This window comes from Strix uralensis, chromosome 6 (genome assembly GCF_047716275.1).
Source record: "Strix uralensis isolate ZFMK-TIS-50842 chromosome 6, bStrUra1, whole genome shotgun sequence".
NCBI classification, from domain to species: Eukaryota; Metazoa; Chordata; class Aves; order Strigiformes; family Strigidae; genus Strix; species Strix uralensis.
The window spans coordinates 14,610,882-14,822,365 of NC_133977.1; the positions used below are offsets into that span (position 1 = coordinate 14,610,882).

A 211,484-nucleotide genomic window follows, 5' to 3' on the forward strand; every position below is an offset into this window, starting at 1 on the left:
TCAATGAATTTTGAATTCTGAAGTGAAACTTAGATTCCATAACTTAGAACCATTTTACAACATATCTTTCACATGTTTCTGATGCTTTTTCATGGCTTAATTTTGGAGTAATCATACCATGCTACATGAAAAGTGTCTGAGTTACCAGACAATAGAGTAATGTTAGGAAATCAAGTTCCTCCATTAATGCTAGTTAAGCACTCAAGATCACTCCCTGAGCTTTAAAAATCTTGGTCTACAAATTTGTCATGAAAGCCTCATTTTTTTGTGGTTTGTTCCACAGTGGCTATCCGAGTTTCCAGTGCAAAATATCTGAGTAATGACTACACTTAAACACAATGGACTTCAGGAAAAATACTTGTATCAGATCTGACAAATCAGTAGCAAACTGGAAGCCAAAACCAGGTTAGAAAACATGTCTCTTATTTTGGCCTAATTATTTCAAATGACCTGACAGGAAAAAAAAGGAGTTAGTATCTGTGGTGCAGAAACAGTACTAAAGCAGGTAAGATCAACCATTGTGGAACAGTAAGGAATTAGAGTGCACTGGATGAGGTACATCATCACACTGGATCAGCATGTGTAGGATCAATGAATTCTGATGGGGTGCACTAACTTTACTGGATTGATATATGTTGGCAGGTTTTGCTATGTGGCTGTGACAAGGACTAGTTCTACTTGATATTTATTTGGTCTGCTGAATGTTTGCTAAGAAGCAGTTCAAAAGAAGGAATGTGTTTAACAAAAACAGACATAAAAAGTAAACCAACATTCACAAGCAAAAGATACTAAAGCCATCTACAGTATCAATACTAAAAAGCATGAAAGAGTCAGGTATTCAAAGAGAAAAGTCAGCAGAAATCCCCAGCAGTGCTGCATATTGTACCTAAAATTGTAGTCCTACTGGAATTGGTGGCAAAATCATCTGCAAATTCAGTGAGTCTAAAGTTTACCATACACATGAAGACAGAGCAATGTTTAACAGTATTTCAAAAGAAAATGCAATTTGGGTCATTGTATCCTTGCTAATACTGCATCCAGTTTGTCTGATTCACTGTAATCCCTCTCTAGTTTAGAGTACTACTCAACACAGGATTATTTATAACAATTTTTTTCTTCATCAATACATTCCGTAACACCCCCTGCAATAGCTAAATGACATCAACACAGCATAGATTCTCCAAAACAAAGCCATATTCTTACATGTACTTCTAGGTAAATAAGATTTTGGAAAGAATTTCAGGTCATACAAGGCCTACTTCCACAGCTATTTATACAGGATTTGAAGCTTAATTTTTAGACAGCAACTTGAATTTGCTGTGCAGCAGAGAAATCGGCACTGCTACATAAACTGTAAATAAAGAAGGGTCAAAAACATTTTCAAAAAGCATGGATTTAATGCACTAACTGACAATCTTACATCCTGCAAAGTAAATCATCAAATGAGCATATTTGATGTAGGCGTAACATAAAAAGTCTTGCTTTAGATAGCCAGAAGAAATTATACATTTCTTACAAATCTGTTATATGAACTCTTCCTGGCCACTGACCCCAATTCCAAGACATGAAACCAATTAATGTTAGTTAAGGCATTCTATTCACAGCAGAAATAACAAAAATCTCCTTTTAATATACATACACTTTCATTTTGTTAACTTATGGTGGTGTCCATTTCCTTCTGAAGTATAAGTATCAATAAGAAATGTCAAAGTTTTCTTTCAGATTTACTTGCCTCCCTATTTATCTCCTTCACTTCCCTTCTCTTCCTCTCATCTAAAAAAACCCAAACCAGAAAATCTTTTAGAGGTAAGTTACTTACAGGAAGAAAGCTCATTGTAGGAAAAATATATACACAATATTTCAGTTCTGTTGACTGCCTCAGTCACTGGTGAGAGCATCATTCAGTACACTGATCTGGAAAAAATGAGGTAAAAAGAGGGACTGGGAGTCAGGAAACTTAAATGCTCTTGACTACTGACACAGTTTGCTAATATATCTTGAGCAGGCCAGTTAACTTCACTGTGCTTATTTCTAAAAGGATACATTAATTTTATCCACCTTTGAATAATATTTTCATCTCATGCCTTCAAAGCCATTCCAAAGAGGACTATGCTCTTATTTGTTACTAAAGTCAAAAGATCATCAGATAGGGGCAGATAAATCCCGATATTCTGTGGCAATATGTGACACCATTCCCTAATTAAACCATTGGAACAAAGCACAGTCGTTAACATGGAATGATTCCAGGTTCACACTGTTCATTTGTGCTTCCCCAAGCAAGTTAGGATTATTTAAGTTCATGTACTTCATCAATTCAATACAGCAAATTTTTTCAATGCCGAGATTTAAAATACGTTGTTTAAGATATATGATTATACAGATATACATCTTATAAAATAATATGGAAATTGCTTCCCCTCTTCCAAAATTATTCAATTATTCATTAATGCACACAATGCACACTGCTTACAGTCCTCTGGAGTGATTCCAACTAGTGCCATCCCAGCAGTCTTCTTTCCATGGTCATGGGCCAATTCTTTAAAGCATGCCTCTGCTGATTGCGGACAGACATACAAGAAGTATTCTCAAGAACGTAGCATTAAATATATTCAGTCTTCATGCAAAGTCAGTGTACTGTCATCTTATCTCTAAAGCTTTCCACACCACAAGTTAGTACAATTTTCACATTGCAAGGAAAGGCGATCATCCACAGATCCTTCAAACCACTTGTACTGCTGCCTTGGATAGCACTCACTATTTCTCCTTGTGTAGCCAAGTCTTGAGTGTTCATAGTGACACTGCACCCCATTACATATGAGCTGTCTCCAATACCTATAATAATTAGAAAAACAGGTTTATCAGAATAAAAATCCTTGCTTCTTCTACATGTTCTTTCATATTTATAAAAAAAATTAAGATCGGGTTCTAGCTTTTCCGAATGTATCCTGCTGGCATTCCATCTGACTCAGGTTCCTGGACTGATAATGCCTCCATTTGTCCTATTAGTATTTATTTTAAGTACAGTTTATCTTCATTTCTCATTGTCTCCAAGTGACTTCTTCATCATAAATATCCAATATGTAAACATTCAATTTCCTTAGATATTTTCTTAGATATTTCTTCTGTTCCTTTATTTCAGTGTGCTAAAAATAAAGGTCTTTTGTATGTGCAGAGAAAGGCATTTATTGAAAACAGGCAAGATGTATTTCATTCGTCCCCTTTTATCCACCCATATCAGCTTCATTGTCCATACAAGTGACACCTAAATAATAACTTTCCAAAGACGGGCCTCTTGGTCTTCCTGTTGAGTGTTCTGCATGAAAGAGCAAGAAAAAAAAAAGAGCTGATTTCATAAATACTAAACTTTCCACTATTCAAAAATAGAGCATAAGATATATCTATCCAAATTCCTTTCAGAGGTGAGTAATAACTGGTAGATACTTTTCTCCAGTCAAGATCAACAATAAATTGATGTATCATTGTGTTTTAGAAAGAATCTTGAACATGGATTCTGTTTTGATCAATGCCCAAAACTTTAAAACACAATTAATGAGCACTTATCTCTCCAAGTCACCAATGTTTGTTGCTCAAGAAAGATCTTAAGGTTCAGTCTGCTGGACTCAACTTCACATTGCAGAAAAAAGCAACTATTTCTATGGCTTTGGCACAATAGCACATGTAACAAAACTTTCCTAGCTGCAAACAAAGTGAAAACATCTTGCTTGTAACAGTACTTTTAGCCAACATTTTAATGTTTCTACATTATAATCAAACTTGTAACTGAAATAATAAATGCTAACTCCCATTTAATAGATGAAAAGGGGGACAAGTCAACCAAATCTCAGTCTTCTGGTGTTCTCTGCCAGCTATATCAGATTCATATTCTCAGTTAAATATATTACAAAATAATTAAAAATAATTTCAACTGTTTACAATACCAATCTAGAACAAAATGCTAGTATGTTACAAGACCAGATTTTAAAATGAGAAACAAGTGTAAGTATATTTATATATACCCAAAAATAGCATGCTGAAGTTTTACTCTGTTCAGCGGTACAATTTGCAAATACTTGGAATCTCAGTTAACAACATTCCTGGTTTACTTGCCACAATTCTATCGATAAAGGCTTGGGGTTCTGCATGGCACACAAATGTTATTAGGTTTAGCTGCTATTTCTTTTATTCTGAGCAGTGATTTGATCAGAATCCTTGCTGGATGTTCTCTGAGCACTCCCTGGCAACTTAATTCATAATAGGCCCAATTCTATTCTTGTTTCTACAAATGAGATGTGACCAAGGTCTACAAGTAATAGAATTTTCTTTATGACTTTTCTTATCTTCTTTAACATATAAAGAACTTTTGTTTATACTTCTTTGCAAAGAATGTCTTTACATGAGTTTATTCAGGCTGAAGTTCACACCTCCCATACCTTACAAAATGGAAGAAGGAATACTTATGATGTGATTCTAGTGATCCCTCAGAGAATGATGAATCACAACAATAGCTCTCAACAACTGGTAAGCAATCCAAAGCCTGAACGACCTATATACGTTTTTCAAGTTTTAAAGCTTATCACTAGAAATGTGCCTAAAAATGCCAAGTGGACTGACACTCAATCCATGCTCCAAGGAGCTGACAAACAACTCATCATTTGTCTGTTCAGGACCAGGAACACAAAGAGACATTATAGTGCAGGTCACAGTAATGAAGACAGGACTCCATAATTCTGATCTCTGTTTTAATGCTCAGCCTGCTCAATCATACTGAATCCCATAAAGAAATCCAAAAAAACTATTTGCAAACAGTCTGCAAATAGACTGACTAATTTTAGTTAAGCATTCAATACAAAAGTCTCTCCTAGCATTTTTCTTACAGATAAAGGAATCATACAAAGCTTCAAGTTTCCCTGGCAATTCTGCCATTTAAAAACAAGCAAAAAATGGGACAAAACCCCCACCAATGCAAACCATACAGCTGTTGATCCTGATAAAGACCTACAGTTAATTGATAGTGATGTAAACTCCTTATGCCAGATTGCTTAAACACAGAAGAAAGTACAAATGCACGTAATTAAGATCTGATGTTTGCTTTTTCCTCCGAACACAAATGCAGTATTTGTGTTTGAGCACTGGCAGTAACAACTGTGAACTATGCTATTAATGTCTGATTTAAAAATGCTTGTGGCAGGATCCTGTCTGGAGGAACAAAAATAAAAATGTATTCAGACAAAACAACAATGAAAAGTGCATTAAGAAAATTAAAAGCAGTGATTACAGAAGAAAGCCATGTATTCTTCTCTCAATGTTATTCAATTAGAACTTTTCTTAAAATGGATCCAAACACTGCCATTCTCAATAAAATCTAAGTTTCTGAGAGGGTATTTTTACAGTATATGCAAATCCTTGTTTTATTTAAAGGGAGAAAGATAGCTCAGTTCCATTTCTGCTTATTTTTCAGGTTAAATAAATTGGTAGTAAATGGGCTGAGAAGTCCAGCTGCATTAATGGCTTCATTTATAACTTGGGTTTAAGAACTCATATCTTTAGAAATAGATCATGGAATTGGGGCTTCTCAATTTCAGTAAGGGATGCAACGAAAATTGTTGGCAGTTTAGAGAAGCTGTTCACACCAAACTGATACAACGCATCCATTTGCTAGTCAGTCTCCTAAATTGATATCTGGCTCTAAATCAACCTCTGGAGGTTCATCCTTTCACTGACTATCCACAGAATTTACCTGCCTATTATAAGTTGCTGGAGTAGGACAGTATGAATTTGTTTCCTTGCCTGTTCCTATTGAGATATTCTGTAGTGTTTGCTAATGCTATGTAAAACCAGTCCTACCAATTGGTCTTTTTTTGTGAGATACACACAGAGAAACATTCTGGTGATTATTGCTCCACATTTTTAAGGACATACAAGACTGAATACAGCCAAACCAGAGGCTTTGGGAAAGCCATGATCCAGGTAGGCAGAAAATATCCATCCTGTCATCATCTTGCTGTGTGGGGGTTTCTGGCAGCCACTTCTGGCAAACCATCCTGACAAAATCTGTCTATTCATATTGCTATCAGTCACATTGCTTCCACTGTTAGATTTAACAAAAACAAAACTTCACAAGATGGCACCAAATTCCTCTTGAAAAGCAACTGCTCTGTTGGATCTGTAATCAATTAAGTTGTTGGGTTTTGGGGCTATTTTTGGAAAAACACAAATGAGTATACCAGCTAGACACACTTGTGAATGTCACCAGCTATTCTGAAGATGGACTTTCATTCCAGATGCATCTAAGTCTGGATATGGAACTCCTAACAGAACAAAACAGCATCCTGAATGTCATTACAAGTCCTTAGATCAATGAGTAAGAGGATCAGGAAAGTTTTGTATCACAAGTAGATTTAGCTTTGGGTCAATGTGGCCTGCCATGTTTCTTGTCTCAGGTTTCACATGTGTTTGCTTGAGATGAATTAGAGAATCACAGAATGGCTAAGGTTGGAAGAGGCCTCTGGAGACGTCTCAACCAACCCACTTGCTCAAAGCAGGGTCAGCTTGGGCAGGTTGCTCAGGACTGTGTCTAGTTGGACTTCTGAATATCTCCAAATATAGAGACTCCACAACCTCTCTAGGCAATCTGTTTCAGTGTTCCATCACCCTCATGGGAAAAAAGATTTTCCTTATATTTAAACATAGCTTCCTGTACTTCAGTGTATGTCCACTGCCTCTTGGCTGTCACTGGACACCACTGAGGAGAGTCTGGCTTCGTTGTCTTTACTCACCTTATCAGGTGTTTATACACAGCGATAACACCCCCCCTGAGCTTTCTCTTCTCCAGGCTAAACAATCCCAGCTCTCTCAACCTCTCCTTGTATGACAGATGTTCCTGTCTCTTAATCATGTTGCCAGCTTTTCACTGGACTTGCTCCAGTATGTCCATGGAGCATGTCCTGTGTGGTGGAAAGTGCAGAACTGGACACAGCACAGCAGATGGGGCATCACCAGTGCTGCGTAGAGGAGAAAGGACCATCTCCCTCAACCTGCTGTCAACACTTTCCCTAGCATGGCTGAAAGTGTCACTGGCCTTTGCCATGATGGTGCACTGCTGGCTCGTGGTCAGCTTGGTGTTCACCAGGATCCACACTGGTTTTTTTGCAAAGCATTTTTCCAGCTGGCCAGCCTCTTCCACAGGTGCAAAACTTTGCATATTTCCTGAAGTAAAATAAACCACAGTGGTTTCAAGTGAGTTGCATGTGGAGAATTTTCTTTCTTCCCTGCCCCTTTCCCCTCAACTCTTCTCTCTCCCCTAACATGTATTTGTTTTCAAAACCCTAAAATTAAAAGCAAAGCTTGGGACACAAACAAAAGCCACTAGGTTTTACAGAATTTTAGCTTTCAGACCTAGAACAGAATGACTGTCACAGGTGTTTTCAACCTCCCTGCAGGTGCACAGACCTAAAACAGAATTAGCCTATGGAATCCACTGCAGTATTAAACGTTACTGACAGAACATCACTCAGTGAAGCTGTAACTCAAATTTATAACAGGAACTTATAAAAGGACCATTCGGTCATCTTTACTCATCATTTACTTTCATTTATAACATTTTGGAATCCTAAACATGAAACCTATTTTATGAACTTTCATCCTCTGATAAAGTGATACAGCCTGACTTCTTATTGTCCTTCTGTGAGTACAGCCTGTACGAATTGGCTTGTAATTTCCTTAGTTATTAAACTTCATGAAAAGTTTACTTGTGTTTGTTTTCAAATGAAAGGAAATTATCTTCCTTCAGATTCCTTTGCAAACATAAGACCTGAGGTATTAAAACACATCAGTTTAACAGACATTAATTGGGCACTTCAAATCTGGAAATAAGGAACACTACTGATTTTATTTGTTTTCCCTTTATCTAAAGTTCTAATGACAGTTAATTAAATCTGTTCCAGCCAAAAGTTTGCTTATTGTTACATTTTAATATAAAAAAGAACCTTCCATATGATTTCTAAGTGGTGTGCCTTGTAGCACAGATTTTTACTCTATTTGGAAGAAAGCATATCTGTATTTTCCATAAAGCATTCAGGATGAAATTATGAATTATCAGATTTGCATAGAAATTTAAAAAAAAAACCCAAAACCAACAGTGATGGTTTAGCCAAAATTCTCTGCATATTTGTACATGACCATTGGGAAAATAACTTAAATGCTTAGAAAAGCTTCTCTCCCAATGTTTTCTTCTCAGGAGCTGCTGGCTGAGAAAATAATGATAAATGCCAGTCTTGAACAAGGATTTTCAATTTTAAGCAGACTTACTTGCAAAGTAGGGAATGATGCCTGCCTGCTCTCATATGAAACATATGGAAGATTCTGTTCCTTTTCCATAATGGCTCAACAGCTATTAAATAAGCTATATCTCATAACTCAGACCATGTACTCACCTCACCTTCCTCCTAGAAACCAAGACTTAAAGTCTCTCTCCTGTACTTTTAACAGCTGCCAAGCATAATCCATTTAGATTTCACAACAAAGTCAAACTCTAAATTGTTTTATTTAATTATGAAGACCAATGGACTTCATCACTTGCTCTCATTGTCTAAATAACGATCTTACAGAAGGAATTAGAAGTCTTTCAGCAAGCACGCTCAAAAGCCTCACTGAACTCAGTGGGAATTACTTCACAGACTAATTGACTTCATATTAGGCTGAGAATGAACATCGCTGACTACAGTGAATTTGTATACTTTTTCATGGCAGTTCCTACCTCTTGGACCTTACCATTGAGAAGACAGAACTGCTGCATCAGGTTAAAGTGACAGTAAATTGAAATCCTTCTTTAAAAAACAACTTTCTTTGAATGAGATTTCATTTGCCAGCCTGCCCAAGAAACACACTAGTTCCTAAGACAAAGTCAGATGCTCAACTGCATCAGAAGAAAAAGGGGAAAAGGAAAACCAAAGAAAAAGGGGTCAAAGAAAAGGGAAGGAAGAAAAAGGATAAAAGGCATAATTGAATTTCTTTATTTTACAGAAAAGAACTTTTAGATTTAACTGTATAAACAAAATATATCAGACCAGTAAAATGTCAGAATCTCAATGCCAAAATGGTACATCATTCCACTGATGTTTCAATGCTGTTTCAGTAACCAACTCTAAGTTTTAGCAGACACCAGAGTGCCTTACCTCATAGTTTTCTTGACTGAGGACTAAAGACTCTCCCCAAAAAGATGCTAGAAATAATATCTGACTTTTCCTAAAGTGATCTGAACTCATTTGAAACTACTTCTTTGCAAAATGGCGCTCTTAGCTTTGGATATTTGGGTAATGAGTTTCGTGAGTTTGTTTGAAGGAAAGGTCTAGTTGCTCCACAAAAAAGGAATTATAATTCCAACAGAGTGAGATAATGTAGAGTTTGTGAAGTACTACGAAAGGGGAAAGAAGCATTTTAAGTCAAGGCAATGAATTCAACATGTATCCACATTTGGAAAACATACCAATAACTTAATTTTTTTCCTCCAACCTGATCTCAGATAAGAGGTTTTAAAGATATTTACAAGGTCTTGCAACTCTTAGAAAGGTGTTTATTTTAAGAAAGCCTGTAATATACTAAAAAATGTATTCAAAAAATTTTGGAGGGAAATAAAACCTTTTCAGAACACAATTAACATTTTATGCTGCTGGTTTTGGTATTGAACAAAACTCAGTAACAGTTTATTTTATTCAGGCATTGAATGTTAGAATGTTAATATTCGATGATTCTTGACATGCACATACTGCTTTATTATCAATATCCCATGTCTGTGCATGTCAAATATCAGACCAATGTCTTTTAAAGGAAAAAAGGCAAGTCTTATTTGTCTATCAAACAGAAGAATTTAAAGAGCAGCTTTGAGTTGGTATGACAAGAAACCACTTACTTGAGCTGCAAATCTCAAGTACTTCAACAAGAAGTAATGAATAGTAAGGGCAAAAGTTTTATACTGCCTCCATAATAAAAGCATTCTCCATGAGGAGAAACCTTAATTCCACTGACTGCCTTTGTGTCATTTTAATATTTGACCCGACTAATTAAAAAATCATATGCACCTGAGAACAGTTATGTCACTGTCCTGCATGTGTCTATTTTAGTGTAAAAAAAAGTTCCAGCTCTTTTTGAATAGAAGAGCTGTTTTGATGTTGACACTGTAAAGACTGTAGTAAAATATCAGTCTATTGAACATTTAAATATATAATGCCTATATAACATTAAAACTTTTTTTTTTAAATTTCTACTTTTATGAAGTACCACTCTCAGACAATCCCAGTAAGATGCAAGCACTCTTATACTTCCAGTTATTTCCATTATCTAAGTAAAATTCTTGGCAGATTAATATCACCTGATATACCAGTGTCTGTCTGTAGATGACAGTCTTTTCACCTCACTGGTACTAGGCAAACCCTACATATGAATTAGATAGTTACCTTCTGCTGCTAAATGTGCAAATCTCATCATTCATGCAAACATCTTCCATCAAAGGTTTAATGTTAGCATTAAGTAGTATCCACTTTGATTAAAAACCATGTGTTTAACACTTCTTACAAAATTAGTCAAGGAAGGACTCCTAACTCCTGATTTATTCAGTAAATCTCTATCCAGGTCTGCAAATCTATGGACAATGCCAAAGGTGTTCAAGAAAGATAAGAAAAAAGTAAACCTATCATCATTAAGTTTGAATTCACTACAGAATGGTTGGTACTTGCAATAGCAAAGCTCTGCAATTGGAAAAAGTGAAAACCAGTGGCAGATACATCAGACATGTGGGAAATAAGCCCCATCTTTCTTCTAGTCAGACAGAAGTTTCTTTTGGGACAAGGGTTAAAAGGGGTTTAGGAACAAAAAAAATAAGAGATCTTCTTACCTAACCTACCAACAGGAGTTGCTTTGATTAAAACAGACTGTTATAGGCATAATCTGGAAATGCATTTAGCATTACCACTTGACTACATTTCTGCACTAGGGGAAGATAAAAATTCAAGATTTCAAGTATGCAGCAAAAACCTCAATTCTCCATATCACACAAGTGTCTATATAACTTTCTGTGTGCACTTACTTAAAGACAAGTCCTTTAATAAAGCTGAACAGGAGCATATGCTTAAATACTTTGAATGATAATGATTTATTAGAGATACCTTTATTTACAGTATCTATATTACATGTCCTGAAATCTTCCAAGTCTGTTTGTAAATAAAAGGGATGTTCCTCATCCACGTTATGCACTGGCTGCAACAGGATTATTTGCCTTAAGAGGAATCAAGAAAGGAATGAAGAATTGCCTTTAGAGGCCTGATGCTGTAAATTCACAAATGTTGACTGTTGCATACTTCCCATTGTCATTAACTCTTGGAGAATATTAATGGAAGCTGAAGAATCTGTATCCACTGGAAGTCACACAGCTGAATCTGTCCCTCATTTCATATAACCATATTCCACTTGAATCAGCATCCCATAAAAAAGAGTCTTGATCTTTTGCAGTGCTTCACCCAAGAAAATATTGTTCTCTGACAAATAACTAATTTCAAGTTGAGGACCTATTTCCTTCCTATTTGTGTAATGTACCATGCAAGCAGTGCCTCAAAACACTTCTGGAAAGAAAAACTGGAGCAGAGGATGTGGTATAAATTCCAGAAACCCATGGTGCAAAGATACTGTCTGAGGCCAAATTCTGACCTCATTTTTGTGCATGCAGCAATCAAAGTTAATAAATGGGATGGCAGAAGTTAGTCTCACATTGAATACTTGCAGTACCCATCCACAAAGTCAGAATATTCTAAGGAGAAGAATGAGAGAGAAGAGAAATTGAGATAGAAGCACGCAGAAGCCAAAATTTCGTAATTCACTGCGAGACAAACCTCAGACTACAGAAATGGTTAGGGGGCTGAACTTTGGTCCATTTTTTTAAGCAAGAAAATCCCCTTCTATTCCACTTCCTGGGCCACGGTGTTTTCTTTTAAATCCCAAATAGATTTCCCAATTTATTTGACTTATACCAGACAGCATAGAGATTCCTTAAGCCACAAGTTTTTCTGGTTTACTTAGACAAACTGCAAAGCACAGAAACTTTGCTTGTCTTTTAACTATCTGTTCCATGAACAGCAGAACGACCAAAGCTTTTATGGACTCCTGTCCTTTGTTCTTTACTTTTCTACTAAAGTAATTCCAGCCCTTCCTACCCACCATGTCCTCTGTGAACCCGACCAGGTCAGAGACAGCCCATGCTGGCTCCAGTATGCAGAGCCAACACATACTGAATTTTCAGCCTATTGCTTTCAAATATGCTGTACAAAGCCTGAATTCTCTCCAGCCTTCCTTCAGTAGGGGCATTTGTTTGAGCCATCCTGATCTATTCATCCAGCAGTTTTCCCATTACTCCCAGATCATTTGCTCTGCAACTCCTACCCTTCTCTTAAAGAGGCCAATAGGGACATTGGAAAGGACTGACAGGTAGACAGAGTGCATGATTAAACAAAACCAATTTCCACAGAAAAACAGTACAAGAGAAAAAGGTATTTTAAACAGTAGCAGTAGTTCTGAATTCTTTATACACTCTAACTTTTTCAGCAATGAAAAAAAACAGAAATGAGATCACATATCCTGTTATTTTAGTAGCTTCTCCACACAGCTGAAAGAAAAAGAACATGGATTTATTTTTCATGCTGAAAAGCTTTCATTCTCACTTTCATACAACTCAGTAAATTGCCGAGAGAGTAATTTATTCTCCCCTATGCTCTCCTGAATATCCATACACACACAAAAGATGGATGCTGGCAGGCAGAGCTGTCAGTAGGAATTTCAGCAGAAGTAAATTGTTAGTACTTATAATGGTGCATAATAGCTGTAATTTCATTTGAACTGTTGCCACTAATAAGCTAATAAAACTACAAGTCAAGACCTAGCCATTTGTCACTGCGTAGCCGCTGGGAATTTCTCTGTGCACACTTCACCACAGAGACAGGTAACTCAGTCCTTTAAGTGTTACTATTCCTGAAAGAATGACGAGCCAGGCCTGGCACTTTCTCTCAATAGTGAAAGACACAGCTGCATATCAACTGCAAAGGAGTTTCCTATCAGTATTTAACAGGTGTTTTCACAGCTATTCCAATTCTCTGCCAAAATGCAAACTAGCAATTTGAATGCATATGCAGCTGAAAAATGTTTAAAAGGAAATTCAAACATAAAATATAATACACAGATATGCAAATACGTAAATATGCACACTGCACATTAGTTGGGCAGGAAGCATGTTTTTCTGAACATCACTGAAGTACCATGAAATATTACAGTTGCTACATATGAACAGAGAGAAATTCATATATATTAGATACTTGGCCAAAGATACCATTGTCACATCACCAGACAGTTGTTCTTCACCTAGAATTTTGGTGAAGCATCTTTAATTTAAATAGTATGATTAAAACCACAAGATATTATATTCTTGCTGTTTGTGTATACTCTGAATGAAAGTACAGGATTAGTATACGAGCTATAAAGGCAACAAAACATAGCCGATTCCAGAAGAAGTGCTTTGATTGCAATAAAGATTACTTTTGCTGTGGTACCTCTTCTAATTAGAAACTGCGGATATAGTTGCCTCTGATAGATGGAACTAATTAACCACTCTGCAGGCAGTCACAAAAGTCTGTATGGGAACCCAGAGACACTGAAGTGGTGAATAAGGCATTAGTTCTCTCCAGAGGAATTAATTTTGATATGCATGTCTTTTATCACTGCTAATCAACCATGATACACATTCTTTCTGCCAGACTCCCTGAGATCTATGGGCAGACTTCTGCAGAGTCATGAAAAAACACTATGCGCTTTACCTCCTTCTCCAAGTAGGCAGCAAAAGTGAGCAGTGAACTGCACCGCACCGGCCTGCAGGACAGGCTAGCAACTCAGTGGTTGGCTCATGACTGATTCAGTACAGGAGAACAGTGAGGACTGTTGCAGGGAAAGAAGAGCAGATGCGGGAAGAAGAGAATGTAAAAAGAAAAGATGTTTCCTTTTACAACAATAGAGAGCATAGCAAGCAAAAACTTGTAAAGAATAAGAAAATAGAAGAATGGAGGAATGAGGCATCAGAGAACAGGACAAATGTGAAGGCTGACAAAGGCCCCTCAAAATATAGTATTTCATGCCTACATTGGGTGATATTTGTAAGGATTGATTCACTCAAGTTTACTGAATCTGCTTGCACAGTGCAATAGCCACGTGACAAAGATTAGAAGCAAACTCAGAGCAATCACTCTACTACCAAAATGTATAGTATGCCATAGAAGATTTCTTGTATCTTCTTGAAAGTAAGAATAGGTTGGTGCTTTCTATTTTAAGTGAGAAAAACAGCTAATGTATACCATTATTTCCTATAACCAAAAGAGAGCCCACTTCATTATTTTGGTAGTTGTGTGTACCTGAATTCTGGCTAAGATGTGGACTAATTTTCATGCTCTCCCATAAGGCTCATGTAGCATTTGGGATGAAGGTGAAAGCCTGTATACGACCTTATATATTAGCTTTTATTATCTGGTAACAATTGCATCATGAACACACTGTACAAATATTTCTGGGTAGAAGTACCAGCATCACCTCTGGTTACCATAAATAACTGTCACTACAATGTTAATAATGTCTGTAAAGCCTTCTGAACAACCTAATCTCTCATCTGGAAAAAACACAGGAGGGAATATAGGCAACAAGAAGCACAGATTTTTTTCACACTACTGATAGTAATTATTCACATTTCTCAGAAATAATTGCTAAAATGAAAACTTTCATTCTCCTAACCACTTCTCTTAGATAGATCCTTACTACTTCATCAGCTATCATTAATCATAACAGAGCTCTGCCTGTACAAGCAAACCTTAGCAATCAAGGTTCAAGTAACTAGATTTACAGACCACAGGCACTATACTGTTTGATACTTTTGAGGGCAATTTAAAAAAAAAAAGTTTCATATGAGAGAAGCAGACCACTTGTATTTTTTCTTATGCTTATATATTTAGCAGGTCTTACCTAGTATTTCTTTTGCACAGTACCTAATAGGGAACAGAAGTGACAAGGTTTCATTTGCCCTTCTAATTAAAAATTTTAGTGTCAGCATGGACCAAACTGCTCAAAATTGGATTAAGAAAATCTGCCTGCATGAACTGAAATAAACAGTTGTATGAGGGAGCTGGAGATTTTTTCCTTAATCATTTTGCTTCATTAGCAGAGGCATTGTGAAAGTTTCCACTAAGATTATAGCCTTAGGGCATGCTCACAGAGAAAAATCTAGAAAACATTCTACAACTATACCCGAAAAACTCAAACCAGAAGGAGAATGAGGATTTGCTTGGGGAAATTCCAAAGCGAACACCTGAATATTTCTAGCTGGCCCCAGGCACAATAAGTTGCACTCCCAACAATGCAGGTGCCTCACAAGATTTTTAGGAGATTTGACTGTAAATTTTTGCTAAATGAATCTTCCTTTCATAGAGAGCCTAACTAACTCCAGTGCAGCCCCACCTATCTGCAGACAATGCTGCTCCACAGTCTGTGCAAAGCAAGGGTGAAATAGGGTCCCACATTTGCAAACATTTACTTGATGTCATTATTATCTACCTTTACTACTGCTCCTCCAGATAGTCAAGCTAAGTACCCTTCTGAGTATGTGACAGATAGATTTGGACCTTCATAGTTTGATTTCTAATACATATCGGTAGCATGTTAAATAACTCAAAATTTTTTCAGAAAATCTAACTATTGGTTTATGTGCCTCACTTTAGGAGCCAATTCAGGCATCCATTTTTGCCTTTTTTCATCAAACAGTCTGAAATTTCATCAGAAAGCGTTGTAAGTTCTTATTCCCAACTCATTCTGTGGCTCTTCTAAGTGGGTGTTTGGAGTCTGTTATTCTGGTGGCTGTGAGAACAGATTAAACGTTGAGATTTCCTAGATAATGTATGCTATAGGGAAGTGATAAATATGCAATGTAAATGATAAATATACAAGGCACAACATGTAATGTGCCCTTGTGGCAAAAAAGGCCAACATCATCCTGCTGTGCTAAAAAAAGCTTCACCAGCAGGTCAAGGGAAATGGTGCTTCCCCTCTACTCAGATGTGGTGTCACCAGTGCTGCCGTGCTGTGTCCAGTTCTGCGCTTTCCACCACACGGGACATGGACTTACTGGAGCAAGTCCAAAGAAAAGCTGGCAACATGATTAAGAGACAGGAACATCTGTCATACAAAGAGGGGTTGAGAGAGCTAGGACTGTTTAGCCTACAGAAGAGAAAGTTCAGGGGGGTGTATAAACACCTGATGAGGTGAGTAAAGACAACGAAGCCAGACTCTCCTCAGTGGTGTCCAGTGACAGGACAAGAAGCAGTGGACACACGCTGAAATACGGAACAGTGTTTAACCATCAACAAATCACCTTTCTTCCTGTGGGGGTGACTGAACACTGAAACAGGATATTCAAAAGCCCAGCTAGAGATGGTCCTGAGCAATCTGCTCTAGTAGACCCTGCTTTGAGCAGGTGGGTTGGTCTAGACCATCTCCAGAGACATCTTCCAGCCTCAGTCACTCCACGGTTCTAAACTGCTCAAAGTTTTAAACTCCTGGGACCACATGCAGAAATTACCAGAGGAATTCCAGTTCCAAAGATAGACTTTGGAACTGACCACCAGCTCTACTGTAAAGGTATTAGAAATACTGCCTATATTAATCAGCTGATAAACAAAAGAAAGCATTGCTGAAATGCACCTCTAATATCAGGCTCCCAAGACATGAAAGCAATTATAATCAGATGGCTGTTCTGATACAGATTTTTCAAACCACACTGCATAGCACCATCTTCTGGCGACCAAAAGTTGAATTTTCATTTTTCTTTCAGGCTTTGAGAAAAAAAGCACTAACCATATCAAAGATAATTTTCATACAAGAAATAGTAATGCTGAGTTTTAAAATAAGCAATTTAAAATAAACATCTATAAAACACAGAAGTCATGAAAATTTTTTTTAACCTGTTATCCCTAGAAACACACAAAGTGAAAAAATAGCCTTTAAAATGTCTTACCCTCTTCATCAACAGCACCAGGCATCAACCTTGTTCTGATTTCTGCAAGTGACAAAAAATACATATTGCTGATGTAATAAGCAATGAAATCTCAAAATATATATCTCAAAAAGAAATGTTCTTCTGAGCTTGTATGAGGACCCTCAATGATAAGGTGCAGTTCTGCTTTCGGGAAGAGCCTTTGGACGAGCTTTAGAATATGGAAAGTAAGAACTGTTGGAACTTGCTCTGGCACAAGCCCAAAGACATACCCCTGCAAAATACAAGTGTGCCGAGCAGACCAGGAACATGTCATCGTTCAAAGTGAATCTCCATGAGTAGGCTGCACAAAAACATGCAGACTAGAATTTATACTTAGAAAATAAGCCACTCTAAAGCACTCCATTTGTTTACTAGCTTGCTACACTGACAAATTTCCTTTTCATTTGCTGAATATTCCAACAAGAAGAAACCAGTCAATAGTTTGATGCAATCACTGTTCAATTAACTATGCTTTCTTGCACAGCTGACTCAAGTAGTCAGAGACTTGGTATCTGGTGGTTTCCCAGGTTTTCATACAAGCATTTTTAACTACACTATGAAAACAGAACAAAGGAACGAATACATGAAATAGGAAAATTCTAGGCAAATTCTAGACAACCAGAAATTCTTGGGAATAAAGGAAAGGCTCTGATTCTTTGCTTGCTTTGCCATGTAAAATGTAGAGTATCTCACAATGTACATGTGAAAGCTTTTCTTCCAATGTAGTAACAGTAGTATAACCAAAGTAAAATAAGTATATCTAAGCTGCCTTTTTTTTTTTTAAATACAACCAACAGCTTTAGGAAATAAATGAGTCCACATACCTCTGTTTTGAAATTAACTGCTCTATGTGGAGTGTAAGATAACCCACAGTGTTGTAACTGTGCTACAGCAACATGCTCTAGGGTTTTACTGCATTGCAGGAGGCCTTCTGCTGTCACTATCAAATTCTGAGGCACCTACTGGCCTGGCCTTCCTCAGGATTTACCAGCCCAGCACTATTTTCAAGGCAAGGCAGCACAGACAGAACACGCGCTCGGTACCGCCGCCTCAACTTTGTTGCGGAAGGGCAGGGCGAGCCAGAGGGGCCGGCAGCTGCGCAGGGTGCCCTGAGGGGCCACACAGCCAGAGGACGGAGGAGCCTGCGGACGCCCCGGAGACCACCAGCAGCTGGCCCCGGCTCACGGAGCGCTGGCGCCCAACACCACGGCAAGAGGAGGCTTCGAGGGGCGCCCTGAGGGGGGGGGGCGGCGGCGGCGGCGGCCGCCGGGGCCGGGGCCGCCACCACCACCCCACAGCGCCTCACGGCTCGGCGCTTCCCGCCGCCCTCCTTTTAAAGGCTCCGGTGACGTCACGGCGGAGCGGGCGGCCGTTGGGCGCGCGGCGCCCCCTGCTGGGTCCCCCGAGGGGGCGGTGGGCGGGGCGGGGGCGGTGCGCAGGCGCGGTGCGGGGCGGCGGGCAGAGGGGGCCGGGCCGGGCCGGGCCGCACCGGGCGGGAGGCGGCCGCTGGGGCGCGGGGCCGGCGTTCCCATGAGCAGGCGCTGTCCGCCGGTCGCCGCCTCGCTGCTGCGGGGCCTCGTGGGCCCCGCTGCCCTCTGCCTGGGCAGGAGCATGAGCCTTTGCGGGGCGCCGACCGTCTGCGCCGCGGGGCCTGCGGGCGGCGGCGGCGCGGGCTTCTCCTCAGCGCGGCTGAGCCCGCCGTGGCTGCGGCTGCCTGAGGTGCCGGGCGCGGAGCCGCACCGGGCCAACGAGCTGCTGCTGCTGCTGCCGCCACCGGCCCCGCGCGGCCCGGCCCCACCGCAGCATCACGTTGTCTACTTCCCGGGGGACGTGCAGGTACGGCGGGGTGGGCTGCGGGCGATAAGCAATGGCGGGCGGGAGCGGGCCGGGAGGGCGGGAGCGGGGAAGCGGCGCTGCAGGCAACCGCGGACCGCACCGGCTCTCCAGGCGGTGAGGAGGCGGTGGCGAGGATCCCGGCGCGGCGAGTCGGAGCTCCGCCCTGGGGGAAGCATCTCTTGGCCACTCTCTGCCCGTTACCTCCCGGTAAACGTGGCGGGAATGGGCCGTTCTTGAAACCTGAACTGGAGCAGCAGTGGAGGGGGAGTCTTCTCTATAGTACCGCCCGAGATTGATATTTCTGGTGGTGAAGTGGTATCAGAGAGTGGCCGTGCAGAGGAGACGATTGACATCCTAAAATGGCCAGTCGTCCCCGTCAGGTTTAGCACCACGTCTCCGTGTAGGCCTACAGACATCCCAGACACCGTCCTGCGGGTCTTTCCCAGGCGCTGACGCTTTCTCAGCGTGTCCTGAAGAAGGCACGTGTTGTGTCTGAGGTGACAAGAAACTGAACAGAGACTCTGAAGTGCTGTCTCGAAGCATGTGATCGACCTCTGTGACATTACCTGCTCTGGGTAGTCAGCTAATCTCAAAAGCAGAGGTAGTGCCTTTTTGTTCCAGGGAAAAGGCTTTCCTTTCCTCTAAGGTAAAGATGCAACACTTTGCGAATTTTCATTTTAAGGATTGGGGTGGCCTAAGAAAACCTTTTTGATTACCATTCCTGGGTGTGGTTTTATTATTCCTTAAGAAAATAAACTGATTAGTATTCTCTGCAATTATGAATTCAGAGGTGAGGATCATTCATGACTTGGGGGTTAATCTTTTTCCATCTGTGCCCTGTATGGATGTGAACAAGGGGAATAAAGACTCCCTACAGCTGAATGAGAGGGATTGTTTTTTCTCTATAGAAGATAGAAAACTTATTACAAAGTTTTAAGTCTATTGGTGCTTTTTAATAAGATAATCAGTATTTCCACAGATGGAGATAATACAGTAAAATTATATATTCTGTGTCATACTAAGTTGAGAAATATTTTAATCTTCTCTTGGAGTGAAGTCAATAAAAATTATGAATACTTCCATGTGCTTACTTCTATTGTATTAATTTTGGGGGTATTAAAAATGTGTGGTATAAATATTAAAGAATAAGTACATCTAAATATGCCAGTTTCTTTAATGTGTTTCTTGTCCTGGAAGCCTAGCAAGCACGGGCCTCTTTAATGCATGTTTCTCTGTTAGTTACAGTCCTTTCTAATGAATAAGTTTGCTAGACAGAGCTGAAGTCTTTTCACAATGTAGTAATGCGTCTTTTCTATTCTTCTTAATTTTTCAGAACTATCACGACATCATGTCTTGCCACCCAGAAAACTTTCAGTGGGAGCACTGGAGTTTTGAAAATGTTGCTACCATACTTGCTCGCCGGTTCCCTAATAGCTTTATTTGGGTTGTAAAGTGTTCTCGAATGCACCTGCACAAATTCAGTTGTTATGACAACTTTGTGGCAAGCAACATGTTTGGAGCACCAGAGCACAGCACTGACTTTGGAGCTTTCAAGCATCTCCATGCATTGCTAGTTAACGCATTCAGACTCTCTCAGAATATTCTGCTGTCCCAGAAAAGTGTGCACAGTGTCAGCAAGGATGCAAAAATAGCTGCTGGTAAATCACAGCCGCAGTCTGTTCCTACGACAAATGGCTGCTCATCCACAGAAAAAGAGAGAGATTGTGAATGCTCTAATAATTCTGCTATGAACTTCATTATACCGTCTGCTGTAGGTGCGGTGTCGTTTACTTTGATTGGCTTCAGTAAAGGTTGTGTGGTTTTGAACCAGCTGCTTTATGAGCTGAAGGAAGCCAAAAAAGACAAGAATACAGATGCCTTCTTAAAAAACATAAAAGCAATTTACTGGTTGGATGGTGGTCACTCGGGAGGAAGCAATACTTGGGTTACTTACCCTGAAGTGCTGAAAGAACTTGCAGAAACAGGAATTGAAGTTCATGCTCATGTTACACCATACCAAGTGTTTGACACAATGAGGTCATGGATTGGGAGAGAGCATGAGAAATTTGTACAGATACTTGAAGAATTTGGTGTGGAAATAAATGATCAGCTGCATTTTGCTGATGACGTTCCCTCCTTAGATAACCATTTCAGAGTTCATGAAGTATTTTGAGACTGTATGTATCTGAAGTATATTAATTATAAAAGCACTTTTAACACTGTAAATGTCATTTAAATTTACAACTTTGAGCAGATACTTTCTGAAGAGAATACTAAATCAGTCCTGCATTGCTAATAGATACTATATATAAATTTCAGTAGCTTAAAAAGGAGGATTGGGACCGCATACCTACAACAGATGTTGTCATTTGATTCCTGGAAAAAAGTGTTATGAAGAACTATCCTATTGATGCTTTTTGTTAAATGTGGACATTTATTCTCAAACTATTGACAAAATGTCTAATGTCATATACTGCCTTTAATGGGTGTTTAAAAGTACTCAAGACTTTCAAATGCCTGGATACTTCAATTTAGTAGCTTCACAGGGCTAAAAGCTTTGACCTTTGTCAGTAGCAGACATAAGGATGTTTTTTTGACTTAAGGAAAATGATGATTGTTAGAACAATCTTAGTTATATATTTTGGTGAAAACTGGTTTAGTTAATTTAATCTTTCAGTTGTGTAACATTTCTCCTAATTGAAACAAAGTCACAAATATTTACCTTTGGAATAATAGTGCCAATCCATTTTTCTTCCTAGTGCACCTTGGCTTTTCTGTTGCTATAAAGTTTCATTAATTCATTGTGTAGTATCTGCTAGTGAATAGCCATTTCACCTGGGGGGTTGAAAATTTTGTCGTACCTATGTTAGGTGACCAAGAATATTGAGGATGGTGTAGCTTATTGCTGTTTCAGCATAGCTTGCTATTGCTTTGACTAACTTCTATAAGGACCAGCAGTAATATCTGTATTTTCAAGTCAAGAGATGTCTTTATCGCTACCTTGGACTGGTGAGGTCAAAATGCTTCAGTTTTTAAAACTATTATCATCTTTAAATGTATCACAGTAGTTGCTTTTACAGCCACTCAAAAAATCTATTTTCAGAGCCTAATTTTTCATACAGAACCCCTCCCCCATTAAATACAAATCTGGACAAATCAGATGATACAAAAGATGTAGTCTAGTTCAGGCCCCAACCCTGAACATTCTTCAGAAAGAATTACTGAAAGACAGACAAATGAGGGTATTAGTGGAACTTTTCTACTGTTGTAGGTAACTTTCCATTTATCTACAAATAAATCTTAGAATCACTCTTAAAGACAACTGCAGCTATTAACAGTGAACCCGTAGCTTAAAATGGTTTTGGATTTCCTGAAAGTATTGGAATACAAAAGGAAGTTAGCAAAACACTGTGAAGATTACACAAACAGATGTGGCTCAGCTCTGAAAAAAAGGCATTTTATTCATATGTTTGACGGCTTAGCAACATCTTTCCTGTGCTTGCTTTCCGTGACTCTTACACCATGGAAGGAAAGTCCAGGGTCATCTTTCTTCTGCTGGCATCATTAAAACTTACAAGGTTCACTGGAGACAGCATTTTCACAACTCTTGCAAAGCTGGCGCACATGTTAGTGATCGCTGAAGAATGAGAGAAGTGTTTTGAACTCTTCAGAAAATTTTCTGAATACTCAAAATATTAAGGGTAGTAGAAAGGATTATGCATACAGTGTGCACCTTATAACGTGAAAGTGAACTCTGTCCCTAATAATAGACTAATGTACCTAGTTGATCAAAAGGGGAAATAATCTATTTTAGTTGATGGAGGAAAAGTGCAACACACAAACCAACTCTTAACGTTTTATAAAAAATCTGAATTCTAGTTCCATCTACTCTTTTTGAAAGCACTTTCTTGAAGACTTTGTTCAACCCTATTTATCAATTACCTTCTTAATGGACTTATAACAACATGTTTATGTGTGCCAAGGAAGGCTATTTCCCTTTTTTGTCCTTTTGATAACACTTGCAGGACATGCAAGGACTTTTTTCTGTAAAGGAAATGTGGGTCACGTAACAAAGTGATTTTAATAGAAAGCCTACAAATTGCTTGAAATATCTTTAACTATCCACTTAGAAAATAACATTTTAAAAAATAACAAAAAACCCAAAACACACCACTGATCTTACTTTCTCTCAGCCTCAGGCTTAGCCAGGCTAACTTGTGAATGCTAAAACTTGCCCTGTCCAATAACAGTGCAGATCACAGACCAATTTCTAAACAATTCTATGCCAGCCAAAACAGCAGGAGTAGGTTGTTGCAAGCTTTTGGAAACAGCTATTAAAATATTGACATTGTCTTCAGAAGTTTCTGGATGGCTGTCCTGTGAAAATATTAACCTGTTTGATGGAGGCTGCTTACAATAACTGTTAAATAAAATAGGCTTGAGTGTTGCTTTGTTAATTTGAAGAATAAGCACTTTGTTGTAAAGCTAATCTTGTTGTGAGACCTCATGTTGTGGAGGGAAAACTGACTGGTTGTTTTTCATTCTCTAAACAGTTGTAGTACTCCGTTGGAATGTGCCTCTGTCATTCACTACAATGCATGCTAAAAATAAATTTTGCAAACAATGTAGAAAATAAACTATTTCCAATGGGTGAAACCACTTTGATGTCAATATAAAACCATTAAACAAGGGATGTGCAGTTAAGTTTTGTGGATTAAGCTTTATCAGGTTTAAAAAAAACAGATTTATTTGATAGCTTTTCTTGAAGGAGGCTTTGTATTTGTGTAGTCAGCAACTGCAGTTGTAAAACAGCTTACTAGCATCTCGCATACATGGGAAAGCTGGCATGAAGTACCCAAGGGTGCAAACATTTCTATGTTAGGATGAAATGGGTCATAGTTTATATATGCCTGTTTTTCAATGTTAACTGTAAAGGCAACTTTTAATGAGCTTAGATGCAAATTCCTAAAGTTAAGTGATTCTCATGCTTATAGTGGTTTAGTTCAGGACAGTTCCATTTTTGAATGGAGTGAGCAACATTACACAGTCCTTAGTACAACCTAGTATGTAATAGCTGATATTCTTTATATTACATGCTTGTGTCTTGTATAATAGACAAGACATTCTTCAGATTTTGAGAAATGCTAAAACGTTTTAATCTCTGCCTGTTAAATTCCTTTAAAACAAGGCTCAGTTCTGTGAAGTTGTCCAGATTCTGTATGACTTAAATGATTTTATTTTATGTGCATCTTAAATACTAGAAACTTTGGTAACCTTCTTCCTATGTGGGACTAATTTAATCACATCTCTGTAAATGCTGCTGCATAAATCAGTATTGGCCCCTAATTTTGAAAGGTGATTAAGGGTCCAGGTCTTAACATGTTGCTGAAAGGAGCAATCTTTTCTGTCCTCCCATTGACAACATCCTACTTCCTCCCTATGTTAGCACAAGGACTTTATGGTGAGCTGTTCTGTCTTACTCAATTAACATTATTGCTGATAGAGATAACTGACAGGAGTGCTATGTATTTAAATAGTCATAGAAATTATTTTGAATAAAACTGCTAAGTCAGTTCAGGAGTTCGGATGTTACAACTGTGGATATTCATAGATAAAAGTGATTGTGCATGATCATGCGCTCAAGTTTTCCCAGCAGATTCTTTTTGAGCTGTTTGCAGAAAGAAAACATCACCTGTTTTTTCTTCCCTCTTACAGTGCTTACAGTGCTGTCTTTCCTAAGCTAACAGTTACTTTGTCTCTGCAGATGAACCCTATTTGTTGTCTTGTACAGACTGAAAGTTGAAGCACTGAGGGTAAAGTATACCCATCCATTTACCTTGAATGCTTATTTAAAATTACATGGGGTCTTATCAGTTAATATAAGAGAGAAGTTAAAGAACAGAAAAAATTTTGGAATGTGTGTGCTCTGCTGCGAGCCACATTTTTAGGTACATCACTGCCTAGTGGAATCCACAAACATGAATTGTGTGTCCGGTGTCCCTGTACAACACAAAAGCAAAGGCAGGTGTCTCAGACTGCAATCCACAACAGACAGCCTCTTCAAATCACCTTTGGAGTTACTTCTTCACAATCTTTTTAATCTTATATTGGAATCTCATTTCATTTTTGTAAGGATGGTAGATTAAAGAATAAAAAACCTATTTCTGATGCTCATAACCTGATGAAAATTTAGATACATTTAAATAGTGCTGATGGAGACCCTGGCTGGCTTTGTGTTGGTCTTACTGATCTCTTAACTCTGTTCAGATGCAAGGTGACTGTTTTTAACTCAAATATAATAACATGAAGTCATTAAGCCAGTAATGCAAGATCATGTAACACCTATGTGGCAGATGGGCACTGCTTCTCCCAGTGCCAGACACACTGTTCCTGACTAAATTCATTCCATCAGTATTAACAGCATAATTCACTTCTCCTGCTGACGAAAACCACTTGCACGGGATTAGCTGTTCCACATCACTGTGGAAGCCATGGAAAACTGATTCAGGCAGTCATTTTGCATATAGTGTAGTGTGGGTTATGAAGTAGTGATGGCTTTGTCCTCATTTCCTGTCATTAGGGCTTCATTACATGTTTCCAAGTGACCCAAAATTCCACTTAAGCAAATGACCAGAAAAGCATCTGGCAGAACAAAAGGGAAAAATGAATTCTTACCTGTTTTTTCTTCCTGTATATAAACATCTCATGTACTTGAAAATGAGCAGAATGCCATTACTTCAAGGTTCAGAATAAATTTTCCTTCTTTTAGTAAGCTTTCAGAGAGCACTTTCAGTCACGATTGTTAGTTTCCTTTGTTAAACTTGGCACTTCAGAGCTGAGTTGTTTCTAAAGAAAGCACTGCTACAAGACACAGAAAACAAGGGACATACCAGTGCTGAAGTGCAAAACAAGGCTCTTCACATTTCCCGCACCAGTTTACCCTCTGAACAATACTCCTAAGCCTGGGTGTCAGATAAAGCTATTGCATCCCTTACAGGCTATCTGCATAGCTCTTCTTTCCCATGCCCCATCATGAGAAATACATTGATTTTGTGTGATGGAAGTTTTAAGCAATTCATATACTGCTTGACAGCTGAAGTATAAATGTTTTCACGGCAAAAATTGTCCGTTACTGCGATCTGTTTTATTATTGCAAGCGATAGCTTCTGAGCATTTTTGTATGAACAGAGCATCGCACATGGAGCTGTGCATTTTACATGGTTGAGCAGTTCTTTTAATGTTTTCAATCTGCTCTTAAAAATGTTGACTAGGAACAGATCTGAACAATTGGAAAGGAATTAATCTGCTCCTGTTGCTCTCAGGAATTACTACATACAGAGCTCAGAGTCTATCCCCACTGCTAGAGTCAGACCCAAACCAAAATAGGAGATTTTAACATGGTACTTTACCACAAACTTTGATAACTGTCCCCAAAAAAATCTGAATTTCATCTATCCTTCTAGTAACACCAGAATCTTTGGTTACTGAGTGATACTAACTTATAGAGAATCCCTTGTAAAAGTTACTGTCCCTTGTAAAAGTTACTGTTTCAGAACATGTATGTATCTTCAACACCTGTGTTGTCTGCATGGAAACATCTAAATGTCTCAGGTTTAGGAAGATACATTTTGGCTAGAGGAGAAAGAAGTACAGGATTTTTGAAGCTGTGAAGTAATGCATATTGGGATCACACCATATGTAATATAACCTCTACTGTGGAAAAATCATCCTCACATTAGTCAAGTTAGTAGTCCTGTTGTGAGAGTAACAGTGTGTATGAGACAAATAGTTTAATCCTGCATATTTAAAAAGGATTGCAAATATATTTCTGATCCTTCATGATCAAGTCAAACCCTTTCACATTAGGCATTTAACTTGATACTCATATTAAGAACCTAGACCCTGTGTAGCTCCTGGAGAGAAACATGTTCTTAAGTTAGGTACATCAAATCTTCAGCACATACATGATAGGCAGATTTTTAATGACATGTTTAAAGACAGTATTTTGACATCAGTTTTTTAAATTGATTCTTTCCACAGCAACAACATTAAGAAAGATGTATAAAACATTTATTTTCTGAAATTAGTCATCCTTTATATTTCATATGACGAACAATAAGTAATTCTTTCCAGGTGTTGATTTGCAATGAACTTACATTTTAAAAGCCTCAGTCACCAAATTTTGAGAGTAATTGAAAGTTTGGGGTAGGCCACGTTTAAACTGCTGTCTATATTTAAGTATCATAATTCATCTTTCAGTCCTGGGCAGCCTGCATCACCTAACTCTTCTGTTGAATACACTGTTTGAAGTGGCTGTTTTGAATGCTTAAGATGGTCAGTGTTTATTTTTCTGATACCTGTTACCACAACTTCATCTGTTTTGTTGTGGCATGATCCCATTTTGCTCTAGGTCTCTAAAGGACAAACTTCCACAAAAAGTCAGTGACTCTAATTCATTGTGTTATTTCAGTAGTGTTTTTAAATTGTGGCTACATGTATTCTCTCACTGTGTTAGCTGGAAATTATTCCTTTAAGGCATTCATTCATCACTTTATTGCCAGTTTCACACCATGTAGCACAGTGGTTAGAAAACAGCAAGTAAATTTTTTTTTTTTTTTTAACACAGTACCTTCAAGATTTTTATCACTAGTTACATCATGCTCAAATTAAGAAAATACATTTTTAAACTACTTGGTTTCTTTTATAACATTTCAGAACAAATGATTTATAGAAGTTACTAAATAAGAAATTGAAGAAACTGGTTCAAAATGAAAAAAGGGTAGCACTGGCAGAACAATTACTGTGCTGGTCTACATAGAATAGTTTTTATTGATCTTTCCTGAATATGCACTTACATCACATCTGATGGGGTTTACTGACAGTCTTAGAGAAATGAAAACCAAAGGGGTCATGGGAAGGGAAAGAAACACCCCACTATCATTGCAGAGATTTCTCACAGAATGCTGGAAGAGAAGCAGGAGCAGGGCTGGGTTATCCACCAGCTGATCAGGGTGAGATAACCTCATTTGCTGACATATAAAAATAAAGGTTTCATTTTAAAGTTGGTAGTGCGAAGAAATAGCTGCGCTTGGTATAGTACTTGACTCACATTTAATTCAGCATGACCCTCTTTTCCCAGCCAGATACACACTTTCCAATCCAAACTTCACACTAGCCTAAACAAGTGACTTACTGTAGCTTTCCTGCTGGGCTGCCTCAGCACTAATAACTGCAACTGAGGGATGCAAGGGTTTCATTTGGCTTAGGTGTTTAGATGAATAGTTTAATTGCCTCCCTTACAAAATACAGGGAGATTTAAAAATACTCAAAATGGCATTCTGAATACTTGTGGCTTGACAGATCTTATTTATGTTTTTTAGATACGTACTATCAAACAAGTATTATTGAAAATCTTAATTTCACCATTAGATGGCACAGCAGTGTGAATGCATTTGACCCACAGGATTTTACTCCTTTTACTTTCTCCTCTCCCCAAGAGCCCCAAATGGCTCCTATCCTCCCTCCGGAGCACTGCAGGCTCTTCTCACAAGCTGAGACAGAAGCAGATCGCTCATACACCGATTGCTGCTCCATGCTTTCCTTATTTATACTTGAGTGTTGAGGGGGCCTGAGAACACCAAGCTAGCACCTCTCTTTTGGGAATGAAGAATCAAGAAATGGCAGAATGAGGGATCAGCACAGTACTTCTCTGGACTAGCATATTGAGAAACTGCTGGTGGTTAAAGTGAGAGCTGTGCAGGCACAGTGCTGGAAAACAGCTTTGTCTAGCCCTGCAGGCTCTCTGAGCCTCTCCATTTAGTCCCAACACAAAGAATATGCTCTGTACACCTCTGCAATTCGAATGGGGCCCTCGACATTATCAGTCCAACAAAGTCAAAAGGCTTCCCCAGCCTAACAGACACAGAGATTCTGTCTCAGCACTATGCACAAGCAATCCTTGTTCATTTTCAAACAAAAATTTTGGGAGACCTATTTGTGATCCCAAATTTAAATTCTACCCTCAGAACGTACAATGATGCCCATCAGGAGCGCTTGGCTGGTTCCATTCATGCCTATTCATTAAGATGGCCGGGTGCCCATTCACATGGTAGCAGACTTTTTTCACTGTATTGAACTGCCAAGAAGAACAGGTTTAAAAGAATAATCTGCACAGTGTTGCAATCTCCTGCTCTTCTGGAGAAAGTTTTTTCCAGCACTTTATTAACACTACATATCTATGTAGTCTAAGAGCTTTTGACAAGTTACAGTCCTCAAAAAACACTGCTAGAAGTAACAGACTGACCTAAGTCAGATAAATGGTGCATTCCTCAAACAGCACAAATAATAACATCAGAGGAATGTCAAAGGGACAATGACAACCTATCTTCTCGGTGAGATGCCCATCTTTATTTCACAAGGCCTCCGTAAGCACCACAATTGGCTGGAAAGTAACCACCTACAATGCCTGTACAACAGGCTCCATCCTAAAAGGTATGATGCCACCCCCTTTCATATAGTAACACAATGCATCTCAAATACTGCTCTCAATAGATTCTACATCTACTCCAGAACTATGAATTTCATTTCAAATTCTAGAACTGTAGCTGAATGGATTTGTGGGCACATTAGCTGCAAATGTTTCACAGCTGCAGAAACAGCAATGCTGCTCAACTGCACCGAGGCAGTGGCAAACGAGGTTTCCTGCACAATACATTATTCAGCTGGCAAAGGGGTAAACCATTTGCTGTCATGCTGCTGCACTATTCTAAGGTTAACCTTGCATGATTAGCTTTTGCTTTTTTCCCATGCCCACTCTCCATTTCACCACAAGGGGGAGCAGAAACTCCCCACACTTACTACCATGCTATTGCTCAAAAAGAAACCATGACTGTTACAACCACCACCAATGGCTTACTCGGACGTCTTCAGAAACCACTATGGCTTTCCTAAACTTTAATAAACGAGGTAGCATTAAGGAAAATGTGCAGTTACGTCTAAGCATGCATGCTGTCAGCTCAGCCCAGATACCAAAACTTTTGTTCAGAAAAATTTTAGAACAAAAGAGTTCTAAGTGCAGGCACTGCAAATGTATGCCTTATTGTAGAAAAGAGACCATCTCCACATCACACTGCATATAAAGAAAAACAAGAAAAAAATCTACAAAATAAACTTTTGTTACAGAAGAATGTTTATCAACATAGTTTTTATTTGTTACAGAAAGTGTATGTATGTACACATGGACAGTTTCCATATTAACACACAATTTTCTACTTTCATAGGAGCTTGCTGAATTAACAATGTGTTATTTTAACTATAATCATCCCTATAGGCTTTTTCTTGGATGCGTAACACCATTCTCCGAGCATAAAAATCCCTATATTCCTCAGGTAGTTCTTCAAGTGTTTTCAAGGCCCTGTCCAAGATCTGTATAGCTCTAGAGGCTGCCGTGGGATCTTTATTTCCGTAAGTGTCACTCTTATCATAGCACTCAGCAGGAAGGTGCTTCCAAAAGACATTCAGTGCCACTCCAAATTCCTCAGAAATTACATTGTGGAACCACAAAGCTGTAGAGAGAGGAATGTCTAAAATGAAAATTACTATCTGAAACTTCCACTTGACTCATAACAAGTGTCAGAATTGCCCAAACTAAATCTAGTTGAGGAAGAGCCTCAACAACTGTATTTTTTATCTATTTATAAACATTCATCCCTGAATACATCACATTGTACCAAATTTAAGAAGTTCTTAAAGACGTTTATGTTGATCCATAACTTCACACAAAAGTAACAATTGGTGAAGTATAAAGAAATACTCAAATGTAAGCAAATGTGTAGGATGAATATAAGACACCTTCCCTGGTCACCTCACTCATCTCTGCTCTGAATGGAGATACCTGTTTCCATAGATTTAGTCCCTAACCTTGCACAGATTGTCCAAGCATTAATGTAAACCACCAGCATCAGCCAGGTCACCCATGCAAGTTGCTAATCTTTTCAGAGTAGAGTCATAAGGCTTCGCAATTGAATTATCATGGCTGTGGTAAGGAAGCAAAGACATTTTTGCCTTATGTAGTACATTTTAAAAGTAAGTTTAATATATTTACCCTACTTAAATTTTAAGCGAAAAGACTGAATGCTGTGCTTATTGCAGCTTAGTTGCATGTATGTGCAGAAGACATAGAAAAGCTTATTCTGAGAAATGAACAAGAAGTTTCTTTCAGGTTAGGAAGAGGGGCTGCTTCTACCTTCTCCATAATGACCACACGCATTTCTCAAAGAACATCTCCTTTGTTTCAATGATATGCATTACAGAATGCTGACAAAGCTAGCATCATTCTCTAGACTCAAAAATCCCTGTACTCCCCAATCATTCTTAAGAGTGCTGAGTGTCTGAAGTTGGGACCAGCACACCTACTGGCAAAGACAAACTAGTATCTGTACTACATAGAACGGAATGGAAATTATGTATGCTGACATTAGCAACAGCATGACATACCTTTCACTAACTATAACCAAAAGTTTCTTTAGAAAGAAACAAAAATTTTAAGTTCAAGATTAAATGAGTCGAAGGCTAAAAATCTATTTTAAAGCTTCCTAAAAACCTACTGCCTTCTTGTTTATATTGCCCAGATAATACGAAAAGAGAATAAGTATCTACCATAAGCTCATGATGAGTTAAAATAAAAAATTAGTAACAAGTAGGAGTAGCTCAACAGGAGTAATTCAAATGCCTTTCCCCGATCACCAGAATTTTGTCATCTCAGCCCAGGAAGCAGCTTTATATTTTCTGCTTGTGCAGAAAAATGATTAGGATTTGTCTTTCCATCCCCCAAAGGTGATTATACATTTCTAGAAGGTCCAATAACTCTACTATCTGTAATTCCCATCAAATCACATACCTCGCAGTTCTTAAGTGACAGAGCTACAGAAGAACAGAAATAGTACTTCACTCAAATTCCATCATTAGAAAACTCAGGTCACTGAAAGTAATTTCAGATTTCATAAATTGATTTTATAGTGCTAATCTATTAAGACACAAATTCAGAAGCATACAGTGCAATCCTGAGGGAAGGTAAGATTTGTAGGTAGATATAATACCTCTTATTAGACTAATTAGTACAGTTGGAAGAAGTGGACAAGTTTTGCCAATGTCTGTTCAAAAACACAACATGGTCAGGAACTATTTGTTACTAACCTGGAATAAATAATACATCTCCTGCTTCCAGAAAACATTGATAGCGCTTGGCTTTCACAAAAAGAGGATATTTCTCTAAGTCTGGGTTATCCACATCCAGCACCTCTGACTTAGTACCTAGGAAAGTGTTCAGAAGTAATGAATAAAGGTTCCTACTCTTCCAACAGTAACAAAGCATTATCACATTGCTGGAAATGGTAGTTCCTGAATCAAATTTAATACTGGTTCGGTAACTATTCTAAAAAACAGGGAAACCTGAAGGCACTCCTCATTTACTGAAGAGACATTTTCTCCTGTAACTGCAATCTTATTAACAGTAAAAGACACTTTCCCTGACATATAAAACACTATTTTGAATCTAGACAGGACACTGTACTCCTCTAATAGTGCTGAAAACAGAACCAGGCAAAGCTGCTATGCTCCTTTGCAAATTTCCTAACCTGCTCCACTAAAATGATTATCTTTGACTAAAGCAAACAGGGTCAGGGTAAGGGACCAAATGACTTCTTTTACATCAAGCCGCCTGTTAGTGATTTTCTTCTACATTGCAACATTTGTGAGCAGGAAAGGCAACTACGATCATCAAACTCTTAACTAGATATATATGACATGCATACCTGATAAATACAAATACGGTGCATCTCGAGGACTATACAAAAACACTCGTTTTTTCCCTGTTACTTGAATTAAGAAGTTATCCATTACCTGGAATAAGCATAGTAAGAGAGATGTCAGCCAAGAGTTAAGAATGAATACATAGCCTGCAACTAATCTAAAATATCATCAGCTTAAAAGAGGGAATTATTAAAACCTTCACATGTTAAGAATTAGCTAAAAGACCTTCCACATATAGTTAATCTAAAAAACTCAAGAATGTGAGTTACTTGACCCCTTAGCTGCACATTCTTGACAAATAGTGTATCTGGAAACACAATATTGCTTTCCAACAACTTTGTGTTTTTCCTTAAATAGGAATCAAGTTCTTCCATCTTAAAACACAGACATACCATAATTCAGACATATAAACCATCAAAATATAATACAAAATATATTTGGGATTCCTTTTCTTTTCCAGTGTTACCCCTACCTCATTTTGCCAACTTTCTATTGATAAAGGATTATTTTTCCTAATTATAATGCAAAAAAATATTTTTCTTATAAAGAAACATATTCAGAATTACACTGCACAATGTTAGAAGACAATCTTATTTGGAATCCACCACACTGCAGCAACAGACCACCACAATCATTGTACAATTACCAACAATCTGGCCATTAGATTAACAAAATGAAGGTAATCTTGAAGGTGAAAATATTGAAAGTTACTGTGTTTCAGATTTTTAACTGAAAAAAAAAGGGGGGGCACAAAATCAAGCATCATCATTTAATCTTACAAGTATGGAATTAGACATAAAACCAGTAAGATACTATGCCCACACAATACATCTATTTAAAATTCACTGTACCACTGAATGTGATTCATTTCACTATTTCAAAATACATGAAGTTTGCCATTAACTGATCTTTGTCAGAGATTTGCACCTTATTATCTCAACTCCGTAATGCCATGTGCAACATTTTATGCTAAATGCATTACCTACATCATAATGTGTCCATAACTGTAATCCAGCTGAGCTGATGCGGAAGACGCTAGAGAAAAACTGTTCCTTCTCAAAATACTCTGGAATCTGAACATCTTCTGCCAAAATAGGAAATTGCTTTCTGATATCTGCAATATCCTGAAGGAAAAAGGACATAACTCTTAGAGAACCATATATGCACATTAAAATAAGGGAGCACTTCTTCACTATCATTTCCCATCATATGAAACATGGGGCTAGGACTTCAGCATTGGTGAACAGCTGAAAATCATGATGCTTTTTTAGTGGTCACCCTTTCAGCATCGACTTGGTCAATGAAGAACAGCCAGAGAGTTGCTTTGAACCATGGCTGCTAGAAATCACAGTAAAGCAGCAAGAGATCATCCAAAATCCTTTCATATTAGTTTACCACAAAAGCTAAAGAATAGGAGGTGAGGAATGTTCTCTTTGGTGATCAGCTAAGCTCTTGTATAACAGCAACTATTTTAGACACTTAGATTTAAATATTCTGACCTAAATGCAGTCAGATTCACAGGCCAAGTGACCATAAACAAGGTGTATGCCTGTACTACGCAGCCAGAGGATGACAACAGGCTTTTAAAAATATTCCTAAACTGTGACTTTACAATATTAGAACTGTAATCTCAAATAACTCACCTTCCTAGCATCTTCACCCACTGATCGCAAATAGTACTTTTCATCCTGAAGAGACCACAAAAAGACAATTGTTTTGGTTTTTTAATAAGAATTACAAGCACACTTAAACAAAGAGCCTGTATTTTCTCATTAATCTAATGCAGGGCTCATTAAAATATGCTACAAATAAATGGCATTTACAAATTCAGCTACTTCATTATACTGCCTTTACTCTACTGCTCCCTGCTGTTCACCTCAAGAAATAGGAAAAATATGTTAACTGACAGAAGAGTAAAGTGGGGGGAGACTTGTCAACTGCTTCAGCATTGCTGTCACTGGATGGATTCAAAGCAAACACAGATTATAATTCAGAACACTGATGCAGGAAGCTATTTCAACTGGCTTCAAAACTTAGAGCACAAAAGGTGAAAAGCATGTCTGCATTCAAAACTGTTTGCTTCCTAATCACAGGTATCTGAAAAACCCTTAGTTTGAACACTGATACGTAAAGATAGCCACACATTTGCTGCTCACAAATTATGTTACAATAAATGTTTTTGTATTTTGATAGCAGATGTAATCAAACTCTAAAATACCTTCATGACATTTTCTTGCAAAACACGTAAATGATACAGCTCCTATTCTAAAGGAAGGTTTGATTTCTAATTTTTATGCTGGAATTTTTGCTCATGTAAGCAGTTTTTGTTAACAGAAACAGGATGACTGAAGTTAACCACACTGTACACATGCAAAACAACTTCCGAGAAAAATTACTTCTCCCCACATTTTTTCCCTTGGCTCCAAGCCACACAAAACAGTTAAATCTAAGATCAAGTGCTTTACTGGAGTAAGACTTTAAATTACAATTCATCGTTTTCCCCCCATATACTGGCAAGATAACTGACAGAAGAAACTGTGACACTAAGGAAATTACCTCAGAAAGAAAGTACTCCTTGTGTTTGACTTCAGCTGCTCTTTGTACAAATACATCAAAAGGCAGAGTTCTGAAATATAAATATTTAAATTTATACAATGAATCAATGTAACAACACATGGTCTAAATGCCAGGTTTAAACTCATAAGCTCCCTTAACATATCTAGTATAACTGAAAATGCAATATGTTGCTCTTTTTTTTTTAATTTAACATGGTGACTAATCAGTGTTTGCAGTGGATGTCTGAAGAGTTCTACCAAGATAGAAATCTTAAACATCTCTGCTTTAGTAAATTGTTCCAATGTATATCCAAACAGAATCATGTAATTGCTGAGGCTGCAAGGCACCTCTGGAGATCCTCCAGTCTAACCCCCTTGCCAAGAGCAGGGTCAACTACAGCAGATTGCCCAGGACAGCATCCAGTTGGGTTTTGCATATCTCCAAGGATGGAGATTCCATAACCTCTCTGGGCAACATGTTCCATTGTTCGATCACCCTCACTGTGAAAGGGTTGTTTTTTTAAAATAGTTTAACAGAATTTCCTGTATTTCAACTTGTGTCCATTGCCTCTTGTCCTGTCACCATGAATGATGAGAAGAATCCAGCTCCATCTTTACTCCCTCCACCAGCTATTTATATACACTTCACTAAGATCCCCTCTTGAGCTTAAGAGGTCTGAATAGTTTGAGTCACCATGCAAAAAATTTCTTCACACTCAAATTAGACTCAAACTGTGGCCAACACCTGACAATACTTGCATAGACTATTTCTCTACAGTGTGTCATTTTTAGGCTTGTTTATTGTACATTTTTAGAAATTTGCAGAAAAGCTCAGCATCAAGAAAACTACTGCAGTCATATACGTATGTTTATATCTGTGCATTTTCTGCTATGAATTTGTGCATGAACACAGATACCAATCTTTATTTGTAGATCTATAAAATTTATTTCAGTTATCTGTTGTCTTTTTTTAAATATGTGCCACCTCAGCTGAGCAGAACACATGAATCTTAGTATTTTCAAGTGGTTTTTTACAGTTTTCCTTGAATTTATTACACAAACTTCAGAAGATTCAAAAAGAATCACTGGGCATTAGAGCCTGTCCCTCTGAAGTCAATAAGTCTGTTACATGTTTATTTAAATAATGGGAGCTTTTCATAAGGATTACATATTTTGGCATCAGTTGATAGCTGAATGGCAAACCAAGAACAAATAGTAATAGGACATGTATTCATTGTTATGAATATTATGTTAGGAATTCAATGTTATGTTCATTCAACTCACCATCTCACATTGTCACTGGATTATGAATATGTTGCACGTAAACATCAGAGCAACCACCAAGTACCCAGGGTTATCCTCAAACAAAAATTTTCAGGATCGTGTTATCCCTTCTACCAGAATGTGACCTGTATCTGATAGTACTTAGACCACTTCTCTAAACATTTTAGGCTTGTTTTTAATAGTCAAATACAACAACCACTGAAGTCAATGGAAAAACAAACAAAACCCAACTGACTTGAGTTGAACTGTTCTATGACGCCCATTTACATTCGCTACTGAAGAAAGTGAGAGAGCAGCTCCATGACAGCTTAAACTGATGAATGCTGGTGCTGCTACAGCTCTGCCCTTCCAGTCTACCCTAATCACCCCATCTCCTCCCTTACACTAGCACTGGCACTCATTTGACCTCATGGTGAACCTGCTTGCAAAGCCCAAACAGCAGGAAAACATTCAGATTTCTGCAACACATCACAATGTGGCTGAATGAGTTCTAGAACCAACACAAAGGCAGGGGTAGGAGCGTGCAACTTACAATAGGACTGCAATACTGGTCACATGCATCAGTTTAAACTCATGGAACAGCAGGTTAAGTCCTCAGTGTTTTTATAAGATCTACTTATTCTCCCTTCAGATTAGAATGGGGGACTTGCTGTGGAAAGGGTCAAAGTTTCCTGAATTTCAGGTGAAGTGGGTGAAAGTCCTAACACCTGTTATAATGAAGCATCATCAGAGCACCTCCATCTGGCTGGCTACAAACCTTGTAAAACTAGCATGCCAGATCAACTGTATGTCAATTCACAGTAACAGATATTCTAGTAAGAAACAAGATAGAGCAAGGAAAAGGAAATATGGAGATAAGGCAAAGTCATTCAAGTACAACCTAATTTCAAAGATTTAAAAATTCATTATGCAGTGAGCAGAATATAGCATGATTATAAGGTGTTTTTTCTTCTGAACAACAGGCTCCACTCAGAGACTTGTAGCTTGTTTACACTTATAGCGTATGCTTCAACCTTCTTAAAGTTCACCAGACTGAACACATCTTGTTCCCACTTAGGGAAAACAAATGACAGCTAAAATAAAGGCATTCACCCTTGAAGAACACAGTGTCTTGAGATTAGATGAACTCTGAAGAAATATTCTGGCAACTACATGAGAGGAGATCAAGAGTCTATGTGACCCACATCAAGATTAAAGAGATGGTGAAATGTGTGATATCCAGTAGTTTGAACATTCTGAGAACTGCACTTGCTCACTTTGAAAGGAGATTGGTTTTAATTAGTAACATCCTTCTAGAGTGGAATAGCATGCCTGCCACATGCCAGCATTCAAAGAGGTTCAGAGACATGGTGAGTCAGAAACTAGCACTATTCAGTAACACTGAAAACACACCATATAATTAAAACAAAATAGCATATCACCTAATATCAAGGGGTTTTGGTTTGTTTTTTTTATCAATGCCAGCAAATGCCAGGCTTGAATTTCCTACAAGGGTGTTCTGTCAAAATATCTTTAAAACACTTCTTTATGCAATCACTTTTAAGGCGGTGTTTGGTCCCTCCTTTCACCCCTGTAGTATTCATTCAGGGTGCTGAGATATTTGTGGAATGAAAAGAGGAGGGGGAAATCAAGGACAGCACTTTGATATGTAATTTAAAGTTTTCACAAAGTATCTTCATATTCTCACCCTCAGCTTCAAACAGATGCACTGTATGTCTCAAAGTTACAAGCACATGCCCTTAAAATACAACAGACCTTGGAATTAAGTACCTATACACAAAGTTCTTACTGAGGAAATCCATCTGTGGCACTGCAGAAACATGAATCTTTACTTCTTTAGATCCTTCGGCTTGGCTCAAGTAATCTACTGTCCATTTGGTTGTGCAAGTGCCCAGTTCCATTCCTTTCAGCACTACCGGCTTTCTCTAAGGAACAAAAAAACCAAACAAACAAAAAAATCAATGGTGAAATGATCATAGCATCTCATGGAAAAAAATCGGAATTAGTTTTTCAAACTAAGTACACGCAAACAAGTCAGTTGAATACTGGGACCCACTACACAAAGTCACAACTAATCTGTTCACAAACAATGTGAATCAGAATGCTGAATGTTGAAACAAAATACAGTAAATCAAGGGCCTGTTTCTCTATTTACTATATCCTCTTTCCTAGTGGGGTAAGAAGACTACGGAGAGGCAAAAACAATTTTAACACTCACTTTGTGCTGGGGCCACTGAGGAATCTAGCCAGACTAAGGACTAGCTTTAGTCATTCTAGCCAGAGCTTGGCAGAAAACAGCCAAAAGACCATACAGTTAAGGTGTAGCCTGTGAGCTATGGTGCTGCTGTAGGTTCTCATGAAGGCAGCTCTTTCCACCTGTAGTAAGGCCCCTCGATGCTGATCACCACAAACAGGTTTGATCCAGCGCACACAAAAATCAGTAGAAAGACACTTTTGCTTTGAATTGGGATCTTGGAGAAAAAGGAAGCAGCGATGACAAAGCAACAAAACCATCACTGTCAAAGAAAATGAACTCGCAGAGAAATCAGCTGTCAGAGCTTTTCAGCAGCTCAGAAGGGATCTGCCTGTGGGAGCTCCTTGCTCCCAAACTCACATTCAACTTAATGGATCACGGCGTCTCTTAGGAAACACGTAAAACCTAAACCTGGGGTTTGTCCGCGCTACCTCTGCCAGGTGAGGAGGCGCCGCGGAAAATCCGCTGTCCTCCCCCGTCCCCCCGTCAGCCCCAGCCCCAGCCCGGGCCAGGCCGGGCCCGCGGCGGCTGGAGCTCCCCCTCTCTGGAGCGGCCGCGGGCGGCTCGGACGCGCCCAGGCGCGAGTAGCAGAGCCGCACCCGGGGGTAGATGTCGCGCAGGAACTGCTCCCGCGTGACCCCAGCCACCCGCGCCACCGGCACCACCGGCTGCTCCCGCCGCTCCATGGCCGTCGCCGCGCCGGCGGCCCGCGTCCGTCTCCCACCGCTCCCCCCGGAAAGAAGCGCTCGCGCACAAGCGTTCCGCGCCTCCTCCCGCTGGGCGAGGGCCGGGAACCAGCAGATTCCTCCCGTCTCTGGGCGGCGATTCCCGCGGTGACCGCTCACTCCTCGGAGCCGCCGGCCACCCGGACCTTCACCGCCTCCGGAGGACGCCCCGCCGCGAGGGAACCGCCGGGGGCGGCGGCTGTTTCCCGCGGAGCGGGAATTGCGGCCGGAGGGGGCGGGGGACAGCGGCCATCATGGCGCTGCGCGGGGCTCCCGCCCGCTGCCGCTGGCTCGCCCGGGCGCTGGCGGCGCCGGGGGCGGCCCGGGTCCCGCCGCCGCCACTGCTGCCCGCCGCCGCCTCGGCCCTGCCGCTGGCCGGGCTGCGCCCGCTGCGGCCCGCCGCGCGGTTCGCCAGCACCGCCGGGCAGGGTCCGGAGGCCGAGGGCCCGCAGCGGCGGGTGGTGGTGGTGAGGATCACCAGCCCCTTCGCCTGGCTCCGCACCCGCTTCTATTACCTCCTCATCCGCCTCTACTTCGACCCGGAGTTCCGCATCGAGGAGTTCACGCGGGGCGCCAAGCAGGTGAGCGCACGAGGGGCGCCGGGGCTCGCCCGGCCCGGGGCCTCAGGGGGACGGGCCCGGCCCCAGCCTGAGGGAAAGGGTGTCCGGGCCGTGCTGGCTGCGGCCCAGCCCGTCGGCAGCTCCCGGGGCGGCCCCGCTGAGCCTCCCGAGGGCGCTGCTGGTGCCCCGGTGTCGTTTCACCCGCGGGCGCTGGAGCGCCCGTCCGCTCTCGTGTGTGAGATAGATGGAGTGTCCCACGTTTGGCGCCAAGTACCTCACTGCTGGGGGAGCAAGGACAGCCCGAGGTGTGCTTCTCTCTAGGCTTGTCTTGTTTTGTCTTCCCAGATTCCAGAATTAAAATGAGCTGAGTTAGCCATCCCCCGAAGTACCATGAAGGAAGGTGCTTCCAGATGTTTTAGAAAGTTTAAGGGGAAATGTATCTCCTCTTAGCTGGTTTTCCTAAAATGACAATGCTTAGGCATGGAGCTGGTGCATATATTTGTTTCTCTAAATTTATAAACCCCATAAGCTTTGTCAACAAAATGTGTCAGAGGTAGTGATCTCAAAGCTAATCATGTAAAAATTACAGAGTTACCTGCTGTGAAACTTCAGTTATCGTATTTAATTTTAAAAAACAGACAAAAAAACAGCTCAAAACACACCAGGTGATAGGGGACATGTAGGAGTCTGGGCCGCGCTGGGAGAAAGTTAGTGCAGACAGAAGAATGCAAGGACGAAGACAAGGCCCGCAAAATAAGGCTGGCAAAAATACACAAGATAGCAGATAAGTGAGAAACACCTGTGGTCAGCAAAAGCACACAAGTCTGAGCAAAACAGGGTATGAGATAAGGGAGTTTTGGCTTTACGTGCTAATTGCAATTAACCAATGCAAATGCTTGTAGAGGCGCGTGAACAGCGCGTGTAGATGACCTGTAGCCTATTAGAAGATAGATGAGTGCGTGTGCGGAACTTAGTAGAGTATAAATGTAACCAGAAAAGGAATAGTAGATATCAATAATAAAAAAGATGGACGACCTGATCATCACATTGGTGTTGCGTCGTTTCTGTTCCCGCACGGAGAAATAAGGACCCCGGCTAATGGTGACCCCGACAGGGACAGAATGTTACAATGCTTAAGATCAACTCAAGACCAAAAACCATACACTGAATTAGTTGCCATGCGTGCAGAACCACCTATTTTACCTTGCTCTGTTTTTTTTGGTTTCACGTGCTGTAGAGTCCTAAACACTGTGCATTTCACCAGTACACTATTTGAATATGTAGAGGCATTAATGTATGTATATATACCTAAAAAATGAGAGGAAAAGGGGAGTTGAGTTTCCTGAAGTTTAGAGACCAAACTAAATTTATAAAGAAATTTTATAAACTGAAGCTTCTGTTTTGACTGAAACCAGGAGATGAGCTGGGAAAAGGGGCAGGGGAACAAAATATTTAGAGGGAAAGACATAGACTGTTTGAATTATCAAAAAGAGAGTAAAACCAACTTATATAGATTACTGTAATGCTTATTTTTTTTTAGTAAGCTGTGCATTCATTTGCCTGTTATCAAAAGGTTTGATACTTTAAATGAGAGACTGAAAAGAAACCTTATATTTTTACCCATTCATGGAATTGCTTTTTTAATGCTGGAGGGCTTCCATTTGGATGGTGATACACAGCAACCACTGAAGTCTTAAATCAAGGAACATTTGGGTAGCTTGTCACATAATGATGGATTTGTCTGAAAAATAAGCCAACCTAGTGTTATTTGTTCATGTATTTCTCTTTTTTTTTGGTAGGCCTTTTCTGTTGTTTCAAAGCTGCTGTCTCAGCGAAAACTTGACCTCCTGCATGAACTTGTATCAGCAGAGGTAAATGCTTTCCATCTCTTACTCTAGCAATTGATTTTGCCATTATGAAGCAACATGCATTCAGCCTGACAGTATCTACAAATACTGCCAGTATGGTTTAATTTGGGAAAAACAGCATAATGCGGTACAGGGTAATTGTTTGTCCTGCTTATGCTTTTTTTATGTTTAATTTCAAGGCATGAAACTTGAAGTTACTGTATTTTAAAAATATATTTATTCTTGCCCTTGAGCATAAGGACCAATTGCTAAAAAGATTGCTGGTGTACCAGAAAGGATTGAAAGGCGGTGGGTTCTGGATGGCAGGCGGAACTGTATACCTCCGTTGGTGTAGGCAGATAGCTGACACTTTCGGTCTGTGCACCAGAATTCAGATGAAGAAAGGAACTGGTTTGTGCTCATCCCTGCTGCACTAATACATTTCCACCCCCGAGCAGGTCATAGAGCCTATTGCTGGTTTGGCTGCAAGACCTCAGGCTTGTGTCATGGTCTCAGGGATATGGCTGCCCTGGCTAGTAAACGGTGTGTTCTGTGTTTTTATGAATTTTTAATTGCTGAAGTTATCTTGGCCTTCCCAGGGGACGGAGGTAGCAGATGCATCAGAGTCAAGTGGAGGAGATACTTCAGGTCTATGTCTGCCTTGTTGTTACTGGATGTCAGCTTGGCCTGCCCTATTGCCACCCATGCCTTTGCAGCAAAAATTTTGGTGCTGTTCTAGCGCATCCCCACAGGACAATCTTGCCTCCTCTCTCTGAGCAGAGATAGCAATAAAATGTGAGTTTGTTTCTTATAGTTGTTTTGAAAGAGCATCTCCACTTCCTCTGCTCATCTTAAATTCTTCAGGTGACCAGGTCAAACACTGATCCAGAGACCTCATGTAACCTGAGCATGCAGTGGATGAGGCTGTGATACCACACTACTTTGTTGTTGCTTTGGCCAGTGAATTTTATACCTGCAAAATGTACTAGAAACCGACGTCTTCTAGTGAAGATCACCTCTTGCTTCCATGCCACTTCTGGATTTCTTATTCAAAAATGGCAACTCAAGTTAGGCTAAAAACTTAGTATGAGTTAAAAATAAGTGCTGCACAGATTCATCCTTTCTTCTGACATGTCTTTCTCATGTGGTGTTTGAGGTGATGCCTCTGTTCAGTTTGTGCACTACACCTTTCTTCTACTTAACACAGCTGTTTAGGTCTTAGGGCACTCAAATACTATGGATGAGAATGCGGTATGGAACTTAAGTCCCAGAGCAATGATTTTTTCAGTCTTTTCTGATTTGCAAGTGTGTAAACTTTTTCTAATGGGAATGTGGATCACCAAATGGCAAAGATAAACTTAGTGGTAATGGAACTGATTTTCAAAGAAATTTGTGAAAGATGACTAAGAAATAATTGAATCAAAAGCTAAGGAGTATACACATAGCAAGAAATCAGCAGTGAGAAGGCAGAGTGTAAGTATGATTGTGGAAGCAAGCTTAACTGGTGTTTTCAGGGCTTACGTGCCTTGCTGTGCAACTTCTGTTTTGACAGTACCTCTTCTAAACATTTTTTAAAATACTTGGCTTTCATTGATTTGAGCAGTAGTAAACGGATCTTCTTTAATATCACTGAATTAGGGTTTGGCAGTGCCCAAACTTCCCAGTGCTTTTTCAGTTCCGCTGTTGTATATGTTGTACAAATGTTTTAGTGATATAGCTAATTTTATTAACTGCAGTAGAAAAGATTGTTACTTCAATTTCCTAATGAAAAACTAAGTGACATTTTTTCTGAATTTAGGTACTTCAGGTGCTGAAGGAAAAGATTTCTTTGCTCCCTGACAACCACAGGGATGCTTTAGCAGCTGACATGGATGCAATCATGTACTCAACAGAAGGAGATGTTCGCATTTACTATGATGATGATGGTATGTTTAGAATTCTAAAACATTTCAGCAGTAGACAGTCTTATTTCCTGGTTTTGCTATTAAGCAGGCGTTCTCCGTACAGATGTGTGTTTGAGTACTGTTTCTCATTCCTTGTTTTTCTGTTTACAGTTCATCTTTATATAATTCCCTGATTTCCTTTTAGACTGGAGAGATTAGTGTTGATAAATCAGTTTTGACTTCTCTTTAGATTTGGCTCATTCCTCTTCTTTTGTAATTTCAGATTTTTACATTATTAGTCCTTAGCAATCTCAAAAACAATTATTCTACTATATGCAGAAAGCTGTTTGCCTCAGCAATGACAATACATCTTCCAAGAAGAATAGTGAAGGCTGGATAATGATATAAATTTTGCTGTCTTCACTTTTATTCTGTTTTCATGGAATATACATTGTTCTGGAAGTTCTTGATTACTTATTTTTTTAAACTAGTGATGAGCTCAAGCAAGTTTTTCTTTTGGTTGAATACCAGCATTATGTGCTCAGTTCACTATCAGACACAGTTGAGATGGTTTATAATCTAACCATGGGTATTCCAAAGAGCATTCCAAATTTTCAGACCCAGTGAGCTTTTTTCCTGTTTTGAAAGATAGGGATTTTTTTTTTTCCTCTTCGATTGCTCCTGAGTTTCAGCTACTCTACATACTTCCATAGTATCAGTAGTTGGCTTTGGACCTTGTGAATCTTTTTTTTCCATACAGTTTGATTATGTACAATGTCATGCAACACTCATGATAAAATACATACCTTTCTACAGAGTGTACTTTAATTGTTGCTAAACAGCATGACTATGGCTTTAAATAGCTTTATTGTTCATTATTCTATCATTCATTCTTTATGACTGAAGTGAGCTGCCCTTCCAGGGTCTCAGTAGAATATATGCTAGGTAGGAAATAGGAGTATTTGGCCAATGAGAAACATGAGATCTATCTTATGCTTTATTTCCACAGGAAGAAAGTTTGTTAGCATCCTGATGCGTTTCTGGTATCTGAATGGTGCTAACCTACCTGATGAAGTACCAGGTGAAACCAAAGTTTTCCAGATTGTGTTTGGTGATGAAAGCACAAAAGAAAAAAGACATCTTTTAACAGCAAACTATGAGTAAGTTTACTTGTCCTTTTTTTTTTCCTCCATGTACATGGGCTAGCTGTGTGGAAAGCAGTTTGGGAACTGAAAGCAGTCACACTGTGCCAATGCAGAACATGGTATGTTTTAATTTACCTTGATTCTAATCTAAATTAGTTCTCATCCAGCTTTCCAGTTTTGAGTCTAGGGCCAAATTTTTTAAATACCACTTAGAGTCATTATGTTATTACCTTGCTTCTGAGATGACATTAATGGGAACTCTTTCTCTGTCAGGAAGAGCACTGGCTGGAGCATTGAATGAGATTTCTGATCCTTTTCTATACTGCTCCTGCAGCTTTCAGGAAACAGGCCAATATAGTTCTTGTTTCCCATTTCTTGTAGCACAACTAACAGCAATGCAGTCAAGCCAAGCAGTCAAGTGTGGTGCTGTTGCCTTGTCACTTACCACACAGAAGTCAGAACTGCAGTTAGCTGAAAAAGTAGCTCACGAAAGAGGAAATTATTTAACCAAATGCTTTCTGCAGAAAGGCAGAACAAAGCAAGCATCACCTGGTGTTCAGATAATTCATGCCACTCTGATCCAAGCCCTCAAAGCATACATTAGGTAGATGGATTTTCATAGGAATGCTTGTAAATAATGTCTGTGTTAGTGTACTGATGTCAGAGTAGTGCAGAAATATCTGCACAGTTGGCAAAATGTAGTGAAAATAACATCCTCCAAAGTTGGGAAAAGAGAGTTTTTGTGTGAGAAATGTAATATAATCAATGACTTCTACACTCACGTTTGAAATGGAGAGACTACGTGGTCTGGTTGATGAGGAGCTCTGAAACAAAGGAAACACTCTGAGGACACCAGTGGTTTTTGCCTGGATGGATTTTTGTGGATCCATCCCTTAAGTGAATTCAGCATCTTCCTTAGTGTTGGAGGCTTCTGAGGCTCCATTAACGTCAAGAGCCTCCCTTTAAAGCCCTAAATATCTTCCTAATCCCCAGCAGAGAGGTCTTTGCAATTATGTGTTTCTTCTGCTATCTACAGTGCTAACCTAAACTCAAATGGGCGAAAAGACTGCAGGCCTTGGAAGCCTAATATTAAGTATTTGGGTGTCTGGAGAAGACAGTTTCCAGGAATGGATTTACATGTAATTGCAGAGCAGTGAGGTTCTACTGCTCTTGTCCACAACGTGCAGGTTACTTGGGAGTGTGAATATTCAGCTTGAAGCTCAGACTTATCTTTAGATGACAAGCAGTCAAAACTGACATGCTCAGGGAGGAAGGCTTTAATGACTACAAAAGGAAGAGGAAGACTGTTTTGAAAATAGGGGGGGATGTTTGCATTTTCCTATCAAAAACTGCAGAATTTTATGTCAGGGAGATTCAGTACTACTGCTAGCTTGATCTTGGATGTATTTCTGAAAATATATTACTTCTTAAAGTATAGTTCAGTAAAAATGAAAATTTTCAGGTAGAATGTATAGCACGTGATTTCCCTTTACAATGCAGTTACCATTGCATTAAATGAAACCCTTTATTTAGAGATGAAGATTTGCCACAAAGCTATATTCATAGTTACTGCTATGAAAACTGAGTGCTTTCTTGATATCAGGGTCTTTACTGTTGCTGCTTGATCCTGTCTGTGGGATCTGAACCAAAACACTGCAGTCAATGCACTTTGTTTCTTACTATAGAATTAATTTTGATGTTTCATTTTGGGACATAAGCATCAGAATCTAAGGAGCTTTTACAGGGATAACTTTGAAGTAAAATATTTCTTCATGATTTCTTGTTGGTATTAGTAGTTCTTTAAGGATCAAGTAAATTTTAACAACTCTTCACTTACTGTCTTTCCTTTTCCAGGTTCCAAAGGGAGTTTACAGAAGGAGCAAAACCAGACTGGACAATTACACGGATTGAACATCCAAGGCTATTAGAATAAATGCCTTCTACAGTCTTTTTATGTACCATTGTACATGTTCTGATGTAACAAATATCAGGCTCTTTTTGGTCTCTTTTTTTTTTTTTTTTCTTCCTTCTCCTCCAAAAGAGGAATGAATTTTGTATGTTTGATTTTCCAGAATTGTTTCTGAAATTTACACTGTGCTGCAGCATTGCAATAAAGCCTTTTCCCTGGAACAGGCTAGTACAAGTTTAATTGGTACTAATGCTCATCCAAGGCATTTACACAACGCAGTTTCATGCAGGCTGGTATTACGGGTATGTCGACTTCTTATGTTCTGAGAAGAAATGGTACCACTTGAAGATAACGCTTTCATGGCTGGCGGCCCTTCTGAGTTATTTTCCTATGTTTCTTTTTTTCCTAGGGACTGTACAATATATAGCTGAATAGTACGCAAGACGAAATAGAGGTAGATGAACTTCTTAGATTGTCTAGCCTCAGCAGTTCATTTTGAGGTAATCTTGTTTTTGAATATATTTAGGATTAAGAAGGTTAGAGCCAATATCAGTATTTGGTATAGGATTGGAGTAAGAAAAAACTTTTAGCATTGCACTGGGAAAATGGATCAAAGACATATTTACATATATTTTGAAAAATGAAAACAACATTCCCTTCAATTCACTAACATACAGACAATTGCAAGTTTAGAAGTTTATGAAAGAAAAATCAGTCAAAACAATGAATTTAAAAGAGGACCTAACAGTGAAGCTAAATGACGTCCTCTGTTTGAAATGCTTGTTGAAGAAATGAGCAAATCATTAAAATTAGATATTGCAACTGAAAAATTTCCCAATTCTCAGATTATCTCTGTTTCGGGAACATGAGAGTCCTGGTGTAAGTAGCTTGAGGTTTTTATATGCAGATCAACAGGAGATCATTATAACAGGGTTTTTTATCCCCTAGCTCAACTTTACAGTTAACTTTCTACCTGGGCATGTTGTAGAGATTCGTGCAGTGTTTTGGAAGTGTAAAGTATAATTACTGTGATTCACAGTAGTTGTGATTGAAAGGTATAAATTACGTTTTCTGTAGTTCAGCTCTTCTGATGCAGTGATTTAATGAGAAGAATGTTTAAAGCTTATCAACATGTTTTTTATGTCAAATCTTGGCAAAATAATTAAGGTATTTTGTTCTGCCTTAGCAGCAGCAGCCTGGCCTTATAATGGAGAATTTGTGATTTGTCCTCTGGACAAAGTTCAGTGATGACAGAGAGCCTTGTCTTCCGGGAAGATTTTAAAATTATATATAGCCATTTTGTATGCAGTCAATCTGGAAAAGTTGGAGGCAAAGTGAAAAATGTTTATTATTCTGTGGGCCATGTGCTGGAATGATGCTAAATGGTAGTATGTCCAGTTTGAATGATGCGCTGCAAGAAGCTGCAATCAGATGTAGGACATAATAACAGGAGAAACAAGCAGAACACTAGTGAGGTGTGCAGATGCACTTCTAAAAAAAGTCATTATTATGGAGCAAAAGAAGACAAAAGCCAGTGAAGCCATCTATATTCAGGAGTGTTTGCTTTCACATTTATGTAACAGAGGTCTATCTAGAAATGCTGGCGTATCTTCATTTTTAATTTGGGTTACGTTATTAGTATATTTTTTGTTTGGTTAGATATATCAAAATGGGAGTCTCTGTCATGACTGAGGGATTACCCTTTTACTAGTGAGTACTCCATTTTTGGAAGCAAAGGCAGAGTTAGACCCTTCTGTATGACTAATAATGAAAAATTTTTTTTGTTTTATTCGCAATAAAATTGTGACTTGATATGAACATACTCAAAATTGATGATAACACGGTTTTTCTGAAAAAAAAAAAAGATGTCATTGGAAATTTACATGCACTATTTTATTCTTTCAGAGTTGTGTTTGTCTTGGGGGTTGGGGGGGGGAAGCAGCAGTTGGATGTTTAGGTTTTTTTCCTCTCTAATCTTCATTTTAAAAATTATGCTGGAGACTACAAATCTCCATCAGATGCAGAACTACCCATGGACTTATTGCACCATAAATAAATCAGAAAGGCACATAAATTACTAAGCTTACTGTACTGAAAAGTAGTTTACTTTCACAGTGAATAAAACCAGTGTAATTAAACTGGATTTACAGTCTAATATTGGCTTCAGAAAAAAAACGCCACAACCCCCACACTCCACCCCAACCCCCCAAAACAACCCGAAACCTAACTTGGAAGGAATGGACAAATGTACATCTTAAAGAAGTTTACAGGAAGCTTTGACTCCTTTTTACTTGCCATCCATAAATTTTCTGTCATAAATCTGATCATCATAGCAATTAATCAGACTGAAGTGAATGTCGGTGAAGGGCATTTGTCATCTTATGGCATCCACGTTTTCTCTTGTGGAAATACTTTTCTTCCATGTCACTTGTTCAGGCAAAACAGGAACTTCTGGTTTCTACCTTTCCAGCCAAAAGTATCTACCCAAACCTCCCATTATTTAAGATAAGAAATGTATTTAATGTCTTCAAGTTAGCTCCTAGTGATTACATTTCTCTATACTATCAAGGTTGTCCCAAATTCTCGTGGCAAAAAGAATGAGTAAAGGGTTATGTTTGCTTCATCTTGATCTAAGACAAAGACAGAAGAGAATATTGTCTTGTCATTTGGGGATTTCTAGTGCTGCCATTCAAACACCTTACTCTAAAAATCATAATACCAACTTAAGCATTACAGAATTTTAAAAGAGCTAAAGCGTTTTATTACAAACATCTTCATGATTTGGGAACAGTAGAACAATGTGGGGATCTCTGTGTTACAGCATGCTAGTGCTCCCAGATTCTCTTGCTGATTTGTCTCAGACGTCACCTTAGAAATCAGTGTGTAAAGACTGGGGTGTGCTTTATTTCCCATCTCCTTGCCTGACTTCCATTGCTGCTGTTTTAAGTTGAGGGACAAGTACAATTGTAATTACAGTGTACAGCCTGTAAATCCCCATACATACCCATCTAAAATATTTGCAGTTTTAGCCTGCAAACTTCTTCATTCAGACCCCAGTAATTCTTGAGAACAACGTTACCAGGTTTGGTAGTCATTTTCAGGGTAAAATTCATATCTCTATTAGCAACGCTGACATTTCTGATTCATTTTACACAGAACAATGAGGTCACAAGGTGGGACTACACTTGAACTGGAGATGAAGATTCAAAGTACCACATTCTTCTCCCTTGGGCGAAGTCACATTTCTTTAAGTTCATGTGGAGTTTGGGAAGCCTTTATTTATTTATTTGTTCATCTGAAACTCTGGTCATGTTTACTAATTACTGACAGCTGCTTGGCACAATTTCAATGCATGTGTCTTAAGTCTCGACAAGCACTAATTAAATCTGGTCAACAAAAACCCCATTAATTTGCACACCCCACTCACCAGTAGATGGCCTTGGTCACAAAGCTATTGTGGCTGGGAAGTGGCTGGCATTAATGAGAGTGTAAGAGGGATAGAATCAAATGGTAGAGGCATTGATGCTCATTTAAGTGCTATTTAAATCATTTAGACTTCTCTTATTAAAAAGTCTTTATATTCTTACTGGCTTTTATCCTGAGTCAACAGTAGTGTCTTGTGTTCTCTCTGTGGTGCCTACCCATTTTAAAGTGGTAATTAACAACATTCATAATATGGGAAAGATGAGTTGTACAGTAAATTCACACAGGCATCTTAGTGTCTGACAGTAGTAAACCTTAGTTTTATATTCACACTTTAAAGTATATTTATTGTGTTGATTGTGGCTCCTTTCTCTCATGTCCCAGCATTGTGTGATTAATTCGGGGGCCACATTCAACTTTCTCCAGTTTTTGAGGCATGTTCAAGCGTGAGCTTACCTTCACTTCAGGTTATGTTTAGTTAATTATTTTCAGGTCTTGTGGCTGGAAAGCTGTTTAGTAGTAAAAGTCATGTTGTTTGTCACAATAGTGATCCTACTCCTTCAAAATTTCACAAGTCTTGTGCTTCTCTTTTTAGTTGTGTGGTTGAACTTGTTTTCTGCCCCATGTGCCTCATTGCCTGCAGGTGGGGGCCTTTGTGGTTCCTCGCAGGCTGTAGTCAAATAATAGCTCCCAGCTTATATGAGATGGGATACACGTGTGAGTAGTGGGAAGTGTTTCTAGTTTCATTCCTCTCATATGTGGATGTGATAGTTGATCTCAAAGCATTGGACCATGTGTGGGCACAGGAAGAGGTACTTAGCTGTTAAAAAAGCAAGCACTGCCTACACAGCTGTGCCTTTGTTCTTCTAAGAGAAAGGCAGCTGAGTCAAATGGAGTTGCACAGTGAATACTGACCACAGTAAGTCATAGGGGTTTCCCTCTTCATCTTTTACTTTTTTTTCCCATTGCTGATGTGTTATTCTTTTGGGTTTTTGCAGGCCTGCCAAATAGGATGGAGGTTGAGTAAGTCACTACGTACATCTACAGCACTGTTGAAAACACCCTCTTTGTCTCAACTCTCTTACACATATTTTGTCTGAATTCAGTGATGTATGCTTTTCCTAATAGAAGGTTCTCCTACTGAAGCTGATGGGGAAACTGTCATGCATTTTAATGGGAGTAGACTGCAACTTTTTTGCTGCTCTTGAAGTTATTCTGTCAGAAATAGAGGCAAGCTAAAAATAGACATGCTGTAGTTTCTCTTGTGTGCCATTTCCTCCCTCCTCTGCTGTCACAGAACAAGATGGTGAGCTTGGTACTGTAGTGCTCAGGATCTCTGAGGGAAAGGAGCAGGACAAGCAAAGCAAATTGCATGTGTAAACAAGGTCAGATCACAGTAGTGTCAGGTTGTCAGGACAAGAGTGTCCATGTGGACAAATCTGCCCTTTCTGGCATTGAAAATCTTCTGTCCCCGATTTGCTACAGGGACCTGGCAGAGGAGATGGCATTTCACCAAGGGTGCAGCCCTTTGCCTGAGGGATACGGGAGATTTGGTGGGTATAGGGAAACAAGCGATGACTTGAATGTTCCCCTAAGTTATGTTTTGTGGCTGACAGTAACCTTTTACATAACAAGCTATACTTCTACTCTGATTTGTGTATGAGGGAAGGATCTGAGTTTCCATGATTAGAGCTGAAGTCCAACCTTAAGTTTACAGAGATTTCACAGCCTGACTGGGGAAGCATGGGAGAGGCTGCCCAGGTAAAGCTGTGGTAAATCAGAGCAGCTACAGGCTGTCTCTGCCTTACACTAATTAGCAGCTGGCACATCCCTAGAAGTCAGGAATGAAAAAGGGGAGGAGGGGAAATGCCTTGATAATCCCTCTCTTTTGAACTTTCTGGAACCACTTGGCAAGTGCAGCATCCATACTTAAATACCAGCTGCCAAATCTGGAAACTAAAGTTTCAGTGGTGCAATTGGATTAAGTGGTAGCCTTGTTAAAGCCTGTGGGTCTGTGAGAATGTCAGGTTTTGTGCTTGCTGGTTGTGTTATGCTGTTTGAAGACCTTCAGGTTTCTTATCTGCAGTACAGCCAAACAAGGTCATTACTAGCACTTGTGATGTTATATTTTTGTAGTGTGTTTATTGTCTTATAAACTGAGAACTGATGAATATAAATAATGGTTTGGGGGATTTTTTTAATATACTTTCAGAGGAAACAGGATTGAGTGCAATATAAAGTGAAGAGCAAGCTAATGAGAATGAATTTATGTAATCTATAACTCATGTCATGCAAGGCATTGACCATTAAACAAGTGAACATCTAATCACTGCTGGCTTGATTGGGGTGGAAATTAAGCCATGAAATCTACCTTGGATTGGCAGCTGCCTGGAATCTCTCATTTCTTGTATGTTCAAAGTACCTATATTATTAAAATCTGTAATGAGCTTAGTCAGGCACTTTGTCCTTTTTAATTACTAGTGGGGTGACTGTCCCTTAGTCTACCTCAGGCTCAAACCCCTATAGTAAAACTCTCTGAGCTGTCAGCCTGTTTCTTACGTTTTTGTCATTATTGCCATTAAGTCACCTTTCTTCTCTGTGATAAAAGGTATTTTTCATAAGGTAGAACAATAGAGAAATCACCAATCCTCTGGGTGCAGTGTACCCTGTTTTCTGGTATAGGTTAGGATTTCTATTATTAATACACAGAATTCTGTATGGACTTCTGCTGCGAAATGCTTTCAGAAGGCATTGTTCCTGCTGTTATAGTTCAGTCTGTCCCTATGAAAGCACGGTGCAACCCAGTGGTGAGATTTCACTCTTGCCGTAAGGTTCCAGCCCTCTGTCCAAGAGGATAGGAAAACATTTGTACAAGTACCTGTAAAGATGGCAGATTCATCATGGCTTGGATTATAGACTATTAGATTGTGTATTTAAAAGTTTCAGAAACAAATCAATATCATATTTTGAGTCTGAATTTACATCAGCCTTCAGCTGCATTAGAACAGTAATTATAGTAAAATCTTAGGTAGCATGATTTCTACTGTGAGTAAGGGAGGGCTTGTTCCATTATCATTCACATTATTCTGTGATGTTTTTTGTTTGTATTTTGTTTTTTATTCTCTCCTAAATACCAGCAATACGTCAGGGCTGAAGAAAGTGTTCCATTGCTGAGAGATAGTATCAACATCTAAGGGAAAGTGGATTCTTTATCTGGTCAGTCATTCTTACATGTTTCATATTCTACTCTCAGATTCTGGGTTGGAAAGAGGGTTTTTTTGAATGCTAGGTTGGTAAAGTTCACTAACTTTCTCTGCAGTGGACGCTGTCATTTTCTGATAGAATCGTCTGTGTGTATTTTGCCCCGTTTTCTGCCAGTACAGTGTCCCTGGGTACAGCTGGTGCTGCAGGGTCTCCTGCAGTGTACAGTTTAATCTCTTGCTTTTATTTCACTGAAGTATGTGGTTTTGTCAGGGGTAGCTGGGTGAAGGTTAGTGCCTGCATTACACTGGAGATCTGCTTAAGTGATCTAATAGCTCCTTCTGGCAAAATCTTTGAACTTATAATAGCAGAAGTAGAGAGAGGAAGGGGATCAAAGGTGGATGGTAGTGCAAGATTCATATAAAGAGGAAGCTGCATGTATTCTTACTAGAGCAGAAGCTATAACAGCCCTGAATGGAAGTAAGTTTAGATAAACTCAGCAAAATAAAAACATTGTGAGAAGGTCAGTGTTCTGACTGGATGTTGTTCTCTAGCTGCTCATCTCTGCTAAAAGGTAGGTGAGTATTAATTTTTCTCAGAAATTTCAGTGGTGTTCTTGTCAGCACACCACCTCAGAATCCTACAAGAAATCCTCCTTTCCACTGGCATATTTGCAACCTAAATAGGCAATAGAATTTGTCTTGATTGTGTAATAAAAATAGGATAATATCTGTATTATCAGGAAGAAACTAAGTCTAGAGGATTTACAGTGACTTGCCTCAGTTGCTTTTCTACTTACTTTCACACAACCCTCTTCCTTCCTAACCTTTTTGCAGATCAAGCATTTGTGCAGTGGCTAGTTCAGGAGGTTAACTGGTGACACTCGTTTGCAGATGCATTAATCTCATTTGAGTCTCAGACTCATTTGATAGTCTTTTCTCAAACATCTCAGTGTTTCTAATAGCCTAACCAGAGCTGAGCACACCGCTGCAGATGAGCCTGCTGTATTTATCTGGTGTTGGAATAATTTCCTTTAATTTCATACTTCTGTTTACATATTCTTAAGCTTGGTTTGCAGGATCTCATTTCTCCTGTTAAGCATAATAGTAATAGCAAAGAGTACTTGAGATTTTTCCCTAGCATTATTTCTGACCCTGGTGTGACCAGTAAGGATTTCTTTCCTTGTTTCCTTGGGCTTTTTTTGTCCAGTGACACATTACTACCATAGTCTCTTTTCACTTTGTTTTTAACACTGTGTGTTGCTAGTCTTTCCACTATATTCAGTATGTTCTTCCCTTCTTTCTTGTTCCTTCTGCTTTCTTTATGGTGCATTAAGTGATGATTTCTTTCATCCTGTGCCCAGAAAAAAAAATTATAAAAATCTGTGTTTCAAAGATTATGCCCAAAGCTACTTTAAAAAAAAAAAAAAAATTTTTGCTGATTCAGACATTGCTAGAGGAAGGCCAACATTAGTTTCCTGTTCTCAGTTTTTCATGAACTCTTGCTGCTTGTCTGCATGTCTCTGCTGGGACAGGCATAGCTGTGTCACTTGAAGTCAAGGCCTGTCTGGATGCAAGTGATTCTGAAAACTGACCAGAGTACCATGTCACAAGACATGTTCCTGCACAGGTCTCTAATCATATTCTTCTTATGTAAATTGATATCCTAACTTTCAATACGGTTTATTTGATATGCAAAATTTCTGTGTCCATTCAAGTACTAATCCAGCCAATTTTTTGAGCACAAAAGACCTAATTGTTTGCTTTAGCTTCTGTGCTGCTTTACTAAGACAATGCCCCTGTAACTTGAGTTTACATGATCTTCCCTTACTGCTAAATTTTTTCTCGAACTTTCATTAGACATCTACTTAAAGAACCCTCCCTGTACTGTTTGGATGTAGAATCAGCTACAAAGCAAAGAAGATTTTTAAAGTATTCAATTAGATATATAGTATTGGTTGCTTGCTTCTTAGCTGACTTGCTGGAGTTTGTAAGAGCTGTCACAGGGGAGTTCTGAATCTCTTTCTCATCTCTTTTAATTTCTTGCTTGCATTCACAACAGGCTGCCTGTTTTAGTAGTCTTCTGTATTTCTCCCTAATGGACTATATTTCCTGTTTTCTTTGTGAACAGCACCATATGTAATTGTTTTACCATTCTTGCTTTCTTCCTGAATGATTTGGGAACTATTTCTGAGCTTTTATCCAGATATACATCCCTTTCCCAAGTGTGTTGCTCTCCATGTTCCCAGGCTAGTCCTGAACAAGATTGGTTTGAAATCCACATGTGTACTTTAACATATTTCTATTTTCCTTACCACATTTCTCTTGCATTTCTTTGTGAAGTCTTGACAGCACTACTGCAGTGTTCTTTTACTGACTCCACAGCAATCTGGAACACACAGGCATCTGAGGGAAGTGGCTTGATGCTGTCACTTCAGGTGTTCTTAAACTGGTAGTCATGGTTATTGATGAAGACCACATCTAGATATGTGGTCTTTGTGGGCCTTGTTTGGGTTATTGTTTTCTTGGGTTTTGTTTTTGTTTTTTTTCCAAATACTGCATCCAACATAATGTTTCATAAAGTAAATCACTGAATAAATTTGTAGCTTCTGTCATCAGAGCCCTAAATGCCTGAGGTGCTTCCTGCTTCATATTCACAGGGCTGAAGTTGCACATAATTAAAATCCTGTCATTTCAGCATGAATTATTTTATTGAGTCATATTTTATTCACATGCCTTTTCTCATTCAAGGTTCTCTGGTATGCATCAAACGCTTGCACGTTAGTCCTACAGTCTGCTGTAGCAGCTGAACTTAGATTAATTTCTTATGCTCCTTAGTTTGTGAAACAGCTCTGGTTTTGAGTTTTGGCTTCTGTGCTTTCTACACTTTCTCCCCTTCTGCTTTTTTTTCTTCCCCCTAGAAATTGTCCAGAAAGATTGTATTTTCAGTGGATATTTGAATGTCTGTCCCTAAATCAAAGATCCTACATAGGAAACACTGTATGTGTTCAGGGGATTTAAATGTAGCATGGTTATTATCGCTTGTTTAAATAGCTTTTTGTAATTTCCACCCCGTTATTCTCAATGCCTTATTCCATCCTAGTATTCTTAATGGTGATTTCCACCAATGCAGACAGGAGCAATACCAAGTAAATGTGGAAGAAAAGTCACTTTGGGAATACAGGAATATTGTCCCTGGGAAGAGAGTGCTGAGGAGAGATGGATTTGTAATTCTTCCCATTTTGGTTTGTCTTCCCAGGTAAGCAGTCTGCATGGAATTTCTTCACAGTGTGCAAGCTGCTGCATGATTAATGTACTGGGATGGGTCTGCCAAAATTCTTATACTGTGCACTGCAGAGCCCTGTGTGGGCATCCTTAGGCAGCTTTTTGAATAAAAGGCACTAAAGGAAGTCCTCATGTGGCATAAGGCATAAACATTTCAGCAGGGTCAGAAGGCATGTGTAAATATATGACATGCTGGCAAAATAATCCTGATGTTTAAAGTATTGTTTCCTTTTTGCTCACCTTCCTCATGCTTAGTTCTCAGGAGCAATGAAATTCCTAAAGAACAACTATCCTTTATGCTTGCTACACTGCTTCAGATTTTCCTGGGTATATGGTGGTTTAACCAGTGGTTTAACAGTGCATATCTTATACTAACCCATCGGTGTATTTGTAATGAGGATAAGGTACAGAAACTTGCGGTATATGTAACTCCTAAGAAGGTGTTGTATATGCAGAGAAATGTTAATGTATGTGTGCCCTTGTAACCAGTCTTTCTAAATCACTGAGAAATGAAAAACCTTTTTTGCATGCAGCTTTCAGAGCATTTTATTTAATATGTTCATTTACAGAGGGAAATGGAAGGGTGGGCAGAAGACATCTTGACTATCCAGGTTCGCTTGCTGAGCTGACAATTAGCATGTGCTTTTAAAGCATATATTTTGCTTGTTTGAGGCCTGATGGCTCTATTTTTCCAAAGGCCTGTGTACATAGGGTTTTTCAGTGACTCAGTAAATGCTATTAGGCAGTTGCACTGCTGAAGTCAGCTCATGTAAGACATGACTCAAAACCTCTTCAGTCTTATACATGACTCCCTTTGATTTCAGTGTGCTTCAGAATAGGCTGTGATTCACTGAGGAGCATGGGCACTCAACAATAAACAATATAAAGTGCTGCTGAGTTACTAGCTCCAGTTCTACCAAATATTCCATGAAAGTACTGTGGATTGCATAGTTTTACTCTCACTACTTAAGTTTTGTGGATTTCTAGAAATTTTGGTTTGTTGGTTGTTTGGGGTTTTTTGTTTGTTTTCAGAATTATGACCAGAGTACCTGTCACATTGCAGACTTGATCATTCCAGTTTTAGATTCCTTTTATAAATCTGAGCCTCAGTTTCCTAGTTTGATAAATTTTCTTAAGAACTACTCAGAACATGTTCTTGAGTCTTACTCTGTGTGTTGCTTTGTCACAGAGCAGGAGCTGTGACTTTCCTTTCTTCACTGAGTGCAGTCCAAAGCCCAGCTTTGCATGAAACCAGACCTGTTCTACCCTAGCATGGTCTTGGAACAGTAAAATAGCCTCTATGGTGCTACATGGGGGACAGCCTGGCTGCCCAGAGCAGCTGTATGCTGCTTGCCTCAGAGCAGCAGGCTCTCTCTCTGGGCCAGCCCTCTCCATGAATCAAATTGCCCAGTGTTTGTGCTTCAAATACTTCCCTGACCTATATACCAGACTAAAGCTTCCTGTTCTAATATTGATTTAAGACTTAAGTATCAGTGGCTTATTTTTCTACATTATAATTCCCTTTCCTATTTAACAGTCCTCTGGGATATGTGGAGGGCCAAAGTCAGACCTTCCTGGCAGTCAAGAGGAGCAGGGAAGGCATGTGCAGGACGTTGATGAAAAGAGACAGAGCTTGAATTACAGTGCAACACATAGAATATTTTGGTTCAGCAAATGGTGGCCTGTACTACTTGCCAAAATAGAAGAAACACAGCTCTCATTCTCTTGCAAGCTCTCTCCTGTATTTGTTAGCTTACCTTAAAGCTTCATCTTATTTATAAGCTCTGACCCAGACTTCTCATTAACTGTTCTCGAAATGCTAGAAAAGGAGAGGAGAAGGTAATTCCTGCTTCATGTAGCTCTCTGATTAACAGCTGTGCCTCTTGGAGAAAAGAGAAAATGGCCAGTGGTGATAAAAACTCACCCTGCTCGCTCTCATGAGTAGAGTACTGCTGCAGCTTGTGCTGCTTCTCCCTCAGGATCCTCATGTGGCAGCACAATGCTCTTAAATGCTCCATACTGTAAACAGTGTAATTGTGGGCAAAGAAAGGTTTACTCTTCTCCTTTCCCCCCCTTGGCTACCTATTCCGTCTGTTACTTCTTTGATGTTTTTAATTTTTAAAATCTGTCCTACACTGGGGTCCCAAAGGAGTACCAACTGCTCAGAAGTCATTGGGTTCTTTGCTCAAATATCAACGTGGTCCAGCAGTTATAAGCCTTGTGGAAGTGTGAGAAATCATTTATATTCTGTCTCTGTATGTGATCAGCCCTGCAATACTGGATTGCAGGGTTATGCCTTCTTTCAGCAGTAGTTCTCCCTTGTGGAGCCTAGTCTCTGCAGTTGAACCAGTGCTTAGGCAGCCCACTGTCCCCATATGAATTTTCTTGTGTCAGACCATCATCTGCATAGTTGTTGGTGTCCTGGTATTACATACTAATCTCCACCCTTAGTTTTTTGTTGTTGTTCTGATCCAATACTGCTGACCACAAGCAGTCAAAAATGACAGTAGTGGCTTAATATTTGTAAAACAAACTAAACTCTGAGATCTGACTGCTTTTGGTTTGTTTTACACTAGCTTTCTGAGCTTGTACGCTCATTATAGGCATTTTTATGGAAGCTTTTCTCTGTGATGTTGAAGACCAGGAGTGTGTATCTTCCAGCGCCACCGAGACTGTCCCCAGCTCGCATGCTTGTAGGAAATGGGAGTTTAGGATCCATGCAAGGCATAACAGTCACAGGAGTCAATAACAGCACTTACGTTCGCAGGAGATGATACACAAGCATGAGCTAGTTGACCAGCCCTGACCCTGAAAACACAAAAAGGGCTTTAGATCTCTTCATCTGTGTGTAGGTATTAGAGATTCTCTTTTCCTTTTCATAAGTGTCATGTATCTTCAAGGAGATTGTGGCATTCTTGTCCACACTGTACTTTGTAAGTCAAAGCCATCTCAATGCAATTCTACTAGCTGCTATCTCCTGAGGCTTAAACTTTTCCACCTTTTCTGGTTAAGTGACATTTTAAAGTACTATAATGAGTCTACACTGTGTGCTTTCATCAGTCCTATTTAGGAAGGGAAAGCGTTTCTAATCATCCCAGCCCAGGAGAATTTGAATGCACTGGGAACACTTGACAGTCTCTCAGTACTCTCCTTCAATATATATTTTATATATATGTAACTATTAACAAAACTTCCCACCACTTACTAAACCTACATCTTCCATAAGGGCAGAATTTATAATAGCCCCTTGTGTATAAGCAAGATCAGCACCCAACCATTACTTTTCCTGGTAGGAAGCTTGGAGTGCAGGAGAATGTTCTTGTGTGGTGAACTGTTCTTCAAAATGTTTGATATATGTGCAAAGGAAAAAGGATGCCTTTGTATTTAAATTACCCAGTTTGTATTCCCCTATCTTGAATATTACAGACAATTTTTGTAATCATTAGAGAATTTACTTCTCACTAGACATAAAAGTAGGCTACACAATGAAACTAGATCACTTTTTTTCAATGAACAGAAAATCATCTTGACCAGTTTAGTTCCTGTCCTAGAATAAAATCTGTACGATTCACCTCTACTAATGTGTGTATATACTTACATATATCTGTGGAAGGTTGGAGGAATCAATAAGGATTCTGAAGTAATATAGTGAATTTTTAAGAATAAATACCTAACCCTTGGCCTGCCTGTTACCTGGAATTTGTTACTACTTCTAGAGATTTGACTGAAAGAGGCAGGCCCCAAACTGAAAAATGGTTTATTTAGGACAGCTTGAGATAACTGGGATCGAATTGTTAAGAATGTTGTTATTGGTTAATATGACTGTTAGAAGATCTGGAAGGGTGTTATCTTGATGACTGTAAAGCTGTGCTCCTGGCTGCCTGAGTAAGTAAACATCCCTATGTGGAGGTCCATGTGTCACTGTACTAGTTACAATTGAACTTCCAGTTGGTAAATCTGTGGTGTGTCTCTCTTCAAAAGCCATCTTACTGTCTTATGTTTATTCCTTAAAAAAAAATAAAAACTCCTTTTTTGTACAAGACAGCCACAGTTTTTTCTGGACGCTAATTTTAGCATTATCCATTTAAGATGCTTAGGGTAAGGATGTTGCAGAGAAACAGTGGATGCAAGTGTGGTTTGAAGCTATCAGTCAGCTGCAGTCATAGGTTTTGAGATGCAAAGTTTCAAGCTGTGCAAGACCCAGACTGTCTTCTGACCTCTACGAGCCAGGCCACCAGCTCGTCTAGCTTGTAATAAAGGGGGGTCAGAAAAGATGTGGGGTGTCTCTCCTCCCTGAAGTGATTGTATTCACATAGTGAGGCAGCAGAGGCAAGGGGTGGAGCAACAGCATTTCAGTCAAACTGGCTTGGGTTGGGGGCACCTTTCCTGGAGAAATAAATGAAGCGCAGGATGTAATGAGCATAACTCATTGAAAAGGCAACTGCTTCAAAATGCTGCAAGGAACAATGCAGCATCAGCCAAGACATTTTTGTATGATTCTCCCAAATGACTCCCTGTGATTAGACTGCATTGGCTCAGGCTGAAGAAGAAAGAATCATGAAAGACAGTTTTGGAAAGTTTTTATTGTTTCTGTATGGAAAGCATATGTTTTTCCTTAGCATCACAGTTACATTCTGTGAGTCTGCATGCACTAACTTGAATTGGCAGTTTATGAAGAATATGAAATGCTCCCTGGTGGTAGCGTTCATCCACTCTCTGTTTTCTTCCAGGGAAATGAATTGCATTTCTAGTAAACATTGTTCCTGGAGCTGGAAGTATCAGGGAAAAGGAGTTTGTGGGTGGGCTCTTTGATATTCCCTGAATCTGCAAAATAACTTTGTGCCACATGTCTAAGAGATTCTACATGCATCCTTGCTCAGAAGGGAAAGGGAAGTTTTATTGAGGGGCAAAGAAGAGCTCTCACAAGGATGAGGAAAATATTACAATGTAAAATACTCCTAAAGTGACAAGACCTGGCAGTGAGACACTGGGGTGTTTGCCCTTCATAATGTCATGATTAATTGCACAGGGTTATGATGTAAAGCTGCAGTCTATCCTTCTGCCAAGGTTTTTTCTAAACTAATGCTTTTGATGTTCCCAGTACAAGCTATTGCTATGAATGCTGTACAGTCACCCATCACTTAAAAGACTGAGGAGCGTGATTGTCTCTAGTTATACATGTGAACAACGATGTTGTCCAATGCTAAGTTGTTTTGTTCATTTGCTTGCTTACTTACATTAGGAGCTCAGTGAAGTTAACTTCCTTAAAACATTTATTTGAATCAGGCAGAAGGCACCAATACTATCTTTGACTTGAAATTTCAAAAATACTGAACTCTGGATGAATGGATGTACACATGACTTTTTCATTATTTTGCATTCAAATTCAGGTGGTTTTAATTTAGACCAAAATAATCTTTGCTTTACCTTAGAGATAACTTTGGCCTTGTATATTTATGGAATTAGCTTGTAGTTAATTCATGCTGATGCTAGGAAAAAGTATGCAAGCACTGAAGTAGTTTAACTAAAGCTAGGTAACATAGTTTGCTGTTTTGCTAACCACCATCTTTTTACATCACAGTGAAGAATCATCTTATGAACCTCTGATCTTTGATCACGGTGCCAAAAGCCTTGTGTGGTAAGTAAAGCAGATGACAACTTTTTTTTATAGTTTTTTCTCACTTAACAGCATATGCTTATATCAAGGAAAAATGTAACTTAGATAATATTTTAAAGTTGAACTCTTTGTATGCATATCTCTGCCTGTCAGTGTGTGAAAATTAAGAACCTGGTTTATGGTTAAAGGAAGGTAAGTTGTTTCATTGTTCCCTTCCCACACCAGCCACTTTGAAGTCCTTTATGTTGCTTCCATTATGCAAAGTTGTAGATACCCAGAAAACAAAACCACTATCATCTGCTTTATCAAGTAACTTGTCACAGATGATGGATAACTGTTAGTCATTTTGGTACCATGAACAAATGGTTTTGTACATGAACAATGTTGATAATATATTTATAGAAAATATATTTAACTTGGAGAGAATTCATAAGAAAAAAAAACACCTTCTGCATGTTTTTTTGTTTTGTTCTAAGTGATTTTTCATAGCTGTAGACATTTACAAAAGTGTTTATAAATGGTTACAAACTAATACTTCTTTTCTTAGAAAATTTGATAAGGAATATCTTATTTTGATCTTGGAAATTTTTGTAATCGCTGAAGTTGATCGGCATTATTTCACCCTTCTGTGAATAATACTGGAAACAGTTTCATAAAGCAATGCAACTGTTTAGAAAATGAAATGCTGTGTAATCATAGAAATTGTAGGCAAAATTTAAGTTGGCAGACAGCTCTCAATGCAATTTGAAATGTTGCAAGGTCACTATGTCCTTCCTGCCTATTATTTGCTGAAAGAAAAATTCCTGGAATCCTAGGTTATGGTCAGAAACATGAACTTCTTATCTGAAAGCCAACATGTGTCAGTATGATGCCTGTAACATTATGTTTTAGGATTAGATCTTGATGAAAAGTGAGAAATACCTTAAGATTCATCTTAATAAAAAGGTTTTGTGCATTTTCTTTTCCCTGATATTTGGTCAAATACATTTCAAAATGGTTCTTTAACTAAAACTCATGTTTCCTTGTAATAATGTATTATAAATAAATTTTAAAAACTCAAACACTAGGGAGGAGAGTAGTCTTGAACACTGACCAAGTGTCTTTTTCCTTTTTCTGAGTTTATGTGGAAGAAATAGATATATTCCTCTGGATCCATAAACCTGACAACAGTGTATAAATGTTTTCTAGGAACCCTCTTCAGAATTGCATGTTACACACCAGTCTTGCCATATTCTCAAAACCTCACAAGCATAGGAAATAAAACTTACTTCCACCACTCTCTGAATGTTGGTGAGGATTATGGTAGACTAGTATGTTTCTATCACATGCCAGGGAGCAGTTCCAGAGACAGGCTTTGAGAGGAGGCTCAATGTGTTGCCAGCAAGTTTGGAGCTCATGGTGCCTCTTTAAAATCCCTTCTCAGAGAAGAACAATACTTAAAATAGACTCCTTTTCTGTAACGCCGTATGTAAGCTATTATCAATCAAAACTTTTCCAAACTCATTGTTCAGCATTCTATAAAAGGAACTTTCTCAAGCAGCAGGGAGCACCCACCTCATGAAATGCAGAGGAAATATGCTCAAAACAAGGAAGGAGTCCTCCATTTTAAAACCCAGAGAAGGGTTTAGAGGTACAAGCAAACAAGTTTCTTATGATTGTGTTTATGTATTTTATACCTCTATCAATGTGCCTCTTCAGTCTAAAAATATAAAATCATGTGATGTCATTCTGAAGAAGAGTGCTCTCTTGTTCTGGTTATTTTTTTTTCTGTGTTTTATAATAAGCTAGACAGTGGCTTATTATTGAAGGCACAGTTAACCCTAGCAATTTGACATAAAAATTTTCCTCTTTCTTTAAGTGCAAAGCAAGCTCTTCCTTTGCCTGTTCAATATGAAAGCATACAGTTATGAAGCTCTAATTCCCTTGTTTTACACTGCTTATCTGCATAATGTCAGCAGCACAGAGAGGCTAGGCTGGCTGTTGGCAGTACCTTATGGCCACCCCCGTTCAGTCTGAAGAGCAGTTCTGGCTTAGCAAGCAGTTCTGGGCATGGGGCAGAGCTGGTAATGGCAGCTGTGCTGTGACGAGTTTGGGACCTTCAAAGGGATCTTCAAGCCACTGTAACTATTGCTGCTGCACTTTTTCTTTATGGTTGTGATAACAGTGTTTATTTTCTGTCTTGGAGGCTGGCTGCAGAGGAAGCAATTCTAAAGACATCAGGTAGACTAGAACAGTCTCTCTCACTGTATTGCATAACCATCACTTACCTCTTGATAAAACTTGCAGTGCAAATGTAGTATTACCCTCCTCAGTGAAATGGTAGCTGAGTTGCTAGACTTTGGAAAGCTGAGGTCTAGACTTTGGAGAAAAAAAAAAAAAAGTGTTTTGGACCAGCATTCCTTCTTTCTGCTTTCAATCCTGGATTTTTTGGAGATACCTAAATCCTTGATACATTAAATTAGTGTCCTTTAAAGCTGTGTTGCTACAAACATGTAGCAGCACATCCTTATGTGATCTGCTGTCCCAGAACTGGGCAGAGCTGGCACAAGGTAAACCTTTTTTTTACCAGGAGCAGGCTGTTTGGCAAGACCGTTTCCTGAAGGAGTGCTCTGATCACATCATCTAGGTTTCTAGGACTACATTTCTAGGGTAAATACTAGGGTTGCATTTAATTTTGTGCATGAATGACGTTTTTTCGCTAGGGCACTAGGGCTTTTAGGAACCTTCTCTCAACAGCGTGGGTTGCCTGGCACGTATTTATTCTTCTTCGTATTGATCTCTGTCCATGTTTCATACTCTGAAAATCAATAAAGAACAACAGACAGGGTTTCTTTGCACCAAATAGTATGTGCTCAGACCCTCAGACTCTACAGGGCTGGGCTGTGCTGGAAAATCCAGTATGGCTGTCTGCCACCTTCTTGGGAGAGGAACGTGTATAAATACTCAGTTGAGCTCTTAGATGTGAGACCTGAAATTAGACCTTACACAGTACTTGGTCACTGAATGAAGCTGATACTTGCTTAGCAAATTTTTCATATGCGTTCAAACAGCATAGGTACCTAAAATCCAATTTTTTTCACCTAACTTTAAGTACCAAACCTGGCTAGTTGCTCTTGGGAATCTCAGTAGGTATCTAAACAGCTCTGTATGTCTGAGCCCCTGATCTTTGGATAGAGGCAGTAGGGACTTGTGTTTCTGTATTCAAGTATCCTGGGCTTGGTCTTGAAATGATGTCATCCGGGACTTCATTGTGTAGTTTCTGTGAAGCAGCTAATAGCTTAAGACCTTTTCTCTTTTCATGTAAAAAGTTGATACATGGAGAATTGATATGCCAGTTTTTGGCACTTTGATACAGTGTTTGGTTGATACACTGAGAGAAGGCGTTAGTTTCCGTAGTTCAGTTTTGTAAATACTGCATTAGCTTTAAAGTGCCACATGTAACTCTTCAGAATTTATTTTCTGTAACTGCAACGCCTTCAAGACTGGCCTGATTTATGAAGTGATCTATGTGTATCAACTAGTTTAATTCTTTCGGTTCTTGATAGATGGTGATGGAGATTAGTTATATGTGCCTAATGATCATCCAGGAAATATGCCTAATCCAAGAAGAGAGGGAGAGAGGTGTGAGAGGCACTGTCTGAAATAGCGTACTAAAAAGCTTCTGGCTGAATTCTGCCATACTTCCTGTGCAATGTCCTATAATACACTAAAAACTGAATCCACTGCAACTGGGAACAGCATTTTAAAAATAAAATCCTTTTTCAGGTTCACATCAATGATTGATTGATTTAATCATGACTGCATAATATTGAACTGAGAACTGAACAAAGTTCCACTCTCTGCTTGCAGAATTTGATCAGTTGCAAATGAAGAAGTAAATTCACTGTTGTGAAGAATCATGCTTTAAAGCTGCCACTCTACCCGTTAAACGAGTAACACTTCATTACTTTTGGAAATGGTGAATAACCGAAATAACAAATTTGGTCAGTGGAGAGAGTCTGCTTCCAGAAAGCTAAAATGGGAAAATAATTTCAATCAAGAAAGTTCTTTAATACATTACTTTGGACAGCAGCCCAGTTAAAAAACAACTGGGTCAGATTCACAAATTAGAATGTTGCATTTTTCCACTGAGCTGGATCCCAAGCAGTGACAGCTTGGGAGAACCTGTTTTCTCTCAAACCTTGCTAGTCTTTTGAAAATACCAGGGCATGCTTTATTTTATTTCAGACTTTTTTGAGTCCCTGCAGGACTTCACTAAATTAGTAATCCTCCCTACAGGGAGTTTTTCCTCTCTGATCTCTTTTACAAGCAGTTACTGGGAGCTCCAGACTGGTGGTGGAGCACATTATGGAAGTGGGCTAGAAAGGGGAAAGTACAGGTGTTCTGGATATAGTTCTGACCATCCTCTTTGTAGGGCCTGTACTCTAAACACTGGTACAAGTTGGTCAGGCTGGCTGGCATGGTTGTGGCAGCTGCAGGAAGCCTGGTTGGCTCCAGTCATGCTGTGAAACACTCAACAGTGCTGTGCGGGCATATCCCAATATTGGGGCCAAAACTTTGTGCAAAGAGCAGCTATGGCACAACCTGTGCCGAGTGATTTGGCAAATGTGCTTCCAGAACTAATCATCTTGGTCCCAGAGACATTCAGGACACTGAGGGGATGGATTAGAATATTGAGCTGGAGCTGCAAGTTGTCCTCTGAATAATCACATGTAGTCCCTGATGCTGCCTAAAGCTGCAGCTCCTAACCTTATAGGACTCTCTTATTAAATTAGTTGTGGTTTTTTTCTATAATACTAACCAGTAGCTTGTTCCAGATCTTTAGCAGGCACCTAACTTGAGCATAAACGTTGTTTTGCTGATACTTCCCTGACATCACCTTCTTTTCACCGCTTACTGCACTTTGACAATAATACAAGAGTGAATCTGTCTTCTTGAGATATATTTGTGCACCTTCATGTAGGGACAGATGTTTGTGGGTCATGGTGTGAATATGTTGGGTATAATTGGGACACTCGTTTAATGTGCACTAAAGACTAGTTCCAAAAATCAAGCTCCTGTCTTTTTTTGTCTTCCAATCCTGTCCTTGTTGGAGTTGCCAGACAAAAGTATGTACTTAGCTGAATCTCGATAGACTGCACAACACACAAAAGCAGACAAAGATGGGTAGCTATAGTAGTAGAAGTCATAGACTAACTAGCCAATTTTGGACAAAGCCAATATCCTGACTTTAGAATGTCAACACCAGCGACACACACACACCACCACCTCACCCCACCCCCAAGGTGTAATTATCTATACAAAATGATAATTTTGTCTATGGGTTATATATCTATCTGGAAGCTTTTTGAATGCTTATCATTAGTCTGTAAATTTTGGAGCCCAGAAATACACTTTTAAAAGCAAGAAATAACTTGCTTGTCAAGCTTTTTTTCAGCTGAAGCCTGTATTTTGCTGCAATACTCTCTATACCAGGCATAGCTGATAATGGTGAGCAGTTTTTGCCATTTCAGTCTCTGTACCTTTTTCCTCTTTCTCAGCCAAGGCATTTAGGATTCCTACAAAACCTGCAATTACAAGGAAGAGGAATGAACGGAGTAAGAAGTATTTCTATAGAGGTGCTGACTATTATCAGAAGTCCCACAAAAATAAAACAGTTACAGGTTATTTTTGAATGTGTTTATCAATGTTCACTAACATATAGGGTTAAGTTTCCCCAGCAGTGGGGGGGGGAGCTCTAGCCGGGTTATTCAGATACCATGCGGATGTCACATCCTGGCAGGTCACATTTTTCTTGGCGCGGGAGCGCGGTGCACTCGTGGTCTTGTACATCGTGCTTCCCACTGCTGTATTTGGTAGCTATTTTGCTCTATTAATTGCCATCACTATTACTGTTATTGTTATTGTTGTTGTTGGTTGTGTTGCTATTGCACTGTTGTATTAAACCTTTCCTTATTTCAGTCTTGGGGCTTTGTATTTCACTCCCTTTGTGGGGGAGGGGCAGCGGCCGCGTGGTCTCAGACCCGGGCAGGGGCTAAACCATCACAAACATGTAAACCTTTTGATTGTTCAGTTCATTGAGTATCTCTAGGTTTATGATTGATTTATTCATCCAGTATTCAATCACATGCCTCATGTCCTAAACTTTGTTGTTTTGCAGAATAAGTGGTTTGACAGTACTGCTCCAACATTGTGTGGGCTTGTCTGCCCACATGTACCTACAAGTATGTACAAATCCAGCTTTGTGTCACATGTCATGTTTTAAGGACTGTGTCCTACTGACATGCCACTTCCACTCATGGCCACATGAGTGGATCCAGATGGATCGTAGCTCCTCCCAGTGGTATTCTCAACTGGTATTTATGTAGAAGAATAATTAAGTGTTTGAAGTGGCTTTAGCTGTCTCTAGTACAGCAAGCAATTTGTCCTACTTGAAGAAAGTCCACATTTCCCTTCCGGGTAACTTGTACTTTTTTGTACTCCTGTTTACACCTGTAAAAATCACAAGTAACACCATGGGAAGTCATACAAGAATAAGCTAGGAAACATGAGAGTAAGGTCAGTACTGTGATGTGTCCTCCTCTTGCTGAAACAACCTGTATGGGCATTGATTTCTCCCTGTGCCTTTCACTCTCATCCTATGAAGAGCTTTTGCTGCACTGGTAGTAAATAAAATTATTTCAATGTGAATTTAGGTTGTGCAAAGCCCCTGCGTATCAGAAATATAAAATAAACTGGTGTGTGCCTAGTCTATCACAAATGTGAAGTAAAATGGCTTAGGTTAATCCACCATGAAGGCACTTGAGCAGAAGGTGATAGTGCCCAATTTATGAGCTGTAATTATTTTACCATCATGGAAGCATACTTTTAGTTTGCACAGAAACTGTGAATACTTCAGTCTTCAAAATACAAAGCATGGAAATGACATGGCTTGAGCTACATAGTTGATGTTTGGTGTTTGTTATTGATCAGTTTTTTAATATGCAGAACAATGAGAAAGACATTAACTCAGATCACATACCCATCTTCTCTATTGCTGTCGATTTTTTTGCTCTTTTTTTCTTTCAGATGTTCTTTTTCCCAGCAGCATTTCAGTAAACTGTGCCCAGATAGATTTAGATCTCCTCTAAGGAGTGAGAAAAATGTCCAAAGCCAGATGTACATTCACACTCTGTGTGGCATTCAATTTATAGCAAATTATGGCCATTAATGAGATGAGAGAGCAGACAAAACAGAAAGGATGCCTTCTCTTTTCCAATCATTTGATAAAAGCAGGAAGGCAGTACAACCCATCCATCATGGTTGTCCTGGAACTTTATACCCAGGTCTCCAGGCTGTAATTGCTGAAAATTTTGTGGCAAGAAGTCAGTTATTTTTGCTCGTGTCTTCCTCAAGCCAGTCAGGATTTTTAACTAGCTTTCCCTCATCCCTACTACTTCCACTGTAAATTAGAGCAGGTCTGAGGCTGGTTTGAAGATACATTTGCTGCCTATCTATGGGCTGCATGTCTGGCTACAGTTGACTGGAACATTTCTTCTCTGGACTTGATGGGAAATGCTTTGAGCTGAAGAGAGTAGACTGTGTAAATCCAGATATAAAAATATGTTGATAACTTTTGACTAAGTAGAAACTGTACAGAGATCACCTGACTCTTTTGACAAGAGGTGTCACCAGTGAGGAGTCAGCTTATGGTCCCTGTTGATATGGAAGTTAGAAATACCAATATAACTTATAGTCTGTCAACTTAAAATTTTTCCTTCTAAGTATATGCATTTTTCTGTGTTTCAAAGGGGGCTGTTATGGCTTTTTATATGCACTGAATATTTAGAGCAATTTTTCTGCTCATAAAAAAAAGGCTGACAGTAGTAGCCAAGAAGTGCATAATGCAGACTGCTTGTCCAAACACATTCCTCCTAACTTACACCATGTCCTTTTAGTCCCTTTCTAGAGCTTGTATGAATGCATAAAACAAGTTAGAGGTCACCAGCATCCTAAGCTTTTTCCAAAAGACCTTAAACTGCAATTCTACCATAGGGACAATTCATTGGAGTTGACCACACTGAGGGTGTGAATGCAGATCCAGCTTTGGACATTTTTCTCGCTCCTTAGAGGAGTTCCAAAGTAAGAGTGAGAGATTCCTAACTTCAAAGCAAAACAGACAGAAGGGACTCCCTTGGGTAAGTCTAATAATACCTACTCTGAAGTGATTGATTTGGGATTTCTAGTAAGGCTAATTCTTGTGATTAAAATCAACATCTGAGAAGAGCAATCCTGTCCAGTATGTGAGAGGGAATAAGCCCTTGGCTCAGGCTTGAGTCAGAAGTTTGGTTGTGAGTAGACAAGATCTGTGTTGGGATGAATCTCTAGCCAAGATGAGCTTTCCCATGGGGAGTTATGAAGACAGTGATGGCAGCTGTGTGATTAGCAAGCTCATTTCCACTTCCCATCTGTCTGAATGTCCTTCCATGGGCAGGCAGCTATGCCTATACAATAAAAATGAAATGTATCACCAGTAAGCACATAGCAGGAGTAATTTTCCTTAGGATAAGGAGAGCAATAAATAAGTTCTGCTGAAGTGCTTAGAAGAATGTTTTAGACTTCTTCCTCTTCACTCCCTTCCCACCCTTCCCCAAATTCAGTCTAAGCAATTCCATTATGGTTTCCTTCATAGTCTTACTCCTTTTTGAATGCTTTCTCTTCATTCATTTTCAGACATAATGCCCAGATTGTCAGACCTGTATGTATTTATCATTGTGGTATTTGAAAGTATGTAAATGACTTGCAGATGCTCTACCAGACTGTAACCAAACTTGGCTGTGTCAATTTTAACATACACATGACAAAACCACATTGGCTCTGAACAGGACTTAGTATAATAAGCTCTCTAGGCTCTCCTTCTACATAAACACTTTTATGTTCTTTCTAATTAGAAACAGGAGCCTGTTTCTTTCAAAGTTCATGTGATAGCGATCAGGCCAAAGAGTGAGGCACATGCAATATCTGAATGGTTTTATGATAATACTGCCAGGGATCTGATGTTTATTTTGGGGGAAATACATGTGTGGGAGTGAGTGTGTATGTGTGTACATGTATATGTGTGTGTATGTGTATATATATACACACATATATATAAAAGTTAAACAAGCATAACCAGTAAAGCTTCCTGGAATATTTAATGTGGTACATTTACAGTCCATGCATTTCAGTATGTATTTCACATGGCTTATCGTTGACCTTAAACTTAAGTGAGTATTTTCTTGCCCTTATGTCTTAATGTCTTTCAGCATGAACAGATCTTGAAGTTGCTTTATGAATTGGCAACAGCACTGTGGTTTACCGAAATAAAAATACAAGAACAATCTGTTGTTAATTATATAAATCTCCACACAAAAAGTCCTTCAGGTTGGCCGTATGTTAGGATTATATATCAGTAACTTTTACCTTATAGCACTACTTGAGAATATGGCAGTATTTGAACATGAAGTACTTAAAATAGCTATGGCCAATTTAACTCTGGACAGATGGGGAATAACAATTATTGATCATTTATTGACAGACAAACTGGCACAAGTAAGTGAGGACATGGTTTGACTACAACAATCCAATTACTTAAGAATTTCTTGACAAAAACTACTCATCTGCTGTGCATATCAACAAACAAATAATTTTCAAAATTTCCTTTGATTATAAATCACCAGAAACTAATTTTCATGCACTAATATCACATGAGTTGCAGATTGGTAGGTGGTACAGAAGCCAGGAAAGAGGATGGAGAGAAGGCAGATGGTAATGAAGAGAGCCCTCTCTTGCATGAAAGGGTGTGTTTACAATTTGCAGCGACAATGGGGGTAATGAACAAGCAGAGATTTCATCTCCTTAGTAGACCCATCTCTTGGGGCTGTAATGTTACTGGAGAATAGTGGGAAATTCAGAGAAACATTAACAAAAGTTCCCTAAGATGATTGAAGAACCCAGAAATATTGATGAATTGTGTACTAGTTGATGTGGACTGCTTTGTGAAGATAAAGATGTGGCCTGGCTTAGTACATGTAGTAAAATCTGGTTCCCTTCAATAACTCATCAGCATCTGTTTCAGTCCCGATTGCTTTCCATCTCCAGTTTATACCACTTTAAACTCCCCCAAAAGACCAGAATAATATTTTCTTGTTTAAGTTTCCCTTTCCACCGGAATCCCACTCCAGTGGAAACAAATCCTGCTGCTTTTGTCCTGCTTTGTGTGAAAGAGGCAGTAACATTTATCCCAGGTGAACTTTTCCATTTAAATTTTTTGATGACTTTGTACCCGAAAGGATTATGTGATTTTTCTCAAAGTCCTTAAAATTCAAGCTCTTTTGTTTTTCAGAAATTTTATTCCTTTGTACTGTGTAATTCACCTCTGTGCTTCTTCAGGAAGATGTAAAAATAGCTGTTTCAAGTAGTTGCTTCAGCACACCCATGGGAGCTTCTGTCAGAATCTTGGTTTACTGCACCATGCCCACCACTGATGTGAAAGGGATGATGCTGTCAGTTACCTGCCTTTCTCTTGACTATAATCATATCCATGAAAAAGCTATGTATAAAGACAGCAGGTTCTTACCATGTTGTTGTTATTTGCAGGTTGTCTTCCCCATCTTTTAATCTCTCTTTAGAGAGCAAGTATTTCAAGTGTATTCTGGAAACTGTATCTTTCCCTCCCTTTTTTGACTCTGTAATTAGGAAATGCTAGCTGTGTTATCACAACTCAATTTAAGGTTTTCTTAGTCTGGATTGTGGCACATATGTAATATAAAGGCTTGAAAGTGAGCTAGTTGTGAAGTTGCAACCCTGGATCAGAAGATTCTGAGTTCAGTTTCTGCTTCTTCACCTGAAATTTTACATGATCTTGGATAAAATGGTTTCATTTTTGTGTCACTCCTCCCTACAGACAGTAAGGACTAACTGTTCTGCTTTTCATCCAATACTTTATGTGTATGAGACCTCATTGCCCTCTACAACTACCTGAAGGGAGGTTGCAGAGAGATGGGGATGAGTCTCTTTAACCAAGTAACAAGCCATAGGACAAGAGGGAATGGCCTCAAATTGCACCAGACTAGATATTAGGAAGCATTTCTTTACAGAACGGGTTGTTAGGCGTTGGAATGGGCTGCCCAGGGAGGTGGTGGAGTCCCCATCCCTGGAGGTGTTTAAGAGTCGGGTTGACATAGCGCTGAGGGCTATGGTGTAGCTGGGAACTGTTAATGTTGGATTAATTGTTGGACTACATGATCTTCAAGGTCTTTTCCAACCTAGATGATTCTGTGATTCTGTATGTGAGTGCACATGTGCTTAGTTCCAAGCAACGGAGCATTTAAATGTGAACATGGTTCGTTGATACTGAAGTGGTAAGATAACTATGTGTTTGTACAGCACCTAGCAGATGAAAGAGCATCACTGGGGACATCTAAACACTATGGTGATACAAATAGTGATGGTACAGTTTACTATATAACAGAGGGAGCATGTGTACTCTGGCAGTGAAGTCTGTTTTACATAATTATCTGCATAGCAGATTGGGAAGAATTTCAATTAGCTACAACCCATAAATGAAAAAGCATGACACTTTGACAATGAAACATTAATTTAGGAGATGAATCTGCAGGATGGATGTTGATTGTCATTTCTGAAGGAAGCAAAAAGGTCAATACTTACATTAGAGTTTGTATGGTGTTACGATAATTAGGTTGAGGTATCTTTTCATTTTTAAAAAGTCTTAATAGAAAGATAATGTTAGTTCTACAAAAACTGTCTTACACTGAGGCAAAAATATAATCAGTGATATCAGTTCAAAAACTCATGCGGGATAGAAATAATTGAACAGAAAGGTTTATATATTGTACTGGTGTTAAGACATTGAGCTATAACTGCTCTAGAATTTGTAATTTTTTTCATCTTTAAAAATATTAAACTTTCTTTCCCAGTCAGCTTCTAACTGTCACTCCACTGTTATTTAAATAAACATCCATTCTGTGCAATCTACAAGAAGATTAAGCATTTCTTGAAGTCTCAGGTTAAAGGAGAATAATGGCTGTACTTTTTTCTTGGATTGGTTTTGTTTGCTGTTTGTTTCTGGCTCTAATGGAGAACTGGAGAGAGGGGCTCACATGTCTAGTTCTAGTCAGCAAGCTAAAGCCTGTGTGTCATGAGGGATATTTTTTTTATTCTACCTTCACAGATGAAGCCAAAGAAATTGTATTGTGCAAATAGAACCTAGAAGAGCATGTATCCTTTTTTATACTGTACTGTTTTTTCTAAATTAAAATATTCACTTTTTTTGTTAGTGTCTGTCTCTTGAGCAATGGAAAATGAACCTAGATTTTCTGAAATTAAACAAAGTGTTGTTTACCACTTCCTTGGCATTTACAGTGGAAGTAGTCATTCATTGCCTCAGGGTTGAAGCTGCAATACAGTTAAGGCTCAGACACACAACTGAGTCACTCTGTACCAGCTTAGCCATGGCAAATGAAACTGGGCACAGACACCAGGTAAAAAGCATGGGCCTAAAAATCAGTAAAATCAGTTTTAAATGTTGTTTTTCTTTGTGCTTGTGGATCTGCCCGTGACTCATACTGCCCTTCAGCATATGCCTGGTCATACCAGCTGTGGCAGTAACAGGGTTGCCCTTGGGTACTTCCCTGTAGTTGTCCAGGGCAAGTGTTTCTCTGTGATGCTGACACTTGGTACGCCAGAAGAAAAGTTCTGCTACAGAGTGCCCTAATGCAGAATTGATAGGTTGCTTGCTCTTGACCTAGCAGTGCACTTTGCTAGTGTTAGATGCTCATGATATATTGTCCTTCTTTTGAACTCTCACTGAAGAGAGGGCTCTCATGTGTGGGCTTCAGTCGTGGTTTGACTGCTATTTGCTGTAAGGCTTTCAAGGATCCATTTTCCCTTTCTCTCCTCCACTTCTTTTTGTCTAGTCAGACTGAAAGTCCTCACTCAGATAGGCTCTGTCTCTCATTTGTGCAGTGGCAGTTGAGTTAACAGTGCAACTACATGGTACTGTGGTGACACTGCTGTTTCTGGTCTGATTGGTGTATTCAGAAGCATGAGCATCTTTGAACAGACTTACCAAATGGTACTCGTGGACATCCACCTAACCTTGTGAACTCTTCTCCCTAGGTGACTGTAGTTTGGATTCTGTGGAGGTGGTTTCTGCTGACTTGGCCCTCAAACGTGCTTCTCTTCCCTGATACTAGACGCCAGTCAGGTAAGGTGATATAAAGGTCTTTCAGTGCAGGGTAGCCTTTTACATCATTTGGCGTTAATTTCAGTACCCACAGCAAAAATCCCTGTAGCCTGATTCACTTTGCAATTCTGTGTCCTTTTCATCCCAATAACCAAGTGCTTTGCATATGTTTATGTTAGTGCAAAATAGAATATTTAACCTGAAAGCCAGCATTTATTCAGTCCTGTGCTAAGGTGCTAGTAATGGAAGGAGTTCCCAGAGCCATGGATGTCTGGATTTACAGGTGAGGTTTTCCATTCAAGTTTGATCAGACCCATTTTGCTTATATGGCTGCATGTGTAACATAGCATGGTCTAGCCGTAGGTCAAGTAGCAGAGAAGGTTACCGTATGATCATTTATTTTTATAAGGGTGGGTAATTTCAAAGGAAAACAGACCTGATTCCCTGTGCTTCCTTCTACAGATTATAAAAATACTCTTATGTAATAATTAAATACCTCAGCTCAGTTTTCAGATAATCAATAAAAATGTCAAAAAATCCTATTGTTTTTTGAAATTTACTTTCCATGTTAACAGTGCAGACAGGCATAAGGAAATTAATATTTTGTGAAACAGCAGAGGACCTTAAATATTTTTAAAGTCTCATCTGAGCCAGTGAATGAACAACTACCTATCTGTGCTCAGTCCTTTCTCCATCTGCATCAAAGCACAGTCTTTTTTGACAAAGCATCTGATTCATGAGACAACCTTACAGTTTAATTAGCAAAGGAGTGTGCAACATGTGGCCATGTTGAATTCATCAGGTGTTTGGAAAAGGAAAGCTAACAGATATTTGATTGAGGTCTGTCCAGTGGAAACATATCACAGCTCACATCCTTTCTCAGGCTGGGATAAACCTGGGTGAAAAAAGCCTTTTTGGTTTTTTTAGTGACCTGCATTACTGTGTGTCCAGTTTCATTTATTACAGAACATAGATTCTGCAGAGGCAATGTCTTTGCACTCAGTCAGGACCCACCAAAGCAGGCACCCTTTCCTCACAGGAAATTCTCCAGGGTGACTTTGCAGGCTTGGGGTTGTGACTGGCATCTTCTGACTTAGAGGAGAATGGAGATGTATGAGTACCAGGAGAAAGCATAATATTTTTGCTTTTCAGCTCCTCTATAAGCTTTACTCCTGACACTAGAAGAATTGCACTGAAGTGTGCATCAGATCCATAAGTTCTAGTTTGAGACCTGAAAGCCTTTCTCCAAGGTCTTTTTATAACCCTGAAATTAGATGAAAAATATTATATAAATAAGACTGTAGAATGACAACCTCCCTCTTGTGCTTCAAGGGACAGACTGCTTGTTCCACCATAACACCCTGAGCACCTAAGTCAGGCAGAAGGCCAGCAGGGCTCTGACATGTTTTCAACCAAGCTTGAGGTATGTAATTCCAGTCTGAAGGGCACAGCACTGAAAATGCACATTATTAGGTGAAGGTTGGCAAAATAACCTTTGCCCAGCCCTTCATGAAACACTCCTGTTTTCCTCTTGCTTGTAGAACTTTATTATTTCTATAAAACACACAGTCCTCTGTTATAATTAGATGATCCCAGGGTCACACATTTATGGAGCATGATTCTAGTTATACCAACAGTGATATCAACTGTTGTGCTGGCAGCAAGCTCTTCTGTTAGTGACACACACCCACGTCTCAGAGCAACCAAAGCCAACATGCTTCATTACTACAGACAGCAAAGAAAACACTTTCTCCTTTATTAATTCAGTGAAATTCTGTAAAGGTGAAGGGCAAGGTTAAAGTGAAAACTGAGTTAAAACAAGAATTCAAAGGTAAAATGAAGCTGGTGTGCAGAGTGCTTAAATAACCTTTATCTGCCCCAGTGTTTGTACCAAAGTAACCTCTCAGCTTCTTAAGCAAAAGGCTTTATTTGTTGTTTACCATTCAATGGCTTAGTCAGGGAAGCATTTAGTCCCACATTTTACATGTGCTGTGGTAGAGTAATAGGATTTGTGTACAACTGATAAATCAATGTGGGAATAGTATCCCATAAAGAAAAGCTTTGTACTTCTCTCTTCCTTCAGGACAGAATGAGCAACTGAAGTAACAAATCTGGTTTCTATAGATTTCCGCCTCATGATTTATGCAAACTCTGACTTTTTTACAGTTGCAAAATTTATAAGAGTAGCTTTCCAACTATGTTCTCTGTCTTAACAAAAGCCATTCCCTCAGCCAGATGCTGAAGATAGTGTCCTCTGTCTAGCTGCCTATTTTCTCATAATTATTCCTGAATTGCCCATTCCTGCCAACTTTGTTTGAAATCTGCTAATAAATTTATATATTTATAAGTTCTCAGGACATGAGCCTACATGCACAAAAAATTGCTCCTACATTGTGACTGTTACAGTCCCATTTCCTTAGGGAGCCAGCTGATTAACCCAAAACACAGAGAAGTTAAGCTGTCAGAACGTGCTTTTTACCCCCAAGGGCTAAACTTTGTCACACAGCTTGGCAAATTAGTGTGCATCCATACCAATTCAGTGACTGAGTCAGGTCAATCTTTTTGTTTGTCTGAAGGCTGGTTTGTGAAATATGCGTGGTGGTGTATAGAAAAAAGACCCGTATGTGTTGTGGAAATAGGTCCATATCCTGTAACACAGACTCATTGGAAAACAGGGCTCCAAGAAAACTTTGGAGTCTGACAGGCCATCCCTCCCTCTTCACGGTAGGCTGATACATGCTTATATCATGGTTTGTAGTCATTTGTCTTTCTTATTCTCAAATAACTCCATTATCTCCACAGGCAAGATATTTTCAGAACTTTCCTTCTGTTACCAGAAGATTTTGCTAATAATTAACAGACTTTTGAAAGTTGCAGGCTTTACTGTCAGTTATATCCAAGTGAGAGTCTGTTGGTCTCAGCGTCCTAGAGGAAGATGTGTTTAATCCACTAATATACACCATCCTAGCAGGGCACATACAGACTTCTTCCCTATAGGCCTGTGAAGTATCATTCCGTAACCCAACTGCTACCTCGTTCTGTGCCTCTGGAGAGGAACAGAGTCTGATGGACACAGGCTTTTCTGCCTGCTTCTCCCTCGAGGTGAAGCCTCTTTTCCCTCTTGTGTATCCCATTATGTCCTCATCCCCTTCTCTTTCTCCTGGCCATACCAACACTTTAATTCCTAGAGCTCTGTTGCTGTAACAAAACAAGTGGGCTAATGATTGAGATATAACTGCACACTGTTTTAAAGATACGTGCAGTGAGCACAGATATAATGCAATTAAATAATACTTCTAGTGCCTGAAGTCCGTAAGTGTTTAATGGTACTCCTTCAGTGACAAATCTATAGTGGTCACAGAAAAGCAAAATTAACTTCAGTTAAGAGACTAGCCAGAAGTATCATTGTCTGCTCATCAGTCCATCATTCTTGCCTACGTAGCTGCAAATGATACAAAGCATTCTTACCACCACTGTATCCTTCAGGGTGAGTAAACACATGCCTTGAAATAATAGTTTTGGCCACTTGTAATTGGAGGCCAGATCACTGTAAGGTCACTTATTAATAAGAGGGTTCTGGTACAGGTCTGTCCTACCTTGACACCTCAGAAAATGGGACAAGTGAGTTGGGTGCCTTCTGGGCCAAATCTAGGACTGCTAGAAATGAGTGCAATTCTGTTGAGACAAGTGGAGTCATAGTTACTTGTTAACATTTTTAATTAAACAGGCAGAGTTCATTGTTACAGTGCTGTAGGGAGAAATCTAGAAATTAAATAGGTTTATAGTTATTAACAGGTTCATGGCTTTTTAAAATAAAATTGCTATGTCATTAATTCGTATGTTACCTCAAGGTTATCATGTTTTGATGCAGGTGTACTTCAGAGCAAGAGTTTTGTCCTATGCAATAACCTAGTTATGTCATTTAGCACTGAAAAATAAGACAACAGTGGTATCTGATGTATGAACAATATGCTAGTGAGCAAGTGTGTAGAAAGCAGATACAAAGTGTGAAAATGTAAATCAGGTGCCTGCCAAGCCAGGACATGTGTGAAACAAATGTTATCACAGTGGTGCTGACAGGTGTTAGCAGCAGCCAGCATGTGGGTTTTCTGCTAGTGCTCTTCATTTACATCTTTCTATTAAGTGAATCCCAGCTCTCATTTTTTCATGTGGAAAGCTTCTGTCCTTTTATTTTTTGTATAACAAGAGATATTTAATGTGGTGACGTGACTGGTTCTGGACTAGTCCAGGCCCTGTAGCCCCTGGAAAGGGATGGAGGGTCCTGCTTTCCTGCCTGCCTCCAGGTCCCTGTGTAAACCTTGAGAGTTCATCTGTCCTCACTAGCACAGATAAAAAGAGTTGAAGGTAACTGAATGCTGAAATGAAGTATGAGTTTTGTTAGATATGCAGATCTTGGGTTGACCCTCTTGAGATGCACAGCTTCTATATCAAGGAGAAAAAAGCCGTGTAGTGAGGCAGGGGGGAATGAGTTCTCTGAATTTTGGGGAGGAGGTGGAAAAAGGGAAGTAATTGAGACATTTAAAACCCCAGCCCAGCACATACATTTAGAGCAATGCAGAAGGAACCCTAGAAGCTGGACTGGGAGCAGGACATAGGGACAAGTTGTTGGAGCAATCTGAAGGTAGCCTGCTGGTTTCCATGGAGGTGAAGTGCCAGATTTCTGCTTTTTGTGCATGAGCAGGAATGTGTTCCCAAAGGACACCTGTGTACAAACATGAGACTTAATGTTTATTGTCTCTGAGCCCATTGCATCTGATTCAGTATGAAATAACTGATTTGTTTCTGGAAGATGGCAGGTGCTTTGGCATTGTTCATAATCGTGGCCTGGTGAAATCTGAGGTAAAGGCAGTTAGATACAGTGGTACCAGGGAGCCTTGGGCCCTCCATATCTTAACTTGAGGAAAAAAACACCTGTGACAGTTTATTCAGCACTCCCAGAGGGGTGGCTCTGGAGAGCCTTCAGGAAGAGCTGGGGCTGAAATGCTCTTTTCCAGTGCTGAGGTGGAACATCTGTGTTGTCCATGTTTTTTCTACCAGCTGATGCATGATAAGGGATTTCTGACATCAAGATGCTGAGACCTGAAGACATACAAGGATCTTCACTGCCTGAGTGTCTGCTCAGAGCTTACTGAACCTGCCCAGTGCTGGTACAGCGCACACAGAGCAGGATATGCCTGGTGTGAAGATGGGCTCTTTGGGCACCTGGTTAGGAAAAAAATTCCAGGTAGGAAAGAGGAGGAGAGGATCTTTGATGCTGTGCAGTCTCTAGGGATGATATAATTGCAAATGAATCTCCTAATTTACATTTCTTTCTGTGACTTTCACCTTGTCATCAGCAACTTGGTAGCCCATGGGAGTACACTTGTAGGTGTGATGGGAGTGTTGCGGGTGATACCAGATATCTGTGGTGTAAATGATGGAGCAGCTGCCTGAAACCTGTACATTTAAAATAAAAGTTAAGGTGAAAGTCTGTCCGACTGGTTGAGCAAATAAGGAGCTGATTAGCACCAGCCCCTGACAAGTACCTTCACAGAGACCACAGGAGGTTGGATTGGATAACCTCAGCACAAAGGTAATAAACCCTGCTCTTGCACTTTGTTCCTTTGTGTTGGCAACAGGATTTTGTGACCACTTTAATTGTATCTATACAAAACCAAGGTGGTCTACACCTTTGCTGCAAGATTGACAGAGTTTTCCTGTGTAGTAAGCAGCTATATGTTCCACTCACAATGGCTTGACAAAAAAGGGCTAGTTGTGGTTTGTAGTCTTCTGAACACTGTACTTGAGCTTTTCAGTTATCGTTTGTAAGCATTGCAATGAAGGACTTGGAAGCCATTCTTCTGTCTCAAAACTTATCTGTTGTAGTCAAAGGTGACAATAGGAAGCTTTTGAAAAATACTTCTCTAGAATATTTTTTTCAGTTAAGTTTTCTTGCATTTGGCAAGGATCAAGATGGTACTGGACAGGTGTTATCCTGTCCTGTAGGGTTTACTTGGGGAGGAGGAGATCATACAGTGAAATGCAGGGTCTGTATGTTGGTAGAAATTCCCAGATAGACCACTGTATGAAGTAACACTGGAAGGGACTGAGGGGCCATCTAAATGAGCAATTGCACATGCATTCCCAGTAAGATTCTGCAGCTCAGTGAAGTATAGTGATTGTTGTACATGTAAGCAAGGAACATCATGTGGTTGTAGGGAGGAGACATTAAAGTTATAAACAGCATTAGCAAAATCATTCCACGAATAACTTGTTTGGGTCTTTGGTGTCCATGCATTTAAAAGTCTGCTGGGCATTTGGAATACATGTAGAAAGAAAAATTATTTCAGAACTAGGAAGGACTTTTCAGTGAGGGATTTAAGACTCACTTCGTTTCAGTCTTGGTTTAGAGAGGACTTGCTTTCTACTAATATATAATTGGGGAAAATACTTCTGATAGCTTTCAGTTTAGCAGAGGATGATAAGTAGGATCTAATATTTGGAAGCTAAAGCTAGACAATTTCAGGTGAGGACTGTATCACAGGATTTTAGCTGTGAAAGACCAATTTAATTTGCATGTGATGGTCTTCAGGTGGGAAGTATCTGGAATCCCAGACTAGATTTCCCAAATACCTACTCTAGCTCACATGAAAGTTAGGTACGTAGATGGAGAAAAGGAAGTAGAATGTACAGGAAAAAAGATGAAAAAAACAAGCAGGAGATTCCAGTTGATGCTTTCTCATCATGAGAAGAACAGAGTATTTATCCCATGTGTCATGTAGACTGTTCTCCTATGTATGTATCCTCAATGGGTGCGTCTCATTGCCTGATCCATGCAGGCCTGAGGTACCTAACCCAGCGTCTGGTTGAGGAGAGATAATCCTTTAGGGTGTTCCCCAGGAGCATTTGCTGACAACTTAAGTCTCTGTCTTTCCAATAGGACCTTTCAGTAGGTTCAGCATGATTTTCAGCTGTTAGGATCTTGCTCTATGAAATGCAGGTTGTACAGCTGTGTCACTCACAGCCAGTGGCTGAGCTATGCTTTTTTGGTATTTATTGGGTTGTTACTTATTAGGCTGCTGTCTGCCTTTCTGCTTGTTGCCTTCCAGTTCCCCTACTCAACTGAGCAAAAACATTCCCACATATCAGTAGGTGGATATAGCTCTAATAGACAGGTCATGCATTCATAACCAGAGTGCTGCCCCTTCACTCATTTTAATTATTTCCTGTAGCAGGCTGCAACCTTGTCATATTCCCCTACATTGCCAAAAACAAAATCAAAGCTGATTGACTCTTTTGGTAGCCTTGTAACTCATCTTAAATGGCAGTAATGTTACCTAAAGAGAGAGTCGACAGCATAAAGGAACACCTTATGAGATCTTCTAATAAAGAGCTGCATCAATTTTTGCCATGTGAGAATCTAACCCATTGTATGGGAATCAGTTATATATATATATATCAGATTATATAAAATATAATAGATAGATATAAAATATATATTTTTCTAGATGTACCGTAAGTCCTGGGTCCTGCGAACACGTACACGTGCATAATTTTACTTGCTGGTCGGTGCCATTGCTCTGTGACTGTCTGTCCCCTAATTCAAACAGAATAACATTACAAAAGGTATTGCTAAATAAAGAGCTGTAAAAGTCTGTGTTGGAAGTGGTATCCAAGATCTATTTCCCCCCAAAATATAGAACCCATTCAAGTCATCTAGAAATGCCTGTGGTCATTGTTAAGTCTGTTGTGTAATCTGATGGCTAAACACACACACAGAGCTATGTATTCCATGTTTTTAAATATTCTCAGTTTAGTACAGCTTTTGTCCATGGGCAGCAAACATTGGTGTCTCAAGAGGCAGTTTACATTTGGAGTAATTAAAAAAAGGTTACTGCTAGTGTTGAAATAGAGTTTGATTATGTTGTAGCATAAACCAGATTTTTCTTCCTGTGGCAAGACCCTTCCAGCTTCAGATTTAAAAACCTTAGGCCCTGATCCAGTCTTTCCAATGCTTTTGCTGACAGCTGGAATAGGCCTTCAGTGCTCACACTGGCCCGCTACCTGCTAAGTCCTTGGCTCCTCCATTTTCTGGCATCTTCTGCAATAGATGAGATGATACAAAAAAAATGCCTTGGCTTCTAGTTGAAATTTCACATATGGTAAAATGAGCTCAGCACTTAGCTATGGGTTGGGGGTTTTTTTCCTCAATCCTCCCTCCTGGTGACAATTCCAAGAGCATATTTGGAAAATGGAAGCAGAAAATAGGAAAAACTTAAGCAAGTAGGGGAGATCTGAAAGTATGGCGGTTTTGATACAAGCATAATGTGTCAAGCAGAAAAACCTCTTCAAACCATCTCTGCAAACTCACAGAAGAAAATATGATGCATGGTGTTTGTGCAAAAGATGAAGAATCTGGAATGTTCATGCTTTGAGCTAATTTAGAGGTATCTGTGCTGGCTGATACAGGGGCAATAGCATGAATGAGGGTTAGAACCTATTAGTTAGTCAACACTTGCTGGAAGCAGAAATAGAATGAAGCACTAACAGACCCAATAGGACAGGAAACATCTGTCATACTGACACAGTCAGCATTGTAACTGAAAAGGACCTTACCTTGCAGTCTTTGCTTGGGCAGGCTGAAGAATTTTAAGTTGAACTATATAGTTAACATTTTAGAGAGCACATCCCAACTTTTTGCATCAATGACAACTATGTGTTATTTTAAGCTAATCTTTGATGAACTTTGTTCCTGAATATTTGGTGGGATTTTTTAAGCTGTCCTCTTGATAGACCACTACTAAATGTCTTCCTCACTCATATACACATTTGCAGTTCAGTCACTGAATTAAAAAAAATAAATTCATGTAGTCATGGCCATTAAGTCTAAATGTTTATCTTTTTTTAAATGCTGTATTCCTAAAGTCACTAAGTACGGGTCTTTTTAAGTGACAAAAAAAGCAAAATTGCTGCTGAAAATCGGGCACTGAATTTATAGAGATAACCAAAGTACAGAAAACACAGTGAGTCCAAGTCCATCATCAGTTCCACTCTGTGGGGTAGTAATAGAAAGGAACTTGCTTGTTAAGACCATGTGCAGGTGGGATCACCAGATCACTTTACACAGGCTTACCGAGTGATAATCTCAGCTCAATATGTAATTACCACTCAAGTCTCAGCATCTGTCAGGACATGCATGTTTTTGACAAAGCTTGTAACAGACATATATCTGCTTTTGAGCCCACTGTTAATTTCCTTTTCTTTTATAACTACTGCTGCTTTATACTACAAGATCATACTGCTTGAGCTGAATGTAACAAAATTAGCATCAGTATACGATTTGGAAGAATGAAAGAACTTTTCAGATGACAAACATTAAAGAGCTGATAAATGCTCCCTGACAAACATCGCTGCTATGAAGCTTTGTTTACATGCTTTATTTAATGGGCAAATGATTAACCAGTGGTCTGTATCAAAAACCTCTTTTAATCTGGCTTGATCCTACTGGTTATCTAGTAATTTAGGAGAGTGCTCCTAGCCATTCTGCAAGTCTGGGGGAAGAACAGACCCATGAGATTTCAGAGATATAAGCAAGTTCCTGGTAGCTGCAAATAAGAAATATATTATAATGTCTTCACATTAGGTTGTATTTAGCGTTCCAAATATATCCCTCTGTGGGAGATGTGCTCTTGCTGTGCATCTCCCCAGGGACGCCAGGCTCTTCCAAGGTCACGCCGTGCTTCCAGTTTTGCTCTGCAGTGTGCTTTCCTCACTGACGTGCGGTGTCAGCACTCTGCCCGCAGCAGGGCTTTGCATGCACCCGAGGGAGAGGCCGAATGGAGTTGAATGCTTTAATGCGCCCTGGCACATTGGCATACTTCAGACTTTTCTCTGAAACCATTATGGTTGATGCCTCACTCTTGAATGCAAAGATCAAACAGCCACGAATACCATCTGGGCAATTCTTCTGAAGAGGAGGGTGCTGGGTCCCTGATGAGACTTGAGACAGACGAATCTGTTGATCGTGGATACACACAAACACTGTCTTTGGGGATGAAAGGAACCGGTTATCTGTGTAGTTGGGGCAGGGCCACTACCACAGTGGTCTATCCAGCAGACAGCTTCCCCAGTATAATTCACTGTTGATGTGGATGCAGTCACAAAAGAGCTGTGTATTGTCACGGTAGCACGTCCACCAAATGTCCTAGGAGTATGTACCCCATGTGACGGGAGCTGAGAGGGAAGGGACAGCCTTCTCAAATCTTCTATAGTAAGTCTGTCCCTGATATGGGACTCTGGCTAGATACCGTGGCTGCAGTGGATTTGTGCTTGGGTTGAAATTACCTTTAACCTTTACAGAAGAATTGACTAAAGGAAGCAAAAGCTTTTTGATCCATAAACTCACTTACTCTGAAATCAATACCTACATTTCCTGGAATTCCTTGGCAATGAGGACTGGGGATTTCTTGAAATTGAATCTCATCAGCCACAACATTTACTTTTGCTGGAATAGTATTACATAGGTCCATCCTGGGACCATGTTATCTTACTAATGCAAAAATTAAATCAGACTGATGTGTTTTAAACCAACATTTTTATCTGAATGTTCCCAGTTCTTAGTACAGCATTGGTATATGCAGTGAGATTTTTATTAATTTTCATGAGAAGGATGGGCTGAAGTCCAGTGATTTGTTAGACTTTAGCATGACTTTTGCATATAAATGTCCTAAAATACAGGAATTGTTGTTCTTCAGGCGTATGATAGCTGGAACTGCCTGAGATCACCTTAATACTAAGTTTGTGTCCCGCTTCTGCAGCAGCACAATGAACTATGTTGTCTCTGTTTCCTCGTAAATGTTGGTTGTTTAAACAGGTGACACTAGCATCTAAGAATTATTAAAGTTTTAGTAATTATTTTAGATCAGATGGAAAAGCAAAATTTTGCCCTTGCAAATTGTTCTTTGAAATGTATGATATAATGACTAATTGCTGGGACTTAATCGAATAGTTAAAGGAACTGCTGGTACTGATAACACTAGAGTTGAAATATTTTTATTATGGCCAACATGATTCAGTTTTAAGTGCTATTTATTTTGCTTTTGTGAGAACTCTTGGTATATTTGATGTATCTGACACCCTACTGAAACCAGTAGGGAATTGTTAGGGTATAGGATGTGTTTAACAGGTCATCCGATAAGTTGCTGTTTCCCACAAGGACTTGATGACAGGAGAAAATTTTTTGTTGCATGGGCTTACACAAGGTATCTGAATTTTTGCAGTGTACTGTGGTACAACTTTGTGAAATGAGCCGCTAGCAAAATGAGTTCTGAGAATCTGTATAATTAAACTGCTGAGAGCTGTAAAACCACTATGTTAAAGTACGACATGTACTTATTGTAAAGGAGGATCTGTAAAGTTTCTGGAATAGAATCTAGTTACAAATTGCCCATAGTTTTTTGAACTCTTATGCAAAGTGGTTTCATATTTAGAAATTGTCAGTTTGGGGTTGATAGTAGCTTTTTAAAAAAAATTATGCGTCCGTCCTCTCTTGATACAACCTCTTCATTCACATCTATCCAGTGGAAGTTAAAACTATTAAGCGAGATAGGGATCTGAGATTCCTCTTCTTGCTTCTAATGTACAGTAAGTTTTTGGTACAACTAAACAATGATGTGACAGTTTATAATGTGATACATTACAAAGTATTTAAAGCTTTGTTGTTAATTGCTTTATATATGGACTGTGACTGATCTTCCATGATGCAGGTCTCTGACATGGAAAAGAGGTGTGAGGGAATGACGTAGATCTTTCTTGGCCTATGAGTGTGGATTTGTAGGGGAAGACTGTGGAGATTACTGGAACCATGAGCACTCAGTTGCTTAGCAAGTAGGCAAGAGGAGGCTTCCTCATTCCAATACCCTAGTATAAACTCATACAAAGGTTATTCAGGTTTTTACACAGGGAAAAGAAACTGAATCATCATTACCCATACAGCAACATTTGATTGCCTTTAGGAAATGGATTTTGCCACCTGCCACCAAACAGAGTAATAAATCCCAGGTTTCCAGTAAGTCAACTCATGTACTAGGACACAATCTAAGATGTGTGTGTTATTCTGATTCTGGCCACTAAATGTTTGACAGAGGTTTTAGATAAAAGGTAACATATATGTAGTGAGGCTGCCTTGTTTTTCTTGAGTCACAGAACTGGAATAACAGGACGCCTTTGTCACCATTCACTGAGCTGCTCATTTGCATGTGGAATTCATTTGCATGCCATTAGCATTTGGGGGGGAGCGCTGGGAAGCGTCTGGGAGGATCTGCACTCCATGCAGAACGTATCTCTGGCTGCAGTTGGGAACAAAATTAGCTTGGCCTGTGGGAAAAATTGACAAATTAAACTTGGCTTCACAAAAATGTCTCTCAACTGTACATTTTTGTTTGGAAAAATGCAGCAGTGCCATGTAGGTAAGGCGTAGATGTTAGGTATTGGTAGGAAGGAGAATTTCATTGCAAATTGCCTTCTGCATTGCATAGCTACCTTTCATATATGGGAAGTTCTTTGGGATTCACTTCTTCTGTCTTAGAAACACTTTTCTCGTTTATTGAAAGGCTCTGTAGAGTCCAAAGTTTTGTTCCTTATTATGCTAACCTGGTTTGTGATCTTGTATGAAAGAGACTTTTTCAAAAATGGCCTGTGAATGCTTTCTGGGCTTCTGAAATATACACCAGCTACACACTTGTCAGCAAAACGTTCCTTCGGTTTAATAAGTACAGGAGTCAGGAAAACTTGTCTGGTGTTTACCAGGACCAAACAGTCTGGTGGAACAAGCATCCAAAGTAGTGAACCGTGGCTAGAGTGACGTAAATGTTTGTGGACAGTCTCAAAGCTGCTCTCTTGGGGTGAATGTTAGTGACACTTCCATGTCTCATGATGGATTCATTCAAACTTTAAGTCACTGGAAAAAATACTCTCCAAAAAATATGCACACAGTCCTACTGACTCAAAATCTTGTAATAGCAGCATGCATATAAAAAGAAAAAAAAAAAAGTTGTAGTTATTTTGTGATCTTAAAAATCAAATGTTGACAGAAAATATCATGGATTCTGACTGAACACATGGTCATTTCAGCTTGTCCAGGACACTTAGCTTCCCTGTGGCTCAGTTAAAGACTAGGATCTGGGATGTCTGTGAGTGAAGGAGGTGGCCCCTGTTGCATATAACCAAAAAGGATTTGGAGCAATTGGTGATGTTAGACTGTAGAAAGGATATTTGTGTTAAATTACTGTATTTGGTAAATCATTCTTTTAAAAAATATATATTTCAAAGATGATAAAAGGGTGGTGGTGGTGATTTATTTACTTATTTCTATAACTGCTTTAATTTCTAGACTGGCACTGAAACTATCTAATCTTAATTAGTAAAAGACTACTGTCTGAGCAAACAGAGCAGCGCCTTTTAGGACTGCACCTGAGGTTAATATATTAGGGCATTTTCAACACAGTCAGGCAGTAAAAGTAATTGTTCAGCTTGTGCAGTTGTGATGTGAGTGTTCTTGGCAAGGAATAGCCAGTTCTGGATTTGATGAGCCTTACGATGTGATTTTGGTCAACTTTTACTTGATCTTTCTGTGCCTCAGAGACATCTGTTCAAGAAGCTGATCATTTTCCTAGATTTGTTCGTTTGGTTGTTTTGTAAGTATCATATACTCTTTCAGGCAAAGCTGTCTCCTTCCTACTCATTATTTGTATATCAACTGCCACAGTATGTCCTCATAGGTGCTGTTGTAATACAGAGCTCACTGCTATTAATAGTTATAAAGAATTCCCATTCGTATGAGCGGGAGGAACTGAGCCTCAGTAAAACCAGGGAAAAGGCTTGATTGGGTGAGGTGGAGGGTATGCTGGCTTCATGCTAGTGTCATCCAGAGAAACATTTAACAGTCTGCAGCAGGAAGCAGGGCTGGGCATTGTGTAAACCTCCAGGGTGTTTTTTCATGTGAGAGAATTTCAGATTCAGGATGAGCTTTAAATTCTACATTTCGTTCAGGCACCTGGAATGTTTTATTTATGTTGCATGTAGTATCTACAATGAGGGTTTAAGGGAGTTCAGTTTAGGGCGGGAGTGGGAGAGGAAGAAATACATCTGTTGAAAAATTCCTCTCCATTTCTTCAAAGATGCTGGCCACATGACCAGTGGCAGGCATCTCCTATATAGGGAATACTTGCATACATGCTTACAGATAAGCAACCCCCCCCTACTGAGATGCTCTCTGCTAAGAAATGCATAGCAATATGCTTAAGCAAGGAACTGATAAATCCATCACAAAATAGTGGCTTGCCATTTTCTCCTTGCAAGTTTTTTTTAAACATGTATGCATGTTCTTTGTATGCAGGAATACATAACCTCACATGCTATTTTAAGCATGTGGACAATACACACCAGCTTACAAATCAGTAAAACCCTAAGTGCTTAGGTAGTATCAAGCTTGAAGATTAATTTGCAGCAGAAGCTGCTGCTAGCTGGACACTGAAATGAACATTAGTTTCCGCTTTCTCCTTCAGTGGGTACTAAGAGGAATATGGATGCCTCAAGCTTGACATTACATGAAATTGTTATTAGGATGTGGATTCCAAATTTTGTGCCTTTTGGGTTCTATTCTTTTAGATTTAAGCCTATAAAGCCAGACCTTGGAAAGGTCTGATTGTTGCTGATTTACATCAGCTACAGATCTGGTTCAGGGGACACACTGGCATACTAACTTGTACAAATCCCACTATGAAGCGGTTATCGTCAGTTCCTGTATTCCTGTGGTGACTAACTTCAATTTTCACGGTGTGCTGTAAAATGTAGTTAACACAGTTAACCTAAAGTCACTTCTGAAAAACTGTTTTCACAAGGGAGGTTACTTAAGTTTGAAAGATATACAGGCACTTAGCAATGGCAGGTAAATCCCTCACTGGATTTGAAAATCCTATTTGGTGCTTACTCCTTGTTGGCTTCCATGGGAATTGAGCTTGTTTGTGTTTTTGAAAAATCCCGTGGGTACTTATATGCATCTTTATCTACTTAAAATTCTGGCTGTTGACAGTTTTGAAAGTATCATTTGCTAACTAGCAAACTGGAGAGTTGATTTGTGTTCCTGTCCTGGATTTCAGTGATTGCTAACATGGTCCTGTCTACAGGGTGTAATTTATTCTTTTGTTCAGCATGAAGATTACCTTCTGGCAAATGCCAGTTGATTGATTTGTTATTTATTTTGCATATATGATATTTCTTCTGCTGCATTTTAAGGTGTGTGTCAGCTGCATGGGACAGAAAGGATTTCTGTGCCTGGAAGTTAAAGGCATACAACAGGAAACAATGTTTACATATGTGGTTCCTATTGCATTGAGCAAATTTTCACAAAACCAGAGTCTGACCTTTAGAGTTGACAGCACTGTATTTAATGTGCTTGTAGTTTATTTGAAGGCTTCACTGATTTTTATTTTAGCTTTTAATATCTGACACATTTCCATTACTAAGGGATTCTGCCAAAAGCAATCCAAATCACAATTGAAAAGGAAAAGATGCAGAGTCAAACGCATCACCCCCTGTTCACTGTTCATGGAAAATCTGTATGAATGGGGATATCAGATATCTGCCTAGGCTGAGAGGTGAGTGATTTTTAGAAAGAGTATCAGCCAGCTTGCACATGTGAAAAGTGTCTCTCTTCTAAAGGTCAAGTAAGTAACTAGAAGTGCAGGGTGAGGTTTACTTTAGGAAGTGTTGGTTGTGAAGAAACTGACAGATCATGAAAGTCATCCAGCAAAACAAGTTGGATTTGAGTAATTTATGAAAGTTACAGAGTAATTTATTCATTGAGAGCTGGCAAGAAGCAGTAGCCACGGTTGTTGGTCTTGCTGCAATGATACTCTGCAGGGATAGGCAGCCAAGACAGGACAGACAACTGAAGCTGGCACTGGCTGCTTGGCAAAAGAGCTCAGATGGGTTTTAGCCCTCTGGATAAAGTTTGCTTACTGCAGTTCCAGACCCAGAACTGCTTTGAGACAGCAAAGCTTCATTAGGAAACAAAGTCACAAAAACTGCAAATAGAGAGGAAGACATCACCTGATCTCCTGCTAGCCTTTCTAACGGGGAAGGTCCAAGACCTTGGAGCAAAACAGAAGAATTTTTGTGTCTGTACTGGGTCTTACCAAATGTCCATCCAGCCTATTATTCTTCTTGGCCTTTTGGCTAAGACTGTCATGTCTGTTCTTGTCTGTTTAGTATCTGATAGGTCTTTGCTGTGAGGACTTGCTATTAAATAGCTCTGTGGAGCTGGGCTGTGGCCTGTAGGCTTGCTTTGTCTTTCCCCTGCACCAAAACCCCTCAGTGACCCATCACAGTAGAGTACAGCAGGAGAATAAGGTGAACAAGGCAGGGAAAACATTGCTTCCCTGTATATTCTCCCATCCTCCAGCTGTTTGCAGCTCAGCGATTTCCTAAACCAATGGCATTATCCTTGTGGTAAGCACTTGATGGAATCCAACAGTCCTCTCAACAGACTCTTCATCTCTTTGAGAAGCTAGGGATGCATGTGGTAATTAAGAACAATATCTTTTGCTGGCTTTCTCCCTGGACCTCAGTGGATTGCTGAGCTGCAGTGTGCAGGTATGGCGGGATTTTAGAGGCTGACGGGAGCAAGCTTGAATGTGAATTGTACGAAGTGTCTGTCAGAGACTGCCAAGGACCAGAACCATCTGTGGGGCCTGCCTCTAAAACAAAGGCTGACCTGCCAGGTGGTGCTGCGAAGACTGTGGTCACAAGGACTGTGTACAGTAGAGCTGCTAGTTTATAAACCTGCACATGACACCAGGCGAGAAGTGAGCTGGTGGTATGTGAAACAGGAGGAGCCTGTGGGGACTTGCACTGCCAGAAACCCAGAAGGCAGAAAATGGAGGCTGGAGTGCCTGTTACCTGGATAGAGAACTTAAAAATGTTGCAGAGCCAATGGGCCCCACATCATGCAGCATTGCTGACTGAAATGAGGGAGTTATTTGGCTTCAGAGATGAGTAAGACTGTACAAATACAGAAAAATAGTGCTGGAAATGGAATTTCTGCCAAATTCAAAATTAGCAACTGTGAGTGACAATTGTTAGCAGATGTCAGGTTTCTATTTATTTACTTGTTTTCTGGAATGTTTATAGGTTTCATTTTCATCCTTTTTTTGTATGTTAGTCTTTCAAATTTTCTCATGTAAGGTGCAGAGAATTTGTGTACCAGATCTTTAAATGGCAACATTGAGGCATCTGGGTGAGATTGTATATGACAAGGAAGTTTCTGTGTATGTTTATTGCTGCTGAATATCTTGTTTGTTTACAGAGTGAAATGTTAGTAAACAACTCAAGTGATAGGCAGAATAACCAGTCTACCCTCTCTGGGCTAGTGTCAACCATTATCACCCACCTAATTTCTTTGGAGAGCCTGCTGATAAAATTAACACTCCTCCAAAAACTAAGTAGCTGTTAGACAAGAAGTCTGGGCCCTAGCAAGGCAATGGCAAAACCATTCCACTCCCCTGGAAGAGAAGAGCAAGGACTTGCAACTTCAGCATGCTGCTGAGCCGCAGCAGCTCAGTGCCCTGGAGCCGTCCAGTGAGCTGGTGTCTGCAGTGCAATTGCCAGAACTGTGGATGTCCACTGATTCTCCACATTTTCAAGAAAGCATGAAGGGGAAAGGAAGAGCTGTATCATTTTGCTTCCAAGATAGTCCTTTCACATGGCTGTTGTGACACTGTTCTTGGTCCAATGAACACTGCAGAAATCTATGTTAGCAGCTGTTTTCCCTATCAAAGCATTTTCCATGGATGAGAGTGTCAGTTGGCTGAAAACTCTCTCCAACCACTTGACTTTCCATGATGGGGGTGTTACTTTCATCACCAATAAAATATGAAAACCTTTGGATGTGGTATTACCTGGCTTACTCACACATCCTGGTAAAATTTCCAACAGCTTTTTTTGTGACTGTCAGCTTAATTTAAATCTCCTAATTTTTCTGTGCAGGGAAATAAGCAATACAAGCTGAAGGGTGGATTTTCAATGTGCTTATTCCCCAACAGGGCATATACTTTGTGTGCTGAGTTGGGGGGAGATGAAATAGGATGGCACAGGAATGGACACAAGCTTGCTTCTCTGTAGTTTCAAAGGAAATTTAAAAATTTGTTCTCAATTTATGTGCAACTTCCTTGTGTAGGCAGCTGGACCCTTGGCAAGGACTGTGTCCTTCTTCACTTCAGACGTCTTGAGAGAATTTTACTTGTGACTCTTTGTTTTCATTCAATTTTAGAAATATATGGAAGAGGGGGGCGGGGAGTAAGTTCAGCAGCCTACTTCAAGAAAACAGAAAGGTGGACTGGAGAGGACACTATTCTGGGAGGCCAGAGACATAGGTCCTATCCCCATATCTGTCATTTGATGCCTAACTGAAGGCAAATCACTTTAGGTCTCTCTTTCTTTTATGTTTTCTTCTCATGCTTTTTTTTCCTTGCCTATTGAGCATTTGAAAGCACAGTACCTCGTGCAATAGAAACTAGAGGTCTGGGTGGGGCTGCCGGTACTGATAATCATGATGACAGTGTCTCTACAGTGTTTCAGCTGTATAACATCTGCCATTCCTTGCCCATTCCTATTTGGCAGCAGCAGCAGCTTGGTTTTCTTACATATATTGTCAAAAAAGTAAATTTTGGTGATCTGGGAAGTTCTACAATAGTGAATACTTTGACCAGCATCCTGAATTCAGATAACTCTGTTTAGCATTCCCATGCTAGTTAAACTGTCCTCAGGCTTAACCTGTCATTCAGGTGCTTTTTGACATCTTAATTCTCTCCTGGATAAAAGGTGTTACAAAGATATCCTAGATACAAAGGTGTTACTGAATGCATGCCCAGATAACCTCTCTATTGCAAGTACTATCATGTGTTTGACACTGCTGTGGAGTATATGGAGAACAAGTGCTATACTAGAAGACATGTAATCTTCCTGAAGCCTTTTTATGAAATAATAATTAGGTACTTCATAATGTTCCTTTCTTTTGGTGGGCATTGAGACAAAATTGTGGAATTAACACTTGATAAATATCTTTTTTATCTTGATGGGTGAAATTGTAACTCCAGGCAAGACAGCAAGAAGATCTGTCAAAGACTCAAATGGAGACAAGAGCTCACCTTCTTATTTAAATCTTGTTGCAAAAAAGAGATTTGAATTTGAGGCTGCAAGCCACTGTCTGCAGCTATTGTTTATTCTGCTTATTTGGTGCTCTATTATCTTGCAGAGACTGGAAGATAGTTACATAGTTTTCAATACACAGATACTCAAAAGCCTGTCTTCATTTCAATGCTGGCATTCTCTCAGCCATAGGCAGGGGTGCCATTGCCTGGCACTGTCTGCATCTGCCCGTGGAATGGCATCTGCTGCCTGTGCTGTCAGACTGCTCTGCTTAGTTGGCTCCGACTGTTTCGGGGGACTCCAGTGAGTTACATCAGAGATGGACTTTGTCCAGGGATTCAGTCTTAATTTGAATTTACCACCTCCACTCCCAGAAGGTAGGCTCTGAGATTATTTTAGGAGTGTATATGTATGTGTGATAATTCTAGTGTGTTTGCCTCAGCACGGTCTGATAGACTGCTGTGCTCTTTTCTTTATTTTCCATCTGTGACATAATGAACTGTAGCCACAATTGCATAAAGCCATCTACTAACTAATTTCTTCCAATGGTGACTTTTTTTTTTTTTTTTCCAAAAGGTCATGGACTACACTGCTGCTGACTGTTTACTTAAACAAAAAGAATGTAGTCACACATGTTCACGTATATAAACCATAAATGGTCTGATGCTGTACCATGTATGATGATTTTTTTTTAAATAACTGAAAACAGACCAGCACATGTAGCCTCAAAAGCTGAGTGTACAAGGGAAAAGGAGGAAAAATGCTAAGTTTTTTTGTTTAAAATCTTTTACCAAGTATTGCAGATAATGTAAGCAAATAAATGGGTAACTTGTTTGAAGTTTCTGCCCAGTCAAGACATGGCTAACTGATAAAACTGGAACCCTGTTGTAAACATTTGGAAAGACAGTTATAATGACATGAGATCCCCTGGTACAGTGTAACTGAAGCATAGCTAGCACAAGTGTTTCTGAACAGGGAAGGAATGGCTTTGTAAAATCCTGCTTAGTTGGTGATTTTTGAAGAAAATAGGTCAGAGACTCTTGATGGTCTTCTTGTTAAGAAGTCTTTAGTGCCTTAAGATAACTTCAGTATTTAGCTGAATGGGCTTTGTATCTTCCTGCCAAAGGAGGCATGGCTTTCAAATTAGAGTGGATCACACTGGTAAGTGGTTTCTGAGGTCCAGTTATGACAGCTCTGTTCCAAAGGCTGAGGAGCACATGACATTTCCAGCTCTCACTCCAGGACTGTCAAGTAATTTGTGTCTGTCAAGGAACAGTGTGGTTCCAGGGACCTGGCAAAAGCTTCTTTTCTGTAAAAAATTCACTAGAGTGATCACTGCAGCTTTTAGTTTAAATTGAGGGACTGTGCATGAAAATATCAGGTTATGGATAAGACACTGAACAGAGATGTGGAGGAAAATAAGCCACAAAACATTGTAAAGGAGTAACTTGGATGTAACATGGGAAGAAAATAGCCCGTCATGATCTTTGCCTACATTCAGCAAAAATATGGTGTTGATTTATCAGAGCCTGACCTGCATCCCAACCATGGTTTACTCCATGCACGCTCAGGGGACATAAACCCTGCAGCCCTAGGATCCACATGGTTCCTGTGAAAGCTTCTGAAATGTCTGCTTTCTCTCCTGGTAATTCACAAATGGTCTGCATGTGCAGACCTTGCTGCTTACGTCATAGTGTTGTCATGTGAACTCTTCTTGTTTTGCTATCAAAAGTACATGATTTAATCTTTAGGAATTAGGAATGAGGGTTACAGGAGAAAACAGGAGACCTAGTACAGGTCAGTAATTAATTTTCTATTTCTGTTTTTCCAAGTCTTATAAAAGATATATGTGTGTTGAGATATGCTAAGTACATGGATGTTGTTGCAAGTGTATACAACATATAAAAGACCATTGAGTATGCAAAAAATTAGGCATGCACAGTTGAGAATGCACTTCACTAGGACCATGTACCCTGGCAGTAATGTACATTTCCTGCTAAATGTTTATCTTACCGTATCTGTATTTACTTAGATGACCTAATGTGTGCTTTGAAGCTATGGGGCCGCATTTGTGATTGTTTCCCTGACCAAGTATTATGTGGTAGACAGGTCAACTAGCTCATTAATGAAATGCACTAAAGAGAAATTAACACATTGATGTCATCTGAGTACTCATCTTCCTCTGAATTGAAGGGTTGTGCTGTTGATAGTGAAATGACGCATAAGGACAGAGGATGATCGGTTAAAATCCAGTAGGAGTAACTGATAAGGCTTAAGAATGCTGGCTTTGATTGACAATGTCATTTAATGATAGCACAGAGGAGTCCATTGTTGGACTGGAAACTATGCAAAGAAGATTGCTAGGTGATGTGCACTATTTTTCCTCTGTGGGGTAGCTGTGAACAGACTGAACTAAGACTATCTTTGCTTCTTCTGAAGACCTGAGAACAGGATGTGTAACTAGCATAGGATTCTTAAAGAGAGCAGAGAAGAATGTGTCCTTCATATAACCCTCAAAACTTGCTGAAGGACAAAGGGCCCTTTTACATACCAAGGCCCAAAGTGTTGAATTTCAAGGAGAATAGTCTCTACCATAGCTGCTACTGCAGGTTTGTGCTGTAGGACTCTGTAAGATACTTGGTTATTTTGTTCTTCTTCTGATTTATGCACTGTGCTTTCCTCTGGTGTGTTTATTTTAAGTTGTCCATCACACAGAATTCCTTGTGACTAAGTAAAATAGGTTGAAGCTCTTTCAGAGCTCCTGACTATCTCTCTGGCCATAAAGGAATTCATTGAAAAATTAGGCCCATCAAGCCTGAACCATTCTTTCTCTGACCCCAAGACTTTTCTTCTTCTCTGGATGCTGTGCTTGGGAGAAGTGTTCCTCTGCTGTTTTTTAAGGGATTTCAAGGAGGATTTCAAACCAAATACTTTTTTTAAAAAAAAACAACCACACACATGCAAAACACTTTCCTCACTCTGCTGTGAATATTATGACAGTGAGCGTAGCAAGAAAAATATGTGTCCATTTAGGGAAGTAAAAAAGGAAGGCATTTATCAGGAATCCATTTGAGCTTATAAGAATATAGAAGGAATTTCTGCTTTGAAACAGGAGTAATTGTACTGACAGAGGGAGGCTTACTTATTATACCTAACTAGTTATCATGCGATTGCATTACTCTGTAAAATCTCCTTCACAACTGTATGCAATATGATGCTGCAAAATCAATCCTTTAGTTTCTGTATGCAATGTACTTAATGACATTAAAAAATGCAAAAGATTTTGTGTGGAATAGAGAATAACTCTAAGTCAGTAGAAAACTAAACAAAGCTTATGGTGTCATCCAAAGTCCACTGAATTCAATAGCATGATTTGTATCAGACCCAAAGTAACTAACTTAAATTTATAGATGATCAACATGTTAATTTTCTTACTGACTTTCTAATGGAGTAGTAGATTTTTCCAATAAAGCTGAAAACTGATTTAATTGTTTTACTCATGAGGGGGAAGGAAGAACCTCAGGTAACACGTTGATTTCTGTATGCATAATGCTGCATAGTCATTTGAAATTATTAAACATTTTCCATAGGAAAAGTGCTACTCACATGCTTAGAAAGTAAAGCAATTTTAAAGATAACTCATATGCTGTCAAATTTAAGGAAGAAATCCACAAATAAATATTATTAGTGAAAAAGCATAAATAGTGTATGAAGAACACTTCAGAAGTGTAACAATCCTATTCCACATCATGAACTATAGTTGGAAAAGGCTGTTAAAACAAATGCGATTTCTGTAAATGCAAACCAGCCATCTCATGACACATTTTTCAACTGCAGTTTGTAATCTAATCTTAAAAGACTGATTTAGTAGTAATGTAACCAAGGTTACACCATATGTGTGTACATAGTCACTAGATTCATAGTAATCTGTGCTACATAACACAATGTGGACTACTGTGAGTTTAGCAACTATGAGGAATCTAACTTAAAACAGAAGAGCGAGCATTGTTTGATACTGTTTTGGATATGTGTATCTGTGACCTTTGCGACAGTTTTGCTGGAGGACAGTCAGTTGTTCAGCTGCTGTAAATCTACTGCATTCCAAAACCATCAGTGCATCTGTGTTCTTTTGCATAAGCTGATGCTCTCTCAGAGGATATTGTATTTTCTTATCCTAATACTAATAGCAAAAGCATGTAAATCAATTTATTAAGGGGAGTAGAATCATGAAAAACTGTTGGATCACATCCTGTAAAATTAACTTCAGCTTAAATGGAAAAAAAATAGATCATTGTTTTCTAAAATGGATACTTAGCAATAGATTATGATATTCATATTTGGGCAGCTCTGTGAAAGAAGGTGCTAAGAATTGAATTCTTCTACTTGTATTAGTGGGATTTCTACATACTCAGCATACTAATCTGCCAGACCATGCAGAAAAATGAGTGCTTAATTTTCAAGAAGACAAGAGCTGGGCCTTCTTAGTCAGTATAACTCCTTAAATTCAGTTTAGTTCACTCTCCTTACATCATAGGACAACTGCTTAACATTTCTGCTTGCTCAGTCTTGAGGCTTGTAGAAAAGAGATGATGGGAATAAAGAATCTACACAGGATTCAGTTCATGGAAATGGATTATCCAGAACATGCATAATGCTGGGACTGATGGTGTTTATCAGCAGTCCATCCCTGCACTGGCCTCCATTTGTAAGCTGTAGGTTGGTGGTACATTTCCTGGCATCTCCCTTGACTGGGTAGGGATCCTGCACTACTCGTGCATTTACACTATAGAGAGTTCATACGCTTTCCTACATGCTTTTCCATACTAACGAAATCCATCGATGCAGCACAGGATTTGGCCAGTGGCATCAGAGCTACAGTTTGGTGATGTTTTACATAGCCATTTGGACTCTGGTGTGACACAAACTTTTACTCATTTCAAGAATAATAAGAAAATACATTTTGGTATTTGAAGAGACCCTGCTTTTTCCTTGTGTTCTGCAGTCACCCCCTCCCTCTCAGCAGTTTTAGAGCCCTGGCATTACACTGTGAATAGCTTCAATCTGTGCAGTGGGAACCATGGAGTAGCAAGTCATTCAGGTATTGTGTATACTTGTTCTACCAGCATTAGTCACAGTGTAAAGTCATTTCACATTCATGTGAAATAACATGTAATTCTATAAGAAATACCAAGTGTTTTACGTTACTATAAATTGCAGTCTGTGAACCTGAGTCTGGTATCTGAAGCAAGAATGGAGTGGGAATTTGAGAAACAGTGAGCAATGGATAGTTTCTTCAGCAGTCAAAAAGTACTCCTGGTTCTGTCATCAAAGGAAGAAGCTTTGTCTGTGTAAGCAGCCCTGAATCCTTTTGAATGGGATTCTGCACTCTTCAGTGTAGTGGAGTGGCAGCAATGCTGAGCCTTCCAACTGTAGACCTCAGCCAGGTGAAGACTCCTATGAGTTCTTCCAAAGCTTCTTCCTTCCTTGCAATTGTTCACAGAGAAATTTCACTGGGGTTTAGTCTCTTGCCCAAGGAATATTTTGAACTACTAATTTTTGTTTTATCACTTAAAAGTAATCTAAAGCGACTTCGTGGTGTTGGGCTGAAAGTAAGTTGGTGCTCTTTTTTCACCTGCATATTACATGCTGTGTTTGCAGCAGAACCAATATCCCACAAATGTAAATTGAAGTACTGCAATACAGTAAAAACCTTACTGAAAAGGCACTAAAAACATTTGCTATGACTGTGTTTTCTGTTCCAAAATCTCATTACCCAATAGGATTTGCAGAAAATATCGCACGGAGATATGGTTAGCCCACCCATTGTGCCCTGGCCTGAGAGTCCAGTAAGCAGAACAGTCAGCTATGTAATGCAAAATTTTCTGGTTTGAGTTTGATCTGTGTTGATATGCAGCATGTGCATGCCGTAAAGTGACCCACTTGTAAGCAGTTCCACCAAATGTTTGCCAAGATGTGGTGTTCTCCCATCAGCCAGGTATGTAGTGAGTCCATCACTAGGAGCAGGAGCATGCAGGAGGAGGGAAGGACCCTTTGTGACACAAAGTTGCTGTACCAGGAAATAGAAAGATATTGAAAGTTATGGAATTATGCAAGTTGCTTGGATATGAGATTAGCATAATCATTCATATAGTGTCATATTTTCCATCTATAATGGATTGCAATTATGAAATACTCTCATTTTGAATTATATATATTTTTATATATAAAATTAATTTGGTTCATATCGTAAGTACCTCTCCAAGCTTATCTGCATATTCCATTATAATTCATAGTTTTCTACCAAGATAGCCCCAAACTAATTAGTGCTTTACAAGCTAATCAGCTCATACTGTTACGAGTGGCATAATGCAAGTAATTATGCTTGAATTCAGCTTCTACATAAGGAGGAGAAAAAATCAGATTGAACAAAAAGAGGCTTATCGTGAACTCATGAATTGATAATCACGATTAATGGAGGATCTCTGGGAGAAGATGTGGTTAAATCTCTTGCCTGTGACCCTTTCATTGGGCATGGTGGAAAAACTAAGCACACATACTCCTGTGGTATGTTGACCCAGCCAGCAGCCAAGAACCTGTTATCTCCAGCATCCTCTCTTAATCAAATCTGTTATCACTTCCATGTATTAAGAAAAAAATCTTTTCTCTCTTAGACAATCTCACTATTAAATATATATGTCCTGGTTTTCTATATATCACATCTGCATTTGAGTGAAAGGACAGACTGTTTCTCTAAAAATGCATAATTATGACTGAGTGAGGATTCCCAGGTCCTGTTCTTCACTGTGTTCTTGAATCGTAGTAAACATACGGACAGTAGCTGTCTCTGTCTAATATTTATATAGAGATGTGCAAGGAAAGATGATATAAGCACAAAATAGTTTTGCTAGAGAAGCTAACTTCTAGTAGGGCTTTGTTTTAGAAAAATGTTTCTGTAGTTTGTCTGATAATTCAACAGGACCGAAAGAGAAAACCTCTATAACCTTGCCAGACAAGCCAGGTGAGAGGGGAACCTTTGAAAGTAAAGGGAAGTAGTAAAAGTTCACCATTGTGTCAAAAATCACAAACCAAATAAACCTTGTTTCCCTGGAAAATAAATCAGTATCAAGCCAGAAGCTTCATTTTATTTAGCACAGGTATGAATTCTTTCTAACTTGCACCCATTAGGCTACTTAGAAGACAGTCACTAATTCAGTTAGAACTTCTGTTGAATTAAAATGGGTGGTTGAGGAATGGACGGATCTTCACTTGTATATTTGCCTTTGCCATTCTGCAGAAATAATGAATGGCTTAGAAAGGGTAAGTCAGGATAAGACCCAGGCACACACAGTCTGTCAGCTCTGCAGTTTAACTTTCTTGGAAATGAAATTGAGATCCAGTGTGCCAGAAGAGAGCATGGGGTTGCACATGCAAACACTTCCCTATTTCTTTGGACAGAGTCTAAGACTCAGGATTTTTTCCTGTGCCAAGAAATTCTGCATAATATTGGATTTTAAAATCTCGGTATTTTTAGAATTTACCTATTCTCTAAACTAAAAGAACAGAATTATATTTATCTGATGAAACTGAAATACAGCTATTTTAAACCAGTTAAAATAAATATGCTTATGTGTAATATATGGTGTCCTTTGGCAATGAGTTCCATCAGTTTAATTCCCAGGGATTAACAGGATTTAAAAATCATTAAAATGTAGATGGCGAAATCAACTGTTACATAAACTTTTTAAGATTAGGTTATATACTCAAGAACCCTCCAGCTGGAGGATATGAGAAGAAATCTCACTTTTATCAGGTCTTCAGTGAAACCAACTGCTTAGCTAACCAGACCAGAAATGGGAGAACTTGGTTTGTTCTTTGGGAGTTGGCAATGTACAATCTGAATGTGAAATGGGCTCTCTAATGCGCTGCAGAACTGAAACCAGCCTCCATTTGCTGCATTCACAGGCTGCTGGAGGCTGGCCCAGGGTGCCAAATGTATGTGACCTGTGTTTAGTGACTTGAAGGCATTTGCTGAAATGAAATCTAAGATGTTGCATCTTTTCACTTGTATTTCTTTTAAAGTATTACATACAGAAAAATGGTGAAACAGATGCATTACTTCTCAGTCTCCTACCATTTAAAGGGTTTATTAGTTTGTGATACTTTTTACCCCCCTTCTTTAGATCTTCCACTCTGGCTTGCTTGCTTTCCCGTTTTGTTGCCAAATATTTATCTGTTTAAAGAATAAACACTGTATTTCTTCCTTCTCAGCACTAAATAAAGTGCCCCTGATGGCTCTGGACCATGTCATGCTATAAATGTTATTCCTCCAATTGGGTCATAGTAAAGAACTTTATTGCTGGCATTTCAAGGACATGAGCTTAGTTGATGAGATATTTTATTAATCTTTCTGTATCTGTAATTTCCTTCTATATGGGTGATATGTTTATTGCTTTTCTGGAGAATGGAATAACTGGATAATAATTTGTTTTATTCATTTAGGTCTTAGGGTTTTATAATAGGTATATATGTAGGTAAAGTGCTCCTAAAACTGTGCAGTATTGGATATTGAAGGATTCTTGAACTGGCTGAAGAAAATCCAGGCAGGTTCTGTTCTGCCTATAGTAGTAGTCGCAAGTCTGGGTAGTTAGAGTAAATGCAAACACTGCAGTTAGAATTTTTTAATTTTTTTTTTAATGTCAGGTAAGCTCTGTTAAAGGACAGTACTAAATAAAGTGCTTCATCTTCTAACTAGCACCTGACCCCAGCCAGCAGCCAAGTACCCACACAGCTGCTTGCTCACTCCCCTCTCCAGCTCCTCACACTGGGAAGAAAATAGGAAGAACAAAATCAAGCAAACTCTTGGGTTTTGATAAAAAACACTTTAATAGGCAAAGAAAAGAGAAGGGAGATATCGAGGTGCTGGAGCGAGTGCAGAGGAGGGCAACGAAGCTGGTGAAGGGCCTGGAGAATAAATCCTATGAGGAGCGATTGAAGGAGCTGGGACTGTTCAGTTTGAGGAGGAGAAGGGTGAGGGGAGACCTCATCACTCTCTACAACTACCTGAAAGGACATTGTAGAGAGGTTGGTGCTGGTCTCTTCTCACAGGTGATTAGTGACAGAACAAGAAGGAATGGCTTTAAACTGCAACAGAGGAGGTTTAGACTGGACATTAGGAAAAAAATTTTCACAGAAAGAGTGGTCAGACAGTGGAATAGGCTGCCCAGGGAGGTGGTGGAGTCACCATCCCTGGATGTGTTTAAGGGCCATTTGGATGAGATGCTGGGGGATATGGTGCAGGGGAGAACTTGTAGAGTAGGGCTGATGGTTGGACGTGATGATCCCAAGGGTCTTTTCCAACCTGAATGATTCTGTGATTCTGTGACACCACCTCCCACAGACAGACCAATGCCCAGCCAGTCTCCAAACAACAGCCACCTTGGAAGCAAAAAACCCCATTTTTTTCTTCTTCTGCCCCAGTTTTTATTGCTGAGCATGAAGATACGTGGTATGGAGTATCCCTCTGACCAGTGTGGGTCAGCTGTCCCAGCTGTGTCCCCTCCCAGCCGCTTGCCCACCTGCAGCCTACTGGCTGTGGGGGTGTAGTGGGAAGCAGAGAAGGCCTTGACACTGTGCAAGCTCAGCTCAGCAGTAACCAAAACTGGTGTGTTATCAGCACTGTTGTAGCCACAGATCCAAAAACAGGACATCATATGGGCTGCTATGAAGAAAGTTAACTCCATCCCAGCCAGACCCAGCACAATCCCAAATCATACTATTTTTTTTTAAGTTTATCTTTGTATATCCTCGTTTACAAATTCCCATTTCCCATTTTCTTTGGGATCATCTTCTCACTGTAGAGACATTGAATACTTTGTTTTCCTCAGGTGATTACCACATTTCATTACTGCTGCAACTCCTTGGCCCATTCAGTTATCATGTTATTATTTCTGTGTGTTTTCCACTAGCATACTGGGGCCCATATTTTCTCATGTTACTAGCAAAAACTGTTTGTTTAGCCTGACTTTCTCCTTGGTACATGTGTAGCTCTTCAAAACTTCAAAACTATTCATTTAGGGCCAGCAGAAAAAGTTACTAACCCCCTTTGTTTTATTCAGTCCCCAAACATCTTTTAAATCTCTCTTTTATGATTGCTAATCTATCCAATATCTCAAAATTATCTCTGTTAAGACAGACATCGGCCCCTGTCTTGGCAGATCATGGGCTTGTAGGCACAGAGAACATGCTCACTCTCTGCCAGTTGTCAAAATCATTATTATGAGATTCTGGGGCAATGCTGCATCCCCATTACAGTTTACTACCAGACAAGGTGTGTCTGGTTTTTAATCAAATTGTCGTGTATAATGTCTAGCTCTAGACTTTGTGTCACTACATGTTTGCATATACTCTGTATATTTCTTGGGGCATTTGTGAGCAACTTTTGCCTTTACTGTCATATTTCCCCATGACTGAAACCCACTTAATTCCTTCAGTTTCTCAATGTCTTTATTAAAATCGACAGCCCACATCCATCGTCATCTTTGCACAGCAATTACTTCAGGTTACTGGTTTGAGCAGCTGGATTCCAATTTCACTCCCTAATTCACAGTGCTAAGGAGCCTTTGTAACCCTTACTTGGTTGTGGGAACAGCCCCAACATTACACTGACCTATTCATACCTACTACTCTGCCAAGGTCTCCTTGCTCAGCTTCAGATGTTCTTCATGGCCCTGGAATAGATGGCTGATTCCTTTATCTCAGGTCAGTTATAATCTCCCCTATAGCTTTTCTGTCTTTCTTTTCATATCTTTAGGTTAAAAACATTTATTATGTTCTGTTTTCACATAGAGTGAAATTAGTCATACAGTTTGCCCCCTTCACCTGCATTAGCTGAAAGATATTCCAAATACTTGTTGGATCTGCAGAAAGGAAATCTTTTGATTTCTTCTCCTTTCCTTGACCTCAGGACTTTTGAGCTACTGCCTAGACTTCTCTCTAAGAGGAAAACATTTACATTTGTTCCAAATTTCATCACCTTTGTGATGATTTTGTGAGAAAATGAAACATTCCAGTAACTTTAAAATACTTAAAATTCAAAACTGCTAGTGATATTATCATGGGCTTTGTATATTGTCTTAACTATGGAAGCTGTATTACAGAATAGGCATCAGTAAAGTTCCTATGCCAAATGTAATTGGAGAAAATACTGCAGGACAAGACAAAGATCATTGTAGAGGGATCGTGAATCTTTTGGCAGTGATGAGACTGTTGACTGACAAGTTAATATAAATATATTAAACTGTAACATTCTTTTTTGAATGATTTAGTGTTGTGGTGCTGTTTATACATGTACTTTTTTGGGTATATATAAAGTAGGTCACCAGTTTTTGTGAGAACTGTACAAAGAACCTGAGCCTGGGGAAGCTGGGATAATAATGAAAGCTAAAAAAATGCAGATTGTGAGATAAAGTGAGGGACAGGGGCTTTTTAGTCTAAAAAAGAAAAAGCTAAGTGAAGATAAACATAAAAATATAAAAATTGTTCTAAGAAAATCAGTGATAAGTTGCCCTTCCACTGGACATGGGGAAATTAGTTTAATATACAGCAAGGAAAACAGAAGTTTGATATGAGGAAAGGTTTTCTGACTATACAGGCTTTGAAGTGCTGGCATATTCAAAGAGGCTGAGGAATTTCCCTTGGCAGTGTTGAACAGACACCTGCCAGAATAGACTAGGTCTGTTCTGGGAGTCCCTTCTGCCTCCCACCTCTTTTTTCATACTAACATGACTTTTAATGCTACAGTATAGGCAAGATTATTCCCATTTTTGCTCTCACAAAAAACTGATTCTTACTATTGTTAATGTTTGAGTAATAACAACAGTATAAAACTTCTGGTTTTCTAATTTTCTTTTTTTTTTCTATTTTTTTTGATGTTTAGCTTAGGAATGCTTACACACACACACACACCCCCCATTTAGTTGTAGTCCTGAAATGAGTGTTACTGTTCACTCTCATAGTTTTATTTTGATTTTTGCAATATATTATATTTTTCTCCAAGTTCCAGCTCCTTGGCAGCATATGATCAGGTGAAATGTTGCTTCTCATTTTTCTAAACTAGTAAAAAAGTGTATTCATCGTGGGAGTGTTTGTATCATAGCAAAGACTCAAAAAACGTAAAAGGTAAACAAATTATTTTTGGAAGATATTTCGGTTCAAAGACAATCTCATGCTTCTTGGGTATGCCTGGATCACAATTTTTGAGGTAGACAGTGCTGAGCCTGTCTAGACTGTGCTAAGTTATTTTAATGTATTTTCCCAGTGTTTCAGATAGGAGGACTGACTGGCACTTACATGATTTCCTGCTTCAGTTCCTACGCAGCAAACGGGAAATGTCTCTACTCTGTGCAAATGGCTAAAGTGACAGCTTTTGTTAAAGGAAAAGAAAAGATTGTCAGGACAAGGATTTTATAAAGGGAGAGAACTTTATATTGATATAAGTTGCTTTCACTGAAATTTCTGAGTAACAGTGAGCTTGCTGAGAGCAGCTCTGTATTTGATTTACATAATTTGGCTTTTAAAGTTGATATTTTTTTGTATGTATTGCAAATTATTGTAAAATATTTCTGCCCTACACATGAGGAAAAGCCAAATCTGGTACATTTGGCTCTTTCCCTGGAATTTGAGTATGTAATAGTCATAATTTCTTTTTTCCTTTAATTCTGTGTGTACATATTTTAGGTTAATATAGAAAAGTATTTCTCTCCTTCATTTATCGCACACTCAGAACAACATTTTTCTGATTCATTTTACTGATGGTTTTAAAAACATGTATTTTCTTGTTTGCAGGAAGCTCTGAATACCAGACTTCTTTTGGTCTCTCAAACCTGTATTCCAAGGAACAATGCAAGAGATAATTATTCAATAATTATAATATATTTAGTGTGTTCAGGAGTTGGGGATAAAATTCTCCCTTACTAAAGTCAGTTCCCTTCAAAGGGGTTAGATTCAGTCTAAGAAGCTGGGTTATTTCCTTTCCTAGGATTGAACAGAAAGTAAGTTTTCCTTGTGAGCTTCATTTACCTTAGGCTGAAATATTATAATGCTTGCATAAAATCTTGTTAAAGTTCTTTTGAAGTTTGCAGAAGTAGAATGAATAAGATGTCCACAGAGTCTGGCCCACTGTTTCTCCAGAACATACCTTTGAGTGAAGATGGCTTTTGTAAACACTGAGAACATAACGCAGTTTAGGCTTGCCTTCTTTCAAACTTTGGCAACCTCAGAGCAAAATCAGCCAAGGCTAAGAAAATCTCCTCCTCCTCCCAGTGTCTCTCAAACTTTTAATGTTTCACTTCTTCAAGGGACTTAGGAGCCTGGCCTTGATCGAGGCAACTATTTGGACTTTGGGAGTTGTCACCCATATAATGTGACACACTGAAGTGCTGTTCAGCATTTCCCTTGTTCAAACCCTGAAAGATTAAGATCTTGATCCTGATAATTTCTACCATGCCAGAAGGTGCCCAAGCTGCACATTCCTGGAAACTGGGACAGTTTAGTGGAGAAACTGCACGGTACACTTTTTCTCTTGTCATACTCTTTCTTAAGCATCAGTTACTGAATGTGACTCTGAGAGACGAGACACTGAGGTCAGACCTGTGTTCTGACCCTGTACCACTGATGTTAAGAGGTTCAAGTGCTCTTTTCTGGCTGAAATGTCACTTCCTCTGCTGACAGGAGGTGAGTCTTCTCATCTTTAAACTCTAGAAATGAGCATGCTTTACTTTATGAAGTAAATAATATGTGAAAACAATAAGACTGAAATATGCCTTTAGTCCTGGTGTTGCAAACTGCAGGTTGCCAGGGCACAGGAGGTGAAATCCTGGTAGCAGTAATGGCAGTGAGCCCATTAGTGTTTCTGTATTATTTTCATGGGACCAAGTGTTTTAGATGATAGGTTCTCAAAATTTTACTGTCCTGCTTATCTCTTAGTTCATCTATTCCAAGTAACAAGTGGGAAACAAATACTTTAATAAAACATATTTTGTAGGAGATGTGAAATACTAAGAGAACTACTCATCAGTATGAAGAAATATCCCACTGCTTGCAAGTATATTTAATGTTAATACCATATGTCTGACATGATGGGAGAAGATCTTGATGTCTTAAAGTTGCTGGTTTATACACAGTTAACATCCTTAGGATATATGTTTTTCCCAGACCTCATTTCTGAAGTGATCATTCTAATTATTGTTAAATATAGTCAGAAACTGGCAATAAATATAACTGTAATGAAAGATTGTTTCAAGAACCCTCATAGAAACTTCTTGGTTCGTGCAACTATCAGATGAGTAGGTTGAATAGCAACAAATCGCACTTCTTAAGTGACAGTTGAATATCTTTTATTTGGAATGATATTTAATCAGGCAAGAGCAAAAGATGTCAGAGAACATTACATTTAATTGATACATCAAATGATTAATAATGGGTGAAATTTGGAGGTCCGTGCTGGGTTTTTGATTCAGTGCTCTACTTTAATGGAAGTTTGCCTGAATAAACATTAAGGAACAACTGATTCTGAACCTCAAAATGTGACCCAGTAATACTTACCACTTATGTTGTGCTCTAAACTTTCAGAGCTCTTCTGAGGGTCAAATCTTGAACACAAAGGGGCTATTGAAGTGAGCATGATTTGGTCAATTAACCTGTTAAATCTTTGCATGCAAGGCAGTCAGAGGCCCACTGTGGTTTTGGAGAAGGGTTACTCAGATCCAGCAATTTACAATATGTTGAGAATCCCATAGAGGTTTTATCCAAGTAGGGGCCTTGTCGGACCCCTGCTCCTCATGGAATAATAAATCACATGGTACTTTTTCAATTGGAAAAACATATTAACACGTCTGCTGCTCCAGCTGGAGAGAATAAAATCATAATGGTTTATGATAAATTGCATGTATTTTTTGTATCCGTACCGTTTGTGAAATATTTTTTCCACTTAACTTGAAACCACAATGACACGTAGAAAGGGTTCTTTATAATGCACCATCCATGCAAACTGGAGGAATATGAAGGACTAATTAAAAGCATAAGTCACCAAAGTTGATTAGAATGCAAGCTAGGCCTATTTTCATGCAGGATCCATTAAAGGCAGCCAAGGTTGTAGTAGAGAGACAAAAAGGCTGAAGAGCTCCTATATTTAGATGAAAAAAAAATGTACACTAAAGCCAAGAATCCCACAGATGGAAGATAAAGGACGAAAGTGACAAAGGCAATAGGAAGCAGAAACCAAAGAGAAGGAATACTGTTGCTGGATTTCAATCACATTGAAGGCTTCTCTGAGGTGACTTACCCCAGAGCAAGCTAAGCAGGGTTTGGTCAGAGTCTTGCTGAATGTCAGATTGGTCCTGCTTCCATGGAGGCAAAAGTGCCAGATAGCTTTTGTACAGACAGTCCACATAGTTCTCTCACACCCTGTCCAGTAAGCAAGATGGAGCCAAAGTGCTAGCAGTAGTCCCAAGCAAAATCAATTTTTCATGACAGTGGTATTCTTATTGCCCACCTGCGAAGGCCATTTCCAGTTAGTTTGAATTGTCCAGCACGCCAGTTCTCCCAACGCTCTGAACACAGCCCATGACTGGAGCTGCTGGAGCTGGTTCCTGTGAAAGCACTAGGGGTAGGGCAGCGATGGGGAAATTGCTCATATTGCTCAGTATGGACCTGGACTGATGTTGACTGAGAAGAGAACTGAGATTTCTGCCCATACCAGTTGAAGAGGTGTGTGGACATAACTTTTGTTTAAATTGTGAGTAGCAGGCCTAAATATTTTTCCTTCAAAAATCAGCATGACATGATTTGGTTTGTTTTTAATAACCCTTCTGATATCATTCCTGTGTTGTGGTTATTAGCAATTACCACGCTGCTTTTGCCTTTATCCAGAGCTTTCTACATGCTGATAGCAGCTTCACAAATTAATTCCTAGCACCATCCCTGCAGCCAGCTCTGTCATCACAATTGCTCAGCCATTTGACATTCTGTGGTTATTGGTTTGATGGATTACAATCAGGATTTTGATCTTGAAGCAGCTTTGCAATTGCAGTGAATGCTGAGCATGACAAATGATATCTTCCTGAACCCACATTTGACTAACTGCCAGCATTTCATTGTACTTGACCACTGTGTAGCTTTCTATCTTGTTAATCACAACACTTCGATAAGGGGATTGTAGCCAATTGTTGGTATCCCTGGAACAAGTACCAAAACTGTATTTTACTGTACCTTTAAGTCCTAGTGCAGATTTTATTCTAAATCTGGCATTTTTTTTCCCTTCATAGAGCCATTTTAGAAGAAATATATATAAGCTTGTGTTTTCTTCATTGCCTTTTGTTGTTTGGGGCTTTGCTCTTGGAAATGCAGCTGTTCCTTTACATAATTTAGTTAAAATTAACAACTGCTCCCTAGCCTGTTTCATTACAGCTCAATACTTCTGAGACTTAAGGTTTGATATCTCACACAGTCAAGTTTGCAATCCTTAACTTACAGCTGTCACTTACAGAAACACAAATACACAGCAGGCATTTAGTGAGGTCTTCTCCGTCATCCACTGATGTATACAGTAGATACAGACCTTTTATTTCTCATGGCAAAGATAAAACTTTGGGAATTCTGACACAGATTTAAGTGCTATCAAATCTACAAAGTCCCGGAGATCTCATAGGTGGCAAGGGTGAACCCTTTAAATACTGAAGCAAGCTCTATACAGTAGAAAATAACAGTGACGTTCCCCCATTGTTCTCTGTGGACATTAGCCATCATTTTGAGAGCTCCATTAGGCTTGCCTCCTCTTCTTCAACTTTCTGTTTTTAACAAAAGAATGGATTATGTGGATTTGATTGGCAAAGTTGCCAGACTTCCTCAGGTAAGTGCAAACTTACTCTCCATTTAGAAAGTTATTTGCACTTCTGCTTGATATTTATAGTCTAATTTCATGAGGAGACAGAAGAAAGGAAAGTGCTCTGAAACCCAGCTCAGCAGCTGCAGCATTTATTTGTTCACATGGTATATTCTCTTCTGTGGCTCTTGAAGATCTTTTTGACAAGTGAAGCTCACAGAGACGGTACATTATTTTTTTCTGTAGTTAATTCAGAGTTTGCAATTGTGGAGCTATACCATTCAGATTGTGGTTTGTAGGGATCAAGGTAAAGTTTCTGAACTGCGCCTGCAAAACAGTGGCAGCTGTTACTGTAACACTTGTTACTGCTGCAGCTAGTGAGTGTTGGATGCGGCATGGGAGCTGTGGGAATGGTGGGGGACTGCACATGAATTTTCCGCTGTTTTTTTCAACACTGAATATCCAGTTTGGGGTTCAAGTGGAGTCACTTTTGCAGCCATAAACAATGATGCATACTGAAAAGCAGCTCTTTTTTTTTTTTTTTTTTTTAACATAAAAAAACCTGTTCTACTTCAAAGGGTTTATTTAAAGCTGGGAATCAAATGGCGTAACTGTTGCAGCCTGCAGCTTTGCTCTATGCTCTATCTCCTTTCTCTGTCTTTCTCTGCCTGCCTCTGTTCTGTGGGGTAACTAACTCTTTGCTGTAGACAAAACACAGCTTATATAGTGTTTGTGACATAATGGGGGGAACAGCTAAATACTTTGTTATTTTGTGGTCAGCTCAGCAGGGTAAACTCAGATGACATGACAAGTTTTACAAGAGGGAACAAATTATTCAGGTAACTGTGTCCTCCAAGATTTACACGAACAAACTACGCTGTTGGGTGGAGAAGACCATCTGGATCTTTCATGATGTTCATGCACACACTGAACCTCTTCTCCAGGAGAGTAAGATCTGCTGTGTTCTGCTTCCCCTGCGTCCCACTGTCTTCTCATCCTTCCCTTCCAGTTGTTTTCCAGCCTGTTTGTGCCAGAGTTCCATTTCACTGAGCTTTGTTCTCCTGACTGCTGTACCTCTTCCTAATTGTTTCTACCCAGGAATGGTGGGAGAACTTGTATGAGTGGTTTTACTCGTACAGCTTTAGTGAATGGGATTGGTGGAGGAATTTTTTAATGTGCGAGGAACTCCTTAATTATTTGACTTGTGTAGAGCCAGATAAAGAGCCTGAACCAGCTAGGAAGTGGTCATACTCCTTATGTTGTCTGTAGCATTCTCTCCCTCGGCTCTTTATTCTCTAGGCATGAACTGGGTGCAGAGAAAAAAAAATCAGAAAATGCAATTCTGATGCCCTAGCAGCCTCCTCCTGCACCAGTTGTCATGTTAACATTTATAACCTATTGGATATGTGGATCAGAAGTATAATGATGGCTGGCATGTTACATGTTCTTGACTGCTTCTTTGCTGCACTCCACTTACTGTTTCACATACTTTCCTGATGAACCTATTGTCATTTCACTGTATTATGCTCTTTCTTGTCAGCCATACATATCCTTGCACTCGTCCGTGAGCAACAAAATAAGATTCAGGTAGTTTTTTGGCACATTTTACCCCAGCAAATGCTTGTTCTGAGTTTTGTTTGATTCTTTGTATGCGTGTTGTATGGCAAACAGCATAATCAGCCTTTTAATGTTCATTTAGCCTTATGAAAGGACAGCCTTTTGTTCCACCTTTCCTTTTCATTACATTTCATATTAGATTGAGCTCTTAGGACACAGTGCAAAATCTGACCTCAAACAGTTTCTGTTAAGATTCTGAATTTGGAAGTCAACGGGCAGTTCTGCTGAGGGAGGACTGGGACAGAACAAAATGGTCTTTGCCTTGCTGTCATGGTAATGGCAGTGAAGTGCTGATAAGTAACAATATGCATCTGTGTGAGTTAACTCCTTACATATCCTTCAGGGAGAAGTGCTCTGGCATAGAATAATGATATCTTTCTCGTAAAATTTTGAAGCCATCCTAAGGATTTGAATTAATAAGGAATTATATTCTTGTATAATAAAATGGGTTGCATGTGGGACATGTTCATTACATTCTAGAAGATTTGGGGAGTATGACTACAGAACTATTGTCTGAATTCTATTACACGCAGTAGAGCACTTGTACAAAGGATGACCCCAAAGTTGGGGTTTTTTTAAGGTGTGTGTATATGTATCTATATATCTATGTGTCCCTTTTTCAGTTTTGTCTTCTGTTCTTTTAATGTCAGTTCTGTCTTCTCTTAGCCCGTGAGCTGTCCTTTCTGGTCTTCGGAAGTAGCAAGCTGTGTTTGTGCATTAAATCAAGTAATTGCACCTAGACAGATTTTGTTCCTGGTTTAGCCAGAGTGCTGTTTAAAGCAGATTTAATTTTAGGGTAACTTTCAACAGCTACTATAAGGTAGGGTCCCACTGGAGGGCTGCATTCAGTCCTCGGTTCTGACACAGCCTTCCTGTGCAGCCGTGGGTGAGGCACTTTCTGAGCTGGGACTTTCTCCCTGTTAGTGGTGCCTTTAAGGGATTTGAATTGTACCATGATGAGTTTCACTTGAGTCTTTGCAGAGACAAACCAAATCTCTGCTTGGCATCATTCTGAATTAAACCTTAAATTACCTTGGTAATTTCTGAATCACACTGCTGGCATATTTTCTGTTATTATCATTGTACTTCTAAAGCACACTGCTGATTGATCAAACCTTGTTACCCCTCGGTTTTTGATACCTTTTAGTTTTTTCTGTCATTGTTATCTATTTTTTACTACTTTCCTTTAATTCCCTGAGTGCTATGTAACCACACTAAAACTGTAATCCTTGCATTTATTGTTTTTTTCCAACTTGATTATATGTTTCTGCCTATTGGCCAACCCTTCTTTTGAATACTGGCAGACATGTCACTGTATCAACAATAACCTCAAGTGCCAAACTCCTGACTTCAGTAGTTAAATCATAATTTAAATGTGCCACTTCTACTATTTACATTACTTGCCCGATAAGTTTCATGGTGAATTCCAGATTTTGAAACCACACTCCAAAGCGTGAATATTTTTGCTCTTCTCTTTTTCCTTCTGGCTAGGATTGTCCTGTGCAGATGACTTTTTTTGATGTGAAGGAGACCAGAGTAATGTCTGTATGCAAAGCCAGCCCTTGAGTGTAGTGGCTAGTTTGCATCGTGCCTTGTTACACACATTCATTCATTACACCAATACATCAGTTAAACTCCCACACATCTCCAAATGGCAGTGGAATACTTTGCTATCAGATTCAGTGTTTAAGGGAAATTGTTTTGATTTGTGCGATTAGTAAGTGATATAGTGCTTTTTACCTCAAGACTATTGTTCGAATTGAGCCTGGCTTACTAGTAGCAGAAAGTAAATTGCCATTGATGAATTCACCCAGCCCCTGTGGAAAAAAATTCAAGCTCTTGTAAATTATTCTTGTTAGCAGAAAGCAGAAAGAGGGCAAGGGCTGAAGTAACCATTTTGTACACCACCTAGGACAGAACTGTAGAAATTGGAATCGTCACACTTCTTGTGGAACTTTTTTTTTTTTTGTCCAGTGGTGTGGGAGAAAGGATTGTAAATAGTTTCTACTATAGATCATCTTGAGCTGCAAAACTTGGAAGCAGATCTACATCTTTTAGATGTCAAGTTTTTTCATCTGCATCTGCCCTTACCTCCCACATGAGATTAATCAGGCACTAGGACTGAATCCCCTTTAGAGAAGTGGGACAAGATTTAATAAATAAATAAAGGAATTAATTAAAAAGTCATGGTGCACAAATTAAAGATTCTCACAGAGTTGCAGCATTTGTATACCATATCTTCAAAGCTGGAGTAATTTGCTCACTGGACTAAGACACAGTACTGAGTTTGCATGCTTTAGAGCTGCAGTAATGTGAAAGAGAAGGGCTTTTTCACTAAATTTTGTTCAGTCAGTGTGTTTGCTGTACCATCAACACTCTGAGTCAGCTGTAGATCTTGTAAAGTTGAAAGGGGAGAAGAGACCCCTGTGTCAAAGGAGCCAGCTCTCACAGCACCTCACTTATTTGTGCCTGGAAAGACTGGACTGTTGGTTATAAAATGGAGACTGTAACATTCAAAAGTTCTCATTTAGCTTATGAACCCTCAGATTTTCTTCCTACAGCATCGAGTCCAGACAGAGGACAGCCATCTACCAGTGCTACCAGCTAATGGATGTTCCCTGTTCCTTTGTTGCTGGAGTTTTGGGGGTGGACCAAGCCTTTTTGGAATGTAAAGCCATAAGCTGCTGGAGTCAGACAGTGGCAGAGTGTCTCTGGGTTACTGAGTGTAGTTTTCCTTACAGGCAAGTGCTACAGGAAAGTAATGCAAGTAACACTGTGACTGTTTAGGTCATCCCTGCACCGGGGCTTTTCACAGTCTAACTTCAGGCACCTAACTCTGGTGATTATGGGGCTGACGGCTCCTGTAGAGTCAGTGGGACACCTGTAGCTTCCCTGACAGCATAGGCACCGAGGCTGCTGGCTTAGGCACCCGAGTTGGACTAGCCTCTTCAGCCCAGGGTCTACTCCAACCACAGAGGAAAAGTCTACCGCTGTTGCTAACTAAAGGAAGTTCTTCAGCTGTTTCTTTAGTGCTGAGCACATACCAGCACCCTGAATGCATGGCGGAAGTCATCAAAAGATGAGCATTCAACATCCTGGAACTGCAAGCCATGATCAGAATCTCTTCCAGTGACACCAGCCAACCACAGCCTTTTTTATGGTTGGCTGATGTCACTGAGAGCTGTCTCTGTATCTTTCCTCTCCTTTTTGGATGCCCCCACAGGAGCAGATAGGCTGTGGTCTCAAACAATCCCATGTATAAGTACAGAATATTTTTTCTTCCTATGCATTTCTACCTATTGATGAATTAAGAACTTGTGCAAAAAGAAACACCTAAGATGGGAGGACCAAAGATATCAAGCCTCATCTGTTTACACACTCTGCTACAGCCCAGAATCTGCTGATGTGCAGAGTGCCTCTCCCTGGAGTCCTGGGAACCACAGTGAGGAAGAGGATGAGTTTGCTCACCCTGTACGTTGCTCAAGCAAGAATAGGTGCCAAAGTCAGAGTCAGAATCCCAGGACCTGATATATCATGGTGTATTGTTAGCTGTGTTTGTTTTGGGGGCTTTTGGTAATTTTTCTTCTAGGTTTTTGTCTCTCTATTTAATTATCCTTTTCACTACTTATTTCCTGACTTAATCTGAATGTGCATAAATCTCCACCATAGATTTATCATCTCTATAGAAAGAGCTTTCAGAGTGGTTGTGCAGCTTCCCAGAAAAGGGACACTGTTGGAAAGTGAAGCTTTCAGAGTCAACAATAAGCCTACTATTATGCTGATTTTTGCCAAGCTTTCCCTCACTTCTTTCCCATTTACTACAAGAGTGAGCTCAAGGCTTCTTTTTGTTTGTTTTCGAACTTCAGTCATTCTTAAGTGTTTACCACCCTGCTCAAGTCCACTCATTCTGAAACAGACATCACAGGATAGTGCTGCATTGCTTCTGGAATCAGAAAATGCTCAGGTTCTTTTTTCAACTGCATGTTTCTGTGAAGGTTTTAACTAGCCTCTTGCAAATCTTAAAAAAATTAAAAATAAAAATCTTTCTTAGAATATTGTACTTTTGACTGTCACAGCCATTTGAGGGCATTGTATTTTTAGCTAAATGTGAGATCTCAGAGCAGCAGTTGAAATTATCTTTGATATAAATAATCTCATTGCAAAACAGATTTTTGTTTATATAGGATAGAGCCTGCATGCTCATAACCATTTAATCAAATTCAGGCCTTGTCTGAGCAAACATAATGGACATTAACTTATGTGCGGGTTGGGAATTATCCTTTCTGAATTTGACCTGTTGCTTTGAGAACCAAAAAAAGCTGTCTTCCTTGATTTTTTTTGCTTGGGATCACACATGCAAATGCAGGGGCTTTTCTATTTCTAAAAATTTTCTGAATGTTTAATACAACTTTCTGCTGATAACGTGTAGAAACCCAGCCTCTCTAGCTTTTTGGTCCATTGTGACTGACTGTCAGAATTTTTTATGGTTATCATAAATCTTCTTTTTCTTCTTTCCATGTTGATACTCTATGTAATGCTTTTTATGACTCCACACAGGTCCCTTGAAAGGACCTTCTGTCTTTTCTTTGCTTGGCAGCTTTCTCCTAAGCTGAGCATGTAAACATCTATCTCCTGAAGACATATCCCTGTTAATCACTTCTGGTGCCTCTCTTTGAACTTCTTTCCATTAACGTTGCAGTTTTTAACTGTGGTTAACAAAAGCCAGGATAAAATGTTATTATCAGCCCTTCTCCTGGCTCAAAAGAGCCATGTTATGTTTATGCCCTAGATTAGCAACTGCTATACAACATGAGCCACGTAATTTGCTGTTTTCTGTATCTTCACCCTCAGATCTGTTGCCAGACCACTGTGACTGTACCAGTTTATTTCCAAATTTCTGTGTTGAATCAATTTCCCCCAGTTGCAAGCCAGAAACAGTTTTGTGCCAGGGGAATTTCAACTGATTTAATTTGTTGCCAATTAACAAACTTTTAACCACTTGACTCTGGTATTGAAACCAACAAATGAATACACAGAGACAAACAAATACATATGTAGAGAGACACACCTCAGCTCCCTTCCAGATGCTCTGTGGTCTCCAGTCCCATTGCTGCATGTGGCACAGTCCCTTTGGTGAAGCAGTGGGCCCCCCCAAAGGGCAGGAGGTAAAGCTTTGCAGTTAGTGCATTGGGCAGGACTCCGAAGACCTGTGTCTCATTTCTGCAGCTGGGAAGTTCTCTGCGCCATTTCCTTCTGTGCTGCTGTCTCTTATCTGTAAGCCAGGAAAAATGGCAGTGACCTGCTTCAGGTAGTACTGTGAAACTGCCGAGAAGCAGCCCAAGAGGATGTGGTGGTACTGATGTAACTGAAGCTTCGGAGTCTGTCAGTCTTGTGGGAGCAGTAGGTGTCTGAAGAAGAAAGGAGATAGAACAATTACATAGGGATATATTTTATTACCTTTGCATTCAGTTGGTTCCTGTTCCATCCTTAGCCCCAATAGTAATCAAGTGGCACAAGATGCAAATCCATATTGTGTGTGGCAATGTGTTCTTCCCCTTCAGATACAAAGAATTTACAAAGGTTGTGTTGTGACATTCCTCTAGATTACTGCAGCTCATTTATCGGATGTTAGAGTATGACATGTCAGATTTCAAGGTCCTTTACATGCCAGGTCACAAGCTGCCAGAGCTTCAGTATCAACTGGATCTCAGTTAAAAAATATTTACAGAAAAGGGGGGTGGTATTTTTAGCCTAGGTCATTTCCATGGTCTGGTCTTGCGGGGAAGTTTCACAAACTGAGTAGAGTAACAGATTACAGTGCCAGGATGGAGACAAAGAGATTGCAAGAGAACTAGAAATCATTAAGGCACCTTTACTGCCAAATTTACTATATTGTACAGATACAGCTGGCATATACACTAATTGGTGTCCCATGTATACATACACACTGAGGTTTGGAATTTCCTTTCTTCTTCTGCAGATGGGAAACTGAGGCCCAGAGAAGTTAAATGAGTTGTCAGTGGTCACATCAGAAATATGGCCATGGTTCTATAGGAAATATTGTCAACTGAGGATTTAATGCAAAATCCAAAGTCAGTGCTCTGACCAGGCCATCTTGCTTCTAATATAGCCCAAAGGTTCCAGCTGGGATGTTTAATTGTTGTTGATTATCATTTTACCTTTATCAATGAATAACCTCTACAGAGGAATGGCAAACTGCAACATGTGTTGACCATAAGGTTCATACTGGTATTTGGCATAAGAAGATGAGAACTACACTCTGGGCAGCTGGTGTCCTCTTTTTGAAAATATAGGCTCAGCATACAGCCAAAGATACTGCAAATCAATGCAGATTTGCAAATTTCCTGCAAAAATTAAAAAGCTGGTGGAGTAATACTAAAACTCCTTCAACACTGGTGTAGAATCTGTGGCACCTTGTCTGGAGATCAGCTTCCAGGTATTGGCCCTTTATTCCCTAGAAAAAAGTTGGCAGATGTTGCATCAGTCTGTGTATGAAGGGCTCCTGTTTCCTAAAGATTTGTTTGAGGCAGGCATTCATGATTCTCATTGCAGAATATTCATGATCCCTTCTATGTTCCCATTCTGGCCTCTACTTTCAGTTGCTGTGGCTGGCAATTTCCTTGTGCCAGCTTTTGCATGCACCTGCAGGCTTCCCAAAGCTGTTATTCCTTATCTATTTGTTTACACCTCAGCCTAGTACTTAGTATTTTCCTCACTTGTGTTTAGTACCCAGACAACTCACTCTCAAAACTGCCCAAATATTACACTATTTCTTACCAACAGTGGTGGGTGAAAAAAAAATCCCAAGAATTAATTTCTTTATTGGAGACTTTATTGGAAAATACATAAAAAGTAGAACCATTTTTGTTTAACTTTTCTAAATAGATTTACAGTTCATTTTAAATAATGAACTTTAAGTCACTTTTAAAAAGTCAGAAGTAAAGATACGGAATAAAGTTGCAGCTGAGGTTTTTCTTCCCACTACACTGTCACACAAAAACTGAAGCTATTTCTGGCTGTTCTTATTTTTAGATTGTTCTTCATATACCATCTACTATCATTGAAATTAATGAGAAAATAAAAGGAGTGACCTTTGGCTGAGCACATACAGTTTATGCATGAGCTAAACAGCAGGATCCTTTTTCATTCTTCTTTTTCCCACATTCTCTTTCTCCCTGCTCTCCCCCATCCAAATATAATTTGTAAAGCCTTTAGAGCCTTTCATCCTATGTGTTTCCACTGTGTTCCTTTAGATGAGTCTCAGGTCCATGATTCACATCTATTTCTTGTGCTGAAAGGTCAGTGGCACCCTTGTTTTACGAATATAATGCGCCGTTCTCTTGAACTTCAGAATTATTTCCAAAACTCCCAGGCAAAATTCATACAGCTCAGGGTGCAGATAAATGTCAGCAATGCTATAAAGAGCACTCTTGGAACACAAATACAAGCCTGGACGTTCAAAGTTACGTTGTTTAAAATAAACCAGCATTTACTGAAGATCTGAATAGTTTTGAAGACATGATTCCAAATGAAGTGTTAATTCTGAACCTGTGGCCTCACCGTAACATTGAGTATCTAATTCATGCCCAGCTTTCTGCAGCAGGTGAATGAGTCCATTCACCAGATACTCATTCCATGAAGCCACTGCAACTGAATAGAGTAGAAACTGCCCAGCGAGGTTTGCTTGGGCACGGCCGTCACAGAGAGCTGTGTGCCATCGCGCCGAGGTGTGTCTCGGCCAGCCCACCTGCCTGCCCTGAGGAAACGCTGCCAGCTCTGCCCCGTTTGGAGGGTGGGCTGGGTACGTTCTTACTATAAATCTCACCTTGAATTATTTTCCATGCTGCAGTTTGGGAATCCTTGGTTGAAAAACTACTAAGTGCTGCCTCCAAACTGAGGGGAAGGGGTAAGAAGTTAGTTTTCTGGCTGAGGGTAGGGAGTTCACATAGAGGTTGTTATGACCAAGAGAGTCTCCTTTGCATTAGCAGGAAGAGAGGTATGCAACGATTTTGAGAGGAAATGCTATGATTTTCCAGTACTTGTAGCTCATATTGCTAACAAAAATGAGAAGTGATATGTGTTTAAGGGAAATGCTGATGACGGTGTAAGACACCAATACTGATAGTAAATCCAGATTACAGTTGTTTATGGAAAATTTGCTCTTTTTCAGTTCCAGGCATGTGGTTGTACCTCCACATTCTAGTGTTTAAATTTAAGGGGATAGTTATTTATTGCTCCTTTAGCTTTGTTTTAACAACCCCGAGTACGTACTTTCCTTGGAGCTTTTAGGCGGCATTTTAAAGCACTGATTCCTGAAAAACTTTGCGGTAAGTTTTTAAATTCTGGTGGTTTGCCACGAGTATTCAGAGAGAGGAAGATTCCCGCGCTAGCAGGGGTTGGTGCCGCCTGCTTCCTTCTGCTCAGTGAGTTCTGGGGCAGGTCTGTCCATGAGGGCTAGAGCCGTCGCTGCGCGGCTCGGGCTTTTATTCGCGCGCGGCAAGAGGCGCACACGGAAGCGGTGAACCCGCTGCGGACCCGGGGACTGCTCTCCGTCCCCCGTGACCCTTCCCCGCCGGCACTGGGCAGCACAGCCGCGCGTTGCGCGGCCGGACCCCGCTTCTCGCCGCCCCCCCGGCCGCGGCCCCTCGCTCCCGCCGCCGCCGTTGCTGTGGGCGGGGGCCGTTGCGGCCGTTACTGAGGCGGGTCCGGGGCGGCGCGCGCGCGCGCGTAGGGGAGGGGCGCGAGGCGTGTCCCGTCCCCGCGAGCGGGCGGCGGAGTCACCGCCGCGCCCCGCCACCAGCTGCCCCGCCGGTCCCAGCCTCCTCCCTGGCCTCTGCCGCGGCGGCCCGGCGGCTACCAGGTAAGGCGCCGCCCTGCCCTGCCCTGCCCTGCCCTGCCTGTGCCTGCCCTGGGCGGCACCCGCGGGGGGCGGAGGAGGGCCCGCCGGGAGTTTCCTGCCGAGGGGGGGGGCGGTTACTGTGGTGCCGCCCGGTACCCCACCCGCTGCTCTAACGCTTCAGGCCCCGGCGCCGAGACGCGGAGGCGGGCGGGCCGCTCCTGGCGGCACGGGGATCGCAGCCTGGCCCGGCCCCGCGGACCCCGCCCGACGTGCGCCGGGGCTGGCTCTGCCGGCGCCTGGGAGCCCCTCGCCGCGGCTGGCCCGCTCTCGCCGCTCCGCCAGCCCCCGGCCGCCGCCGGAGCCGAAACTGGGCTGGGCTGTTGGAGGCTATTCGGTAACAGCCTGGGTCATAAATGATTTAAGTGGCGGCCCGGGGGGGACAGGCAGCCGGTCCTCCCGAGCGCAGCCGTTTATCCCTGGGCTGTCTTGGCGGCCGGGGGCGCGGAGCCAGCCGCGCGTTTGTCCCTGAAACGCTCCGTGCGTCTGTGGCCGGGCTGCGGAGCGCTGCTGCGAGCACAGCGCTGGCACAGCGCGAGGGGGGGACGGAGGGTGCTGTGCCCTAGCTACGGGCTCTGCACAGATCCACCCCTTGGAGGATTTGTTGTAGCTGCACCAAGGTAAAAGACCGCTAAGGTGATGGGGGTGTGGATGTGTTTTGGTTTGTTTGGGGGTTTTTTTTAGCGTTCGTTTTTTACTGTGCCTGAAGAATTTAATCATTAGGTGTGGAATTTGTTGATAAGCACGGGTAGCTGGCAATATTCTTTTATTCTCTATCAGAATGCGATACTTCCTTTAAGCTGTAAATGAACAGTGTAAGCTTCTTCCTCAACCTCATCATCCTGAGATGTGAATCACTTGTACTATCAGATTTATTTGCTTTAGGATAAAAGGCACCACAGAAAACTCACCTATTTCATTCTAGGTCACGTTCCCCTGGATTGATTTGGTTGATTCAGCTTGAAAATGTGCTGCAAGGCAACTAACGATCTTCCGTAGAAATTATTTTCTGTTAACTTTTAAATTTGAATTACCTGTGTGTGTGTAAAGCATCTTCTGTTTCTCTGAGCTCCTGATGCAGTCATAAGATGTTTTCCAAAATGTGATGATTAGATAAACTAAAAACTTTATACTCAGAAAGTGGAAAAGATGGCTGCATGCAGGATGTCAAGGTTAACTAGGAACGTATTTGCACTGGCCATGAAAGAAATCCTGGGTGGTAACCTGTTGAACACCACTAACTGGAGTCTTCAAGCTGCTGTGAGCAGGGCACTGTGCCCTTGCCACAATTGTTGCCGTGAATGCAGTCAAACTGTGTAAATGCAGAATGATTTCCAGGTCAGAACAGGTTGATGAATTTCATGAGGCGCCATCACAACCTGATGGAGCTGAACACTGCTGATAGGCTGTGAGTGTTCTCCCACTAATTGTGTTAGGGGAGTTGAAGGAGTTTGGCCCTTTATGAGAACAGCAGGATCTGTTAAATGTAATGGGACACTAATCAAGATAAGGCTTGTACTGTGTCAGGTGCTGTATAAACATGTAAGGAGGTAAGGTCACAACTCTGGGAAATTTGCTGTATAAGAAAGTGTTATGATTAAGATGAAGTAAATTAAGTGCCCTTCAAAATGTTCTCAGGGTTATCTTTAAGTGAAGGGTCTATTTTGACAGTCTTTATGCCCAGGCAGATGCCTGAGAAGGAACATGTGCTTGAGAGTTATTGCTTTGTCTGACATGTAGTAAGGAGCCTAAAAATTGAACACAAGCATCTCCAAGTACTTCCTGTGCTGAGGGAAGTTTGGTTCTGAATCTATATCAGTTATCTAGTCCTTCTTGCTAAAAGAAATGCAAATGAAGCTATGTCAACATGGACACCTTCCCGCTGTTTCCCAAATCTTAAGGAAATACCTGTATGGAACTGAAATCAGTTCGGGCCTATTTTTAGGGGAAAGCACAAGGTTCCAACAGCCTGCAGCGTATTTTATATTTTCTTTGAGTTTTCATCTAGCAGTGGGGGAAGTACCAAAGCTGCGCTTGCCAGCAGTTGTAGGCAACCTGTATTTGGTATTAATTCCCCAGGCTGTTAGATTTGTGCTCGTTTTCACCCACATGCGTTGCCTCTGTTGTCGTTCTAGGGACTGTATTTCCTAGTATGTTTTTAGGGCCCATGCCTTAGAGGTCTTTGGACACTGTTAAGTAATGCTAGTCATGCAGAACGCAAAAAAAAAAAAATAAATCCTCAATCATTTTCTCAAAACAGTCTGGTGTGGTGCTTTACACATCTAAAGAAAAGGTCAAACTCCACTTTTCACTGTGCACTGGAGGATAAAAGTAAAGCTGCGTTAACAATTTGGAGCAGAAGACCCAGAGGCAGTGAGGCTTTGCACAAAGATCAAGGGAAGAAGAATAACTTACAGTTGACTGTAGTTAACATTAAGGATTCTATTGCCCGTGTTACTCTGGGGAAATATGACTTCATACCTATGGCTGGTGCCACTGTCTCCTCCATGTTTTTCTGCACTGTCCCAATCCTTCAGTTTCTCTCTTCTTCCTCCTGCCTTTTCCCTCCTTAGATGCTTCACTAGTTTTCTTGCAGGTTTCTCCTTTGTGTACAAAAATGAACAGTAGTGAAATAGTTAACTTTTATAGCAAAGTGCTTTTATTTTAGACTGGGCACCTTCCCCTGCTAATATTTGAAAGCAACACTGTAGCATTATCATATGAAATATTTCAGGCCCTGAACTTCATTGAGATTAGCAGGGGGCTGTACCGTTCACATCTCTTTGCCCTGTTTGTTTCTGAGCACATGTGCAGCGCTTTTTTGCCTCTGCTTTGCATTTGCAAGATTGTCTTTACAGTCCTGAGGACTATAAGCTCATGTTTTATAGAGTATGAGACGATGGGGTGTGTAGTTACCTTGGGGGTATATTTGGTATGGCAGGACTTTTACTTCAGATATATATCTGAAAGTGGCATCGTGGGTGATTCCCGCAGCAAAGATTTTGGCCCGGGTAGTGCTGTCTTGTAACATGCCAAAGACCAGCTCCTTGCCTGATGTAATTTGATAGGGTGGTCAGAAGAGCTGAATCCGACTGACACCTTGACCAATGGTGTGTGCAAAATATATTGCTTGATTTCAGGAGGGGTTGTGGGAGCACAAGGAATATAAATTCTGGGATGTGGCAAGAAGCTGGAGAGTAAAAACTGACATTCTTTGACTGTTCAGTTTCATAGTACATGAGTGGAACAAGAGAGTGAAGAGGGCAGGTCTGACAGCTGTGACTTTTGTTTTTGAATGGAAGTGCAGTAATTCCCTACTTCTGGATATGGATTAGAAGAAATCTGGTTTTGCTTATTAGCCCCCACTGTCTTTCCTGCTGAAAGTTTGTCTGTGTGAGGCTTGTTTAGAAACTCTGTAATGAAATCATGTGTGCAAATCCCATTTTGGGTGTGTGTGCATTTGCATGTAAAACCTGAGAACTGAAAATGTGATTGGGACGGGTGGAGAAGGAAAATGTTTCTTCTGAGAAGATGTCAGCAGATGTAATTGACCCTTTTTTGTGAGTGACTTCAGAAACAGACTTCAGAATTAAACAGTCAAATGCTGGTTTCTCAACATAAAAAATATCTTTTTGTTGAATAGGCCACCATATACTTGATGGGTGATGGCAAATTTGCTCAATTACTAAAGTGATTATTAAGTAACAGTGACAATGCTTTCACTTATTATCCCAGTGCAATTATACTTTTACTAGATCTTGTACCAAAAAAGCTTCTGTGATTTTCTGTTTAGACAAGGCAAAGAGAGCAGCAGACCCTAATTAGGGTTTTGGAATACAGTCAAAACTCTGCATGTGTTTTAAACTTCTCTTGTAAAACAACAATAATATAGAATGCCTGCCCATCTTTTTGTAATACAAAAGAGACTAATCTAAAAATATGCTCTGCATATACATAGTAGGAAAGGGTTGTGGCATAACATTTTCAGAGCCTGTTCTTTTTTTGATTTGCTCTGAACTGAAACTATGCAGTTTCTTCAAAAACCATGAGTTACAAATGAATCTGCAATACTTTGTGACTCCTTGTCCTTTTCCTTCAGACAAAAGGCCCTTTCAATCCATTGTGGAACAGTCACCGATTTTCATGTGGTCATTCAAGAAAAGGCTAGTGATTGGCCTTCATAATAGGCCTTTCAGTACTCTCTCTAGTGGTTTGCTGACTGAAAAAAAAAAATGCCTATGGCTGTGTACTTTATCCAGTGTTTAAATTACTGATGAATCTAATCCCCCAAGTTGTTGAAAAGGTAAGAGTTCAAATGGCAAAGAAGCCTCACCTGTTTCTGAATACTGCTGTGCTGTTGCTCAGAGTTGGGGACAGGTTTTGGCCTGTCTGATACAGTTTGATGTTCATTGACTGGAGGTCTGTTCTATTCCTTTTTTTTAAATTGGTAACTTAAACCTGTTGGTTCCATGAAGAGGGCTGATGCTGTTTTATGTTTTGAGTGGTGTTGAGCAATGTTATCTGTGTTGTGCATGGTCAAGTGGACTGTGAATATGATTTCTTGGGAGGTGACGATCCTCGAAAGTTGTGGGTGTGTTTTGAGTTAGCATTAAAGAAACTGCTGCCACTGTTGTGTTGGCAGCTCAGTCTCATTGAGTTGCTATCCTTCTGTGCTGGTAAGGCCAACCTGCCTGGCAGCATTTCAAAATAAACACCCTGCATTCAGGGCAAGTAGGCTGGTGTTTGTTGTCCCAACTTGATGCAAAATCCATGCAAGGATTTATGGTGTTTGACTGACTCTTACCTGGAGCGGCACCAAAAGATAGTGTTTGTGCTATGAGACATTTCTGAGTGATGGTAGTTCTTCAGGATCCTGGTTGATTTTGTTAGAAACCTGTGCAAAGCTTGCCCTGAAGGTTCAGCACTGAAGTGTCCACCTGAGTGCTCTCCTTAGCATGTGGCTTTTATTGCTGCTGAAGACTGATGCAGACTGACAGCTAATGGGTGGCAGATCAGAACTTGAGGCTTTCTTATTGGTTTAAGTACAACTGCCAAGAAAAAGTGTATTTGGGCTTTGGATGACTCTAAGCTCAAGCATGTACTCAAATGGTCATTTCAGACTGAATTACTTAGTAATATATAAAAACAGTTTTCAGCATGTACTGTTCTACACACATCCAGCTTGCGGCTTCTACTTCTGCATTACACTTAAACTATCTGCTTTTAGTATTTAAATTAGTGCTGTGTATAGTTCTCTGTGTAAAATTAAACGCAATGGAAGCCTTGCATGTGCAGTCTGGGTGTGGTGGTACTTCTGAGTGGGAATGTATTCAGAGACTGTGGTTTATACTAGTGGTGGAAAAATCAACAAGTCCCAAAATGTCATCACTGTGGAACGACTTTCTGTGTTGGTGCAAGGAATAACTATCTTGTGCAGTAATACCAACCTGTGCAGAATTTGATTTGGTGATCTTTAGGGTGCAGTCTGAATGAAATGGTGCCTTTTTTTGTAATTCTGTTTCCAATAACAGCTTAATGCTGGCTAGAAATTGTTTTGAGTTGGCTGGTTTCTTAAGCTGCTGGCATGAAGTTGTGCTTTGGTGTTAGGATCAGAGCTTGTGCTCCTTGCTCTGGAGTTGATGAGAGGGATGGTGTGGAGATAGACTGCTTGCATAGCGCTCAGGTGGAGAGAGGCTTCCCTGTTTGTTCCTGCAGCTCCTGAGGTTTCCCGTGTACTGCAGCCATTTTGTTACTGGAGTGAAGGAAGGAAACCTACTGCTCATTAAAATTCTCAAAGAACTTGAGGGTTTCTTCCTCCACAATAGCCAAATTATGCTGTGTACAAACACAGTGGAAGCCAGAGAGGATTGGATGATTCATCTGGTCAACAGAGAGACAGCTGGGTCTGAAACATAAGGAAAGAACAGCAGAAAGGAGTCGAAAGATCAGGTGTGTGCTATCAGATAGCTGTAGGGTGGGTAGGGCAAGAGATGTATCTGCCAACGGTGCCCTGAAGTGATCTGCAGTGTGAGGCAAATACAGATGAACTAGAGCAGCTGCTGTGTAAGAAGAGTTCCTGGAGGCTTGTAGTAGTAAAGAATGCAGAAGATGGTGGTTGGAAAGAGGTCTGGTAAGGGAGGAAGGTCAGGGAAGATCCCAGGGGCTGGAAGGCACTCTGACAGTCAGAAGGCACCAGGGTTTTGACCATGTCTGTTTAGATACTCAAGTGGGAATGGAAGCTCATGAGGTGAGGGTGAAAAGGGGGGAATTGCAGGGAATATATTTTCTGTGTGATGGTAATACAAGATCACGGCTTCCCTGGCCCTGATGGGGTTTTCCTCAGATTTGGCCATTTGGTTAAGGATCTGATGTAAATGATTGGGCGTGCAGCAGTTCATATGTTACTAATTTAGAACCTGATTCTCTTGGGGCCTGTGCTTACTGAAATCCACAAGTAGAGTTTGGCCCATTATCACTGCTTCGTTGTTACTCAATAAAAACAGTTCTGCCTTTATTATCTGTTGGTAAAACCACACACCTGTCTTTAATAACTGTGCTCTTGTGCCCCTTGTAGATCTACATATGCTGATTCTTTACTGAATTGCGGATGGATTGAAGGTTTTGCAAAAGGCCAGAGAACGTGGTTGGCAGAGAGTTGATTACAATAGCTGCACTGACTTTTTTTAATGTACTAATTATTATTTTATCCTAAAAGAAGTAAAATAAATATCAAACAGTGGTGTGTTGGGGAAACCTTGAGCTGAGCAGATAATCAGCTTTACATCAGACTCTCTAGTGTTTATCTGTGTGTGAAAGGGGACTATGGAAAACGTCATAATTTTTCTGGCACATGCTGGAGACACGAAATCCTCAACATTGGCAGAGTTGCGCTTTTGTGATACTGGTGTAAAATCAGTATCTTGCCATATGATTTTTTTAATATATTCTCAGTTTTCATTGTGGAATTATTTTTTACATTAAGTTCACTGGACTTTTTGATACAGGGTGACTCTAATGGTGTACTATTAGGTCTGCATCACAGCATGGCCTGTAACCTCACAATTTTTTCCTGTCATGAGGGACACAAGCCCTTCACATGTCTGAAATAGGTGCAGTCTAGGTCCTTTGCAGCTTAGTTTCTGGGAAGGGATATTTCAAACGAAGGTCCTGTCGGAGCTTTACATGTATTGGAAGTTTTGCAGCACTTTTGATGTGAGTGGGAGTTTGGTTATATGTGCTTAGAATATGGCATGAGAGACCACTGTGGAGCAGGCGGCAGCAGTGTGCTAGTCCTGTGTTTATGTAATGCTCAATCCTGAAACTTCTCACAGTTCTGTGAGAGGGTTTGCAGTCCACAGAGTGTTTTGGGATGAAGGGTACTCTGTAAAGTGTTGTGTTTTATTTTGTAGTAAAGAGAGCCTACAAAACCAAGGAAGTTCTGAACAAGGGCAGACATTTGGCAGTCTGGAAAGTTGCTTTGCTGTTGTGTAATCTGGCAACAGATGGTCATGTATGTAAATTCATCCATTGCACTGCCATCACTTGACAAAGAATGATGGGTTGCCTTTCTCTGTGCTAACGGGATGAGTTGAGGTTCCCATGTTAGCATTTTAGCATGCAATTCCCTTCTCTTAAATTACACTGTATCAAACCATAATTGTTTTGCACATTACCCTATAGATGAGGAAAGGTTGGAAACTTCTAATTGCCTTCCTGGTGTTGGATTTTCAGAGATGTTGAGTGCAGAAAGTTCTAAATTGGACTTGTGTGCAGTCAGATCCTTTGAAAATCAGAGGATGAATCAGATGAATGGTGGTACCTTCCAAAGCATTTTAATGAGAATTGTCAAAGAGCAAAACCAGATTTATTAAGCTATTATAAGGGGCTTGTTAAATGGAAGAGGGATCATCTTGCAGTTGCAAGGTCTATTAAACTGCAAAAAAGTTAGTCATTACCATTGTTGCATCATATTAAAGGAGTGAAGCAATGTAAATGCAATCGTTAATTAAACTGAATAGCACACCTCTAACTATCATTCACTATTTTAAGTGAATAGTATCCTCTTCCTTCTGGAGAGCTACTCAGCCTGATACTAAAGATTCCTTTTATGTAAATTAGAAAACAAAAACCTTAAGATTGCTGTTACTTATGACAGAAAATAGATGTTTTGTATCATGGTATAGTGTTCATTCTGGGCTGAACTCATCTTTTCAGGCTCTGCATCCTCACTAGCTGCCAAGTCAGAGCCCAGCTCTTCAGAAGTGGTTTAATAGAAGGAAAGGGTCAAACAGCATGATAGCAAGGGCTGTTTTTTTGCAGTGCCAAAAGGCCTGGGCAAGGACAACTCATTTTGAAATCTTGGTCTGTGCGGTAGGAGCGTGTGAAGGTGCTTCGCCTCATGTGTGTGGGAGTGAGGCTGTGGCAGAGCCACGTTCCTGCTGCAGGCCTTACAGCAGGCATGGGCAGCTGCTGGAACTGGCGCCAGCTGGCACCCAGGGTGGCTTGGGATGGCTCTTGCTGAATGTGCTGGTTTTGTTGGATTTTGTCTTTAAACAAATTTGGTACCAGACTCCATAAAAGGCTTTGCCTTTTGCTAGTTTAGGATTTTTCCGGGTGGGACCTCGGGGTGTTACGCACTACATTTTTGGACGTTTTCAGATTGCAGAACTGGCCACAGAAAGGAGATTTGGGAAGGAATCTGTTGTTAATTGAAACAGAAAATACAGGGATACACAGGCTTTTGAACAGCAGATGGACTCCTTAAGAGACAGGCCATAAATTACTAACCCTCTGTGTTCATACAAATGTAGAAAGGTGGCTGTTCATGGATTAAGGTTTTAAACAATAAATTAAAAAAAAAAAAAAACAAACCAAAACATCCTCCCCAAAAAACCCCAGACAAACAAAACAACAAAAAACCACACACACAGAGTATACAAATAAACTGTGTGTAGTTAAAAGAAACATCTAAAGAGCAGTCAGATATGGCAGTGATGGAATGGGAATATATCAGCTGCTCATATTCAGCATGATCTGAACTCTGCTATGTAAGTTGTTCAGCACATGGGATACAAGGAAGTCTAAGAAGTGTATGTATGATCTGTCTTGTCATACATACAGAAATAAAGACAGTATGATTTTCTCTGGTCTGACTCTATGCTTTTTTACATGACAGTTTTAAATTTTCATGTAGCTTCTTCCTTAGAAGAGTCTATTAGATTTACCTTCCCACAGCTTGATCCAGCATCAGGGTCAACCTATGAGGAGGAATGGGGCCCAACCCTTGCCTGTTTCTAGCTGTCTCCCCAGGTTGTTTGAAACACTATTTCCATATTCAGAGTATAGGCTGAAATCTGGAGGCATCCAGGAGTCTGTCTGCTTTTGATGAGAATCTAGGATTTTTTTGTTGTTGTTAAAACAAAATATGAAAAAATTAGATTATCTTAATTCAAAGTCGTTAATGAATCCAGGCTGATCATTTGTATAAAATATTTGGCCTGAAGTTGTGTGAAGTAAATGAGTTCTCATAATTCCTTGAAAGGAGAAGCCAAGAAGAGAACTGCTAATAAGGTCCCCCAGCCGTTATGTGTTAACAGCCATGTGATAATATTTGTGTGATTACTGACAGATGTGAGCATTCTTCTGTGAGAAACATAAAGAGCTTAAGTGTGTTGAACCTCTCTTCACTTAAATGACAGACCGTCAGAAGAAAAACACTCATGCAGAGAGTGCATCTTTCAGAGCTGTTACAAAAATGGCTCTCCAATTCCATTTCATATGCAATATGTATGTAAAGAGTAGGGCCAACGCAACACCTCAGTCTCTGGAAATTTGTTTGTGTTGCTGATAAATGTTAGTTTCTTACTTTCTCTTGTGGCATTAATTCTGTGGAATTCCCATTCTAGTTATACAGGAATTGATTTGATGGTTTCTAAGTTTGTCTCTTACATAAAACGTGAAACAGTACATGACTGAACAGTGCTCTGTTCTATTAGTTTAGGTAATATTTATTAAGCAATCTGGATTGCAGATCCTGACCAGCTCTGGCTACATGGCCTCCCTCATCCCAGCTCCCTCACTGGGGCTTTACTTTGCTCAGGTTTTGAATTGTTATTTGATTCATTGTTGGGGTTTTTGTTTGCTTTTTTCCTCTAATGGCCCTATCCCTTACCCTCCCATGATGATACAGTAGTCAAATTTAGGTCAAAGTAGTACCCTAAGGAGAGGCTGTTTCCAGAAGTCTTTTCTTACTTAAATGCCAGGCATGTGAGAGGGACCAGATAATGATATTTCTGGTAAACTGTTGGACTTTATATTCTGATACCAGACTTTATAATCTAGCCCTGTCTTCAGGTTTTTCAATTAAAAAAAAAAAAATATTTTAGGTAATAAATAAAATAACTATATACTGATATATTTAGGCATACTTAAAGTTTAAAGGTATTCCTTAAATTTCTGTGATCTTTTTACTTAACTACAAGGCATCAGTGATGAAAGAAGAATGTTTCAGCAGTTCCACATCTGTTCCTTAGTGGGCTGATGTTACGTATGGTGTTCTACAATAGTTCACGTTTCTTTTTTGTATTTGCAACGTGTTTATTTTTGCGAGTGAGGATGGACAGATCGGTTGTGTCAGAAGATCATACTGAGTTTTTCCTTTATTCCTTCCCTTATGCTAGAAGTTCTGACAAAGAACGTAGGGAATTGGATAAAAAATTGGCCTCTAGTACAATGAAGAGTGCCCGTTTTGTTTTTATCAGCTACCCTTTTTAAAATATGAGAGATTAAAATAATTGTTTCCCACCTACTACCTCCACATATAAAAAGCCTTACTCATAAAAATACTTGTAATGCATTAAAAAAACTCTTAGAAAAAAAGTCATGTTTCTTCTCATCTCCTTTTACTTTCTCTTTAGAGAAGACATAATTTAAAAAGTAATTAAAGCATAGAATGTTTTGAAAGTCTTGTACTCTAAACAGGAATTAAAATTAAAACTCTAAGTCTGCATTTTTTTCTTCCCTCTTTTCTTTTTTCTTCCTTCTAAGCTCATTCCTGGAAATCATGTCATGCCTCCAGTCAATTGTGCATGCATAGTAACATGTAACACACCATTTCTGATCTAGTGGGTCTCATAGTCCTTTTAGGTATGTCAGATCCTGCTGGCAGAAAATAAGTGAGGAGTGACAGTGGTGGATCTTCAGCAGTGGCTCAGGGCTGGCTTGAATACTGATAGTTCACTGTTAGTATGATTTGTGTTAAATGAGGCATTTCATTATATACAAGATGCAAAAAGATGTAATCATTTAACTCTTGTTTTGTAACTTGGTAATTCTGCTTTTAATGACCAGCTTTTACAATGCACTGTAGTCCTGAACATATACCAGAAGTTGCTCATATGGTTTCTCAAGTTCATTGACTTCAGTAATTCACTAGGAGAAGAGATATACTTATGTACTATGGTGGCTGAGATAAATTTTAATTTTTAACGTATTGGTAATCAAGGTGAATGTGAGGTGGTCAGGCAGTGTGTGTGTTTGAAATCTGCAGGTATGGATGTTAAGGTATTTGTTGACATGTGAAAGCTTCAGTTGTTCATACTGAGGACTAGAGTTAAAAGGATGATGTTGAGTTGATTTCATGAGCGATGTGAGCAGAGCTTATACCATGCAGGTCCATCTGTGAAAGTCAGGAGATCTTGGAAACAAGAAAGATAGGTTGTAGCCATATTTATTTTTATTGTGTCACTCCCCCCTTCTAGTTAAGCAGGAAGATCTTGGGAAATAAAATGGAAGAATAAATAACATTAATGTACTGTGAGTCTGCAAAACTAAAATGGAGAAATCTCATCTTTTGCAAAGCAATGGTTGGGTCAGAGATGGTAGCTTGGCCACGTTGCGTGCACGTAATGTTTTCCACGCAGCTTTCTGTTTGTTAAATGTAACATGTTACTTTTTTTAGTGTACCATAAAATATGCAGACTATGTCTTGTGGGTGAGCGGATATTACTGGAACAAACTTTACTCTTGGTATCTCAAGGGTTCTTGGAGCAGAGGTGCCAAGTCATAAGTCAGTTGCTGAGGCTCAGTGTCAGCAGTAAATAAGTGTTTGTTCCTAGGAAAGTAAATACAGACAGGAATTCTGAATAAATGATCCATACAGAAGGTGCTCTGCCAATAAACTGAGGCAAACTCTGATGTCCTTTAGCACAGGGTTTTTCTGAGTCCACTGAAGGCATTCCAGGTTTGCACCAGCACTCACTTTTATCCAAACTCATTAGCAGAAAAGAAAACCAAGCTGTATCTTTGCTTTATTTTAGCCAATTTCCTTCATAAGTAAAAGACTGACACAAGTGTTTCAGCTGAAGCCCAGACCAAAATATTTTAAATCATCAAAGAAACAGAAAGTTCCTGTGTGAGAAGCTTGCTTCAAAACTTTGGGGGTTATTTTGTTACTTGTATGTCATTTCCATGAAAAGGCTGCTTTGACGTACAAATTAGTGTTTCATGGAACCTTCTGTCTCAGGGCTGCGAGAGCTCTGCGTGCTTTCCCTTGAGATGTGAAATACCACATGGGGATGAGATCTCACTTACACTCCTGACTGAGTGTGACCAAGATCCCCTGGGTAATTTTGCTCCTCCTTCCTATTAAAACTTCAAAAGAGGTTAGAGTTATATTTACATTTGTAAATTGATTTCATTATTCATTTTTGTTCATTATGATGCCATTTTTAGAATTTGTATGCAACCAGAAAAGAGCGTATTTTCTCATTCTAAATGGAGAGAAATAAGGACTGGAGTTTTATATAAGAAAAAATATATCTAATCCCAGGAGCTCTGTACTATGAAACATGCTTCATGGTTGCATTCAGCTCTTGTAGGAGCACCAGGAAGGAGAAAAGTGTTGTGACATGGCTTAGATGATAGCTGGCTCCGAGTTCTCAGTCCTCCTCCTTTCTAGAGATCAGGCCAACTAGGATGGAGTGAGGTGGAATTGGGCTTGAGGATCCCATTGCCACTGCAGTACTGGACCCTGGCAGGGTGGTTGTTCTCTGAGCAGGATGCAGTACCTGCTCCGATGGGTGATGGAAGTTGTATGTCCTACTGCTGGGCTACTTTCCAGTAAGGATTCCCAGGACATGCTGTCATCGTCTTTGGACTGCATGTCCACTTATGTTGTTATAAAGGCGGACTCAATACTGTTGTTATGACATGACTTAGTGCTGATGAAAAGTTCTGCTTTTCACATTCATGATGTGATGTGTTTTCACATGCATAGCGAGGGTGGCAGTAGACCAAGTCCCCTGAAGCCCCCTTATCCCTGTGTCCCAGTGTAACTTGGAGGGGACATCTTTAAATGTGGTCTGTAGTTGGGGCTTTTTGGTGATTTTCATTCTTATTTATTGTAGTGTCTGATATTGCATAATGCACAGCAAAACCCAGTATCAACTGGGTATCACTATCAGGAAAGGTTGTAAACCTGTTCTCAGGATTGAGTTTTTTAATGTACCCTGTAGATTTCATAATATCTTCATATTCCGTGTGTTAAGCGCATGCCTGCTGTAACTATACTATGTTGCTTTTTGATCTCACTGCCTTACCTGTGATATTAATCTACTGTAACAGTGTCTACTAAATTGCAGCATAAACTCAGCATCCACAGCCTTAATATATTATCCACTACACATTAAGTTCAGTAGATACCCTTTGTCTCCTAAAATAATCCCTCATTCAGTTAAAAGCATGTGCACTCAGACATTTTTTTCTCTGCCTACTGCTTATTTGGATAAGCAAATAATTTGAACTTTTCAAAAAAGCCTAATTTACATACTTTTATTTCTCAGAATATGATTATGTCTTGTATATATTTTTGTATACACATTTCATTGGCTTTCTTATTAAGAAAATGTCTATTTTGGGTTTGGAGCAGTTAAAAAAATTGCTTTATAAAGTGCTGAATAAAAACCATTTGACAGAGTGAAGGCTCAACTGATTTTGCTTAGGTGTACAAAATATGAAGTACTACTTTCTTCAGAAGCCTCTGTCCTTCTGTTGGGAGCCTGAAGACAGATTACATGGAGGATGTGCCAGTTTGAAAATAGTGGTGATTGCACTTGAATTGAAAATGAGGCATTTCAGCTGTCACTAGTAGTAGAAGCTGTAAAATGCTTAATTGTTCTGATTTGCTAGAGATGAATGGGAGGATAGTTTTTGCCCAGAAAACAACATTGTGGATATTTTTTTGGAGCTTAGTTACACTTTTTATGATTGTCTTTCAGAATTAATTATAAGGTTATGTTCTGTGTAAATGAACATACTCAAATTTACATGAGACTACAGCAAATTTTCTAATAAATCTGTGGAGATTATTTTTAACTTGTTAACACTTATGCTGTCTGAAACAAGTTATTTTTGAGGTCCTCAGCCTCAGTAAGAGGAAGCTTTCCTGGCAGATTGACCTTTGTGTGCAAAAATGGCGAGTGAAACTCACAGCGGACTCCCAAGTGGCAGGAGAATTCAATTCAGAGGATGTGGTTTTCACACAGAGACATGGAGAGTCCACAGACTGTACAGAATCTTTTTCTCATTCATTTTAGGATCTTGTGGCCCCTGAGGTGTACAAAAATGGAGATCCTATAGCTCCTCTAGGCACCGAACATACCCTGGCTCATCAGGGTATAAGCAATTGTCTTAACCAGGGCTTTCCAGCTTTGTGGCGTTGCTTGGTTACCATCATTCCCACAACTCTCAAATAAAGCAAAGCAAATGTAAAAAAACCTGTTTTTTCTTTACGGGCTAGGCTACTGTACAAACCCAAACAAAATGGAATTGTAAGCTCTACAGCTAAAGAAACTCTACAGCTTCTTTAATGTTCTTTTTTTCCCCTCAAGTATTTCACTTGGCTACTCACAAAGGCTTTCTATTTTAAATATGTTTTTTCAGTATACCGGACTACTTCTAGGATTCTGCACAAACTCATTAAGTTCAAAAGCTGGAATCCTGACTGGAAGCAAGGAATAACAAATAATGGCTTGTGTTGTCGGGCAGTCTTGATAACTCCAGCTGGGATACTGGCTTTTCAGATATACTTTATGTGCATCCTCAGTTCAGGGCAGGGAAAAGGGCACAAAGCTTAGCTTGGTATGTGCTAGGAAATATTTTCTTTAGTAATGATAATAATGAAGAGCTGTCATAACCATTTGGCTGAGGATCTTACGTCATTTTGTGAGTATTTCCAAATGTAGCTTCAGAATTCCTCTCCTGCCCTTAGGGGAACAATTTTGGCATGTAGGCTCATGCGTTCCAGGGTGTTCAGTCTGAGAACTGAATACAGCATAGGTGCCTGGGTAGCTATTCTGTTGTCATCCCTGCTCCACAGAAGAATTCTGCAAAGTGAAAAGTATAATTTTTTCATCACCTTCAGCCTGCAATAGATAACAACTCTGAGACAGCCATTCTACTGATATGTTACAAATGAGTATAAGTTTCTTTTAATGAAGTTAATTCCCAAAATAAGTCTTCTATGGGAACATGAGGATGAGTTTCTTGGTGAAGAGAGAGCTTTCCATAAATCTACTAGGGTCATTAACAGTGTACCTAGAGTTGGCTACAGAAACCCTCTTACTGTTTCTGAGAGTAGAGAAAAGTAAAATAAATGGAGATATCTGTGGATCAGCCAGAGACTGAAGAAAAATAAACACATCCAAGTAAAACATTCCCAGCTGTGGAAAAAACTATTCTCTTCTGTCAGGAGTATGGAAAGTGTAGGAAGCAGACAGCAGTTCTTGTAGGGAGTAGAACTTCTGAGTGTTGCCTTATGCGCATTGTCTGAAAGCTAGTGCTTTAGTGGGGCCCACAACTCAGTCTAATCATTTTGGGTTTCCAGTGGGTCCAGTTCTTCTGACAGTGGACTTCTAAGAGAGATTTCTCATTCAGTGAGATACTAGGTGTTTAACTGCATGGTGTTGAATTTCCAGTGTCTTATGGCTCACATATGTCTGTGTTACAGGTCCATTCCAGCTTCGGTTCTGTCTGTAGAAGTTGGATTAGGCCCTTAATGCTTTGGGAGGAAAATGTTGACTTGGCATTAAGTTAGGAGGAGTAACAGACTGAAATAATGACAGACGACTGTTAGGAGAATAAACGTGTTTACGGACTTCACACGTGGACTTGTTTTTAAAAATGTATCTATAGAGAGTCCCATCTTGATGTTCTAGCTCACACCGAAGTTCCCACACAACCAGAAGGAGCTTCATAGGCTAGAAGGACTGGATATTCAAGTCCTTTAAGATGTATAGATCATAGTAAACACCAGAGTTGGTTTGGTTTTTAAACTGTGCTATTTCATGCTGGCTGAAACTGAAGTGGTGCCAGTTGTATGCCTGATTGTGTTGCTGGTTCTCTGATATGACAGCCTTCAAGAACAATTTTTCTCCTCGACAAGACCACAGAGCATTTACAGGTTTTCTTCGTCATTGCAGCTGTTCTTCATTTAATGTAATTCCCTCCTGGACCAGTGTTGAACATAGATCCTCTTCTTTGCCCCACTGTGGTATTATTATCCCACTGGTGTCACTGGACAGAAATCTGGCATAGGATGAGAGCTGGTCCAATCCTGAAGCTTTTATTTGGTTGTTTCCCAATCCTAAAGTCAACAGATTCTTTTGCTGTAAAATCTTTGGCAAATAGCAGATTAGGATGGTTTTAGTCAGGAAGCTTATACTGCTTTATAATTGTATTCATCTTTTGTTATAATAAGAAATGCACTTTGTAAATGTCAAAGTGAATTGTCCACTGAAGGCTGGATCCTGCTGAGTATCCTTAACACTGCATTCCATGGCTGGAGTTAGAAACTGCAGCGCACAAAATGGAACATCAGGGGTTAGTTGTAAAGGCAGAGTTCAGCTTTGGAGGATGTTGTTGTTAATTGACTGAATACTGAGATGCAAAATGGAAATCTTGGAACTGTGTTTGAAGTGTAGCAGTGACAGACAAGGAGCACCCCTTATTTACTTTGACTACCTCAGAGCTTATAGTCTGCATTGGGCATAAGGTTGATGCTAAATGTCTTAAGGTTTGACCAAGTGTCAAACACATGAAGGTTTGCTTTCCATGTGCTAAATAACTGCATTGGCAATTAGGGAAGTGTGATTGACTCACTAGCTAGGCCAAAATCAAAACCCAAAAGAGGTCCAAAAAAGCCAAGTGCCAAAACCTTCAACAAAATCTCACTTTTTTGCGTGTGTACCAGCACACTCCAGATAACCTCTGCACTCAGTAATGTCAGCATTCGACTGGAGTTTTCCTGCCTTCTGTTGACTTGCTTCTCACACTAGATGTTCCATCAGTGGCCTCACCAGAGAAATATCCTGGAATGAAAACTAGCCATAGTCCATTGTATCCTTGTGTTACCAGCATTCATCCCAGCTTGGCATGCTTCTGATTCCAGCAATAAACCTAGCTTTTCATTTTTGGGGGGAAAAAAACGCAAACAAACCCAAAGCAAAACCCAAGCAAACTATTCTTAACATTAACTGTAGAAGTGACAGGTAAAGATATTAGAGGTAAATGTGAGCATTGGACCCTGCAAGCTAGCAGAACAGAAGTCTTCCACTCCTCCTTATGGTAGTCTTTTGTTGAGCTTGTGAATGTGTAGTGTTGAGTTCAGTTTAATGTTCAGCCCTGCAGTATCTCTCTGCTTGTATGCAGGCTACTGCAGGCAGGATCTTGTGGCTTCTCCTTAGATTTGGAATTGTGTTGGATGATAACTGTGCTAAATTAGGGTTTCAATTTAGGACTGGAGGACTTTATTTTACTGCTGGCTCCCACAAAGGTAGGAGCTGATTTAGACACAGTCAGATAACTTTCAGTTAATTCCAGTGCTAATCTTTGTCACTGGTCTATAGTTAGCACTGTATTTTGGACTGTGTTTAGGATATGTACTCCGGAATGGAGAGATTGAAGGTTATGTTTACTGTTAGGATCTAGAAGGCTCATAGGTCTGCAGTGGAATTAGCAGAGTGCAGTGTTGAGTTTTTTGAGCTCTTCTGTGTGGCAGGTGTATTGTGAAACCTTAGGTTAAGGTTGGGGTCAGGGCTAGACATCAGAAGAGAAGGGATCAAAGAGCTTGTTTTACTATTCCAAAGAGGCAAGAAGATTCATACAGGGTGAGGATTCCTGTCCAGAGTGTTATAGCTCATCATACACTTTGATTCTGCTCTTTAAATTAAGGTCCGCATCTCTGAAGGGCTGTTGCGATTTAGATTTAAGCTTAGTATCTGGTTCTGGTGCTTGTATGTGTCATGTGTCATATTAATACTAAGATTAGAGAACTGTTAAGAAAGGTCAGAATTCAAGATGTGGAGGTATTTAAGTGCTTGGTTTATTTGTATGTTCTCTGGGGCTGTAGAGCTGTGATTAGCACTGATTCCTGCTGCTTTTTTTGGCTTATGTTAGTTTTGGTGCAGCTGTTTGTTACTGAGCTCCAATGTGAGCTTTGGTGATGTGATATCTGAAGCTCTGCTTCTTTTCTCTTCATACCCTGCAGTGGGGAACAATGGGATGAAGGTTCTGAGAGGGTGTTTAATGTCACTTCCGTGCACATGGCCTTTATTGGCCATAGATCTTCCACAGAGGAATATGGGCCACTGTTTTTAAAATCTATTCTTACCTGCAGAGTCACAGCATGCTTTCCTATTTCAGGGTCTTTTTTGTTTGAAAATAAAAATCACTTTAAGAATTGACCTTTCATTATGATGGGAAATTACCTTAAAACATTTGCAGACATTAAGCAACAGTATTTTCTTTGATAATACAGAAGTGGAATAAGTTTCCTTTGAAGTGTTGTACCTTTACTCTTGATTTCCTTTCTCCTCCCTTGAGTCATTATTTCCTGCATAATGTTTTCTTTGATAAAATGCCATGGAACATTGAGTAAGGACAAAATGGTGAGTTAGAAAGGTAATCAAATTAGGGAGAGATGCCCCCTAAGAATCCTTTTCTTTTTTTTTTTCCCCCTCAAGGTATTAATTTCATCTCATTCATTCACATCTCATTTGGTCAGACTTGATAGATGTGGTATTGTTTGGAAAGAATAAACCTTTACAACATCCGATAAACTTATCTTTTTTTTCATTTTACATATAATATGTAGCTGTCTTGATTATCTGCTTTTTTACTTCAGTGATGCAAACCAAAAATTTTTTACTTCAATTTTTTGCTTGTGCTCCTTTGTCTTTTAAAATAGTCTTTAATAGTAGCAACCCTCAAAGTACAAGAGTTACAATTCTAACTTGAATCACTTCATACCAGTGACCATATTTCATACCTGAGACCACATAAGAAATGGGATTCTGAGATTACCTGTCACTTTGGTCTTCAATATTTCATGAAGTTCAAAGGACAAAAATTGTCAAAAGAACTCACTGAGCGGCATGGGGGGTGAATTATTTTAAGTTGTAAAACTCTTCCCATTTGATTTTTCAGATTTTAATTTTCCCCTAAAGTTGGAGAGGAATCTTTCCCACAGCTTGGGTTGAAGAAGATCAAAACTGGGGCGTGGTGTGTTATGCAGGAGAAAAGCAGAATCACTAGGGTGCTTCTACAATAATGTGCATGATCTGATTTGTTCTGTTTAAATCCTAGAAATACCACCTGCGGACTACAGACATTAGCAGAAGGAGTTAGATGTCCATATGTTGGCATAAGAAATGCAGTAACTATTAGGAATGTTGCTGCTTGGTCTCAATTCAGGTGCTCACTAGACAAAAGCGATGCACGACACCTCCCTCATTATCAGCCCTTCCTTGTGTCCCTTTGAAGGGACACAAATAGCCAAGTCTTGCCCTTGCTTGCACAGAAGAGCAAAGGGCTGGTAGGGCCATAGCATAGGCTTCTTCCTGAGCTCTTGGTTAGGCTATTCTGCCCAAAGGCAAGGAAGTGGGTATGCTTCCCTCCGCAGTTTTCCAGCTCCTCTATTCATCTTATGGATCTGTGCCTGTTGTGTAGATTCCAACACCCAGAAGTGCTCTTTAACACTGTGACATGTGTGAGTACTTGTATTTCTTCATCGAAGCATCACATTTTAAATTGCTCCATTCATTCCTTTGATTTTGAACATAACTGTGACTCAGCAAGCCATGCAGAAATGTGTGTCTAGATTGCAATGGACTTTGGGACCTAAGCTGTGAGAACCTTTGTTGTGGGAGCCTTTGTTAGGTGAAGTGCTTCAGGGAACACCTGGCTGTTTCAGATACAGAAGCAATTAAGGGTTTTCTGCCTTGCTTTGAAATAAAACCTGTGACTCTGACAAGACTTTTGCACTCTAAAACTTCACTTCGGATTTGGCAAAATATGTAGTTTCAATAAGGATAAAATGGATGAAATAGGACAGCAGTCTCACACTTCTGGTCTATTACAGAGAGTGAGTATTTTTTAATACAGAAGGAAAAATAAGTCTGCAAGGACAATTCAGTCATAGTATCTTAGTAGAGTCTGATTTTGGCAGTCAGGATGTTCAGAAATGTCATGTTATACTTCTAGGGTTAGCTGAGTGACTGCTGAACAGATTCCAAATTCCAAAGCAAATAAGGACCAGTGTGCAACTCACTTAAGTAGCAACTAGAAAGAAATAATTCCTGTCTGGTATGCATGGTTAAATCATAGACCAGTTCATGACTGCCTTCTTGCAACTGCAGAAGAGAGTACAAAACCTTACCTATTACTTCCCACCCCCCACCCCCCCGCCCCTCTCCTGCTAATGAAATTGGGAAATCAGTTTCCATTCATCTGTGTATGGACATAAACAGGACATAAACACCACATTCTGTCCATGTGGTTGTATGTCTTTCACTTTGTGGAGAATTCCTCTGAAATTTATATGCAAATTGACAAGGCCTTGTACTGTGGGCAAAGTACTGGTGTCACTCCTTGGGCTTCCTTTTGTTTCAGCTGAGTTAGTATTCTTGAGATAATAATTTTGCTTACTGGAGAATGACCACACTGAAACTGCACTAGTGTTGCTCAGAGGGATTTGATTAGTAACTGGTGAGTTATTGTAACTTGCACCTACAGCCCTCTTGCATTAATGGATAGAACGGTTTGCATCACTTAGGTTTATCTTTCTGTGCATCCCAATGTGCTGGCTAGTTTGAGTTTAAAACACGTGTTAGTTTTAAAACCAGGTTTGCTTTAGCTGGGAGAATTGTGTGTGGTCAGGAATGGGACTAACAACAAGCCTTACGAAATTGCCTAAGCAATGAAGATACGCCTTGTGAAAATTGGTAAGGGCATCTGTCGGCACCCCCCACGTGTTGACCAGAGCAGTAAGGGGGTGAGGGATGTTTTTTCACAGAAGTCTCCTGTAAGGAGAGAGCAGTAAAGTATATCAAGAGTAAATTAACTAATTACTTTCTCTTTAACTTCCAGCTGTTTTTTGCAGGAGAACTTCTATTGGAGAAGGTAGAAGAATAAGAACGGAAACTGGAGTCATTCACAGTGGTAAGATACCTTTTATATCTATCATTGCTAATCATTGTGACTGGCACGTGGCTGGGTAAGTTCAGAAACTTGTGAGTCACACTTTCAACCTATATTTTGCAACTGAGTTAATCGGGTTTCTTGAGCTATCTTGCTAAAGCTGGTCATAGTGCCACCTGCCACGGTGGTCACAGGGAAGGGAAAAAAAAAAAAAGACAAAGTCAAGAATTAGTAGAATGGTGCTTTCTAAATTTCTTGCTATGTAGCTTTGACTTCTTATAAAGACAGAGATTAGCGGGTAAGTGTGTCCTCTTTCACATTGTGGATGTGTGTGATGGATAACAAATCAGAAGGTATTTTATTTATAGGTCTGTCAGTGCGGCAACAAGAAGCCAGCAACTTTGGGATTTCTGTCACCAGGGCAGTGCAGCCTATTTGAACATCTTGGAAGCTTCTTTGGTTCCTGTTTTGTCTGCATAATCTATCTTTCACCACTCCAGATACATTTCTTTCCTTTATCTTCGTTCTCTATGACATTAAGTTGATCAGCTCATACTATATTGTCCTACTGCTGCTCCTCATCCTTTTTTTAATTGTTTGAACTGCTGTGAAGATGTATCATGGTTTGCAACTGAAAGTTCTGCTGAACTGATTCTGAAATCATCTCACACTAAGTATAGTCCAAGGTGATGTTCAGAGGATGGTGGGAAAGGGCAGCTTCATCATGATAAAAAAATAAACCTATAGACTACAAAACTCAGAAATGGGTTCTCTGCCGTTGCCTCAGTTCAGAGGTGGTCTGAACCTAATGGTTTTTGTCACTTGTTTGAAGAAAATATTTGTTTAACCATATCAAGTAACTCCTTTTGCTGTTGTGTCTGAAAGTAGGCAGTTTCTCTCTGTCCAGCATGTTACTAAAGCATAAGCTCAGCCTGTTCCAAACCTGAGTCTAACAAGTGGGCTGAAGACCTTGTCATTATGTGTAATTCTAATGGGGATGACCGTTTTTTCAAATGTCTTTAAGGTTCTCCAGTTCACTTGCAGCTTAGGACATCTGGATTGTGTTTCCTGTGAATAGCTTCCTGAGAAATCTTCAGTGAGTCACTTAATGCCTCAATTTTAAATCTGTAAAATGAGATAACAATACTCCTGCACTTGAGCATGGGTGTCAGGATGACAAATTGATTATGTATTGAGGTTTGTGAAATGCTCAGACATTTTATTAAATAGACAGAAGGAGAACTCATTTGCACGTTATTCATTGCACGCACCCTCTTTTTTTGGTGGAGGGCAGTTACGCTGTTTCTTAAAGATTTCCTTTTTGCTTGAAACTTTTTTTTACATGTCTGCTACATGGCAAAATTCCAAAGCTTTTAGTGGTAGAAGGCTTACAGGGAGTGGCTGAATAGAATCAATCTGTTAGTTAATAGTTTAGCACACTAAACACAGTAATGGTGAGCTATGTGACTTCCTTGAAGGAAAGAAGAAAAAAAGATATGGATGCCCTAAGTAGTTCTTACACATCTGTTGATCCCAAGTGTCGCCAAGTACATGATGAAATACTACTTGTCTGGCTATGAGCTCTATTTACTACAATTAAGTGAATCATCGGGTCAGTTCCTGACCAGACCTCGAGCTGTCAGAAACAGATGGCCTGCCTAGAGAGCAAGATACCTTGGAAGTATCTCCACCCTTGTCAGCAATATTACACAGCACTGGAATCTCTCAGAACAGCAGTGTTAGTGTTCAATGATTTCAGTGAAAAGATGGTAGTTTTTCAGCTGTACTTGGTCTTCCACATCAGAATAATGTCTTGTGGCTCTGAAAATAAGGGTATTATTGCTGGCTTGTTGGTGAAGGTCCGAATTTGTGAACCAGATCATGTACTTTGAAGGGCAGTAGTAGGGAGGTCAGTAAAGGCCTCAGACTTGTAAAGGGCTTCAGGTTGATATTAAAAAATAGCTGCTGTGTGTAAATATTATTCCTGGAAATTAGGACAAAATTTTTAATCAGCTCTGAAAATCTTTTCCTATAGTCTCTCTCTGCCTCTCTACCCATCAGTAAAATGATAATAAATGCTTCCCCAGACTGCAGAGTTGTGCTGAAGATTATACTGTGCTCAGATATTTGGATGTAAAGTGCCATACAGATATCTACAGAAATAATAGAATACTGTAGACACTGAATATTGGGGCAAGTGCTACATTGGAATCTGAGAATAGTACACCAATCTGGAATGGGTTTTCTGTATGACTCTCTGTAGTGGATTTACCCTGGCCAGCAGCCAGGCCCCCACATAGCTGCTTGCTCATTCCCCTCACCAGGTATCCACAGTGGTGCAGGGGGAGAAAATAGGAAGAACAAAATCAAGAGAACTCTGAGTCAAGATAAAAACAGTTTAATTGGTGAAGAAAAAGGGGGGGGGGGGAAGTGAAGCAAAGGAGATGGCATACCTCCTCCCACAGACAGACCAATGTCCAGCCAGTCTCCAAGCAATGGCCACCTTGGAAGCAAAAAACCCCCTCTTGTTCTACCTCAGATTTTATAGCTGAGCATGAGGATACATGGTATGGAGTATCCCTCTGGCCAGTGTGGGTCAGCTGTCCCAGCTGTGTCCCCTCCCAGCCACTTGCCCACCTGCAGCCTACTGGCTGTGGGGGTGTAGTGGGAAGCAGAGAAGGCCTTGACACTGTGCAAGCTCAGCTCAGCAGTAACAAAAACTGGTGTGTTATCAGCACTGTTGTAGCCACAGATCCAAAACAGGGCACCATATGAGCTGCTAGAAGGTTAACTCTATCCCAACCAGACTCAGTATGCTTTCTTTTTAATGTAGTACTAAAAAAAAAATCAGATGAACAAAATCCTCTTGTAAGATCTTAAGAATAGAATTTTCTTGATTAAAAATGTTTTCTTGCATGCGCAGATGTGACACTTTCATTAGTGTCATGGGCACTTCTGAAACAGTTCAAAAAGACCCCAAGTATGTGCTGAAGTTCATTTTTCTCTGAAAATGTCTCAAAATGTTTGTTTTAAGTTTCGTGGAATTTAGTAGGACTTAAGTGCTTTTCTGAATAGGGGCTGCATGTTCAAGCTGACTCTGTCCTGCTGTCCTACAAGAGCAATTCTGAAGAAAGGTCTGATGGTCATGCTGGGTGAATTATCTCAGAAATGCATAGTTCTGTAATTACTTGTAGATGCAGCTTGTTACTGTCTGTATAAATACGTAATTTTGTGCCTTAAAATAATCAACTCTACAAGTCTTCTGAGGTGGAATTGTCTGCATTTATCATGAGACTGGACGGATAAAATGCTTTCAAATTTAAACATTAAGAATTGGAATTATATCATTATCCTAGGAAATTGAAAAAATAAAAAGATCTGAAATAGGAATGAAATCTTAGTTCACTTCTGAAAAATAAATTTTGGTGAATTACTTCACTGTCAGTGCCCCTGTCCTTCCTTACACAACACTTTGGTTTTGATCATGTATGCTGCTGTCAAATGAAAAATAACTGGCAGCTGTGTGATGCAAAAAGCTCGAGAAATAATTCAGATTGGATTTCACTGATCACTTTGATCAATATCAAAGTCTGAAACTGAAAGCAGGTTGAGCTTTCACAGAATTTTCTGATGAAATCATCAAGGTTAAAGGAGATTCTTGAGTTCTTGAAGAGATTCTTTAGGATGTTTGGACTGCTCTGTTGTTACTGCTGGCTGTTCTTTATTCCACTTCTGTTAATACTGATGAGCATTTGCTCCTGGTGATGAAAAGCATCACAAAGGCTTTGGCGAATGTACAGCAGTGTCTGAATGTAAGAGTTCGAGATGGCCATCTTCAAATCTCTTACTGGATTTGTCAGTTGATGCTATCCAGTTCCAGGAGAAGTATGACATTATGGGATTTGTTTTATCACACAGTAAGCACAGTGAAGCTGAAACTTCATTGTGTTCATAAAAGGTGTTACGCAGTTTCTCATGGCTTTTCAATACTGAAGCACTGATTTGAATGAAGGTTTCCTTGAATCATGGGGAAGAGTGAACATATTCGTAAAAAGGCAGCCTACAGTAAAGGCAGGACAGAATTGCCCCCCTCCAGTATGTTCTGAAATGGTTCATGCTGTAACCATGATCAGAGCAAGTAGTTTTTCTTCACCAGTGATAGCTTGCATTTTTGTTCTTTCTGTGGAGCATGCACTCCATAGAAGTAGGTTGGAAGAATTGTGGGTATCTTTATCCCCAGCAGCAGAGGAGCAAACACCTTCTCTGAGGGCAGTAGAATGGGTGTGTGTTCTGCTAGAATGGAGGACCAGGGCAGTAATTTGTGCCCTGTCCAAAAGCAGGGGGTGTATGGGAATAAAGTGATGAAAGAGTTCTTGTATTTTTTCCTCCAACTGCACAGTTCAGACAGGGAATGCGTTGGGTCTTTTTAAACTGTTTGCTACACTCTGATTGTGAGCAAGGTGGCTAGACTGTCTGGTCCCAGTTAATGAGTAGAAACCCTGGAAAAATAATGATGGATAAAGTTCAGCTCTTGGAACAGCTCTACCTGTGTCAATATTACTGGGAACTCTGCATATTTAAGGAAGACAGCCAGTGGAGCTGAACCTCATCCTGTGTAAATTGGTTCTTGTACATGGATCTTTTTTTTTCTTCATTGTTGGAGAAGAGAGTCCAAATATTGAGCAACTATAAAGCCACCTCTCTTCAGCCAAAATCCTTGGTTCTGTGGATGCCAGCGATAGAGCTCTGTTAACCACAGAATCTAGTCACAGCTCACTTCTGCCTCCAGAGCCAGCCTTGCACGTTTTGGTATGTGGCTAAATTGGAGATGTGAATTTGTGGCAGTTCTGACTGCATGGTTTTGTCTACAGTAAGAAATCTGTACGAGTGACTGCCAGAACTGCTCTTTGTGAATGAAGATGATAACTTTGTGCGTGGCTTCACGAAAATATAGTCAGACACTGAAAAAAATACTATCTCTTCAAGAATCACTTTTGCCTTTACTTGGGGTGGCTCTAGAAGAGTGAAGCAAAGGCATGACTGATACAGGGCCTTACTTGACAATAAACTCTGTGGTCAGCTCTTCTGTGATGGTGCAAGCTGCAGTAACTTCCTGCTTTGATTAGTTGAACTTCACTTATCCCAAATTTTGCTGTGATTTGGGCTCTCTGGGGAAGGATAACTGGCTCGTAGGGAATTTGTTTCGTTTTTTGGAGAAGGCTTGTTCAGCAGAAGTTTTTAAAATGTTTCAGTTATGATGAAGTAATTCTACCCACCCCAACAAAACCCCTGTTTGATTGGAAAATTCCTAGCCAGCCCAGTTTATTGTCTGCCAGTTCTTACTGCTTGCAAGATGGTTAGACCAAGTTGAGATACTGAGAATTTGGTTTGCTTAGTGTGGTAACTGTTAACTGGCACCATTGCTTTGACAGTGCCTACATGCAATATATAGGAGCTTGTAAGTGCTGTTGTAATGTTGCTAATTAACAGCAGTGGGGAGAGAGATTTAGTAGTTAGGACAATTTTGAAGTTCCCATACAAAACATGCTTTTTTGTGCACTTACCTGAAACATGCGGGTATCCACGTTTGCCCAACAACAGTGAGTATGGCATCCTGACAGTTTCAACACATAGGGCATTGCTGGTAACGGCAAATGAGAGATTAATTTGATGCTTTTGAACGCTAGATTCCGTGGAGCAAATAGTATGTGACTTTGTCGTACAAAGCTACATTAAATATTCCTTTGCAGAAATTCTGGACAGATGCAAAATAAAGGCCTGTCTAATGTGCCACAGATTTTATCAATTCACAGATTGTGGCATTTCAAAGATGGCCTCCAGTGAATGGGCAAAAACAGATGAGCTGAGAAATGCTCTAGAGTATGTATGTGCTATACATACATACTATAACTGATCTTACCTGCCTTTGAGAAAAGTACCTTCAAAATAAAACATACATTTATTTTCTATAAAATGTTTGTCAACAGATGAACAAAATACCTTCTTTTTATTCTGTTGATAAAATTACACCATTTACTGTTCACATGTTTTGTTCATTTCTGTGGCTAGTCAAACAGCTTGCTTTATCAGGATTGCCCTTGCCAAGTTAAGAAATCTGTAATTTTTTTTAAAGGTGCCTTATGTGCCTGGGTAAACAAGGGCCTGGGTTTATACATGTCAGGCAATGCTTCATATGCTATTGACCTTCAGAAGCAGAAAAGTTTTCTGGTGCTGTCGCCTGATTATTGGTGTGGGTGTGAGAGGCAAGACTGGTTAAGGTGCCTTTGTATATTTTTGGCAGTACACAGTCTGCATTGGTTGACTGTACTTTTAAAATTAATTTTGACATACCTGGGTAGTGTGGGTTTCAGCTGAAAATAATTGGTTTCTTGGCGTTTTTTCTCTAAAAAGTGCAGTTCGAAGTCAAATACTGTAATAGGCACTTATTTTAATATGTAATAGCAATTAGGTTGAAGGACTGTATGAGCAATAAGTAATTATAGCTTAACTTATTTATATGCTTTTGTTGTTGTTTCCAGAAATACCTTTGTTAACATAGAAAATCAATGTTTTCCTTGGGGGTATGAAGGTGGGAGAGAAGAGGAAGGCTAGCATTTGTTGTAAATCTGGGAATACCAAAATGTCAGTTGGTATTGCTTCCAGTGTAGTGTGTGACTCTATGGGTACTGTTAACATGGGAATACTGCTGGGCTTGTGTCTGTTTATCGTGGGTATACATAAGGTCATTTTAATAGAGGAACTGAACTTGTAAGTATTTTTTTAGAGTTTTTATGTACATATATTTTGTGTGTGTACATATATATATATATTACTTTAAAATACTCTTCAGGGAGAAACTTGCATCTTCCTCAGAGGACCTATGGGGTGACTTGGTCTTAAAAAATGAAAGGCTGCATTTAATTTTAGTGTTCAGTTTTGGAAGGTTCAGACTGCTCTGGCACACTTAAATCAAGTACTTGCCTTCAAGCATATGCATAACCTCACCGACTCATAAAGTATGCTTACATATGCTTTGAACATACATTATTCACCCGAGGCCTAGCTGCATTAAGGCTTCTTTAGGTCTGTCTTGCCTCTAGTTGAGTATCTGGCTTTATCAGTTTTCATCAAAAGCACTTTACTTCAGGGAGCTCTTTCAGAGCTCTTGTAAAGTTCTTCCCTTCCCCAAGCTCACCATAAACTTGCCAATGCGTCATCATGAGTGTAGTGTTTCCCTGTGTGCTTGGCCAGGGCAGCTCTGGCTGCTGTGTTCAAAATGCCACTGCCCAGAGGCTCCGTCTCTCTGTCTGCAGCCAGGGAGGGGCTCTGCTGTCTTGTCCTGTGGGACCAGCAAGCAGCTGGTTCAAGTCCATGTAGGTCCTTGAGTTCAAAGGAGTTGCTCCAACCTGTATTTGCCAAGAGTCAGCCCTGCATGTATAGCAATGGTAAACTGGCCCTTCAGAGACATCTAAGTGAGAAAGGTGGTGTGGGCTTGGAACACTTAATAGAAAGAAGGCTGAAATGTGAATAGTTCCAGGACTTTCTTTGAACTTGAGATTTATTCCAAGATTATGAAAATTTACTGTAACAATTACACTGTACCTGTCTGCTGGTAGAGGTTTGATTCCTTGTGATAATTTCTTAACATCTAAAACAAATGTGAATTTGAACACTTCCTGATGTTCTTTTTTTTTTTTTTTTTCTCTGTTCTTACTGTTTAGAGAAACCACTGTGATTGAGTCAGGGTATACTACTACATTACATACTTTGCTGTTAGCTTTCCCATGCCATACTCTTCTAGCAGTCCACATTTGGGCAACCACAGAAGCAAATTAACTGACACTGTCTCTTGGCATGCCATTCTGAGTTGAAATAGCAGCCAGTGTAAATGACTTTTAATGACTCAAGCCCCTGGCAAAGAATGACTTGGAAGATAATACCTAGTTTGTAAAAACTGGAAGTTTTTGGTTTTTTTTTTTTTTGTTTTGCAGGGGGTTCATGCAAATGTAGAGTTTGTGTAGATCATATTTTACTATTTCACTGCTCTATCAATATGTTTGGCAAGATTCCTTCAGGCGCTTGAGGAAGAGCAAGATGCTAATGTTTATTTTGGCAAGCATTGCTGTGGAAAGTGGGTTTTCTCAGTCTGAAATTTTTTTTCCAGATCCCCCATCCCTCCCTTCTGCATATCAGAGAGGACCATTTTACTGGGCATGCAGCTGAATCCAGCTATTCTAAATTGGGCTTAGCTCTACAAGTGAGATAAATGTAGTAAACCCGGGAATTTTGGACATCTTCAGTTTATGCTGAATCAGTGATGCTCTGTGATCTCACAGAGAGATACTCCTCTGTGATCCCAGCCAGCAGAACATAGGCTCTAGGCTCTCAGCAGTTGTTCTGTTGCAGAGTGAGGAGGGTATAGAGCCCCTGGGTGCAGTCCCTAAGGTGGAGAACATCGGGAGACAAGCAAGTTGCCGCTGAGCAGCCACTGGCAGTTGTGATAGTGATGGAGTGGTGCTGGTATTCTTGCCTTTGGACCTCTGGAGTGGGGAAATGCCCTTGCTGGCTCTTAACTGGTTCTACAAAGCTAATAGATGGGTTTGAGAGGAAGATGAAAAATAGAGAAATTCACCTTCTCTTCTGAAGAATGGCCGTGGGGCTAAAGCACACTTCTAGTGTAGCAGGAGGCTGGTTTGGAACAGGCACTTCAGTATCTGTAGGCTGGTCTTGTCACTGGTCTGCTGGTATGAGTTTTTTCGGTCTCTTCCATTTGAGCTGTTTCATTTTTTTAAAATAAGCATTTATTCTATAGATTTGTAGGACAGGACTCCTCATTCTTTCAGAAGTTCTGATTTTAATGAGCTGGTAATTTCCTACTCTGAAACAAAAAATTGTAGGGAAACTTCCTGGCTTACCATATTTCAGCATCTTAGCATTTTTTTGTAGTTCGGTATAGCTTCTTGATGTGGAGTAGAATTTCAGGGCCATTGGTGAGTGTTTCCTTCTTAGGTAAAAGGGTAGTATAAATTTTATGGGTCAAAAAGAAGAGCAATGGAAAGCACTGTCACCTCAGTTTTGAACTAAATGTGCATTTGACCACTCACATCCTTTCACCAAGGTACTTGATAGTTGTTCAGGTTGAATCAAATCATGTACCTCAGCAAGGACACAAAACCAAATGGACAGGGAGTTCAAACACATGTATACCAATGGAGGTGAGAGACTGTTGGCTTCAGGTTACTGGCTTCCTGCCTCAAATGGCAACAGTCATGCAGCTTTAGAGAGGGTCTGGCTTGAGAAGAAATGTTTGGCTACTAATCAGTATGGTAAAGAGGGTGGGAAGAATTTTTGGAGGTTGTGCCTAAGTCACTTGACTGTTTGCTAGGAAACAGCTCTTATATCATGTAAATACCCTTTCATGGAAAGGCCTGGTACGGTGCAACAAGACTCCCTTCCAGAAATTCAATGGTTTTTTGAATCTGAATTCCCAGGTTTTGTTTAAGAAATGTACTGTTATTTGTGTTTTGGGGATGTTTTTCAGTGTTCAGAATGCTATTTATTTTTTTTAAATAATTGTACTTATTTATTTTCAAATTTATTTTACTTAAAGTATGATTATTTCATAAAGCATTTTACTATATTTGTAGTTTCCACCCACTGAACTACTACTGAGCTGACTAGAATGTGTTCTTAGAACACTCCAAGTTAACTAAGTTTTTGGTATCCAGCATTTAGCACAGACTTGATTAGCTTTTCTATACAAGGATATTTCATGACCTCATAAAGTTTGAAGACTTCTTCATCCTTACTATCTGTTCAGAACAAAGCTGGAGGGTGGGAGATTGATCTGCCTTGTCGGTTTATGTCTTTGCCAACAGCATGACATAATCTTTTGGTTTTAATTCATTATATCATTAGAATTACAATGATTGAATTTAAATGCAATTTAATAGAAGTTTGTCAAACAACAGAGATGAGAGAGAGAACAGTAATGAGAACTTCACAGGTCTCTGGACTTTTAATCGCTTTCCCATCATGCAAAGAGGTTGGGGATCCTAAGCTCACTGCCACCCTAGAGTCGTTGACTGCCATGCTCTGGACTCAGTAAATGGATCATAATAGGGCCACACAAAATTAGTCTGGATATTTGTATTGTGTGCATTTTTTAATGCACAGGTGCAGAATGTGAGGTAATGAATCAAAGATCTTTTTGTGGATGGAAGCCAAGTGGCCATCAAAGGAAGGAGTAGCATTCATATAACATGGAAGCAAATAGTTATTTACTAACTGTGTTAAGTACAGAAGGTGACTGCTGGTGTAAGAATACCTGTGTATTGCTGTGGAATAGATGTGTGTATCATTAGAAGAAAAACATCTTTATTCCAATAAGAGGGTTGCTGGACAGGGGAAGTTAATGTGTTTTCTAGTGAAACTTAGTGATGCTGTGATGACTCTTAAGCAGACAGTAAAAAATGAATGCATATGAATATATATAAAATATAAAAAAATGAATGAATACCTTATATACCTTGGCTCATGGATTCTCACAGAAATGTAGTGGAAGTAGCATTTCTGGGTATGTGTACATGCCTGCCTATTTATCAGCAGTTACAGAATATCTACTTTATACTGGTACCCGCATGTTGCAGCATGGATACATTGATCTACACAGGACTTGCATGTGTGCCCTTCTGTGGCCTGATTCTCCATTCCAGTAGTTTGCTGTAATTAATGCAGAGCTGGCCTTTTGTCAGTGTTGTGATTCAGGTGTCTCATATGGCAGTTCTAAGCTGTTTCATTACAAATATGGTAAGAGCGGGGACTGCATTTTGCCGTGGCAAAATGCAAGGAGGTAGCAGAGATAGCTTTAGAATTCAGCCCGAAACATTAATAAAAAGAAAAGTAATTTCTAATGTTTGGTATTCTTGAGCACATTAGGCTAAAATTCCAGAAGGAATTGCTCAGAAGTGCAAGAAAAGATCAGCAAAATGTTACCACTTACTAACTTTTTTTTATCATTATTGCAAATGTGGGCATATATTTTGCAGCTGTCTAGGTTCGACTGTTTGCCTGCATTTTCTGCCTTTGTGAGCCAGAGGCTATGAGAATCACTTTGATTTATTTCACTGCAGTGTAATGCCACTTAACAGTGTATTTAAGCTTGAGCAATATTTGTAAAGCATATTCAGAAGGTACCAAAATGTATACTTTCATAGGGTTTTTTTTTTAAATTTATCTCCATTGCTCAGATGCAGGATAGTGTTAATGACCAAAATATATGCAATTGTGTTGGATCCTTCTCAGCCCAAGGTATGTATATTCTACAAAGGTAGCAGATTCTTATATTTAAACATCTCAGATGGTAACTCTGGTGGTGCCTGTCACGTGGCATCAGTCACTTTGCACAAATGAACATTGAGAGCAGCCCTGTGGAGAAGGACTTGGGGGTGTTGGTGGATGGAAAACTGACTGTGAGCCAGCAATGTGCACTCACAGCCCAGAAAGCCAACCGTGTCCTGGGCTGCATCAAGAGAAGTGTGGCAGGAGGTCAAGGGAAGGGATTCTTCCCCTCTACTACACTCTTGTGAGACCCCACTTGCAGTGCTGTGTCCAGCTCTGGGGCACCCGACATCAGAAGGACAGGGACCTGCTCGAGTAGGTCCAGAGGAAGCCACAAAGGTGATCAGGGGGCTGGAGCCACCTCCCCTGTGAGGACAGGCTGAGAGAGTTGGGGTTGTTCAGCCTGGAGAAGAGAAGACTCCAGGGAGACCTTACAGAGGCCTTCCAGCACTTAAAGGGGCTACAGGAAAGCTGGGGAGGGACTCTGCATCAGGGGGTGTAGGGATAGAATGAGGAGTAATAGTTTTAAACTGCAAGAGAGTAGATATAGATGTAGATATAAGGAAGAAATTCTTTAGCGTGAGGGCGGTGAGACACTGGAACAGGTTGCCCAGAGAAGCTGTGGCTGCCCCCTCCCTGGCAGTGTTCAAGGCCAGGTTGGACGGGGCTTTGAGCAACCTGGTCTAGTGGAAGGTGTCCCTGCCCATGGCAGGGGGGTTGAAACTGGATGATCTTTAAGGTCCCTTCTGACACAAACCATTCTAGGAACATTAGCTAGTACACTGACGCTCGCTCATCCTTTGGGGAAGCCACACTGAAACTTGCGTAAAGAGCTTAGCTTGGATAAAACAGACCCAGCATTCGAAGACTGTACAGCAAGGTTTACAGGCAGCCTTTGCTGTAATAACAAGGGTGTGGTGTTGTCTGTGTACCAAAGATAGGAAATACAGCCAGAATCTTTTGTGATGTCCATATTGAAAGATATGATCATATTGCAGAATACTTGTAAACTGTTTGGATAAAATATTCATGGAGTTTGGGGAAGATGCCAGTCAGGTATCTTTCTTCTGACCGTCTCTCTAACTGGAATGTTCCTAAGGGCTGGAACATTCCTCTGCAGGAGTCTCTTACAGTGGGGGCTGCAGCAGCACGTGCATGGAGGGTCTGAGGATCCATCACACACCACAACATGCTCTTTCCAGCATGAAAGCACAGATGCCTGTGGAGCCCCCATATGTAGGGGTCTGGCTTTGCTCACGCACTGGGGCTGGGAGAGGGAAGTGAGCTAGCTGACAGGAGAAGACAAGCACAGGCTCTCCCTGGGTTATATTAATAGCATCATCAGTGCTTAGGAAGAGGAGAGCACAAGACCAAAGAGCAATGTGGTATATCAGAATGAGGTACAGGGCTTACTGGTGCCTAACTGTTCTGTTGTGACACTGGTTGAACATCACAGTGTTACTGTGATACCTGTTTAGAACCATTCCTGCCCTTGGCAGAAATCTAAGGATAGGAGACAGGCTTCAAAAGATGCTGACCCAGGTGTTAAGAACTGTCCTTCCTCTCATATCCCACTCAATTCTGTCCCTTTTCTCTCTATAGCAGATAGGTCCATGGTCTCTCAGGTGTGGATTTTATAGTGTTAAATAACATAACTGAGTTCCTGATGTGCCACTGCATTATTTTCCAAACTTTTATGCCTTACTACCTGTTTTCAAGCAAGCAGTCTTGCAAGGCTGTAGATTTCGGAGACATCTGCTTGTTTCTCAATTATGTCAATCATTTCAGAAATCACAATGGGGGAGCATCAGCCTCTTTTCTGTAGGAATCCAGACCTGCATGTGGAATCAGTGAGACGTTTTATTTCCTGCATCCTGTTTCCTGCTCTGCAGCCAGTAGGTTTCGGGCAGAGTGTGGTGACCATCAGGGAATCAGACTGCATTAGTTGAGCAGAAGGGAGAACGCAGAGGCAACAGCTGCATTCTATGACTGAGACAAGCATGACCAGGGGACCACAGCGGGCCTGGGCTCTGCACATGGAGAATGTTCTGGAATGCGTGTGTACTCATGCACATATGTTTATGCATGAATTTAAAGAAAAGGATACTAAAGGCCTCAAATATAATCAGATTTACCCAGAGGCACTTAACCAGCCTGAAGTGCCTAATCTCAAACTTCTGAAAACCAGGAAATACAAAATCATGGCGTATACCCTTTCTGGATACAATCTTTAGAAGGGCATAAAGCAGTACTGGAAAAATAGCAGTTCTGTATTAATTACACTTTACATTGTTTTTACTAAGTGTGTTCATTTATAATGACACAGAAGGCTAAAAGGACAGCTGGGAGGACACTTGCTTAATATGCCCTAGATACGCTTGACACTGGTTATGTTTATGCATTTATTTTTTAATTATTTATCTTTAGACGCTAGGCTACAGCAAATAGAAAATCATACCTGTTGCTAATCTCAAGACAGTGAAGACAAGCATCTAAATCTCATGCTATCTCTAGTAGTTTTGCAACCACACTGGCAGGGCTTTGTGTACAACTAAGGACACTAATTTTTGTAACTAACAATCATATGCACACTAATGTTTGGTCTTTGATGTAATGAGGTGGTTTTTTCTTCTGCTACTTAAACAAAATCTGAGTGAAGACCAGAAGAATTTCTTTCTGAAATACCTGAATTTTGGAATCACGCTCTTTGAGTTTTGTCAGTTTTTCTGATACAATAATGTTAACTTAAAACTGCATCAGAAAAGGTGTGTTCATCACAGCCTTCATCTGCAGTTCTCTGGTAGCATCTCTTTATAATGAAAGTCAAAGTCAAATGAGGTATGGAGGCCATGTGTCTCTGATTCTGCTGGTTTTTTCTTTACCTAGAGCATGTGGAAGTCTGCAGGCAAGACAGTGTAATATAAGACATACGGGTAGATAGGAATCCTATTTAAAAATGAGATGTAGTTCTGTAGAGGAAGTAGGAGTGCAGAAGATTAAAGCATAGTGCAGGCTGCTACAATCTCATTAGATACTTAGCATTTACATCTTATTTTTTGAAGTTGACTCTAAAATTGCGATTGCTTTGTTCCACCCTTACCTTGCATGCTACCTTTTTGGAGCTGGGGGATTTTGACTGAACTATTTGGAAATGAGTAAATGATCCTTAATTAAAAATAAAAAATCCACATTCCAGCATTGCTCTACTTTATGAACATATTTGACAAAACTGTAAACTCCAGCTGCTCTGTTAACAGTGAAAGCTTACTCAGTGACTGAGTGTGTGTACTCTTGCTTAGCAGGGCTGACAACAAGTGTACCGGTGGTGGGGCTATGTATCTGTTTATCTCCTGCCTTGTATGGCTGTGCTGTCTCCCAGAGTGTCCGGTCATGGGCTTGTCTGACCTGTAAAAGGAAAGAGGAGGGCAGTGCAAAAGAACCTGGCAGAGGGTTTTTTGGGGGTGCTGTGTGAAACTTCGAAAAGGTCGGTCATGGGACATTTGAAAGAAATTATCACAGTGAAAGGAAGGACCGGGTTAGCACAGGGTGCAGCAGATGACTGCAGAAGCAGATAGGGATTAGAGGAGCATTGTCAGGGCTCAAGTCAGACCTGGGATTCGTGTTGTGCTGGAATGGGGGGGAGCATTATAAAAGGAAACAGTTGCATTGGGCAGATGAGGAAATGTCATTTGAGGGATGTAGGAGACTATTCATACATAAACCTACAGGTGGAAAATCCTTCCAACACTGGATTATTCTGTGCTGTTCTGTGAGGAATTTTCTGTTCCCCATTGCCAAAGATAAGTTGTATTTTCACATGTTAGAAATGGTGGAACAGGTGTCACACACAATCTCCTCCACTCAGAGTTTACTGCCCCAGTATTTTCACAAACTGTATCTTTATGGCAACGTTTACTCTTTCATAAACTCTTCCCCCCCCCCCCCCGTGTATTTGCAAGGCAATTATTTTTAATTTTGTTGGAGCATGTTTCTTCTTTTTTCTGATACCATTTCTAAGTCTGAAATTTAAATGTGTCAGGTGGGAATTGCCAGGTTTTGCAGTTAGGGGCGGGACACAGACTTAGTCTCCTGATTCTCTGATGCTTGAGATGCAGGCTGTTGTATAAAATGGAGTGTTTTGTCAGCTTTACCCAAAGGACTGTCTAGCTGGAAGGTGTCTGTGAGCCAAACACCTCCGAAGGTGGTACTAGTGGAAAGGTGACACGTGTTCCTTGGAAGCTGAACACGGCAGCAGTGGGTTCAGAGCTGCTTGAAGACAGAAAGGAAACTTCTGTAAAGGCTGGGCGAGCAACCACATACTTAAGGCTGTGACAGATGAGCTCTGGCATATTTTGCTGCAGTGGTTAAGGGCTGTTCCTAACTGTCTGCCCTGCTGGATGTGCTGCTTGTGGTACGGTCGGCAGGACAGAGCATGCGCCAGCACCTTAGCTGAACTGGTTCAATTTCATGTAGCTTAAGTCTATGTAGAGTAATATGAATTGCTTCATTTGGTAGGGGGGAGAGAAGTAAGGCTCTGCCAAACTTAATCCACTCTTCTCTGCAGCATTCCTGTGAATGCTATTGAAATGTTTCATTTGACAAGCAAGTGAAATGTCTCATTTGGACATGTGTAATAGGTATTGAAATAACACCCTTCCATCAATATTTGAGGTCAGGATGTAACAAGCAACTGAGTGATCTCCTATTCCAGGTAATGCGTTTGGAAATTTGTATCAGAAATTAATGACCCATTTATATAACGATTCCGTAGTATTTTTTTCTTTCATTCCTTGTTCATGGAAGTCCTGTTGGTATGACATGCAGTGACATTTTAGGACCACAAATACAAGCCAGAGATGTGGAGAAAGACAAAGCATGTAAGCTGACATTCAAGCTGAGAACCTCTCACATACAGCATGTTTTGTGCATTATAAGTTTAGTGCTTCTGTTAATTTAATCTTAGCCACTGCAGAAAATCTTCTGTAAAAGATCTTTCTCCAAATGTGTTTTTGTGTGCATGCTGTTAGTGACATGCAAAGCACTGTTCTGCCCTGGCTTTAGGGGGCTTTAGGGTTCAGTTGAGGGCTGTGTTCAGATACTCCACAGCTCAGGCAGAAAGAAGCTTCTCTGAAGAGTTCAGGGTGAGAATGTAGCAGCTCAAACTTAGATGCAAGCCTGGAGCTAAAGGTTCTACACTTCAGGGGGATCATTTTGTTCATAAAATTATTCATGTGCTATAATCTTTTGTCACAGGATTGGAAATGAAGTAATTGTTCAATACAGAGATTAAAATATCATCAGAGGAAAAATACCCGTTAATTTAATAAATCAGTTTGTGCTACAATGAGAAAATTAAATTGATTAGCTATTAAGTATAGCCATAAATGATATTCTTAAAAATTAGTGCTATACTGACATTTTCCTTTTAATGTATCATTTGTATTTTATGTAACAAGCAGTGCTGGACTAAGTTATATAAATGAGCAAGTGTTTTATGCAGGTTATTTCATTTATCTGTCCTTGGAGAAGGTGAATGAAAAATAGCTCCAACTCAGTTTTAGCATCTTCATTTTGACAGCTGTAATACGCAAATTAATGAAGTCTGAAGTGTAGAGGAATGAGTCAATTTGTAAAAGCTGGTGTCCTCTTAGTTTTTGATCTTAAAAGGAACGGGGGGGGGGGGGGGAGAAAGAGAAACCGAGGGTATGTTTTGTGTGGCATGCCAAGTCTTGAAACAGCTTGCAGTTTGCAAGCTAGCTGAATCAGCACTACATTCATCAGTGGAAGACTATAATCATAGTAATACCTGGAGTATACAGCAAAGAAGAGATAAGTCAAATCTGGCAAGGTGTTGTATGAAGTTATGTCTGGTTTTAAACTGAGTCATAGCATTGCTACAAAGAGTAAATTTGGCTAAGTACTGTAGTAGGGTTTAATTAGTAAATTGAATTTAAATTTGAAGAATTATTTAGCTAGTAACTTTGAAGCAACATATTGAGAGGTGTGGGGCTTTCACATAGTATGATTATTGGGATTAATTTGCTTCATACAAGATGCAGTTTTAAAATGTACAGTTTTGGTACAAAATTAGTAAATATGTGCTGAAAAAGCAGAACCTGAAGGTTTCAGATGACAAAGATCTTTTCCCATTATTTATTGGGTTTTATAGATTAATAGACTTTTAAGGCCAGAAGCATTGATTAGCTAAAATCCTTGTTGCACTTGTTTCTGTGCTGTGTGTTGGTTCCTCAAGAACAGTTTTTTCCAATTTTTTTTAATGTTGTTATAAGGTGTTGAATCAGATTAAGTGTATTTAAATCGGTATGCAAGAGGGTATGCTTCCATCATGTCTGTAACATTACAAAAGCTGCTAGATAGTAGATGTAAAGGGAAACTAGTCAAATTCCTTAATGATTCCTTAACATACAGTTATCTATTAAACAGTATCAGTCCAGCATGGTTTTGATGTCACTAGGGAGAAGCATGCTTTTCTGAAAAGCAGTAAGGGAGATGAAGATTTACAGAGTAATTTTGGAGCTAAGTTTTCCAGTCTGTGTGGGAAATTTGACCTATATCTCATGTTCTGTGCCCATTTGGCGTGAGAAATAGCTGACAGCAAAAGACAAGAAGTACATAAAAATGTTACATAGGGACTACAGACTACAATAATTTCTCAACACTTTCCTTTAGTTGTTGGAGCACACTAAATATTGGAAATGGAGTTGCCCCAAGCTCATATTCTGTATGATCTTCCTCCCCGCTCTGTCCAGACACTTTATAATTCTGTTTTTAGACATTGGGTGGGCTTGACAAAGAAATGAATTTGAGCTCTTTCATCCTTCATTTAAGGAGGGACAGGGAGGGGAACCTTCTGATCTGAGATACCACCAGACAGTAAGGCATTCAAAGTGACATAGGGCCCATTTGCCAGGAAGAAGTCTTATCAGACATAGTGAGACTTCAGCTCAGTGTCTTGGCAAAGTGGTTGAGCCACTGACTAAAGACAGATAGAAGGTATGTGAGTTTTAATAGAGAATATCTGTTCATGGTATAGTAAAATAGAGATGTCAGGAGGAACCTTACTCATTTCAAGCATTTTTTTAATAAATGGCAATGGGAAGGGTTACTCTTTCCTTCTGGCACCTTATTTTTGAAGGTTTCCATAATTCAGTGTCTGCTCTTCATCAGACCCAAACTCAAAAATTCATTTCCTTTTCTTCTTCCTATCATGTCTTCCCCATTTACTACAAATAAAGTCACGTTATTTTTGAAAATGTGCTTCCTTGAATCTCATCTCTTTAATTAGAAAATGGATGCATACAAAAATTAATATCAAGATTTAAATACTATCAGTGGATACTGTAATAGAAGCACTTAATTTCTGGAGTTTGAACTCCCCTGAACTGCTATGTTTCAAAGCAGGAGTTAAGGGAGAATTGTTTAAGTGTATTAAAAGAGATTTAAAAGAATTATGGGAACTCTTACATCAGTCTACATAACAAAAGGCTCAAAAGGGGAAAAGGAGGAAGTGTTTCAACTTAAAAACTTGGAAAGAGCTAAAATTTCATTCTCGTTTATGTACATCTATACCTGCTTGTCAGTGTACAATAGTTAAATTTGGTGACCAAATTCCATTTGACTTAGTCTTTGCTGTAATTCTGTGCGTGCAACTTAATTTTAAAATGTGAAGACATGAAGCCTGTTCCTTACTGAAGTCTAAGGCAGATGGTTTTGCTGGAAGCAGGATTAGGCAACTGGACTCCCTTCCCTGTGTTAACTCTTCATCATGTGGTACAGTGCCTCTCACTTACCCAGCCACATAAATGGAACTGGAAAGCATATTGCAGGGTTTCTTAATCACATGCAAATTCCATTCACATGCCTGTTTTCAGAGCAGACTTGGAGATTTAACTATACAGACCCTGTTAGTTTCAATAGGAGCTGTGTGGCTAAATCCTCTGAATTGGTTCTGGGAAGAAAAAAAAAAAAAAAAACAAAACAACAACAACAAAAAACCCCATGCAGGACTTGCCTAACCCCCTGGCACATTTAGCTGCTTTTTAAGATGGGATCTTCAGACAAATTTTCTGGCAAAAATTGAGGTTGCTGGTGAATGAGAAAACAGAAGCTGTTGAGTTCGTCTAAGGTACGCCTCTTTAAAGCCTCAAAGGTATCAAGTAATAATGAGCAGAGAAACATGGCTGGGAAAAGCATGATAACCCTTCTATCCAGATTCAGAACTATGAGGCATTTTTTAAAATGTGTTTGCAGAACTAATCTGGGGAAAGTATGAAATTTGGACTAGCTTTGCTTTTTGGCAAGACTGAGCACTGCTGTGCAGGACATTAACTATTCTTATATTTCTCTAATGCTTATAGGTAAGCACATGCAATTAGTTTTTATAGGTGTAGCTTTGACAGATTGGGATTAAAACTTCCAAATTAATCTTTTTGGTTTTTTGTCCTTTCACAGACAGTATTCTCACCTGAAGAGAGATGGCAGAAATCAATTCTCCTGTAAATATCAAGGAAAAGGTAGGTTCACGTAACAGTACAGTGCAAACCAAAATGATATTTGCATACATATTTCATCCCTGCTCCTTCAAACACTGTTCATGTACTTAACTTTTTAATATGCACTGACTCTGTGCATAAAGTTAAGTACACAGGCAGGTATTAATAGGATTAGTATATTTATCTTGGTTGATGAGAAACATTTTTGCTTTTCTGCAAAGAAACAATGTTACTCCTTTGTGATTCCTGTGCACACTGATGCTGTGGAGAATAGCACTTTGTAATGATTGCTGTGGTACGAAATACAGCCTTTGAAGAAACGCACCCTTTAGAAAATAATTTTTCTGACCAAAAATGGCATACTTGAACTACTTAAAGGCAATTCCTTAAAATTACATGGCCTGAAGAGTAGATTTTTTTCTTTCTTTCCCTACTTGTAACTGCATTGTATGTGCTTGAGTATGTCCTCTCCGTATCCTGGCTAGTGCTAGAGCCTCAGTACCCTTTCAGAAGCAGTAAAGCTAGTTAGTATACAACCATGAGGTAGATCAGGAGATCTTCTGTGTCTACCAGCAGGCAGATTATGAAGAGACAATTTAACCTATAGATATTCCCCACCAACCTAAATAGGAAACCAAGACATCTGTCAAAGAATAGGAGAAAAGGAGAGAGCAAGAAGTGGGAAGACTGTAGGAGTATAACATGATAGGGTTGTGTTTTAAAACAAGCCAAGATTAGAGAATTCGCCTGAATTGTCATCTTTTATAAAATGAGGTTTTGTTCTATTTCATGTTTGGGAAGAGACATGGAGCTTTGCATTTAGGAAATTCAGAGAAGGGTAATGGGTTCCTTGATTTACAGCTTTATTAAGCCCAGTGTGGCACTCATTTTAAGGCAGTGTGATAAATGTTGAAGGCCAGAATCCAGTTCTGTCAGTGAGCCCAAGTTTGTCTAGGTATCAGTGAAAAGCTGATTAGGCCCATTCACTTCATGAAAGATGCACAAGGAGAAAGGGTCAAGACTGATTAAATATCAAGGTAATAAAGAACAGTGAGGGCAGTGTGAAACTGAGGAAGGTAGTAATCTTCCGCTCTATCACAAGACCTGCCTGTGACAGGTTACACATCCTGCAGAGCATCATGCATGTGAAATACTATCTTCTTTCTAAGCCTGTCAATGGAAAGGAAGAGCATAAAAATTTGTATATGATTCCTTGGATTAACTCTTTTCCTGAGCTGACAGAAAAAATTATTCAGCAGAAAAAGATTTGCCTAACTTCAGTTTTGCAATTAGGTGGACTATAACAAGGAAAAAATCATTTAGCCTGAGGAGTATGTGCAAGATACTGTAAATGGGATTTTTCCTGCATTGGAAAGCCACAAGAAGTATGTTATATTACATCTTAATTCTCTATCACCACAGCATGACAAAGAAAAGAAATAGCCTTGAACTAGAGGTCATCAGTCAGATTTTTAGTTAACTTGCTGTTTTGCTTCTGAGTTCGCAAATAATGAACTTTTCAGTCAGGTTATGTATTTCTAAGAACTGATCGTGACTAGTACTTAATGGCTTGGACATCACATTTGGTTAATAAAGACTTGATGAACCATGACAACTACAGAGCCTGCAACTAGGTTTCCTCAAGTTTCAGATTGCTAATGGTGTTTCCTGAAAGAATAGTTACAAACTGTTACCTGCCCACCAATACATGGATGAAGCTGCTGAGGAAACAGCAGAGCAAGTGATGATTTATACTAAGTAGTTCAGGTGGGAATGAGTTCCTGTTCAGACTGTTGTGTCCATCTTTTGCTACTTGTTCACTTTATTTGCTTTCAAAAGGATGTAGAACTTTTTTGGTTTATAGCCCCTGATGGGAAACAATTCCTTACCTGTTGCACTGCCCAGGTGCCTGCCTTTTGAGTAGTTTTTCCTCATATTTGTCGTTAACTCTGGAATCACTCATTGTGTTTGAGGATTTGCATGTCAACATGAATCTGTATTTCAGTGATGAGTATCTTCCTTAGTCCTTAATAACAGCACAGGGTTTAAATGTTGAGTAGCATGATGGATTTTGCAATAGAAAGTTATCAAATCCTATCCCCTAGTGCCAGAATGATGGAAGGTAAATTATGGTAACTCTCAAAATGCAACTCAGTAAATCAACTGAAGTTCTGCCCATTTACTGTGTGGCTTTAATTTTTTTTTTTATTCAATCAAGTTCTACAAGTGCAGAATTTTACAAATCATCTGCTTATCTTTTTTGTCTTTGCCTTTGTCTTTTTTGTCTTTTATTCACACTAGATATCTGCTATTCCAAGACTGATATCTGCTGGAAGTGTATCTAAAATCAAATGTTTATGAGCATATACATTTTCAGGCAGGAAAATAATTGGATCAATACACTTGGTTATAAATAGTTCCTCTCTTTATTCCTGTATCTTCCACCAGTATTTAGTGCCACTAAATCCCTGTGCCAAAGTGAAAACTTAATTTAACAGCAATTAACATTTTATTCCAAACCTACTAAATAAAGGCTTAGTGGCTGAACAGCATAAACCTCATGAACTTTACACACATAGAAGTTAGCGTGCTCAGTTTGACATTTCACCTGGGCAAGTCTGTCTTGTTTTTAAAATGAGATTGCGATGGCATAGAACCTCCATTTGACATCTCATATATGGTGGCTCTTTGTCAGCAACAAGCTGAGTAACTCCATAGCATCTGTAGCTTTAGAACCCTCTGAGTTGCACTAGAACTACACTAGAAATGCACTAGAACTACAAGGAAAGGGTTGAACAGATATGTTCTGCTGAGTTGGCTTTAATTATATTTACACATAGATTGTTAAAATGTAAGGACTTCATCTGCACATTTGAAAAGCAGACATACTTACGTTGCCCTGGTAAGAGTCAAAATCAAATCCCTTTCTCACTTAAGAAATGTAGAGCAAGACATGGTCATGCTACACAACATTGAAGCAGTGAGTTTAGTGTTTACTTTTATCCATGTTATTTGGGAGAGTATTTCTGGGAAACAAACTCAAGATTTATAAATTTATTTACTTTTGCTGGGCTCCACAAATCTATTGCCATCAACACAAAGATCAGCAGGCCTTGTTAAAAAGAACAAAATAGAATACAGTTCCTTCCCAGTTCTTCCTTTCTTCTACCTCAGTGCTCGCAGATCATAATATATTTAAGATTTTGATCCTGCTAGGACTTGAATGAAACCAAAGTAGTATACATCTGCACACAAATACTTATTCTTGTAAGTTTCTGCAAAAGTAGAACACAAGTTTCTCCTTAAAGTGAACATTGTTTCTCTGTGACAAAAATGTAGTACAGAGGCCATGAAGTTTTAGCATAATGTTTGTTGGTTTGTGTTTTGGTTTTGTTTTGTTTTTTTTTAAATGGTGGCCTTTCCTCGTGTTCTCTCCATGATCAAATTCTAGTTATTCAAAGAAATAAGACATCTGCCGCTGTTTCAAAGGTGATGTGAGGCTGAGGCAGACATTTTGGGCATTATGCTCACACACAGGCTCTGTAAGACCCTACTGCTAATTTGACTCATAAGAGAATGCTACTGTAGTACTGATACTTGTATAATTCATTCTTGGCATTTCAGATGAAATAGTTCATAGAGTCAGTAGGTTAAACATTCTGTTCTATATTTTTTCTTTTTTTTTTCCCTTCCCCCGAGAGATTTATATAAATGTTGGCCTGTGATGTCAGGAAGGCTAGTGGAAGTTTCCATAGTTGGCAGAGGCTCCTGCAGCTGTGATACTCTTGTGGGGAGCCAGGATTGTTCTGATTACCATATTTTCATGCATATAACCCACAGATTTTCTGGAATAACGCAAGTTCTGCATTTCTGCAGCCGCAAGGGTCGTTACATGTCTGCATAGCTAGTACAAGGAGAAGCTTACCATCAGGATCTCTCACAGAATAATTCCCTCTGCCCTGACCCTTGCTATAGTCTTCCTTCACTATGCCACTCTCCCTCTTGCCTCTGATTATACTAATCTCTGTGCCTGAAAATACAGTATAGCTAAGGACTTGTTTTCTAGTATCAGGATTTTCAGAGACTGAGAGTTATACATAGTTCAGATCATATGCACACAAGTTCACTGGATTAAGGGATAAAATTGTCCAAACTCATTGGTTGAAATCCAGAATAATTCCATAAAATTAATGGAGGTATTCAAGCATTAACCTAGTACATCACCAGAAAAGGTGCTGAGTTTCTGAATGGCAAGGCCTCCAAAGAAGAAGCAATTGGAGTGAGGAATACAAGCAGTGTGTTGTCTCCTGCAGCAATTAGGCCATCTTAGTTTAACAAGAGAAGAGGCACTCCAGAGGATCAGGCACTCCACAGGATAGCCATTCAGCTCTGACACCTGATTTTGGTTTTGATCCAAAGAAATATTGGGAATTGTTCAAACATCAGAACTTGTTGTTGAGCCTATCTTTTTTTTATTGTGTGTCTAAACATGTTTGAACAAGTGAGATCTGATGTCAGCTGGAATTAGCAAAATATTCATTCAGATGAAAATCCTTCCCTTGGGATTCTCTTAGGAGTGAAGTTTTGCTGAAGTTCTCCTGAAAGGCTTGCTTTTTCATTTGTCCTTTCAAGTGTCAGAGCTGTAGGAGCAGATGGACAGGTTTGTTCCATAAACTGCAGGAAGGAAATCTTACTCAGATGTGTTTTGGGGAGTTTCACAGTTTTGTTTACATTATACCATAACTGTGGTTTTCATAAGCAATAGTCAGCATGCAAGGGAAGAGTAGGATTCATAGTGGAAGGAATGGAAGTAGTATATGAATTTCAAATCATACATTACAAAAGCAGATAGTTTCCAATCTATGATTGACCTTTGCAGCTGTTCCTTGCCCATGTGTTGAAGTAGACGGACTTAGTCCAAAGACCAGCAAAGTTGATCAGAATGCACTTGTGTCACTTGATGAGCCATTTAACTTGGGTTAAGGATATTGTAGATTCAGGTCTCTAGTGCTGTCACTACTCAAGCATAACAGTTCTTACTGAGCCAAACTTTTTAATATGTTCTTTCAGAATTCCTGAAATGTCTGTTTTTTCCGTTCAGTTAGTTTACAGATTTGGGGGACAGGGGTGACAGAATAAATCCATGGTGATTGCCTAAAGTAGTTTACTGCACCAAGTAGAATTTTGTGCTTATTGGGGATAAATGATCTGAAGGCATCAGTGTGCAGGTCATGTAGTGGAAAGAGAGGTGTAAACCTGATCAAAGCTGCTGTTTTGCTCAAAGGGAATGTTAACAACACTTGTTCAGTGTGTCACGAACTCAGTAAAGCTTCTGGAAAAATGTCTCGAATGTAAGAAATAGGCTCTTAATGCAGCAAAGTCAAATTTTATTTACAAAATATGTTTGTGTAGGAGTTTACAAAACCTTAAAAAATTCTTCCATGAAGTGTTTAAAAAATGCATTTTCCTGCTTAATGTAGCCAGGACATCTGCTAATGCTAAATTCCTAGATGATAGAAACAAGCAGAGTTCTGCAGACAGCCCTCCTTCCCTGCTCCTCTTGCAGGATTTGGGTCAACTCCAATTGGAGTTGCAATCTAGTTGAATGTGACCTACACTGCTACCTGTCCTCAATTGCAGTGAGTAGATATGGTGCATATGTGTACATAAAGATTTGGTATTGACTTGCAGTAAAAATAAAGTAGGAAAATGTCTGTGTGTTCATTGATAACCAGACATCTAAATGAATTTAACTCCTGACTTAGAGAAAAATCTGTTGATCTTAATGTTTAGTACAAAGTGAAGGTGGATCTGTGTTAGTGTTCCTAACCAAGCGTAAGTAAGAATATTTTGGACTGAGTAAATGACCACAATAGTAACTTACTTCAAGGGGATTAGAGCAGCTGTGTTCAGGGGTTTCAGAACAGCTGTGAGCTTTCAACAAAGAGTTTAATTTGTCACTATGTCAGAAATATATAAAGAAATTCTCTGAACCCCGGATGTGTTACTTATTCACCAGAAACATCCTCTTTGAGATGATGCCAAGGGGGAGCAGATGGAGTAGAGCAGCAAACAGGCAGCAGTTGATTCCATGTTGTTACAGTTGCCTGGGAACCGTTTGAAACTTGACAGAGAACCTAAAGGACTCCGAGGAATACACAGCAATGTCAGCTTGGTTCTGGGTGGGGAGTAGGTAATCTGCTGTCACAACTTTCAGCCAGGCTGTTTATCTTTTTGAACTTGACTTATGGAGAAAGTCTCATGAGATGGGTGTTCATGAGAACTTTGAGTAAGATACCATGAGAGGTTAGAATTTCAGTGTCATCCTCTTTTGTGTGCTATGCCCCTCAGAAGTAATCTGTTACTGAATTTATTACTTTTTCTCAGGTGAGCCAAAAATTTGCCCTAAATGAGAGTGCCTATAGTTTAACAGTAATTCTCAGAAAAATAGTGTCAAGTATATCTGATCAGACCTTGGGGATTTTATTTTGGGGTTGAAACAGCTTATCTGAGGGGACTTGGAACCTTTTTTAATTTTGATATCGCTTCTGGGCAGTCCTCAGCAATTTGTGTAAGAGACTGATAAAAATGATCTCTTGACTGTGGAATTCTGGTCCTGATGAGACACAACCTGGCTCCAATTGCAGCAACTTAACAGGGCTTGAGCAAGCATTTCAAGCTAAATCTGTGCTTAAGACTTCAGCTCAGAAAAGTGGTTAAAAGTCCTCTAAACTTTGAACTAACTTTAGCCTTATCCCAAAGAATAGCTAGGTCCACAGAATTAAATGCATGCTTTAAAGTAGGTCTCTGGATCATGGGTTTGAATGGAGGTGGACATGGGTTCTGCCTTCTATGTTCTTGAGTGTACACATTTGTTTTCAAGATCTGTGATTACTTTAAAGTAGCTTTTGTAAGCTGAAATTCTGAGCAAGTTGCCTTAGTAGTAAACAAAGAAATGTGCTTTCTGGTCAGGCTACAGGAAGGAAAGCCCAAGGATTTAACTACTGTCAGTGACAGCTTCTCGACTAATGCTGACATTAACAGCACAATTATCTGTGGTTCAGAAGGTATGTTACTGAATTCTGTTGTGTCCCGGAATGCTTGTCTAGCATCCAGATGATGACAGACATTCACTGGAAATCCACACTGGTTAAAGACTGGATGATTCACAAAATCGTTAAAATAGTTGACTTCCCTGTAGTCTGTCTGGTAAACGTTCTTCCTATGATCAGGTTTTCGGCAAGTAGGAAAAACTGTTTTCTCCCACATACATGGAAATTAATAAAGTAGACTGCCTTGAGTTTGTTCTTGCAGACTGTTGGGTATTAGTGCAGTATCACTGCATGTTAGGAGATTCTTTGGCTCTTGTACTCTTTTTCATCTTTTAGGGTGTTAAATATTTTTTTTAAGGAATTTGGTGATGAAAAGTGATATGATATTGGATTATTCTAGTTCCATAATCTGTTGCTTACATGATGAGAAGATGGATATCTTGGTAAGTTTGAGGACTCTTTAGGGAGATAAAGTTGGGAATTATCTCCTGCCCTGGAATCACCTTATCATAGCTTTAATAAAAATGAACTCTATATAATTTTCTGGATTGGTAAATCACTGACTTCTCTCAAGCAGCTGGAGACTTGTAATCAGTTGAGGATATAGCTATACTAGCAATAGGGCTGACTTATCACCTGAACTAGTAGGTGAACCAGAAGGGAGCCAGCATACCTGGGCTGCCTAGATCTAGCTCACATCCAGCCCTTTAACATGCCTCCTGCTTGTCGTCTTGTATTTGTGAAGTGTTCCTGGAGCTTTGGTGTGTCTTCTTTCATCACAGTCTATGATACACCTCTTATGACCTTCAGCTGTAGAAGTACATTTGTTTAGGCTTACGTTGTCAGGAAGGTTGTGCACCCTTCCCTTTGGCTTTTTCTTTGGTATCACTATGTGCTTTCCAGAAATACATGGGACATGTTTTGCATGTGGGGACAGACCTGAGCATCAGAGATAGAAATCTATATATAGTCTTCAAACCAGGATGAAAAGCCTAAGAGGTAGACAATCAGGGACCTTGAAATTTGCATTTCTAGGCGAAAGCTGTCATATGGCCTAGTCTCCCTCAACACACCTTGTGCTCCTCCCAGATACACTGTCAGGTCACAGTTTGAGACTTGTAGCCATTTGTCAGTAATTTCTGGATGTCCAGAAATCACTGACTTTTTCATTGGCTGTGTACTATAGTTTCAGTGTATTCTGGATGAAAACATCAGCCAAACAGTGTATACGTTGGAGACCTGATGTCTGGTACACAGATCTGTCTAGTACACGGATCTGTCTGTCTTTGAAAATTCCAGAAAAAAATATGGTAACTTTATTCCATTTTGTTCCTAAAAACTTTTAAGACAAAATATTTTGTTTCAGAACAAAACCTTTTGGGATTTCTCCTTAGTTGGAATTACGGGTTTATATCTGCTTTTGCTGTTTATGAAAAGAACAGTGTCTATATATTATTTTTTTCTTAATATTGACATATCCTTCTGGTTGCAAATTTTAGTTTTCATCTATCTTACCCCACATAAGTCACTGCAAAAATCTGGAAAGCAGAAACACTAACAACTTGTAGGTATTCTGGGTATCACAGCATACATACACAAGGGAAGCAGATTAAGCAGGTATAAGCAACTTCTGATTAGGAATTTCCTAAGTCCTGGATGCTTTACTTTGCAATCTGATGTTCTTTTCCTGAGGAATTTTTTCATTAAATTTCTTAACTTTTTTATTTTCTAAATGGAAAGACAAATGTATATTTTCATCAACAGTCAACAAAGGATATTGTTGGATTTTGGCAGTAGAACTGTTGAACTCTGCAGTACGTTAATGCTCCCTAAATTGAATTTTCGTATAGTCCAACTAAAACGGGACTGTGTCCACAATGTTGGTCATGTGCTTAATTTCTTTTCTATGTATTGGCAAGTATTCTTCCTAAAATCATAATCTTGCTTTTTTTGGGTTGTCTCCACAACTAGAATGTGTCCATCACCTTTTTGTATTTAATCATAGTACTAGCTGGATGAAGGACAGTTTAGCTTTTGATTCTGGTTTTTCTATTAATCAAAAATTTCTTGACAAAGACCATACAGTGCAAACTTTGGTAGATTCTGTAGTCTAAAACATAGTCTGCCTGGTTGAGTTCTTGTATGTCAGTGTTCTCCACCCCACAGATGTTGTTCTTAATGTCTTTAAGAAGTTTCCAAACTACAGTGTGTGGCGAGTTGCCTGATCCGTCCTGTGGTCTTGGCCTCACTTTGTTGTTTCCAGATGCTTCTTAAGGCTTCCAGACTTTTCATAGCAAAGGACCTAGAAGCCATATGACATTCCCATGCTTATATTTAAAGACGGTTAGAATACATTAGGTATTTCCTTTTACTATTTTTCCTGTAAGCAGTTGCCACAAGGAGATTATGCAATTTTGAGAAAGCAGAGAGATGATCCACATGATTGTGAAAGAAGAGGGGAGGTTTTTGTGAGAATATGACGATGTAATCCACATGGTGGAAATGTTTGGAAACTACCAGCTTGAACATAAAATGGACTGCAGCTTGTGGCCTGCTCTACCCTAGTCTTTGCCAACTTTTATTGTTACGGAGCCAGCTCAGTTCATACTTGTTGCAGCTTTATCACTAAACAGCGTGCCTGTGCCCACAATCAGAAGACAAATAAAACTCCTTTTTCCAGGACTTTCTCTGCACATCCTGTTGATTTGGGTTTGTTTTCACTTGGATGTCTGCAGTGCATAGAGAGCTATACTTGCTACTTCCCTCCCTATGTGCACACATCAGCTGAAGAAATAAGCTTGAGCAGACAAGAGATTTTCTGGGTAGTTTCTGGCAACAGCAGCCTCTGGTTCAAGCAGTCCAGTTGACAGCCTAGCCTGTCTGAGCTTCCAACATAAGTTACCAGTGTTTACTAGAGACTCCAAAGCAGCTAGCTGTTGGGTTGAGACCTGGCTTGTGGGCAAGTCTTGCATAGTCATAGGGTGGCAACATTAGACAAATGATTAGATAGGCCTTTGGAAAGGGTCCTTGGGAAGTAGACAAGCAATTTAACTTCACTGCCCTGTAAATTATGGATGTGGCCTGAGTTGTCCAAGGCTAGACTTGCTACTTGAAATGTGTTGTGGGCAAATGTGAAGCTGCAGAGAGATGCATGATAGGATGATGTACAGAAGCAGACTAAATCATACTAAGTAGATGTACTAAAGCTGCATGCTGAAGTCAGAAAGTGGCCTTCTTTACACAGTGAAAGAGATGAGCTCATCTGGAAAGCATCCTCCAGAAAGTTTGATCCTGTGTGGATTTAGCTGAGGCAAGTATCAACATTTTGCAGTGCTGAAGCTAAGTCCAGGAGGCATCATGAGTCAGAGCCCTCAGTCACTGTGCATTAACAGAACCTGAAATGAGTCGTGGCTTATGGGACAGTGAAATACAGTGGTTGAGGAGCGGGGTGAATATACTATAGCAAAATATGATTTTTGGTCACAAATCTGAGCACTTCAGTGTTCTGAATCATCTTCTGGTGTCTCCACTGATGGAGACTCCATAAAGGCAATCTAGAAAGATTGTTCCTCAGCATCTAAATGGACCGCTAAGAGGTAGTGTGAATGCTCTCACCATGTAAGCCAGCCTAGTTCTCTTAAACAGGTCTATCTTTGCATATTATTTTTTCACAATTACATTTCACAGTACAATAAAAAGACCACCAGCGCTTCACAGTCAGAAATTAGCATGATAACATTGTGATGCAGTAAATAAAATACTAAGCAAGGATGTATTCCCACAGAAAGATGACAAAGAGGAGCGCTAGGTGAATATTTGCAGTGCAATAACAAGTTTCTAATAGTAAATACATGCTGGATAGCTTGACACAGAAGCTCGAAAAGCTGACTTGGATCAACTAGACTGGTTTTGGCACTGATTCTCTTGTTTTTTCAGAGTACTACCACAGGCTTTTGTTAGTTTTGCTAATTACATTTAACCAAGTATTTTTATTTTGGTACTACCCAGTAAAGCTTGTCTAGCATTAAAACAATGTAGTAATTAAGTTTCATGTAACTATTTACTTTCAGCTATATTACATGAGCATGAAAAAAGTAAATCATCTGCATGATTCCAGTAGGAATATTTTATTTAAAACGTAGTGGGTTGAATTACCATTTGGTATAAATGGATACTGAAGACAATACAGCAATAGCAAATGCTGTGAAATTGAAGCATGGCATGCCAGAATCATCTGTGGGTGTAACACCTCACCCATCAGCAGAGTTTCCTGAAGGAAGCATTTGGCTTCCCATGTCCTTTGTTCAGGATTTTGTTACACAAGCTTCCTGGTCACATATCTATGGAACAGCAAACTGAAATTATGCTGAGCAGCCACTAGAGCTTTTAAAAATGTTACTGTATTCCTTTAGCCTGTGACTATTTTAATACATATGGCTGTGTTCCAGATGTCAAAAAAACCACCAATCATAACTTTGATGTAGCAAAGCCACGCAACAGCCTTGTCGAAGTAATTGTGCACTTCATAAGTCTGTATATGTATAGGTGATGTGTCTTGTAAGTTGCATGGCAACAAACAGAACATTTAGGAAAGAAGCAAAAGGCCAGATACTGTTGGTTTAGTTAAACTAGTTCCCCCGCTGTGACTGAGGGTAGGATTTTGTTCCAGGTTTGGAATTCTGTGATTTGATATCTTGAAGAAAGTGTTTTCATTATTTGCATGGGCCAGGTAAGGAAAGGATGGGTACTGCTTCACACAGATATATTGTTGTATACTTGTAAGCATGTCATGTATAACATGCGTTTATATAAACATACATTGACACAGAGGTACCTTGTTGTCTAAAGTATGATAAACCCATATGTTTGTCTTACTTTTTTTTCCTTCCAGATCAATGCAATCCGATTAATTGTTCCAAACAAAAGCAATAATGAGATAGTTCTGGTGTTGCAGCAGTTTGATAACAATGTAGACAAGGCTGTTCAAGCTTTCATGGATGGTGAGTACAGTGTGACTTTTTCACTAACGCATGAGAGATTCAGTTGCATGCTAAAGTATTCATTGTCTCTGGTGACTCAAAATATTTTCTGTTGTTCTGCTGAAATTCAGATGATTGTGACAGTTCATTTTTTTAATAATTGATCCTCCTGTCTGTGTCTTTGCTTCTTCGCAGTATGGGTTTGACATGGCTGTTTATCTGTTCTACCTGACTTTGCCATTTTTTGGTGCTGTTCTTGTTGCAGACCTACTTTATTCTGCATGAAAGATAATGCTCTTTGAAGTAAATATGTCAGAATATGATTCACTATTGAAGATGCAGTCACTAATAAGAATTTGGGATAGTTCTGAAGCAGAAACCTCTGAACTTGATGCATACATTGACATTCAAACCTCAATCTGAATTTCGCAAATAGCCTTGACATTTATAATGGCTGAACCAAGACTCCATTGAAAGTTCGAGCCATTCTAAATCTGGATCTGAGTTTGTATTTTGCATCCTAAGACTATCTCTAATGAAAGGTCACTTGTATTTAAATAACGCTTTTCCGATAAATATATAATGGCAAGTATTTTGAACTTTCACCAAAGTCTGTAAGAAACCCTTTGCAGGAATAATAGCATACCATGAGCAAATCCTTAAAAAATCTTTGTAGCTTGGGGCTGCTTAAAAGATACTAGAAGTTCAGCAGTCTCAGAAGTCCTGTATATCTTAAAAATGCTTCATAGTGTTGATTTGCCATCTCACCAAGTTATTTATTTCATATCTATTTTACTTCAGAATAGTTTTGGGTTTGGTTTGGATTAATTTATTAAAATGTATCAGCCAAAAAGCATCATGTTGTACTAGGAATTGGTTATCAATATGCAAAAAGCAAATGCAAGCATACCGGACTATTTATAAATGCATCGTAATTCTTACATCAGATCTATATGGTGCCTCTTTGATTCAGGCATCTGAATAGACACAGATTCTGATAAATGTATGGAAATCAGAGTTTGTGCACACACACTCAAAAAGGAAAATGTGATGCATCTAATTAACAATAATCTTTTTTCCTGTAATATATGTCCTGGGGAAAGTAGTGGAGGGTTGCTCCATGATTATTCAGTAAGTTCCTTTCATTCAATTTATTTTGTCTTAAGTTACCATTGCTCGCTTGTGGTCTATGTGTTTTTTCCAATTGCTTGTCAAAAGGGGAAGTGCTTTTATAGCCATGTGTCATCTGCTAGGAGGAAGAAATAGGGCAAAAGCTATCCTTGCAAGAGTGTAACAAAGTCTTGAAGAAAAGCAAGCTGTTGTAACCTGAGCTCAAATGATCTTTGTTTGAACTTCACCAGTTTATGATCATTGTGCCTTGAGTTCAGAAGTCTTTGCAAGTGAGCATTTGAAAACAGACAATATTTTTTACTGTCTGGAAACAGTGTGAGAAAAGACATGTTCATTCAGTTGCCACTGTAGATAGAATGAATTTAGCACTTAGAGTATCTTTTCACTGAATGATAAAAATTGCTACGATTGAAATATCACAATCGCAGGGAACAGGTTGCTGCATGCAATGAAAAACATGGGGATGGCCGTGCTGAGCAAAAAGGCTGAGCACCTCCATTCAGTGCTTCTCTCGGAGGTGCTGCATGCTGAATCAAGAAATGTTCAAATTTAGTTTCCTGAGATCAGCTCCTATCTTGCTTCATATCTGGAGTGGCATATAGGTGATGTCTCTACTATGAATTTACTCCTATATGTGAAATTTGAGTTAAAATAGCAGTTCAAATGTATTATTTGCAATGTTAGTGTTTACCTAATTAAGCATAATCAGAAGGTCTGTTCAGCTGCTTTGTAGATGAGTTCAAGAAAGTATACTGGTGGATTCAGATGAGGGCTTTGGGACTTGCAGTTAGTGCATTTCCAACAGGAGGAAACGGGTTAGTTGGGTGAATCCCTAAAATAACTCTCACCATGCGTAATATTCACAGGGAATCTGAGGGAAGCAAGCTAAGACAACACCAGCCAACACAAAAAGAGTGTTGGACGATACTGTGAAAACAGTTAACAAAGCTGTCAAGTGAAATCGCATATTTTCAACAGCATTGAGTAAAATGGGCAGCAAAAGTCTGGGTTTATTTCTTCATACTGAAACATGGTGCCTGTCAAAAGATAGCGTACCTTTAGGAGAGGGGATTGTATTTATGTGTACATAACTATGTATGTGTATAACTAAATACATGTATAGTTATACACGTAATAGAAGTTTTCCTAGCCTTCCGTCTGCATTGTCATGTCATCTAGGAAACAAAATATGGCTTTGATGGATTCCATACGCATCTTTTCACAATTTAACAAATTAGGCTTAGCACTGCTTGCAAGACATGTAATCTGTTCTAATGTGTATGATAGACTCACCAGATAATCTTGGATCTGGATTATTGTGATAGAAAAATTATTTTGGTACATTTGAAAACCTCACATGTCTTTGGCTGAATACAAGTTGATAACTCATGGTGGTCTAAAAACAGCATTACTTCTTAATACTAATGTCATGAAGAGTTCACTGAAATGAGTGAGAATGGCTGAGTATGAAACCTATTTGGAAAGGATAAGAAATGAATACTAGAATTATGCAGTGATGTTAAAGTGATTCTTTAAATTCAAGCAGAAGACCTCTAACCTGGTTGCAGTTAAAAAGATTTTGTCAGATGCTGCCATAGTAGTTTGGATGACACTTCAGACTGAATGTTTACCATGAGAATCTACTTTCAGCTTTAGGGTCGAGGAGAACAAAATAATGATGTTGACTAGACGCAGAAGAGTTTTCTTCTAACATGACAGCTGGAACTGGACTGAACAAGGCTCTACTTGTTTTGTTCCAGTAAATTTATCTAACCAACTCAATAGGGCTGGCAGAGAGAATTTCAAGTATACAACATTGTAAACATTTTTCAATATAAATTTAAACCATTTTTTTTCTGCCAGCCCTAAGTTTACTGTGTTTGTGTGATGCAGAACTTCTGTAGGCGTCCATGAAATTACTCTCTTGGATGCTAATTAAGTCTTCATTTTTATGTTCTTATGTCTTCTGAATATGACAGATAACACATAGGAAGTATATGATAAAAATGCCAAAAGATTTTAAAAGTTTTGGAAGCTCTAGAGTCAGGGTGGACTATCTAGTCTACCCAGTGTTTATACTAAGTTGCAGAGATGCTTCCCTTTTCAGGCAAGGGTTTTGAGTGTTGTTTTTTCTGGGACTTATGCTAGTGCTCAGAGTTAGGCACCCACTTTGTGGAATGAAGGCCATAAAAAGCAGTAGTGCCAAGTAGCCCATCCACTGTACATAGCGTAATCAGATAAAATGGGTAACTAAAAAGGAGAAAGATGGTGGTACCCATTTTGTTCTCCCCACATAAGAGAATTTGCAACAACGAATGGAAATGCTGCCCAGCTAGAAGACTAGAAACTGTTCTTGAACACTCTTGTTCATTTTCACAGCTGAACTTTTGTTGAAATGTTTCATCTTTCCTTTCTCTAGGCAGTGCCACTCAGGTTCTAAAAGAATGGAATATGACAGGGAAGAAGAAGGTGAGAACTTGCTCTTGAGAACCGGAGCATTCAGACCATTTATCAGCTGTCTAGTTGAATGTGGTAATTCTATTTTGGCCAGTACCGTGTCTGCCTTTGCTAACAACATAGGTGACTTCATTCACACCTAGTCAGAATACTTGAAAGCAAATGTGTGTGTTATTTTTAATCCAGTTCATCTGTTGCTGTCTCTAGCCCAGGGTTCTTAGAGAATTTCTCGGACAGCATGTGTGTATATGTGTGTGTGAGCCAGACCCTGGACAAGTACAGAACGAATCCCAAAACAGCCCATGTGCAGAAACACTTTTAATAAGCAATTGTATCCTGGATAGTCACACCCACTTACAGTGCTAGAGTTTTTGCTGCCAGGTCTAAAATAAACTTATGCATAGGAGTCATCCACTAGAAGTCATGCATTAGTGACACTATCAAGTCAGGTACTTCAAGTATATATCTGGGATATGATCTTCATGCTTATGTATCTCCAAGCTGGAGGTGTACCAGGAGACTGCCCTGTGAGTCACCATCATGGATGCTCCTCTTCATGGTTGGGAGAGCTACAGTAGTAGTGGCCAACCTATGTTCTCTGTGATCGCTTTCTACCTGATCAGAGTGATGCCTTAAGGGTTGGTCCACGTTACTGCGTGGATGGTCCCCTGGATGGTTAGGAACTGCTTGTTGTAAGTGACTGCAAACATTTTGGGCAGCATAGTAGAGGCTCTGCTACCATTTTGCAATGCAAGTGTTTTCTGTGTAAGGAAGGGGAAAATCAGTTTGGGGCTTCAGGTCTTATTTGAAACTATTTATATATTCAGCTGAACAGATGCAATGTGTTGTATAGCACAGCATAGCCTGTAAATTGCATTACACTGATGTCACTTGTATGGCATTTTTATTATTATTTATTTATTTTTATTTTATGAACAATTTACTGATTATATTTTGACTTTATATGAGTTGCACTGAGTGATGTCTCTGTTCTTGCAATATTCCTCCATTTAGAATAACAGGAGAAAAAGAGGCAAATCTAAACAGCATCAAAGCAATAAAGATCCTAAAAACAAGAATGGTGGACCTGAGAAGGCATCTCAAGAACCCCAGGGGATATATGACTGCCATCTGAATGGATGCTCTAAGGACAACTCTTGCAGTGGTTCTGCCAGTCAGAAACTGGAAGCTGCTTCTCTTGAGAACAAAGGCACAGGATTTGTAGAGTCAGCACTGGTCTGTCCGGAAATCACAGGTCAGTTCGTGTGGCACAAGACACCTTTTTAACTGGCAATAGCCAAGCCCCCATTTACATAAAGACCATGGTATTTTTATTGCCATGAAGTAGAATAAAAAGAAGGTGGAGAGAGATGTTTGTGCTAAATAACATATATAGCTGTTAAAGTCATGCAAGTAGATCTATATCTGGACACAATTCATCCTGCAGTATGTTCCCTTGCAAAATGTCTTTCTTCTAGAGACAGAAGGATCAAACTATAATGAGAGGCCCAGGTGTTACACAGTATTACACATATAAATACAGAAGAATGCGAGGTTAGAAAATGGCTTGAGTGTAAAATTGTGACAGAAGCAATGAAGTCCTTCATCTGGAACAAAGTCATCTGAGCAGTATGAGCTTGTGGCATATTAGAGGATTTCTTTATTGCTTAGTCCAGACTAGTCCATTTTCTCTTTTACTCATCTTCCCTGAATAGCCTAGTCACAGTAGATCTCTACTGGCTTTCCCTGACAGGGAAAGGGAGGGCCTTTGTGTTAAGGGAAGGCAGTCTGATAGCCTCTTAGGACATGCACGTTTCTGCTAGGGTCTAGTTACAAATTCTGAAACTCTGGGGGTCAGTAACACAGAAAGCTCTTCCCCACTGCGTTGTAGTAGATATAGAGTAGTAATTATAGCAACATCAATGAAAACAAGCCATCTTCTCTGGGGGAGAAGCTCTGTGAAAGCTTTTGCCTTCAAGTATCCTTTCATAAAGCTCTTGTTTAATTGCTGTCAGTACTGATAATGGTTTTTCAGCTCTTCACAATTCAAACTTGTGACAGCCCTAGAATTATTGCTTCTGTTAGTATTTTCTTCCTGTGTCTTAAACAGTATGTAAAACTGCATTAAAAGAACTTTCCTTGAAATCCTTTTTTCCATAGTTGGAAATACTGCTCTCAAACCTCATTTTAAAGGAATGTGCCAAATGGATAATTTTTCTGAAATGAATTATCTGCTGCTTTCAGATGACTTTGGTGGTGCCAACCTCTAGTCAGTTAAATGAAAACTCTGCAAGCTATAGCAGCCAAATAGATGAACTACTTATCAAGAAATTTTGTCCTAAGACTTTGGTGCCTCACAAATGATCAGAGATACTCTTCCTGCCCTTGCTAAGGACTCCCACTTTGGATAGAATATGTCATATGCCAGAAAATTCTGCATTTTCATAATACTAAAAGCATTCTTGCCACTTATGCTGCAAGACAAGCATTTGTGGTATAAATATATGTCAAACTCCCATGCCAAACTTACAGTTGCTTTGTTGAAATGATACATGCATGAATAAAGATATACATAGACTGAATTGTCTGTGCATAGGGAGTGTTTTCTAGGAGGTAACAGACCTGAATGCAAGAAGAGTACCCATGCTCTTAAGTGATTTTCTTCTGTGGCACTGGGATTGAGTGCTTTTTTTTTTTCTTTGACATGATATAGTGTAGAGTTGTACATACCAAGGGCAAGAAGTATCGCAGAATATTTCTTTGCTTTTACAAGTGACAAACAAGATATTGCCATAGCTTTACAATTTTTATAAACTTTTACACATATCCCCTGTTTCAAAAATGGGGAGAGGGGGATAAAATAAAAAAAAGGTGGAAAGGAAAGCAAATAGAGAAAAAGGAAAACCTGAAACTTGAATATTTAAGTGTCCTTTGCATAGTAAAAGTTCCTGGCAATTTGTATAATACAGAGAAGGAAGGAGTTTCTTCTTCACTACTTGTTCCAGTTGTACTAGAACTCTTGTCTTTGCAGCCAGTATAATAGCAACTTTCTTAAGATCAAAAGACACCTATGTACATATTGTTAAACTTATGCTGAAGTGCATGGAACTAAATAGAAGGGTGATCAGGATCCCTCAGGGGCCAGCAGCTGCACCCTTGTTGTTTCTGAGCAAGTCACACAGACTTATAAAGCAGTTTGAAATGCTGAAGCAAGTCCAAAGTGCACCCGTTTCATATTGCTCCCTCTTGTGTTATAATCTCCTTTGTTTTGTCCTTGTCTAGCTTGTTTGTTTTGGTTCCTTCCCTATCGATGTTACTGTAGTCATTTCACTGTCACCTTCAGACAGCTCACAGCTTAGAAGGATCGTAGTCAGGTGTCTGCTGACAGTTCCTTATGCTTGCCTCCCCATGAGGAATATGAGGTTGAAGCTTTGCTTATACCAGCTCACAGTCTGTGAGATTAAGTCTTTCAGAGCCATAAAATCCTGGCTGCCTGGAAGGGACTTCAGGGACCAGAAAGGAGAATGCAGTGTAGCTGATGTTTCTCCATAGTGTGTCCCATGGTAGAAAATGATAGGGGATGTTACGGAGGCTCTCAAATAAACAAGCACCAAAAATTAATAATTATTGTTAATACAATTAACTAGCTCTCCATAAATTACAGGTTCAAATGTCTGTGAGAGGAGAACAGAACTTCCTAGAGTTTAACACAACCCAGAATGCATAACAAAGCCCCGCTCCCTAGGGTTTAAGGACAACCCAAAGCGCTCTATCACCTAACAAGTGAGGGCTCTCAACCTCGAGGACCTGCTCAGGGCAGCATCCTGACCCAAGGCACCTCGAGGAGTTACCTTGGGCAGCGTCCCGACCCAAGGGGAGAGTCCTCAACCGCAGCGTGCTGCTCTAGGGGATGAGCTCAAAATGGCTCCCCCAGGGGACTCCATTTATACCCAGGCCGAATCTGACCTGTAGTCAATAGCGGCTCCCATTGGCCAAAGGCCTCAACTACGTGAGGCCCTGAGAGCAAAGGCAATCAGGAGCTGCTACACTTCAGCAGCCAAGAAGCTCTGTTTTCATTGGGTGGGTGCACCTGCCACAGGGGAGAACATATGGCTATTACCTTTAGCTCAGGTCTGCTTATTTCTTGCCATTATTCCATCTTTTTCTGAGAAGTCTTTAGTTGTTGCTTTTTGTGTGATGGTTTCCTACAGGGAATCAAGACCTCCTAGAGAAAAGGAAGCACAGAATCCAAGGCCCTGGAAAGCCAATTGCCTCATCATGGGAGGGCCCTAGGGAGTGTTTCACTTAATTATGAGTCAGTTCAGGGGCTCTCCCTCTCAATATCTTGAAGGGGAAAAGGCCCCAAATAAACCAAATTACTTCAAAATGATGAGCAAACCCTCCAACTCTCCTTAGAGTCCTTGGCAATCATAGGATCTGAAAGACTTGGATCTACCCTTTCTGTGCATGCCTTTGTAAAAAAGGGGCATGAATGCACTGAGAGGATATGTAATGCTGCCTTGCTATGATATCGCTTTTGCAGGGACTTTGGTAAAACCAGATACGGGTCAGATACTGATCTCTAGCCTACTTCTAAACTGTGTTTTTCATGTAGGATGATTTTTAGTGCTATAATAGTACTATTTTATATAAGATTTTTTTTCTGATTGCAGACTCACCTTTTAAAGCCCATAAACAAGAGCTCTTTTAGAAATGTGGACACTAATGTTCCTCCTTGTTCCTCTGATGTTATGTGATTGCCATGGAAGCATACCAACATGTACTTTACACCTGTCCTAGTGCTCAGCCAGGGCACAAAGAAGTCACTAGTTGATATCCTGGAGCTGTCCAGGTGGTATCCCTCAGTCCCAGCAGTGTTAATCCCACTCTGTGGGCTATAATCCAGTTGTTAATCTGACAAGCCCCTTTTCTCCAGACACCATACAACATCATCTGAATGAAGTGATGCATAAAGAGCATCTTCAGAACAAACTATCATTCATTCATCAAAGTGAGTACAAAGATTAGAAAAATGAGTTAACACAACAAATTATTTTCTACACATGTTTCCTTAACTAAAATTACAGTGGCAGTAATAGCTGGCCTTACCTGTCAGTTTTTATAGTCATTCTTTGTCTGCTTGTCCCTCTGTCTTGATGCTGATATCTTGAATACCTTTGGAGTCTTGGAAAGAGTAAACCAGATTGTCTTGTGGCAGCCAAACAGGACCAGACATTGTTATCTTACTCCTCTGAAGCTGTTGAACTCAGGAGCCTAATCTTTGATATTGTTTCATTTCCTGCTTGTTCCCTCTTAGTAGCTGCTTTTAATACAAATCTGTAGTCAGGCAAGGTAAGTATTTCAGGTAAGAATGTTTAATCAGTGGTTTTAAAATGCTGATTAAATTATGAACATTTTTTGTGTGAGAGATATATATATCTCAACATTAAAGTCTCATGCTTTCCATAGCAGACTTCCTCTCTAGTTCTGTTCTCTAATAGTTGGGCCTTCTATGTTATGAGGTATTTTTTCATATCAGCATGGAAGAGTTGCTTTTTTTTCTGTATTGGGTTTTTCTTTTTAGGCTGTTGAAACATAGATGTGTTCAGATTAGTCTTTAATAAGCAAAACCATTTTGTTTCTGTTCTGTCACTGCTTTCTGTAGAATGTGTGCCACTGAAAAAAAACGTTGATTTTTCTAGTGTGTAAACAAAGTCATTCAGACTCAACAATAAGGCTTCATATCTTTCTTAATCCTATAACTCCCAGTTTTCTACCTTAATGTTTTCTTGCAGACAAAGAACGAGAACACCAGAGAGAATCTGTGGGATTAAAGCCAAAGAGTACGAATGGAGTAGAACAGCATGAGACTTTTCAGTCATCAGTTCAACTGCAATGTAACCTAGGCAGACCAAAGTCAAAATCTTCCTCAGTGAAATCATCTAATGCTACAACCCAACTTGAAACAAAGACAGATGATTCAGTAAAAAAAAGAGGTAAATTGGATCCCTAGTTGCTGTGTGCTGAGGTGATTGGATAGCTGAGGCCTCTAGAAAAAAAAAAAGGACATACATGAAGAGATGTGTTGAAAAGTGAGAGCAGAATTATGCTCAGCATAACAAAACTGAGTAGAACACTTTATGGTCTATTTAACATTATATTAAATTTAAAATAAATAATTTGAATTAATAGTGCTGTTTTAACATTTATGTGATTTGGGGAATGAATTTGAGCAAATATGTTTAGAAACTGAAGAGCACCATGGAAGGACTATGGAGAAGTTGGATTTATGGACTTCTGTAGGATAACCACTTCATCCTAATCTGGGCAAATAGCATGTTGAACTATTCCTGCTCCCTTATTCAGAAAAGCCAAAACCAGCTTTCTGACTTTTGTGCAATTTTTGTTTTCTATTTTAGGGCCAAACATTGAAAAATCAGTAAAAGACTTGCAGCGTTGCACTGTTTCTCTAACCAGATATCGTATGATGATCAAAGAGGAAGTGGATAATTCTGTGAAGAAGATCAAAGCTGCCTTTGCAGAATTACACAGCTGGTAGGTAAATCAGCTGGAGAGAGCCATCAGCACCACCTGAGAAGAGGGACTAATTAGGCCCCTGGCATTGGGAGGGAGGGGTCACTTACACCCTGTTTGTAGCATTTGGTTTCAATCAGAAAAATATGTGGTGCCATTAAGTAACTGTTCACCAACCAGGAAGTGATACATACATAAGTGTATGTTCACATACATACATAAAGATAAAGGGGGATGAACTACAGTTCTTCGAAAAAAAATCTCACTATGGTTGGTTTTTTTTCCCCCCTAAGTGATCCATCTTGACTTAATTCTTTTGTATCAATTTCAGTAGCAGCATGTCTGAGCAAATGAAAGGTTTCCCCAAAATCCTGTCTAGGGTTTTCTGAAGTCTCTCTTACTTGCTTTAAATCTCTTCTTTCTATACTTTTTCTTTGATCTTATCTTTTGGCAGACAGTCCTTTACCGTCACTTCATTTCCCATCATCTTTGCTTCTTATCCCACCATGCTTTTTTTCTTTCCCTCATAGTTTCTTCTAACTTTCCCATCCATCACTTCATTTCCAGTTCTCATCTCTAGTTCATTCTTTTTCCTCATTTTATCTCCTTTTTCTAAATTTTTTCCATTTTAATTTTGATTATTCCTGATTTTTAGCATATATGTCTATGCCCTTTGAAAATTTGTAGCAGAAATAATTGCTGTAGTAGCAGGTTGCATATTTTGTATATACTTGTCATAGAAAAATATTTTCTGGTCTGAGTTTACTCAGCCTTCTGTTAAGCATAAACGCCATATAAAACCTGTGTATTATACAGTGTTGCAATAAACAGAAAAAACTTGTTAAAACATAGATTCGGTTACAAATCACAGAAGAGGACAAAAACCTTTCACCCTTAGTTTCATATACAATATTTGTCATTATTTTTATGAGCATATTTTATGAAAGTGTAATATTGGCAGAAGTTTGTGAACTCTGGACTTCAGTGGTGTATTCATTGTCTTTCTTCAGTGGTGCATCTAAAGTGACTTCAGTGCCACTGGGGCTCCACTTCTGTATGGGCGGAAAGTCAAAGCGCTACTGAGCTGTTTTTGTGGAAGCTTCTGTTGCACTGAGCCACTGGTGTACCTTACTGTCTAGCAAGGAGAACTTTGGTTTTGTCTGAGTGTTCCAGTGAACATGGGCTGTGATCACCAGTTGTACTAAACTGCGTATTGTTTTCAGGAGTGCTCTGGAACTGGTATAGTGATGTTTGCTTACAAACCAAAATGCAGTAATTGTATCATTGATATAGAAGAATTAAGTAAAGTTCATCAACCTCTTGCATGTTTTTTTGATAGTTCTCAGAGGTGTTTTCATATAATTTTAGAAAACTTTTATAAAATATTTATGGTTTCTGCTAAGAAGGCTCTGATTGAGTAAACTCATAATTGGGTCTCATTTGATGTGTAGTGTTCTCAAATTTTTTTTATGAGTGTTAAAAATATATAATGTCACATACATGTTTAATCTTGTTTGTAGGCAGTCACAGTCAATTCAGTCTTTAAATGATAGTCACTCTGGTCATGGAACAGGCTTAGAAACTATCATGAGCTAAGAATTAGTAAATTGAGAACTGAAATACATCATTTTACATGTATTCATGTTTTAACTCGACAAACGCTAAAGTGTATTGCCTAATGCTAAAATGTATTACTTAATAGGTGAGCCTAATAAGGGAAAAGACAAAATGACCCCAAAAGAGTATCTAAATCCAAGTAGACTTAAAATGATGAAAAACAGCCTGGAAAATTTGAATAGGCCTCATGTAATTTTACCTCCTGCTAGCTTCGGTGTCTAAATTATTGGAGTGGAGTCTGTCAGAAGCTCTAGAATGTAACAGATCTGTGCTCTGAATATTCAGGCCTCACAAAGCAATTTTATGCACGTAGCATAACGTTCCAACAAGGACAGTATAATGTTAGGGCATGTTTATGGAAATCTCAGTGTGGGCTACATGGCTTTTGGCAGCTCATAAGTCTAATACTTAGGTTTTTCTTCAAATGAATGAAAGGAAAATCTAGTTTAAATAGTAAAATACACGGTTTAACACCTTCTTTGCTAAAATTAAAAACAGTCTTGGGATATTTCATATGACCTTGTGGCTTAAACTCTGAGGAAGATGGGAAGAGCTGTCTTCAGTGCGTCACTTACAAGAACATGCTGTGAACTGCTGTAGATTCACTGAATTTGAGTAGAAATTACCAGAACCAGTGATACATAGAGCTTCAGATCTCATACAGTCAACACATCTTATTCCTGGGCTGAATGGTTTAGTTTGTGTTATTTATGTGGCAGTTTCCTTGCTTCAAAGTTGAACAAAGCATCACTAGTGGTAGCAGGAGGATAAGGTAATTAGGTGAGCACTCAGCTTCTTTCATATTTGTCACCTTCCTTGGGCATGGGAATTTCACCTTGGCACAGTCAACTTGTCTGTCAAGGGAAAATGAAGCATTTCAGCTAAACTGATGCTCCTAGAATGCTATGGAGTAACCAAAAGCAAGGGTGGCATGACAATGATATCTGGTTTCCTTTGTGATAGTGATTCCAAAGCTTTTTGCAAGTTCTCCCAGTTGCTGCTGGCATGTGGGCTGGTTGAGATGTACAACAGATAAACGTACAACAGCAACTAAGTGCTGTCTGTGGTCTGAACTGAGGGGGAATACTCGAATGGGCTCAATACTGTAACCTAGATGGGAGTTTAACTGGTTCCTGTTACACACAGCTGTCAACACCTAAGGGGTTTTAGTGAAGCAAAATGAAGTCAGAAGCTTTAATCTTGTGTTGCAGCTGAATGCTGAAAGATGTACTACTTTGTTGTCTCTCTTGGGTTAGTTTTTCTTTTTCTTCCTTTGCAATAGGATGAAAGACCCTTTGTGTCCTTCTTTTTGCATTTACTATCAAGGTCAGAATCGAAACTGCATTTCAAGAATCAGTAATCTTTTGGACTTTCTAATAATCTTTTTTTTTAATTTTTTCATGATTTTGCCAATCATAGAAAGGATGAAGAAGTACAAAGATAACATCATATATGTTCCTCCTACTTCCAGATAGCATATGAAACCATTATTATGGGGATAAATGAATAGCACAGGTGGCCTAAGATGTTCTGAAAGCTTCAGCAGAAAGATTCACGAGAACTTTTTCTTTTAGCTGGAGAAACTGTTGAGTGATAGTTGCCAGTGGAAGTCCATGTCTCTGTCTGGCTCAGTTTTTCACAGCTTGACCTAACCAATGAAGGGAAGTTACTCCTGAACACAGTCAGTAATATGCTGTTATTTAAAAATACACCTATCTAGCAAAACAGTGCATACCACTCTCCCACAATCTCAAAAAGGAGTGGTGTTTATCAGGTGTGCTGTGAACACCTGTAAATGCTGGCAGTGCTTACTTTCAGTTTTAACTTCTTAACAAAATGGGGCCAAAAAACAATCCCAGAAAGATGTTTATTTAAAAACACTGCAGTGGGCTCACTTTCTCTTTCTTAAAGAGCCTCCCAGGAGTCCTGCCAACTGAAGTAGTTCTCTGCATGCTCAGAACAAGTGAGAAACTTGCTTTTACACAGTGCTTTTCATGCCAGAAGACCAGAGCATTTTACAGGCCATGGTCTGGACCAGGCAGGGCACTTTGTGAGAAGTCTTTTCTAGTCTTGTGTGGATTGTGCTTCTGCTGTGATCTGACACTCTCGTCATGCCTGCTCTTGCAGGGCTTTCTATGACATTGCTTTCCCCAAGGCTATGAGAGCGCTGGGCAGAGCAAACTGAAGGGCACTGTTTCTGAGACTCACGCGAGCACATAAAGGTTATGAGAATGATCCTTCTGGCAGTACTCCTTGAGCCAGTGTTTATCCTTATTGCATCCAGCTTTGGTGTATGATTTTCAGGAATACTTATGTGTGAATGAGAACATAAGCTGCTCAACTTACTGCTTGGATGTAAAACATGTCAGAGCATAGCCATGTCTCACAATAGCGTAGGGCAAGGAAAAGAAGAATACTGAATAGTGTTTAAGTTGTAGGAGAATGTCAGAAAAGCTAGGTGAGCTCCCCTGTCATTATAATGTGCTTGAGACATTTGTTGCCAAGGTTAAAACCTGTATGCTATAATTGTGTTCTCACTTTTCCACCAAGAGACTGAATAATGATCTTGGGGATAAAAAGAGAGCCCCGGGATATCCGAGTGAAATGTGTAGAGCACAAAAGGAGCCCCAGTTCCCCATAACACCTCTTGCCAGAAAATAATTTTCACATACTGGGCATCCACACAGTCATATAGAGAACTAAAAGGAAACATCTGCTAGTTGCCCATATGGTCTGCTTCTAACCACAAATGGAAAATAGTTTGTGGAAAACAGAAAGGGCCAGGATTAATTACACTGCATGCAGAACTAGACCAAAGACAGACAAGCTTCCTCTGCTCTTTGCATCTCAAACACATTGGTGTGTCCAATGCTTTAGAAAGAGCATGAAAACCAACACAGTTGATTATTTTTTTTTATTTTTTTTTTAAGGGAACAAAAAGCACTTGAAAGCTCCACCATAGGCTGGATAAAAAATTGACTTTGACATAATGCTGGAAAAATGGAGTTTGGCAATACAAACAACTTAAATATGTTAAAAAACATTCAGGGAACAACTAGAAAGCACGTACGGTATGTTTGGGGAAGTTAAAGCAGTTTTTCTATTGTTTTCTAAGTTAAAATCAAAGCAGAGGAGTAGTTGAATGGGAGAAGAAATAATTTAAAAGAACATAGTTGTGTCTATACTAACTCAGAGCTGGGTGATGACCAATGCTGCCACTGTTGCAGAGCAGTGAGGGAACACAGTCATCCCCTTTCTGGGACCCCTACTTGGCAAGTTGTGAAGATGATGGTTTTCTGTTGCCTGTACCCTAGAATCAGTGGCACCAGATGAAGAGCTGCCTGTTTGTGTTAGTGATGGTGGTAGTTCAGAGCATGGGCGGTTGGCTGGAAGGGCCAGGACTGGTATCGCTTTACACTGAACAGAGTTCCTGTGCTGTTTCTCACTGTGTTTCCAGGCGGTCCTCATTAGCTTTCTGTCTGTGTCTTGTCTGCCAGCTGACCTTTGGTAGTCTTTGTGCCTCTATAGTACAGATTTTCAAATCCTCTTGCAGTTTGTTCTGATATTTGTTTGCCCATCAGTCACATGATCCAGTCCATAACCTTGCCAGTGCAGAGAAGGAAAAAAAAAGGTCTCCCACGCATTTAAGTTTCCTCAGGCCCAGCTGGATTTTCAAGTACTTTCCAAGACCAGTGCTTTTACCGAGGCCTCTGGGCCCTGCCCCGACTGCCTGGGCGGTCTGGGAGGACCTGATCCAACAGCTCTGGCCTCAGGCTGGCTACTTGCCTGCAGAGCTGCAGCACCAGGAGAGGGGCTTGTGCTTGCTCTCTTCTCGTGACCTCCAGCAGTTTGGGATTACTCTTGCTGTATATTAGTGGAGAGAACAGACGGAGCTCATTATATTGGGGTGGGGGTTATGTTTCAATGAGATACATAATGTCCCCCTTCAGGCCCCTTTGTCTTTTACAGATACTTGCTTTATTTTCTCTAAATTTGCAAAGACAGATTACAGAGGTGAAATCCAAAGGTGGATTGCACTGTCTCTTAGCCTGTTGTTCATACTTCATAGCTTGCATCTCCCCTCTTTCCTCCCAGTCATCCATAGGTGTGTTTGTCAACCTCAGTAAAACACAAGCATATGTGCTTTTTGGGGCCATGCAGGTAAATTGTTGCTTTTGTGCATGTCATTGTGGATGAAAAGTGAGTATATCCTTTCTGATCTCATTGGTGTCAGATTAAGGAGAAATCTAACTTATTAAATACGTATAGGGAATAATTATCTCAAAGTTTCAACAGGTGTTAGACTAAAGAGCTAGACTCTTCTTTCTTTGTGACCACTTTCCAGGGTGATTTTGGGAGAGTTACCTCTCCTCTGTAGCAGGAGCCCAACAACAGGGACCACAATCTTCTGCCTTGCCAGAGTGAGTTAGGCTAAAATATATAAAACCAGTAAGATACTCAGATACCTCAGTAGCTGGATCAAAACTGAGACTAAAATAGGAAAGAACTACTCTCCAAATTTATGTAAAAATGTGCAGGGTGCTAACAAACCGGGGTATAACTCGTACAACTGTTATAACTCTGCTAAATCCTGAGGTGATGCCTTCATTTCTAAATAAATAAAATTTAGAAGTGTTCTTTCAGAAAAAGGTTTTCCATGTCAGTTTTCAGCTTAAACAAGTTTTTATGATCAGGCAATGAATTTCTAATTGTTTGTAAAGAGATCTTAAAAATGCAAATAGACCTTTAATTATGGTGTCTTTACCAGACCCTGCTGTGCTAGCTGGCTGCTAAAGAGAATGGTATTAGTGAAGGTAGATAAAGAATAACACAAAATAAATTTGAATAACTAAAAGCCTTTGGGCATTTTTACTTTTACCAGATGGTACACTGCAGAGGGAAGGATTTCAGTGAAATTGATTTATTTTGTCTTTTGTTTATCTGCTTATTGTCAGACTGTATTTGTGGTCAGAATGAAAATTCATATAATCTGGTTTGCTGTGTAAACATTGTGTATGTGTTAATACAGTGATCCAATAGCAACCTTCAAGCACCATGAACATTTAAATACTATAAGCTAATACTGGAAGAATATAATTTACTGAGACATTGTAAAATATGTAATGTAACAATTGCTTTTCCTACGGGTTTATTAATATAAAGAAAACTTGAAGTATGATTTCTTCAGTTACAAAATAACATGGCTATTCAGTAATCCTATAAAGCTTGTAATCACCCATTACAGGGGATTGGGTTTTATATTTACATTCTCATCACATCATTCTAGTTCCTTGTGCTGAAAGTTTGACAGGGACGGTTCTGGCTTTTGGGTTGAGGTGGGGGATTCTTTTGTGAAATATGCAATTGTCTTAGAGGTTCTTATCAGTTGTCTTTTTTCACCCCGCCTGTGGGTCAGATATGTTCATGCTAGAAGGGAAATGTGTACAGGAAATAAGGCATAATGCTTAAAGACCAACACTGAGCTTATCAGGACTGTCCCATGAATTTGCATGTAATCTCAGCTCAGACATAGCAGAGACAGTAACAGTACTAATGTCCATTAAACTTGCTTGAGTCCATCAGCAGGTTGTTAACCAGCACAACTTTAAGGAGCTACTGGGGTCTGTTCCAAAGCCCGCTGACAGAGCAAAGTCACTGGAGAATAGTGTGTTGTATTTTTTTTGAAGCCTAAGCTATCAAACTCCAGCAGTGTTTCACAACTAACTCCCTTCCTCCTGAAAAAAGGACTTGTACCTCAGTGTTCCAGTGTCTCACCTGCTGAACCAGACCCCAGAGGATGCCCATGAAAAAATAGCTCTTTCCCCCTTTCAGAGGAAGAACCCTGCTGTAGTTGTTCAGAATGCCACAGCGGACTGTGTCTTTCTCAGTCTCCAAAACAACATTCATTCTCAAACTATGCACAAAGATGGTTCAGGGGAGAGTGAGGCTTATTAAACACCTCAAGGAGAAAATTGGCATTTTGGGGAGCTTAAAAGGGTTTTGAAAGGACTCACTTGAATTACACTCTTAACAGTAACCTCTGTGCCACGCAGCTGTGGCTTACCTTTGTGAGTTGTGTCAGCATGTTTGCCTCCATGTCAGCTTGGTCTTTTTATTTCCCCATCTCTTCAGGCACAATAGGTTTATCATAATGCCTAGAAGAGGCAGAAGGAAAGAGAAGATTCTGGTCATCTGGAACCCTTGTGATTCTCATCAGTAAAGCTATAAATCAGCCAGCCTGGCAATCTGAAGCAGCTTTTCTGAAGAGGCACTAATAACTTTAATCATTTTAGTGGGATTTTGAGGTATTGCAGCTGACTGAAAATATCTTTTCTTTTTCACTGTGCAAGCACTAAATTTCATGCAGTAAACTAGAGGAAGATTAATTTATTTCCACTAATGTCAGGACAAATTCAGAATTTTTTCTGAGTATAAAACTGTGAAATGAGGCAGCTGTCAGCATTATTTACCCCTGTCATTGCTGTGCTGGCAACTCATTGCAGTTTGGTGTTTGCAGGTCTTTTGCCATTGTATGCTAGTGTGAATTCTGCCAGCCTAAGTCCAAGGCACGAGTACTGTCTGTTTGACAAAGAATGGGACACTTGTGCTCTTGCCTTCAGAATCACTTCAGCAAAACAAATCCTAGAGAGCTGCTATCTCTCCTGCTGCATCTCATATCTCTACAGCACAAGCACTGGCTGTGTTCTGGCCCTATTTGCATGTCCTCTACATTAAGCCTCTGCCTTGCTGTGTTCTTTCAACAAAATCATCTCCTTCCTGAACCCCACATCAAAATTTTGTCTGGATGTTAAAGTCAAACAGTGCTGAATCATGTGCTCCAAACTACAGATATTCACCTGCAGTGAACAATGATATGGTGCTGATAGCTAGAGTTTGGTACCCAGGTCCCGATCCTGAAAAAGTGAGGGGAAAAAGAAGAGGTGTAGCAAAGGGAAACAAAAAGAAAGAGGTATTAGTGTCACTCTGTTTTGGCTCCAGCATCAGTCACAAAGACTCACTTGATTCAGATCTGTCCTTGAGCCCGGTCAATGAGAGAGGGGATTTGAGTTCCAGTATTTGCTCCAGGGAGTATTATAAATGCATCATAAAAAACTGAACACCTATAGTAGAACTGACAAATACTACTACATCAGGGGATCCTGTGGACTCATGGTTAGGGCATGGACTCAGGTACGTTGAGAGGGAAGCGATGGTGCTGAGTTGTGTGTTTGTCACAGGAGTCTCAAATGGTATATGGAATATATTTGAGTGCTGATGTTGAAGGAGAAGGGATGGCTGATGCCTGATAGAATGTTAGTCCAGGGAGTAATCAGAAAAAATTGAGAAGGGTATGGCCTCTCCAGAACCTCAGCTATAGAAGCATGTTTATGATTTTAACTCTGGTTCCTAACATCTATAGAAGACCCAAGAGAAACAGCATAATTAGGGAGGAAGGAATTAGCAGAACATTGTCCCCGAGGTGTCTTTAGATCTGAAATGCATTCTGTTCCTTGCTCTGCTAGAGGCCAAATCTGCTGATACATGAGTGTGCAGAAAGTTCCTATAGCACCCAGTGTCCAGTTGTCCACAGCACACCGATGGCTGCAGACTGCGCACGGGAGTGTACTGGCTTGGTATAACATTGGTATCAAGTGGACACTAAGAAACATTGAAAGAAAATGCATTCCCAGGGGGTATTGCTGAGCCAAGCTTTGAGCATTCTCAATTCTTACGCCCGTATTTAAGAAGGGTCAGAAGGATGATCCAGGAAATTACAGGCCTGTCAGCTTGACTTTGGTGCCCGAGAAGCTGATGGAGCAGCTCATCCTGAGTACCATCACACAACACATGCAGGACAACCAGGTGATCAGGCCCAGTCAGCATGGGTTTATGAAAGGCAGGTCCTGCTTGACAAACCTGATCTCCTTCTACGACAGGGCGACCTGCTTACTGGATGAGGGAAAGGCTGTGGATGTTGTTTACGTTGACTTTAGTAAGGCCTTTGACACCGTTTCCCACAGTATTCTCCTGGCAAAACTGGCTGCTCGTGGCTTGGATGGGCACACACTTTGCTGGGTAAAAAACTGGCTGGATGGCCGGGCCCAAAGAGTTGTGGTGAATGGAGTTAAATCCGGTTGGCGGCCGGTCACAAGTTGTGTCCCCCAGGGCTCGGTTTTGGGGCCACTCCTGTTTAATGTCTTTATTGATGATCTAGATGAGGGGATCGAGTGCACCCTCAAAGTTTGCAGATGACACCAAGTTGGGTGGGAGTGTTGATCTGCTCGAGGGTAGGGAGGCTCTGCAGAGAGACCTGGACAGGCTGGAGCGATGGGCTAAGGCCAACTGTATGAGCTTCAATAAGGCCAAATGCCGGGTGCTGCACTTCGGCCACAACAACCCCCAGCAGCGCTACAGGCTTGGGGAGGAGTGGCTGGAGAGCTGCCAGTCAGAGAGGGACCTGGGGGTGTTGACTGACAGCCGGCTGAACATGAGCCAGCAGTGTGCCCAGGTGGCCAAGAAGGCCAATGCCATCCTGGCTTGTATCAGAAATAGTATGGCCAGCAGGGACAAGGAAGCGATCTTACCCCTGTACTTGGTACTGGTGAGGCCGCACCTCGATTACTGGGTTCAGTTTTGGGCCCCTCACTACAAAAAAGGACATTGAATGACTCGAGCATGTCCAGAGAAGGGCAACAAAGCTGGTGAAGGGTCTGGAGCACATGTCGTAGGAGGAACGGCTGAGGGAACTGGGGTTGTTTAGTCTGGAGAAGAGGAGGCTGAGGGGAGACCTCATCACCCTCTCCAACTACCTGAAGGGAGGTTTCAGAGAGCTGGGGATGAGTCTCTTTAACCAAGTAATAAGTGATAGGACAAGAGGGAATGGCCTCAAGTTGCGCCAGGGAAGGTTTAGACTGGATATTAGGAAGTATTTCTTTACAGAACAGGTTGTTAGGCGTTGGAATGGGCTGCCCAGGGAGGTGGTGGAGTCCCCATCCCTGGAGGTGTTTAAGAGTTGGGTTGACTTAGCACTTAGAGATATGGTGTAGTTGGGAACTGTCAGTGTTAGGTTAGTGGTTGGACTAGATGATCTTCAAGGTCTTTTCCAACCTAGATGATTCTGTGATTCAATAATGCTAGCACTATGGTCTGGTCATGATCATCCTATGGAGGCTGAGTAGGGCATTATTCCAGAAAATATGTTAAAACCAGTTAAACTTCTCATGAGTTAAGAAGCTGTTCAGCTTAAGTGGCTCTCCGAGATTCGTATGAAAACAGTGGGATCTTAGCAGGAACAAGAGACAAGATTTGATCCATTGCTTTTTCCTTAGTGTTCTTGTCCTTTGTCCTTCTGTATCTGTTAGCATTTAGTTTTCTTTTTGTATTTGTTTTGTCTTTATCTTTTTCTTTCCAACCCAGTTTTCAAGCTTTCTCTCTGTTGTTTTCACTTGTTTATAACTTTGCCAAGTTCTTGATGGAGGAGGAGTTGGTTGGTTTTGCACTGAAGTTCTCTATGTGACTAGAAAGGAATCAAATTGATTCCTACTCCATTTCCTTAATAATTGACCCCTATGTGAACTAAGAAGAAGCATAACATTTCCTAGTGCTGGTTGGCCTATGACATTTCTAAAGAAATGTTAACTTCCCCCATTATTCCATAACATATGGTAGTTCATGATTTCTAAGCTGAGAAATGTGGCCAGATGAGAATTAGTGCGTTCCTTTCCTTTTGTCAGGAGAGAGAGTCCATGTCCTCAGCTGGTATAAGTTAGTACAGCTGCTTTGTCTTCAGGGAAGGGCAACTCTATGAAGATCTGTCTGTTAAAGAAACTTAGTTTATCACAGTAAGTTAGTGTCATATTGACAAAGGCACCAAACACTTTTTCTCTTGTTTTATTCTTTAGTTTTTACAGTGTTAGTCTGTAGCTACAAGGGAAGTAGTCAAGTGGTTGTTCTTCATCAAATTCATCAGAGTCCTGGCCTGTACTACTTACAACATCCAAACGCTTTTCTGAAATGTTCATCAGAGACCACAATAAAAGATTAGGACTGAAAAACTGGCTGGTAATAAATGGGATCTGACTATAGAATATGATAAATATAAGACTGCTACAGTTCTAATTCTGGTATTAAAAGTGTTTTTATTTGGCATCAAAATGTTAAGGGCCAAGCAGTTTAGCAAGGATCTGTCGTTGGAGTGGGAAGAGGACAATCATGGAATGAACTGGGTGAAAATAGAGCTCTGATGAGCTCTCCTGTTGTGAGCTTGTTCCTTGAATATTTTTTCCAGCCAGAAGTTTATATTACCAGTTTAGTACACTAGGGAGGCACTTTTGTAATGGAGACAGCAAAAGCAAAAATGTGCAGACTTTTAAATTTAGGGGAAAATACTAAAGACCATTGAAATCTCTTTTTTTGTGGAGGGTAGAAACAGATGAGAACTTACAAGACTCCTTGCAGCCACCTGCTGTGAAAGCCAAGGAAGTTTGTTATACCATGTAGCTACAAAAGCTAATTGAAAATAGATTAATTCTGAAAAGCTATTGCTATTTAGATTAGCAAGCTGGAATCATCACCTGCCTATTTGGCGTCCAAGCTTAATGCTTATGCCTGGAGAATATTGAGGGCCAACTGGAACAAGTGTGTCCTTTCATTGTAAGTGTATGCCTCTTAACTGATTTGCTCTACCATAAAAAAACCTGCTGTTTTATTTCCTATGGTGTGTAAGTCACACTAAATTGATCTGGCAGGCCCAACCAGTATTTTTAGTCTTGTTTATGTGTATGAAACAGAAAAATGTGTTATGCTGCATCCTTTGCCATCAGCCAACCTGCTTCTGTCCCTCTTGTTGACTATGGGGAGGCAGTGTAAAGGTAGTAGCCTCTCCTCCTCTAAAGGTGGCATGGTTGATTGGTAAAGCCCAAGGGTAGGACTCTGCAGAATTTCTGTTGCAAACCTCCTGTATGAGCTTGGTTAATTTATGAGAAGATTTCAAGGAAGGCTGCGTGGCACTTGAACACGTTCTAGCTGCTGAGTTTCTGGTTGAGTCAGCTGTGTATCTGCCATGTTATTCCCTACACTGCCCGCTCCCTAGTCTTTCACTGTTTTAGTCAACAACCCCTCAGTCCTTCTTTCCTATGTAAGTCTTCTGTCTTTGATTGCTGCCCACTGAATTCTGTAGGATCTTTCCTTTCTTGCTTAGGGCATTCTAGGCAAATATTTTGTTCTTGAGTTTTCTACGACATCTTCCTTCTGATGGAAGCTAGTTCACATATAACTCGGTGTCTTCACTGGGTGCAAAAGCTTACGTTTAAGGATGATTTTACTGTAAGGGTTGAGAACTCCAGTCTTCCATTGAGTGCATGCCTAGATTTACTCCTGGTGTTTGACCTACTTTTTGCAATTTCCCCCCATCTGCTTGAGTTTACTCACATGCAAACATAAACATTAACATTGGTGGTGTTTATTAAATGTGAACATGACTAAGAATAATCCAGTGAGGGGAAAATGGAGTGGCACACCAGAGCACTATCCACTGGAGAGCATTCTGCAGTGGTGGTGTTTCACTGAACAATATCACCAGGCTGACAATGTGAACAATTTACCAGACCCGCTGTCTGCTCTCAGTAGGCCCACCTGATGAGTTTGCACTTTGACAGCTTAAAAGCACTCAGACATTGCACAGCAGAGATTTGTGAAAGGAGAGGCACATGAGACCTCTAGGAAGGCCAGATAAAAGTGGAACCACACCTTCCCAGTCCTGGAGAGAATGGGGGGCAAGGAAGTTGACCTCTGTTATAGAGATACATTAATGCTTATTTACATTACAAACCATTTTTTTGTTTACCCTGACATATTTTGCAAGAATATATCTATTTAAGGAAGAGAAGGACCTCTTTCCCCATGGCTTTAATTCTGGTTTATTCTTAATATTGCACTGAGAGCTAAGCTGTATTAACCTGGGTAGCAGCAATGTTGTATCTGGCTTAATTAGGAAAAGACTGCCTAGTTACTTGAGGATTGCTGTGCTCAGACAATTCTGAAGAGGCAAATCAGAGTGACTTCCACATCTGTGCAGAAACACAGACAGGCCAGTGAGATGTTTGTATAAATCAGCATACACTGATTATCACTAATTTTTTGTAGTCAGTTTGCCTAGCTGTTTATTCAGCTTCCATCTTTTAAGTCTTATTAATTTAAAAACTGCCCATAACTAAGGCCTAAGTCTTTGTGTAGTTATAGCTTTTGATTTTGATGGACTTCTAGCATGGATTAAATTGTGGTTTTTTTCTTTCTTTTTTCCCTTTTTTAGCATCATAGACAAAGAAGTGTCATTAATGGCAGAAATTGATAAAGTTAAAGAAGAAGCCAGTAAGTAAAAAAAGTACACAGGGAACTTTTGGAATAGTCATGGAAGCATTTGCTTTGCTTTGCAGAAAATTACACAGTACATAAGTTTGGTCAGCAACATTCCAGCATCTTTCATTGTATATGTATACAATCAAGTAAGTCTTTGATGTTCCAGGGTAGTTTCTGGATAGTTTCTATCTATAAGAACTGTGCATCAAAATTTCATTATGAAATTAAGGTAAACCAAAAGTTCATATAAAGTTAGGTGTAAATTATTTATTCCTTCTGCTTAGTTATCAGAGATTTTTGACCACTCTTTTTTTTCTTATTTCTATGGTTTGTCAGTTACTTTGTTTCCATTTCTTAATCACTGCTTGCTTATATTACATATATGAGTTAGAATACTGGAAATTACTAGGGGAGTGGGTTATTGTGTGGCCTTGCATAGCTTTAAGGGACAGTGATCAAGCTTATGAATCAGAAGAATTAAAAAAAAAAATCAAAAACCAGATGTTTACTAGAATCTCTTTTCTTAATCTGTGGAAGCTGAACTGATTTCAGGCTTTCATGTCATCTCTGGTTTTTGTATAAGTACGTTTTATATATATATTTCCTTGGGGGGGGGGGGGGGGAAGGCAAGATGAGCCATGTATTAGGATACCACGATATCTGTCTTATACCCCATCTGAGGTGTGGTAGTCATGGCCCAGTAATCAAGGGGATGTGTTTCAATAGAGAGCACTAAGCAGGAAACTGAAGAGTAACCAAAGTATTGTTAGAATAATGCTTTGCCTGGCAGATGAAAATATCACTGCTATGTATGCGTACAGTCCTTTTATTGATTTCTGAACTTCCAAGAAGGGTCACAAATATGTGTAACATTCTTGAATGCTTCATTTGCATTTAGTACCCTCACTTAGTTCACAAATGTATACTGGTTAAATTTTTATTTAAAAAAGTAGTCTAAGTCCTCCATTGCTAGCTAAGTCTCTTGCAGTTGTATATGTGTGGAAACTAAAAGGTATGAGTTGTTACAGCAAAGATTGGCATTAGTTTGTGTTTGGAATTTTGTATGCTAACATTTCTAGTACTAACATGACACAGATGTGGATTTGGAGTTCTGTGCTATTCTCGGGAGGAGTTGTGGATGGAAACATGTCAGCAGCTTTCTGGTTACCTGCAGAGACCAGGTAGCCATAATCAGCTACAGGACATGCACTCGCTCCCAGGAAAACCAGTGGTACAATTCCCACTGATATCAGCAGATATGGATCTAAGCCCTAACTGCATAAAAAACCCCCACGTTTTGGAAATCCACTGTCCAGGGCTGATGGTATCATAGGGCCCCTTCATTAATCTTGGACAGGTACAGTAGTAATTTTTGTGGAAGTTAAACCTCATTCTTGCCTACAGGCATGCAAAGTGCTGCATTTGCACATGGCAGGTTCTATTTCCCTGCTTTCGTCCTGACTCCACAGGTGACACTGTATGGCCCCTGACCTGTCTAACAGTGTAGTTTCTGCTGTCTCTCAAGGCTGTTGTAGGCTTGCAAAATGCTTTTAGGCAGAAAGTTGTTACAGGACTGTAACATGCTAACCAAGATTTACATTATTATTTATTTTCACATCTCTTTGCTGCACCAAAGGACTATTTTACAGTGGGTAATCTTGCTCTTACTGTCAATACTGGGAAAATTTCCAAATATGATTTTTTTTTTAAATGGGTATTTGGCTGGCATCTCATGCAGAAATAAGTGCCAGTATGAGATGAGATCATATGGTTTGGTTAGTTCCTTCAGCAATGTGGATTCTGACCTTGGGAAGAAACAATATTATCATTACCTAGAATAAGTGTGTGATGTACAGTGTTAATGCCCAAAGAGTAATGAATTACAGAGCAATATACCTTCCTAGCATTAATTATCAACTACTGGTATTTGGCAGTGGAAATCCTGACTGCTCGGCAGAAGAAAGCTGAGGAGCTGAAGAGACTGACAGACCTAGCCAGTCAGATGGCTGAAGCACAACTGTCTGAACTCAGAGCTGAAATTAAGGTCAGGCATTTACTTCTGCTTGGGTATTTTAGCTGTTAGCGTAAATGCCAAGAAAGAGCTGTCATGTTAACATGCCCAGGCTGTTCATTTCTGCTATGGGCCAAAAGGTAACTAGCTTTCCGTGGGAAAAGCATACCTTCTTAAAGCGTTATAGCACCTCTGAGCTGTGTACAGGCACTATCAGAGAAGTGTAAGCTATCGCCTCATAAATGTAGCAGTGGGGAGTTTTACTGTTTATCATTTATGAGAATCCATTAACAAGTAAACCTGATAGCTTCAGGTTCAGTGATCAAACACATATGCTCTGATGAAATGACCCACTTCCCAAGAGTGGCAGTGATCCACCCATCACTGGGCTGAGAGACATGTAACTTGATAAGGATGGGAAATTACTTGGTTCTGCATAGACATCCTGTATACAGGGCAGGGTCAAGGGTTTGCTGAGCCTTAAAGTGAACTTAAGATAAGTATTGATTGGTTTCTGTACCATCCATATAGTCTTTTGCTCAGAATGCAAATCACTGTTAATTTGTCTGTATTTTTGCAGCACTTTGTGAGTGAACGGAAATATGATGAAGAGCTGGGCAGGTCTGCCCGATTTTCCTGTGATACAGAACAGCTGAAGACCCAAATTCAGCTCTGTGGAGAAAGTAAGTGCTGGTGATTTCTCACACGGAAGTTCTCAGAACAGTGTTCCATGTACTTGTTCAGGAAATGCCAGCACAAATAATGGCATGTGTACTGCCAGTGTGTGTGTGTGCAGCAAGCCTGACGTGAACCGTGTATCTGGATGGAGCCGGCTTGCTGAACACACATAAGTCAACTTGACAGTATGCAACACGTTAGACTCACTGTACATGTGCCTCACAGTCCATCTGCATGTGCACAGTGCCCTCTTTGTCAGAGATTTCCAGGTATTTCTCTGATCAGTTGAGTTTTCCATCTAAACAGGATTTCTAAGTGGAAATAATCTGGGGAACACTCAGATTCAATAATCTATGAATAACTAGTAAATGGGAAGCTTCTCTGTGTGAGTATAATGTTATGAGACCAATTCAGCGCTCTCTTGCTAGGAAGTAACTCCTCAGCTTTATAACATTATTCACTGGGTTTTTCAGGAGCTAAACATAGTCCCAAATGTTCCTGTTTCCAAATCATCTGCCCTTCTGCTTGGGAATTCAGGTTCTTTTTCTCTCCAAGTGTCATGTCCCTGTTGCAAAATACGAGATAGCCTATTTCTCATCTTTGTCATGCTTTTTTTCCCCAAAAAAAAGTAAATGCTATAATGCTTTGCCCCAAATGTCACCCTGTCCCATGATATCCCATCACTCAGGAGAAAAACTCTTAACACAATGCTGAACTAGTGCATCTTGGCAGAAGGAAAACAATTTCGGGAAGAAAAATAATTACTGTTTTCAAGGAGGTATTATAAATAGAAAAAAGAAAAAAAAATTACTCAGTCTGCCAAAATGATCTTCTGACTGCACAGCTAAAGAACTGACTCCTTTGAGGCATAACCAGTTTAATTCATTAGACCATAAGAATTGCTTTTGCAGAACACTTCGAAGATTCATCTAACCCTGTATCCTGTCTCTCATTGAAGCCAACCCAGGATGTTTCAAAGGCATAAGCTTCCCAGTAATACATCTGATTGTTCACAGTCACCTCATAGACCCTATCTCATACCCTGAAGCTTAAGAGATTGAAAATTCTATAAAGATTATCCTGACTAATATAACCACAGCTGCTGCTGGTACAACCATAGACTATTTTTTTTAAACTCATTGAACTACTTTCCTAAATAATTTCCAGCTGCAGTTAATTCTGCAAGGTAATTATTTATACCTCCTTTCAGTAAAGTATTACTTAAGCATAGTTCAATGCAGACCTGCTGAAATGAGGTGTTGTGGTTTAACCCCAGCTGGCAACTAAGCACCACCCAGCTGCTTGCTTGCTCCCCTCACAGCAATGGGATGGGGGAGAGAATCAGAAGGGTAAAAATGAGAAAACTCATGGGTTGAGATAAAGACAGTTTAGGTAAAGCAAAAGCTGTGTGCGTAAGCAAAGCAAGGAATTCATTCACCATTTCCTATCAGCAGATGGGTGTTCAGCCATTTTCAGGACAGCCAGGCTCCATCACATGTAACAGTTGCTTGGGAAGACAAACACCATCACTCTGAACGTCCCCATGTTCCTCCTTCCCCCAGCTGTATATGCTGCGCATGACACCACACGGTCTGGGATAGCCCTTGGGTCAGTTGGGGTCAGCTGTCCCGGCTGCGTCCCCTCACAACTCCTTGTGCACCCCCAGCCTGCTCGCTGGTGGGGTGGGGTGAGAGGGAGAAGAGGCCTTGACCCTGTGTAAGCACTGCTCAGCAGTAACTAAAACATCCCTGTGTTATCAACACCGTCTTCAGCATAAATCCAAAACACAGCCCCATACTAGCTACTGTGAAGAAAATTAACTATCCCAGCCCAAACCAGCACATCAAGTCAGTGAAGTCAAAAGAACAGCTATTCGCGGGGAAGCAGTGCTGTCTTACAAATGACTGAGAGTGCACTGGCCATCTGAAGAACTTCACTCTAATCTGCCCTCAGTGACCGTGGATGAGCAATTCATGATGTTGGCATGTCTTTGATAAGAGCTGTTGAGTTCAAAAGATGTTTCTGTTGGAGGATCCTGCAATGAGGCCCATACTCTGCTAGGAGCTGCAAATACCCCTTAAACAGAGATTATACCAGGTCTATAGCTAAAACAGCCAATGTTGAGGGCTTTAACAAAGGCAGTAACCAAAACCACAGAGCTTGTGCAAAGGAAAGCATGTTCTAGCATGAGAAGAAGGTAGGCAGCATACACTCACAATGAAGGACAGGAAGAAACAAAAATAATTGGACTGACAAGTATCCAGAATGCCCGGTGGTGGGTTGTACCCCTTCCTTGTACATCTGTTTTTGTTAAACATACATTTTTATGACAAGCACCTGGATTTTTATATGGGCTTCCACGTGCAACAGTCTATTTTAGACAAGAGAGAGCAGTAGAATTCAGTGGCAGCTGACCTCACTGAACTTAACGCAGAAAATTCTGTCAATTGTACAGATCATTGCATTGTTTTTCTGAAGAGGACATCTAGTGGGAGAAATGGCTGCTGTTGACGTAAATGAATAAGAGCCTCAAAAAATGGAACAGATGATGCTTAGATGCTAAAATTATTCCACATCTTCTTTCTCTGTGACAGAAGTGGAAAAAATAGAAGTACCTCTTAGATAAAGCAACAAGTGTCTCACTGAAGTGATCCTCTGGTTCGTCATCTGTACCAGAAGGAAGCAGGAAAATTCTATAATCAGAACAGCAAATTAAGATCAAGAACTTTACTTCAATAGCCTCAGAGTCCTCTTTAAGACTGCTTAGGGGCCATTGAACAGAAGCAGGCAGCTTGAAGAGCTTGTGGAAATGCAGAGAGGTAGGAATCAAGGGTTTGTTTGGGGCACTTCACATCCAGGCGTGGAAGTGGCTAAGAAATCAGGCGATCTCAAAATACTAGGAAGCAGGAATATACTGAGATGAGCAATAGTGGTTCCTGATGGTGCTGACTGCCGTGATCTACATGAAGTGGATTAGTGCATTGCATTCAGTTCCAATTTTTATAGATATCCATGGTACAGAAGAACCTTTGTTAACCATCTCCTTTGAGAGGAATGAGCAACAGGCACTAGACTTTTTTTTTTTCTTCTTAAAAAAATATTTAGACATATTAAGGGAGCTTTCATGGCTATTACCTGTGTTGTAGCTAGTACATATATAGACAGCAAACGTCAGTCTATTCAGCCTTCCATGATCAAAGAATAATTTGGAATTGAATTTAGTCTGTGGTGTCTGCAGGCACAACTTCCTTTGACCTCAGGTCAAGAGAGTTACTGTCATTCCACTCATTTCCTTCCTGTGTTTCTTCCTTTGTTGCCTGAAGGACCCCCTTTAGGAGCATTACTGATAGGACAGCAGTGCAAGGCAGTCCTGACAGCATGTGTGTTCAGCTCAACTGCTTAAAAATTCACAAGCAAACCAAGAGGTACCACAAATTTTGAAAAGTTTTCTTGGATGACCAGAGCCTAACCTCTGCCAGACTCCTGCTAGTTTTAGCACACTTCCACCACATTGGCTCTTTTGTCTCAGAAGTGCTTCATGGTGAAGCAGTTTCACAGAAGTGAAATGCTATGGTCTAATTCCAACCCTAGTTATGTAGCTTACTGCAGTATTTAAAGTAAGGCTGGAACGATGCTATCAAAATTAACTGTAAGCAAGGTAAGAATACAGCCTTATGTTTAGATGCTGATCATTTAACTGATAATACAGAATACTTTTTTTATAGTTTCTCATCCAAAGAACAACTATTCCTCAAGAACACCATGTAGCTCAGTGCTGTCTTCAATGACCTCACATGCAACAACTGGCAAGCAAAATGCACACACCCGGAAGTCCTCTAGTAATGCCAAGAACTTTGATAATAAACCAGCCAGCGCTAAAGTACAAAGTCATCTTTCTTCCAATCCTACAGAATCTTCTTCCCAAGGAATCCCAACAAATAAGCAGGTAAGAAACCAGTTATGAACTAAACTAAAATATCTCAAGAACTTCAGAAACATATGCAGCATTGAAAGTTGTTAATACAAAACCAAATACTGGTTTGCAGTCCATATATTTAATTAATAATTTTTGAAAATATGCAAGTATATGTTTTCCAGCTTCATTTTCAAGGCAGTGTGAACCTACAAGGTAGAAATACCAAAAATGCCATACCAGTAAAGATGGGTGTCTGGTGTTCAGAAGTGACTAGTGGCAGCTAATAAGACTGAAAAAAGAAAAGCTGTCCATAATAGGTGATTGCCCTACATGCTACAATGGAGCAAATGATCAGTTGATGTGCTGTTGAAGCATGAGTATATCCTGTCAGGTTTAAAAGTATATTATTTCAGAAGCTGTATAATACAGCTTCTAGTATTGTGGTGTATTGGTAGCTACTTCATTATAAGAGCACCTTAGAATGTCCTTGTACTGTTGTGCTTAGGGAAAGCTGCCAACTGAAATTGGTCTGAATTTTGTCCAGGTAGGGATTTTAGGCTCAAATAGGTGCCTGGAGAGAAATGTAGGAGTGTTACATAATGTCAGTGCAGGTATGGAATCAGCTGTCCTGGCAGTCATGCAAATAAAGCAATTCAGCCAGTTACTGATAAGGATCAAAGCTTCCTCTGAGCAAGATATCACATTGGACATCTCTTCCATCATGTGGATTCTTAACTTGACTTTAATTTACATGTGAATTTCTCTTCTTCCTGCAGCTTACTGTAGTATTTACTCAGTACTTTACTAGGAAAGGTATTTTCATGATTTTGGAAAAAATCCATCAGTATCAAGTTCTTCAGTGCTTCTTAACTGCTGCTGTTGAGATGCTTAGTATTTCATCCCCTTTTCTGTATTCTCTTGAATCATGGCAGATTTTAATTTGGCATCAGCGGTGAACCTACCATCTATATTTCCAGGCTACTCAGATGTAGCATGTTACTCATAGTTCAGTTTTCAAGTGTTATTTGCTCCGGCAACAATCAAAACTGTATAGTGTTTTCCCTATCCTAGTTACACTGAAAATTTTATTCTGCAATTTTTGTTAATTCTGATTGCTGTATTTCTTATCTTGTTGGAAGGATTCAGATAACCTAACATCTATCCAATTTCTTTCTGGGTAGAATGGGCCTCCTAGTCAGAGACGAAGATTCAACCCACAGCACCAAAACGTCCGGCTCAATGGATCTCTTAAGTCACAAGGTGCCAGTAATGAGGCAGATCAAAATAATGTGAAGAGTGGTTCCAGGTCTGAACACAGAAGACAGCAGCATAACAGCTTCAGATCTAAAAATAAAGGAGCTATGAAAAATCAAGAGCAGTCCACGACTACAAGGACCGCAGAGAATCCGACACATTCAGAAAAGACCCGACGAAAGCATCATACGCCAGACACTGCAGACCACAGGCCTTTCCAAGGCGGTGTTGGCAGAGCGTCGCAATGCAACTTATGTCCCGCAAGGATGGAGGTCACTGCCGATGCCACTGTTCTTTCAGTGCCAGCTGTGACTTTGGTGGCTTAAAATGTCACGGTGACAGCGGGCAGAGAAATTTAATCTCTTCATTTTAGTTTCTTGCTCGAGATGCTTGTTGGTGAAAGAAAATAAGTCAGAACATAGTCATTTTAAATCTGTTGCTGCTTAAAACTTGTTGGTATCTTTATTACTTACTAATTATCAAAATTAATTCATACTTTCAAGGCTTTTCCCAATATGTTCACAGTTACTTTGTCATGACAGTACAGAATCCTACCAAAGCAGCATTTACTACTTAGAAAAGTGAAATCTAGACTGGAAAAATAAATGAATAATTAAATTCATAATAGCAAAAACCTGTTGTAGATATGTGGTTATACCAGTCAACATTATTGTTTTTTAGAGCAGTCTGTGTTAGAAGGATCCCAGGAAGTCTGTATGCTGTGGTCTGCAATGAAATCAGATAATCTTGTAGAATTTTTCAGCAAATCTCTATACATCTCTTTCTTTCTGAGCGTGTATACACGTACATGCATGCACACTGTATACACAGAGAGTATTGTTATATACAAGAACATTTGAAAAAGCCGTACATTTGATTTTAGCTTATTATTCCATAATCTGAGATCTTTAAATTCAAGTATAAATTGTATTAAATGTATTACATATTGGTATTTTTCATTGACAAACTATTTTTATGAGGCTGAGGAGAAATGCTCATTTCTTAAGTTTGGAATGTATATAGTCATGGCTATTCAGATGCACAGCCCTATTCTCCATCCTTATCAGCCACTTTTCTATGACTAGTTGGATTTATTTTTTTGCATATGAAAAGTTGCAAGTGTTCTAGACTTGAATCCAAATTATTTTTCTATATTGTTGCTGTAGGAACCATCTGTCCATAACGAGAGCTATGACTAATAAATTTGTTACAGCAACGTGCAGCAGAATGTGGAGGTACATGTTTGAGCAGATACTACATCATTCTGAGTTTTCTATTAAAATAAAAATCTTACTTAGTCTTAATGTTCTGATTCTGTATTTCAGAAAATCTGTTTCTTCCAAAAAATTAAAATCTTCTTTCTAAAATATTCTGGTGTTTGCTGCTTTGCAGTGCCTAGCCTTTGTGATCTTACTCAAATTGTATTTGCTTAATTCAGCTGGTATCAACGGAATGCTTTCAGCTGAGTTTGGATTGGACTAGACTTTTGCTTTTAGCTAGATTCTAATGCCACAAGTGCATGGAACAGAGCCTTCCCATGAGAGCCGCCTCCATCCTGGACATGCTTCTAAGTTATTATTTAACAAAGTAAGGTGTCAGAATCCAGAATCAAGTGAACTAGTGGCCTAAGTGTCTGAATCAGAAAGGTGTAAAAGGTCAGTAAGAGTAGGATAAATTAATATCTTTAAAAGTTTATTCCTAAGTCATTGTTTGCTATTGCTTTTTACCAATTTTCTCTGCCTAGTTTCTGCTAGCTGACTGCACACTTCCTTAGTACTGACTGGTTTACGTTCTCCTCTGTGGCCCTTGAAAAATAATCTCAAAGTGTAGAGTGAGGTGCATTCCTTATGGGTGACTTTGATTATTTTTATTTCTCTTGATATCTGTATACAGTTTTCCACATGTGAATATTGGTAAAACCTGACTTTAAAAGGCAGATAACTCATCTTCATCTGGAAGAGTGGTGAAAGAAAAACAAACATGCATAGGTGAACACTGGCTTTCTTAGCATTGCAAGCACTGCTTCTATGCTAGATTATCTATCATGCTTTTAAACTGAGTATTTTGAGTAAATGGGACTGAAATTCCAGAATCTGTGTTGTGCACACCCATCAGCTAGGTAGCTTTTTCAAAATTTATCTGCTGCCTTATGGTTTGACCTGTAACCTCACTGTAAGAGATGTAATTATAATTTCCATGCAGATATTGCACAGGAATCTTATTATATTGTCCTTACATAATTTGTGAAATATATAGATGTCTCTTCTTGTAACCTCTCCTAAAAAAAGAAAATCTAACTTAACTCTAATGACTTTTACTCCTTCTTTATAGCTTCTCCACTTGACAGGATTATTGAAAGTTATTTTATTCCATAAATCAGCTTCTCACAAGTAGGCTTCTGCAAATAAATAAAATCTGTAATGCCAGTCATAACTCAGCACTAACCTTGGGCTCATCAGTACCAGCTAACCTTTGATGTATGGAGGCTAAGTTGTGACAGACCCAGGACTAACAGGTGAGAGACAGTATTTTGCTTCAGACTGTGATGCAAACACAGTTTCTTTGATGAGGGATGTAAGCGTGGATTTGGTTGGGCTGGTTCTGGAAACACTGCAGTCTCAGCACACCGAGCATGCCTGTGCTCTGAAGTGTAGCTGTGGTCAGAATGGTATCTCTTAATCTTTCACTTCTTGTGTCTATGTATGCTTGGAATTATATCTGCCAGTTTCTCAAAGTGTTTTACTGTTCAAAATACTTGTAAAGTAATTCTTGGGCCTATCTTCAACAGAATTTTTTTTATCTTGTAATTACAGAGCTAGCTATGTGTGATACTCCTTTTAAGGTAAGGGATTCAGGGAGGGAATTAAGGGCAGGACAAGGCTTGACTTTTAGGCCAGACATCTTTTTTTAAAAAAACACCCTAAATTTGCAAAGCAAATACAGCTGTTTGGCATCACTCAGACACAAACACAGAATTCCCGCTGCAGTTTGTACACTCTTTCAAAAGTGGAAACACACCTTAAAGGGCAGTATTTTAAAGCAAGTTGGATCTGTGTGTCTTCTGTGTAAGATTAAACTCAGAGTAAGGGCAGAACTCAGCAAAATAAAGGACCAAATACACAGCTGTAAAACTAAAAAGAGAAGGTAACTTAACACAGCCAGACTATTTGGAAAACTTACATTATTTAGGCATGTTTGGAATAAAAGGTTTGGAAAAAAAAAAATCACTTGCTGTGTTTGAAAACGTCACCCTGAAAGAGAAACTAGTAATTCTGAAAGGGAAATGTTGATCTTGTAGCACCTTCCTGGACCCTGTTGTTGTAGGGAACACCTGGTCTGAGCTTGTACAAAGGGCAGTTCTTAGTGTCTGTTTCCCCAGGTAGTGACTGGGCACTGTCAAGATTTTATAAATCAGCCACATCCTTCCTGTTCATAACTTGTGACTACAGCAGAGGCACCATGGCATCCAGAGGTCTCAAATTCCAGTGCCACTGCCAGTTACCTATGTGAGGATATAGAAAATTGCCAGAAATTTGAGACAATACAGCTATTTTATTATGGCAAACTACTAAAACTGTAGTAAAATGTTAATGTATGTTGTACCAGAGACTAGAATGAGTTAAAAATATATATAGAAGAAAGGGGCAACTTTGAAAAGGACCAAATCCTTGATGCAAACATAACCCCATGAATTTGCAAAGTAATTTTCAGCCAAGAGTGATCAATTCTGGTATAACAGCCAGATTATTTTGCCAGGAAGAATGTAAGAAGAGAGATCCACAAAGCTCAGAAACCAGCAAAGGTCTTAATATCAGCATTACCTTGTTTCTACTGCTTAACATCTTCTAATAAAAGCTGTTGCCCAAAATGAATCTAGATTTTTGTGGGGCT

The 211,484-nt window shown here is 39.8% G+C and overlaps 4 protein-coding genes and 1 pseudogene across 12 annotated transcripts; 4 read left to right on the forward strand and 1 right to left on the reverse strand.

Moving 5' to 3' along the window:
• Positions 1 to 18,634: 18,634 nt before the first annotated feature.
• C6H2orf69 (chromosome 6 C2orf69 homolog) lies at positions 18,635 to 23,596 on the forward strand. The gene is made up of 2 exons (XM_074872789.1): positions 18,635 to 18,940; positions 20,274 to 23,596. The coding sequence occupies exons 1-2, from the start codon at positions 18,635 to 18,637 to the stop codon at positions 21,111 to 21,113; spliced, it is 1,146 nt and encodes a 381-aa protein (XP_074728890.1). The 3' UTR covers positions 21,114 to 23,596.
• A 6,530-nt stretch (positions 23,597 to 30,126) lies between these two features.
• TYW5 (tRNA-yW synthesizing protein 5) lies at positions 30,127 to 39,710 on the reverse strand. Of its 4 annotated transcripts, none has more exons than XM_074872790.1 (8): positions 39,442 to 39,704; positions 38,359 to 38,513; positions 35,306 to 35,375; positions 34,393 to 34,437; positions 33,736 to 33,873; positions 32,752 to 32,839; positions 32,135 to 32,251; positions 30,127 to 30,504 (listed from the first exon to the last, which is right to left on the reverse strand). In XM_074872790.1, the coding sequence occupies exons 1-8, from the start codon at positions 39,526 to 39,528 to the stop codon at positions 30,248 to 30,250; spliced, it is 957 nt and encodes a 318-aa protein (XP_074728891.1). In that variant the 5' UTR covers positions 39,529 to 39,704; the 3' UTR covers positions 30,127 to 30,247. The 4 variants fall into 4 exon arrangements, with proteins under 4 accessions (XP_074728891.1, XP_074728893.1, XP_074728892.1 ...); XM_074872792.1 differs by lacking the exon at positions 39,442 to 39,704 and adding an exon at positions 39,203 to 39,308; XM_074872791.1 differs by lacking the exon at positions 39,442 to 39,704 and adding an exon at positions 38,807 to 39,187.
• Positions 39,629 to 48,733, forward strand: MAIP1 (matrix AAA peptidase interacting protein 1). 3 transcript variants are annotated; one of them, XM_074872796.1, is made up of 6 exons: positions 39,631 to 40,148; positions 41,927 to 41,998; positions 43,773 to 43,899; positions 44,867 to 44,938; positions 45,064 to 45,121; positions 46,857 to 48,733. In XM_074872796.1, exons 1-6 carry the CDS (start codon positions 39,822 to 39,824, stop codon positions 46,933 to 46,935), a joined length of 735 nt encoding a protein of 244 aa, XP_074728897.1. In that variant the 5' UTR covers positions 39,631 to 39,821; the 3' UTR covers positions 46,936 to 48,733. The 3 variants fall into 3 exon arrangements, with proteins under 3 accessions (XP_074728898.1, XP_074728897.1, XP_074728896.1); XM_074872797.1 differs by lacking the exon at positions 44,867 to 44,938 and having other exon boundaries at positions 39,629 to 40,148; XM_074872795.1 differs by lacking the exon at positions 45,064 to 45,121 and having other exon boundaries at positions 39,652 to 40,148; positions 44,867 to 45,017.
• A 5,185-nt stretch (positions 48,734 to 53,918) lies between these two features.
• On the forward strand, positions 53,919 to 208,961 carry SPATS2L (spermatogenesis associated serine rich 2 like). Of its 4 annotated transcripts, XM_074872806.1 has the most exons (15): positions 53,919 to 54,109; positions 62,401 to 62,457; positions 75,595 to 75,682; positions 143,704 to 143,775; positions 163,567 to 163,628; positions 175,551 to 175,659; positions 179,189 to 179,238; positions 180,241 to 180,481; positions 185,022 to 185,222; positions 185,646 to 185,781; positions 199,688 to 199,746; positions 201,669 to 201,778; positions 202,326 to 202,428; positions 206,149 to 206,369; positions 207,521 to 208,961. In XM_074872806.1, exons 5-15 carry the CDS (start codon positions 163,590 to 163,592, stop codon positions 207,917 to 207,919), a joined length of 1,668 nt encoding a protein of 555 aa, XP_074728907.1. In that variant the 5' UTR covers positions 53,919 to 54,109; positions 62,401 to 62,457; positions 75,595 to 75,682; positions 143,704 to 143,775; positions 163,567 to 163,589; the 3' UTR covers positions 207,920 to 208,961. The 4 variants fall into 4 exon arrangements, with proteins under 4 accessions (XP_074728907.1, XP_074728908.1, XP_074728909.1 ...); XM_074872807.1 differs by lacking the exons at positions 53,919 to 54,109; positions 62,401 to 62,457; positions 75,595 to 75,682 and adding an exon at positions 122,184 to 122,244; XM_074872808.1 differs by lacking the exons at positions 53,919 to 54,109; positions 62,401 to 62,457; positions 75,595 to 75,682 and adding an exon at positions 137,302 to 137,418.
• On the forward strand, positions 91,878 to 92,045 carry LOC141945562 (U2 spliceosomal RNA; annotated as a pseudogene).
• Positions 208,962 to 211,484: the final 2,523 nt, after the last annotated feature.

What these genes read in the sequence shown, in the direction of transcription:
- C6H2orf69 (XM_074872789.1), top strand. Translation starts at nt 18,635, where the DNA reads ATGAGCAGGCGCTGTCCGCCGGTCGCCGCCTCGCTGCTGCGGGGCCTC. An exon ending in ACTTCCCGGGGGACGTGCAG is followed by an intron (nt 18,941 to 20,273) that starts GTACGGCGGGGT and finishes TTAATTTTTCAG; the next exon opens with AACTATCACGACATCATGTC.
- TYW5 (XM_074872790.1), bottom strand. Translation starts at nt 39,528, where the DNA reads ATGGAGCGGCGGGAGCAGCCGGTGGTGCCGGTGGCGCGGGTGGCTGGG. An exon ending in TGCGCGACATCTACCCCCGG is followed by an intron (nt 38,514 to 39,441) that starts GTGCGGCTCTGC and finishes TTTGTTCCTTAG; the next exon opens with AGAAAGCCGGTAGTGCTGAA. An exon ending in AGTTATGGACACATTATGAT is followed by an intron (nt 32,840 to 33,735) that starts GTAGGTAATGCA and finishes TGCTTATTCCAG; the next exon opens with GTAATGGATAACTTCTTAAT.
- MAIP1 (XM_074872795.1), top strand. Translation starts at nt 39,822, where the DNA reads ATGGCGCTGCGCGGGGCTCCCGCCCGCTGCCGCTGGCTCGCCCGGGCG. An exon ending in TCACGCGGGGCGCCAAGCAG is followed by an intron (nt 40,149 to 41,926) that starts GTGAGCGCACGA and finishes TTTTTTTGGTAG; the next exon opens with GCCTTTTCTGTTGTTTCAAA. An exon ending in CATTTACTATGATGATGATG is followed by an intron (nt 43,900 to 44,866) that starts GTATGTTTAGAA and finishes TTATTTCCACAG; the next exon opens with GAAGAAAGTTTGTTAGCATC.
- SPATS2L (XM_074872806.1), top strand. Translation starts at nt 163,590, where the DNA reads ATGGCAGAAATCAATTCTCCTGTAAATATCAAGGAAAAG. An exon ending in GGTCTGTCCGGAAATCACAG is followed by an intron (nt 180,482 to 185,021) that starts GTCAGTTCGTGT and finishes GTTTTCTTGCAG; the next exon opens with ACAAAGAACGAGAACACCAG. An exon ending in AATTCAGCTCTGTGGAGAAA is followed by an intron (nt 202,429 to 206,148) that starts GTAAGTGCTGGT and finishes CTTTTTTTATAG; the next exon opens with TTTCTCATCCAAAGAACAAC.